Source organism: Chaetodon trifascialis, chromosome 21 (genome assembly GCF_039877785.1).
Source record: "Chaetodon trifascialis isolate fChaTrf1 chromosome 21, fChaTrf1.hap1, whole genome shotgun sequence".
NCBI classification, from domain to species: Eukaryota; Metazoa; Chordata; class Actinopteri; order Chaetodontiformes; family Chaetodontidae; genus Chaetodon; species Chaetodon trifascialis.
In genome coordinates this window covers 2,886,685-3,132,500 of record NC_092076.1, presented here as the reverse complement: position 1 = coordinate 3,132,500, position 245,816 = coordinate 2,886,685, and the positions used below count along the sequence as shown (strand labels likewise).

Sequence of the window (245,816 nt, the reverse complement as noted above, 5' to 3'; positions counted from 1 at the left end):
TTATTATCAAAGTAGTGGATTGATTTAAAAGTTGCTGCAGTTAAATTACAAAGAAACTTTATGCTGGTGTTTCCGTTAATTTGTCACCCATCTGTGCGTTCCTGGACAGCCAATCAGGACGCTCACCATGAATTTTGGCCACGCCTCAGCCTTCTCTAAGGATCGCCTCGCTGAATCCAGCTATCGAGTTTTAGCTTTTTAGGTTTAGTTTTAAGCATTTGTGCGTAACTGAAGACTAAAATAAAAAGTCAAAGAGTGAAAGACAGAAACACGACAGCTTTCAGCCTTAATGTTCCCAACCTGCGCTAATTAAATATATCTGACACGCTGGATTAACAGCTGCCGCCTGCCGTGCGTCACGAGCCGCTGAAGGCTGATGTGATCTGAAGTTTGAGACGGAGACGTGAGGTGACGAGCTCGTTTCTCTGGGGGACAGTCACCTCCCCGCCGCCGGTCCACAACAGACGCCGGCTGCAGAGAACAGGCAAACCTCTCGTTTCAGGAGTTACAGAGTTAACGTTAAGGTTAGGTTTGAGAATACGGAGGTGAATGTAATCAGAAAACCATGAGAGGTTTTTCCATATATATCTCTGAGTTCTGGTCTTTTATGATGAGGTTTCCATCATTGGTCCCTGAACTCGGCCTGAAAAACATCCACCCACGGGGACACGAGCCAGACCTCCCGATGAGGAGCGTCCAAACCTGTCCAGAACTCACAGTGGGTGCAGCGGGAGCTGGTCCAGGCAGCAGATGAGGACATGGATTTTGCATTTCAAGCCCAACGCGCTGACTGGCAGCTGTCAGGGTATTAAAACACGGAGTACACGGACGTGTCTATAAAAGCACACTCATGTAACACCCGTCAAACTGTGCTGAGATGCTGGATACTACGCCTGCTGGAGCGAGATGAGCATCACCAACACATGGCTCATGAGAGCTGTATACGTTAGCAAAGACGCTAATGTGCATTCATACATGTGGCAGCAGGCAGAGGACACGCACGCACGCACGCACGCACGCACGCACGCACACACACTTCACATCCTATTCGTAGGCTGCAGCTGTATATGCTGCGCGCTGAGACACCTGAGAAAAGTAAGTATGGAGGCAGGTGAGAAAGGTGACGAAGGAAGTGAAGACAACAGAGAGCTACTGACACTGTGAAAGAGAAAGAGCTGAAGAACGAGTGTGAAGAGGAAGAGGAAATGGAGCCGCTGCGAAGATCTGGGAAGAAGAGACAGAGCTTTGGGAAACATGCCGGTGCTTCATCTGAGCTTTAATTAAAGGATAAAGCTGCAGTTTGCTGTATGATAAATAAACCTCAGAAAAAGTCCAAAGCCAGCCATCGTTCTGTCTCTCAACACTTCCTTTTTGACTCCGACTGGAGACTCCACTGAAGTATTTAGACCTGGAATAACTGATTTTCTGACCACCTGACGGCAGCAGGAACAAGCTGCAGACACGAGGCCGACGCACTGCGTTATGTCACCTTATAAAGCGGAAATATTGAGCCTTCCTTAACGGCTGCCGTCTGCGGCTGAAATCAAGCCTGATAAGAGCAGCAAACCATAACAACAGGAGAAAAGATGCTATAAAGCTCTGCAGAGCCGAGTCCGGTAGAGATGTGGATTATAGCCAGTTTAAAGAAAAGAAAACACATGTTCACCAAGGCCAACGGTCGGATTCAGTTCTATTATTTCTATGTATCAGCAGCATTTACCAGCTTACTGCTAACCAAGCTAGCTCCTATACGAGCTGTCTGAGGCTAACGTGTTGCTAATGCAGCATTCTGAGCCACTGGTGTTTGTACTGTACTCTGTTTTGTGTAGTACTTCCTGTGGGGACTTGTGTAATGTCTGGAGATGCTTTGTGTCTCCCTGGCATGAGGGAGGATGTAACTCATCGTCTTCACTTACTTCACAGCTGTCTTCAACCTTTTGTACAGTATTTAGTTCCAGCTGTGCACCTGAGTGCAAAGCGGGGGCAGAATCATGTGTTTTTTAATAGTTTTGGGGCAACAATGGAGCTCTGTGGCACAGAGGAAACAGTGAGAAACTAAAGCACATCAGCAGCCTGTTTGGTTGTGGTGCAATGACCTAAAAATAACATGAAAAGATGTATGACTCAAGTAAACAAGTGCGCAGTTTGTCGGCAGTGGGTCAACAAGAGTAAAACATTTATGAAACTAGTTAAAGTTCAGCGTGATGAAAGTGAAGCGCCGAGCAAACACGACCTGATGAAAAACAACTGTTTGACAGTTTACTGCACAGAAACTGAAGCTCCATCAGCAGCGCATCAGACTTCCCTTTAGGTGAGACATCTCCGTAAACAAGTCTGTGGCTGCCATCAAAAGCGCCTGATTAATTCAGTCTGAGACGCCTGGAAGCCAATAAAAAGGAGATCTCATCACCAGACTGCAGAGCAACAGCACATATCGACATGTGAAAGCTCAGTTTAGACGCCACAGCAGAGCGCATCTGGACGCCATCTAATCGTCTTCCTCTGCTTCGGATCTGATGTCAGGTCCGTGTGCACGTAGGACTCCTTCATACGCAGCCGTGTGTCACTGAATGTGAGTGCGCCACGTTCATTTACACAACCCTGTGAATGAATGGACGCACAGCAGCAGCAGCAGCAGCAGCAGCAGCAGCAGCAGCAGCAGCAGCAGCAGCAGCAGCAGCAGCAGCAGCAGCAGCAGCAGCAGGGTGTGTTTACGGCTCCACTGATGACCAGCGCTGAATTTCTAAATGTTTGCATGGAAATATTACCTGATATCAGGCAAAAGTCTCAGCTTGTTGCACTTCTCTTTCCATCTCATCATCATCATTTCTTAAAAAAATATATAAAAAAGCCATAACATAAAAAAAACAAAACAGAAGAAGAAAGAGAAACTCGTCCACTGACAGAGGGAAATGACCCGTGTATAAAAAACCTGCATGTAAGCAGTAATTCTGCTGTAAAAGTGGTATGAATGGAGTTTTTTGGCCACTTGGGTGCAACAGAACAAGCTATAAATATAACACATAAGAAAGAATGCAGGCAATGTTTTAGCGAATGTACCTGATAAATAAGTCTAAGATTGACCCTCCTTTCAGTGGTTAATGTCTCCACCAACTCCTGAGAAAATATCTGTCCTCTCGGCTGCTAAATGCTTCGCTGCGTTCGCCAGCTAGCTGCCGTCTCTGGCAGGTTGTGTGCAGCGGCTTTAGCGCAGCTGCTGCCTCTGCTGGAGAATGAGCTACAAGAGCGTAAAATGAAGGAGGGAGCTGCAGATTTGGGTGATAATTCACTGTGGTTCTGTCCCTACGAACCAACTACACATACATACGTCACTTGACCCGTAATTAATAAAAAGAATACAGTAAAAATCTCATCGCTGGCTGTTTCTGTAGCTGCGGTTTTCATTCGCCTCAACCCTTTTCTCTCCCTTGATGCACATATCTCACTTCCTCTCACATCTGAGTCCCAGTCTCCCCCCTGTGCACCTCTCCTCCTCGCTCCCCTTCTCCTTCTCTCACGCCTCATCTTTTCTTTTTGCACCCTCACACTTTTATCCTGGCAGACCGACTCGAACAGATCTGAGCTCTGAGGCTGGAGAGCGGCGGCGGCGGCATCGGCGGGTGTTTAAAGTCTGCACAGCTCGTGTACACTTTGTACCCACACAGCCTCGAAATTTTCTGAAATTTCCAGAGCTAATTTGCATCATGAGCGTAGGTTAGGTGTCTATTTTGGGTCACGCTACCATACAGAGAGTATTTCTTTCCTTCTTGTCTTTGGCTGAAGGTAATTCAGCAAAGTCAAGGTTGTTCTCCACTCCTGAAATTAAACTCAGAGTCATAAAAATAAAGCAATATTTTCAGAAAAAGATCTGATATGGCAACACGAGCGATATTTATGATTAAAAGAGAAGTCATCGCCTGCTTTGCATGCTCGAAATTAAGATTCTTTCAGGTTCATATTGTGCAAACGCAGCGGAGCAAACACGTTTCTCCACAGGTCTGATTTACAATGATTTCTGCTCGTTTCAGTCAATAACAGCTGTGTTCAACCACTGAACTGCAAATATTACTCTGACCACTAGGAGGTGCTGTGGATGAAATGCTCAATAAGCCTTCAGGGGCAATTAATTACCCTCGAAATGAATCATCCTGATATCAATCAATGTACAAAAAGAGCTCAACGGGCAATAAGTAATCACCGTAAAGCACGAAACAGGAGCTCATTCTTGAGCTTCATTCAATGCTTGTGGCTCTATTGTGTTCATCGTATGAGTCCAACCCACCACCTCTGACGCTGGGGGCTTTTCTACTGCAAATAATTTAGGAAAAGGAACAGAACAAGGTGCATTCAGCTGTGAGATATGATGACGACAGAAAAACGTCTATTATTTCATATTATGCTTATACTCTTTATGCCAATACTTTCGGCATTCCCGCACAGCATGGACGCAGGCAGGAAATTTGCATGATGGCAACACAAACAAACATGGAGGACAGTGAACGTGACACAGAGCGCTGTAACTTCCAACAGGTCGAACCTACGAGAGAGGCTACCTTTGTCGCATGGACGCGGTTTGGGAGCAGAAAACTGTACTTTGCAAATGATGCTGCAGAACGATCCGCACAACGGGCTCAAACGCCAGTAACCTCTTTTACCACCTGCACAAAAATCATGTTAAACAGCGTGGAGAGAGTCTACAACGAGAGCAGCAAAAGCAATTAATACTTATTACATTATGTTAAGAGTTGTTAGAAGCTTAAAGGAAACTTTGCACGAAGGTAATAATCAAATACGATGAGTAACTTTTATTTGAGCATGCTTTAAAGTGTAAGGTGAATTAAGCCTTTCCATGTGGATCAGCTTCCATGACTGTTAATTTAAACACACAGTGTCAAAAATACCCTGGAGATCCACTAAAGCCCCCCTCAGTTCACACTACCTGACAAAAAGTCCATTATGTTAATGTTGCGTGGCAACAGGACTCCAGACAGTCCAGAAAAGAAGAGGACTTTCTGGCTAATATTGATTCGTAGCAGTATTGGCTCCAGGAAGTACCAGCTGGATCGCTGTGAGTTTCAAACCTTCATTTCATGTGTTTTCAAGTCTGCTGCCAGAGGAGGAGGTCAAAGAGCAGCAGCAGGGCGACAGCAGGGAGCGTATCGACTCCACGATGATGGGAGCAAAGGGAAGCTGCACGAATCAATACGGCCTGCAGCGCTCAGCAATCTTTAGCCCGTCTCGACTCAACCTCGGTTATTCACCGTTCCCCCGTCACAGCGGGCTTCGTTCACTGGAAGCGGCTCCAGCGTGAGTCGGCTCCGTATTGTTCCTCTGCAGCACATACAGCTTTTCACTTCGTAGCCTGTTGCTTTAAGTTTTGTGACCCACAGCAGGCTGGCCTGTACAGTATACAGATGTTTACTCCTCATCATTCATTTTCTCTGCATCACCCCCCAACACCCGCCCCCCCAGTACTTTCCTCATAAATTTCTAACTACATCCCCTCCACCCCCCCTCTGCCTCCAACACCCGTTCTAACACAGCACAGCTCCACGCGCTCCCATTGGCTGGCAGTGACATCACTGCCAGCAAAGTGTCGAGTCAGACTCCTGCTTGCTCTCTCTGACGGCTGATGCCCCCTTGTGTCCGCAGAGAAAACTGCAGCCATTTAAAAACACGGCTGTGGTTCGAAGCCTTTTTTCCCCAAACCATCTTTTTACATGTTGAACATGTGCAGAGAAACTGATAAACACTGACCCCAGACCAGCGATGATGAGCGACTTTCACCTTATCTAAGCAAACACTGAGGAGCAGGCAAAGTAAATTGGCTTATTGCATGTTTCGTCTGGGCGCACAGGCCATTAGAGTGAATTAGACTGGAAGCCTCCCTGATTATTAAAACTAAGAGGATCGTGTTCCATCTCTTCTCTCTGCTGCTAATGGTTACTCACTACATGGTGTAATCTGCCCTCTGGTGTTCTCACGTTACTACAGCATCATCCTGCATCAGCACAATCTGATGTGCTGCTTCACGTGTTTATTTAGGTTGATTTATTGCTTTGCTTGTTTACAACTTGTGATCATATCTACAAATCATACTAGAACTCAACTACTATTTGCATTATAGATAAATATGATGATTATTTTTCAATTAATTAGTAGTCTGGTCTATAAAATGTCAGAAAATAGTGGAAAATTGAGCCATAACTTCCCAAAACCCCAAAATATCCAGTTCACTATATTGTTAAGAGTAGAACAAGCAGCAAGTTTTCACATTTGAGAAGCTTGATAATTAACATAAAGGATGAACTGATTATCATAATATCGTAGTAAAAAATCGCCTAAAATCGTCCGTCTTTGGTAATATAAAAATACTGTATATTGTGTGTAATTAACATGGGAGTACACAATGTGTGATGTAGATCACAGACCAAGAAAGCTGAGCAGCATTTGGGTTTCTGACTTCAGATTTCTGACTATGAGTAAATGTCAAAATAACAGCAGCTCAGATGTGTGTTCAGAGTGTCCTACCTTGCGGCTGGTGTAGTGGGCGTGTTTGGCCAGCTTGCCATTGAGTCCTTGAAGGAAAACCTCATCCGTGACTTTGCCCACATTCATACAGGCTTCGTCCAGCACGGAGAAGATGCCCTTATGCTGCTGCTCCACCAGATCCACGATGATCTGGTTATTGAAGTAATCAATCTAACAGCAGAGGACACAGAGGACAAAAAGACACCCTTAAGACGCAGACCTGACATCACTTTGAATCTACAATCTATCCTCAAATATGGCATTAGATTCTGAACCACACAGCAGGACCAGAAATATCCTCCATACATGTTTCCAGGGGATGCCTTCTCGCTGATACTCTTCCTGTTCCTGCTTCAGCACCAGCTGGATGAACAGCTGCTGCAGCTTTTCATTGCAGTAGTTGATGCAGAACTGTTCAAAGCTACGGCACAAGAAAGAGAGGAGGATGAATGTTTAATAAATAATAAAATCACGTTGAAATGGTCAGTACGGACACAGTGTGAAACAGTCTATATACAGAAGATGGAACTCGTGCAGCGCTAAGTTCAAAGCTCATTTCATTAAGTCATTAAGTCTGCCATTTATTTTTAGTAAACATGTCAAGCATCATGTAACCTTAAGAACAACTGAAAGTTCATTGAGGGCATTTCTGGGAAATAGCCTGCAATGATAGTTGAACACTATTTTTGCTTGAAATGCTGTCAATGCTAACAGCTAGCTACATGGGACCAGGCTATTCCCATAGAGCTAGCTACAATGACATCAACCAGTTGATTACCCCACATTTGCTATTAAGTTAAATGTTATTTTGCTCAAAATGCTGTCATTGCTAACAGTTAGCTATTTGGGACCAGACTACTCTCATAAGCTAGCTGTAATGATAGCCGCCAGTTGATTAGCTCATGTTTACAACATGTTGAACACTGCTTTTGCTTCAAATGCTGTCATTGCTAACAGCTAACAGCTATTTGGGAACAGGCTACATTAGCTGTTTGGGGCCAAGCTGTTTAGCTATTTGGGGCCAGGCTATTTCCAGGAGCTAACATCTCTGGTTTCTGGTTGCTGTACCCATTTTAGATATTCGGCCTCGTTCACACCTGTTGTTCTGGAAGATCTCAAACCCGTAGATGTCCAGCACCCCGATGACCGTGTTCTTCCCGTGGACCCGGGCATCGTAGTTTCTCACTTCAATGATGTCATTGATCCGTCCCACGATCCAGCAGAACAGACGCTCGTACATGGCCTGAGGACGACAAAATATTCATCGCAGTGAGTGTGAAGTCGACTGACTGGCCGCTAGCTGGTGACAAGTGCCTTGCTCAGGGGCACGGCGTCGTCTAGCACACAGACAATCAACAGACGGGTCCGCTGAGAGTGAAATGTCACAATATCAGTGAGTCAGTTTTGTTCACAGCCCACAGTGCTGGTCCTGGATCTGCCTCCATCCACTGCTTCCTCCGCAGTCTCCAGCCTCTGTCTGGAGTCACAACATTGTGACTCACGCTGGTGTGAATCAGTGTGAATCGCAGTAAAAATATCACCAAGCATTTAGCGAAATGTCACTACCCTGCGGACACCAGCCGCCCAGCGGGTTTCTTTTTTCTCTTTTGTGCAGCCTGACCAGCAACATGTAATTTTCTATCTTCCCAACAATAACCTTGGCCAGAGCGTCCCGTCCGTAGCTCGCCTCTTGTGCCGTGTGCTGTTTTTCGATGACGTCTCGACCCGTGGCCACGGTGCGGTAGAGGAGCGCCTTCTCCACGTTTTCTTCTTTGGTGGACAGCAGCTCCCTGATCACAGACACCAGCTTCGTGTTCTCTATCAAGGTCACATCTCCGTCCACCCCGAAAGTCAGGTTGCCCTAGAAGAGAGGCCAGAGATGAAGGCTGACTGCTTAGCGCACAACACGCTGGTTAAAAGAAAATATCAACATGAGACAAAAAGATGACACCAATTCCATGTTCGTACAGTACATATGAAGCAAGAGCACGCAGATTAGCTTAGCATAGACTGGACGCAGGGGGAAACAGCTAGCTGACTGTCGCGATCTCCAGCACGCTACTTCCTGTTTATATTTCTCTTTGTGTACAGATCAATTAGAAGAATTGGACGTGTGCAGAAGCATTTTTAACTGTGGACTAGCTGTCTCGTCCTGTTTCCTGTCTTTATGCTAAGCTAGGCTAACCACCCGCTAGCTCCAGCTTCATATTTAGCGCACTAGCATAGGAGTGGTGTCGATCTTCTCATTTCACTCTTGGCAGGAAAGTGAACTAATGCATTTTTTTATGAATGTTTACTTGACTTTAAACGGCTGCATATGAACTCAATATTACCAAGTAAACAGATAAACTTTCTGTTTTCTCTATAATGAGCTCAGTTACGTAATTCCTCACAGGGAACATCCTAAGAAGTTATCAGGAAATTAGGCGGCAAACCCAAAACGAACTCTGACTGATAAAAATGTTTCAAGATTAATTGTGAAAACAAACATAAACATGCCTTTGCATTGAACGCATCATCGTACACAGTGTTAAAAAGAGAGAAACAAATAAAAACAGCTGCATGTTCACATCCTCGCGCTCTTGGCACGGACACTGGTCCACTTTGCCAATAAGACACTAAAATCTAAAATCTACACGCAGCACAACTGCTGTATCAGGACACAGCTGGCGGGGATTTGATATTATCAAGCATTACCAGATGCAGGATGGTGGCCAGGATCTTGTAAACAGTCTGAATCTCATCCCCTGTGAAACCGATGACTTTCATGGCGTCGGCTACAGCCTTGAACTCAGCCCCGTCGTTGATGCTGGACTGGAGAGACAAAGGAGGAATGTTGAGGAGGGTAACGCTGCAACGTTAGCATCTTTTCATTTTTGGTGTGTGTTTTCCCCGGAGCCACAGCCTTTCTCTTCTCATTAATCAAACCGGGGTATCTAATTCCCACGGTTAACTAAATTACTGACTGGTGCCGAACTGCGACGTCTCGTTACATAAAAATAGGAGCCGCTGAGGCGGACAGTGTGCAAACCGCCACCTCAGCTGTTTGGTCGTGTTGTGTTCCATGACATCAGGCCGCTTGTTGCTGTCAAGTGGTTTTGTTCCTGCTCATTAAGCTCGTGCAAAGACGGTGGCGCACAGCAGAGGTCTAAATAAAGACACCTCAGAAAAACACTCCTGTGTGCAGCAGCACGGCGATGACGATGATGATGATGACCGAAATACTTCTACTTTTGATACTTTACACTCCAAATCTGTGATTTGCGTGGTTTGTTTGAAAAACTCGTGGTGAGAAAACGCACATCTGTGGAGGTCGCCTGTTGTTGCACTGAGCGCTCTGCAAACAAACTTGCTCTGTCAGACGTTTGTTTTGGGGGTGTTCACACACTTCTGTTTGTTTGTACGTGAGTTGAACCGTATGTTAATGGTTCGGACTACCTTAATCTGGCCTCCGACTTTGATGTAGTTGTAGGCTGTCGGGTCCTTCTGGATGTGAAGGGAGCGTAACAGGGAGTCTGGAGCTCCTCTGAGCAGCTAGAGGAGGAGCAGAAACAGACATACTTCACTTACAACGCTTCATAAAGTACCTCTGTTGCATTTCCCTCCATCAAACAGGACGATTATACAGCTACAACTACTTCACATGGTGTAATTTTACTCATGCCTAATGTGCAGATTGCGTGTTTAATGCATCTATAGGGAAGATCTGTTCATTCTCCATAACAAATTAAAAACACACACACTCGTCACATGCAGGCACACAGGTGCGCGCGCACACACACATTTACCTGGTAGAATGAGTGAAAGCTCCTCTCTCCTGTCTGCTGGAAAATGACCCTGGACTGTTGGAGGGAAAAAGAGACAAAACAGGAATATGAAGGGGCTTTGCAAACACCAGGTGACAGGTGTGACTACCCGTCCTTTCACCTCTGAGGCTCGTCAACGCGGCTGTACCTTTTCCAGCAGGTAGTTGTTGATGTGGCCTCCGATGGGATCTCCCTTGAAGTCAAAATTGATGTCCATGTACTTGCCGAAGCGGCTGGAGTTGTCGTTGCGGTTGGTCTTGGCGTTCCCGAAGGCCTCCAAGACACAGTTGGATTTAAGCAGCATGTTTTTTACCCTGCGGGGGGGGGGGGGGGGGGGGGGGCAGGATGATATTGCAGGTGAAGAGGGTGATGAAAACCACACAAAAGTGATACAAAAGTGACACTAGTGGCTCATCAATCTAACCACTCCACCCTGAAGGCATTACAGTGAAGTCTGACTCTGTAAGAGCTGAATGGAAATCTTCATTATCATAATCATTATATCATATCTCATTCATTAAGTCCTCTGCAGCGTTTAACGTAATGTCTTTTCTTTGCACCCAAACGAATCACCAGCAGTCTGTTTTCACCATTTCACTGCTGACCTTAAACCTTTTCCTTGCATGAATCTTATCTCAATCTCCGACTTGCATTTTCTTTACTTGAAATTAAAGCTTATCTCCTGCTTTCTTCTTCATATCCATCTAGTTTCAACACCAATCTGAGCTATGGTGCAATTTCTCCTCTGGTGTGCTGGGTCCACACCCGCCCAGTTATCAGTGATGTGACCTTGTCGAGCTGAAACGGTATCTACAGCGACTTACTTCTGACTACAATAGCTGTGATAAAATAATAAATGTGAGCTGTAAACATGGGCGCTATCTGATGGAAACAAGAATGAGTCATGACGTTCTTGTAGCTGCGGCGCTAAAATGAACTAAAGACCTTTTTGGGAACAGCGGTGCAGTTAATGCGGTGCATTACGTTAATACACAAGTCCAGAGAAAAAGCCTCCCTTTGTGGTAACAGCAGAGCGTGCACACATTGTGCAGAGCATCCAGGCTGAACAGGGTCAGTGACAGCAGCTCACCTTTCAACTTCAGCCCTCTGGTTAGGATTGGTGATAGCAGCAATGTACTGCATTATATACTTGCTGGCTTCTGTCTTTCCTGCTCCACTTTCCCCTGCAATGAAAAATAATTGGCCAATTCAAGCAAATGAAACCACCAAACCTCCAGTGATCTAAATAAGCGAGCATTAAAATGTGGTCAGAACTGTAAACGCTGAGAAAAGGACATAAAGTCGATATTTTTTGCCACCAGACTGAGGCCTGATTCGCCGCTTTTCTGTTTCGTACTTAATTTTGAAGCTTTTACTGTGCAGCACCAACATATTTGAGTCCACCGCAGCGATCTTCATCTATTTGTGTCTTGGTCAGGATTCATGGCTTGCGTCAGGCTTCAGAGGGACTCAGTTCCCTCTCTGACCACAGAGTGGAGCTTCGTCCCCTGCATGAGCTCCCCACGCTGCCACACAGCTTGTGACCACATGAAATATTTGTTTTAGACGGGTAACAGAGGCTTCATTAATATTTTTCTGATGTCTCCCCTCCAGAACATCTCTCAGGAAAGAAAACATCTGAATATGAGAGGAATTCATTGATCATTGCATTATTATATTTCAATTATAAGGCAGATAAAACATTCATTTCTCAGAAAAAATCTGATACCAAACTTGGAGTTTTATGTGAATTAGTACAAAGTGGATGAGAGTAAAACATCCTGGTGCTTGTCGTCTCTGCTGGGGGGCGTCCCGTGTTACCTGAGATGACAATGCAAGTGTCTTTGTTCCTCCTCTTCATGGCTTTGTACGCCGCGTCGGCGATGGCAAAGAGGTGCGGCGGCCTCTCGTACAGCTCGCGGCCCTTGTACTGCTCGATGGTGTCGCGGCCGTAGATGTTCATGGCACGGTAAGGATTGACGGACACCACCACCTCGCCGATGTAGCTGTAGATCCTCCCCTTCTCAAACCTGAGGACGCACAAGAATTTAGGAATGTGATTAAATATCAGACGTGGAAGAAAAATGCTTCTGGTGGTAATTTAAGACTGTCAGCTTTAAGGCTGGGCAGTGTGACTTCTTTGCATTCAAGCAGGTAAAACAGGTGAAAAAGTTCTGGAAGAGGAAATTCACTTCCTGTATTTATTCACATGTGACATGAAAAGAAGAAGCATCCCGACAAAGTTTAATATTGAATGTTCTGCTTTATTTTGGATTAGAAATTGACAAAAGGCTCAACCTGAAACCTGGTGACAGGATCGGGCCGTTAATATATTGGTGATTGGATGCTTTCAGCAGTTTTTTGGAGGATTTTTGAAATTTTGTTGATTTAATAGTCTGCATCTGAAAAATGAGCTAACAACGTGCAGAGCCAGAATATTTTCACATTTAACTCTGTGAATTAATGGCTTATTTTGACCAAACCAGAACAGAGCAAACATGTCAGCCAACAGTAAAAGGTAACGTAACAAAGTCATTAAAGGGCTTCTGAGGGTGGAGTCGATCTAAAAACGTGCATTTCATTTCAAATCAGCCCAGAATAAATCACTATCACACTGTATTGAGAGGCCTCCGCTGATTAATCTACAAACTACGACAGCCGCTGAAGCGCGGCTGGATGCAGACCTGCTCTGTTAACTTCACTAACAGCATTAAATGTTTATTTGTAAAGAAGCAAAATCAAGATCAAATGAGTTTTACCTTTGCGGTCAGAACACTTGACCGTAAACTTGACCGTTTACGACGAGCTAAACATTAGCCGTCATCAATACGTTTATCACACTGCTGAGATGTAAAAAAGCCATAAATATTTTGACAGTGAGTTCAGCTTGAGAGTAAACTTTGCATGTCACAGAAGGCGATCGAGCTCTCAGCACGTCCTCGATCAGCGTCAATAAGGAAGTCGCTTCATTAGATAACAGATCCAGAGTCAGCTCCCTGCATGTGTTTCTGTGTTAATGCAGCAGCACAGTCACAGCTTAGAGAATCATCTTCTTCCAACAGTTTCATCCTTTTCCTGTTTCAGCATGACAAAGTCCCCGTGCACAAAGCCAGACCTTCAAACTGAGGAAGACTGTGAGGAGTCCTGACCTCAACCCTGTGAGATGGATCTGATCACAAGCGTCAGCAAATCCCTGCATTCATGCATTCTTTGTGCTCTTTCTTAAACTTTATTACTCTTATTCTTTTTCATGCATTTCTTATTTTTACTATTATAATCAAGTTAAGTCCATTAATTGTCGATCCCAGTTTTAAAGTTCATTCACGTCTTTTCTTCGTCGTGATTTCTTTGTCGTGAAGCAGCCTGAGCAGCAATTCTTGTCTGAAAGAAGCCGTACAAATAAACTTTATTCGTACCAGTATCAGCAGCAGATTGATGGCTTTGTTTTGGAATGACATGATCAATAATCACACCTGTTTGCATGCGTGTACTTTAGGGTTAAAGTGTTTTTTGATCTAGAAATAAACTCTAGAATTCTATAATGGTCATCATTATATGGCTGTACTGTTGTGGCGTCCTCATACTTTTGGAGATCTACTGAAGCTCCATCTCATTTCTGTGCCTCTCTCTCTCACAATCTGTTTATCTCTCTCTGCCTCAGGCCGCCTGCCTGACTTCCTTCCTCTCCACAGAGGACGAGGATCCCAGTTTCTCTGGGCAGAAGAATGGTCTCTTTCTTCACCGCTGCCAAACCTCTGCTGCTGCCGTGCAAAGACGGCCAAAAGCAGATTATTCCAAAACGGTGCTAACAGGCCTGCATAGACTATTTGTGATTGTGGGTTTGAAGTGGTCGCCAAACAAACTTAATCAATCGCACATATTTGTTTAAAGCGCTGCCAGATATGGTTTTTTAATCAAAATGCTGGAAGAAACACCAATGAAGCACTGACAAATGCTACGGTGCTCGAGGCTGTTGACAGACCTCCATGACACTCTTGGTGTTTGTCAGTGTTAAATAAACCTTGACTTCTCACAAAGACGCGAGCTTTGCTTTCTCTAAACAGTGTTATGACAGGAAAGCAGCTCGTGTGTTGACTCAGGGAAATAAAATTGAATACTGATGTTTGGTCATTTTTCCATACCCACACACAAAAACTCAGGGAACAACAGAGCAGGGTAATGCAGGAGTAACATACAGGAGCTGGAACACAACAACACATCCCAACACATGCTGGGATTAGCTCATCCTCCCGCGCTCAGGTCTGTCAGGCCACGCACACACTGGCACGGCTGGTCGACGGTGACATGGGACGCTCATGTGTCCCGGACAGGGTGGGACGACCACAGCGTGACCACATGGTCAGCGTGAACATGTGGAGCGATTACAACAAGAACAACCTGTTTCAGTGATCACACAGGCAAAGGATCATTGTTTTAAGACAGATTTGAGAGATTTATCCTTTAATCTGCACAAAGATTCAATGATGATGTGAATGTCTGCAGGGGCGTGTCCTCCACCACGCCTTCAGTGCCTGCTGCTCGAGGAAAGAAACAAAAAAACACTAAAAACATGCAAGAAGATCACCACCTGACCAATGGTGACGAAGGAAACTGGGTCCCCGGGCGGCGGTCGGATGGCAGCCCACCGCTCCTGGTCTGCCGTGGAGGAAGGACGACCAGGATGGGTTAAAAGCGGAGCACAAATTTCACCAATTTGCATGCCGTGTTCAGCGTGTCTGTAAAATGTGTAGAATGGGATTGTCCCCCTGATTCTTCTTCTTCTTAAACTAGAAGAGTGGACACCGCAAACAATCCGCGGATTGGGTGAGCCGAGTCATAAAAATTAGCATTATGACAACCAGAGGACAAACATTTGATAAGTCCTGACCTCCATCAAAGTGGTCTGGAAGAAGCTAAAGGTTTAATTCTCCTTCCTCAGTCTTGTCAAGTTTACAGCAGCAGTTCTTAGTTTTGCAGCCTTTGGACTGATTCATCATCAAAGAAAACACACATTCATCAACACGCACAAAGGAGACATCGTCTGGAAAGGTCGCGCTGCTCAACAGAATTAAAAGGGACGGGCAGAGGTGGACTGAAAGCTCTCTGCAGGTCTGTAAATCTGAGGAAATCATTTGTTCGGTGGATGATTCACGCGTACGGGCAGAGTCAGACGCATCAGGGCCGATCTGTCCGTCACTCGTCTGGCAGCGTGTGGGTGAAGCAGCTGTTGATCGCTTGCAGCACCTCCCAGCTGCAGCAATCAGTGGCGCTATAATAATTGTGAATGTGTCATCATCTGTCAGCGTCTAATGTGCAGACGAGCGCTAACGCGATACTCCTCTGAGCAGCTAAGCTAACATGCGGCCCCTTCCTGCCCTGGCTGACGCTGCAGAGAAAGACCCATTGTGGCCCCCCCTCCCCTCAGTCAGGAGGCTGCTGTGTGCCCGCTCCATTGTCCACACGTCAATCGGAGGTCTTTGTCTGAGACGGGCCCTCCGTCTCCCCCTACATGGGCCAGCACAGTGAGCTGCCCACTTCACGCACATGTACAATGGCTTCTGGAGGACTGTCAACAATGGTTTACACGATGGGAGGGGTGGAGGTGGAGTCCCAGCTGGAGGTGCACAGACTGAAGGTGACAGCGTCTCCTGACCATCGCGAGCGTGTACACAACAGCAATAAATACAGCTGTTCCACAAGTTGATCCCATTAGATCCACATTTGTCAAACAGTCTTCTGAGCATGTTTTCCAGCTGTTTCACAGATATCAGAGGAGATGAGCGGAGGAAGAAGAAGAAGAGGAGAGAAAAGAAGACGAGAGAGGGCAAGAGAAGACACAAGAAGAGAAGACACTGAGGAGGAGGAGAATGAGTCAGCTGGAGTGTGTCGCTGAGATAGCGGCCAGCTGATCCATCTGTTCCACTCTCATTTAGGAGGATTTAAATGGACACACAGGACAGAGATTAGAGAACCTCGCGGGTCATAACAGCGCCCTGCTGAGGCTATTTATAGGAGCATGGAGGCTGAATCACAATTATAATAGGTAACGCGGTCATCCTGTTTTTTAATGTTCACGCTGAAATGGCTGATGACCCGTCTGCAGTCACAGGTGAGGTAACAGCTGAGCTTAAAGGGAGTTAAAGTTTGAGGGTTGGAAGGAGGGTGGACAGTTCATAAATCCTAAAAGGACAGCTCCCTGTGCATCATCCTCTGTTCCCCCTGCATCCTCCTGTCCGTCCAGCTGTGAAGGGAAGTGAGCCCAAAGCCGTCCGACCTGCAGCCTGTGATCTCTTTCCAAAAAGGACGAGAGACAGAAAGAGGAGAGCCGCGATCACAACCTGTGAGACCTCTGACGATTGGTGGGCGACTCCCACTGAGGGACGTGCTGGTTGGCCACAGGTATCATGTGAACGGTGCTACCACGAGAGCCGAAGCTGAACCGTGAGGAGGAACTGCCTCTCCCTGAACGTCACGACTCATAAATGACCAGTGCTCCGGTCAGACAGCTCGCTGATGTTAGCGTAGCAAGCCATGGGTATCCAGTCAGACCAGAGCCTGGTCCTGAGGTCCCGCTGTGACTCTGCAGCTCACACAAAACCAGATTCAGCGACTGACAAAAATGTTAAAAAGTGACTTCAAAAGGTTTTTCTTTCTCAAAAACAAAGGCGGAAACGTGACCAATGTTTTTCACTCTACCCAAAAATACCAGAGGAGTCCTAATGCCACACACACACACACACACACACACACACACACACACACACACACACACACACACACACACACACACACTGATGCACAAACCTACAGCATGTACACACACACACACACTCCCCTCAGATGTGAATTACAGAGCAAAGCCGAGCACAACCACTGTCTCCAATCTTGTTTGGGTGGGTCTTTTTTATGGTTTTCTTAAGGAGGAGCACAAGCGATTTATGACATTTTCTCACCAACCGTCCCTCCCCCCCTCCATAAAAAAAAAAAGAATTAAGAGGTAAATGCCACTGAGACAATGCTGTGAGACTGCCACCCTCAACATCTCTACCCTGAGGCTGGACACGCTGCTGTAATTATGACATCAATCTTGACATCTTTCAACACGACAGCCAGATCCAACACGAGCCTCCGCGAGCGCCATGACGGCATGTAGAGTACAGTAAAAACTTTAAAGCTCAGCTGGAGGAGGCGCAGATCGGCCCTGCAGTGCAGAATATCACGGCTGCACGGCGCCATCTGTGGCCCACATTGGCGCGAGCTGAGCGGCACGTCGTCATCGTTGTGTGCTTCAACTTCAGGGTCATTCCAGGAATTATGAAGGCAGATAATCTGTGTCTGTTCTACTTTAATCTGAGTTCACGAGCATCACTGCTCTTGTTTGGACTAATAGCAGTATGCTTCAGGGCTTATCTCCATGGGTTTTCTTGTTGGTCTCATCTGCATGGCCGAGTCCATTCTGCTCTTTCTGAAATGCTGGGATGTGTCATCAGCTCTGCGACGATTAGCCCGCCGTTGATCGACATAAAATTGATCCTTTTTAGTAATTTTTCAAGAAAAAGCTCAAACATTTACTGGTTCCAACTCGTGAAATGTGAGGATTTGATGTTTTTCTTTGCCTTATATGACAGTAAACTGAATATCTTTGGGTTTTGGACCATTAGTCGGATAAAAAGTCATTACAAAGATGTTATTTTGGGCTGCAGGATCAGAGGTGGAGCACAAAATCCTGTGGGCCCCAAAATAATGAGCAGATTCACTGATAATATCAGTTAATAGCTTCAGTCCTTGTTCTTTTGGAGCAGTAGGTACGGTGCTGTTGTTCAACTCACCTGTTGCTGGAGTCCACTGTTGTATGTCTATACTGTAACAATGCAAAGCACATTCAGCTCATTCTGCATAGTTAGTTTAGAAGATGTGTTGAACCAGATGAAAACTCAATTCAAACCTTTATAATTAGTTTGTTTAACTCCTCGTTCATTATCCACCACCCTCTCCTGTTTAGAGGGGTCATATTCATTGACAGCAGATAAACTCGCTGTGAATGAGAAAGCTGGGTAAACAGTTTGGCAGATGGATGCAATGATAAGCACTGATGGCTGTGAAAGGACAAGAGGGAAACAGCAGCAGCAGTGAAGCGTCAGGTCTCAGCAGTCACGTCACTGATGAAGCCTGAAAGACAAAACTGATGAAAGCTCCACGAGGGCGTCATCAGACACTTCAGACCAGCCAGAAGACGGCGTAAACAACTCAAAAACAAACACAACAAAGCTGCAAACATCTGCCCACGAGCTAATTATGAGGAGATCAACAATTACTGCAACGTATATTGAATATTAATAATTAGTCACAGATGTAAAAAACAATGTGAAAAACTCTGTGCAGGACCCTCACAGGGACAATGTGTCGCACAAACAGGAAGAAGACAAACTGCTGTCACAAAGCTGGAAGAACATTATCGTCTGAGGCAGAGGATCCTCTAACTTTTCGCATTATGACCCCTAAAAATGAATCAAAGCGTGCTTGAGACTTCAGGAGTCAGAGGATTGCAAACTGGGACAGGTGCACTCACGTCAGCAGACGTTAGCTAACGCAGTCTGACCTGCTGATTTGGCTGACTGTGCATCATGTGGTCCATCGTGTCCATTCATCAGCTCTCTGACTGCTGTGGCTCATAAAGATCCACTCTGCTGCAGGACAAAGCTGAGCTTTAACATCACACTAAGCTTTTGTCTCAGACATATCACTGTGCTTTTCACTTTGGGGTCCCACCAGAAATGAGTCGAGTGCTGCTCCGCTCCACCTTTCTCTCCTCCGCTCACTCTTTTAAGTACAGTGCGACAGAGGCCTCCTTCACGCTCTGCAGCCATCAGACATCTGGGCTCTGCATTAGGGGATTTTCCGCTGCTTTGTAAAGCCTGCTTAGCGCTAAACAGCAGCTCCCAGACTGTCTGCAGGAGACGCAGCCCATCAACACATAACACATCCACCCTCCCCGCGGCCCTACATCAATCTTCTCCCTGAATCAGAGGACGTGGTTTCCCTGCTACTCACACAGCTGGCTGCACCGAGGCCGGAGCAGATTACGCAAGATGAGCTGCGAGCTGTGCATTTCAAGAGATGTTTCCCACACAAACACTTAAATATAACAGACAAAATACAACGTCTCATGACGATTAAATCATCTTTTCATGTCCCAATGACACAGGCTTCACTAAATCTTCTATTATCTGCATAAGACTGTCCCACTTTCCTGCCCTTTAATGATGCAGCGTCTGTCTGTCAGTAAGTGATATAATGTTGCTGAATTAGAAAAGAACGAAAAGCAGACATCCCATCTGTCGACATGACAAAAAGCCAAAAAGGATGTGCAGGATGTGATGCAAACAGACTCAGACGTGGACGACGCTGTTGTTGCCTCCATCAGCGCAACAAGCCGAACAAACAACGCCGTCTCAGGCTGCATTTACCTGGAAGCAGGCTGGACTAAGAGCTCGTAACAACAACAGATTACGTCATTATGTGACTTGTGTGCACAAATTGCATGTAATTTAAGGTTGCAGTGCTGAGTTATCATCGTCAGGAGTGTGTTTGTGTTATTAGGCTCATTCCTGTCAGGACATACTATTTTGTGAAATTACAAGTGTTTGTTCAACCCTTCTGTTTTCATTCCTTTCAGGATCATTGTAGCCTCTGTGTGCTTTGTGTCCCTAACCCTAACCCACCAGTGATGCAAAGCGTTGTTCAATGAGCGTAAACACATCGAGCAAACGGCCACAAATAACATCAAAAACTGGGTTTGACATATTGAAAATCTCAAGGATTACTATTTAATACAGCCATATTGAAATTCAGGTCAGATTCCTTCATAATGACTCTGTGATGACTGGAGATGTACTGCGGTGCGCTCAGCCTGCTTCAGCTCCAGTGGACTTTTAATTAAAGCTGCAGGAGGTAAGATGGAGAAGAAGAAGAGAGCAGACTGAGCCTGAAAATTTGAGCGTCACTCCCCCTCCCTCTCCCTGAACTCATGCCCCGCCTCCAAGCCCCTCCTCCCTGCTGCCGTGACAACCAGTAACGTTAGCCTTAGCATTGGAAATAAGCTAACTCAGCCCAGCCGCTGCATCACAGTCGCTAACATACTGTATGAGTGTTACTGTAACAATCACCATATTAGCTTCATGGTTATTTGTCGTCGTAGCCGTATGTTGCTGTTGGCAGCGGCCGTATGGGCAGTTTCTGCTTTGTGATTGGCTGTTGCTCCGCCATAGCTTTCACTCGCCTCCTGACGCCGCTCACAGAGCTGTTTGACTGAGCGGCAGCCGGCAGCGTGAGCGGAGGGAGGGGGCGGTTTGCAGCGTGTGTGAGTAGTGATTGACAGATGTCAGACACTCCCTCAGACGCTCCTCTGGCTCTGATTGGTTGTTTTGTGTCGGGCGCGGTGGATTCTTGCAAATGGCAGTAGGAGCAGTAGGTGGGACCAATGGAGGCGTTTTTTTCACAGATGACATGTTTCACCTACTGCTGTCTGGGCATAGAGACAGTTTTAGCAAATATAACAGAAAATTACTTTTATACAAGTTACCTACTGCAGCTTTAACGAGGACATGTCATTTCTGCCTTAAGGGGTCTCACTATGAAAACAATGAAAACAAAAGTCGTACTGTGATGATGTTGTGTAGTAGCGTGGGATCATGGCAGTTTTTGTCTTCATTGTTAAGTTTTATTTACTTTTCGTTTAGTCACATTCAGAGACTTCCTTCCTGCATCATCTGGCGTTCCCGTGTTTTTCTGGAAGCTCAATTTTAACCTGGAAATGTTGCACAACGCGTCTTTAAGTTACATCTATCCTGCATAAACTCTGCAGGACATTTTCAAGCTGCAGCACAACAAGCGCACTCAAAGCCAGAGCCGCAGGGCCGCGCTTGAACGCTACCTGGGAGCATGTGTCCTCCCATTCACACTGCAGGATGTTCCCATGAGGCGGGCAGCTCTGGATGCTTAGAGGAAATGGGAGCCATGTGTAAACAGCCCGGCAGCAGATCAGGTGGCTGACCCTCCTTTCTTTGCTGACTGGGATGGCAGCCATCCACCACACCCCCTTTACACACACACACACACACACACACACACACACACACACACACACATATAAGCCGTTACTATAACTGAAAATTTAATAAAAGGCTTTCTGGTGAAAGCAGGAGAAACGAAGGGCGGGGTCGCGGCGGGGTTTTTGGACCTTGGCTGCGAGCCTGAAGCAGAACCTGTTTATGCTGATCACAGCGGGCTCGGCTGCGAGAGGCGACGGCTGGATGGATTTGGGGAAAAAGAGAGCGAGTGAAGAAAAAAAAGAGAAATGAACGTATCCAAAAGAACCAGACATTACTCAGCGTGCTATTTCAGGAAGGCATTATGATTTCTATCAGGGCTAAAAGAAGGGCAGGGAAGAGCACAAAAACAGACAGATGGACGAAGAATACGAGCGTGAAGAGGCGGTGGGAGGGAAAAAGAGGCAAGGATGGAAACAATGGGATTATTAACTACACAGAGCAAGAGGGCAAGTACTCAAAGCCTTTACTGAGGTAAAAGTACCAGTATGAGTAGTAAAAGTCCTGCATTCAGTAAGTGTACTTTGCCCCTGTGACTGATAAATCATGTATGACAGTGTTGTGCATAACTGGGCTGCAACTAACGATCATTTTCACTGTCATTAATCTGTTGATTATTGTCTCTATCAATCGTGATTGATTGTACTTTATAAGCTTTTTTAAATGTGAGATCTTAATTTGAAAGGGAGCTAGAAACTGGAGCTGTCAGATAAACGCAGTGCAGTAAAAAGTACGACATTTCCAACTGAAATGTAGTGAAGCAGAAGTAAAATTGCATAAATGTACTTCAGTACCCTTCACCGCTGTCTAAAGAGTGCATTGAATAGACGCGGTAAATAATCCAGCCCTGTGTGTGTGTGTGTGTGTGTGTGTGTGTGTGTGTGTGTGTGTGTGTGTGTGAGGCTGGCTGTGAAAGTGAGTCAGCTGTTCCACCCCCCTCTGCGGCTCAGGGCTCAGCTCCAACAGGTGGACAAGAGAACAAAACAGCACTGAAGGAAGCGGAGGATGACATCACATCCAGCTCGGACACACAAAGAAAACACCCGTATGCTCACACACACACGAGCAAACACACACACGCAGCATCGGCCATCTGAGTCACATGCGTTGTTAGGGATTCCCCAACTCGACGCCATGCAAGATGACTCCTGAAAAACTTAACGCTCATTACTTCAGTGGATGAGGTTCAGATAGGAGATAAAAGCGGCGCATGAATGCATCATGTCTCATGTGTGTGAGTGTGTGTGTGCGTGTGTGTGTGTGTGGGCCGGAGAGTGAAGCTTCTGGGAAGTTGTGTCTGGGTTTAATGTTGCAGAGGATGCAGTTGGTTGTTAAATCATGAGCCAGACAGCGTTAATGTGACACCCAAGAACATTAAACCTTTTAGTCAGACAGCACCAACAGCAAGAGAGAAAACGACTCCTTCAGGCTGATCACTTTAAATTATAAGAAACTAACAGAGACTGAAAGCTCAGGGGTCCATTTCATCCGTGTCGTCTCAGGCTGGCACCAGCCAATTTCAACAGTAAAGTATGAGCGACGCAGCAGAGCAGGAGATACTGTAAAACTAGTGCCTACGTTACCCACAATGCAGCTCACCCACCAACTGTTCAGTTGGAGATTTGGGTACATTGTGCTGATAGCGGCTAACGCTGCCCGGAGCTGCTGGCCTGCAGCAGAGATGCACGTCTTTCCAAACCCCCCCGGAGCCGCAGATGACCCGATACAGCTTTTTTTAAACACGTGCATTAGCGCCCCCACCACCTATGAACAGACCTCTCACCTGAACAAAATACACAAAACTTACAACTATGCATAAAACGAATGTAGATCATTTGATCTGAACAGAACAGCCAATAAAAGCACCTTGTTCTGAGGCTGTTTCCTGCTCTTTCCAGGGTCAATGATGGACTTTGAACCTCAGCTAGCAGCGAAAATATCTCATCAAAGAATTAAGAATCTCTAACCCGACGAAGCTTTGGTGCCCGATACTTGATGCTGGGGACACATTTGGGTCAGTACTCATGAAATCCCATTCTTACTGCAACTTAAAACATCAGTGATGAAACATACCATCTATACACAAAACACCTATAATACAGAGCGTAAGAGAAACAAAGTCATGACAGAAAATGGTGCATGCAGCTGCCAAATGAAACTACAACACCACGGCGCTAAAAAAAGAGCAAAGCTTGTGCCGAACGGCCTGCTGCCGACCCCGCCTGCCAGCTCAGGCAGTCCACAAATGAGACGTCTCTGAGAGCGGGTGAACTTATTTTAGAGGGGAATAAAGCTACACAAGCACAGCCCCTGTTTATGTAAGGATGGTAATGTGTTTCAGATTACAGACGGTTGTATGGAAATTCTTGTGGCGAGACTGGACTTTTCACTGCTGGATTCAGGGGAGCAGGCCTGCGAGGCATTCCTCCAAAAGCCTTCTGCGAAGCCGTCAGTCAGAGTCAGGGGAGACTCTCTTCCTCCCTGATTAGCTGGAAATCTCCTGGGAATGTCAGTCTGGAGCGCTGGAGCAACACTTGCATGAAGGTTTGACTGCTAAAACATAAAAGAAGCGTATTTTTCGGAGCGCCGTCCGCGTCGGATCCTGCGCCTTTAAGCGTATGATTGTAATTGACATTTCTCTCCCTCGCTGCTGGACGAGGCGAGGCCAAGAGCTACCGTGCAAATGAGCAGGAAGTCAAAAGGAGAAGGCTATCTCAGCATTCATCTATAAATATTTCTCTTCCAGTCACTGACCACCACCAAGAGGAAAAAACTTTAATAAGCGGGTTGGGATTAAATATTCTTTGAGGCATTTGCTACGCAGCATCACCCATTTTCATCTCCGCCGCAGGGCACGAACGTGTCGGACAGAACTGTGTGTTCTGCACATGGACTTTGGTTTATTACTGAGGAATGAACAAAGGCACAGAAAAGCAAATATGAGAGCTCTAAGGAAAGAGCGGTGGGCTAAAAATGGTTCTGTACCAAATGTGCCAATACTTAAAAAAGGAGGCTGTGACATATAAACACATGCTGGGACACAGAAAGGCATGTTTTTACTCTAAAGAAGAAGAGGACAAAGCGTGACCCTTGACTTTGGGCTCCTCTTCCTGGCAGGCCTTCGTCCACCTGAGCCTGTGGGCACTTTGATCCCTCTGTTTGCTCTGCAGGAGAAAGTCAGAGCGCACCACGCCTCTTCTAGCCGTTACAGCAGTTAAAACAGGAGAACTATTGTTCCTTAAAGAGCAGATGAAAATAATTTGCTCAGTAATTTCACGCTCAAATGCAGGAAACACTCGAAACAGAACTTTAACTTCAAAGGTTTGCGCTGCGAGTTGTGTAACTCCTGAGAGGATGAGTGGAAGCGGCCTGAGAATAAAACCCTCACGGTTTTTAATGTGAACTACACGCGCCTGCCTGCTCGCGAGAGTCCACGGCTGAGCTAAGAAGAGGAGCTGCAGGAAACAATGAAATGTGAGGAGCGAAGGAAAGGGGAAATGCCAGCTTTCCTGCCTCGCTGGCCTGCTCCGTATTATTGGAGGCTTCCGGTTCAAAGTCCTCTTTAACTCCCCGCAGATGGGTTCAAAGGTGAAATCACTCGGAGCGGTTCGTACAGCCAAACGAGCACAATATTTTGACTTCTTCAGACGTGATATTCCAGAGATTAAATGGTGAAAATTATTAACTCAAGCCTGCTGGAAAAACACAGGGAGGAACACATTTGTGCAGGATAGCGGTGCGCACCACATCTGGGCGACGCAGACGTTACGTTCTAAACTCGCTGTCAAATACTGCACATATTTGGACTCTAATTGTGTTTTGCTACGGGATATAAGCCCCACCCGTCACGTACTCCAGCATGATTAAAACAAACATCCAGCCCCGTGAAGCTCAGACCGTCAACTTCTTCCTGAGCAGTTTTCACTCATCTGCACAGAAAATAAGGCTGACATGGCGCAGATCGTTTTATATCACACACAAGCAGAATTAAAAAAAGCCGTCCATAATTATTTGGAAAACACGAAGCAGCTTTGCAGGAATGTTTTTTTTCCTGGATTCCTCGGAGCAGACAAAACAACGCTGCCTTATAAAGACATTCAGCTGCAGTCAAACTGTGCCCGGCTGGCGGGACACACACACACACACACACACACACACACACACACACACACACACACACACACACACACACACACACACACACACACACACACACACACACACACAGGTTGCACAGGTCAGGCAGGACCAGGGGATCGACATCCAAGCCCTCGTGACATCCATCCTGCCGAGGAGCTCCTGAGCCAGACGCTCGGTCCCTATCATTTGCAGGGGAACTCCTCAGCCTGCCTGACATGTGGCCTCCCTGTGGGCGTCAATTAAATATCAATTTAGAGAAGCAGGGAGCAATCACAGTTTTAAAGAAATGTATTCTGATACTATAATTCCCCTCGGTCTGTAACCCGCCGTATTTTCCCATCATGACTCATTTTTAATCACACATCAGTTGATTCTCCCACATAAACACATGTTGGTCCAACGGGCTGTCGCACACTTTTAGTCCAGGAAGTCTTATCTGCTGACTGGTCGATTCGGGCAAAATTCCCAAGACCCTTCAGGAATTTGGCTTGAACTTTTATCCTAGCAGACATCTCCACAAAGAGACTGGGCATCTGCTGGGCTCTATTTAGAGACTGGGAGGAACAGGTCACACAGTTCAACCTCAAGTCAAACAAAAGTAAATGTCAGCTCGAGCGACCGTGCTCTGCCACACTGAGGAGGAATAAGCAATCTTTTCCAAATCGCGGCCCCCATGCAGCACCGGGGGACTCGATTACCTACTCGACATGGCGAGGATTTAACGACACAAGCAGAGCTGTGTGGTGTGGCTCAGCTGGCAATGGGAGAGTCACTAAATGAAGGATGGCTGCACACCAAAACTCAGCTTCTGACCCACTTTGAATAAAAATATTTGGGGATTTTCACAAGTTCTGTAAAAGCAAACAATGTGTGCGAGCCTAATGAAGCGCACGCAAAATGCCCTTCCAGTGCTTATAAAACTTTTCGAATAAATTAATTCTGTTAAGTGGGTCTGAGAGCCGAGCCTCCTTCATCACGCCAGGCTTTTCACTGTGAGCCTCAGCTCCCACACGCAGTGTAAAAAACACCCTGGAGAGGCGAGCAGACCTGCTCCAGACCTTGTTTTGGATAACTGCACCAGCACAAATGGAGACCATTAGATGCCTCCTGCCCTTTGGATCCCTCCTTCAGCTTGAGCCCACTCCCACTCAGCAAACGCACTCACACATGCATCAGACTACGGGAAAAGCAGCAAAAAGGAAGCACTCCTGGCCGGTCACACCCTCTACAAATAACAATCTGCACACGCCATCTCCGGACCGAGCTGTCTGGCTGGAGGGAAAACAAACAGGCAGAAAATGGGAGAGAGTCGGGAGAGCGAGGCCTGGTCTGTCTGGCTGCTCTCAGGTTGTCTTGCCTGGCTGCCAGAGCTACTGTACGCACCGCCGCAGCTTATCTAATTAAAGAGGTACGGCTACGAAAACACTGCTAACCAGAGCGGCCTCGTCCTCTATGAAACATGCACACTTGCACATCCTGCGCTGTGTCCTCTGAGACATCTCAGCTTCACATTCATACAGTTAGACAGACGTATACACTCAGGTTGAGGGCTGCGCCTCATGAATACTTTCTTTATTGATGAGTGAAAAATGGCCGCTGCAGTTTCCTAGAGCCCAAAGTGATATCATTGAACGTCTTGTTTTGTCCACTAAGCACATTTAAGAAGATGGAAACATCAGAAGTTTGGCATCTTTGCTTGAAAACTGCCAATCAATTATCAACGCTGTACTAATCTAATCAATGAATCGACTATCAAAGGCTGGCTATCAAACTTAAAGGACCACTGTGTACGATTTAGGGGGATCTATTGGCAGAAAAGTGATGTTTCATTAGTGAATAATCACCTGAAAATAACAATGCACCGCCATGTTTCTACAGCAGCCCAGAATGGACAAACCAAACACTGACGGTCACCGTAGGCTGCTTAGTTGGTTGCAATCTGCAACCTCACCACTAGATGCCACTAAATCCTACACATGGGTCCTTTAATCCTATGAGTATTGATCAAAACATCTCAACAGCAGTGACAAACAATACACATAAGATATTTCTTGATTGTCCTGTACTGCTGCTTGTTTCGACACTCGTGATGAAGAGGAACACCGTCTCACTGTAAACAGAAACCTGGAGGGAAACCTGTTAAAGGTGCAACAAACCTGATCCATCTTCCTGATTAATACATATTCACAGGGACAAAAATATCACAAATACAGAACCGATGTTACAATGACTTTGAATTCTGGCTAAATAGCTGATTTTACTGTAATATTGCTCATGCAGGCAGACTTTTCCTAAACGTCCTGCACCTCCACGCATGACTTAAACAAACAGATGACGACTTCTAGGTGTGGACAGCTACACAAGAGGCCAGTCTGCACACGCTTGCTTACACCGAGCGGATAAATATTACGACTGTCTTCATTTATCGCCCCGAAGGCAGAAAGGGAATCACAAACATTTTGATGTGGACGACATTCCTGCTGGTAAGTAGAAGTAAGTTGTCGCTCACTCCGCTGGCCTTAGAAGGGAAACCAGGCATCCAACGAGCCGACCAGGAAAAACCTGCATCATTACAATCCTCCAAATATTTACTCTACCAGTCATCACTGGCAGCAATGCTGTCAGTCTCAGTTAACCACCAGTGCAGGCAGCACTGAGGAATCACAACAAGTGAGATCAGGATGAGGAAGTTTCCCTCCGAGGATCATTAAAGCCTCTCATGGATTTCTGATACAGCCTGACCTCGAAGAATCAAGTAATGAGTCCTTTTCCAGGCTTTTCAGAGAGCTCAAACAGAGTATTTCGGAGTTTTGTTAAAGCATTTCATCATAAAATCACCAGAGAATACGACTTTCTACAAACCAAAGTGGCTCATCTACTTTCCTCCTCTATCGCTTTGAATCTGCCACTTCAGGAGCTTCACCAGCCTCTAAAACACCTTTGGCTTCTGGGTCACTTTGGTCTGGATGCGTCTGGGTTTGACAGGACCAGTTGTCCTCAGACTTGGACAGCAGCTTACTTTAATGGCACCACAACTTATTCTTGTGTTATAAGCTGCCGTCCTGTCACCAGCCGCTGTGCAGCCAAGACCGTGACAAACACAGTGCAGAGAGCTGGAGTGATGATGTCCTCCTGACATCTGCTGCTCCACGGTCCTCCTGAAAGCTGAGGTCTGGGATCAGTTTGCACTTTCATTACAGATGGCAGAGGTGAGGACAGGAGACGAGGAAACCGTAACGTTAACCCGCGCTGCTGTCTTCATTCACAAAGCATGCTCGACATCATGCTCGACACTGAGCCACCGACACACAGCTGACAGAGCGCGAGGACGGCCTGGGTGGTGTCTCGCACTGCGCCTCTCAAAGGGAATTACCGGTTTGATGGAGAGGAGGCATCAAATGAATGCGCACCAGCCAGTTTAATACAGATGACTTATTGTTGCTGCATCCAAGAGCTGCCCTGAAAACACAGCTTGAGCGCAGGTGCGGTGCCAAACTGACGTGAATGACACGTTGAGCTGTTTGGGAAGTTCATTCTTGGTGGGGAACAATGTGGAACAATTGCAGAGAAACTAGGCTGAATGAGCAACAGGTCGCACCTGTTGAGGGTGACAACCACACACATTTCCGGTTCATATGTCGTCAGAAAGATGCTAAAAGTGTCAACCTTTACTCTGCTGGACACGAGCGCTTATGCGTGGATTCACAAAGGTGAATGGCCGCTGCAGGGCTGCCTTACCTGAGCTTCAGGTTCGCCATGAACTCGTCCATAGACACGTTGTCCAAGAGCACAAAATCGGCTTTTCCAAACTCCAGGCTCTCGTGCTCGGCCATGATGCTACCTTTCTCTTCGTGAAGCGCGTGGAAAAATGAGTTTAGAGACTTGCTTTGAAGTGCCGACAGAAGGTGAACATTGGCGGGCTTCTCACGCACCTCCTCAGTGGACGGCTGTGGGCTCCACGCGCATTGCCGTTCGTGCGTAAAAGTCAGGCAGCAATTTCAGTCATGATGAAATAAGGTCGAAAAACTGCTTTTAAAAACACCCTGTAGCTTTAAATAAAGACAGCAAACGATGACAAACGCGCTTTTCCTCTTATAACTCCTGCTTTTCTGTTAGAAACAGCAAATTATCCCAAAATATCCTCATGTCCATCCAAAGTTTCCAGTTCACGCCGACATATATCCTGGTCCCGTTACACCGTGTGCCAGCTCCGTCCGTTTTCCTGGAGTTTCTCTCCTGCCGTCCAGACCGACCATCCACCAATCGCATTGAAGCCGCCTCTCCGGGCCCCGCCCCCCGCCCCGTGGAGAGGTGTGGGTCAGGCTGGCCCCGTGCGCGAGCCGGGGAGCGCATAGCTGAGGAGACCACAGCCCCGCCGGTCCTGATACATATTTCAGCGATGACGGGGCCACCTCTAAGTTGTAAAACACTCGGAGGAAAAACATCATGTCTTGGCCTGACTTTGATGATGCCCTCCGCTACCATAAAAGGACAAATGAGGGCTCATCAGTATTTTGTCAATGAATAAAAAGATCCAGCTCAAAGCGCTGCCTTTAAACTGAACCCTCAGCTCTGTCACCTCCTCTGATCTGCCCCTGAACCTGAGGGAGGCCTCCAGCTCCAGAGCTGCTGTGGAAGGAGCCGAACACCAAGAACACACTGTGACCACAGAGGCACCGGGCTGACGCTGGTGTTAGTGCGCCACCTTGTGTGAAACAGAGGCAAGTGCCTGTCAACGCTGAAACCCAAAGATATTCAGTTTTCATCATACAAAACCAGAGAAGAGAGTTTTTCCTTGATAAACGGCTCAATTGATTGTACCATTATTAGAACTGTTGACAATTAATTCATCTATTAGTTGTTTCAGGCCTCATATAGATTTATGGCAATAGTACATACGCTTATATATAATGTAGCTGATTTTTATTTTTATTGTCTTTTGATCTTGTCTCTCTTTTATTCTTTGCTGTCTGTATTAATTAACAGAGTTTAAAAGTTTTAAAATGTGGGCTTTCTAATGATTCCTGGGAATAGTTAAATATTAATATTTCATGTTTTGACAGTTCTGAGAAAAAGTATTTCGATAACTGACATCATTTTTCTAACACCTGGTCTGAAGCTCATTAAACATTTCACACTCATGGAGAATAATGTCCTAATATCACTGCTGTCATAAAGGCATTAGATTCACATTAGATCAATTCCCATTCCACACCTGTCTACCTGCCTTCCTCAGAGAAATGCAGCTCTTCCTCGTCATCATTTGAACCAATGACGTTTCCCACCAGTTTCCCCCTGAATGAGGTCTGCAGAGTGAAGCAAACTGCAGCGCATAAAGACCTGAGAGCGAATGCTGGAAATCATTCTGCTCCATGCAAACAATGCTGTCGTTTTACTGACTGACTGACTCCTCGGCTCCTCTCTGATGGTTCGTTTCATGCATTTATGAGTGCAGATGAAGAATGACACCTTCAGCAGCTGATGTACAGCATGGGCACAGATTGTAAGGACCTCATATAGAGGAGTCAGAGCTTCCTGCTGCTGCTCAGGTGTTGTTTGTTCACACCTTAAATTCTCCATCTCCTGCAATACAGCATAATAGTGCGTTTCTTTGCACTGTCTGAAATGATGGAACCTCGTTTAAAAGGCCAACAAACACTTGACGATTAACATAATAATGATCGATTCAGACGTTGCAGCGTACATGAAGCCCAGAACAGATAGAGGAAGAACTTTTTGTATTTCTGGGGCATAAAGAGGAAACTAAATATCTAAAAATCAGACTGTTTTTAGGATCAAATCTGATGATTTAATATTCTCTACCAGAAAAACAGTAAGGAAAGCTTTAACACCACGTTAACACCATGACGCAGAGAGATGAAACGTATATAAAATATGATTAAAAGGTCAAAGTTTTTTTGTTGCTTTGATGTCTAGTTAAACATTTCTTTGCTGAGTGGAGTTCTGCCGGAGGGACTTTGGACTCTTTTGGTCTCTTTGAACTCACTCTTTCTAAAACCTTGGCTGCAGCCCCTGACAGAGGTGCGAAGGCCTGACGTGCTGCATACAAACTGATAATATGCAAAGCATTAATTACTCAGTTTTGCTTTTAATATTACGGGCACAGCTGCAACTAAAAGTTATTTTTAATACTGATTCATCTGACTTTCATCTTCTCTATTAATCTAAAATTCACTTCCTAAAGTCAAAGGTGATGTCTTCAAATGTTTCTTTTATTCGACCAACATGACAAAACTCAAAGAAATTAAGTTTCCAGACAAATAAGACAAAGAAAAGCAGCAAATCTTCACATTTTAAAGGCTGGAACCAGAGAATATTTTGGCGTATTCCCTTCAAAATGACCTGAAATAGTTGTGTAATTGTCTGTCGAGTGACTAATCAATTATTCAGCTGATCAGGTAGCAGGTCCAGTATGTCATCACACCTTGAACGCAGCAGCTGGTTGCACTGCCATAGGTTGACTTCCCATTCTGTAAAGCGTCAGCTGAGTCTGGAAGATAAGAGAAAGGAGCAATGCATCAAACAAAACTTGAGTTTATCACACGACTTTGTGAGTAATTGGTTTTAATACAACGTAATGTTCTATTCTCTTTATGAGTTCAGTGTGACAGAAGAGCAGCACAGTTCTGTCTGTGCTCAACAACATCTGGGAAAAAGGAAAACTTTTGTTGCATAATGTATGAATTTTATGTTCCATCTGCCTTCTAGCCATGAACAAAGCTCATACTCACAGATTTTGTGCTCCCCGAGCCGCCAAAAGAACAAGATGACAGCGTTACAAACGCAGCCACAGCTAAGACAACCATCTGGGGACAATAACAGTTGCACAATAGTTATGTAAAAGATGACAGTTATATGATTTCTCACTTACTGGCTGTTTAATTATCACATGGAATTACTGAATTAATTTCTGTGTTTTGTCTGAGGAACATACAATTTATGGACAGATGCTTGGAGTTTTTTTTCTACTGAGCCTGAGATTTTAATTATTTCAGCAGAGAAGTTCATATTTTCACTGTAATGACACATAAAAACTGCAGTTTAGTGGTTTGGTTTGATTTATTAATTAGAAGGACATCATATGAGACAGTATTACTACAAAGAGCAAGAAATTATAAAGGGATGTGGTATAAATGCATTCAATGTATAATCAAATGTATATATACATATTTCTATATTTCTATAATGTGGGTTAATGAATTGCAATCCCAGTGCATTATAGAAAAACTGAAAAGCATGATCACACGTAAGTTTATTACTGTATGGACCATTTTTTGACAGTTGTGATGCATTTTCAAAGGTTTTATTCACTCTCAGGCTCAGTAGATGAGAATTACATGGAAAAAAAAGCTAAATTTAACATGCAAACTTCACTATAGGGAACAGACAATACAATAGTATTCATAATATTAAGACAGTATAATAAATGTACCTTGATCAGGGCATGTATGGAGGAGTTCACAGGAGTGAAGGCATGTTAGAGCTGTAAGAATAATAAATCATCAATATGACCAATCCAATTAAATATGTCTGTCAAGCCTCCAAAGATATACTGTATATATAATAACACAAGTGCATATTTCACTCATAACTAAAGTTACTCTTTTCTCTTCATATCAGCATGATGAGAAACTCAACAGCTGGCTGAAAATCATCATTTCCACTCATCAGTGAATCACAAATAAAGGGGAAATTACAGGCTTCAGACTCACAGCATCTTTCCCACTCAGCCTAGGTGTTACTTTTCACAGACTCTTGCAAATGCAGACATGAAATGAATCCGCCGTTGGCAGTTCTTCTGTCTGTATGGTCAGCAGCGAGTGGTGAGACTGTCGAAGTTGTTCTTTTGTCAGTACATTTACTCCACGGCGTCCACAGATGGACGGAAGTGTGAAAACGGTCAAAGCGGCATTCATGAGAGGGCTGCAGCTCAGGCTAAACAGAATTATACTGCAGTACTTCATGAACGAGTGCACTGTGTGTAGCCATGGCTTTAAAATGAAACTACTTCTGTGACACCTTGAGACAATCTTTAACTAAACTGATGAAGCTATCATTAAACAGAGTTGAAAATGATTTTGAGGAGCTTCTCTGTGACCTCTGAGATCAGATTTTATGAAAAGGACAGCAGCAAGGGGAGTTTTATTGAATCCAAGTGCTGTTCTTTCCCTCACGTGGGCCCAGACTTATCATATCAAGAGGATTCTGCTCATTTGAGACTTTAATTATAATTAATCCATTGGAAGGTAACAGCAGCAGCCCAACTTGAGCACCTTTACCCCATCATTATAGTGATCCAGTAGTTTCTTCCTCCAGTGCTTCAGCGTGGAGCTCATGACAGGGAGACTGACAGAAATTGGAGTAGAGGGAAACTGGGACAGTACAACACTCGCTTCAGTTCAGACACTTCAGCACATGAAGGCAAAGCACAAAGCAACCACAGCACTATACTTCTGTGGAGTCAAAAGCAGCTCTCCATGACAGTACTTGGCAGGATGGTGTGTTGGCAGCTCTTTCACACGCGTAGACGTGGATGTTGGGAGCTGTGACGCTGTGATGCCAGGTATCAGCGTGGTCACCAGGCCACAGGTCGCTGAGCTGAGCCGGGCTGTCTGTGTGGCCTCCATGTCGGCCCCGATGTTCCCCCACAGCCCCACATACATTTCAACGGTTTAGCCATTTAGCTAGCTATTTCTACTGCTTTTGTTCTGTGATTTATGACCTTTAGCTATCTGTTTTAACATGCACCTGTGTTATCCATTACTTTATCAGTGTGAACCAATATCCTTTACTTTTAGCTATATTTATTTAGCCATTGAGTTTTTCTAAGTATCCATTACTTAAGCTTTTCTTTCCTGTATATCAACTGTTTATCTGTTATATTTTAACCCTTTATCCATTACTTTCAGCTATTAGCTACTATCGTTTAGGCTATCCATTAGGCTAGTTTAAGCTAACTACTATTAATGCAGTTCTTTACCTTTAGCTATTTCAGCCACTTAGCTTTCCATTTCTTTGAACTAACTATTTAAACCATTTAGGCTTTCCATGAGGCTACTTTTAGCTAACTATTTAACTATTAATCATTTAACGCAAATCATTACCTTTAGCTATTTCAGCAATTTAGCTATTCGTTTCTTTGAGCTAATTATTTCAACCATGTATTCCTTTTCTTTAAGTTAACTATTTAAACCATTCAGGCTATCCATTAGGCTACTTTTAGCTAACCATTTAGCTAATTAACCACTTAATGCAAATCTTTACCTTTAGCTATTTCAGCCATTTAGCTATCTGTTTCTTTGAGCTAGCAATAATTTTTTCCTTTTCTTTAAGCTAACGATTTCATCCATTTATCCATAACTTTGAGCAAAATATTTTAACTGTTATCTATTGCTTTATCTGTGCCAACTAACATCCATGACTTTAGCTAACTAGTTCAACCATTTAATGCATCCCCTTTAGCTATTTCAGACATTTAGCTACCCATTTCTTTGGGCTAGCTATTTAAACCATTTATCCATTTCTTTGAGCTAACGGTGCCAACTTTTCTGCGTGCTTGCTAACAAAATACTTCAGCTCTCAACACCTGGCGTTTAGGCCGTCACAATATGTTGGTATCACTCTTTTATCATAATTTCTATTTTTTTTTTTTTTTTTTTTTTATTAGTTAAGCTGCTCTAAAGTCTTTCCACGTAGACCTGAACCCCCTGGCACCTGTAGAAGCACCCTTGAATAATCCCAGGAATAATAAGTCACTGTCTTACTATGATTTGACTCCTTTGACTTCCATTTTTATTGGTATGCACTTCACAGTTTTATAGACAAAAGAGATTACTCATGAGATGAACAGTACACACCAGCATGCAGAGTCTGAACATGATGTTCTGTAGCTGTTGCTGCTGTTGTTACGGAGAGCTTGCCAGCCTTTGTTTATACAGATAAGGAGAAGGGCACTGCTGGATTCTTTCCACTGATCCATGTAGCTGTGGTGGCCTGGGAGCGAACACACAGGTTCAATGGCCGTATTTGGATCGACTGCTGCTGGTCGACGTAAACATGAGGCTGACTGTAAAATGAGCCTCACTTGACATTTGCCACCCACATGATCCTTCATTCATCACCAAAAACAGGAGGGCATCTGCAGGAAAAATGTGCCAGCTTGAATATGGCACCCACACGCTGTGTCAACACTAAATGATTAACACATTTTACACCATTGTCAAGTTTAAATTTAAATTTGAGGTGATCCTGTTAATGTATTATTTCAGCATTCATTGATCAGTGTAGGAGGAAGATTTCTGAAACTGAAAGTTTTAAAAAAGCAAAACCACATTAGAAAAAAGGTCAGATTTTCATAGCAGAATTCTTCTTTTACTTTATATCTTATAATCATCTTGTGACACCTGAGATTTTTACACTGAAACTACCAACTACTTGATCAATAATTCAGGATTCAGGATTCCTTTATTATTGATCAAGTAGTTGGTAATAAGATCATCATATGTATGAAAAATACACTACAACTATATCTGACAGATTTATCGGAGAAAGACGTTTAAGTAGCTCAAAATCAGGGAGAGTATTACATTAGGTAAATACGTGGAGTTACTCTTCACCACTGCCTTTACTCTGTGCCGTCTCTCTTTTCATATAGTGCAAATACGACACAGAAGCCATCTATTATTAGAACTCCCTTCAGGCTCTCTCCCTTCAGCTGCATGAGTCTCAAATGCCCCTGATCTCATAAAACCACAAGACTGTGACTTGTCCATTTCCCCTGTGATGACCTCTGTCTTATTGGGCTCTGGGCCAGAGGCAGTTGGGTCATTTGCCGGCATAAGAGTGATGTAACTCTGTGCCCACAGGCAGAGGAACACCAGTGGAGTGGAAACCTCTGCTGGCATGCGGCCATGTACGCAGTATTATTTGGTACCTGAGGGTCTGGTACTGGAGGGGCTGCAGGGTGGAGCTGCTGAACTCGATCTGATGACCAGCTTCGGAATAGATCCAGGACGCAGGACGAAATAACACAAATTCTGTGCTGAAGTTGTTCTTATTTATTATTTGGTACAGTATTTACAGTATGTACAATCATTTCAGTCACAAAAAAGTGTAGCTATAAAAATAACCTTTCACATATTCTATGATTAAGATTAATTTAATACAAAAGAAATGCGTGCATGTCCCGCGGCATCTTTTCCTAATATGGCACAGTGTAATAAACTATCTGAGACTGGCCTTGCCTTATTGGATCACAGACTGGTAGAGAACTCAACCCTGACATGCCCTCAGGGGTTTAATAACACTAGCCTGCACTGAACTCAGCTAAAAGCATTAAACCTCCGTACAAACATGGCAAATTCTCTGGTGGCTAAAACATGGTACATCAGAAAGACCTTGGGCCCTATCGCGCTGTTAATTCCTATCATGTAGCACCCTTTGTTTCTGTAATTAATGCACAGAAAAGAGAGGAGTACATTCAGCCTGGTCCAGAAAACTGATGTTAAGATAATGCCGTATCTTATCAGTCAGTACAAATACTGCGATTAAAATTTCAAAGGCTGAAATGTCAACGGCTCGACCAAAATCCCATGCAGAAAGCACAAAAGCACTCAACTTAAATGTCAACACATTTGTTCAAATCAGCGTTTACAGTACTTACAATTCAACAAGGTGCAACAGGAGTTCAAGTATTTCGATGAAATGAGCCTTTGGGTGAAGTTGCTACGTTAAGGCTTGGTGACGTTTCCTACAGGAGACAGGATGTGATCCTCTTTCCACAACAGGTTCCCCCTGCGTGACTGAATACCTCCTGTCACTCCTCAAACATCTGCTGCCATCACCTTCCTGCATGTGTAGCATCTTAAACTGGGATGTTTAAACTCATATTCCTACTTTTCTATTCACAACACTCCACCAATAACAACATACTGGGTGCTGCCTCTGCCTCCACTTACACCAAGCACAGGAGACATCTCAGAGGTGACTGTAACAAGTTTTCTCTGTTAGTAGCTTTTTTTCTATTTTCTTATGAAGAACCCAAAAGGACGTCGGGGACTGAGGACGACATGAACATGCTACTGCTAAAACTAAGAAGCCGCCGTGTTTGCTTCAGTCTGGAGATGAGACTCTCAGTGGGAAAAGGTTTGGTGCCCACATCTGCCTGGACAGATGAGGACGTGGGAGTATGAAGACAGAAATTCTGAAGGCGTCATGGCATGTGGGGTCGAAGCACCGGGTGTCTTCACTTGGCCATCCTGTAGTTGCTCAGGTCTAGGGGCTCTTTGCTGGGTATGCACCAGTCGTCGGCCTCTTGGCTCACTTTGTAGTTCTTCAGAGCAGTTTTGTTGTACACCGGCAGCCTCTCGATGGAGTCTGTGGACAGCGCCTGAAGGGACAAGAGGACAAGATGTAATTACGAATACCAGCGTCATACCTGAACCGTCTCCACAGGTCTGCAGAGTTAGCTTCGTGTCAAACAGAGACGGGCCACGAGGCAGTTTCCTCTCTCCGTTTTGGGCCGCAGACTTTCAAACTCTTGGCGTCTTGTCACAGTTGCATGCATGATCACCATGTCTGGCTCACCTTCAAGTAGATGACAGCGTCTGTGCCGTGGCCCTCCATGGAGTAGAGCTGCAGGTCCCCCTGGAAGTACTTGGCGTAGAGACGAGAGATGGGCAGACCGTAGCCGAAGCCAGCCTGCACAGAGACGGAGGAGATGAAGGGTTTAAGGAGGCTTTGTTCTCTGTCACACTGCGAGCAGCAGCGCTCTTCCACGAAACAAACGGCTCTGTTGTCAAGTTTGCTTTGTGTATTGCAGGTCACTCATTTTTTGAGAAAAAACGACGCCAGGATTTCAAGCTTTAAATAGGAAAGACAGCCTGCGTAAAAGTCGAAATGAGCATTTGGAAACTCGTAGGCTGTACAGAAATGCAACCAAATGGCATATGGTGCAATTAACAGCATCTTTACGCCTGCAAAATAAAAACCTATATTTGTTTTTTACTGTATGTAGGAGTGAAAGCGAGTTAATAAACGCCGTCTGCCTCTCTGCTTACCAGTGGAGGCCGTGCGTGCTCTCCTATCTGTGGAGCCGGGGCGGTGGAGTACATGTAGCTGTAAAGGTTCTCGATCCTTCGAAAGGGGACGCCGCCACCCTTGTCACTCACCTGCAGAAAGGACACAGAAAGGAGAGAGAATGACGCGAGGTCCTCGAGCGCTGCTGAGCCGTAGAGCCGGGGGACAAGAGCCCGCCTGTCGTGAACACTTGGCCTCCGCGTTGCAGCAGAAGCTGAGTGGCCTCCATTTGTTTCCTCTACAGCTCGTCAAGGTAAACGTGCAGGAGGACGAGGACGGACACCTGTCAAAGCCTGGAGCTGTTATACAGTCGCACACTCGCAGGAGGAGTAAATTAATAAAAGTGAGGGATCTTTACTTTTATTATCTTTTCTTTAACATCAGACTCCAAATCATATCCACACTGTTACTCTCACGGAGCGCAGAGCAAAGTTTGGGTGAGCAGGCCCATGCAGAACAGAGACGCTGTGTGTACGTCTTCATAACGCGTCCTGCTAACACACAGGCATTAAGACGGGCTTTAAGACGGCACACAGCGGCTAATCTGATCAGTGAGCGCTGTGCTTAACTGAGGGTGAAGTCGTTACGTAACCAGTTTAGGGGAAGATTTGGGTGGCAATGACAAAAAAAGGTGGCGCTCAGCTCTAAAAGCGGAGGCGTGCTACATGATATGATTATTCCATCTAATGCTAAACTGCTCTGAACTTGTGCAACAACAGTCAAAGATTAACTTAGTGAAATAATTTTAGCTGCACAGGCTTCATGTCACTTATTAAACATGTGCTGGTTCACACGGAGCTTATAAACCCTGGTGTGTGTGTGTGTGTGTGTGTGTGTGTGAACGTCACGGCAGAAACCTGCAGTGCACACCGACGAGGCTGCTGCTTTGTGAAGCCTTACAAAGACATCACCTTTGCGGCTTCTGTTTCCACCAGAATAACCGTTTCCAGAAGCTGCAGCTCAGCTTGAAACGCACCTTGATTGACATGTCCTCGCCTCCAAGAGACACCATGACTTGAATGGGTGGAAGGTTGTTGCTGCTCTCATGGGTCTCGATGGTGGCCCTCATGGCATTCTGCAGAGAGGAAAACACAGTGAACTCACTTTAAAGCAGCCCGAGGTTCATTTTTCACTGTATTTAATCCATCAGTCTATAAATCAACATTACAAGATGCGTCATACCTTAAAGAGCTCAAACAGCATGTGATAGAGGTGAGAGGGCACGTACACGATGCTTATCGGGTGCTTCTTCTTGTCTGTGCAGGAGGGGAAAGCAAACAGTTAATTCCATCCGCTTCATTTAAAATTCATCATCCTCACCACTCGTGGATGTTTTCCATCAGCAGCAATTATTCTGCTGTGCTCTGGCTTTAAGGTCGGAGAGGATGGAGAGGAGAGGGTCTGTGTGTCAACACTGTCTGATGCGTTCAGCACGACCCACTTAGCCACACTTCAGCCTCGGCGCTATAATTAGAGGCCCTTCAGGTCCGTCTGGCTGCACGTTTCCAACACTCGTACTGTATGTACGCAGAGGACGCGCCTCTATTTGTTCTAAATCTCTTGCGCAGACTTCTGCCCTTCGGGATGTTGTTGAGGGTAAAACTGAGTTTGTTTTCAATCAGTGTCAAACCTACGGTTCATCTCCTGCAGCATCAGATCTGGGGAGCGGAGGTAGTACTGGTCGCAGAGCATCTTGGCACTGTGGAAGGCATCTGAGCACAAACAGCAAAGGAGATAAAAAGTCAAAAGTTTGATTACAGAGCAAAAGAGTTGAGAAAAGATTGACTTCAAAGCTCGTGTTTACCCTGGACGACGTCTCCGACCTGACAGTGAGGGTCAATGCAGCCGATGGTGTTTGGGTGGACGGGGTTGGTGGTGCCGTCGAAAATGAGAGCTGCAGGGAACAAAAACACGGCGAGTTAAGAAGAACAGAAAGCAGAGAGACGTCTGCAGTTATTCAAGTAAAAATTAAAGTCGGCCATCAGCTGAAGTGTTCAGTTTTGCTCTTGATGCCGAGATGATATTCAGTTTGATTCCTCACGTTTTCCAGCCAAAGACAAAACGAGTGAGACTCAGCTGAACACAGTTTAAACTGGCGTCTGATTCCTTGTATGTTCACACATATTCAGCAAATAAAGTCGACAAGGCTGAGAATCTGACGGAGCACTGGATGCCAACTTCTAGTCATTTTCGTTCTTTATTTCAGTACTTGGAGTATTCTGTATTCTGTGTTAGAGGCACATTCTGGCTGGTGCCCAGAAAGTATTGCAGTTTGATACCCGGGCCAAGCAATGACGCAGTAAATACTTCAGTAATAGAATGAGTCCAGAGAGAGAAGACAGAACACGCTGTAACACAAGTAAAGTAAAGCATGCCGCTCTTCCCATCATGCTCTGGGAGTCTGAACACATCAGTGACACACATCAGCGATCTGTGCTCCACATGACTGACGATACTTCCACCAGCTCTGAACGGCTTCATATCGTCGTAAATCTCCGGCGCTTGACTTAAGAAAGTGACTCATTGGCTTCTGTCTGCATCTGTTTACTCCTCACTTTCATGTTCTCTCACCCGCGGCACCATTAACTATCCATTTTATGACGTGAAGCCTAATTTGACTCTCACAGCTCCAAGAAAAAGACATCCCACGAGAACTTTGAAGCGGATGTGACAGTAAAGTCTGTGAGGCGACGTGTTTTGAGGGATTCTTTCTCTGCAGACGCTCGTTGTTCCCTCTGGGAGTCAAACAGGTGACAGAGAGCAGCCCGCTGTGACACCGTGCACGCGATGCAAGACGGGACAGCGGAAACAAAAGTTTGGCAAATCCAGATTTAGGCTTTATGAGTAATCGAGTTCAGAAACCTTCAAGGCTGCAGATGTTTGGTGGATCAGGTTGTATCGACATGCAAAAACACTGAACATGTCTGATTTTTAGAGGTTGAACTGCAGCCGTTCCTCTGCCGTCACGCCGGCCTGCCCGCTCCACCTCATCGACCAGGCTTATCGATACGGTTTCAGACTGAAAACCCGAAGCAGGCGACCATATTTCAATTCTTTGAAAGCAGAAAGACGCTGCCTGTGGACCACCTGGGACGAACAGGTGGACGGGTTTGACACACTTGGCCTTCAGTTAGTCAATCGGTGCGCTCTCTGCTCGCTCTCGGGGGGGGGGGGACGACTCCTCGCAGCCTCGGCTCAGGTTACGCACTCATTTGCTCACCAGCTCGTGTAGTTCGTAGTAAATGCTGATGACGCAGATGCAGCCAGGACACGTCTGATAATAGCATTGCACCAGCTGAACTGAACGAACTGTTAATCACTCACGGGGTGCAGGACAGACGGGGGGGGGGGGGGGGGGCTCTGGATTGTCTCCTCAGTGAATACAAACCTCAGACACGTGACGTTTGAGGACACTCACTGTGCTGGTTGATGAGCATGCGGATGGAGATGCGGCTCATGTAGAAGCGGTCCAGGAAGTACTGGATGTTCTGGTTGGTTACTGGGTCCTGGGGGAAGGCCTCCTTGTACTCGATGATGCCCTGGGCCATCGTCGGCACCACGTCGTTGTGCCTGTTCCTGATGGTAACCAGGGCGTCAACAAACCTGGAAAGAGAGGACGTGAAGACATCCAGCTGTCATTAATCCTGTTACATGTCTCCTGTTTCTTAAAGCCAAAAAAATAAGCAGCGACACCTTCTTTTTCCAAACATCTGACACAAACACGCAGCCTGAGACGCTTCAGGCGCCTTTCGAGCATGAGAGTGAGGAGTGTTATGCCAGAGTCTCTCCTCAAAACATGCCAGCAAGTTCAGAATAAAAAACAAACTCGCTCTGCCTGAAGCAGGACGGACGGCGAGGCTGAGGAGAACTTACTCTCCCAGGACTTTGTGGTCATCGGGGTTCTTGTCGAGGAATTCCAGGATCTCCATTAAACTCTGGATGTACCTGATAAAAGCAGAAAGAAAAGATGGAAACACACATGACGCTGCAGGAACGTCTCACAAAGGGAAGCAGGCCCTCTTGAAAACACAGTCACGTGACATGTGACCAGAAAGTAGGGTAAAGGAACTGGGGTAAAGTTCAGGGCTGAGAGTGCCCCTCCCCCAGGCGAGCGGGAGGGAGTCCAACTTTGCCAAAGGGTGCGTTTGTATGCATGACGTTATCACAGCGCCCAACTAAACCGGCCCGCTGGAAGTAAACAAGTGTCCAGCTGCTGATGTCTCAGCAGTCGTTAATCTGGCGTCAGGAGTTTTCCTCTGAATCGAGCGAACACCAGCGGGCTGACTTACCAGCTCTGCACCGTCTGCACGGACTGGGTGGTGAGCAGCTTGTCAGGCAGCAGGTTTATCTCCTTCATAATGTTTGAGAGTCTGACGGGGAGCTCCTGCCTCAGAAAGACGAAGGACGTCTTCTCGCAGGCGTTGTTGGACCCTGAATCAACACGGGCCAGAAGCAATGATTAGATTTAGTGATCCAAGCAAAAAATGTCACAAAAATCACTATTAGTTTTATTATATTTGGGTTTTTCAGCTGTTCTGGTGGACATTTCCTCTCATAATGCATTCACACATTCTGTAAGAAGAATCAGGTTATTAATCAATAATGAAAATGATCTTCAGCTGCAGTTTTTCCACATGAAAGGACAGAAATGGACCACTCTTTGTTTTGGACTGTCGCTTGGACCAAACATCAGCTGGGGCTCTGAAATGTGGCTATTTTTAACATTTTCTGAGTGAATAACTGAAAAGTGGACCATCAGATTAATAGATAATGATAATAAGCATTGGCTCTGAGCCTAAATCCAGCAGCAAAGTGAATATTTGAGGGTTTTTCTGAATTTTCCTCTGCAGGAACTCATCTGTCAAGCTCACTTTTGCACCAGCGGATGTTAAACATGCAGAATTCTGCAGGATTTGCACGGCGGTTCATTTGCAGGCTGCTGACACACATGTCCTGGCAGTCATCAGCAGGAGCAGGAGTCCTTCACGGGCCCACAGAGTGCAGCCTGAGCTGGACCCAGATCTGATGCAACACTGACCACGACACACACACAGCCTCTGCACAGCAGCTGCTGGCTAACCTCACAGCCCCGCACAGGAGGTGTGCTGCGGGTTATTCCTCCTCTTCAGCTCCCACGGCCTCCTCAGGTATACGCACATATAGCATTAACTACCTGTTTACAGCAAAAATCAGCCATCTGCACGGGGATCGATACTCACCGAAATCGAGAAACTGCTTCATGGAGAGCGGTGAGGGGGAGAATTTGGAGAAGTGTTCGATGTGTTTGGGCACACTGGCCAAAGCGGCATTTTTCATCATGAACCTGACGAACTTCATGGCTGCTGAGCGGACTCTGGCTCTGACCGCCGCCGCCGATGCTACGCTACCCTGCCGGAGCCGAACCTGCTTTCAGGCCGCCGAGTGACACCCGGGGACGCAACCGCGGAAAAGAAGGACGCTGCGGCCAATAGGACGACGGGGGTTTATGTTTACGTTGCAGACTGGCCAATAGGAGTCGCTGGGGGCGGGCGCTCCGTGCTCCGGAGTCTCTGCCTCTTTCGTTATGTAATCAGGTGATTAACTGATCAGTCATTAAACAAACAAGCAGCTGAACGAACAGTTAGAAGCCCGAAATGACCTCATGTGCACCTCTTACCGCCCTTCACCTGTAGTTTAGTACTTCTACTACATTTCAGAGGGAGATGCAGTACATTTCAGAGGGAGATGCAGTACTTTTTACTGCACTACATTTATCTGGCAGCTTTAGTTACAGTTACTCTTCAGCAGCAGTGGAAGAAATATTCAGAGGTTTCACTGAAGCAGCAGTACTACAGCATAAAAATACAGTATAAATACACAAGTATTAGCATAAGATATACTTCAAAGTACCAAAATGAAGTACTAATCCTGCAAATGGCCCATTTCAGAACATATGACAATACTGGAGTATTACTTAGAAAGGTATTCATGTGTTCATCACTTTAATGCTGCATAATCTACACTCCTGGCTTCCTCAACCTGTAATAATACATCAAAATGTAGTATCTGATTTTTACTTTGTAGTAATCTAAATCTGCAAAGTACTAGTTACTTTGCAGATAACTACAGCTGTAAAGTAGTAGTAGTGAAGTAGTACAGAATAGTATTTCCCTCTGAAATGTACTGAATTGTAAAGTAGCATAAGATAGAGCTACAGCAGTAATAGTAATGTTATTGTAATAATAATTAGACAATTATATATATTTAAGCATAACAAGGACTGCTTTTGATGAAGTACTTTTTGTTGCCAATACTTCCTTTCTTGTACTAAAAAAGGTGAATTTGGCCTGAACTCCATGCTTTCATCATCACACTTTATGACCTTTGTCTTCTTCTTTAAATTGTTATTCTCTTTTGCATTATTTCCCTCAGTGATTGATTTCCATCCTTCCTCCAACATGAAGCAGGGCGTCATCAATCATCCCTCACTGTTCTTTCACGTGTTGTTTGAGATAAAAAGAGCATTTTAACCCTTTCACCCGGAGGCATCAACCGAGGACGAGCCTGTGTTTGCCGTTCAGGATCAGCTTGGCCGGGAGTACTCCAGGCGTTAATCTGGTTCTACAACAGCCTCCATGCTTCTGGTTTTTCTGGTGATTTTGGAGCCTGGATGAAGGGTTTGCTGCACACGTTGGCACACATATTGCATGTTTTAACATTAATATTTCCTTTTATTGGAGCTAAGGGGCCTTGTCTAAACCGTGAAGAGTCACTGATGTCACTAATTGACACGTTAATGATCGCGTTTATGTGAATCAGATGATGCTTCAGAAAGGACTGAAGATCTATCGACCAAAAGAGCTGCTGCATCTCGGGGGTTTTCCATCCACTGTCAGATGCTCTGCTCCTTGTTTACTTCCTCCTCTCCTGATGGACAGAAGTTCATCCTCTGTGAATGATCCTCTGGAAGCTCGCCACCCGTGGTTTTGAATAGAAATGCCTTTGTCAGGGAACGCACTGTCCTGGTCAAATCTCCCATTACATAAGCGGCGTCTGTGTCAGTACAGTTGGGATTGTCCTTATGAAGCCGGCCCGCCCTGCCTCTCGATCAAAACATTACTTTACACCTTTTGTAGTCGCATGTGGGAAGCAATAAAATCCTGAAAGTGTGATCTGCAGCGCAAAATATCACAGCTGATTTCAGCCCTGCCAGCTCACAGCAGATAATACGCTGATCCCTGCTAGACAATATCCAAACAAGTATTAGTCACATTGTTTTCAAATGTCACTTGTTTGGCTTTTCAGTGATTGTTGTACTATATCAGCCGCATGTAACAGAACATCTGTGATAAGAGCTGCCCCCTCCACAAGCGTGAAATATCTTTGATATCCAAACCAGGCTCTTGTTTTCGCTTGCAGTGGAGTCTGGATTTAAATACCTCGTCACACAACACATTCAAAATCTGCCCATCATTGCAAAATATGTTGTCCTTCAGGCAAACGTGTCCTTTTAAAGAGAGCACAGAGTCGGCCGAAGGAGCTCCTGCTGGGAGAGAAAAGGCCCCGGTCAGCAGTAGATTTATCCCCCGTGGAGATTTATTTGTGCTCGGCTGCAGGGAAATGAGAGCAGTTAAGTAAGAAAACATGTTTTTCTGCATTTTTCAAAGTTATTTAAGCGAGTTCATTTCATATTTCTTCACCAGGAGGGAAACTCTGCCATCCAGGCGGTCTGTGCAAGCAGATCATGACGACCCTCGAACAAACACAGAGTGTTCACCCAGGAGGCCGCCGTTCAAGTCCAGCGTGAACCCGAGAGTCCACGGCCTCTTATTTCAACTGTTTAACTAAACCTACGCAAACTGTGCCTGTTTCCCAACGTGATGACGAAGGTCGTTATGATGACGGTCCAGCTGTTCGTCACTGCTACTATTCAAAGGTCGTAAATGTTGTTTTGGGAGTTGTTGACAATCGACCTGTTCAGTCACTTGGGCCTCGTAACACCAGAGGAGATTTTATTTACACATCGATCAGCTGATGTTCTGATTTATGGACATTTCTGAGCTTCGAGCAACAAGTATTGATTCATTATTGCTGACCTTATTAAACAGATCAGGGATCAGCCAGAGGTGACTGACACACATTAGATGCAGTTTCTTCATCAGCATCAATGTAAAAGTGAGAGTTTTTCCATTATCAGTTATATACAAACAGATTCATTCACTGATTTTTACACAGAAATCTCTGCCGTCATTTTACTGCACAGAAATGATCCCACTGAGTTTGATGTTTGCAGGTTTTAAATGTGGGAAAAACAAAGATTTTTCAGTCCTCAGGATCAGCAGATATCGGATTTAATGGATGTTTTTTAGTCTGCTGGCGACTCGAAGCGCTTTACGACACATGACACATTCACCCATTCACCCATTCACACATTCACACACACATTCATGCAGATGCTACCATGCAACGTGCCCCATGAAATTTCTACACACAACTTGGGCTTCAGTGTCTTCGACTGAAGGAGCTGGGGTTTGAACCAGCAACCTTCTGATCAGTGAACGGCCTGCTTTGTCTCCTATCTGAACAATTCTGAGTAGCACACCCTGAGTAACAGTCATAAAGGTCGTTTTTGTGCAAAATGAGCACATTTAACGAAACCCGCTGCACAGATTTTCCCTTTGCATTGTGGCTTTATTGCAGCACATGTGTCTTCTATCCTAATCATGAGTTTCAGCCTGGATTCCTTCTGTCGCGGCCTGAAACTGCAGGCTGCTCTTGTTGATAACTGACCCCAGAGACGCATCTAGCGGAGAGTGCTTAACAGGTCAGGGGTGGGGGTGCAGGGGGGCGGTCGCTGCCCACCCCTGGTACTTTTCCGCTCTCCATCCGCCTGCATTCCTGCCAGTGGTCAGCTCCTATTCCCCACTGTCAACAAATAGCCGGGCAGATCAGGCTGAAATGTTTGGGCATCCTGTCAGTGCTGTATTGGTTGAAGAGGGTGTAACTGGACAACAACAACGCTGGTGGAAATTTCCTCTCGCTGCGAGCCAGGGGGAGCCGCTGGAGGACCATTAGGCACAACTGGGGTCACTTCAGCCAGAAACTTCTTTTAAATACCAGTGATGCACGACTTGAACACAACAAAAGACTCTCCCTGATTAAAAAGTCTAACCGAGCTTCAGTTATTACACGTTCCTGCTGATCATTTGTTTTGAAAGGCCCCAAACGTTCAATAATTAATCAAGCTCACTGCAGTTTGTAATCATTACAGCATTCACAGTGTTTAGCTCCTATTCATGAAACGACTGATCACGGCCGTGACACGTAAACGCAGATTAGAGAAGACGTTCCACTAATCAAGCACATGAATTGAGTGATTATAATCACTTTAAATGAGGCGCTGATAGGGAACAATGAGACGAGAGCAGGCCTGGAGTGAACTTTCAAAGGTCGTGCAGCCACAAAACTGCGTTTCAGCAAATGTTTTAATGGAGATTTGTTGATGATTTAAGGAGGGCTTAAAGTCGCTTTCTTAAAGATGTCACCTCTCAAAAAAATGCTAAAAAAGGACAAGAAAACATCCAAATCTCTTCTTCTTCTTCATCCTCTGTCAGTCTGTGGTTGTGCATGCTTTCAGATTTATACACTGAGAAGCTCCTTTTAGAAAAACTCTGTTTCTGGGTGAGAAAGCACCTCCTCATTATGGACGCACTCTCCACCTCCTGCCCACCCACTCAATCGTGATGTCACATCAGACTCGTTGAGGTCGTCAAGGTGATGTCAAGGATTTGACATCAGGATGAATAATTAATCAAAGCTGAGAGAACATCTGAAAGGCGAGTCGGCTCATTTACGATTCAGAGGCACATTTGTACATGCAGATCCGGACGTCAGCTGCAGGTTGTCGCAGTCACCTCAGCACAATCCGTCTTCATCCGAGAGCGTTAACAAGTCTCCTCAGTGATGGTTTAACGGAGGTGTTAAAGTTGGCCTTTGTGCTCCAATTTGTCCACGATTAGACATTTAGGAAAGGTCATTGGTTCATGATGATTACAGCACAGTTTGTTATCAGCTGTGAATGAAATGAGTGTGCATGCTGCATTTTGCATTATGTTTCATTTACTTCACATTTTGCTGCTTTCACCTGTTGACTAATCATGAATCTTTTGCTCATCAGCTCTTTCTCTGTCCAGTGTCTTGCAGCACTCATCACTGTTGCCCACAGGCTAAAGGGCGATGTCTCAAACAACTCTTTTCCTTTTCTTCTGCCCACTGCTGGCTTCAGTCCCCTGAGACGAAGAGTGAAAAGGCAGCAGCGAAGAAAGTGAATGAATCAGTAAATTCATCACAGCATAGAAAGGGTTAGCCTTTTTATATGTAGGTTATGTTATATAAGAAACACCCACAGGCATGTTATTTCTTTGATGAAGCATGCACCCAGTGCGAGGGTGATGGCTGTGTGCTCACTGTAATATCCCTGTAATCAGTGGCATCGTCACAAGTCTATTAAAATCCATTAAAAGTCTATTAAATTAAAATCAGATTAATTTCTGGAGTTTGCACACTAGATCCTTTTAATGGAAAAAACCTAATAACTTTCTTTATGTGACCACCGAGATTAATCCAAGAGTTAACAGGACAAACTGCAGAGCCGAGTCTCCAGGAAAACTATTTTAATCAGAGGTAAGAAAGTCGAAAATTTAACATTCAGTGTTTGTCATTTCAATAAACACGAAAGCACAAACAGCTGAGCTCCATCAGTTCGACTGAGAGCACCACGGTTCAGTCTGCAGGTGACGCATGTGAGCGAACAATCACTGACTGACCAATAGGCCTGTTTGGACCTGGATTTAACATGTTCCACAGTAATCGTCTAACATATGCAGTAAAATAAAAACACACAGTGCTGGTGCATTTCTGTGTGTAAGCATAGGTCAGTATATTGTTAGAAGATATGCCTTCATTGAGGGGAAATTCACGCGACAGACTGAGAGGTAGAAAAGTGATTTTTAAAAAAAATTAAATAAACTATATACAATATATGCATCACAACAGACTATATGAGTGAATTGTGCCATAATACAATATTATGAAGTAATAGAAATGGAAGAGAATACTATGATATAGGGTATATGTTATAATATAAAGGTACAATAAGACCAATATACCAGTAATGTAGTATTGTTACATGTAAGATAATGTAATCTAGAATAAAACTATTGAAGATATTTTAGTATTTCTCATACTGTTACTCACATACATTTACTACTGAACTCTGTGCTTGTGTTTGTGAAAATCCACATTTCTGTTTCTCCTCTCTGATAAATCCACATCCTGCATGCGATCCAGAGCAGTCTGCTGTCAGTGTTTGCTCTCCAGCCCTGCTCGAGCTGCGTGCACAGCTGCAGAAGCATGAGTCCTGATAATTGTGTCATCAAATCCTCAGATGACGCAGCTATCTTGGGCTTAATGCACAAGAATAGCAGCCCATCAGTATAAGGGGAGAGTTGTGAAATGGCGTGATAAGAGCCATCTCACACTGAACGTAAGAAAGACGGAGGAGACGCTTTTTTTGATCCCAGAGGTAAAAGAGGTGGTTATCCATCATGAATCCATCACTCACATCAGATCCTGCAGGAAACCTGAAGTTAACGCTGACAGTACACCAACCCAGGACAGTCACACCGACAGAGCTTGTTCCTGGTTTCAGTGCAGACTGCATTTCTTACACAGGCAGGTTTAAAGAGCAGCTCAGTCCTGGAGAGCATCATAAGATCCAGTATTTCAGCCGCGGTCGGTGACTAATACGTGCAGCTAAAGGCCTTTATGCAGAGAGCCTGGAAGATTATAGAGCTCAGTAACACCTTCATGAGGTGATAAAAGTCCCTGACTGAGCTCATATACGTCCATCAGACTCTGCTGGAGGAATGAAAATCAGGCTTTCTAAGCTCGATTTCAACAGCAGTGGACTGAATGTCCAACAGTGTCCTTCATGGCAACAGTTTGTTGAAGCTGTTCAACACGAGTCCATAAAGAAGTCCATAAAGACGCGCTTTTCCCCTTTTGGTGATGATTTGGGGACGCCAACTTTTTGTCAGACATTATCACCCGACAACAATGCTGAGAATCCGTAATGCTTTTGTGGCTGAATGGGTGCAAATCCCAGCAGCCAGGTCCCAGAAGCTGGTGGAGAGCCTGAAACCAGAAGAGTGGACGCTGTCGCAGCAGCAGATTAATGCCCACAGGTTTGGAAGGAGAGCTTAAATACTGTAAGCAGTGCGTGTCCACAAACTTTTGGCCATGTGCTGACTGTGGTTAAGAAAGACTTTTTATAGGAGACACGTTCAAATTAGCAGTGAAATTATGTATTTAAATGGAGGAAGATGTCAAGCACAAAAAGTTTGATGAGTTGTTAAGAACCAAAAGTCAAAATTCAGCTTGAATGTATGGAGAAATACTTTGGGATTCAAATGATAGAAAATGAACCAGTTCAGCATGTGCAAATATAAAGGCTATATATGCATAGTGATGCAAAAAAAAACCACCGGTGAAGGTTAAGAACAAAACTAAATTAACTAGAGTTCATTAAATCTTACATTTTATAAACTCTTACATAGATATCAACCAAAACAACAATTTCTCGTCTTGGCACAGATCAAGAGCAGCGCAGAACTGGAGCACTGACCCAAATTATGGCCAAGGCCATAAATGACCGAGGAGTGGACTCCAGGCCATTTCAGACTGTGTTTCCGGTCCCTGTTTGCCACTTCCAGCCACATACAGACGCTTTTTCTTCACAGCCTGGAAAACAGAAGGTGTGAGTTCGCATGTATGGAGGACGCAGCATTGGTGGAGCCATGTGGCTTTAAATGTAAGCTGTTGGATTGTTTGCATTCAGCTTGTGCTATAAATACACTTCAGTCTGGTTATCCTCTGCTTTTATCTGATCCCCTCTCCCGTTGGGGACCCGCTGAGTGTTTGGCTGTAATCTGAATTCTTCGGTCTAAATCAGAGTATTCTTCGGCTCTTCTGTGCAGGTTGCTGACAGACGCGTTGCCTTGACTCCCCCTCTTCAGTGCAGGGTGACTCAAGCCGTACACATAGATGTTCTCGTTAAAAGCAGAGACTGACGCTCCTATTCCCGCGACATCATCATCCCACACTAGTGGAGCTCCACGGCGCGCGATGTGATGCTCAGTCCTGCACAGTAGCAGCTACAGGAGGCGTGCTCGTCCCTGCCACAGGAGCACAGGAAGAGGACTGGAGCAGAGGCCAGCAGGCTCTCACCGGGCGCCGACACACCGTGAAAGAGAGCGCGTTTTTCCGGGGGTGCTGCGCCCCCGCCTCCCACTCCCCCGAGCGATGGCATCCGCGGATCGATCACCGGGAGCGCGTGAGTTATCCTCTTTATACAATCCGTGCAATGTGTTTCATGTGACGGCTACGGCGTGTGCCGGAGACACGGAGCGAACTGGATGTCTGGCAGCGCAGCGCATCACAGCCATGTTTTAGTCACCGCCAGCATCAGCCTCGTTTTGAAATGGGCCAAACGCGGATGGGAGATCAGAGAAATCCTCATCCGCGGTGTTTATTTATCGTGCGCGCAGTTTATTTGCAGCGTCCACAGCTGATGCAAACAGCTGCTTAAAGGAGACGCGTGTGCGCGGCAGCGCTTTGGCAACATCAGCACCGCACCGCACCGCACCGCACCGCACCGCACCGCACCGCACCGGAGCGAAGCCGTGGCCGCAGGCAGTCTGCAACTTCAGCTGCGATGGAAGTGGTCAGCAGAAGTAGCCCTCATCTGTCGGGTCGGTGTTCTCTGGCCTGCTTTTACCACCGTCAAGGTCCGGCAGAGTTTCAAGAGAGACAAAACGGGCTTTTACAAACGCCAGCGCAGCCTCCGGTAACGCACCGCGGCTGAACCCGCGCGGTGTTCTACCAGCCTGGAGTATCATTTTCGTTTTAATGATGATCCTGATGCACTCACACTTTTCAGTCCAGAAAACAACACTCACTGAGAAAACTGAGGAATTTTTGGAGCTATTTTTTTGATATGAAATGTGTCAGTATTACTTACAAAATACGAGAAACTAAACTTACAGATTTTAGATGATGTCTGTGGTAAAAGGAAGAGAAAAACAGCCTTCAATAAGGTATCAGGGCTGAACTGTATCCCCTCTGAATAACACCTGCATGTCTGAGAAGTCCACCTTAAAGAGTATAAGTCTGAGTATAAGCTGAGCTGTCAGTACAATATATATATATATATATATATATATATATATATATATATATATATATATATATATATATATATATATATATATATATATATATATATGACTGCTCGTATCTGTTTTGTTGTAAGAAGACTTGAAGTCTGCAGCGATGCTAGCAGCTCTGTGAGGTTGCACTAAAGCTAAATGCTAACATCAGCATGCTAACATCCTCATGAGAGCAAAGCAAACAGGCTGATGTTAACAGTTTAATGTACCTTCATCGCCCTAGTTTAGTGTGGTAGCATGCTAATATTTGCTAAGTAGCACTAAATGCAGTATAGCTGAGGATGATGGGACTGACATTAGTTTGGCATTTAAGTGTTGGACACATTGAAATTTTGATGCTCCAGAAAACATCACAGGATCACCAAAGTGAGTGCGATCCATCCTGCCGGGACCATGAATGTCTGAACCTTTTCATTCAGCCCAACCTCCAGAATAAAATGTAAAATCAATATAAAATTGTCTGCCCCAGAGCTACGCCGCTAGCAAGGCTAATCACATGCTAATAGTGCTGAAGGAACTTCTGGAGGATTATTTCTGGCTGTGCATCAGACATGCAAAATGAGACCGTCTCCTTTTACTGCACGTGAGTGTAGCTGCGGTGAAGAGTGTGATGAAGATGTGTCAGATCATACTGAAGCAGCGAGTCGTGTCTTGAAAGCAAACAGGATTTCTGTCTGAAGTGAGGCTTGTTATTGTCCTCAGATGCCACGTTTCTGCTGTCTAGTCTCAGCTCGGCTTGATCGGAAACTCAGCTGAGGTGATACCAAAAAAAGGCACAAGCTATCAGGTGTCCACAGCTTTTTCCAACGGAAAACCAAATAAGAAAGATTCCAAGTAGCAGTACAATGGAAAAATGCAACCATGTCTGCAGGAAATCACAGCTACCTGCTAATCACCAATCCCTTCGCCACTGTACCACCATACAGCATCTCATGGGTCTGGCCTTGTTTTTCTGTGTTTCTGCCCTCGTTAATCATGCCCCCCCCCCCCCCCCCTTGTTACCTACTTTGTTATGTGCTGATGAGCGCTGTTGATGCTGTTTTTCTGAGACATGATGCGCTGTGAAGTGAGGTTAGAGGATGCCAGTGATTTCATCCTCGGGAGGAAATGGCCTCTCAGTCTGATTTGTTTGGAAGAATGATTAGATTTCTACCAAGGACACTGTCCCAGTCCAATACAGTACCACTTATATCAGGTGTTTTTAATGTTTAGTTTTGTCTGATGGCATCAAGCCGCTTTACAGGAGAGCGCTCCCAACAGGTTTGCTTCAGCTTCACCGTTGATCCAGAGACACACCCATCATGTTTTATTGCATGTGTGGAGTTCACCAGAGCGTCTTCATCGTGCCACTGACCTTGTGGAGGGTCGTTCTAGACTGACAGCTGCAATGTGTCTTAAGAGGGTGCGTTTGTGTGTGTGTGTGTGTGTGTTTGAGGTTTCTGACGCAATCAGCCTGAGAACATTGGCACTTGGACTGAGCAGAGGAAGTGTTTTTCTCTGTTGAATGAATTAACATGCAGACGCGAGAGGGAATTACAGCTGAGACAGTTCAGCGTTCTGGATCATGCCACTGAATCACATCCTGACATGAAGCCGCGTAAGATCGTTACTGAAAGCGCAAAATGACACCGTGGACTGTCAGGAAAGCTTCATTCAAATGGAAGTAATCTAACAGAAAACTTTCTATGATACGAGCAGGAAGCGTTTGTCAGGAAAAGTCAGCAGATTAGTAAATCTATTTCAGCTTTTACGGCGGTGCATTTTAAACTGAGCCTTTCTGCAAACTGAGTTCTGACAAGCATGTAATTATAAATCTGTTTTCCGGTTTTATAATTAGCAGTATTCTTCTCACAAACACCTTGATGATGACAATTATATTTTCCTTATCTCCATCTCATAAATAAAAAGATAAATAAATAAAATCAAACACAAGCGTCAGACTATAGTGAAGATTTATATGGAAATGTGATGTTGTATAACTGTACCTGTCGTGTTCAGGTGATGATGACCTGAAAGACAGACTCTGCCGCTGCGAGTTCAGTAAGTCTGAGCTAATCTAAACATCAGTCGTCAATCATTGCATGCAAAACCATTATAAACCAATCATATGGCGGTTTCTTATCTGTAAATGCTGTAGACAAGTTAAAATGACCAAAACCTTGTGTCTACATTACCCACAATGCAATTGCAGCAGTTCGCTCATTGATTCTGGGCTGTTATGCTACAGGTGGCTAATGTAGCCTGGAGCTGCAGAGACGAGCAGCAGCAAACTTGTCGCCTTCAGCCCTAAATCTGACTCAAGTGACATCACTTGAGGCGGTTTGCACAGCTACACCTGAAGCCACAAAAGGCTTTCTAAGATGCTTTTCACGGTTTACTTGAATGTGTAAAATAGGTGGAGTTAAGGTAGCAGAAAGATTGTAGAAATAGCTAAAACAAACCCATATTGCTCGTCAGTGGGAAACAAACAGCTCTCCAGCTTTGTTGACCCATCGCTCTACCAAATCCTCGTCCCTGTGATCTGTGGCGGTGCGGTAACGTCACACTACGTCAGCTTTAGCTCTGGACAGACGGGAGCTGTAATCCACATGAGAGGTCCTTGTCATTAAATGCAATCACATGGTGTTTCAGGCATTGTAACAAAGCACTAATGCAGTCATGTCTGTGGTGAGGACAGTCTATTTAGGTTTCCTTCCCTGAACCTGAGCGTCCTCTTTGACAGAGTGTGCGAGTCAGAGCTGTCAGCACGCTAAGAGCAGCACGATGTAACGGCGCTGAGTGGAACGCCGTGTTTTCAGGAAACAAAAAAACACGACTGTCTTCATCTGCTTTAGTTAACAAGGTCTTTTTAAAGGCAGTTCTGACACAATAATACACTGAAACATTTAAAAAACAAAGTCAGACAGCCAAACAAAGGACAGACCATAACCCATCTATCAGATGTGTCACTTTCTTTGAGAAAAGGTGAAAAGGATTTCACTAAAGCAGATGTTCTGGATCTTTTTTGTTCTGCTTTTCAGCTGCTTGTGTTTTCCACGCTGGCCTTCAGAGCAGGATTTGAAAATACCACAAATACAGCGCGCTTCATTTCCTGTCTCAGCTGACTGTTCGCCGCACATCAGCCCCATCAGGAAGGCACAAACAGCGAGCGCTGGAGGTCGTCTGCCTCCTTGATCACCATGCTTGTAGTCTGGATCAGATATTGTGACAGCTCCATCGATGGTGTTAATGATTGTCCTCTGCGGTGTCGGGGGGGGGGACAAGTTCAGCACAAATGAATGCACCTCTGATGAATCACTATTGAATTAAACGTTAAGTAAAATGGATCTGAACAGCGATTCGGCCTGTTGAGAACAGAAATAGTGGTTGTGATGCAAGCAAACACTTAAAAAGTGACTGTGGTTATTTTCAATGTGCCAGTCTTCATGTTCCCGCTCTTTTGTGGGGCTCTATGATGCTCGTGCTGTGTGAAATATTCAAACCCATGTTTTTGACGGCTGAAGCAACAATCAAATGGAAATATTTTCTTTGCATCATTTCAGTCGTGGCGTCGCTCTACAGATGGTTCAGAATGAAATCTCTCAGCAGCTGTGAGATGTGTTAAAACAGAATTTAGCTCACACATTAATAATCCTTCATGTAGCGCCACCATGAGGCTGGCATCTGCAGATTTGAGTGAAATATCTCAATGACCATTGAAAGTTTGTACACACATTCACGGCCCCTTCAGGGTTCTCTGGGGACTCGTCTAGCACCACCGCCAGGTCAAACATTTAATTCATCCAGTCCGAGCAAAATGAATGGCTTTCACATCAGCCGTGCTTCGTGTTTACAGCTCATTAGCGACATGCTAACATGACTATGGTAAACAGTACACCTGCTTATTAGCATGCTAGCACGCTGACAGCAGAACTTCCTGTTCACGTGTCGCTACAAAATAACATTTCGTGTCTGGTGTCCCAACTAGTTGAGAATAAAGTTCTGTGTGTTTGAACATCGTTTGGTTGCACAGCAGGTTATGACAAACCCACCGCTAACAGTTAAACTCGTTTCCTGGTGGATAGTTAATAAAATTTCTGGTAATATAAGATTACGCCCATGTTAAAAGTTTGATTGTAGCATCGCAGCAACAATTCAGAGCAGATTTTACAGTCTGAAGTTGCATTAATAACTTGCTACACCTTGATGATGCTGTAGTTTCCACTGAGCACCTGAGAGCCGGGCTTAGACATGAGAATATGAGGTCATTTATCTCACTCTGCAGTATCATCACCGGTGGGCAGCATATATTAGAGCAAGCACACGCACACACGTACACACACACACACACACACACACACACACACACACACACACACACACACACACACACACACACACACACACAATGAGGAAGTGTCCTGCCTGGAAACAGTGCTGACATAATTCACAGAGAGCTAATTTATGCAAAACCTATTCCATTTTCCTCCGATGTCATTTTCGTACTCATTTTCAATGTTTCCTGCCCCGGGGTCTGCTCTCGCTGTGGATCTACACACTCATGCTATGATTACGTTGATACATATAAATATGGAGGTTTATGTAAGCTACTTACAGACTGAATCACTAAATGAAGAGGGAGAGCAGAGGCCCTGCTGGCTGATGGAATATTCATAGACAGCTTTTAAGGGTCACAAGGGGTAACGGAAGGGGGGAGACAGAGAGAACTAAGAGGGAAGGGTGTGCTGCTGTGCTCCCGCCTTTATCAGACTTTTCCATTTAGGCCAGGCGTGTGAATAAGTCAAAAGATTGCAATGCAAGGCTGCGTCAGATGGTTTGTTTCATAAGTCAGTCTCTGCGCTTGACATCTGCGAAATTCAAATTTTGCAAACAATCATCATTTTGGGCCATGACAGGAGATAATGACCATTTCCAAAAGATGCTAACCAGTCACGACTGGTGACTAAGTGTTAATCGTTTTCAATACAGCAAGTCCCCAAATCCAATTAAGCAAAATATGTCCTCAGGCTGAGCAGCATGAAAACAGAGAGGGAGCGCTTTTTGAAGTGTGTTTGATAAAAGTGTTTGGTTCCAGAGCGCAGAGCGTCGATCTCTGTTCATTTTTAAGAATAATAAAAAAAACAGCTAATGTCGAGCCAGCGACAGACAGGAAGTGCATCCAGCACGAGACACGTGTCTCTGAGCAGGTTCATGGCAGTGATGATCGCCAAACGACCAGTTCCCCTTGGAGGACGTTTCTGTGCCAAATCAACGCTTTGATGATTTCAGGAAACAACACCTCGAAGGGATCCTCCTCCAGGAGACGCGGAGGCCAAAAACCCTCCTCTCCTGGGTTTTTGTCCCCATTTTCTGCAGTCACTATGTCCTCTACTGTGTCCCGTTCAGTGTGAACCCTGCAGCTCGAGTGAACGCGTGGAGCAGAAGGTCAAAGGTGTCTTATTTTTGTAGTTTTGGTCATTATTTCTTTGGGTGATCTCAAAGTACTTGCAGAGTTATAACTGAGCTGAGATCTGGAAACACTGCGACATTAATAAAAATGAAATCAGACGTCCCACTATGAGGGATTATTGATGACATTTCAGTGTGTCACACTTTCAGTTTTACCTCCAAACATAATGGCTTCGATCATTTCCTTCTCTGTGTGACAGCGATGATGGCTAAACGACAAAAATAAGACCCAAGTTGTAATATACCAGAATTTTCCTTTAATGTGGACCTTCAGGAGAGATTCGTGATCCTGGGAAACCTGATAAAAAATGAGTATCTGTGAACCGCTAACAGATGACGCTCTGGAAGCTACTGTAGCTAGCTAGCGGCGGACACACAGATAGTGTGTGCGGACGGCGTGTTTGAGTTCAGCTCAACGTCTGACTGAATTCACTCTAACCCCATTTGTGAGCTCGACGTGGAGCGAAACCAGAGCTTAAATCCAGTATCTCTGGCACGACAAACATGGCCGACTGTCTTCTTCACTGTACGAGTTGTAAGCTGCAGAAGGTAGAAGTAATAAAAAAGTTGGACATCCCTCTGAGGTTGTGGTTACATGTTGCGGAGAGAAGCACGAAGCTCTGAGGTCAATCAAAGAAATTCTGCATCGATTCAAGCTCCCTGAGCAAATTCACCTGCGTCGTGTGTTTGCAGTAACGCCGTCGACGCAGTTAAACAATGTGTGTTTGTTTGTTTTCTCCCTCTACTTTCTTTCCTCTCCATATTTTTGTTTCATTTCTTTTACGTAACCGTGGTGTAATATCTGTGGGCCAAGGCAGTGACCGCTGATTCTCTCTCTTCTCCTGCTTCTGAAAAAGCCATGGGCGGCCCACCTGCATCAAGGCTCTGCTTTGTGTCCGAGTCCTGGCTTTGGATGACTCACTTTGCCATATTCTGTCAGGGAAGAAAGCCTCACCTCTCTCCAAACTCTGCTTCGCCGCTCTCAGAAACAACGCGCTCACACCTCCCACTGCCCCGTCCCGGCTGTTCGAGAGCAACCCGCCGAGCGCCGCCGAGTCTTTTCGCCGCAGCGTCGTGGTGACGGGATGTGCGGTTTCTGCTTGAGAGGGAACCTTGAACATCGTGTGACAGCTGGCGGATGACATAACGGCGTTGTAGTTGTGCAGCTTTTGTTTTTGGAGGACACCTGGTTGCTTAGGAGACTGGAGGAATGTGATGTAACAGCAGTGTAATGTGACCACTCACTCGGTCTGCCCACTCAAGGCACCGTGCCGACCATGGAGGCATGATGTAGAGTAATATGCACAGTATGTCTGCGTGTGTGTGTGTGTGTGTGATGAGAGCAGCTAAAAGTAGGCCCATCTGTGTGACAGAGGGGCCCTGAAGTACCGACAGAGAGTTATAGTAAAAGCAGAGGAAAATAGACGAGAACAGACCTCGTGTGTGCGACAGAGGAGATATCCTGGTTTGAGAAAGAGGTAGAAAGTCCGTTTTGGGCCTGGAGTCTTCGTGCTCACGGGGGATTCACGCGGTTCTTTTTGTGTCTCAGAAAAACCAGGTTACCCACTTGCTTGTCACTCGTTAGTGGACTGCCTAAACTCCCTCCAGTGTCCCTAAAAATATCCGCTCACACTCCGAGAATGCCCCAGCAGCATTTCCTAAGAAAATGTCTTGTTGACATTTCAGAAAATGCCTGCTGCTTCAGCTCTGCCGCCGCCGTGACGTGACTCCTCTGCTTTCATCCAGTGAAACACGCCCGAAAAACGAGCCCAGTCGCCTCGCGAGTCGTCGCATCTCTCAGAACAAAGGAAGCCTGCTCCTGTCTGGAGTGAGGCCTAACAAACAAGCTGCCATCAAATTGACTCAAAGGATACAGAGAATAATTTCATCTGTGAGATAATCTTTGTGTTTGCAGCAGCGCCCGGGCACAGCGCATAGATTTCCAATAAGGACGGAGCTGAAATACAGCTAGCATCAGAGAGAGCGACAAGCAGACGAGAGAGGAAGACTTTGACGAAGCAGCGAGTATGTTTGTGTTCTGTGCTCTGCAGAGCGGAGGAGAGGCAGGCTTATGTAGGTCTGCACTTCAGTGACAATGTAAGAGAGGACCAGCTGCTTTGTGTTCACAACCTCGCACTCTTGACTTGCTTGTTGCCAGCAGACAAGCAGCTTTAGCGTCGTTTAACCGCTGCACCGCTTAAAGCCACCCTGTGGACTTTTTGACCACTAGAGGCGCTGTGGAGCGGTGTTTTGATGAGCAGGTCCCTGCCAAGTTTGTACCTTGCACTCTACAAGCTCACGTGGATACCTGACTTGATTTAGGAGAATCTATTTGCAGAAATGGAATATAATATTCATAATGTTGTAATTAGTCAGCTCTTCATAACTACAGAGGCACACCATGGCAGACTCCTCTTCCTTTAACTTAGCCAGCCGCAGGCCAGCTCCAGCAGTAACAGCTTGCCTGACTGGCAGCAAAGAAAGGATGTGAGGGGAATTGAAGGGCAGAGCAAAGACGCGAGTGGACGCAAATACAAGTGACTTTGCCGGAGACGGTGGAGCTGAAAACGTGCGTTAACTTGAGTGGAAATCTACCTGCAGCTTGATGAACCTGCTTCATAACGTGCAGACGAGAGGATAAAGCAGAGATACTGGAGGAAACTAACAATGGACCTGTAGAAGACAGCATGCTGACAATAGGATTTTCTGTTGTTTACCGACTATACCTGCACAATGCTGCGAGCATGTTCAGCCTGAACCTTGGAAATCACAGAAGCATGCAGCCATTGTGTGTTTGCAGTGTATTGAAGTAGTAAATACGGTATTTATCTTTCAAACCCTGACATGCTAACAGATTGTGGATAATGGATGTAGCCTTGTGTTGTTATGGCTCAGGGTTCAGGACGTAACATTACGAATAAGTAAAACATCCAGATATTAACACCCAAATGTTCATTTTAAATGAAATTTAAGACAGCGGTTGAAAATTAGCCACGTAGCTAACATTGACACATTTCTAATGGTGGTTTCAACCGTCATTGTTGCTGCGAAGAATCAATAAAACTCCACAGTTTTATTTGACAAACTGTTGCAGGTAAAAATACAGGTGTGCCAGAGCAAACAGCCACGATAATGTCTCCAAAATGCCCAATCATCCGAAAATTGAGGCACATTCGGTCCTGAAAACGAGACTTTTCTGTGTCATTGTCACAGTATCTCATTTAATCAGGGGCCAGGAACGTGTACGAGCACACTGTGTTTCCTGTAGGAAAGCCGTGGTCGTGCTGCTGCCTGCGTGGGCTGCTGTCCGTCGCGCTGAAAGCCAATAATCAGATGAACCGCACACAAAGGACGGAGACAATTAATTCGCAGTTCCTCGTGCAAATCGACTCGATGGTATCGATAATCCGGGAGGATCCGTCTCCACGCTGTCGCTTTCCCACACCGACCACAAGACGTCTTATGTAACACTCCTCAGAAACAATGTTTTCCAGATCTCACATCTCACTACCGGAGCTCCTACGAGATACTGCAGGTTAGAAACGAGCGAATATGAGCTGAAGACGAAGAATAGTGCACACACACACACACACGCACGCACACACACACACACACACACACACACACACACACACACACACACACACACACACACACACACACACACACACACACACACACACACACACTCTGTGCTCAAAGCTGTGCATAATATCGCCTTCTTTTCTTGTGCGGTTGATGTTACAGTCAAAGACCTTTTCTCAACACCTCTTTTATTTCACGCCAGACGATCGAGATAGAGAGGTGTTACATGTGTGCAGAAGCTTTTACTCCATGCGGACAAAGAACAAGCTTTGTGTGTGTGTGTGTGTGTGTGTGTGTGTGTGTGTGTGTGTGTGTGTGTGTGTGCGTGTGTGTGGATGAGAGGGGTTTCTTCAGTTAATGATGAGCGTGCTCTCCAGTGCAGGCCTGTGCTGAGTGAAGTCTGCTTCCAGGTCACAGTGAAAAACCTTTTTTCTTGTCTTCGTATGACTGAAGTGTGTGTCGACTGCTGCTGCACGCAGGCCTCCTTCATTACCTGCCGCGTGTGTTTAAGCGAGCGAGATCGGCCCCGTTTACGCCTTCAAACCGCCTCATTCATCGGGGTTGGACGTGCGCGGCGGTGGGACGGACACGTGCCTGAAACGTCTCCAACGATCACAAAGCTGAACGTCCGCTTCATTTCGCTTTGACTCTGGTGTGTTCTGGCAGCGTTGGTGCGTGCGGTGGGTTCACCTCTGAGCACAGTCCCTCGGCCTCTTTGGGTCGCTTCATGCTAAAAACAAACACACGGATGTAGTTGTTTCCTTAATGCAGCTCTTTGCTTGCACATTTCAAATAGTCTCACTCTGTGAACTTTTGCACGTTCCCAGGTGAATACATGTATTGTTTTTCTAACGGTTCATGTCTTCTTCCTTTGTGGACTTGCAGTCCTTTGCTTTTTATCTGTCTTTAGATTTTTCTTCTTGCTATTTTTGTTGTTACGCAGCAAAACACTGAGGCACATTCCTCATGCTTTTAAGTGAAAACCTACTTTGCAATGAACCGATTCTGATTCTAAATACAAGTGAAATGAAGGTTTTATGTGTCATATGTCAGAGGTGGGACAAACATCCTGTTCATGAAGTGAAGTTCCAAACTTTGGGTTTCGACAGTAACAGTAAACAGTAAAATATAAATGCAGAAAAATGATGAAAGGATTTTAAATTACTTTCAAATAAACTGATTGAATGGAAAAGTCTCATGAGCTCAGAAAAAACAGCTGTTTACAGAGTTTATTTAGCTGAAGATGGAGGACAAGCTTCTCTTCATCCTTCACTTTATTACAAATATTCAAGACCAAAATTGCCAAGTTTGGAGAAACGTGGTTTTCATTGAACAGAAAAGTGTGAAAGGTTGTGGAGCGACGTATGAAGCTGCATGAAGGAAAACACTCAAGTAAGTGCATTGAATTTCTACTTAAATACTTAAGCAAGTGTACTTAGTTTCTTTCCACCTCTGCAGTTACTGTCCTGTGTGTGTGCGTGTGTGTGTGTGTGTGTGTGTGTGCGTGCATGTTTGTGTGTGTGACATTCAGACTGACTCCACTCTCTTCACCATGATCTGACTTCAGTGGAGTACATTTCCAAAGCCCCTTACTCCTTCCTCCACCCCCTCACTGTCTTTTGATTGCCCCGACACACACACACACACACACACACACACACACACACACACACACACACACACACACACACACACACACACACACACACACACACACACACACACACACACACACACACACACACACACACACACACTGACATATGTACACATGCACACACATGCTCTGAACACTCCAGTCTTTGTGAGTAGATGAGCATCACAGGGCAATCAAAGGGGGGAGGGTTTAATGTGTGTGTGTGTGTGTGTGTGTGTGTGTGTGTGTGTGTGTGTGTGTGTGTGTGTACTGAGGAAAAGGAGAGTGGCCTTCAGTGGCAGCGTCCTTTACCAAGGACAGCGACTTTCATTAAAGTAATGTACTAACGCCTCGACAACGAGGCACACGTGCAGCTGCAGCGTGCACACACACACACACACGTGCACACACACACACACACACACACACATGTGCACACACACATGTGCACACGCACACGCACACTCCATTGTTTCTCTAATGACACCTTGATGAGCAGAGGTATACCCACGGTGTACAGAGGATGTCACTCACGTGCAAACATCATGAGCGCACATGCTCCGCTCCCACAATGCACTGCACATGTTTATCATATATTCTTTCTGATCCAAGCCAGCGCGCTCTCCTCCCTCACGCGTCAGCTTGTCTCTGGAATCATCCAACACGCAGCGGCGGCGGCAGCAGCAGCATGCACCATTAATTAATCAGCAGACACAGATTGTCATATCAGCGCCGGGAGCCAATTAAACACTCGGTTATATTTTCTCTCTTAAGCAGGTTTTTAATTCTTAAAATAACAGAGGTCGCCGTCGGAATTAACACGTTTTCTGCAGCTGCTTTGAGCCGTTTTCATTGGATATGATTGGATTTGAGGGTTATGTAATTTAGATGTGGAACAAAGATTTTTTTATATTATCCAGCTGTCTTTTCGTGAACCCTTGTTTGCATAAAACCACGTTGCGGTGAGCATTTTATGATGCATCTGTGTGGGCATGACTGTTACGCACGCTTTGTGCGTTTTCTGTGCATCTGGTGTCTCAAGAAATTTCCACTTGGGAGCAATTAGTTAGCTTGGACTGGGGATGAAATTGAAACCTGAAAATAAATAAACACATAAGGAATGTGTTTGCTAGTGTAACAGCTGTGTTTATAGATGCTCTGTATGTATTATTTTTCTTCTAATGCATCTTTGCTGTACCATCTTTAGCTATTTGTGTGTGAGAGTGCGTGTGTGACTATCAGTCTGTCTTTTAGTCAGTGCACGACAGCAGAACAGACACGTTGGAGGAGGATGTGATGTTCTGTGAAGCGCACGAGCTTTTAGATGCAGGGCGAACAAGACAAGAGCGAGAGCCAAGTACGAGTCAGGGCCACCGGCGCTGGAATGATTTGAGCTGCTCCTGCTGTCAGGGCCTCCGGCTGGCGTTAACGTATGAATTCACCGTGAGGCGGAAGCTCGCAGAGGTGTGTGTGTCCGTGTGATGGGATCTGACTGATGCTGCTTTCCACGTCAAGGCTGTGAAATCATAGCACGCCGTACTGCTTTGCATTACAGCGTCTTCCTCGCCACCTGATCCTCCCTCGCAGCAGGTCAGGAGAACTCAGTCGACAAATTCAGCATCACTAAACGCAACCATGAGCAGAACCACACTGCGCGTTTCACTGCTGAATAACTGCAAAGCGCTGATAAATAAACCATGAGGCTCATCACACCCCGCAGAGGGTTGGCCGTCTTTGTGCTCCTCGGTGAAGGCCGCTGCTCTGATGTCAGAAAGCTTCACTCTAAATCAGATCTGCAGTATTTTCATTATCCAAGTGTTGATCGTTTGTCACATTAATTAATTAAGAAGTGAAAAATTACCATCGTCGGTTTTATTGGACCAACAATCCTAATCCAGCGTTCCTCTTGAACCAGCGAGAGTTTGACATGTTAGCTGATAAATGTGTCACGTTTCAAAGAAGAACAAACACATTCATCCAAACAAAAATGTTGATTCATAAAGAATAATCCAGTCAATAAACTCGGTCTAATGGTGGCTAATGTTAGCAAACGTCCTGGCGTCATGACTGTACTCGCTTATGTTTTATCTTTTACACTTCATGTGTTCCCAGTAGAACAAGCTGATAAGACAACGTTCGCCATATAAAACTGTCATGGTGAATGTTTTAGCTAACAGCTGCTTATCTAGACACCCAGCAGTTATTTAGCAACATTAGCATCGATCTGGAGTCGTCTTTCTGGCCTCCTGAAGTTCACCGGGAACTGTGTGGTTTGCTGCTGAGCAGGTCGTGCACGGCGGGTTTATCTGAGCTTTTTGTCCTGAAAACAGCTGGAACTGCAGCTGGAAGGTGACGCGAGCAGCTCAGAAAACCAAAACGTTGAGCTGAAAGACGCTAAAGGTTCTGTAGAGCTCTGCCATCGTACGCTTGATCCCTGATCAGGAGGAGCTTCAGATATGTCCACCTGCCCTCCTGTGAGGCATCCACCGCTCTCACACTTCGTCTTGTTGTGCGTCTCGTGTCCGCGGCGGCCATCTTTTACTCCATCCTGCCGGTGTGGTAACTGTCACTCTCTCTTAATGTGCTTTGTGAAAGCAGAGATGAAATTACAGACTTTGTTTCAGTGCGAAAGGCGTTCGTGCTCGTGAGTCATCCGAGCGGCTCACCTCTGAGCGTCGTACGTGTTTGTGACTGCATGTGGTCGTGGCTGAGCAGCGAGGCTGAGCGAGGCTGGTGACACCAGGGTGGGCTTTAATTGCAGCCGGAGGAAGAAAAAAAGTCACTCTTATCTCGTCCTCTTCGTCTTTTTCTCTCCGGTCTTTGCTCCTGGGCTGCGGCTTAGCTCGACTTTGACTCACATTTCAGAGCGAGGCAATCCAAGTATCGGATTGGTCGTAGTATTAATGAGGAGATTAATGTCTTTTGTGGGGAAGGTTCTCATTCAAAGTCAAGATAGAGGGTTTTTCTCCCCTCTGCTCAGGGGGGCTGTGATGAACTTTGCTGCTGAATACCAAGATGGATGAACGACAGCGAGAGAGAGCAATAGAGGAAGAGGAGAGGGGGTGGTGGGAAAAATTGGAAGGAATCGGCGGTTCGCCACGGCTCCGGTGGAAGAAAGATGAGGGGAGGACGAGAGGAAAGAGCGACGGAGCAGACAGAAAACAGAGAGTGGAGGAAAAAATAAAAAATAAAGCAACACAGCTCATTGTCTCCATCCTGCCCCTGCCATCAATCTCCAGAATGGCAGCTGCCTTACTCACACTCACACACACACACACACACACACACGCACGCACGCACGCACGCACGCACGCACGCACGCACGCACGCGCACACACACTCTGCCCGCCTGCCTACGCGGCTGATTCCCCGAGTGATGAATCATGGCGCGGTATGGCACGGCACAGCGCGGCGTTTGTTAGAGCTGGTGTTTTTGTGCTGTGCTGACAGCCTGTAGAAGCGCCTCGTATTGCCTGTGTGTGTGTGTGTGTGTGTGTGTGTGTGTGTGTGGACAGTAGAGGCACGTGTGGTGAGGCCGGAGCTGAGCGCTGTGTGTGTGTGTGTGTGTGTGTGTGTGTGTGTGTGTGTGTGTGTGTGTGTGTGTGTGTGTGTGTGTACATGTGTTTTAAGAGAACACAGTGTCTTGTAGGTACTGTAACAGAGTCTGAACGCCTCGCAGCAACAACAGCTTTATTTAACAGAGCAGAACAGACACAGAGCTGCTCTTTAACTCATGAAACACTCCTCGTCATGGAGCATATTGGATTATTGTGCATTCATTAGCTGGCTTTTATTAGTTTCTGTAATTAAACATGAGCATTGAGGATACAAATCAGGGTTTGGTCGCCACTGAGGGTTCAGGATTGTCTTTTAAGGGAGAATTGAGGGGTTTAAAGTGCACTTGTTTAAATAGACTTATTCACGGGACAGAAGAGACAGAAGAAGACGGCCGTTAGCAAGCTTTAGAAATAATTTACGATGAAGGAAACGCATCAAACATGATCAGACCTGCTGGATGGTAAATTATTGGGAACGTATCGGTATTAGAGCTGATTTTAACACGTTTGAGCCTGTTCTACATTAAAAAAGACGCATCAAACTGTGCGATACAAATAAATCACAAAAGCATTGTGTATATTAATTATAGTTCAGTGCAAGTGTCTTTGGTTTGAATGAGGAAATATCTGCTCTCTGAATCTGATTCAGGACCAGCGTCTGACAGAACGAATCAATGATGGTTCAGAAACATCATGACAGACGCAGCGGCTCAGCTTTGCCTCCTCTTCAGAGTTAAAGTTATTAGACTGGTTACAAAGGAGGACTCGGCTCAATGGTTTGTTTCCTTTGAGGTTCACACCATCCAAAATCTGCTTTATGTAACAGTCTGATGCTGTAAAACTATCAGAAATACTCCGTTCCTGTCTGTTACTCTGAATACTGGCACTCAAACATCCACTGTATTTCCTGAAAGGCGCCTCCTCCCTGCTGGTACTCGCAGAGGGCTGAAACAAACACTGTTACGACCTGTCTGACAGCTATCAGAGGTGTTTACCCACAACGCCGTCTCCAGGAGACCCTGCTGTCCGTCATCACCTCTGATGACGGACAGCTGAGGAGGTGGGCGGAGCCAACCGGGTCTCACCTCCCACCCAACCTCCCGTCAATGCTGGAGGTGACGGCCTGAACTATGGCCGTGCTGCACGTGATGAATTCAGCATCCAGCGTCCCTAAAAGTTAATACTTCTACTTAAGTAAAGAATCTGAATCCTTCTTCCACCACTGCACTTTACTACACTGTGACTTTTACTTTAAGTACACCTTGATGATAATAAAGGATCTGAATACATTTTCCACCGTTGCTAAAGAGTTTTATCATGACGTGCATCAGTAAGTACTGCCTGTCTCTCTTTACACGCACGCACGCACGCACACAGAGCGTGTTTCCTGTTTGCACTGATGCCACTGTGTCCTTGTCCTGACACACACATAAAACACACTCTTTTTTCACTGACTTCCACACTGATGCACATGCGCTGGATCCACACACACAGACACACACACACACACACAGTGACACCCCACCTGCTGCCATGTTAATTGCCTCTCAGTGTGTGTCGGACCGTCCAGCTCCGGCCTTGTTCAATGCCAAAGGAGACCTCTGCAGAGGAAAACAGGTGCAGCGGTGCGACGCTCGGCATTATGGGAGCATTTGGCGGATGAGCGCGGGGCAGAGAGGGAGGCGCCACCTCCCCGCCCCGAGCGCTCCGTTCGCGGACACACCGTCTGAGTCAGAGGTGCCAAACGTCCGGCCAGTGGGGATCACAGGGCGGCGTCGAGAGGAGCTGGACTGTTTAGCGGCGGCAGACAGAGAGGAGGGAGAGAAAACAAAGAGCAAGAGGAGGCGATGTTCAGAGGAAGAGCAGCACTTTGAAATGCATTAACCGCTGAGGGAAGGTAGAGGGGCAGAGAGAGAGGAAAGTGGTTGCATCTCCCTCGAACAAGATCCAACATTAACATCAAACAGCGCGGGGACTCGCTCGCCGGCTTCCCTCTTTGATCCTGGTTCTGTTATCACCGCTAAACCCGGCCTTGACCCAGCCGCCGCCGCTCCTCTGTTCTCATGCATTCATGCTCCGGGATGCACACGAAAACATGCGTTAAGCACAAGAAAGACGCACACGGGCTTTTATTTCCTTTAGTGTCACCAAAGAAAGGATCGAGAGAGAATGAATGAACATCTGTAAGAAGAGATTTACACATTATAATCGACTGCGATCCACGATAATCTGACACAGACACAAACAGATCCCTGCTGGGAGAGCAATCATCTGCTGCTGCAGACCTCGAAGGATCCCCAAAATATGATTAGCGGCAGGTCTGGGATCTGATTGGGCTGCTCTTGCAGAGACTTTGGTGTATTGTACTCGAGCGTTTGCAGTATTGCAGCTTCTCTTTTGAGGTTAAATACACAGTTTCATGATATTTCACGAGCTCGCTCTGCTGTCATGAGGCTGAAGTTGGAGATAAGTGATTTTTTGTTGTAGCAGATCTTTTATCGTGGGCGTTGGAGCCATTCATGCAATAGAGACATTTTTCCAAGAAGCTGATATTTCGCTTGGTTTAATTAGCCGAGGACTCACAGATCTGTGGTTGTAGCTTCTCCATCTTTGACCCTGCTCGTGTTCTGCATGTGGACCGTGTTGTCGGCGTGTTTCGTTCTGTGTTTCTGAACAGTTGTAATCGTTGTAATGAAGAATGTGGAGTTTTATTGGAGCACGTGTGGATGATTTGTTTGGCTTCAGCGGCCACTCGAGGAGATTAAAGCCCTTTAAAGACATGGGATCTTTAACAGTCGAGCTCCATCCATCTGCAGAAGTAATGGCTCTCTGGTATTCAACCGTCTTCATTTAAATGTTTCATAATGGCTCCATTTAGGCCGGCATTACGGATGGAGATGCAGTGATATTCGGCAGAGAGAGAGTGTGATCTGTGGCGCCGTGCTGGAAAATGAAGAGTGATCTCAGTTCCCTCTCAGGCTGCAGCAGTGATGGATTTTAACACTTGTTTTGCAGTTGAGTGGTTATCTCCATGGCTTCATTTATGACTCACTGATTAATGATTCTTATGAATGTCATCAGTTACAAGACAAGATGTAGAATTCTGCTGCCTGTTTTATACAAGGCGACAGCGTCCAAGCTCGGTCTACAAGACGGAGCCTGCTGGATGTGGGCTGCATGCTAACGCCGGCATGCTAATGGGCTGATGCTAAGCAGGTATGATGCTAACCATGCTCTGCCTTCATTCAGCCTGTTAGCATGCTAACAGTTGCTAATTAGCACATGCTGTTTCACTTGGGATGTTTGGGATATTTCTTGACTTTCCATCCAGACAGTTTGGACCAAAGTATACATCACACATGCTGTTCTGTGAGCTGTTCATGAAAGCTGCAAATTAAGGAGGACTGATGTTTTTTTTCCTCATTTTTGCTGACAAAAAGTCACTGACGACAGACTTTTATAACTGAGGCGAGCCACTGTTTCCACACAGAAATACACTGAATGAGTAAAGTTACTGCGAGCGCCGTCTTTCACTGAGCTGGTCACCAGACGAGATGCGTCAGAGTCTGTTCAGCTTATCTTCTGTTGAGCATCTCCTGTAATTCATTAATTGAACTGAAGCTTTGACATTGACGTGACAGCATTCGGAAAGCGTCCTCAGGCTCGACCTCGTCACATTATTGTGACTCGGTCAGATATCAGACCTGCATGTGACTCTGCCACAACATGCAGGTAATGAACAGATAGCTTTGCCACTCAGGTCGTGGCTCAGCCCTGCATACGATGAGGGGAGTGATGCTGTAATCCCTGGAGGGAGGGGAAAAGGGGGCAGGGGAGTGGGAGAGGTGGCCTCAGCGGGACAGCGTACGCCATGTGGGCTGCAGGTAATGTACGACTTCCTGTGGTAATCGCCGTAATGAAGCAGGGAGCTGGTCGGGAGCGAAGCGTACGCGTTGGCTTCCACGGTGCGCTGCGGCCCCGAGAGCCTCAGCAAATGAGCTCAGAGATCCGGGAGATGGAGTGGATGGTGACTGGGAGGGGGGGGGGGGGCTGGATGGAGCCGGATGAGGGATATTTTGGGTGGAGGAGCAGAGAGCGAGAAAGGGATCGGAGAGGAGAAGCTTAGTGTGATAAATGCCTCATTTCTGTGCTGCCAATGAGAACAGCACAGACAAAATGGACATCCTCGTGTCCCCGTCCTTTATTTTATCCGGTCTGAGGCCACATTTGGACATCTGTCATTGGCCGCCGCAGCGTCTCTACTGAAGCATGGATGTTTCCTGTGGATGTAGCTTGCCGGTGTTATCTTGCAGGGGTATATCCTGTGAATATCCTCCAAACCGTTGAATCAAATATCCACCTGGCAGTCTTATCAGATTTCTGGTCCATTATGTCCTCCAGCCTGAATGTAGGCAGATGTTTGCTGCTTCCAGAGGATTTTTATGGAAATGTGGTCAGCAGATAGAACAAGGTGAAGGCTCAGCCCTTTAATATACATGAACCCACTGCGGCTCCTCCGGTGTGATGCCGAGCGGATTTCCAGTATTATTTGCAGGTAATTTCTAGACCAAATGTGAAAACAGAGCACAGTTAGCAGAGCTGTGCCGATGAAGCCTTTGGTAATCACAGCACTCCTGCAGGCTGAAACTGAATGAAGGCGGTTTGAGCCAACATCCCACCTGAGCGCCTTGGACCTCATCCAAGAAGTCCTCATGTCGAAATGAGGAAATAGGTTGTTTATTATTGCCTTCAACCCATTTCCAAACATGGGGAAAGTCATGGTCATGATGAGCTTAATGCAACTCAGGTTTTTTGTTTTGTTTTTGTGGAACAAAATCAACACGAGCTCCAGCATGACCACCTTCAGCTGTTATGGGGTCCAACAATTGCCGACCTAAATATTCAGATGATACTAACATTGCTCCTCATGTGTTGAAGTCGCATTTGTGTCCATTTAAAAATCTGGCTCCTTAGCAGATAAATGCACCTCCATGGTGAGGTTTTAGAGGGTTTTTTTGCCGCCTTCTTCTGCTGAAAACGAATCTGTGAGAGCAGCGAGAGTGAACCAACACAGTAAAGTTGTGGGCTGGAGCTCAGCTCGAGGCTCCGAGCAGAGGGGAGCTGCAGATTCAGGTGATAATCCGCTGTAGCTTCATCAGTAAGAATTATCTTCCTCTGTCTTTTGCTCCACTTGTACTAAAAAATATTGATTGATAGCTCTTTTTAGCAGCACCTGCTTTTCCAGCGTACACTCACTGAGCGCTGATATGATGTTAGAAGGACGGCGTGTTCGCCAGAGACACCTGCATCGGCTCATCACAGCACCTGAATGCCTTCCCAGTGTAACCAGCAGCCTTCGGGCAGCTGGCAGGTGACCGGCTCAGTCCGTCTGTGCATGTGTCGACTGTTTGATCGTTTTTGTCCACACGTGCATTTTCTCTCAGTGCGATTCTTCCTCTGTGTATTCTTTGGCAGCATGTGCACAGACGTGTGTGTGTGTGTGTGTGTGTGTGTGTGTGTGTGTGTGTGTGTGTGTGTGTGTGTGTGCTGGCCTGTGCATGTGGGAGTGCTTTTGGATCATCCTGTTAGAGCGGCTAGGAAAAGAGATTGGCTGAGGCTTTATCCCCCTCTCTCTTAAAACACAAGGAAAATAGCAGCGTGGAGGAAGGGAGCAGATGAAAATAGCTCAGTAGGCAATCGCTGACTCACAAGGCAATGCTGGGTGTCAGAAAGGCATCCATTCCAGTATGCATCAAATCAACTCGCTGTTGTGTAACTCCCTCAGCACCCGTAAATCAAACCGCTCTCAGAGTGCCGAGCTACCGTCTAGTATGACTTTTGTGCACATGTCCTCTCCGCGGCTGCACAGAAAAAGGGAGGTGACAGCACAGGTGCCATTTATCACTTCTGACAGCACTGCTGGGAGTCTTTGGGGCCGGGGGGGTGGACCGGGGCCGCTTGGCCGTGACGTAGCGTGGTCAGCTAACTACCCAGCTCATTCATCACGCCACTCACGGAGCGTGGGCTGTCAGAGCTCATGTTTTTTTAAGTACTGTGAAATGGAACAAGAGCGTGAAGCAGACACGTATGTAAATCAGCCTGATTAACACAGCCGCCAACACGCACCTGTAGGGCAGCGCTCAGCAGAAATGACGTGTAGTTACTGCAAAAGAGAGGCACAAAAGAACTGAACCTCTTCAGGCTAAGAGGTGGATCGGCTCGGGAAAATTAATGTTTACGTGCACACAAGTAGGTTGGTAATGATGAGGGGCAGACCCTGCAGCCTGGGTATGTGTGTGCACATGTAAACATGGTTGCAGAAACCTGGAAAAACCCAGCTTTGAGAGACCGGATCGCTGTCCGTGTTCAGGTGCATCCTCGACTCAAAAGATGTGCTTTACTTTCTGTCCTGAAAGTAAAGCTCTGCTAATGCAGAGGATGAGCTGCACTGTTGCTCTCGTCTTCTGTTACTGATAATTAGACGGAGACGCTAAAGCCAGAAAAGTGGCAACTTCAGCAGTTTGTGACAGCAGCCAAAAAACCAGCTGTTCAGGTGACTCTTGGTACAGAGATGAAACGATCAGAAAGCTGGTGAGTCTGAGGGTGCGTTCAGAGTCAGCGCAGACTTTCACTGTGCTGCCTGAAGGACGGGCCAAGGACGCTGAAGATGTCTTCATTGTCCATTGTGTCAGTTTTACGAACATTTCACAAAATACAAAAGAAACACAAGGAAGCCTTTGCTTTAACGGGGCTGTAATCAGTATTTTTTCTAAAGAAGTATGACACGACGATGTGAAAGGTCGCTCGTGATGAACTATCAAATGAATCTGCAGCTCCTCTTGGCTTTAACGCGACTTTCAGCTCATTGTTTAGCTGCCCGGCCACAACTTTGCTGTTGGTTCATTTTTGGCCACTTCCAGCTCCTCTCGGTGAAAAAGCTCTTAAAGCTCAGAGCACACTTTCTGCTCAGCACAATGAGTTTTGGCGACGGAAAAGGCTCAGAGGAACGCTGATACATCTCAGCCCCCCGGAGACACCGAATCTGAGTGTAGCACTGAAAGCTAAGTGCATGAAAAAACATGTGGCTGAGGGGCGCAGTGGTTTAAAAATATTTGGGAAGTGCAGCTCCAGACTGTTGTGCAGTCTGTGTTCATCAGCAGCAATGTGCAGACGTTAGCTATAGCAGCATACGCACGCAGTGTGTGTGCGCAGAGTGCAGCTGTGCAGCGCGTGTGTGACTCTTGACTGATCTTAAAACTTGCCAAGGTCTCCAGCTCTTTCTGTTGCTTCCCTCTGGAGCGCATTCATGAAGCGTACATTCACGACTCGCAGCCATGAAGCCTTGAGTTGAGGCGAAACATCGTCTCTTCACTTCGTGCCACGCAGGGCGAATTTGCATTTCTCCACAGCATCCAGCTTCACCTTCAGTCTGAACAAAAGTTCAGCATGAAAGAGGCAGATGAATAATCAGGTTCGGAGCAAGCGTGATTAAAAGCAGAGCGCCCACAAACACGCTCGGTGTGACAGCTGATAATTGTACCTGCGTGTGAAGCGATAAGGCGGCGAGTCGTCTCCAGATTTCCACAGCGTCCCTCCGTCTTCCTCCTGTCTCTGCACCCTCTTTGCTTTTGAATATTTTACATTGTGTGCACCAGCAGTCCAACCGCTCTCAGTCCAAGTCTGCTTTGTTCTTCTTTGTTTGCTGCGAGTCGCTGCCCGCGTGATGTTTTTAGCGCTGACAGCCGACCCCGCCAGAATCAGGAAATGTGGGGCTTTTTTGGAACATCTAATTGAATGGCCGTTTAATAATTAACAAGCAAACAACTGTCTGCGTCTGTCCTCAGGTTGAGGCTCTGAGTGATGCAGTCTCTGTTCGGCGGAGGGGAGCTGGGGCTTCTGGGAGGAGGCGGCGACACAGGGGGCCTGAAGGAGGATGGCTGCGGCAGCGTGGCGTGGCACTCCTCCACCCTGCCCCCCGACGACGTCTACTCAGCCTCCCACTTCGCCCTCATCACCGCCTATCAGGACATCAAGACGAGGCTGGCCTGCCTGGAGCGAGAGAACACCAGCATCAAGAGGAAGCTGAAGATCTATGAGATCAAGGTGAAGGGTTTTCACGTCAAAGCCAAATATTACTCCTGCAAACTAATTCTCAGTGTTTTTGTCCTTGTTGGCATCAGACAGAAGGTCTCCAGCACCGACAAGGACAAGGCTGGTTTGTTTGTTGATTTATGGAAGGGGAGTGAGCCATCCACCTTCAGCTTTTCCACGTCTGCTCAGGCAGTCAGATTGTACACAGAGACAAGAGGACAGAAAGCTTTGGCGGGCTTTGATCCTGAACATGAAACCATTCAGGCTGCTCAAGTTTGATTCATGTTTATGTAAAAATATATCGAGTCCCGTTTGTAACAGCAGGGAAACCTGGAGGTAAGGTGCTGAATTTAAATAGCTTGTTGTTATTTGAGCAGCAGCCCAAAGTCTGCAGATGCTCATGTTATCTGTGGAAGTTGCAGCCAGAACATTTGGTTTTATACACTTGATTAATTGGTTGGGAAAACAGTTGCAGACTAATCAATGAACTGAAAAGCCGCTGCAGCTCCGGTCAGTGTGCTTCAAATAAAGATGCTGCTGGGTTATAACGCTGGTAAGGCAGGTAAGCAGTGACTGGGCAGGTGTGAAGGTGAGAGAGGAAGCAGGGTTTAGTGCAGAGGAGCTGAGGCCGATATCCTGATTGGAGCAATCATCGCACCTCAACCGTTCAGAACACGTCACATGAGCTCATAGCTTGCTGGTGGAAGCATCCTGCGCGCATTCACACCTGCGCTGACAGGTGTGTTACATGTCACCTGCTAACACCAGGTTCAAATGTCGTCATGTTACTGTGTTATTCAAAGCCGAGCTGGGCCTCGATCGATAGCGAGGAGTCGCACAGCTGAACTGGGAGTGATCAATCTTCTTAAGGTAATTAGATAACATGAAGATGAGTCCCCATGTGTGACTGCACGTTTTATCACCACACAGCTTTAACTTCCCCTCACTGAGTTTATCTTAGCCTTAAACCCCCCGACACCGACAACGCTGGTCCGCTTAATTGTGTCAAAATACGTGAATCTATTGGCGAAATCGACCAGGAGTCAGCGGGGAAACAGCAGCTGCACATGAAAGATGGTGATGTCAAAGGGCTGCACAGAGCTCAGAGGGGCTCCTCCGGGGGGGTCATGAGGGTTCAGACAGAGGAAACAGTTTCACCATTAAGAAGTCAAAATGTTACTCTGGATCTAAAAGTATCAGCTCAAAGTTTGATGCATGAAGTCAGCGGCACGGTGAATATCTCTGCACAGCCAGGCCTGTTTGCTCGGCGCTGGAAATCAGACGACTTTTCGGTTGGATGAGGCAGCAGGTGAAGCAGAAATCCACCTCCGAGCAGAAGCCGGGCCAGCGGACAGATATGCAGGGGGAAGGTAGGGCGGAGGAGCGGAAAGGAATAGCGTGGGAGGACAGAAAGTGGAAAAATAAGCAGAAAGAGGGAGTTAAATAGGCGGAAGGAGAGCAAGACACAGAAAAAGGAAGAGAAATGAGGCAGTAAAAGGAGATAATGGTGCAAAAGCAACGGGGAGATGAATAGCTGAAATTAAGAACAAAGAAGGATGAAAGAGAAAAAATCCACTCCTGGAAATTCTTCTTATCATCATTAGTCTGTGCTGTTCCAGGAATTATACCGTGCATACCAAGCTGTACCCGCGTCCCCTCCGCCGGCGTCGCCTAGTTTCACTTCAGGTGCACGAGGACTTTCAGCTGCTGCTGGTGATGCTGCACAGAGACGTATCAATAGCCAGACGAGAGGAAGGAGAGCTTCAAATGACAAAAACTTCTGAAAGAGGCCGCTGTGTTTGAAATGCTGAGGAAGACGATTCCAGCACGAGGCGAGCTGCTGCAGCGTTACGGTCTGCGAGGGAGGGAAACTGAGGCGTCTGTGGTGTTCTGTGCAAACAGCGGCTGCAGAAAGCTTTGATTCAGGGTCAGAGGTCAGCGTCAAAGTGGGATGTTTTAATGCATTTTCATATATTTAATGGGTTTAATGCACAGAGTGTCATTTCTGATGAGAGGGGATGTGACAGGTGACCACGAAGTGCAGAAAATTAGAGATTTCTGTGGGTTAAAACTAAATATGTGACACAGTTCTTGTCGTTTTCAGACATTTGAATGCAGAAATGTCTTTAAAAAGGATTCTTCCAGCGAAGGGTGAGAACGTTTGACGGAGAGGCAGTTTGACTTTCCTCTCTTGATGCATGTGTCAGTGCAGAAATCCTGCATCTTTCAGCGAGCAGCTGTTCCTGGAGGCTGCAGGCTTCCTCGTTGGTTCTGGGCCCGTTCCCTGAGAGACAGGTGTTGGTTTTAGGAGAGCAGGTGCAGATGCTGGCTGTTCAGAGGGAGCTGTCACACCTGCGCCTCTGTAAATACAGCATGTGTCCTTTTTTTAAAAAACTTTGGATGATCAATCGAAACAATGCGGACGTCCCAGTATTGACTCCTGATAGGTCCAAATCTCCACGTGGACAGATCATTCACCCACTTGAAAAAATCTGGGTTTTCTATTATTTTAAGCTTTTTCTTGAGGAGAAAGTGCTGCTGACGCCTGAGTGCAGCTGCTGTAATGATGCAGATGGGAGCGCTCCCTCCCGCTTCGAACGCGAGGTTGTTCTCCAGAGTTCTCCGTTTTCGGCAGCGTGAGGATTCTCGGGGCCCCTCGGGGGGCTTTGCCCACGTTGTGAACATTTACTGTTAAACTGTGCAGAGAGGCGTTGTGCTAAATGGAAAAGGGTTGTTTGCTCCTCAAATAGACGGCGCATCGGCGGCGATGGCTTCACACAGAAAACGAAGGCACTCTAAATGTAAATGTGTTCATTTAGGTTAAAGCAGTTATATAACTCGTGTTTCAAAAACGGCAGTTTAGCACGAAAACCACATGAATAAAAAAAAACTATAGAACAAATCACTTTAAAAGTAAAACAGCAGTACAGCCCATAAACACGTAGAATTACACTTACATAATCATAGCTGCACATAATGTGATTATTCCTGCATGTTTTAGACGTTTTCATGTAGAGTCAGAGCTGCACTTCTGTTCCTCTGTATGAATACGATTTACCTTCTGACTGATGAGTCTTAACGAGGCCATACGATCAGTGTTTTTTCCTTAGAGGGTTTAAAACCTGCTTGCTTCAACCTAAACATGTGATTTTCTGGTGATTTTGAAAACATATAGATCATCTTCCAGAGATGGACAGAGGAGCTGACGGATGGCCGAACAGCAGCAGAGTGACAGACTCCCCCCCAGACTGAGGGGTGAAATTAGAAAATACAATTAAAGCAGCCGTCACATTTATTTTTTAGCAGAACTGAAAACTAAAATCTAGTTCACGAGCAGAAAAAAACATGACTTTAGTTAAAACAGCCTGATCCTCTGAGTGATATCTGGGCCAAACAGAATTTTCAGTTGATGCAAGATGAATCTTTAATGATCCCAGTGTGAAATCATCAAAAAATTGCAGAACGCAGCGGGAGAAAGAACACAAACAAACAAAAATTAGAAATAAGCAAAAGTGTTCAGTCGCTGTGTTATTTTACCGCCTCGCTCTCTCAAGCACATCCTGATTGTTGCGTGTCTAATTTTGTCTGCAGTTTCCAATGATCAGCGAGTTCGGGGAGAACACCAACTCGTACTGCTCCTTTGAGAGCAAGGAGACGGCGCTGCTGCACTCCGAAAACGGCAACCTGCAGCAGAGAGTCAACGTCCTGACCCACGAGGTAAGGAGGGACGAAGAGGGAGGACGAGCGGACTGAGAGGAAGATCCACTTCACTGTGTCCACTCAGACACGCTGGGTAGAATAAAAACCTTATCACACCGAAGGTTTTTCTTGAATTCTGCAGAAATCCCTCCCTGCATGCGAATTAATTGAATTAAAAGTGAATTGAGGCCAAGCCTGGTGGACGTACGCCGAAAGACGTCCAGAACTAATTAAGCACTAAAGCTGCTGTCCAAGCAAAATTACTGAGATGGGCTGTTTTTAAGGAACCATCCAAGCAGCGCTGTGACATGGGAGTTTCACTCTGAGATGCAGCATAATTGACTTTGCAGCATGCGTCCACCTCCAGAAGGAAAAACATACATAACACATGCAGAGTGATTTAGAATAAGGCAGCATCTCAAAAAACGCACGACTGGGGTTCAGTTTTACTACTTTTCTACTGCATCCTTGAATGCAGCATCACCCCCTCGCCTGTAACTCCAGCGTTTCTAAGGAGGGGAAGAAGAAATAGGAACGAGTGAACAGGAAGGCAGCAGCACGGCCGGCAGAGGCGGCGTTAGAAAGAGCCATGGAGCAAGAAGGAGGAAGGAAATGGTTTATGGGAGCAGCAGAGACGATTAGCGGCGGACGCACAAGGTCACACGGCGCTGACACCGGCCATTCAGAGTGATGAAATGTGCCACGGCTGGCTGAGCATGCTCTGTAGGGACACGCGCACACACACGCGCGCACACACACACCATCCTCCCTTTTGGTGGAGCGGTGACTTGCAGTTATCAAGGAGACAGAGGTGACATATTTCCTGTCTGAGGCGGCATTAAAGGAATTTAAAGGTCTCAAAGCCAAAAATGGCGTCAAAGGTTTTCTGTCAAAAGGCAGAGAAAAGTGAACCTGAAGCGCTTCTCCTCACAAACCGAGTCATGTGACACCAAGGCCACGAGCCGAGCGCGTCACCCGGGAACATGCAGAGCGCTGAAGCATCAGCTGACCTGAGGCCGTTAACGAGAGTCCTGCTTCAGGAGCTGGTCTGGACGCCATGTTTGTGTTCCTCAGAGCTTCATCAGCTCAGCTTTGTGTTTATATTCTGCTTATTCATATATTACACAATCAACGAGGGGTTAATAGAGGCCCGGCGTGCCTCTCAGGTTAATCATGACGACGCCTGAGGCCAAGACGACCAGAGGCATGAAAGAAGTTCTGGTTTCTCTAATTCTCCAATGAGCCAGTGTGCAAACAGAGAACAAAAATGATGTTTTCCATCATTTGAGGTTTGACTGGGGCTCTCTTGGGCAGCACGGTGGAGCAGCAGGTAGTGTGCGTGCCTTACAACAAGAAGGTCGCTGGTTCGATCCCCGGGTTGGGCCTTTCTGTGTGAAGTTTGCATTTTCTTCCCGTGCATGCGTGGGTTCTCTCCGGGCTCTCCGGCTTCCTCCGGCACCAGTTCAGGGTGTACCCCGCCTACCCCGCTGACCGCCGGGACAGGCTCCAGCTCCCCCGCAACCCCAGAAAGGGATAGTCAGGTATAGACAATGGATGGATGGATGGTGCTCTCTTCTTCTGCAGTGGTTTCATGGCAGCTCACTGGAGAAGTAGCGCCACCTACTGTTCAGCCTGATGCACCCAGCTCCTAACATTCATGTAGCAGTAGCGAATGGAAACAGGCGTTGATTTGCATGACAATTCAAGGATTTTTGGTTAAAATTTGCACGAGATTTGGATGCAACAGTAGAGATGGCAGCTAAAATAAGATCTTAATAGTAGGAATAGTCCCATTTTAGCTTGAACAGTCATATCAGGTGTTTTTTTAACCGCTGCTGGTAGAGGACAAATTCGGCTGAAAACACTCTCCAGCTTTGAACCGTATAAAACAAACCTTCACATCGTGATGATGAGGACAGCTTTAGAGTTTAGTTTTCTTTTTAATTGACAGAAATGGAGCTGTGGAGTAATCCTCCTCCCCTCAGTCACGATACCGCCGGCAGGCCGTCCTCACCTCGGTGCCAGCTCTCGACGAGCATATGTTACCATAGACACGCTGAATAGGCCTCGGCGCTCCGGCGCGCTGCAGCGATGCACCTCTTTGTCCTCGCCGGCTCTGCTTATCTCGCTCCCTTAATGCTGCTCCCACTCGCTTTCTCTGCGTTGTCTAAAGTGAACAAATTCTTCAGCAGCAGCAACAACAAAAAAAAAACTTCTGTGTCCTCGTCCCGCTTCAAACGTCTCCTCATTTCACTCAATCTGTGCGTCGCCGCCCTCAGATCTGTCAGAAAGCATGTGGTTACGGCATCCAGCGACATTCGACCCCCTCATTATGCCACAGCGTGAGGAGAACAGACCAGCGAGACGTCAAGAGATCCGCCTTTCTAAATACTGTAGTGTTGAAGATTGAAAACATGTTTTATCGCTGTGGAGGCTTTGCTTCGTGCGTGCTGAGGTGTCAGGATTTCGGTGTCCTAAATTTTGCTCGGTTACATAACAATTTCTTAAGAGACGCATTTGATGACTCTGGCAATGGAAGTTTTTGCTGTTTTATTCCCTCTCCTGCTTTGTGAGGAAGTTTGAAAACTGACAAAGAAGAGGAAAAAGTAAATGTATGTCAAGCTTTTTTTTTCTCAGCTTCTCTTTCTCTGTGTGTCGCTTCAGCTCCAGAAGAGGAAGGAGCGAGAGGAGCAGCTGGAGGACGTGATCCAGGCCTACGAGAAGATTCACATGGAGAAGAGCAACCTCCAGAGGGACCTCGACAAGATGGTCAGAGGCGTGACTCAGTTCGCCGCGCCGTGCTTCGGTTATGTGACAGCGGCTTCGGCCATATGGCTCGTTAATGAGAGCTCATAGTTCACGCTCTGCTGAGGGGGGCGAACGTGTCAAAGTTGGCATTGCTGACATCGCGAAGAGGCGATGAACATGAGATCACATCTAAGTCCACAAATACACTATATGGCCAAAAGTATGTGGACACCCATGTGCGTATGTGTTGGTGGACTTCTGGTCTGGAGCTGTTTTTGGGATTTGGTCAGCTCCATAAAGGACATTTCACAGTTTGGTGTTCTTGACTGGCCTGCACGCACCGCTTCCCAACACCTTTGGCTTGAACTGGATCACCGACTATAAGCCAGACCTGATCACCCAAAATCAGTGTTGGATATCTCCTGCAGCCAGCCTCCAAAAGCTGGTGGAAAGCCTGAAAGCAGGACACTTTTGTAGCAGCGCATTCATGAGCTTAGTTTGGAAATAATCATCTATGGGTGTCCACAGACTTTTGGCCACGTACTGTATCTGTTGTTCAGCATGTTTTTTACAGGTTACACTGAAACTAGCTGTGAAATGAGTCATTTAAATGTAATAAAGTGGTGGAAAATGAAGAAAATATAACACAATATTCAAACGATTCAGTGCGGCGCTTCTTTAAAGGACACGTTCGCGTTTTTCCACATCTTAAAACAACACATGCCCTCATGTACATGGAGAGTGCTTTAATTGATCCTCCTGACTCTACTCGCTGTTCAAACATCCTTTCATAAAGCAAACTGAACGGAGGCGATGGGGGACAAAGTCCTCTTTCCAAAGCTCAAAGCGAGACAAAGCGAGTGGACGTCTGACAAAGTGAAAGTGGTTTTAGTGTGAAGCCTCTTTCACTCAAACCGTGTTTGAAACTGAAGCAGCAGAGGCTGAAACATCCAGACTTTCAGGCCTTTCAGTGCGGCTCGCGCTGCAGACACGCTGCGTGTCCCAAAATGCAACAGAATCTTTAATTAGACATTAAGTCCAGTTTTCAGCAAAGCTCGCTGTTAAAAAGGATTATTTTCTCAGACTTTACAAAGTTCCCTTCAGAGCCACAAAGACTTTCTATAACTGAGAGCCTGAACGGAGACGCAGGACAAAAACAGGCTCAGTTTACTTGTCGTGAGCGCTCACATCGACGGATCAACCCCTGCTGATGTCATCAGGGTGATCTCGGATTGGCTGCGGCGACTAAATATCAGAAGCAAAAACCTGCACTTCAAGCTGGAGACGTGGCGTAAAATGCAGGTGTTTTCCAGGCCAGGGGGCGCCAGCGAAGTGTGGAATCAGGTTGCACTATGGGAAATGTAGTTTCACTCATACCTTCAGAGGATGGTCTGTCCACCTCGTTCCATGCAACCTGCATCTGAATATGTGACCAAAAACCACAGAAAACCATAGAAATCCTGTATATCCAGCAGCCATGTTTCTCTGGAACAGATTCCTCCCGATGACCTCAGAGGGGTCATATTTTACATTTTAAAGGATTCAGTCTGCAAACTGTAAATAATGGGTAATAACCGGTTTTCCTCTCCTCACGTTCCTTTAACGTTTGGCACTCTGAAAGTACGACGACGAAGAAGAAAGACACTTGAGGAAATGAATGGCTTTGACTGCACTTTAGGCGACGGCGCTCCTTTCAGAGTAATTCCCGTCTGCGTGAACGTTTCTCATCGCTTCTTATTCCGAGTCAACAGCCCTTCAGAGAGGAGAGTCCTTTCAGAGCCGCTCACTGAAGTTTCTCCCCTGACGCTGTGCACTTGATGCTTTTTGGCTGTCAGGGAACAGTTTGGATTCAGTAAATTATTCTAATTGTTTTTGCTGAAGTTGCTGAATTCCCATCATTTTAAACACACCAGAATCAGCTTCATGGATGTGTAACTGCGAGAGTCTCATTCTTTGAACACGTTTCTGTTGCTGGTTGCAAATCACAGTCGATCCAGACCAGGTAGACGCTTCCAACTGAACAGATTGGCTGGCTGCTCCTCCTCAGAGCCCCTCTGTGATAATAAACCGTCTCATATGAGAGCGAAGTCCGTTGAGCAGCTCTCGCCGAGCAGCATCAGCGGTTTTAACGCGGTCGGGGTGATTAAGGGATGAGGTGCGCCAAAGATGTCTGACAGTGTCAGTGTCACCTGAGGCTGCGGCTCCGACTGCCTGCAGTGACCTTTAACCTTCCAACATGCACCTGCTTGCAGATCTACAGCTGCAAGTCCCAGAAAAGCTTGTAGAAAATATAAATAAAACTGAATTCAGTCATTTACAAATGAGTTTCACGAATTGTCCCTGAGTCCATGTACTAATCTCATTCTCAGGTTTTACACGGCGTTCAAACTTTTCTGGAATAAAGGTTGTAAATGACGTTCACTCTTTCCTCTAATATTTTCAGGAGGGCTAACGAACACCCACACCGCCCTTGACTTCCATCTCCACCGCTCTGCCCTCCTCCCCCGTTTCTGCTCAATCTGTGGATGTGAACAGAAGCACACGAGCGCTGACATGCATGTAGATCTGCACACATGACGGCGTCAGCGCAGCAGATGACGAACCACAGTAAAAGGAGGAATCGCTCTCTGCTTGAACTGTTTTTACAAACGTTGCCGTGAGACGAGGGGATGGTTTGAAGTCCCTCATGATCTGTTCTGTAACACGTCGAACACTCGTGTCGATGAAGGCCAAACTGGCCCGTGTTCATGGCTGTTTTCCACCAGCACACGCGTCAAACTTTTTGATGGACGGATAGATGAAATGTCAGTGCCAGGATGCGAATGTTGATTAGTCACACTGACTCTTAGCAGGCTTGGACATGTTCACAAACTGGCTTTAGCAGGTTAAAGGAAGCACAGCCCGGCCGTGTGCTGTATTTAATATGTAACCCCTCTAAATGTTTCAGTCCAGCATGTGTTAAGGACTGAAATTAAGCTCTGGGTGTGTGTTTGCTTGCAGACCAGCCTGGTGGAGAAGCACGTGGAGCGAATCCTGGGCCTGGAGTCAGCGCTGAGGCAGAGGGACAGCTCCCTGCAGAAACTCAACATGCAGCTGCACAGCAAAGACATGCAGTACCTGCAGCTGCACGCCGGCCCGGACGCTCACAGTGAGTGAAACATATCCGTGGCTGTGATTACCCATGTTTTCAGAGGGCACCTTGAACGCAGCGCAGTGCTCCAGCCTTCATGGGTACTTTTATTCGGGTAAACCAGGAGGGAAACAGACAAAACATTTAAAGTTTATGGTTAGTTTAGTGTATCTGACTTCAGCTCGAGTCCCACAAAGCTTCAGTAAACATTCACTGATCAGTAATTTTACCATATTTTAGCACTAAAAGTCTGATGAATGTAGTGATAAAAACATTTACTGTGATGCTTTTGGTGCAAAATCATAGCATGAAAATTTGATACCTGCACATCCCTAATTTATGCACCTGTACATCTACTAATAATGTAAATGTGCAGATTTCAGGGGGTTTTTGGTCAGGTGGTTATCTCCGTTAATCACTGCTCATCAATCAAATCCAACAATCTGGTCGGAAAGCATTTGATATTTGAGGCTCCAGCTTACTGCTCGTCGTTCCAGCTCCTCGGTCACAGTTGCACCGAAAGAGCCCTCAAATCTCTGAAATTCAATCATTCTAGCTTCAAAATATTTGGAGTGAAGCGCCTGCTCCTGTAAATTTGAGGATTTCTCTGTATCATTCAGCCTGTTACTGCCATCTGCACCGCTGAGTGAGCTCTATTGTGATCAGTCTGCGTTACCAACTGCTAGAAAACCTGTGAGATAATTCCACTTATTGCCATGCAAATCAATTCCTGTATGAGAAAAGTACAAGAATTTCAAAGGTGCTTCAGACAAGGCAGGTCACTCCACGGCGTTCGCCAGAGAAAATCTCTTTTTGGATTATGAAGTCAGCAGATCGGCTCATTTCTAGATGGCAGATAACAGAGTTCAGAGTCAGATTCTCAACTCTGCCCTCTTCAGCGACGTGGGTGGCCGATGGAAACATGGAAGAAAAGTGTCACCGCCAACTCAACAGATGCCTCTGCTGAAGGTGTACCTCGATGAAGAGGAGGCAGAACACACACAGGCGTCAAACTCTCATATTTAATGAAAAAAAGCGGCGTTTAAGCTCTTTTTGACGTTAATTCGAGCGCGAGGAGTCCGTCTGCAGGCGGTATTGTTGATTAATAGCTTTGTGTGTGCGTGTGTGTGCATGAACGAGGCCGAGAAAACATCTTGTAGTGCAGACTGTGTACAGTATGTGTGCACCTGTGACTGCACACGCTGGAGAGGAGCTGGGATATGAAAGCCGATGCTGCTGCGCTGTTGGAGTGTCTTCTGGCTCAAGGACTGAGTCTGTGTGAGCGGAGCTGAGTCACTAACATGCCCACACAGATCACAGCACCCAGGTACAGACTGAAAGATGCTGCCCTTGGAAGAAGTCAGCTCTTATGCTCTTAAATACTCATCTACAACTCGTCTATTGTGCAGCAATCTGGACAGAACGTGCTGTTAGTCAGTGGAAACGAAATAAAAACGCAGCGTGTCGTCTCTCTACATTTCCTCTCTTTTCCCTCCCAGTGCTGGACTGTCCAACCCTGACCCTTCAGAGCTCCCGTAGCCTGGACGCCCTGTCCGACCTGAAGCTGCAGCGGCTGGAGGCGGAGCTGGAGGGGGCGCGGCACGAGGCCCAGGGGGCGTGTCAGCGCGAAGAGGAGCTGAAGGGGGAGTGTGAGAGGCTGAAGGAGGAGATGAGGATGCTGCAGAACAGCCAGAGGGACAGGGTGAGAGTTGGTTTGTTTGAGTCCCCTCGAGGGGCCGCATGGGTGGAGTTATGTGAAGAACGGTGTCAGAGAAGCAGCTGACCACGGTGCATTCCCTGACATCTCATTGATTTGCATTAAGTGTAAAGAGACATTTTAAAGCCCGGCTCTGTCCAAACACAACACACCCCACGTACAGTCACAGCGTGGCTTCAGCAGACAAACCACACGAGGTACAACGTGTTCATTATCGAGCTGGAGATATTTACAGGTGGATTTTGTCCAATCTTTGTGCTAAGCTAAGCCAACCGACTTCTGGCGGCGTGCAGACAGACAGCTTTTCATCTCACTCTTCCAGATGATTTGCTGCTCTTGAACGCCACATCACAGCATCTTATTAGTCACTAAAACAAGAACAAATTCTCAACCTTCCAAACACTTACTCCTCTCTCGGTTGGAGCAGCGTTGCTAAAAATCTGGGCTCCTTGGACGACTTCACCTGCACACATAGAGCCTTAAAGCTGTGCAGCTGCACGTAAACACACATACAGAACTTGAATATCAGTGATTTGAACCTGTTTTCACCCACAGCGTCTTTTTCCTGATGACGTTACCTTCAAACATGCCGTCTCGATTGGCTCCTGCTGTCAGATCTTGTCCAATATTCCAGCAGCACCTGCATGCTAATCTAATTTCACGCTCTACTTCGGCAGGAAATGACTTCTCCGTGCAAGCAGTGTGATGTGGAGTGGATAAAGAAGGTGGGAGACGAGCAGTAAGTGACCGCCGCCGATCTCTGGGTGGAGGGAGGGAGGGAAAGCGGGAGCAGAGGAAAGAGCGAGAGGAGGAATGTTTGACTAAAGGCCGCCGCTCATCTGGATCTTTGTCCTCCTGCCGTGATGAGCTTAGGACGACCTCCAGGGGCCTCATTAGAAGCTAGACGAGCTCTCCATCGCTGGCTAACTCGGCTCAAATGCAGCATTAATAAAGGAGTCTTATTGTTTGTGCACAAAAGCTCTATTTAATATCTCCTCTCTGTGCATTCAACTGCAACACCACTGTGTGTATTAACTCAAGGAGGGCTGGTAGGAGGTGGGTCTGAGCAGTAGGGGGCAGTGTAAGCACAGCGTAGGCCACCTTCCTGTCCATTTCCTCATGTCTGCGTGTTTGTCAGACAACATGAGGCATTGAATCCAGTCTCATCTATCCCTCTTATTCCTCCCAAACCTGCACAAAAAGAGCAATCTTGAGTATTCAAGCTGCTGTGTTTCCACTCATTTCTCTGCCAACCACAGAAATGTGTCAAAGCTGCTGCTGAGAGGAAAGAAAGCAGCTTATCTTTGTGCCAAACTGCCCCCAGGCTGTTTCTGAGGTGTTGCAGGTAAAAAGAAAAAAGAAAAAAAAAAACCACAGCAGGCCGGGCACCCGACTCCCACACAATGAAACCCCAGAGGTGTTTCGATGGGGAGCAAACTGAAAGTAAAGATGCGGCAGCGAAGAGGCGCTCAGTCTTTACTCAGTGTGGTGGAAGCCCACTGCTTTTTCCAGATCTTGGTCACCTTTTGGTTTTACTCAACAATATCACTTACTCACACTGAAAACACACTACAGTGCCTCTACTCTGTTTCCTGGTGCTTTTTCTTGTAATTGAGCTCATTTAGTGTAAACTGCACAGATTGATATGGAAGGTTCTGCATGTGCTGTGGAGCCTATGAACACACCACCTCTGGCACAACAATCATCAGTATTTTATGATGTTGAGCAGTCTTTCTGGGGAAATTGGTTTTATTTAAAGAGTCCCTCCACTCAAAGATGTGTTTTTCTAATGTTTACATCCCTGAAACCGTCTGATCTTGACTGTACCGACTTGCATCTGTGCAAAGTTTGTTTTAAGAGAGTCGCTTTCACATCCCCTAAAACCGTACGCCAGGAAAACTCGATTCGATACGTCACACATTCAGAAACCAGTCCTTGTCTACTATGCAAATAAATCGAAATATTCAGATGTTACACACAATATAAAAATGTTGCTGTGGCAGCCACTGCGAGCTACAAGCTAACATGAACAAATAAGAGATGCAAGAGACGACACTTAGCATTCTGATACGTCTGCAGGTCGCTGCAGGTCGCTGCAGGTCGCTGCAGGTCGCTGCAGGTCGCTGCAGGTCGCTGCAGGTCGCTGCAGGTCGCTGATCAGCCTCCTCACCTGAGTCTGAGTCTGACATGCCAGTACGGCTCAACCTCTCCATGTTTCTTAACGAGGGAACAGAGTAGATGTGTTTTTAAGTGTTAAACCAGGCTAAACAAAACATCAATCAGTGAGTGTTTCTACATTTCAAACGTGTTTACACTGTGATGCTTTTCAAAGCCTCCGCATGTGAACCGACTTAAACTGATTTTATCTTCCATTCGCCACAAAATATTCTTGTTTTTCTCGTGTTTCACATCTTCACCGCTCCTCTCCTGCCTCCTCCTCTCCATCTGTTTTGTAAGAGACAGCAGTTTTGGGCTAATTCTACAACCTTTTGTGACTACATTTGTGGAATTTCGTTTGCCTCACTCATAACTGACGATGCGTGAAAGAGCTTCCCTCACCAACCACAAGTCACCTGGTCGGACGCCCCCTCCCCGCCACACAGAGCGACTGACTAATCCCTCCTCAGCTTTCAGAAAGTGAGAGCTGTTTCCAATAAATCACAACATGATGATATGAATTGAAGTGGAATTCCCATTTCTTGTTGGAAATTCAGAGAAGTATTTAGTATTTAGAAAATTGGCTTAATAATGCAGCTCCTGGAAATCTCTTTTTTTACATTTTAATTGATGATTACCCCCCAAAAACACTTTTAGTTTGCCGGTAGCTGAATGTTTGGTGCTGGATGTGAGAACTGTTTAGCACCTCTCTGTGCTTCATGCACTCAGAGGGTGTCAGGGTGTGGTCTGCAGAGTGTGAAAAGCCCCCATCTGTTCCTCCATGAGGCTGCTGACATGCAGGTTGTGCATTTCTTTTAAGACCAGGAATATCTAAATCTGCCTCAACAGACACCTGCACATGACGAGCACAGTGGTTAACGCTTGTCCATTTGTAGTCTGAGTAATATGGACCAGTCGCGTTGGTTGAGCGGGCGTGGTTTGCATGCAGGTTGCAAGAGGCCAAAAGCGTCAGCTGAAATGCTTTGTGGTGCTATCGTCTGATGGTTTAGCTTTTTATTAGTGCTGTCAATCGATTAAAATATTTAATCGCGGTTAATCGCATGAATGTCATAGTTAACTCGCGATTAATCGCACATTTTTATCTATTCTTAATGTCCCATTAATTATCATTTTAATACTTATCAACAATGGAAAGTGGACAGACTTGCTTTGTGCAAATGTTTTTTATTGAAAACAACAACGTGTAGTGTTTTATTTCACACTAACATTCTCACTTTGAGCAGTCATTCACATTTGAATGAATCAAATCTCACACAATTTAACACTGTCAATAAACAGATGACAAAAAATAAATACTTGGTTACAAAAAAGCCCCTTCAACAGCCCTTTCTAAGGGATCAAAACAGGGTGATACAAGGTAAAGTTACAAAGTGCACATCATTGTAAACTAGGACTCAGGCTATAGTGCAGTTAAATCATGGCTGAAACTTTCCTTTCTGAAGTTTCCTCTGAACATACAAGCAGTCAGACTGTGATGCTCTTCTGTTTATTCACCAGAGGCTGATCAACGCAGCCTCTTATTTCTCTCCAGAAACAATGAACATAAGCTTGTTATTAGTTGTGGTATCCATACATCTCTGTCCAAACTCTGGTCTTGTCAGTCGACCCATCTGGCAACTTTTCGAAACTAAACTTTCTATTCAGAATCTTGTTCGCATCCATTTCGGCGTTTCACGCTTGACGTCTGCCTACACTTTCACAGCTAGCGAGCAGGCGAGACCAAAACATGCGTGGGGCGTGCCCATTGTTTTGTTTCCAGTTTACAATCGGATCCTGTAGTTTTTGTAACGTTACTAGCAGCGGCCACAGCTTCTAAAAAACTACAAGTTCACGAGGTCACAAAGAACGTTAATCGCGCGATAGAAAAAATGACGCCGTTAAAACTGATTTGCGTTAACGCCTTAATAACGTGATATTTTTGACAGCACTACTTTTTATTATTGTAATCTGTTCACAAAGATTAGCCAACATGTTGAGTTTGAAAGTCAAGCTGCTAACTGGACTGCAAAGAACAGTGCATGATGAGGAAGTCTTGGCCCTCGTCGAAGGCCCAAAACATCGGCCGTTGCCCCCAGAGGTCAAGCCCTCATCAGACAGTCACAGCCGGGTTACGTGTGAATCACTTCTTCCAGAAAACACAACCACGCGTTTGCAAGTTTCTAAGAGCATCCATCACTGCCACGTCACGCCATCCGTGTGCTCAGCGTCAGCGTTCCATCCCGAGGCCACGCTGTCGGCGTGAGCGACTGAGGAGGTTTAAACAGAACGTTTAAAAGCCAACAAAGAGGCGCTGCAGTCGCACGGGCCGCTGCAGTGACGGCTCTGATCAGATCAAAGGTCAGATTTCAGCCCACGCTGCGCCTCCCACGCACACGTATACAGTACATACGCTCGCAGATGATCGATTCAGTGGCACGAATCTTTCATCAATGCTGCATCGGCATTATCACACCCCTCCCACGCGCTACTGTACATTGTACAGTATGTGCATGCAGTTACACATGCGTAAGCAAAGAAAAGGAAACAAAATGAAGCAAATGTGCAGAGTATTTTTAGACGTACAGCGACAAAAACAAACAAAGGACCTGCTTTCACAGACACGCAGGCGGCGATTGAGAAGCCCCGTGAGGCTCGTGTGCAGGTGTTCACACATCTGCTTTCCTACATGGGACCATGAGAGAGAGGCGTTGCAGCCTGAACGCTGATTGTCAAAACACAAACATTGGGAAGTGAGGCAGCACATGTGTGAAAAAGAAGACGTGCAGGGTCTAAAGTGTCACGAAATTCAGCGTTTGGAGAGAAGTCAGTGCAGAGCTGCAGCTGAGAGTCGCCCGAGAGTCTGAGAGGAGGATTTGCTTTGAATGCGCAGCCAGTAAGTAACCTGATGATTGTCATTTCCACGCTGAGGCACTAAATGTTCTGTGTGTTTGCAGGCTTTCACTAAAAGCCACACATATGGAGCGCGTGCATTTTAATCACAGGTGACCCTGAACGGCTCCACCAACTCACACCACAGCGATGCTCGCTGAAAGGTGGGAGATGAAAGGGGGTTTGATCCCCGACTCTGAGTCACAGCAGATGGGTGGAAAACTAGGTGGGCCAGTTGCAACACCCAACCAACCAGTGGAAGCGATGACTTACTCAGTTTTTTTAAACCATGGACTTCCTTGAAATGGAAGTTTTCTTTGAAACAATTTGGAGGTTTTTACACAGCATGTTTTTGTGTCTTTGTGGATGTCTGTAAGGCGTAAAGAGGTGCAGTAATTAGCACAAAGAAATGTGCAGTGTTCCTCTAATGCATCGCAGGCGTACACACACCAGTGGGAAGGCTCAATCAAGTGAGTGCGCGGGTGTGCAGGGTCTCATATTTTTAATCAGACGGCGTGTTTTGTGTGCCGTGTAGGCAGGATATACGCCGTGTTTGTCTTTTTGGGTGCTGGCGTTGCAGTGGAAGTTCATATCTATTCCTGCCTGTGCAGAAGAAATCCCCAGGACATGCATATGTGTTGTTTGTCATTTTTTTATCTGCCACCATCTCTATGCAGGAATGAGCTGAGTCACATCGACAGGCAGGTTAAATTGGTAATCAGAGGTGCTTTATCAGATCTGAGTCAGGCATGAATCTGGTGCTCTTTTCATTGGTATGTTTCCGTTCATCACGAGCGGCAGACGCTCTGTTTGCCCATGTGAGGCGGTTTATTTTCCTTTTAACTTGTTATGGAGTCAGTTATAGTGATGATGGATTGAAAAAAACAGCATGAAAAGGTCAAAGTGCAATTTAAAAGATGAGAAGTGTATTTACAGGAAATGAAAATGCTCTGTACGGAGACATAAATATAGGACAGGAAGGCACGAGGGTTGGCGAAGGCATGAAAGTCTGCAGCTCGGATCCAAAGGTGGTCGGAGTCTGGTGCGATTTGTCGTTGCATCAGCAAACCTGGCCGGCCTTGACTCACGCTGGCAGGGTGAGGCGCTTATCGGAACAGATTTCCATCTTACAGTCAACAGGCTAATCTACCACTGACAGTGCTGGAATGAGTAGATTTCAGGTCAAGACTCAGCGAGTTTATGAAAAGTTGGTTAGGCATTGATAAGCAGAGATAAGCAGCCTGCCATCAGAGTCAAGTGACTAATCACTCGAGTCGACTCCTGTTTCTATCGTGATGATCTCTCTGTTAACCACTGACAGTGAAATTGGCCTTTATCGGGATCAGACTGATGCTCAGAGATGCACAGAGCTCCTTGCCTCGCAGTAATTCATGCTGTGGGATTCAGATCAGACTCAAGCTAACGAGCTGGGACCACGTCAGCTCGTTGCAGAAGCGTGCAAGCCAACCGTCCTCGCTCACGCTTCTTGAAATAGAGTTGCTCTGTCAGTACGGCCCCTGAGAGAGTCATGACACATCTTGCATGAAATGGTGTGATTTTATGCACTTCAATTATGCGCTGCGACTTGCACTCTAAAAATATAAGCCTGTAAGCCTCTCAATCAGCCAGCCTGATTTGTGAGGCGGTGCTGCGGAGCTCATTCACTTTAAAGAGGGAGATGAAGATCAGTGTGGGCTTGTGATGCACTTCAGCTGTAATTTCCTACATCTTACAATATTAAAGGAAGCCTTTGATTAACTCCCGTCAGTGCTGTACGTTGGGATGATTCGACAGAGATTACAGTGTTTGTGGTCGTAATACATTAACGTTGCACCGGCATTGCAATATTCTGTAATGACAATGATTCTGATAATTACATAATTGCTTCCCGTCCTCCAGGGTGAATCTGGCTCTGGCCTACACGGAGTTAACAGAGGAGCTGGGACGCCTCCAAGCACTGAGCTCCAAGCAGACGGAGATCCTGAGGAAAGCCTCGCAGGAGCAGGCCAGTCCAGGTTAGCGTCCACACCCACCCGCGTGCCCATGAGCCGAACCCACGGACAAAACTCTGTGTCAGAACTGTGGAAGTCCAGGGCCACAGTTCATGATTAGTGAGTAAAAGTAGCAATAAAACATGGTAAAAATACTACTTCAGTGAATGTACTAAAGATTATCAAACAGTTTAATTTAATACTGCAAACTATTTTACAAGCTCACCACATGTTTGTGTGTAAATTACCTTTTTTTAAAGTGACATGATAGCCGATTAAATGGAGTACAATTGACAATAAATTCTAATATTTTGCTAAATTTTCACTTCTAATATGTAGTGGAAGTATAAAGTAGCATGAGATTAAAGTACAAAAACTTTAAATCCTGTATTTGAGCAATTATCCTTATAGTCATCAGGCTCCACAAATAACAAACTTGCTAATAGAGGAAAACACCAGCTGACAAACACATTTACTCATTTTGTACGTTTAACATGCTGTTACATTGTAAAAGTTATATAAATAAAATAAATTAACTTAAAGTCACGCCCTGCGTCGCTCCGACGGCTTAGAAACAGAACGTCTGGTTGTGATTTGTTCCTTCAGTTTTCTCACTTAAACGTAAGATGGAAATGAAAGCAGAGACATTTTGGAGTAAAACTTACAAGTGCTAAACGGTAGCAACACCTTTCTCTTCCTGCACGAGTAGTCACACACACACACACACACACACGCACAAACACACACACATCATGTCTCACAACTGTGCATCTGCCCCCACCACAAACCAGAAGGCACCACATGCATCGCCTCTACTGAGCTGTAGGTAGAGCAAACTGGAAAACTATTGTGTAAATCTGTGAATAACGCGTTTTTACACAGCTAACAGTGGGACAAGCGCAGAAACCCCCCAAACTGCGTCTGACGTTTCCCTAAGGTCACGTCGTGTCACATTAATCTCGAAAATGTGACGTGAATGGCACCTCTGCTTAATCAGTCGGAGGATCGTTCAAGCGGCACGACGGCCCCTCGGCTGTCTTTAACAGCAAAACAAACGCTTTTCGTGAATGGCTGAAATAATCGACGAGCTGGGAATTTGTGTGGAGCCGTAAAAACTCTCCGGGGTGTTAATCTGTAAGAGTAAGCGTGAACTGAACAGTCCCATTTGAGTGTTTCCTCCTCATTCTGAGGCTCAAAGAGAGTTTTAGAGCACAAACACCCCCACCCTTTTAACACCGCAACCAACCGGCCATAAATGATATTTCCTCTTCGATATGGGAAGTGGAGCTGAAGTGGTGACTACAGGGCTGACTTTTTATGAATACACAGAGGACCATTTCCATTCAGTGAACACCCGGCTGCTTGCAGGAAATGCATGAAACGTCTTCTGGTGAAATGCATAGAAGCAAATGAAATGTCAAGCAATGAGTCTGACATGGAACGAAGACCTGGTGAACCATTTTCTTCTGCTTGTACTGGAAATGTCAAGAGCTGCCAAAAGTGTGTGGACACCAGAACATTATAGCAGCTCTTCTGTGAGGCCTTTCCACCAGATTTGGCTGCAGGGATCTGTTCCCATTTGGCCAGAGGTGCATTGGCATGACTTGCAGTTTGCATTCAAGTTCATCTCATAGGTGCTGGATGAGGTTGAGGAAAGGGCTCTGTGCAGCTGGACTGCATGGAAGCTCTTCTTCATGGACCTGGCTTTGTGCATGTGGTCACTGTCATGTTGAGACTACAAAGCTTCAGACAAGCTGCAGGAAACAGTGCTGTGTGGAATATCACTGTGTGCTGTAGCTGTAGACCAAAGCACGTGTCCACACACTAATGGCCACACAGTGCAGTAAGGTTTTCTTTCCAAATGTGTTCTGACGAGTTTGTTTTGTTCCCTCAGTCCAGCGTCACTCTCCCATCCACCACCAGCGCCACTCTCCAGTATCTCAGCGCCACTCGCCCATCTCTCAGCGCCATTCTCCGGTCCCGCCTCCGCCACACCACTCCCCAATCCAACAGAGACGTTCCCCGGTGCTGCAGCGCCTCTCCCCGGACATGCACCGCCGCTCGCCCCTGCTGGACGTCAACGACGGTCCGGCCTCTTACTCATGCCGGCCGCCCACCCAGCACCTGAGGGCCAGCTTCCAGGGCCGACGTAGTTACTCTGAGGTCGCCGACCCCTCGGCTTACCAGTGCCCGCCCCGCTTCTCCCTGGACCCTGTCTCCACCCTGCCTAAGCCCCGGCCCTACATCGAGGGCTACCCAAAACAGCAGCCCCAACATGTGGGCTCTCCTCACGGTGGACTGCAGCACAGAGGCTCCCCGTCTCCCCATCAAGGCGGCGCAGGAGGAGACGGGGGCCTCGGGGAGAGCTCCATGCGCCACTCAAGAGAGATGCCGTTCCCACTGTCTGAGGTGGCCCACCTGCATTTTGAGCCCCCTCCTCCTTCCACACCGGCCCCCCAGCCCCCACAGTCCTCTGAGGATGAGGAGGAGTGGACCTGCCCGCACCCCATCAGCCCACCGCGGACGCTGGGCGTGCTCTCTGCTCCGGTGCCCAGCGGCGTCATGCGAGGCCCAGCATCCTGCTCCGCCTTCCCCATCCCTCAGAGGTCAAACACCCTGAGCTGCCACCCGCAGCCGGCGTACATGTCCGCAGAGCATGCTCAGTCCTGGCCTTCAATCAACGTGAGTTCAAACGTCTCTTTTCAAGCATGAAGCATGAAGAGTTTGTGCCAGCTGCACGTCTGAGTGATTTTGAAACCATGAAAATGCAGCAGTGAAAGCTCAGCGTCCCGTGTCACGTTGTTGCAATTGAATTACGGAGCTGGTTCACAGAAAATACGCTGAATTTAACCCCATGACTCTTTCCACCGGGTGCAGCTTTTCACACTGAATGTTAAAACCGTCAGAAGGCTTCTGTTATGCCCCTTCGTAGTTCCTTTAAAGTAATTGTGCAACAGAAATGTACTTTCTTTGCAAGGGTGAGATGAGAACGTTGATATCAAACGGATGTGCAGAGGTGAGGTCAGGATGGCATGAAGGGGGAAAGAGCTGGCGCTGCCGGAGGGGAAACTCTCTAATGCCAACCAAATAACACACGATGTCTCTTTTTTTATTTAGGTTTCACACTACATGCACAGAATGGTTTTAGAGTGAGTTCATGAGTGTTGGAACTGCTTCTTTACTGCATGCAGAAGTATATCAAGTTCATCAAGAAATACTCCCGGTCTGACTTTAACTGAAACAAAGCAGAAATAAGCCGGCTTCAGAGGTGTTGCTGCAGGAGGTGTATTTTCAGACTTCTTTAATCTAAGCAAGACTATCCTCGTAAATGAAAGTGCAGCATGAGCTGTTTCAGAAAATGCTTAAAAACATCACGTGTTTACATTCAGGAGACAAAGCCTTCGAGCAGCTGTTCGAGTCCTCTGCTGTCCACTGTTAGCAAAGGAGGAAGCAGCGTGACGTCAAGACGCTGCTGAGTCCTGGTGATGGTTCCCTAACCTGAGTGAAGGATGTGCACTTCGTTCTAATGAAGCTGCGCCTAAGCTTTGACTTGTCAGGTTAGAAAATGATGTTTCCCTGCGAATACGCAGCGAGATCAGAAAAGGCTTCTGTGCGTCGCTCGAGGAGGCGGTTTCACAGGAACTCTTTTGTTGTTGTTGTTGTCGAGCAGGCTCGTGAAACTGACACCGAACTTCTCGTGTCTGAAAGCAAATAATTGCTCCGGTTGGTCTTCTCTCTAAGCTGAACTGGATCGCATGATGAATCAGGGCCTGGATGAGCGTTTGGATTTACTACAAATGGAGTACTTCATAGTAAAACCCTGTTGTCGTGATGTCATGCCTCCCACAGGATGACTAATACAATCCAGTGAAGGTGTTGGTGTCGAGGACCTCATGTGATTGAACCTGATGTGTGATTATGTGTGTGTGTTGCTCTGCAGCTCTGGATGGAGACCGAGGAGAGCGACATGCGAAGCTGCCCCCTCTGCCAGCTGATATTCCCCGTCGGTTACCCTGACGATGCCCTCATCAAGCACATCGACTCCCACCTGGAGAACAGCAAGATCTGATTGCCACGGCAACCAGCCCGCACACATCTTATAGGTTACGCAAGCGATCGGCCGACCGGGCCACGCGGGGAGTCAAAAGTAGAATCGCAGGCGAGCCGCCGTGAGGTAACCTGTAGGAAGGGATGCAAAATGGGCGCGGGGGGAAGTGCTTAAACGCGGGTCTGTTGGATTTGAGCGTCCACATGCAGAGTCCTTCGCTGGCCGCCCTTTAGGACAGCTCCGCCTGTATAATCACTGGCTCTGGTTGCTGCTGCTTTGTCGTGAGTCTCGTGTGGTTTTTCAGTCAGACAGTGTCAGACGTCGTCTTGTTCATCGCTTCACAGTGTAGTACACTTTGATTTAGTAAGTAAGCCAAAGACGAGGTGTGAGAGGCAGGCTGGAGGCTTCAGGGGCTCTGCATGTCAAAGCGGTTCATCAGTAAACGATCAGGGAGACCCGAGGCGTCTTTTTTAAGCAGACTATTCTCACCACTTAGCTTTACTGTACACCTGCTTGGACATTTTCTATCTCACACACACACTTCGGTATATTTTGGAGGATTCTGCGCAGTTAGTGCCAAGGACAGTGATCTGGTAGAAGCGGGTTTATTGAAACGATCTGACAGAAGTCGAGCGGGATGTCGATTAGTCATTTGAGCTTTAGAGTTTCTGAAGCTGAAGAAAGGGCGCGATGACGCCGTGAAGGGATTCTGTCGATCAGGGTTTGGTGCCAGTTCGCTTTCACTTCTCTAAAAGCAGGAAGTTTTCACAGCAGATAAGAAAGTTGAAACATTCCAGTCTCACTTTTCAGCTACTGACAAAGCTGGAGGATATGAATGTGAAAGTACGTTTGGATGAAGGCGGTTTTCCCCAGACAGAGTTGTGATGATGCCCTGCAGGGCGGGGCGCTGATTGAGGGAAGTTTTTTTTGTCAGAATATACCTTTATGCTTGCGGCCTGTTCAAAAAAAAATCTAAGTATTTTAGCACTTTACGTTAGCATAGCCTATACGATGTATCCGTTTTCAGTCCCCATATATATTTTCCATGTATGATTTACTATTTATATTGTCAATCTGTAAGGCAAAAAATATGAAGATATATTTTTGCAGATGTTAAGACACCACGTGTCTCATGCCGGTGTCTCTCCCACGTGCTTCTGTAAATAAGAGGAGTCGAAGATCAAAATCCCGCCGAATGGGATTCTTTTCTGTACAAAGACTTTAAATTACCAACTGGGATTCTCATCGGTCTTCCTAAAGATCTGACCTTCAAAACAGTTTGATGTCACGACTGCCCAGACCACCCAACAAAAAAAAAAAGACCACACACAGCTGGCTGCATGAGATCGAGACTTCTGACCTGCTTTGAGGAAGAAGCTTTTTAGTGCACTGTATTTCTACCTCGGAGATCTGATGCCACAAACATCATCTCCGATCAGCTACGTTATCTCTGCAGGGTTTCAGCAACGACGATAATCTTATTTTGATACGTGGGTTTAGTTTTTAATCACAGGTGGAATCTTAACCCGAGATCTGCTTGTGGGACTTCTTTTTGAAAAAAAGAAAACTGAAAAAACGAAGTTACACTGATGTCAGCTAATACGAGGCTTTCAGCTACATGTGCAGTGCAGTTTGTAATGTAATGCGGGGATGTCCCTACGCGCACCCAACCATGAATTTGATTTGAAGCTACAGAAGAGATGAAATGCAGTAGATTAGAGCACATACGACGAGTGATTGTGGCAGCAGGATGATGTAGGACAACGGTTTCACATCCTCGCGTTGGGTAAGTTCAACCCACATGAAGTACTCTTGAGCAACACACTGAATCTCTAAAGCTCTGGAGGCTTTGTTCCAGGCTATGATTTTCCAATGAAGGTTAAAAAAGAAAGAAGTACTTCCCAATGGCGGGGTCGAGAAATATCAGATTAAAGGATAACTCTGGTTTATTACCACCTGGACCTTACTTTAGTGGGTGTGGACACTGGTTATATTGGTTATGATAACACTGACACTGAGCTAATTGCTGAAATCAGCAGCGACACTGCTAAAAAAGAAGACAAGCTGCTGAACTAACTGCCGTTACCGGTGAGCTAACATGCTAGCCAGCCAGGCTAGCGCTAGTCACAGACCACAGCTTCTCCATGCTGTGACTTCTTCTTGCCGTTTTCTTCACCATTGTACACCATATTGTTCAGTTAATACTTCTTGCCGTTAGCGAGCTTGTTAGCTAATTAGCTTAGGTTATCTGTTAGGTTATCTGAAACACATTGTACCATTGACTTCCATCTCAGAATTACTTTCATGGAGTAGTTTTTACTCAAAAAGAGGAAGTTAAAAACTGGATGGTGCAACACAGCTAATAAGCCACAACAGTTTCTTCCTTTCAGGGAAGGTTAAAGGTTCCTCGTGTTTCCATCTCCCATTAAGCACTTTAACTCCTCACCTTGAGTCAGCCTGAAAAGATTTTGCAAAATAGAGGAAGTTCTTATTTAATTACATCAACCTTTTGCGGCGGGTCACTGTCATCGGCATGAATTGAATTTGCTGCAAAATTTTGCTGTTGCAACCACAAACATCAGATGAAATTAATGCATTTTTATAAAATATGAAACAAGCGGAGGCCACGTATTTAAGGAGCGAGCTGAGTAACAGAACAGATTTCAGCTGATCAGGTGATTGTTTGATTCAGCTCAGCGGGTGAGAGCGATCGTTTGAGCCCATCATTTGGTGTTGAGGTGATTAACTGGAAAAGCAAGCTGCAGTGTTGGAGAAGGGCTTAGTTTTATCCAGCAGAGCCCGCAGGCTGAAGTTAGTTTAAGGTTAGACGCTGAACAACTGCACCATTATCAGTAGCTCTGTGCTGTTTGCACGTCATGATTAAACAGTTTAATTAGAGAAGAACTCGACCTGCGGCTGAAATAGGAAAAAAGTACCTTCCACCTCCACAAACCAGTTCCTTTGGGGGAAACCCTGAAAACTGCTCAGAGTTTCACAAGAAAAAGGGCAAAGTTCAAACCAATCTGAAAAATAAACAATTCTATAAAGCAGAATTGAGACTTTCTAATTTCCTGCCCCGTTAATCATCTTCACCAGCCTTCGTGTCGGGATGGTTTGTGCTTCTCCTCCATCAGGCTTCTGTTCAGCAGCGTAGTGTTATCCTAACTGAACCGAGGTCAAATAAACTGGATTTATCCTTTAAGGAGCTCCATCCTGAAGTGTACAATAAGGCCGTACGGAGATACTTGACCGTTCAATGGAAGAGGGCTTTAATGACTCCCAATTACTCTATTCTGTATGTATGTTCCTATATCACTCTGTGTAAAAATATTTAAAGTTGTGTACAGACAGGTATTTTGCAAGTGTGTAAGGCTAATGCAACATGTACTCTATTATTCAACAACTTCAAATTGGAGTGTCTGTAAATCAGTATATATAATCCTAGCCACCACCACACTAAATATGAATTATATGCGAGTTATATACAAGTGCTACCCCCCACCTTTCCTCTCTTACTCACTCCGTAGTGGTACGTCCTCTAGTCAACTAATATCCAGCTACAAAGACAACTCACATGCGACATGGGATGATCTGGACTGCCTACAACCACAAGTACACTACAGAAAAAGTCAAAAATGAATGTTTGAAGGTTTCTGTCTCTCAGAAACACTAAGATGTATATTTTTCTTGTGTGATTTATCCTGCGGTGAAGAAGGAAACGATGCACCGTTTTCGCTGATGCTGGTGCAACGTTGCATCACCGCAAGAGCTCAAGCGGCAGTTATAGAAGTTTTACGTCTAATTTCTGACTGCAGCGGATGTTATGTCAATGTTTCAAGATTTCACAAACAATATGTTGTTTTTTCTCCCAGTCAGAGGACCTACTTTGGCTCCTAACCAGCGAATTATTTCCTGTATTTTGAACAGAGGACATGGTTAGCAGGTCTCTTGTTCGTGTCAGCGTGTAGGAAGATGCTGCGTTGTGGTTAATGGTGCTGGGATGTTGTTCGAAAACCACAACCTGTTGGCCAGCAGCAATGCGAGCGATCACCCCCCACCCCCCCCGCATGAGCTCACACATGTTTATTCTTCAACACATCCGCACACACAGACGCTGTGCTGAGGTCCACCATCGCGTTAACATCCTAATCGCTCGCTCTGGTTCTTGTCCTTTCTGTTAACCTCAAACTGATCTCATCTGTTTTTCTTCTTTTTTTTGTGTCCGAACAGCAAACCTTGGTTTCCTCAGGAGGTTAACGTAGAGATAAATCCAGCGTCAGATTAAATTCAGTGTTTCTTTATTATGAAATTTCACTCAAATTTCCTTCAGATTTACTCAGGACGCAAACGGCTAGGTCCAACAAAGACTGACACTTTTATTTTCACTCCTGCATCGCTCCACTCTCCTGCGAGTACCTGTGTGAGTCGGGTTGTTCTCCTGGGTGGCACATGGAGACCTCAGCACTAATGAACTCTCCACAACACTAATGAGAAGTAATGGCTACTCGACAGCGTTTGTGTGCCGGAACAACACTGCTGGCGTTCAAGGACTTTACGAGCACGCTGAGCAGAAAGAAAGCAGCAGCAGGTTTATAAAGAGTCACTTTTTAATTTCTCTCTCTGTCTGTAAATATTCCTATAAATAAACTGGAACTTGCACTGAAATAACGCGTGAACTGGCGTCTCTGTGCACACACCTGATGTCAGTCACTCTTGGCTGCACTTCACATCCTCTCTCTTCACTGATGTTAACTTTAGAGCTCGTGACGCACATGAAGCCTGAAATCATTGAAGTTGCACAGCTCACATCCAGAGAATTTAAAAAGAGCAGATGTGGGTGAAAATCTGGCTTTTTTTTCATGCTTTTAAAACCGTTTAGGAGCATAAATATAGCTAAGAACTACAAAAAATGACTGCTGAGAGTAAGACATTTCAAACTGTTTATTTCACAGCTTCACCTTGCGAGCGCCTTCATATTTTCATGTTAAAATGCTTGACTGTTTTTAAAAAAAAAATCACATTAGCAGGCCTCAAATTCTTTAATTTTTCTTTTTTTTTTTGCATGTAAAAATCCCCTGGAGTGAAACACAAGCCTGAAATGTATTCAAACATCTCAGTTTTAGAACGACATGTTGATATTATGTTATTAACGGACGTCATTCACGGGCTGACAGACGATATTTCTGCAAAACCGCTCAGCAGTGGAGAGGTGGGCTCTTTTAGGTCTGACAGCAGTATTCAGTGTGCACGCTGTGCTTTGCACAGACGCCCACTCGCACACAGGCTGTGATGGACACGTGTGTGTGTGTGTGTGGTGTGTGTGTTGTGGCTGCAGAGTCCTGAAGCAGTAATCATGTTGTTAGTTTCAGTCAGTGAGGCCTGACGCCGCCGCTGCCGCTGCTGCTGCTGTGCAAACATCCACATTACCCATCGACCCGCTCAGGTGTTGTAGGTACGGTTCGCTGCAGTTACCTTCTCCTCGGTCCACTTCAGCCAAGAAACAGGCTGGAAGGAACCTCAGCAGCTGTTTGTTAACAGCTAATATCAATGTTCAGATCAGGAAGAAGCTGCTGCATCAATGAAATGTTTCAGATTTGAGCTCACATTAAAGAAAAGTGAGGCGGGTTGATGTTTTGTCGCTACTTAGTTCATTAATGATATTAAACTCTGGACTGATGCAGATGATGAAAGCACAGAGAGGATGAGGAGGATGATGATGATGCTTTGTTTAGTTGTTTGATGTGCGTTTATCTTATAAGATTTTTAACCTGCTTCACTTTATCAGCTGATCTCATAAAAACAGACTTAACTGCTTCACTTCGTTCAGATGAAAAGGCAAACAGCTATTGATTGATATTGATGATTTACTGTCATTAATAACTGAAACTCGATGGCTTTGATAAATGGAAATGTGAAAAATCCCCCAAATGTTTCTTATTCTTATTGACCTGTAAGACATTATTGAGCCTTTATTAACCCTTAAAAGAACCACTTATCTTTTTTTTAACATCTTTTTAGAAAAATGTACAAACATTTTGTGTTTTAATCATCCAGCCAATCACATCTGGCGCTTTCACTGACTCTTCACTGTCTTTGTTTGATGTGCACAGCACAGCACAGCACAGGCAACATTATTTCAGAACAGATCAACCGATTGAAAGAGCTTCCGTCATAAATATGAAGAAAGCGTGTCGCATATAGAGAAAAATCAAAGAGCAGACCAGAAAAAAAAAGATCCCCTGACCCATTTTATGTGAAGTCAAGATCGTTTTGTTTACCTCAAATCATGGCCTCCCTCCTTCATCCGTCAGGCTTCTTACAAAGTTTATTTCCTACATCTTTAGCTCTGTGCCGCTAACCTCAATACATAGCCTACCTCAGGAAAAAGAAAAAGGCACCCACCCATCCGGGCCACAAAACCACAGACCCTGGTACACTTACACGAGAAGCTGCAGGAGAACTAACAGCAAAACCACACGGAGTCAGTCAATAAGTGGTGAAAAGCATCACTTTCTGCTCACCGATCAAAAACAACAACCCCTCCGTGCTCACAAACACACACTGCATAGAGACTGTAAATACACACCAGCACGCATGCATCACTCTACACACACACACACACACACACACACAGAAACATGCAGTTCTTAGAAGTCACAGTTTTTTTTGTCATTTGTGTGTTTCCAGAAATCCTCACATCACTTCTCGCCTGTTGCTTTTGGCATCAAGGTCACAGTTTAATAAGTTGTTCAGAAAATGTGCAGATTAAAGATTACAGATTAAAGATTCTGCCTGTTTTCATGTTATTTCATGTTTTCAGAGGGATGAACAAACATGCAGTAACTCATTACAATACAATCAACTAGAATCATGAAATAAATTCAATAATAAACTGCTCCTTCACTGGGCCTTTCTCATAAATACTCTTGTAGAATTTTGTCTTTTTGGGTTTGTGTGTGTGCATTTACTCATTTACCAGAATGACTCAGCTCTCGAGGCTCGTACTTCGAGATAACTGTCACGCCGTGTTCACCGTTTTGCGCATGTTGGGCACAAACGCGCGTGTGGTTGGTGAGTTCAGCCTATGTTGTGGTCCGTCGGTGTTTAAACGCCTGTCACCAACACTCAGTTTACAATCGGACCCTTGACACAGATCTGGATTTTGGATGTGCGATATTGACTTTCATCAGCTAATCCCGTTCTCAGAGCAGCGGTGATCTTGACTGAGCCTGGCAGAGGCATCACAACACAAACCGTGAGTCATGTAAGGGTTAAACATGCCCACAGATGTTGAGGAAGTTTCCCTCTGCTTCTTTTTTTTTTTTTTTTTTTGCATATTTGATCCAATTTAACCCAAAGCTGACTAGAAGCCTCCTTCATAACACTTACAGTAAATGCATGTACAGTAAGTTGAATTCTTCAAGTATTTTAGTGATATTTATGCAGTGAGTTACTTTATGTAGTTGTTAGGAAAAACTATATATTGATTTCCATTTTCAACTTCAGGACAGAACGATGAAATCATAAGAACTGAAGCTGTGCTAAAAAAAAACAAAACAAAACCTTCCATTTCCTCCATTTGCAGGTTAAGAAAACGTGTTTCACCCTGTGTGTAGTTTCCAGGTGGGAAGTGTTTAACCAGCCCACTAGATGGCCACATAAACCACATAAACCACAGAACTGGCTTCACATCACAGAGGACGCCCTGTGCTGGCATTTATTATAAAACTAAAGAAGGAACAAGCTCCACTCGATGTGTTTAGGGGCTCAAAGACAGAGACAGAAGGCGGAGGACGTGTGGAGGTGGCCTGTTGCTTTTGTGAATTTTGGCTCTCCGGACATCAAACAGCTGATATTTAATGGACGATTCCTGAATTTCAAGTTGAAACAAATCCTGGTAAAACTCTGACATGCATGTGTTTTGACAAAAGAAGTCCACATTTGACTTCCAAAAGATGTCCTCACTGTCCAAAAGTCACTTTACTATCAAAAATATGTCCTCCCTTTTGGAAATAAAGCCCAAAAATGTCGATTTGACCATCAACTACACAAACACTAAGCTGGCTGTAGTAAATCTGAAAACACTAATTTGGCATATTTGACACTTGAAATATTTGCTCTTTAAATAGTGAATATGAGGAAAACTGAGCTGTGTAGTTCAGAGGAAAATTTTCTGAGTGGAAGTTACTTTTTCAGGTCATGTCATGATCATTAGATGGAGATCTGGAAGCAGATCCTCGTGAATATGATGTGGAAAAGTCGAGTGGACGCAGGTCACCTTCAGGTTCAGCAGGTTAGCGTCTGTAATCTTAGGCCGGAGATATACTTGCTTTTTTAACGATGTGTTTGTATGATGGCCGCCTCGTGTATCCTGCATCCGTTTGGAGCGCCAGTTTTGCACGTTCTAAGAAATTATCACGAGATGCAATACACATATGAACAGCAGGGGGAGCATGGGGACAGTCGCAGCTCCATGGTGCTAGAAAACAAAGGGCAGTGCAGAAAGGTGTGCACTGTTGTACGGCTTTTAAAAATACTGGTGATGTTTCTCATCATGAACTCCTCGCATTGACAGAGAATCGTAATCATCATTGTCGCGGTGGCTTAATTTATTGGCCTCACGTCAACCATGATGACGCCGCTGACGTTTGTTCTGCCGTGATCTCAGAATAAACAGAACACTCCTCGAGCATCGCCATGTTTGTTGTTAACCTCATGCAAATCTGGAGCTTCTACACAGTCTGAGTTCTCTGGCGTGCCCTCTAGTGGAGGCCTCCAGTAACACATGTCGCACATACACGACAACATGTCGCATGCATGTCCAAAAAAGGTGCTCAGTGAAGCGAGCTGTTCGAGTGCTACCACAGTGTTTCCTGACACTTGTGACATTTTGGCATTTTCCTTTCAGTGGCTGAGCTCCATACAGTGATCCAGCTGATCAGGCACAGATTCACCACCTGCTGTTCGAGCAGGAATCAGTGCTGGTGTCCCACATGCCTCACTGACGACATGTTCATCATGTCGGCTGGCAGAAGGCCCAGGCCAGAGATCGAAAGCCTCAGTGGCTGAGTGAGTCAACACGCAAGCCAAAAAAATACATACAGCACCATGACACACAAACACACATTCATGCAGAGACAAAAAACACACCAACAGCCAGATACCCACACATGTGCACACACTTACCTATGCCATCACACACACTTACACGCTCTGACACTCCAGCACACGTAATCTGCACGGGTAGAGGCGCAGCGAGTGTCGGCGTGAAGCGGTGAACTGCGTTTGAACCGCTGACCTCTGTAACTCACCCATATTGATGGCAGGCTGAGCACTCGCTCACAACGCGGCGCTTCAGCAAGCATAGCATGGCCCCAGGGACTGTAGGCGTCAGCGGGGGGAGGGGAGGGAGGAGGCAGGGCGGACGGATGGATGGATGGATGGATGCATCAACGGAGCGGTTGACAGACAAGTGAAGAATATTGCCGGTCAAGTTTATTGTCAAGGTGTTGTGGCGGAATAACAAAGAGACAGTGAGTAGCATTAACTTGCAGCCCAGTCGGTGGGTTTGGTGACTGGTGCTGCAGAGATAACGCAGCGGTTTGTGCTCAACTGTTTAACTCTTCATCCTCAGGGAAGACGAGGAGTCGCACTCAGGTGAGGCTTCAACATGTGAGTCACAAGAAATCAACAAGCTAACAGTCAACGAATTAATTCAGCTTTGAGGATTAGCTGGTGGTTCCTTCTTTCCTACTGAACTATAGCAAACTGTCTATGGCCAAAAGTATGTGGACACCTGAATGTTACACCCAGATGTGACTGTGAGCATCTCAGTCCAAAACTTCTGGTCCTCTGGAAGACTGAATGGACAGGATTTCCCACAATTTATATCCAATGCCGAACACTAATCATACATTAGTCATATTTGCCATAACTGCCATGTTTCCCAAATCTTAAATCACACAGTAGTTGCCGCGCTCAAGTATTGAAGCACGACTTGTCACTATTCAGGGTGCCGGGACCCCACAAAGGGGACCAGTAATAGATCTGAAGGGTCAAAAGATGCCAAAAAAAACAATCTTTCTCCAAGACAAACTTGGATTATTACCAGATTCAAGGTGGTCCACATACTTTTGGCCACATGGAATATTATAATGAAGCACTGGCATTAAGAAAACACAATTTGTTTGTGTGTTTACAAGTGATTCATAAATACAGCCATTCTGTGGAGCATGTGTGTCTCCAGTTGTAGAAAGTGACTTTTTTCTATGTGACCTCTCCAGGACCGCACTGATTGGCTCTGCACTCACATCAGGGGTGATGCAGAGGTGAGCCGCCATCCCCATGAATCATTCATTTCATTTTCATGTATAATTGTCCAAATTTGCATTAGAATAGCACTGTGGAGGCTAGGCCCTCCTCTGCAATCCTATATGAAAAATTTAGCTTCGTGCAGCATCTCCACACAGTGCAAACATTCAAATTAAGACGTTCGATTCCGTAACACATTATCCATCATGATGCTGGAAGGTGGCTACGGTCAGTAGGAGGATGGAGCCTGTCTAAGAGGTGCTGGGTCTTACTGTCAGCACCACCTTTCACTTTAATATTTGATCAAGAACAGGCAGCCACTGATGTAGCACAGGGGTCTTCATCGGGGTATCCATGGGGATGAAATGGCTCTCAGATGCCTGACACACAGTAGCAGTGAGTTCATCTTTGTCCCACTGACACGGAAGAAGTGACCTTTCTGTAGGCCGGCAGGTTTAGCATCGCACCAGCTGAGATCGCTCTGCCCAAAAGAGGATTTTTTCAGAGCCTCCTGAAAAATTTCGCAGAGGTTAAAAAAAGAAAGAGGGATGATGACTTGTTTTTTATGAGTTTTGATACATATATGGCATTAGCTTGATGCTAACACATAATGGGAATTACCATTAATGCCCTGACACAAATTAGCATTGTGATCGCAGTAAGATTAACAAATGATCCATTTCACATGCTTAACATAAAACACGCGTGCTCATACTTAAAGGCACCGTCTGCGAGTCTGCAGCATCTTAAACCCGACACACCGAGCAGCTACAGCAACCTCACAGGGTCAAAACTCAAACTCCCAATGGGGAGGTGGAGCCGTTGTAAGCCAGTCGAGTGCAGCACATACAGTCTATATATCAATAATATATATTAATATTTTCTTATTTATTTATCATTTTTATAGTACTAGCTTGGTGAGCGCGATCAGCTAAATGTACCACTTCAAAAACTATGGATGTTTGTATTGATTTTACCACCTTTCTAATTCTTTGAAAACATGAAATAACAGTTTGACTTCAGTCTCATACATGAAGGAGTTTAATTTGAAGGCTGACATTTGTTCTGAGTGCAGTTATTTTATTTTTTACACCAGCTGGATGTGCAGGAACAGCTATGATGTCACAGGTCACCTTAAAAAAGGTATTTTATTTATTGATTTCTACCATTTTTAAGTACAGTACAGCAACGATGCACCTGAGACAAAACTGACTGACTGACATGATGTGCATTGTTTCTGGGATACATATCGACTCATCAGTGTCGTGATAGCATCAAACCATGAGATAAGCAGATCGTCCCAGTATTAATTAACACGCTGATCCAACAGCTTCCACTCTTCTGGTTTCAGGCAAGATTTCAGAGCCTGGCTGCGGGGATTTTCTCCCATTGAGCCACAAGAGCACTGAAGGCTAAATGGTTATAGAAGTTGAAGACATATGTGAGATCAGACACAACTTCATGGGAGTCATCGCACCAGGAGCGATGCAGGAATATCCACCCTGGAGTTCAGACAGTGTGGAGGACTTGGATAAAGACTTGCATCTGGCAAGCTCCATTGCTGAGGTCTAGCACTAATGTTGGGTTCCTTAAACTGGAGCCAAAGGGCCTTAATCCAAACAGTCCATGAAAAACAAGCCAGAACAAAAGGAAGCGAAACATGCAAAGCTTCCAAGACTTTAAGCACTGATCCAACATCACTTATGTTTTTTAACACCACCTCGTGATCGACGGTGCGACTTAAACGTGCTTCTTTCCAAGCAGTACCACAATTAATGATTATTAAATATAGAAACTCATTGTTCAATATAAAAATTTCTCTAGCGCGGTAAACTGGACATTTGTTCAAACACACTCCATGCAAGCAGTTCCAAATCATCTTTGAGGCAAACAAATGGAGGCAGGTGCTTGAGAATCTGCCAAATCAGCCATATGGCCCCGAAGGTGGAAATAACAAGACTGTGTGCACAAAAGCTCCCATTTCTTCTCCACAGTGAAACGCTCAGCTCAGCAGACTCCATCCAGGCTGCGGGTTCTGCGAACAGATGTGACAAAGGTGTTGCCGCCTGGAGCAGCCCACTTGACCTCGGCTGCTTTGGGTGAGAACGTGGACGTCTTCTTCGAAAAGTGTTGATCCTATTTCAACACTTTTCGCTTTATTGTCAGTTACAATATGGAGTTGAGCATCACTCCGGTGAAGAGCGAGGCCGCACTGGTCTCCACTCTGACAGGAATGGAGATGCGTCTGTCAGCGATTGGTGGGCATATTGCTCGACTCGGGGAGTTTTCATCATTAGCCCGCGCTGCATGGCAAACGGGTGGTGTGGCCCCTTTTTTTCCTTACAGGCGGCAGTATCACAGCTCTGATCTGTCACCCTTCGCTTGCCTTAATGTGTGAAAGCAAGACGTGTTGCGCCTATTAGCACTTCTTGGCAAGGCTGGCATGCTGATCTCTCATCCCCGGGGAGCCCGGCAATATGGTGCCGCATGGTGACCGCCCGCCAGCCCTGGCTCCCGCTGTCACAACACATCACGCATCCCCAACAACCACCGCCACCGCCTCCTCTTCCACCACACCTCCATCACTGTGGCTGGATGAGTGACAGGAACGCCAAAGAGCCAGAGCCAGGGGTCCTCTGGGTGGAATAAAAACAAAAACTTTTGCAGGGAGGGCGGGCGGCTCTCGGTTTTTTCAATTATGAGGAGCACAGCGTCCCTATTTGGTCCAATGGAGAGCGTGGCTCAAATTAACATGGATTAGGGACTGCAGCTGCGATCACACACAGGTGTTTTTTCTGTGTATGTATCTATCAACACCTAAAACTCACCCGTTAACCAGCTGGTGTGGAAATGTTAAGCTGACAAAGTCTTAGTCAAGAAAAGATGCCATGGAAGAATATGGAGGAAGCCCACCTACACGCTTTCTACAAAGCCCGGCCCGGTTTAACTGTCTTTATTTTGGGGCCATTTTGGACAGGAAGTGAGGGAAGTAGGAGATGGGGGCTCTGTCAGTCTTGATATGCAGATGTTGCACTTATATGGTCAGCGGGTTGAATACGTGGGCCACCAGGACGCCACACTTTTTAACAGCAGGTATATTTTTGTGTGTAGGCCAGAACCTGCTTTAGTTCAGGCTTGAGCTGAAGGTGTGTCTTCACTGAGGGTCTATCTGCCTTATTGTGACATGTCGGTCTTTTATGCAGCATTTCCTCTGATCTAAGAATATTTTCTCTCATGGGAGACAATAGGAGCCACCTTCAGTTTGACCTGTGTTTTCTAAGTTGGCAAGAAATGTAGAGTTTGACCTGAAACCAGCAAGAGCACAAATACAGTTCATTAGTCGAAAACATCCGATTTTCATCCCTGAATCTATGAAAATAGGAAGATTAGACTGTGTGCTACATTTTGAAAGACAAAAAATAATAATCATATATTGTACAACATGCAGATTCAAGGCTTGAGACACATTTCAGTCCGCTGTCGTTGGCATCGAATGTCTGCAAACCTGACAGCAAGTTTGACCAGATTTCAGATTCAACTCCAGAATTTAGCCAATTTAACTCTGAATGACAAAAACCAGCTGCTTCATTGAGAAAAATGTTTTAAAAGATGTATTGTACTAGTACTGGAACATTTCAGACACAGTCGAGCTGTGACAGGACAGGCTGAGTCAGCCGCTTGTCTGAGGATTACACCCACCCCGTAAATGGTCAGATAGCTGCATCAAGCGTGATGACTGGCACTGATGTGGCTAAAACACGACGCCCTCTGCACAACAGAATGACTCAGGCATTTGTCACCATGAGTTTACTGTTTATCAGAATTTGCATAAAAAAGAAAGTTTCACTGCAACCTCCAGAGCTGAAAATGGAGAGACATTGCCCATAGACCCCCATATTAAAACCACATTTTCAGCAGCTGTATGTAGGTGTAAATTCTTACATAAATCACCTGTTTAAGTCATATTGAGGCTTAAGGTTGCACATAATTATGGGCATGGCCGGTTTGAGTGACAGCTAGCCGCTAGGTTTCAGCAACCGGGCTTCATTCAGACCACCTCAGCTCCACCTGTTGCCCATTTTTGGATTAGCTGGGAGTTTGGTGGAGTCAGGCGCCGCCAAGATGGCGTCACTGAGCTTCACGATGACTCTTCAGAAACCACGTCTGTTCAGCGCTTCAGATAAATGCATGCAGAGAAGTAAACAGCACTTCTGTGTAATCGTCAGGCTAATCCACCACCAGAAAAAAGAACCTGACTTATTGCTTTATTAGTATCCGACCAAAGACGCCCCCTCACACGATAAACTGAAGACTCAACCATTCATGACTGACAGAGCAGAGGTGGACACCTCCAGTATCATGAACTGAGAGGCTGCTTTGTGGGATGATGGAAAACTATATATTTGGAGAACTATATAGAGACTGCAAGTAAACCAGAAAGTGGCCAAACTGGAAACCTTAGACAAGATATTAATGATGTGCACATGTAATAGTTTCCACTCTGAGCTGATGACTGCGCTGCCTGGATCTGGATGTGACAGCGAGTGGTCTCTGCCTCTCCTCAAGTGCACTGTGACTCATGAGGCTTCCACTGACTAAGTTTGAGTATCGCAGACCACGAACACAAACATGTCGACCATGCATGCGTGTGGGATGCACCCACAAAGTCTGCCTTTTTGTGGTGACGTTTACGGTAAAAGGAAATGAGCGTGTATTTCATTTTGAACACAGGTAGCTTAGGACAAACCCAACTTAATGTACTATTTTATTATTAAGTCTCAATTATTGCATGTCAGTGTGTGCAAATGCATCTACAGTAAACATGACACTGACATTATGAATGCAGATATCATATCACAAAGTCTTCCCAATGTGAGTTTTGCTTATTTCAACACTTGAAATCATTCAAAATCCTCTTTGAATATGAAAAGATTCAACATTAACCAACGAGGAAGTTTTGCAGATTTTACTTATCGGCAAGAACAAAACAATTTGTTCAGATTTCCATCACTGATCAAATCAAAATACAGCCTCAGATCTGGTTTTGTTCAGATTAAAGTCATGCAGGGTTAATATGTGGTGGCTCCGGCTGCTCTGAGGCCCAAGCAAGAAGTGGTAGTTTTGAACCCTTTACCGCCTACACGCTGCAGAAGTGCTGATGCTCATGGTGCCATATTAAGATCTGTACGAGCGCTATCTATAAAATCTGTTATCATGGCAACATCTGAGGTCTGCTGCTGCTTTGGTTTTCAAGCATTTTAACGTTTCTGCATCATGAGGAGCGCTACTCAATACAAGAAGCCACAATGTTGACTGTGTACGTGGTGCTTTGCACACAGCGGTGTAATGAAAAGGTCAGATTAATGGAGGGACTTGCTGCAGAGCGTGACGGCACCAGCACACCTTACCGGTTTGTCTCAGCCTAACCTACCCATGCTGCATCTATACCCGCCATGCATGTGCTGTTGCACGAGTTTATGCCACAGGTTAAAACTGCAGAGGACTGATGTGACAGCTATAGCTTTCAGCCATGAGTATGACGCCTGTGAGGTGGCTGCTGTACACAGCTATCACCGCTGATCCTCTCTGCCACCCTGCCCACTGGGCATCCTCTGGAGCTGTGATGCATCGTAGCCCGAGCACCAGTGACGGACGGACGGGTTCTGACCTGAAATTAAATAAAAATCCCATATGCCAGAGGTGATGCCTGGACAGGAAAGGATATTTAATCCCTGCGCTGAAGGCAGGGAGGCGAGCGGGGGAGGAAACAGGGTGAGAGGAGGTGGAAGTGGGTGGGGTAGCAGGGGTTCGTCTGCTGATCTGTCACAGCTCCACGCCTGGCTGGCCATGCTCACATTAACACTGACAAGACAAAGAGGTGACACATCCCGGCCTGCAGGGGTCCGGGCATGCGGACACGTTCGTGCACATGCAGACATTTACTCACATTCACGTGTGCACGGATGCATTTACAGTAACTCTACACTTAAAAACCTCATGAATATTGAACTGTGTGCCTCCGTCTTTGTCTCAGCTTCAGAACTGCTGCTGCCGCCACTGCTGCAATTTTTGAGCACATTTAGAGTATCATGCAAACATTAGCACAGAAGAAAACACCCATTTTAATGAGCACAAAAGACTTTAAGAAGGACGATGCACAAACACTCGCACGTGGACGTATGAAGCCCGCCTGAATACAGAGGCGCACATTATGGTTCACAAACGGTTTGGCTGACAGATGAGGGCTGGCAGAAAGCGATGCCAAAGCAGATTGAACTTTGGGACATCTCTGCTTCAGACAGCTTCAACAAGCAGAGGGCACGCGGCGGTCACCGGGGGCAAGGCTCCGGTCAATGGGGGCTGGCACAACATCCCGAGGAGGGTGCCGGGGAGGAGGGGAGGTGAGGACGGTGGGGTCTGGGGCGTTGGAGGCGTTGTGGTGTCACCGTAATGTCAGCCCGTGTCAAGTGCAATCATCGTTAGCTGTAATTTTCTGAGCAATTAGAGTGCTTATATTGAGAATGCTCGCCAGCTGACAAACACGGGGACTAGCTGAAGGAGTTCCTCACAGCTACACTGGACACACACACACACACGCTTCCTACGACACACACTCTCAGACGGCTACACACACACAATCACTGAACAACAGCCAGCAATCAACGCTTTCCTGCGCTCCTGTTTTTCCACAGTCTGCTTGACTGCGGTCTCCTTTTGTTAGCTTACATGAGTGTAAGGATGCAACGATAAATCTGACCAATGCAATGAAGCAATGAGCAGAAAGCAGACCACCTAAAAACTGGATGACGTCGTGCTCTTGAAGAATATTTGGGAAAATCACTGGAGGTGCATCCAGTGCAGAGCTGCTGGTCTGTGACAAGGACGTGATTTGAAGAGGCCACCTCGATCTGACACAGTTAAGAGGGGCATGTGGTCCCAGTCCTCTCACTCACAAACTGGGTGATGACTGGCTGACCCCCACCATCATCGCTTCAACCCCTCCCCACACACACACGCACACACACACACACACACACACACACACACACACACACACACACACACACACACACACACACACACACACACACACACACACACACACACACACACACACACACACACACAGATACATACAGAACTAATGAGCTGCACACACAGACACAAAGGCATGAGCAGGCATCACATTGAATTCATGGCAAAAAGCAGCTTTTTGAAAAATTTTCTTTGATTCTAATTGATGAACGAATGCATGAAATAAAAGAAAACATAAAAAAACAAAACACAGATGTGACAAATATGCAATATAATATGCAATTTTAAAAAATAAGGCGATTATTTTTGCTGTGATAATTAGCAAAAATCTGCATGAACTTCAGTAAAAGGTCCATGAAATGTTTGTCCAAAGTCTGTCGAGCTTTGGATTTCTACACCTGTCCAAGTTGTTTGCAGGTACATTAGTTTTGGGGTTTAAAAGTCCTGATCTGTGTAATATTTCCCCAGTGATTGGAAGACGGGTTTGGGCTAACGTTAGCTTCAGTCTGATCACATTTTCCCTCATCATACTTACAGTATTTGGGCTAACATAGTTTTAGCTTCAGTCTTTTAGCAGTACAGCACATATGTAGCTGTCAAGTGCATATTTAGGGTCCATATGACTGCATTTTCAGGCAGCTCATGGAGCGAATGGTAGCTCAGCAGGCTGATAAAATCTGGCAGTTAGATTTATCATTTCAGCTGAGAAATCTGCGGTCACCTGCTGAAGATAAGACGCCTGCTTTTGCCTCTTTCTGTTTGAATCCGAGGAGCCTTTGACTCAAAAAATACAAATACAGATTCATAGAGGAAAATCTGCCACCTTCATCGATGTCAGCTGCACATGACAACAACGCAGCAGAGCCTTTCTCAGCACGCTTTAACAACGCTTCATTCCCCAGTCTGGGGCCATCGTGTCTTATCATAGAATCTCACACCGCACATCTGCCTAAATGCAGCTTGGTGCCTGATCTATACACGTCTATAAATCACTCTGAACACTGCTAGTATTTATTGACAACCACCATTTGGCTGAGAACTGCTGCACAGAAGCCACAGGAGAGGAAAAGGAAGAACTACAAAGCGAGAGGAAATGCAAAGATGCACAGAGTCAGATAATCACTCAGGTGAACTGTGGGAACCTGAAGCAACACACAGGTATATTTATGTGTGTGTGGCTTACAAAGCCTTGCTGTGGATTAAGACAGATACGTTTCAGTCTGACTCTCTGTCTTGCTCTCTTCTTCCTCTGTCTCACACTCACTCTCCATCTCCTTCTAAGACCTTCAGAAAGCTTTAGCATCTCCCACCACATGGACGTCCTCCCATGTCACCCATTGTTTTACTGACACACGTCTATCTGGGACGAGCCGCTGCCCACATCCTGTCCGCTCACGTTGGCTGGTCCCTCGTCACCAGCAGCCACCCGAACACCAGCATCTGTCTCCACCGACCTCGGACGGCGAGGGGATCAGGATATGACACCAGGCTGGAAGCCGGGCTGAGCCGCCAGGCCTGACAAATGCCTCAGAGAGTGAAGAGCATCTGTGGTACAGTTGTGGTTTTACACAGCAGAGAGCAAGCAACAAGCAGCAGCTATAGAGGCAATGGGTCAAACATCTGTCAAAGAGTGCGTTTGAGTGTGTGTGTGTGAGAATATGTGGCAGTCAGCTTAAATTTAGCAGCACTATTTAGGTTTAGTGAGGGCTGAGTATCTCAGTACTTCGTTGGCACAGAGAAATGGTCTGTAGCAGAAAATGATCATACTGTTGACTTATTTTTATCAGATATTTAATGATTTAAAGTACAAATTCACCAATTTTACTGCTTGTGTTTAGACAACATTTAAAAAAAAAAAAAAATCTTTTATTAAAGTTTTTGTGTAAAAAAACACTCCAGACAGCAAATTTAGCATTTAGCACCTACCAATCTGAGCACTGCAGATGGTCGGCCACTAAACAGCGGTGGTGGAAAAAGTACTCAGATACTTAAAGCAAAAATACCATAGTCTAAAAATACTGCATTTCAAGTGAAAGTCCTGAATTCAAAATGTGACACGTGAAAAGTATTCATCATGCAAAATGAGTCAGTGTTTTATGATTCAGAAAATGATATTATTCTGCTTTTATAGCTAACAAATACATGTAGTTCGTCAATGTGGAGTCTATTTCAGACACTTTGTGTACTGCCAGGTACATTAGGAGTACAACACTGCATCATATCATATGATCATATCATGTTTTTTATGTAAGTGTATACAACTATATGTGTTGACAAGTATGTCAAAATTGCACTCAAGTACAATACTTGAGAAAATGTACTTAGTTACATTCCACCATTGCTGAACACTATTATTATTATTCCAAAGGTGAGATTTGCATTATATGCTCTATGATTCAAGTCACAACTTCAAAACAGTGTAAAACTGAACAGAAATCAAGATTAAAATGTGTGAAAACCAAAATCTTAAAGCTGATCTAACTTCAGCTGAACAGCGGCCACTGTGGCCATCGGTGGTAACTACAGGACAGCAGCACAATGAATTATGTCTCAAGAGAATTTGACTTCTTGTTTTACTTTTGTGCTAAAAGTGTTGACATTATATGAATAAAGATATTCAGAAATCTGAGGATCGAGAGGCAGAAAGAGAAACAGAGACACGCCAGACACAGATGGAGGGAGATGAACAGAGAGCTGCTCCTCTCCTCCGCCTCCCCTCTCCATCATGTTTAGGTGCTGGGTGTATAAATACCCCACCTCCCCTCAGGGCCAACTCAGCCCAGCAGGACCCTCTCTGCCCCCCTGCTCCGACCACCCCCCTCTCTCCTCTCCTCCTTGTCCAGCTCCCTCTTACCCCCCACACTCACCTCCCTCTTACATCGTCTAATTAGGATCTTGGGCCTCGTTAGGGCCGGCAGCCCCGGGGGCCCGCTGATACAAAAGCTGATTCTATCTGACGTAACAAGTCAATGCCAAGGGGACAGATGCTAATTTTAATTAATTAAATGGAAGGGTCAGCTCGTGACAAACGAGGGCCAGAGGGAGGGTCGGTCGCCGGTGTGCTTGGACCAGCCAGGCCCCTGATCCTCTGGAGGGGGAGATCAGCCCAGTCGTTGTCATTACTGCCGTTGTTCATCTCACAACGCTCGGCTCTGCGCTCCCCGATGAGAACTTTTAGGCAAGTCATGGCTGGTAGGCAGGAGGTGATTGGAGGGGCAAAGACAGAAGTTGGCATTCCACCTTGTTAGCACAAATTATAACATGCACAACCATTTGAGGGTGACATTTTTGGGGAAAACAATGTTTTACCTGGCTGCAATCTCCCCTGCTAATTTTCACTGTGGGCAATTATATTCAGCCTTTTTTGTGAGACTGTTAAGTAAACCAACACATGGAGAAAACTGCAGCTGCTACAGAAATATGAAAGAACCGCAGTGAGTTATTATTTTCCATCTGTTGTCAGCTGACGTGAAGCTAATTCCAGCTACATTATCGATGAATGGTTTTGATTAATCATTGAGGAAATCCAATTTATAACAAAGGCTCTTCAGTTTTTTTCGAGACACCATGTCACTGTCCTGGACACAGCTGGGTGACAACATGTTAAGTCTGATCCGTAGGTTTCGGTACTGAAATGATTCCTCGCTTTGAGAAAAACAAGCAAACAAGCTTCTAAACTTTCTAAAACATTGAATATTGAAGCAGCCAAACTAAATGAAGTCCCATCTCCTCTTTTCTGCTCATATGAAATGTCAAAGAGACATGAGCCTCTTCCAGATTCTGTTCTTATTAACAGAATGAGGAAATATTAATGAACATATCTGCAAAACATTTACTGTGAGCGTTTTCTGATGATTAGTTTTTCACATATTCTTCTCATTTGTTCTGGATAAAATCCTGCAAAACACATAAATTATTAAACTCTTACAAGGCCAAAGGTTGCCTTTGTCCAGTGGTCAGGTTCAGGGAAAGATCGTGATTGCTGTCAGTGGCTAAACATAACCATGAGAAACATAACGTAACCGTAATGCTGTAGTCACTGTGAGTGGGTGGTGCCTGTTTTTGGCAGAAAACAGCTGAAACAGACATTTTTCTGTCGTGCCAGGTACGTTAAAACACGCATCGGTCTGCATTACGCTTCCCTCTGAACATATTCTGTTGCTGATTAGCTGCGTATAAGCATCACCTCCAAGAGACGAGGCTGCTGGAGGAGGATCCGCTGCAACAATCACAGGTGTCTTCTCATTGGCACAGACTAAACCAGCACTGACAACCAAACCGCGAGTCTGTGGCTGTCTGCTGGCTACCGATGCCGTCTATCTGATGAAAGCCTTTGACTTTGGAAGAAACGTCTGAAAGTGGTAGATGAGTGAATGATAATGTTGTATTTGACTGAGTGAAGGTGTAGAGCGCTGAAATAAACCGCCACAGCTTTTCTTAATATTAAGACCCCCCCCCCCCCCTCCCCCCCCCCGCCCTCTCTCTCTCTTCCCACTGACCTACTTTTGGCATTTGATCCTGACTGGAAGATCAACCCCTAGAGGGTGCACAGTGTCAGCCCTGTACCATGTCAATTCCCACACAAAGGGCACCCTTTGTCACTTCATATTTTCAAGGCTCCACAACCCTGGCTTTTTCATTGTTGTTTCTGGCAGGGGTCACTTCCTGGTGCTGGCCCTGCCTCCCTGTTGTTCTTCCCTGTGGTGCACCTGCTGCCGCTGTTGACCGTCACACAACAGGGAGCCAAAAGTCTCCGTTCACAGATTACAGATCTGAACTTGATCTATCCCATCCACAGTGTTGCCTTGATTTTTTTTTTTTATTGATATAAACAAATATATATGTGCAGTATTAATATCTGACAATATCACCGCAAGAAACTTGAATAGTCTGACCTTTCAAAGCCTAAAAAAGAGCTTTGACCAAAGGGCTGCTCAACTTTCTGTAGCTTTGCCATCATTTCTGTCTGTTTTAACAACATTGTGCTCACCACTAATCGCTGACATATCATTCTGGGAACACGGCATCGTGTCCAAAAGAAGTCCGAAGGGTCGAGAAATGAGCAGGATGTAAACAAACCAGCAAGATTTTTAACCACTTTGAAGGTAAAACTGGAAATGAGCACACCTGCAATGTCAGGGACAGTCTGTCATTGCACAGGAAAACCTCTGTATGCACGACTATGGGAAGTAAAATAAGTCCTAGTCGAGCCCGGTGCTCAGTCTGTTTGTTTGCAACGAGGTGATAATTTTACTGTTCATCAAGTCAGCTTTATTTATATGTGCAAATATCACACCTCACAAATCTGCCTCAAGGGGCAGCAAGCGTACTACATAGGACACCTATCCTTAGACCCTCTGTTTGGATAAGGAAAAACTCCCAGTAGAAACCTCAGGAGGAGCAACAGAGGAGCGATGCCACTCCCAGAACGTCTACAGAATCAGTGAAGCTACAGCATGGACAACCTCACCTAACCAGTCATAATCAATGTCTAAATCTATGAAAATCAGATGCACGGTTACTCTTTCATTCTCTACACAAAGTGGAGAAAGTTTTGTTCAAACTACTTTCCCAACCCCCCACCCCCCATCCATCTCCTCCACGGCCGATGACTCAGAGACACGGGGCATTTTAACAGGGTGTCCTTGATGAGGCCCAGCACAAATTAGCCAAAGTGCCATCTTTGCCATCGCCACTTACTATCTGACAGCAGGAGAGTGAGGGCCGCTCCTGGCAGGAAGTGAGCCCTGAACCTGGTATTATCGGTGGCCGGCGCCGGCCACCGTCACGGCCAACGCTCCGCCGGCGGTCAGCAGCCATCACGCACGGCGGCCTAATGCTGCTGATGAGAGAGAGCCCGCCTCGCAGGCCTGCACACCCCGGAGGTGTGGCCACTCAGCGTCAGCCTAACCTGAGCTGACAGACCGTCCACCACTCGCACAGGCGTGCACGCACACACACATGCACTGATTCATAAAAATACACACATGACACACACACACACAAATTTTTAAAAATACCCAGAGTCACACAAAACCTCCTTTTCCACTCACACACGCACAAACCATTAAAAAAGATGAATGCTAAATGTTAATGATCCCACTTTTATAAGAGAAATGTATATATATGCACAGTGGTGCTCTGAGCTAAAGGCTAACAGTTAGCAATGATGATGTTAACATGCAGGTATGATGTTTACTATTTCCACCATCTTAGCTTAGCATGTTGCTAACAGTTATTAGCACAAAATATATAAAAAGTGAGGAGGACTGTCACTAGTTTTGCAGGTACTTTTTTACTTATTACAATTCATCCTCAGGGGAAAATGAAAGTCTGTACCAAATTTCACTGAATGCATCCAGTAACTGTCAAAATATTTCTCTCAAAACCACAAATGTCAACCTCATAGTGGTGCAAGACAAGAGAGGGAATCACCAAAGTCTGCAGGTTCCACCCTCATCCCTCCCGTTCACAGTAATCCATCCAATAGCTATCGAGATATTTCAGTCTGGATCAAGGTGGTGGACCGACTGACACGGTTATCCCTGCTGTTCACATCACCAGTGAAATGCACTTTGCATTCACACAGGTAGAAAGAAAGCCAAAGGTCGGAAGGGATGTGATGGTTTTCACACCCAGCATGTTTGTGTGACCATCATAGTGTGGTTAGATGCGAATTTAGAAACACAGAGTGGAAACTGTCTCAGGTCAAATGGACATGTTGTGTGAAAGCTCCAGTGGATGAATTAGCTTTGTTTTTTTCTTCTTATTCTAACGGAAGAAACCTTTTATATTTTACAAAGTCCTGCTGCAGGCGTGCAGATCATCTTCCCTTACGTTCCCCTCAGCAGGCTGGGATTCACTGCTTTGCTCAAGGGCACTCGCGGGCAGTGACGGTGGAGGGCCGAGATGTAACACCAGGCGCATAATGTTCCCTGAAGTTTAAAATGTCACTTCAAAATGTCACTTCAGATCTCGCCATCTGAGTCATTAGCGAGCGCCGATGTTCCACATGAAGAAATTCAAGTGAAACTGAAATTTTGACGGCGACATCAATGGTGGCATTTCCACCATGTTACGTACTCCTGCCTGAGCAGCAGGTCATTTCAGTCAGCCGATTCAAGTAGAGTCTGTTTGTTTGGGTGAATGCACTAAAGCACAGAAGGCTGCTTGGTTTCTAGGATCTAATGTTGTCACCCCTCACAAGAAAACACCAAGATCAGCAGATTAGGAAAAACCACATTAGATACAGAGCTGTGAAATGTGTGGGTATTTCCAGACAAGGTAGGTTGATAACAAGTATCTGGATAGAAGGTGATGTTGACACATCTAAACTAAGCAATCCTCCTGATAAGCATCAGCAAGCTCAACACATCAAAACCAGCAGCAGCAGCAGCAGCCAAACAGTTCCTCACACATCACAAGCATCTTGGCTGTAGTGTTGACAAGCAGCAGATGATTGTCAGTATATACAGTACAGCAGCCTAAGCGTAAATTTGGCATGAGGTGCATATTAGTGTTACTGAAGCATAACCCGTAGAGCAGATGCAGTCATAGTAATTAGATCAGCAAAGAAAGTTCACACATGAATCCACAGCTTTTGAGTTCAAATATGTCAGCAATGCTTACATGAATATAAAGTGTGAGAAGAAGAAGAAATGCAGCAGCTTCTGGTGTGACAAAAGCTATGAAACCAGTCATGTTTACAGCAACTCTGCAGGAGCGATTTGTGTGCAAGAAACAGCTTCATGGGAAAATATGTGCAAAACCAGTCCAAGCCACTCAAACAGTATTTCAACACCATAGTATTAAAGCATCGCAATGCACATGAAAACAAAGTCCAGCCACTGTGAGAAATTCATGTAACACATCGTAGCAGCAGCATGAGAGCCGAAACAGTCAACCAGCAGACGCCATGACACAGTTCATAGCCAAGCACATGAACATGGACCAAACAGAGCCAAGACATCAACTCAGGATCAGCAAAAAGAGCAAACACTTAGCTTGATGAAGTGAAGCAGTCTCAGGAAAACCTTTCTGGAGAGTCTCTGTGGTCCTAAACATCCAGCAGCAGGACAGGAAGTTCCAGCTTCAGGCTTGAAGTGCAGGTTTGAGGCCTGCAGCTAACACCACCAACAGCTAACCGGCAGTCCAGGTGGCACGCACCACAAACCCTATCATTTCCTCCACCAAGCCATCCTAAAGCTACAGTATCGGTCTGTTGTGTAGCTAAGTACCAGCAGCAGCACAGTTAGCTAGCTAGCATAAGAGCAGTGTATGGCTACAGCAGCGCTAAAGTGCAGGCAGGGAACTGAGTTTAAACAGGCCGCCTTGTTACAAAGGGTGTGTTTGATTTAAAGCCCAGGGCGTGCAGGATGTCATGTGTGAGTGTAGCACAACAATAAGAGTTCTGCCTGAACTAGTGTGGAGGTTTTACAACATTTATGTTTATCTTTGTTTGTAATCAGAGCTGTCTACACTCATATTAGAAAACTAAAGTTTAACTATTTAACTGAGTGTGATGAAAACACACTGCCAGCCATGCCAGACACATGACTTTGGTTCAGACAGACAAACACTTTCATCCACAGAACAAAGCCCGATGACTGTGATGATACCTTCACGTTCCCTATAGCGTCACCATGAGGTTTTGTGTGAAATATCTCAACAACTATTGGATGGATTGGCATGAAATCATGAAAACATCAGGATGTAATATTAACTTTCCATCGTGGGTGGATGGGCTTATTTTTCCAATACTACCAATGCTCCTGTAAAACTAATGACCTTTGGTGTACTTTGTGTTTTGTCCTAATTAGCAGAAGTTAACAGGCCAACAAGCTAAAGACAGAGCGCATGCTAAACATTACACTAAACAGAAGCATGTTAGCATTGTCACTCACAGAGCTGCGACATGGCTGTAGACTCGTGCTAATCTTTAAATATTTGGGGGCATTTTATACCTTTACTAGATGTAGAGTTGGTTGGGTCACACACAAAGATCCATGGTCAGACTTGAACTAGAGATATTTCAGCTACATCGACAGCATCCCAAACCATCAGGCCATCGGGACGTCCCACGCACAGGTCAGCAGAGGGACGCACAAGGAGCACCAGGCGAAAAAGCAGGAAAACACTGCACGTCTTGAAAGTCCTTCTGAAGTCCTTCTGAAACGAATGTCAGAGACACGAGTGTAATGATTAACATCTTTCCATGACTGGGGGGTTTGGATGAGTGACAATCATCTGTTGATGTATTGATATCAAACTATCATCCTCTGTCAAGGAACTTATCTCTCTCACTGCTCTACTGAAAGCCTGCACTGTCAGTCGGCCAACATTTCCAACGCTCATGGACCGAAAATCTGCTTGGTGATTTAAGAGGGTTCACAGAGAGGCAGCGTTCCTCCTCACTGAGCAATTACTACCCATATTTGTGTTGGACATCGATCGTCACGATCCTCTCGGATAAACTGAGCTGTGACAAAAGGCAGGCGTTCGACCGCTGTGGCTACAAGTAATAATTAGAAAATAAACATTGATAATTGTGTTAAAATATAGTGTAACAGCAGCCCAGGAGCAGACAGTCTCACTTTAGATCTCATGTTGTCCCTCTGTCTGAAGGACAGTGTTTTAATTTGATCAAGCCTGGATGAATTTTCTCTTGGACACTTGGGAACTCGACCACTTTAGCTAGCACGCTAACCCCGCAGCTTTAGACACATTTTAGATCTCTTAAACATATTGGCACTCTTCATTGTTGTGGTATGTGTTCGCTGGACAGATGATGATGCATTATTGGTTTGTTTCTCTTCTTCGATAAAGATTTATTGGAAAAAAAACGGGTGCTGGGGGTTTAAGGCGGGCTGCAGGGTGGTGGATGTGGGTTGGGGGTGAAAGGAAACACCGTGGTGTTGATCTCCTGGAATGTGGCATGCCAGAAAGCTGGCTCGACTGGCACCAACCCAAATGCCTTCAGCCCCCCCAGCCACCACCAGCACCGCTCTCACTCTCCCTCTTTTCTCTCCCTCTCATGAGTGTCACGTCCCCAGTCCGACTCCCCCTTCCTCTCCTCACTTCTCTCTCTCTCTCTTCAACAACCGTGAAACAGGAGAGCTGCCATCTCCGCTTCCTCCGACAGGATCAGCGATCACTCTGCCCAGGCCTCCGGACAGACGGCATTCCTTCCCCTGCTGCTGCTGCTGTTGCCGGCCGGCTGTTGCGCCGGGCATCCAGAATAGATCTCTGACGTCGGCCCGGTTACTAGAATACGCCAACGTCCTGAGAATCAAAGGAACAGAGAGGATAGACACATAGATACTCGCACGAGCAAGTTCATTAACCCACACTGAGACAAAGGTCCATTCGAGCCCAGAAATGCTGATACCTACGACATGTTGGTGTGAAGCCACAGCAGAGCTGACAAGGTTCGACCCATCACGGCGACATCCCATCCAGTGGAAGCCTTCAAATAGTCCTGTCAGGCGTAATCGAGTGCTGCGGAGGGGAGACTGTGGGCTGAATAGTAACCACAATTTGACCCTACATGTCAATTGCACATGTCAATGCAATCAATACATAAAACAGCAGCACAAGTTGAAGCTCTATAGCTGCGGCCCTCCACAGCTGATTCATGGATTTTTTTTAAACGTGTAAACCACGCTGTAGAAGAAAAGGATACCAAAATCTATCTTTCAGTTTCTGAATGACAATATTTTTAGGCACACTTGGCATGGCAGCGACGGTCAGGTGGTTGGCTGGTCAGCCCGCCGCTTTGCTTCAGACTGAAATATATCAGCAGCTATTGGATGGACTGACATGAAATTTGGTTCAGATGTCCGTTGTGCCGGAGGCATGAATCCTCAGGACTTTGGTGACCCCTTGGCTTTTCATCTGGCAACACTAGCAGGTCAAATGTTTCCCCATATCCAGTGAAACATCTCCACATCTACTTGATTAATGCCACAGATTTATGCTCGTTCAAGCTTCACGACTTTGGTGTTTGGCTGACTTTTCCTCTAGCGGCATTGTGAGGCTGACTTGTGGTTTTGAGATACCTTGACAAATGGATGGATTGACAGAAAGGCACTCATGGTCCCCTGACTTTGGCAATCCCTCAGCTCTTCATATCCTGCCATCATCAGGCCAAAATTTAAACTGTGACCAATATTTATAACCTGCAAAACCGATGGCATTCCCATCACTCTCTGCCGTGTTCCTCTGAGGACCATTTACATTTCACACTAAGGGTAACATTAGTGCACTAAATAATGCATCATATTTTGGACACACGGTCTTTGTAAAGACTACATCAAGCAGTAAAAATGCATCAAAACAAAAAAATCTGTTCTGGCTTTTATGAAGAAACTTTTGAAAGGCTGGGGAGGAAACGAGGGAGGGGTTTGGAGGCGGATGGCACGGTTGTCACTTTTGCTGCCGTCCGTTTGCATGATTCATGTTGACTGAAGCCCTGCGTTTGTCAGGGGAGGTGTCTGCAGTAAAAGTGCCACAGCCCTCCAGATTGACACTCATTAGTGAGGGGCTCCGAGGCAGAGGGGGGCCTGCAGGGGGCAAGAGGGCAGCGAGGAGGGCGAGAGGCCACATCCCACTAAAAATAAATGATTTCTAATGATTGATACAGATAGCAGTGGACTGATAGGGCCAGATGAATCACAGGACTTAGGTGGCGGTGGCAGGCAAGACCTCTGGTTGGCAAGCTGTTGTCAGCTGAAACGCCGCTTAAAGCCACCGTGTCCAGATAAACGTGTGTGATCTGAATCCCAACACACACACGTACATACATAGGCGACACCACCTCAGTACCAGTACACCTCCTCCCCCTCCTCCTCCTCCTCCTCCTCCTCCTCCTCCTCCTCCTCCTCCTCCTCCTCCTCCTCCTCCCTCTGCACTTGTTGTGTTTGACCACCCCTAGCAGTGCCCCTCTGCCTCCTGCCACTCAAGCCATATACACAAATACACACACGCACATTACACACATTGCACACAAATGCCAGCGCTCACCCAGGAGCAACTGAAACAGGGGCTAGCGGACTCCAGCGTCTGCACACACACACACACACGCACGCATGGACACACACACCTCGGTCTTAGCCTCTTGTGCTTTAACCCTGCTGCACTTTCCATGGCTTCACATCCCCCAGAACACTGTGTCCATCACCGTGTTTGTGCATTAAATCCGCGGCTCAGGTCATTCACCGCACATGTCTCAAGCTGCCAATCATTCAATCAATCCCGGCTTCATTACAGTGATTGTAATATCAAGGCCCCCAGCATCAAGCTTACAGGATGTTAAGAAGCAAGGGGGCAGGATTATTTTAATACAGCATTCAGATCAGATTTTCTTCAAAAGTAATTTCCTGCTGCACCTTCTCAGGCGGTGTTCTTCAAAGACTGAGTCCAAGGGGAGCAGAAAGTTTTCAGTGCACCTCGGACTGAGAGGTGATGAAGTTAATAAAGTCCCTGGAGACGCAACTGGAATCTGATTTTATCTGTGTTCCGATTAATTGATAGCGATGGCATCTGAGTATGTAATGCTTTTTTTCCCCCTAAAATTATAGAAATGACAATGGGATAAATGTTGGAGATGAAAAAGAGAGCACTGATTATTATTAACTATATCAAAAATTGTGAATATATGTGTAGATTACATAAGGAAAATTAAGAAATGTATTGGATAGTAGCAGCGTGGCTCCAGAGAGGGTCGGTTGATTTGTCTCTTTCAACATCTATTGGAGATCCACAGTTTTCTTTTCCGGGAGGAAAAAGCACAGAAATGAGTTAATGAAGCTCTCCCTGTGACACTCTAGTCAGTGAAAACTCAGCAGGGTCGGACCACAGAGACCTCGGCCACGTTCGTCTGAGCCGCTCTCAACTGTTCAGAGGACTGAAAATGCATCTTTAGATGATCTTTTCTCTGATTCTTCCTTCATGCGTTGCAGTGAAGCACCCTCTTCCAACAGTGTGTCAGGCTCAGGGTGAAGGAGATACGGCAAGAGGCTTTTGGATGTGCTTGAAATTCAGCAAAGTCAGCAGAAACCTCAATCAAGCACTTTTTTACTACAGGAAATGTGATGTGATCCATCAGATATTTCACTGACAGTTCAAGTCTCATATTTCTGCTGCTTCCTCGTGAACATCCTCTAGATTCCAGCAGTTAAGTTACGCTAACTTCAAGGATCATAAAGCCATTTCTCATGTGTCACTGTGGGATTAAGAGGGAAAGTAAACAGAGATACAACTCCATGCCCTGAACCTGCATGAGAGTCGATCAGGTACTAAATAAGCAGACGGCGCCTTTGACTGCGTAGGTGACATGAACCCATGGAAATCCTTGGCTGAATTGCCAGCACCTGACACCTTGTCCAGCAGGATTCATGGCCTGATAATTAGGTATTAGAGCAAGCGTCTATCAGAGAGGCAGCTGATGTACAGCTGCCTCTCTGATAGACAAAGACAACAGAGCTTGTTATTGCAGGAAAAACATACTGTATTTCTCCATGACCTAAATAACTTTATTAAGCTAAACAAGCATCACAAAATAAGCACTCAGTCATGAAAATAAAGAAAAGTGGACTGAACAGACTTATCAAGGAGTTTGGGGCTCGTGTTTACTGTAAACTTTACAAAACAAATCATGAAGACGCTGCAGAACTCTGAGAGAAACACAATAATATCTCACATTAATATAGAGAGAGTTAGATGAAAAGATATGAAGCTACACCCAGCCGATGGTTAGCTTAGCTTAGCATAAAGGCGGGAAACAGGGGGAAACAGCTAGCCTAGCTCTTTCCAACATTAACAAAAACTAATGAAAATTAGAAAATAATGTACCAGCACTTCCGAAAAAGCAAAAAAGCGTTCAAATGAATATACATGGTTTTATGGCGTTTTTTGGTTCAGACTATTTCTTGGCGAGCCAGGCTCTTCCTGCTGTTTGCAGGCTTTATGTTAAGTTTCAGGTCAAACAAATAAAGATATAACATCTTAATCAGTCAGCTTTAGAGGTGCTCACAGGCCATGTTAGCTGTTTCCCCATTTTCAGTCATTATGCTAAGCTAAGCTAACCATCTCCTTGTTGCGGCTTCATATTTAGCATACAGACATGCAGTGAAAGTGGCATCAATCCAACTCAGTCCCACGTTCTCTCTCTTACTCACATGAAAACATACTCAACATATATGAGAACCACATGCCGAGTACAAGCTCTCGACCAGCGGCCAGTGGAAACCTGTGGAAACTGTGCAACCACAAACACTCGTTCACAATTTCAGTCTTACACACTAAATGTTTTGGGAGGAGACTCAAGGGTTCAATGGTCAGTAACCCCGCGTGGGCTCACAGGCTCGCAGTTTTCTCATTTGGATGTAATTAAATCCCGGACAGAAGCTGCAGCGTGCGGCTCACCCTGCACCAGCTGACCCTGACAGTAGCACTTAGTATGGCAGGGTCAGCTTGAACCTGACAGGGGTGATGATTTCTTAATGTAGTCAGAGGGCAAGCAAGTGGACGGCGGCTGAGGTGGGGAGTCTGTCTGCATATGAGGTGGGTGTAGGGTTTGGGGTGTGTTCTGGGAGGTATGGTGCCCGTAAAGGAAGCCTTGGCAATGTTTTGGAGGGGGTGGGGGGTCGATGAGAGGGGATGATCTGCGTTCATGGAGCAGCCCAGAGGAATGTGTGGAAGTGCACAGCTGCCCTATTTTGTCATAGCTGTGCACTGTGCTGTCTGTCTGAATAACATAAAGCTGCCAGTGTTGTGTGTTCATGTGCAGGACCTCCCATGGATCAGCGGACCCCAGATGCACAACCCAGCATGAGTGTAGCTACACTGAATACCAGCTAATACAGCTAAGGCTGGACCTGAAAGCCACACCAGCCATCAGTCAGATCCTAGTTTATTCAAGTTTCTGTTGGTTTCTCTGTGAGAAACCAACAGAAACTGTGTGACACCTATTTTTTCTGTGTCTGCAAGTTAGGTTCAAATTATCGCAGTAATTAAAGCGTTAAAGCTTCCTTTTCTCATCACGGTGGGTGCTTCTCAGCTCATGAAAACAGCTGTACAACATCTGCTGTTGATGTCCTCACGGTTGTCTTTGGTTGGGCTTTCAGGCTACAAATTAATTTGAGGGTCTAATAAAAGAGATGCATTATGGGAAGTGTAGGATTGAATGTTTTGGGAGCGAGATCCAAATTAGGAACTCATAAATAGTGGAGAACCGCTGAATCTTTGTTGCACAGTACATTTGTGTGATGAGAGCACTGGTAGTTTTAAAATTAGCTGCCCTTGTTTTCAGGAAAACTTCGAGATTAATTTAAATGTCTGAAAATCACAGTGAAAGCCCTGACACATGCCCCAGTCGATGACGCCACATCGTGAGTCAGACCCATGAAAACTCAGCCAGAAAAGCAGCTGATGTAACTTTGGGATCACAGTGCATCAGTCACATATAAGGGCTTTAACACAAGCACAAGATATTCTAATGAGATAATGCTGATGTTGGTGTTCAAAGAGCTGAGCTTGAAACCAAACTAATGAAAAGATCATGAAGCTGAATCCGGTTTGAGGTGTGTCTCTCAATGCCTGAGAGCTGCTGCTGGTGGCCTGAAGCTTACATGAACCCTCTCTGTGTTTATGGGGGTTAGCGGGGGTTCAAAGGCCAACAAGAGAGTGCACGCTGCCCCATTACTCTCCACCACAACACTCGCCTCTCTTAAACAAGCTCTTGGAGAAAGTGGCAAATGTCTGGGGGTGTGGCACCATAGCATGTGCCAATGGAGACGTCTGTGGAGTCCACCGGCGATCGTGGAGGTTTTATGAGCGTTTTCTCGCATTTTTGCAGCACATCCTCCAAAGTTCGCTTCAGATTAAAGCTGTGTTGCCTGACTTGAACTTATGTATGTGCTTCCTGTTTTTTTCCAGGCAGCCGTGATAAGCAAGGAACGCTTTCTGAAAACACGGCTTAATGATCTTTATGTTGGATTGTCATCTGAGACCTGAGGGTGCAGCTGCAGGTCTAGTGTTGCCCCACGATGGCTGGGGATGTCTGACAGGACAGAAACCCACCCAGCATTGATTACCAGCTAATTATAGGCGAAGGAAGTGGCAGCTTGTTTGTTTCTGGGTTGCTGAGGAATACATTTGCACTTCACCAAGAGTTCGTGAGCTATCGAGTGTGAATTCCGCCGAGCAGTAAGTGCTATCTTTTCTACCTCGCTCACACGATCGCTTCATTCTCCCTTTCCTCACTTAATTCCGCCACCCTCTGTTTTCACAGCCCCTGTGGGTGGTGCCTCCTGAAGCCCTCTTTCACACCCCGTGCAGAGATTTGAATAAACATATGTTGTGTTAATTATGAACCGGTGCCATGGTGCGCCGCACACAGGAAGCCGCTCTTCAGAGGGTCTTGAGCTCCGGTTAAGTCAGTCTAATGAGAAACGTTTACATGGTGATTACGAGGGACGTCCTCGCTCCTGCTCCTCTCGCACACCTGCTCCCGGCACTGCCTCGCAAACACAGCAAACCAAGGCCAGCCTTCATCACGTTTTTACCATCGTCTTCAATAAACTTGTCAACACCTCAGCACCATGCAGAAAGAGAGCAACCTCTGGTAAAGCAGACTTTGTGATTGGTTTACGGAGTAATTTCAGAGCATCAATATGAACCAATAGAAGACCTACTGGTACTAAAATGTAAGAACAGTGGAGCTGAACAAGACTGAGAGGAAGAAGAGAGCAACAGCAGAGCATTTTAGACAGAAGAGAAAATGTAAATATTTTATATATTTTTTTTTATTCTGCAGCGTTGTGAACTTACATTATCCCAAAAGTTTCCAACAGTGTTCAAACTAATAGAAATCTGTAATTTCAGTCTGGATAACAATGCATTTAATTTCGGTCGCCTGTCAATGGCGTCACATCCCCTTTAAGCCCCTCTAATCAGGTCCCTACTAACAGTGTGGTTCGGTTTAGCCACCAAAACTACAAATTCTCAGATTTCTTTTGTTATTTTCTTATTCCGTGTGATGATAACGTCATGTTTTCTCATTCGTCCGCGTGCTACAAGTGCCAAACCGGTGTTCAAGTGAAATGAATGCCGCAGCTCAGTCTGTACGCTGGGTTTGATTTGTGAACTCTGCGTCAGGCATGCCATGCCCACCCACATCGGCGCGATGTCAAGGCACGGATATTTATGGCCGAGGGGTTACGCACCCAAAAGGCAGAGTTGACTTAAACCATGAGCAGGAAGGATAACAGAAAAAGTACAAAAATACAACAGCAATGATTATTTTGAAGCTGAAGGGTGGTTTGATTTCAGACGCTTGTGGCTGAACAGCACATACAGGAAGTGCATTTTAACAACAAGCATACATGAGTTTGACATAGCGAACATTGTGGTCGTCAGTCGACATGCAGCCTCCTCGGGTTTCAAATGGGGGTCGGTGGGCCTTTCAGTGCACATTCAGCGGGAACAAGCTGTAAATTATGTGGCGTCAACCTCAAAATTTTATACCTGCCTTAAAGCTGGAGTGTGGGACTTTTACGTAAAAATGAAAATCAGGTTCTTTCAAGTCGTCACCAAACGAGTTCACGCTGCCGAGTGAAGCTCTGTGTCTGTCTGCGGTGATGCTCCTTTGTTCCACATCGACTGGTGATGATTGGTTTGGACCGACGGATTAGGCCACGTCACGTCGACAGTGTAATTCTCTCACTGCCAGAAGGAGGAGGCAAGATCTCTGCTCTGCAGGTTTAAGGTGTCAGGATGCCTCAGATGTACGAATGTACGAAATCTCATCCAAAGACAACTAAAGGTTTTACAAGACTGTCCTCCTGTCATGCCCCAAAACCACATATGTTTACCATCAGGTGACAAAGGCCTCTAGCAGCTGTAGGGGCTACGCTAACGATGGCTAATGCTACAGATTAATGGCGACGTTACAGAGCCACAGAGTTCACTGAGGGAGGAGGTGGAGGTGGGTCAGGACATTATCCCTCCTTTCCTGCCTCCAAACAACACTCAATGTTGGTGTCTACCGTTCCTGAAGTCTTTTTTTTCTCTGATGCAATGAGGGCGACAAGAGTGAACGGACAGTTAAACAATTAGCTAAAACTCGCTATAGAGATCTGTAAAGCTGAGGGGAGCTGGGGATCGATTGTCAGTGAATATTACACTCATAATCAATATTTTGAGGCTGCCAGGTACAATAAACAACTTTTTTTAAGATAATAGACTCCGAGCTGTTTTATTATTTACTACAAAATGGATTTGCTGATGTAAATTTGTTGTATATACACATAATTTCTAGGAAACAGTTGTTGTACAGAAAAATCTTGCCAGAGGTCGAATAAAGTTCAACCTTTGTTCTCACCTGCACACACCTGGGCAACCACGGCCTGAGTCGTCACCACATCCAGCATCAGAAAGGTGTTGGAGGGAGTTTCAGATGCTGTTTGACCATCTGACAGGCGCTTCATCTGAGGCATGGTGAGGCCTTTAATGTCAGCCAGGAATCCACAGCGTCGATCATTACAGATAAAAAAAAACTTGTCTCATTTTCAGATTTCAGCTGGTTTTACACCAGTTAATGATTTTAAGATGTAATTTCCACATTCTGATTCTCACCACCGCCTCGTCTCCTCTGTTTTAATGGAGAAGTCGGGTGATGCCATTAATGAAGACACGCTAAGACTTCCGCTGGTGTGACCGTCTGTCACGTCTAAATCTGTCAGCCCACAGAAGCTGCGTTCAAGCCAGCCGCGCTTGCTTTTACTGCATCCCTCTTACAGCCATCGAGGTTTTACATCAGTGTCCAGTTGCAGTGCAGCTCTGCCTCTCACGTCTACGAGCAGAGGTCACTATTCATAACTCCTGCTCAGCCAGATTGACTCATGCACAGTGCAGGCAGCAGCAGAGAGCTTTGATTGAAAGGAAATCAGGAGATAATCATACATGTTTCAGGTGCTTCACTGAGGTGCATCTGCAGTAAGACTAAAAACGCTTCACCCTGCTCACAGTGCCTTCACTTCCTGCGTGTTTTGCCTTGTGTGCGCGAGAGCCAGCTGACCTGCTAATAACACTTCAGGAGAAAATGAAAGCTGATTGTGCTTCACAAGGTGATGGCCTGAGGCTCAGGCCGGAAGCAGGGAGAGCAGAGGAAGTGGTGACTCCCGCCAGAGGGGGTGGGGGTGGGGTGGACACGCCTGGCTGGCCGTGGCGTCCGTGGTGTCGCTCACATCGAGGCCCTCTCGCCCCCCGTGTCAACACTGATGACTTCAGCGCATGCCCTTATGAGCTCACCTTGCTAGGAGAGACACAGGAAGTGGGATTAGAGCAGTGACAGTGTCAGGGGGGATAACTGTGTCATACCTGCACTGGGGGGGCTTTCATCTATTAATGTGTGTGTGGTCACACACATGCAGCTGCTGATACCTCAGGGTTATCTCTTTCACCTGTGTTTATGGAGCAGATTCTCTGTCCAGGCTGGCCGACCTGTGACGGCCAAACAAGCCACTAAAAGGCCCTGAGGAGCAGAGGACGCCGCCGTGTGACCAACCTCTTTCTGTTTCGTCCACATTGAACTGAATGATGTGTGTGTGACGCTATGACAATCACGGGAAACGTCTGTGCGATTTCATTTTGCATATTTGACTTGAACTGAAACCTTACCTGAAGCTCTCAGAGGCGTTCTGATGCCACAAACGCCGACTTGTTGAATTCATAAATTCTGTCTCATTCTCACACGAAGGCCAATTTAACGCTGTGTTCATCACACACAGGCCTGCGTTTGGAGTGAGAGCTTTGAAGCCTTAAAGGGAAATTCTGCTGTTTTTTAGCCTGGAGCTTCATCTCATGTCTGCAGGACTCCAGCTTTGAGAAGCATTTGAGAGAAACAGATCCTGACCCCTTACAGAGACTCACTGAAATGAACACATGGTTTATTATGTTCATGGCTTAGATGCTTTATGCTGTCGTGATTATCTGCTCAACTTCCTGAAAGTCATCATTGTCAAATGAAAGAAAGCAGAAAAATATATTAACAGTTCATGAATTTCATCTTTTCATGGAGGGCCACCATCACCTGAACACTTTAAGTAAAAAACAATTAAAAACACATTTTTGAAAGTTTGATTTTTATTTAAAGAAATTCATTTATAAATCATATTTGTTCTATTTTGTATTAATTTCCATTTTATGACACTGAGTAACAGCAACTGTAACAGTCTAAAAAGGCAGTTAAAACCATTTAATATTGATGACTCCGCTGTGGATGTATTAAAAACTCAAAAACTAGTTTTTTAAGCGCATAACGATTCAGAATGAAAATAAAATCGGGCTTTGATGCAACAAACAACAGCGAAAGTGAAAACTGCTTGATTTCATAGAAAAAGCTCTGAAGATAACCTCCGACGCAAAGAAGTGACGTTGCTTGACTTCATTTTTGACTCATTATTATTTCATTATCGAATAAGTTTTAACCTGAGGAGAAAAGGAGTCAAACAATGTTTTTTGGCACGAGCTAAGAGGAACCATTTAGAGAAACTGAACAGTCGAAATTAATCAGTCTGAGGAGATAAAGAACAGCCTGATCGGAAGATGTTTTCACCCAAAGCGCGATAATATTCTAATTATTATTAGATTATAAAGTCTCTGCCTATAAAACACAGCAGTTCCTCGGCATTACAAGGCTGCAGTTAAATTATTGGCCTAATTAATCATGCTTTTAATGAACTGATTCACCGTGCAGCTCACTCCACTCACCATCAAAAACATCTGGTTATCGGCTATCGAGACATAATCATTATAACATTCATTATTCATGTGATGAACGAAAATGCGCAAACATATTCCAGAGTTTGCGGCATTCTGTTATAATTTCACAGCAGTTATTTATTTATTTGGTAAATGTAATTTCCTGTAGTGTCATCTTAAAACATTCCTCTAATGTAAATAGTCTCCCTGTGAAGCGTATCAAAGGAATTTCAGAGGTGTTGGTCAAAGGGCAGCGTGCGTAATTTGTGTGGCGCTGCTGCGGGGACGCCTCTCTGGTGTCCGCAGCCTATCGCGTCCTGCCTCTGCGGCAAACACGCCTCCAAAATATGAGCGCTTACTAAATGTATAGCCTATATCATAGGATGGAAAGCTGAGCGTGTGTTTGAGTCACTGGTGGCGACTCCACGCGTCAAAAAAAGACGAGACAATCACCTGCTCGGGTGATTAAAAAGTTTGTGTGTGGTGAGGCGGTGTGAGGGAGTTTGTGTTTAAATTCTAACCTCTGAGCGACCGAGACGCCGAATTTTAAAGTTTGCGGCGCGTCAGTGAGTGACAGGTGAGGTGAATCCAGACTGTGCCGTTTGGTGGTTCTTGTTCTTCATTTTTTTATTTTTATTCTACATGCTCTTATTCAACTGGACGCAAGAGCGGAGCCTTATGACATTGCGCACAGAGCAGGAGCGGGGCTGCAAATGGGCGGCATAGGTGGCAACCTCTACCTCAGCATGTTGAATGGGACTGAAACGCAAACTTTCGGAAAGAACGCCGACATCAGCAGTCAGCTCCACCGCGGCGGCAAGGATCTAGCCGAGTTCAAAATGGGGATTCAGGACGCGAGGTTTTACTACCCAGACTCTGTTCCGAGCGGGCAGGACGCTCTGACTCTGCCGTACCACTCGGAGCAGGCGGTGGGAGGGTACGCGGCGCAGCCCGGCAGGTTTTACGCACAGACCCTCAGCAGCTGTCCGTACGGCGGCGTGCGGTCGCCGCCGAGAAGCGGAGCCGCGCAGGGTTACATCCCGGCGGCAGGGGACGGCTTTCCTACAGGCGGAAAAGACTTGTACTCTCCTTCTCCAGAGAATTACCCGGCGAGCTTCCAGCACGGCTACCAGCGGCCGCCTCTCTACCCTTTACCTGGGCTACAGGTGTGCGGGAAGACTCAGGCTCTGCTCAATAACTACCCGCTATGGGCCAAGTTCCACAAGTTCCAAACCGAGATGATAATCACCAAACAGGGGAGGTAAGACTGACAGATCCCTGCAACAATTCCCACTTGTTTTCCCACACTGATACACTCCTGGTGGCTCACTTGTGGTCACATTTTGGTAAGAAAAGTGAAAGAAATTGCAAATTACGCAGCGCTGTCCTCTTGGTTTTACACACTTTCTAATTTCTCACTACCAGTGCTGAGCAGCAGGCCTGCATGACACCAACTTCCTATAATTTAACTGAAAAGCAGTTTTTCTGAGAACTAAATAACACTTTATAGCCTCGTCATGCTGTCTGGCGGTTATCACCGACTGGAGGTCATAGTTTACTCATACTGTAGCTCCTGTTTTACTGCAGGACAACACAGGCACGGTTAGCTTCTGCAGCTTTGAGTTTTTAGTTGTGAGAATGATAAGAATGACCTCTGAACTATTTTTTTTAAAGCACAAGTCGATTTTAAGCTGTGCTGCTTTTGCGTAAAAATCGTCAGAGCTGAGTCATAATTACATATTTGACATATTTGAAATAAATCTCAAGGATCGGGCTATAGAATTAAAAATACTTGATTTTAATTGGCCTGATAAACATTTTAACAAAGCATTTTCTCTCCGTGTTGCTCTCCCACTCTTTTTATTGTTGCTTGTAAAATAAAAAATTGACAAAGTCTAAATTTGCTTTGGGGAAAGTTGCTGAGGAGTCAGAGAAATGATGAAGTGAAGCTAAACATCAGCTGCATGCTGAAAACATTTGACACCTCTGCTTGACCTCTGAAGTCACAGGGCCCTTCACTTTAACACAGCAGGAATCTAACTCCAAAACGAGGCTAATCGGTTAAAATTGATCTCCTCCGCAGCGATACAAGGACAGGTTATTATTACTCAATGCTCCCTGGAGGCCACACCACCCGCAAAATATTTCTTCCTGAAGCCATTTAATTTTTTTTTTTCTCGTGAAAAATCTGGAAAACACACTCTCCCCTCCTGTGATTTTAATATAAAATCAAATCAGTAATCAGTTAAAGCTGTTATCTGTGTTCGGTGTGAAAGGACTTTAAGAGGACAGAGGTGATAAAGCGAGAAACAAACTTCTGATAATTAAACCTCAACGCGATATCTCGAGTAGGCGGTGGAGAAGATAATAGACAAAAAGTGAGATCAACACACACACACACACACACACACACACACACACACACACACACACACACACACACACACACAGGAGAGACGGCGCTGCCGGGCCCCTCTGATGGGTCAGCGAGCATTAAGACGCAGTCACGTCGATGAGGATTAATTCTCTAATGTGCGCCTCTCGTGTTTGACAGAAGGTTTCGGGCCGGGGCTTTCTCATGGCTCAGATCTGTGCACTCCAAACAAGTGCGCTGTCACATAACAGGACACTGATATTTCCAGTGACTCCACTCTGCAGCCAGCCGAAGCCACACGCTTTTATTTTTAATTAAACTCACCTGAATTTAGAATAATCTCAGATTTATTTTTCAAACCTCTCCTTCTGACTCTTTTTTTAAAAAATGTTTTTCTCGTTTTAAAACAAGAACAAGGATTTCAGGTTGCCAGCTGCAGGTTGCAGTCTTGTGAAATATTCCCCTCTGACCTGCATGGTTGCTTTCCTCTCTGGTGTAGGTAGGCCCACACCTGCTGCCACAGCTATTTTCAGTTAAATTGCATTTTTGGATTCAGAAAAACTTCTTTGTAGTAATTTCTTTACATTTTTATTCTTTTAAACTTTAAAAAATGTTTCTTCTTTTTGTCTCCGCAACATCAGTTTTCTGGTCTATTTAAGAAATGTTTAAGTTTGGTAGGAATTTTAGATTTTGTGCGTCACAGATGCAAGTGTGTGTGTGTGTGTGTGTGTGTGTGTGTGTGTGTGTGTGTGTGTGTGTGTGTGTGTGTGTGTGTGTGTGTGTGTGTGTCCTGGCAGGATGCTCTCTAGAAACACACACTAATAAATAGCTATGATCTATCAGGTCATGTAATTAATATACTTGATATAAATATAGAGAGAGATTTAAGTTAAACATGTTTTTACAATTGCTGCCACACACACACACACACACACACACACACTCTCACACACACACACACACACACACTCTCACACACACACACACTTGCAGAACTTTTCTGCACGGAAGTCTAAACACTACCCACAATAAGAAGAGCATTGGTGAAATGGCCGCGGAGGTGTTATCCTTGTACATGAGACAAAAAGCATATTTTCATGTTGTGCAAAAACCACAAACCTCACGTTACGCGAAATTCAAATCCTGACAATGGAAAAGCTCTCAGCCTCTTATCTTAACACCCTCCCTCACACGCAGAGCTGCAAGTATCCGGCAGAATAAGTGACGAAGAGGCCGAGAAAACAGACTTTTTTAACTCCTGCGAGACGAGCCGAGGAGCCGAGCAGAAGAAGTGCACGAAGAAAAAAAAAGAAAAAAGATTTGGTTTCAATATCAGAGGCGATATCTCTTAAATTTTCATCCTGGGTTCAGGCTCGCACAATAACTTTGCTGTGGTTTTAGAGAGAAGTCTGAGGGTCTGCAATGTTAATCAAAACCCCGGTATGTGTAGAAACTCTAGAGGAAAGTGTGGAGAAGGGTCAAACACCGCTGAGCCTTTAGATGGCCACGCTGAGGAGGTGAGGCACCTTTGAAGTTCAGGAAGTAAAAGACTAGATTCTCTTTTCCTCTGCTCTCCTCAGCCTGCGCTCGATGCTGGCTGTGCAGCCTGGCAGACCTCTCAGAAGTTTGCCTCGTGCACCACACCTGGGCTTTGAAATCTAGAGCCGTTTTCATGGCCTGCAGCAAAGGTGGGGGGAATTCATCTGCACTTCTTCTCCTTCTTCTTCTTCTTCTTCTTCTTCTTCTGCTGAGATGAATTCAGACCACGGCACAAGTTGAGAACATTTCAGGCCCCGCTCAGCCTGTCTGGCCGCGAGGAGGCAAAGTTCACGGAGGCCGGGGCGTCGAGGTCGACCCGAACGCAGCGCCTGAGAGGCCAAACAGACAAATAAAGACAAATAAAGATGCAAAATGTGGGATTTTCTGATATAGCCAAAAAAGAATGAAGTGACTAAAAGCGAAAAGAGAAAGTGAAGCTTTTTTTTCCTCATTTGTTTCTTTGACCAATGTGCTGATCCTACACCTGTGGCGGCTTCAGATCTGAGTCAAGAGGACAAACTTTTCCCTGCCTTGGTTTCCAAGAAGCACATTCATTCAAGGGGAATTTTTTTTTCTGGAAATAACAACTGAATGTGTTGATTTAGTGCAAAGAAATCTGAATTAACGGCATTCCTCAACCTGAAACGCTTGTCCTCGAACCATCAATTAAAACTTTTTGCTGGATTTATTCAATATTAATGAGTCACAAATCATGCTAATGAACTTCTGCTTGACCACACAGTCTAGTGTGTGTGTGAGTGTGTGTGTTCGAGGAAGGAGATAAGAATGACTAAGTTCTTTACATACAAACACCTTTCAGGGAAATAATGCCGAGCTAAAGTTCAGACTGAGAGGAATCATGCTCATGTGCTCTCTCTGCTCCACTGAGTCCAAACTGTAGCATGTATCAGTCTGATGTCTGGTAGTTTTCCAGAGAGGAAATAATCCTTTGTTTAACTCTAATATTACTGTAGGTACTTACTATAAAAGTACTGCTATGAGTAGATGAAGATTAAGTTCCCTTATTGCAGAAAAGCAGAATCATCATGAATATCACTATCACACATGGAGAGTTTTAAGTTCCTGCATTTGTAAGTAAAACATTTATTTATATTAGTGCTTTAATTCTTATAAAATGTTTGTTAAATATAATGAAAATGTAGTATTTTTAAATGGACTGTGTCTGCTGAGCCTACAAAGTGAAACATCATCTACATTTACACTTTCTGAATAATCGAGTTTCTTTCCAAAGTAGGTATCTTATTTTGGAAATCATCACTTCACATCATCAAGGAAATCAGAGTGGGCGCCTCCTCTGCCGAGCCCGCCCACGGACATTTCGGTGTAATACACTGATGTTGAACAGGTCCAAGAACAAATTTAAGAATGAAATTTGTTATCGCCAACAGTGCAAGGTGTTTGGGGAGCAATGTTTGGAGGTCTGGTGTCTTAATTCTCTCTCTCTTTCTCTCTGTCTGAAAGCAGAAGTGAGACTATTTCAAGGTTTTGACAGTATGACTTGTCACTTCCTGTTCAGCTGTTTATGGGTGCATATGCAGCTTTTCGCAGAAACATCTAGTGCCAATATTTTCAGATAGCTAAACGAGCGCTTCCTCTTGTCGTGTAAATATCCTCCTCTAATGGCTCCTCAGCTTTTTGAGCCACAGGTCAATCCCCGCCGGCCTCAATGTCGTTGTTTGTCGCCGCTACCTCTGTATTTGGTTTCCAAGAGGGTTAATAAAAGCTTTGAGGCTGACAGAGATGAAAAATATAACACATGTGAAACCTGTTTTCTTGCTTATGGCTTTCTATTTTGCTTTTGGCCAACAAGCCGGGCCTTAGGGCGCCATCTAGTGGGCCACGCAGGCAGTGCTGCAGTGCCAAATGGTTAGCTTAACATTGGTATTTTTTTAAAGCCAGTTCTTTCATATCTAAATGTGCTCAAGAATTAACATAGATGAAAAACATCAAATTAAAATGCTTAATTTCAGTTACGTTTGAATATCACTCGCCCAATCACGACGCATCATCAGGTCGAGGCTAACGGGTTTCGCTGCTGTTAGCTAGCTAACGTCCCCTCGGCTGCAGTGGCGGTGATTCGGTGTGGATCCACGTGGCAGTGATGCTGAGCACAGTGTGTTGAATATGTTTATATCCTGTCACAGCCAAGTTCGTTTTCCCTCCTTTCTCTGTGACGTTATGTTTTTTATTTCTCATTTATTAAGGAAGGGGGTCGTTGGTGTTTATTTAAATTACCAAAGGGTTAGAGCCCCTGCAGATGAGCTCCATTGTTGTCCAAAACCTATGAAAGCCATCAATGAGCCAGACTGCTGCACCACGTGACGTGTTGCTTTATTAGGATGAACACACTCTGTAGTTTATTTTGACTCAATCACACATACGCCCGCTGCTGGAAATACCCACTAGAGAAACAAATGTGTATTAATACGCCGCTGAAAATAGTCCCCAACGAATGCACCGTGGCCTCCTGTTTGAGTAACCTTTGATAAAAAACACAGAGCACGGCTGTTTGAGGAAATAACTGAGCCTTTTTTATAAAATAAAACTATATATTTGTGAACTATTTTGGCCTTGAGGTTTTATTCTAAATAATGAACATTTCGAAAAAACCAACCTCTTATGAAGCATGAAAGCAGCAGTATCAGGTTACATACTGAACCTGAAAATAATAGAAATTTCAACATGTCTTGTCGCTGAATTCCTCTGCAATAAGTCCATCCAGAAGCAGGAGTGTCTGAGTAAAGAGTGCTTGTGTCCGGCAGCAGCTGTAGACTGGCATGTTTTCGTCACAGATCATCAAGCGTACGCACGGTGACAAAAACTGGACCTGAACTCCTGTCCGGATGAATCAGCGGGTGCGTTCATGTAGAAAAGTCCTCTCCCCGGTGAATATCCACTTCCTCTTCTCCTCTCCAGCTTCTGCCTTGCATCCCCAGGACAAACCCTCCACCCCTCCCTCCCTCGCTTCACTCCACCCTCTGCTCTTTCCTTTTCCCTTTCTCTAACCTCCATTTCCCCCCGCGGTTTCCCCTCTGTCTACCAACCCCCCCCTTCCTCTCTCCCCGACATCCACACAGTTTATTTTGATTTTTTTAAATGTCACCACCAGCGGTACTGTCTCTGTATTACTGGCTGGTTCACCACACTCCACCAAACTACAGTTATGAGTATTCGTGTGCGTCTACACCTGAATCAGGCTGAGGGAGCGCCAGCCGTTTGTCATTACTGTCAAGTTTCCAGTGAATCAGACTGGCACACTGGCAGGTTGGTTAGAGAGTCTGTCTGGTGGCTGCAGAGCTGCAGGTTTGATTCCCACTTGCATTGAAGCAAGTGTGTGTATTTGTGTACCAATCTACTGCAAACACATCTTCTCTGTGGTCGTAGCAGCCATGCAAAGCCATAAAATCACGCATGTGTCAGGAGAAGGCAGCAGAGACGCTGCATGCTTCACCACCGCGCTGGCAATACCTGCACGCTATCATGTGTTTGGTGTTTTTCAGCCTCTCTCGCTGAACTCGGCATAAAGCTTGACTGCCGCCCCCACATGCAAATACCCCTCTGTGTTGTGTTTTCTATGGTTTCTCCCCTTGCCGAGTTCTGATTTCCTATAAAAGCCTGTAGTATGAGTGAATCGACAATATCAGTGGAGCAAAAACGATAACTACTCATCTACTTTCAAGATTACTCTCGCACAGTGTAGGTGGGTTGAGACACTCATATGCCGAGCAGCCGAGTTTCCGTTTTCACTTGTATTAAAGACGGCCCTGGAAGAAGAGCCCTTTCACCTGTTCTTTGCGAGCCACTAAAGAGCTGCTGCCACGATTTTGTTTCACCGAGGACCATGATTGATTGTTAAACTGGACTCGCCATGTAGCCAGAAAGACCCAACTGGGGCCGCTCAGGGCAGGGTTTTGTCTTACCTCTGGTGCATTAGAAATGTGTGTGTGTGTCATTTAAACACACAATCCCGAATGTTTTTGACCATGTGAATTTTTCTTCACATAAATTCATGAAAAGTTTGACTTGTGGAGGTTTTTCAGACAAAGAAACCTTTAAAAATGCACCCAAAGTTCAAGATTTGCAAGCATATGTTGACCAAAAATGTAATGTTTTTACAATGTTTTTAACAGCAGCAATAACATGTTAGCACATATATGAGTCAGGCTGGGTGTTATTTCAAGACTGTGCCAGTGCGATATCTGAGTGATATGATGCTGATAGACAGCTGAGTGATTATTTAAAAAAGGCTAAATAAACTCATGAAACAGCTGGACACTGTAGCTTTCAGCAAATGGTGCTCAAACAAGAGAAACCAGTACTGTTATTTGGGACTAATTTCAGCGGCGGATTAATACACATTTAATTCTCTAGCGAGTATTTGGGGCAGCAGGACGGTGTGTGTGTGTGTGTGTGTGTGTGTGTGTGTGTGTGTGTGTGTGTGTGTGTGTGTGTGACTGAGTCAAAATAAACTACAGTGTGTGTGTGTGTTCATAGTAATGAAGGATGTCAGCCAGTGCAACAGTGTGGCTCCTTCATGTGTTTTTAATAGTTTTTGGGCAGCGGTGAAGCTCTGTGGCACAGAGGAAGACGATAGATCAGGCTTTACTTGTTAGCTCGTGTTGACAATAAGAAAATAAGCAAAGAATTTAAGCATTATCCTTTAAATGGTGTCTGAAACATGAGGGGTAGTGGAAGAACATGCCTTAATAAATCATCAGTAAACAAGAATCTGATCATTCTGACGTTTAATGCCAACGTTGTACACTTGACAAATTCAGAATAAGTATAAAAACTGATTTGAGTCTAACGTTTTGAAGTCATTGTCTCTACACGTATACACTGACGGGCCCTCCAGGTGTCCTGCTAGCCCGCTAACATTAGCCGCTAACACGTCGTCTCTTTACACACCTCACTTGTTTTCATGAAGCTAAATGACCAAACTGCTTCGGGGGGACACACTGAATTTAAATGAGATAAATTTCCCTCCAGATGAGATTTTGACATCTAAACATGCAGGATTGTCTTTTCTGGACACGCTCTGCGTGTTTCAGACTGAATTATTACTAGTTTAAGTTTAGCTCTTGTTCTTGGGCAACAGCACTGTGTTTTAGTGTATTTATAGCTGTGATCAAATACTGTAGATCTTATCTGTCTGTTCCACTCACACCAAAATGTTTCAGAAAAGAAAGAAGAGGGCGTTTCTGAAAAGGAAGTTTGTTTTTCATCTTTGTGTACACTCTTTGCACTCTCGTAATGACTGGTTTAAACCATGCACTGTATAAAACACAGTAAGCACATGCCAACTCTTTCAGCTCATTTGAATTGAAGCGAAACACTTGCAGGCAAAGTAGTATCACAACTTGCATTTATTGGACTTGAGTTTACGAACGTTCTGCAGACGTCCTGCAGGCAGGACGCGCAGTTTAAGATAAAACTCGCTCGCTTTTCACATTGAGCAAACCAAAGGAATGGAGGGCATCGCTCATTACAAATGCTCCATAGCCTCAGGTGCTGTTAGCCGGTTTAAAACAGCTGGGCCAAATGTCAAACATGCTGCCCTGATTTGTTAACACCAGCTACACACTGGTGACCTCATATAGACCCAGACTGCAGAGCGGATTCGTATTCCTCATTCAGTGGTTCGTTTATTATATTAGACATTGAAAGAAATAGTTCTGAAAGCTGATTTAGAAGATCGAAACACTCTCACTTCTGTCTGTTAAGTATGAAGTTATAAACAGGAGACGGTTAGCTTAGCTTAGCATAAAGACTGGAAGCAGGGGGAAACAGTTAGCCCCGTAAAACCACCACGTTTTGTTTTTATACTTCAGTTTTTGTACAGTTTAAACCCTCAAGATGTACCATGTTTATTGGGGGGATTTGAGAGATCTACACATGGTAATGTCCAAACTGAAATATTCAATAACCAATAACTCAACACCCCCCCACCCCCCCATAGCAGAGAGAGTTCAGGGCAGAGGGCTTGTTTAGTTAAACATGTTATTCTAGTCGGCCTGATGCATTGATCCTTTATCTGATTGAGGTTTGTGTAATTTTGAACCCGACCACGGCTCTGATAGATCAGCAGTCTGCGCGGCGTATTGATCGATCCGTGGAGCTGTCCATGGTGCTGAAGGAGCAGACGGATTCGTAACTGCGCCTTTTTCTCTCCGTCCCTTCAGTCAGTTTCACCTTCGATCTGTATTATTCTCTAAACTCTGTTCTATAAATACTCAGCTGTGTAATCACTGTAGCCTATAGACTCCATAGTGGCGTCACCTTCGTTATCAAAGTGACACTGAAGAGCGAGAGGATCGTAGAGACACACTGCTGCCTGTAGTGTTCCCATAATGTTCCTGTGACCATTCAGTCGCATCTATGCTGCTGAAAACACAACCAAGTGTGGAGCTAAATATGTTAGAGGAGCTACAGGTAGAGTTTTTACTATAGGGTTAGGGTAAGCGATATGGCCCGCTCCCCTCTTAAAACTCAACAAATCAACGACTGTCAATAATTTTTTGATTTTACACAGACATTCATGGTCCCCAGAGGATAAATCCTACCGACTTTTGTGATTTCTCCTCCAGCATTTTAACATTTTTAGCGTTCAGTGAAACATTTCAACAAATATTTGATGGATTGTCATGAAATTTGGATGAATCCCAATGACTCTGGTCATCCTCATCCTCTGGCACCACCAGAGGTTCAGTTTGTCCAATACTCTGGTTTATGAACAAATACCTGCAAAGCCATTGCCACTGACCTCAGCTGCACTTGTATTTAGCGCTAATTGTTAGCATGCTAGCATGCTAAAAAAGGATGGTGAACATGATAACTATTGTATCTGCTAAACATCACCATATTAGCATTGTCGTTGTGAGCATGTTAGCATACTGGTGTTAGCATTTAGCTCAAAGCACCAGAGGACCTCAGTACAACCTCAGAGAGAGTTTGACTGTGGACTCCTGTTCACCTTTGAACAAAGCCAGGCTTCCTGCCTCCAGCCTTCATGCTAAGCTAAGCTAAGATAAGATAAGATAAGCTAAGCTAACAAACTGTTGCGAGAGGATGCAAGTCAGTGCTGCCTTACAGCTTTCGTTGGATGAAAACCTGTCAACTCAAAGTGGCAATTATGTGACTGACTGACCTAGAAAATGATAATATACATGTGGTGATGTGTTGCTTTGCCTTGTGTCCATGTCTTACAGTTGTGTGTCCTCTTGGTTTAACCGTCCCCGGGCCCTGGTGCCTGGGGACGCCCTGACCTCCCAGTTACCTCGTCTCACTGAAGCCCTCTGTGAGCAGAATAAGTTCAACATGTAAAGCTCCAGCAATCAGGGGCAGCTTCTGGGGCATCTTTTATTAACAGCAGCATTAAATATTCACCTACGCCCGTCCCCCCGTCAGCCTTCCCCTCCACCTCTCGTCCATTACTCTTGACTCTTCAGCTGGTGAAGCAGGAAGAGTGTTTAAGTCATGAGGTCCAAACAGGAATCCCCTCTTACGTCCATACGTTATTGTCCCCAACGAGCACTTGTAATACCTTTCTTCTTGTCAGTTGTGCATTTGATATTATGCATCATTTCTTTCTCACTATCCTGTTTGAAGCAGTGGGTCGGGGGCCGGGAGGTCTCCCCCTGCTGAGAAGAAATATTAGCTTTACAAATTAAAAAAAAATGAAGCTCACTGATTTAATAGCCATGCTTTAGCTTGCTGTTATCGGACGTTTTAGCACTGAGGATCACTTTGCTTTTGCATGATCACTGTGTGCTCCTGGATTTCTTTCATGCAGTTCATGTGTTCATAAAGGAAGACTTCATGCTCGTAAAAATGACTGCACAGTCCCAGTAGGTTAAATCCTCTTGGTAGCAGTCGTACATGCGTTTTGTGTCCCCAAGAATGCACAAAAAACTATGAGCATTTCTTGTTTTCCTGCTGCACATGTAAGAAGAATAATGATCTGTTCCTCGTCTACTCACATCTCACTCACAAGTCTTTCATTGAGAAGTTAATGATGTTTATTCTGTGTAATTCTGAAAAAAAAAAAAGGTACTATAAACAAAGACAAAAGGAGCAATGGTTCATCATGTTTTTCCCTGTGTGTTCGTCCAGGAGGATGTTCCCCTTCCTGAGCTTCAACATCAGCGTTCTGGATCCGTCCGTCCACTATAACGTCTACGTGGACGTGGTTCTGGCTGATCAGCACCACTGGAGGTACCAGGGCGGCAAGTGGGTCCAGTGTGGGAAGGCGGAGGGGAACATGCCGGGTACGTTTCCCATCAGAGCTCATAATAAAACCCAACGTAACGGATTCATATTTTCTTTTTCTAGCTCTTTATGACAGGAAACATATTTAAAATACTGATGTGAAATGTGCTCTTTTAATAACCAAAAGTGGTTTTAGTGGTAGATGGCAGATTTATTTGTAAAAATAAATGACTAAATCAACAAAATTAAATCATTTAAACGAAGATTAGAGAGCAGATAAGAAAGCAGTGATGGGAGTAACTAAGCACATTTACTCAAATACTGTAAGTTAGCTAGTTCTGAGGTACTTGTACTTCACAGCTGTACATGAGTAATTCCAGTTTATGCTTCTTTATACTTCTAAAATATTTGTACTCCACTACATTGAATAATTTTCTTAAATCAGACACCCCCAGTAAACATAAATCACGTTTCTTCTTGGGGCCTACGAAAGCAGATTCTGACACAAAGCAGATGATCAAACAGCGGCTGAAGAGCGTAAACGCTGGTCAGTCGGTGAGCCGGAGGCGAGCCTTCAGCTCGGCGCATGCAGCATGGAAGATGTTGAGGAAGTGGTTTATTTAGCAATATTGTAGCAAACCTACATGCATACAGTAGAGAAACCAAGATGTGCATCATGAGGCGCAAGTAGTCTGAGAGGTTTCTGTGGACATTTTGATGTTGCTTTTGCTTGACGTCAGGAGCTTAATCATCTATTCTGCAGGGAGCGAGTGAAGAACACAGACAGAGGATATTCAGCACTGTGCCCTCCAGCAGTTAGCTTCAGTGTTCAGAAAACCTTTCTACATTTTCACATGTTTGTTTTTCCTGGTTCATCTTCAAGCTGGAGAACCAGGACCAGCCTCTGCAGACAGAGGAAACACAGGAAACAAAGCCCCACACCCACTAGAGTTTTCCAAAGCCGCTGTCTAATGAAACCATGTATCTCCAGTGCATGTTTCAGATACACTGAAGGTTTAAAGTCTCCTCCCTGCTGAGCCATTCATAAAAAAACAGCTGATTTTTTTTTTAATTGAAGTTCACTCACACTCACATCACTCACATTTTCTGTAGAGCATGTCTGAACTGGTTTTGCTCCAGTTTGCCGTCATCTGTGGTGTCCAGAAGTATCTTGTTGTCACTCCCTCTGGTCACCAAATGCACTTCACGCCTCTCCCCAAATACACAGTTTTAATGTCAGCCCTTACTTGCAAACGGCTGTTTATTTACACTGGATTTGACTTTTCTCTCCTTATTTCCAGTTTGCAGCTCTGTAAAGAAGATGAGTTTGGGTTTTACTCGGCTTGGCTTTCCCATCCATGTGTCGCGCTCCCTGTGCTCTCTTCCTCTATCATCACATCTTCCTGTTCACACCTCAGAAAAAGCACAATAGCAAGTCAACCAGAGCGACATATAGCGAGTGATTGATGATAGACTAACCACAATTATATAAATGAGACAAACTGCAAGGTGTTGTCACACATGTGCCAGGTGTTATGGAAAGGTGACTGCTGATGTGCTATACTTGTGGAAATTGTGGTGAAACAACTTTGCTCAATTAGATTTAATACTGCGCTAATGTGGTGTGCTTGCACAAGGTTAGCGGGTCATTGTGGTAACACTGTGAAAAATCATGGCGCTGTGATTGCATCCTGCAATAAGAAGGCATCAAATGTAAAAGAGGTGAAAACAATGTCGCCCCTGTCAGCAGAGAACGGTTGCTCACTCCAAACAGACATATGTTTTCATATAGAATATGATGGATGTTGTTTTTTACTGTTGCTTCTCACCCTCCTACTTATTAAACCACATAAAAGTGATTTATTTTTTTCAAATACTGGCAGCCAGCAACATCAACAACATGCACAGCTATTGATAGTGCATGCTGGGTTTTCTGGGATATACTTATATATACATATTTTACAGTCTGTGCTCCTTGCATGATCGTTTATCACAACAAATCTAACAAGAGGAGCAGTTAAACACTAAATTTAGCTTTCTTTTCTCTCTTGATCTCTCGTTTTCATCGAGAAAATCACAAATGATTCATTTGATAAATGTGTGTTATCGGGTGGGATCCTTCATTCAGTCTCAAACTGCGCTGCATCCTATTGATCTGATCTGATAAACAAACAGGTGTGCAGATGTGGATGATGTTCGCAAGCCACAGAAAGTTTAAACAATCCCGGGAGTGACAGGGCGAGTTATAAATATCGCTTGTGGTGTGTTTTCCAGGGAACAGGATGTACATGCACCCCGACTCTCCCAACACGGGAGCTCACTGGATGAGACAAGAGGTGTCTTTCAGCAAACTCAAGCTCACCAACAACAAGGGCAGCACCAATAACGTGGCGCAGGTATGGCCCCTAAAACCTCCACCTGTGCACCTGTGCATGTCTGGATGTCATGCACAAAGCTTTGTATTGATCTTTAAACAATTTTCATGTCAATCATTCATGTTTCTGATGCATGCGAGTTAACGTGTAAAAGGTGGAAAGTGGCATCTGCAAGGCATCTGCAGCATCTGCAGCATCCCTGAACCTGAATCCAGCCAAGGCCCGCTCTGCTCTCACATTTCCTGTCTGATTCTGTGCAGTTTTCGACCAAATCAAGGCAAAAAGTGATCTTAAACCACATAATTGTACCAGATATCAGCCTCTCACGGCCCCCGCCCTGGTCTGAATCTCCTCTCCAGATGATCGTGCTGCAGTCGCTCCATAAGTACCAGCCTCGTCTTCACATCGTGGAGGTGAAGGAGGACGGCACTGAGGATCCCTTCCTCTCATCCAAAGCTCAGACCTTCATCTTCCCGGAGACGCAGTTCATCGCTGTCACGGCTTATCAGAACGCCGATGTAAGTCACAGCAGTCACAGGAAGGAAGATTTGTGGGTAAAAAAAATAGATATTAAAGAGATAAAAGTGTAAAAACTGGCTTTTTCCTGCAGATTCTTGTAAGGCCGCACAATGATTTCACCATAACGACACCTCCTGTGACGAGGTCGAGAGTTCAATGATTCATGTCAGAGCCGTGTTTGAGATGGAAGCTTTGATTAATGCATGCACGCATCAAAAATTCACACACACTCATTCGCATTCCTGCAGTCCACTGTGAGCGTTAGCATAGCATAGCTGTACAGTAGCTAAGTTCAGCCGGGAGTCAGCTCACCTCAGCTGACCTGAGCGCTGTGGCTGATATAGAATATCATTAACAGCTGTTCAAACACAGTGTGTAAGAGCTGCTGTATCCAAAGCAGGATGCAGTCGGCCTGTTTGGGTGTTTATTCCATCACTGTGTGTGTACGGTGTGTGTGTGTGTGTGTGTGTGTGTGTGTGTGTGTGTGTGTGTGCCCACTCTCTGGGTCAAAACGCCTTCCTAAGTCAGGAGAGGAACTTCATATTATCCTCATTAATTATTAGTCGGAGGCCTCCTCTCTTTCTGCTCTCTTGTTTTTCTTACATGGTTGCTCACTCCTTCTCTTTTTCCTATGTCTGCATTCTCTCATTGCCCTCCTCCTGTTCCTCACACAGATCACTCAGCTGAAAATAGACCATAACCCCTTCGCTAAAGGTTTCCGCGACAATTACGACACGTAAGTCATCTGTTTAAAAAAAGCTGTGTTTGTGAAGAGAAAACAACAGGAAATCTGCTCGTTTCTCACAGAGAACACGTCTTTATCTGAGCCTTGCATTTGTTCGCACTGAGTAGTCAGACTGGATCACTGCTGGGGCTTAAATGTGCTCATGTCTTCCTTTAAATATTGGAATAGATGCCATTAGTGCGCTGCTCGAGCGTGCTGCAGTGAAAGGGTGTGAGGGGCTGTGAGATGTTTGATAGATAGTTTGAGGTTTGAGCAGGAAATAACACCTTCTTTTTTTTCTCTCTTCTCACACTCTCTTCTCTTCCCCTCCTCCTCCCTCCTGCTCAGGCTGTACGCTCCTCCTGACTCTGATCGCCTCACCCCCTCCCCCACAGAGAGCCAGCAGCTGCTGCCAGGGAGCTGCTACCCCCAGGGCTACCTCTCAGAGCAGTACATGAGCCCCCTGCCCCAGAGCCGCTTCTACGGCCGCGAGCCCATCGGCATGGGCCAGCAGCACAAAGACCCGTCCTCCAGCCCGGGCCCTCACAGCCGCTGGTACCTGCCGCCCCAGCAGGGTGTGACCCCCAACCGGCTTGACTTCACTTCCTCCTATGAGGGTGACTTCTCCGGAAATGGGTTCTACAAACCCTTCCCCTTGCAGACGTCCGCTCATCACGCCCTCAGCTACTACTCAGACCATCCCTTTGCATCAACCAGCGTGTCTGTATCAGGAGCCACCTCGGCGGGCTGGACCACCAGCCGGCCCACCCCCCAGTACTTCAGCCACACCAGTAAGCCCGGCCCCAGCCTGAGCTGGTTCAGGCCCATATCGTCCTCCTCGTCCCCCTCGTCTTCTTCTACATCGCCAGGCAACCCCAGGCTGCACCCTCCCTCGCTCCTGGAGCCTCTGCAGCCGCCGCCGCTGCAGGACAAGCCCAAAGACACTGCGGAGGCGGTGGGAGAGGACAACTGGCTCGAACCCCCCTCCGTGAAATCAGCGGCCTCGGCTGACTCAGGTCTGTTCGAGGGCGGCGTGGGGGACAACAAGAAGAGGAGGGTGTCGCCCTACACGTCCAGCACTGAAAACTCTCCGCCTCCTCGCAGTGGAGAGGTCTGCGAGAAGGACAGCAACAGTGATGCAGATTACTATGGCTATTACACCCACTGAAGGCCTCGCGCACCACCACAGTCACCGCAGCGTCTCCCAGCGTCTTCCCACACCGCCCTCATGGACACGCAGTGGTCTGTCCAGTCAGGTCACGATAAAGGGCTGCAGACAAATACCAGACCCGCACAAGAGCCTCATCCACCGTCACATCAGTCCATAAAGTCTCCTCCCAGATGATCACAGGAGGAACTTCCAAGGTTACTGTCAAAGTTAGTGTTGAACAGAAGCGGACGTGACCGAGACGCTGCCCTCCAGTCACATAAACACCACACAGACAAACAGACCTGTGACTTAAGCCTTTGAAACATGTGGAGATTTGAGGGGGAAAAAATGATCTGCATATCTGCTGGCTGACAGACGCCTGCAGGGATTGTCTCTTCTCACTGCGTCAAACACTCCCTCTGTCTCTTTTGCTCTGTCTTGTCTGTCTCTTCCTTCTCACCTTCAGCCGTTCACACATCCTCTCACAATATGCTCACATTCACCTCCCCTGATGTTTCTGAGCTGAAATTATGTTTCACAGACAGTTTTCTCCCCAATGCGTTTAGTGCAGCGCCCACCGGTGGCGGCAGAGGGGCGCTGCAGACTGAGGGTGCAGAGGCCAGAGTGAGCTGAAGTCAGGAGGTTAAGAGAGCTTAGCGAGCACATGTTCTGAAGCGCGGCCGCTAATCTAACTAAACCCGGCGAGGACAACCTTTCAGTGTGTGTGTCTGTTAAGTAAATCAGCGCCCGGAGCAGAAATAGCATGTCCTCACAACTCGGAGACAATCCAGCGAACGTCACAGGTGTGAAAAGAAATTCAGCAGCAAAAACACACAAAAGCTCCTTTGAATTTCAGTTTGGGAAGAATTAACATTTCATAGCAACATGCTGCCCGTGTGAGTATTAGTAAAGCAGTCATCAGCTGTTTGCACTGTGGTGTCATTAGACCTTTAAATGTCCAAAACACAGAGAGTTAACACCGAAATGAAGCTTAATGTGATGACATTGAAATGTTTCGACTGGTTAGAGCTGCAATTAGTCAATTAATCATCTGTGATGCGATGGTGGTGTTCAAAGATGGTTTCGGGCCTTAGGTGTGAATGTCCTCCTGGCGCCTGGATGACGACCTTTGACCTCTCCACAGCAGAATTAGGGTTAAGCATGAAAAGAACTAGTTCATCAGATCTGAACGGCCACTCTGAAAGCCATGAAGAGGGAAGAGAGATATGAGACATTCACAGTGGGTACAGATCGTCCGACATCTTCTCAGCGCTGTGCTGAACTGTTCCTCACTGAGAGGCCACAAGATGAAAAACTAGTGATATTCAGCTTCTCGCGTTCCAGATTCTGGGTCTGGATCAGGTCTGAAAACAGCTAGATGTGGCTCTAAAATCTGATATTTCGAGGGAGGGGGCCAGAATTACCACTCAGTTAGCGAGTGACGGACATTCAATAGTCACAAAGATCAGAAAATGCTCCTCAGCCTCAAGGTCGTCTAAAGACGTGCATGAGTGATATAAGACAGCGTGGACAAGGCTGGCCGGACACTGTCTGCTTTCATAGAGTGAAAAAGGCCTCATTATAACGAAGGCTCGGCCCCCTGCTATCAGTCGATGTGAAAACGCTCCTGTCACCACACACAGATAAAGCCTGAGATCAATAGCGGCATCGATGAGGACGTAACTGGAAAACAGTATTGGCAGAGGCAAGTGTGACAGCTTAAAACACACCAACACAAGCTGCGGCCACTGTGCATGAGCGTGTGCGTGGATCTCAGGCTTTCGCTCTGCAGCTATGATCTTGTTGGAGTTAAAGAAAACATGTTGGACTCCTTCTTTGCTGTGCCGCCTGCAGGTTCTCGTACAGTAGCAGCAGAGCAAAGTGGGTCACTCACAGTGGCTCCACGCACCTGTAGGGAGACGGACGAGGCGCTGTCACGGTAAACAGGAAGCACAAAGTGACCAGACAGACGCACAGTTTCCCCCCCAGTGTTGGGGCCTATCATGTTGTGACAGCGGCTGACAGAGGCCCGGCTCCCGGCCCGGTGACAGAGATGAAGAGTGAGGCCGCAGTCGGCGCTGATCAGAGATCTGCCCCTCATTCCTCGGCAGGTGCGCTAACGGCCTCAGACAACACTGGAGGCGACAGACAGGCTCGCTCGCTGCAGAGCAGGCTCACTTCTCTGTTTGAGAGATCAGTTACTTCATTTTCTGAAATAAATGTGCTCTCTTGAAATGCCCAAAATGAGCCGATGAAAACAGAACCTGCTTGCAGAACTTCTGGTCTGATATTCAAACTATTATCAAACTATTATCTACTAAAAATGGAGCTAGAGCCAGAAGGCGCTTAGCTTAGCTTAGCATAATGACTTAAAGCAGAGGGAAAGTGCTAGCCTGTGAATTACTCAAGCACATCACCTCTAATAAAAGCACAAATTGTGGTTTTTACACTTCAGTTTTTGTACAGATTTAACAAAGAGGATGTAAAGTGTTAAATTTTGAGCTTTCAAGGTGCTGGTAGGCAGGTTTTGTGACCTTCGGACCCTGTTTGCCTTATCAAAAAGTCTAAACTCTTTTCTGAGCTAAGCCGATTTTATATATGAAGACGGGGACTTAAAGTGGGGTCACTGCAATTTAAAGACAATCAAAATGCATGTAGATGTAACACCACCTTTTGAAGCACTTGACGAAACGGTCGTAATGATGTTGATGCAAAAAGGACAAACTGTCTGACAGCTCAGTCCTTTACCTGAACATTTAAATAACAGGTGCAGATGAAGTGTTAGTTTTATGGTGAATACAGAATGGATATATCGTATGATTAATGAAAAAATATGTATGTTGCTGGTGTAACATTTCCAAAAGATGTACTATTTAATGTTTAAAGGTGACAATTCTTGTTTCAAGTGCAATTAACAGAGTTAACAAAGGCATCCTAGAAACAATGAGAGCAAAGGTTACGTGACCGCTGGCCTGTGGACGATGCCAGTTATTTATTTCATGTGCTGTGGTTTGTTTCGTGGCTCACTCGGTGACCCTGCACCTGTGTGAGGGCAGAGGCTTCACGGCACACAGCAGCAGAAAAATGCTTTCAGACGCCTCAGGAACGACCCCTGCTGGACAATCTCAGCTATTACTTCAGCCCATCCCTGATGCTAAACCTCCAATACCTCCATTTCCCATGAGTCTGTTTTTCCCGTGCACACACATTTCCCTCAGCAAGAGAAGACTGTGCAGAATCCAGAGATTATCCTGTACCATACAGACAAGTGACGAAGGGAGCCCGGACGGGGTGAAGCGACGAGCATGTTCTTTTTTGTGTGTGATCATGTGCACTGTCGACGTCGGCGGAGCGACAAGAGCTCCTTTGACTCTTTCATGAAGAGCTTATAAACTGCAAGATGAAGGGGAAAACTGTTATTTATTAAAGGTGGCATATTTGTGTATTGTACTGTTGTTTTTTTATTCATGAAATTAAAGCTTGCACATGACAAATCTCGGCTGGGTTGACGTTCATTTCGTCTAAGTGTTGGTCTGAACACACCTTCTCGAAATGCTGCACATCCAGTTTCATGAAAGATTAGGTGAACGTTAATTTGTGCCAGAACTCTTACTTACGCGAATACGAGACACATTTATCTGCAGTCAAGTGCAGTTTTAATAAATTAAGAGAAATGAAAACACAAGCGTGACGTCGACTGTTTAATGTATTGTATAAATACAGGATGTATATGATTCCAGCTGGATATTCTTTTCTATTAAAGACATGAAAAACACAGTAGAATATCTTTTCTCCTCTTTTAAATAAGTGTATATACTGAATATTGGTGATTATCTTTAAGGTAATAAAAAACATTCAAATGCTTTCGCAGGTGTTGCACCATCACATGGTCTGTTAACAATGACCGAAGCATCCAGACAGATACTGTCTTAAACTTCATATGCATTATGAATTACATGCACACTTTTTAAATTTTTCATAGTGACAGCAGAGAGAGACATGCAGCAAAGGGCCTGAGCCAGGCTGCTGCACAGGGACTCAGCCTTGAGTCGAACCAGCTGCCCCCCCCCCCCCGTGTGCTGGCTGCCGTTCACTAAGCCTGACCGCAGTGCTGACGTCAGCACATAAAACACATACATAAAACGTAGTAAACTGGTTGAGAGGAGAGCATGATTGGACTGAATGCTCACATTAAATATGCTAACAGGCCTCTCTTACTACTGCAGTGTTGACTTTACGGCAGAGGACGGTGAAACCCTCAGAAAAATAAACATACACAGTAATCTAAAAAAAATGTTAAAAAACTGGTCCTGATGAGACCTGTCCTGGGTGCTGGGGAGCCGGACTGGTGGCCGCCTGGTTCCCATGAGCCAGTCATGGGCGTGCAGAGGAGATCGGCAGCACTCTCTCCGCTCCGCACGCGTCTCAGAGCGGTTCATACATGCTGTCCAAACGTCCGCCGCCGTATTCGTCTGGCGTCGCTCGTCGCTGTCGGCTCATCACCACAGAATCGTGTTTTCAATGTTGGCGAAACCTGGATTCTCTCTGAGCTTCCAGTAAGTCTCGTTTGTCAGCCACACGTCCCGTCCGCAGGAATCTTTGGCTTTCCTGAGGATAAAGATGAAATATGATCATTTACACACTCTACAAACCTGACAATGGAGCATTTTGAACATATATCTGCAGGAACATAAGTGTACTGAGAAATACAAATATCAATATATCAGAGTAATGTCCTGATCGTGCACTAAATATATGGATTTATGTATTCATGCAACCAAACACTAAGGTTAAACATTTAATATTAGTAATACAGACAATAAAGCCTCTTTATTTTATGGTCTTTATCATTCATGATTAGAGGAAGGGAGCTTATACGTTTGTTATAACGACATGCATTAACAAGAGGACTTAATAGTTTGTTATTAGTCTTCTATAATCAGGACTAAAAGAATATCGGACTCACTTGAAGAAACGTGGAACGTGCTCTTCTCCCCTTTTGCTCAGCTCTTTTCTCCGCTCCCTCTGAAACTCCTCTATGTCGTCTTTCTTCCTGTCTGATTCGTCCACCTTTCCCTCCTCCAGCATCCTAAGAAAAGAGGAAGTTAGTCAATTACACTCATTTAATACAACATGTATTGATCCTGGTCCCATTTAAGTACACTTTGTGTTTAAGCTTGAAAAGTGCCACAAAAATACAACTATTCTTATTCTCGTCGAGTGCCTGTTAGAACGTCAGAAAACAGCTGAAGCACATTTAAATCTTCCAAACTCTGAGGATCTCTCACCTTTGGTCCGGACGCAGGCGGCTGTCGGTCGGAGGCAGGAGAGGCTTCAGGTCTGGGCTGAGTTCATTCAGCTCCATGGCGAAGGTGGAGAAGCCATAGTACAGCAGCTGATCCTTTGGCTGGGGATCTGCAGGGCGACATGAGCCTCTCAGGTGAGCCGCTGCTCAAACGTGACACTTGGATTTATGCTGATTAGTTGTTTTGGCAACAGGGAGCGCTTCATTCCCCTTCACTTCTATTTAAACCTCTGAGGCAGAATCTCATCAATGGGGCTAATTATATGGACAGACAGGACACCTGAAGGACAAACGCAAGAGTAAAAAGGTTCGTGAATAAGTCCTACGTCTTGTTTGCTGTGATCATGGACTCACTTGGCTTCCAGACACATTTGGGAGTCGGCAGGGTGTCACAGAAGATGCCTTCATGCCACAGACCTCCGAACCGGTGAATGACACTCCCAGTTTGGTCCAGCACCGTGCCTTGAACCTCATTCTTGTTCGTGTCCGAACCCCAATAACGAGACTAACAAGGAAAACACAAACTCGCCAGTCAAAAGGCTTCCTGTGGAACCAAACGCAGTCAGATCACCTGCGACAAACAGTGCAGAGACGAGCAGGAAGTGGCTTGCTCACTTTGACAAAGGTAATCTTGCAGGTGCAGACATTGCTCTTGAGGTTGTGGATGGTGACCTCGCCGTAATGCTCCAGGTAGCGCTGCTGACTGAGGACGTTATGGATGCAGGTCACCACTTTGTTCCACTCGTAGTGGTCTCCATACCTGGACAAAACGCCAAAATTCAGCCACTTTTAAAGCCAAGATGCCGTTTTCTGATTTGGTTGGACAAAAAAAAGCAATCTGAAGATGTCACCTTGGGTTTTGGGAAATTATAACTAGTACCCCCAAAAACTCAAAAATAGAAAACTACAATTACTAGAAAATAATTCAAGTTGCAGTTTTTTTTTTTTCATCTCATGGTGCAACAACCACCACCTGCAGCACATTTGCTAATACAGACATTCAGGTGTCGACTGCTCACCTTGGAAGAGTGACGTTCACCATTCCTGTTGGCAGAATCTCCAGTGACTTCCCCCAGAACTTATTTTTCCATCGCTGGTCTGTTAGAGGTAAAGTTAGAGGATGAATGTGATCAGCACCGCTAACTGGAACAAAGAACACTGGTTTGATGAAAGGAGAGCGTCACCTTGCCAGAAGGAGAAGTTCTCTGATTGGCCGTGGCATGCAGAGATGGGAGGATGATGGCAGACCTGACGGAGTCCAGAGAGAAGATTAAAAATCTGACCACATAGGACCTACGATATACAGTCGTTTTTCCCAACAAGCTTTGGTGTATAAAATCAGTGCACTTCTTGTTTAAGCATAGCAACATGATGAATCCATTCGGTTGTGCCAGTGAGCTAGCATTCACAACAGCACTGACAATGGAGTCCCTGAATGCAACACAGCCATCATTGATCGTTTAGACCGTTAGACTGACAATATTTCGGATTACAATCTGCAGAAATCAGATGTCCTGTTGAGGACTGACATTTAAGTACTTTTCACTAAATAGCCATCACTTCAAAATAAATGCTTTTGAAATAAAAATGACATCAGGATTAGTGTGAAAGTAATAAATCACTGAGTGTGGACTCCTTCAGTGGATCGCCTTAATTTACAGGAGGGGATTAAGGGGGCTAAATGGTAATTCCCCATAATCTTTTCCTAATTTTAAAAGGTCAGTTTAATCATTTCTGTAGCAGCCTCTCAGAGTGTTTAAAGGCTTTCATGGACATGAGACAAATACGATACTGCTGAGTAAGATGTGTAATGAATATTGTGTTTGTGAAGCTCTTCCTGGGATACCTGCTCGCTGATGAGGCGGAAGCCCCGGTCCTCTCTGATACACTCGTAGGTCTCCCCCAGCACCGGGTTAAAGGGCTTGTAGCGGTTTCTGAACGTCGCGGTGGAGTAACCGGAGATAGCAAAGGCAGCGATGTAAATCTGTAAGAGGCAAAATGCGAAATCTCAGTTTGTTTGTCTGCAAATGGTACATCTCATTCTTATTAATGGATCGGTGCACATGTGTGGAAAACACTTTTTTTATCACTTTAGGGAACATTATCAGCATCTAAGACGTCAGATCAGGGTTGCCACAAAAATAAAATGCCTGTTTTGACACAGTCTCCTGTCTGTCTTGCACAGACATGTCTCACCATCCTCTCGTAGGGGTCCGGTGTATTGTTGGCAGTATCCAGCAGCTCACTGTACTCCAGCTCCTCACACAGCCTCTGCAGCAGGTTAACGGGCTCATTGAGAGCAGCAGGCATGGACACTCGAGCCAAGTCTTTACCTGAGGACAGACAGCACGTACGCCTCAGAAAACTGCTGTGTCAGATCATTTGTATGTACCTGCAGAGCAGTGTGACTTATCAGAATCCCTGCCTATGTTATTGTAGAGGATAGCCATGAGGCCCACATGGCTGTTGTCAGGACAGGGAGCAGGAAGTGCAGTTCGCCGGCCGGTGCTCTTGGGAACAACGCTGTTAGGAGTCTTGGAAATGCTAGCACGATACTTCCGGGTGGCTGAGACTGTAATGTGGTTGAAAAGGAAATAATGATGTTATCAAGACAAAAGTGTAATCTATTCAGGCAAGAAGAAGAAGAATAGTGTCAGAGCCAATGCTGGCAGATGTACTCCATGTCTGTACAGCATCCCTTTAAGCTAAATGCTAACATTATCAGGCAAATGTGCACAATGACAATGCTAACATAACAATGACTAGTGGGTTTAATGTTGACTACGTTCACCATCTTGGTTTGTGGTGTTAGCATGCTAACATTTGCTAATCAGCACTAAAGAAAGTACAGCGGATCACCAAACTTATTACAATTAATCCTGTGAGGAACGTGAATGTCTAAACCAAATCTCATCACAATATATCCAAAGGCTGTTGAGACATTTCACTTAAATACATGTCAACCAAATGTTGGCGCTACAGGAAAAATCAGGGGATCATTTAATTATTAGGATTCATCCTCTGGCACCATGAACGCCTGTGCAATGACGTGCCAAACCTGTAGACAGACGTTTCTTCAAAGGTCCTTCGTGAAGTTCAAAGTTTCCAAGAAAAAAGCTAATTTAAATAACATATTTCACGTGCATGCACCCACCGTGTCCTTCCTCTGGCTCAGAGTTGGTGGTGCTTCCATCACTAAGTCCTGATTCGTCAGACACCTCAGAGGAACTACCGCAAAGGACGTCGTCACTCGCGTCAAAATACTCCGCAGCCGAATCGGCCACTGACGGAGGCCCGTGGGCTGACTGCCTTTCTGCTGCAGGCTAACGACACCCGAAGACAAAGAGGGAGGAAGACAGAAGTTCAGCCTTGAAAAGCACAAGGAAATATGCACCAGAGAATCCACGACACTGAGAGTCTTACCACAGCTAATGTGTTGGACGGGTGGATGTTGTTGGTTTCCCAGACTTCCTGCAGCTTCTGCCTCTCCTGGGACAAAGTTTCATGCACTGACTTCAGGGAAGCGAGCACTGAAGAGGAAGAAGATGATGTTCTGGTGGAAATTTGGATTCACGCTCATTCTGATTTTTAATTCTGTAATCCCAGTCTCGGATTTTGCCAACATCTATGAACCCATTTATGAATCTGCTTTTCTGACCTCGTAGCGACATGGTGCAGATGTCCTGCTGGATCTTCTTGCCCTCGGGCGGCAGTGTGACAGTAGGAGGGGACAGCTGGGAGTAGACGTAGTCGGGGATAGAGGGGACGGACGCACCGAGGTGAGACGAGCTGCTCAGGTGACTGGAGGAGAGCTACGAGGTGGACAGAAGAGGACGGAGGTGGATGAATCATCGGTTAATTTCACAATGCCTTTGTTATCTGTCAGTTTGGGTGTAAAGGCGTAAAAGTCCTTGTCTGTTATCAGCACAGGAGGTTTCAGTCGTGGGCAGTCTCTCCGATATGAAGACCAAGAGGAACATACATGACAATGCTGCAGGAATAGTTTGATATTTGGCAAAATACAGTTCTCCACTTTCTTGCAGAGAGTTAGATGAGAAGATTGATACCGCTCTCAAGCTACATCTAGCAAGCAGTTAGTTTAGCTTAGCATTAGCACTTGTCATGTCAGCTAAGAAATGCTCCTCACAAACCTTGTAAAACCACAAATCTTCATTTCTTTACACTTTTGTGTGAGCTTTGGAGGTGCTCTGTGCGCTGAGCCAGGCTAGCTGTTTCCCTCTGTTTCCAGTCTTTATGCTAAGCTAAGCTAACCAGCTGCCGGTTGTAGCTTCACATTCACTGTACAGACCTGAGAGTGGTATCAAGAAAATCATATATATTTTCCAAAATGTCGAACTATTCCTTTAATACAAGTTGTAGGATTGACAGGAAACGATGCAAGACGAGCACTGATGGATGTCTCTCTTCAACTTCACATTAAAAACAAGATTTGTCAAACGCAGGTGTAACTAAAATAACTGTACCATTAAACTGCCTGTTGGATCGCTGGTACAGTTTCAGCTGTTTTATTGCTGTCTAAGCCGAATTGACAGCAGAGTCATTTTCAGTGTTATCAGTTACACCTGTGTTCTTCCTGCTGCTACAGGTCACTCTGTACCTGTACTGTAAAGACACAGCTGGAGGTAGACTAGCTTTTCATGGGTCCAACGTGGACCTCTAGTAACCCAGGCCTGCAGGTTTTCTGTCCTACCACCTACTTCACTGTGTTCACGTTAAAATCAGGTCTCAGTAAGAAAGAAAACCTTCAGAGCCGTAGTACTCTGGCTTCTAAAGACCAGGACTGAAAACTACGATCATCGAAACAAAACGTGGGTTCACTTGATTAATCTATTAATTTATTCACTACAATTCCAATGATCCTATAGATCAATATCATGTTATTGCTGTAGACTATGTTCTGGTATACAAATGTGTCTTAGACGTTGAATAAGAGGTGGGACATCTACTACAAATACACCACGCTGGAACACACAGAAAGTGCCATTAAAACACAACACGGTTACCATTTTAACCTGAAAACAACATTTTCCTTTACGTCATCATTCATGTAATCACAGTTCATTTTCAGGGTAGAAGTCTGCTTCAGTGTGTAAACACAGAATGAGTTTTATGAATAAAGTTGTCTCATGTTCTGCCCGTTGCCAACTCACCGATTTAGTAATCCCACGAAGAGGCTTTGGATTAGAGAAAAGCCCCAAAATGTTACAGGAGGGTTGGGATGTGAAATACTTAAACCCAATATGCTCTCAAAAATTACCAGGAATAATGATGTCAATCAAAAACCAATGACTTCAAATCAACTTTAAACGATCAGTGTGGTCAATGTCTGAACATCTTCTCGTCTAAACACTGATGAAGGAGTAAGTTACGGACCATTCTTACCATTCCCAGGGCCTCCACTCTGGACAGAGTGCGAGAGTGTCCCCACATCTTCCCTGACCTCGACTTCTTCGGCTTCTCCAGCGACAGATTCTGTGACAAAACACGTGAATAATTTCACTTTCATGCAATGCTGCCCGGAGCGGAGGAGAGATTTGGTCCGGAACAGGAAGTCAACCTGTATGCTGATGATGCGCTTTAGGTCTCCGTTGGTGAAAGCCTGGCCCGCCTCCAGCGTCTGCAGGCTCTGGATTAAGCGGTTTAGCTCACAAAGGTCCAAATGGCAACGGTTCAGCTCTGGAAGAAGACATGACAGGTAGAGTCTTCACTGAGTAATCAATCAGAGAAGACTCCTGTGGTCATGATCGCATTTTACAGTGGGAAAAGGAAGGTCTCCACACAGACAGCTGTATTACTGTGGGTGCAGCTTGTGGATACTTTCAAACATTCAGATTAATGATAGACCAATTAATCAGTCAGCCAATTAATCGTGTCAATATCTGGCATTTTGGGATAATTGATTATTATAAGTGCACTGCAGACAGAGTGCAGATCCACTTAAGCAAACAGAGACAATGCAGACATTAGTGCTCAATAAATGACATTTGAGTTCTGAAGACGAGCTTCCTTCACGGGACAAACACCTTGAACGCAGGTGTCCTGGTTGTGACTTTGCTGCAGCCACGCCGACACTTTGCTGTTCACGGCGGTGTTGGCTGAGGGCAGCACTCCCGACGCTCCGGCCGAGTCCGCCCTGCCTGCAGAGCTCTGCGGCGTGAAGACAGAGGGAAGAGGACACAGCAGTTAATCACTCTGAGTGTCTTGTGAAGGTGGTTAGCTTTGCTTTGTTGTTGTTGTTTATTTGACAGTCACCAGATCTCCATTTCTCTGAGCCTGTCCAGCTGCAGCGCCATGGGACAACGTCTGGAGGAAGCCGCCGTGAGCGTGAGCTGCCTCGCTCTTCTTGTACAGGCGGTGGGCTTGTAGCTTGGTCACCCAAATGTAGAAGAGGTCATGGCTCTTCGCCTTGGGGAGACAGGGAGAGTCTTTTTAACCTGAAAACACACAACTTTCCTTGAGCAGCAGCATTTGATAACTACGTTTACCTTCATGTGATAGAGAATGTCCCCTGCATCCAAGTCAATCCGATTGGATTTCTTGTTGATGGACATCACTGCCAGGCTCACATCCAGGGAGCCCTGGACTCGTCCTCTGGAGACCTGGATTGGACAAAGGTACGTTTCAGTGTTTCCAAATCTAAGACAAAAACTCCTCAGAAAACATAATGTCCACTTACATCTTGTTGATTTTTGGAGTAGCGCAAGATCCCTGCTTCCAGGACAAAGTATCTCTGGAAAAGAGATCAAAATCATCCTTTAAAAACTGACTTCTTTCATTAAGCCAACACGTCGTCCTGCAGGACAGTTGAGTGGACCATTTCTCACCTTGTGCCAGCCTTTCAGAGGCCACTTCCTCCTCTTCAGAAGATATCCTTCGCAGATACCCGGCGTGGTCATATCATGAGGACTGTCGCCTCCCGGCTGCATTTCCGTCTGGAAGTCGTCAATCACCTCCCAGTCTTTGATAATCTAGGGGCAGCGTGAACGGGAAAACACTCGCTTTAAGGGAAGTTCTGACTTTTGTTCTACTATTTCTGGAATTGTACTGACCTCTTACAATTAACTGAGCGTGTGAAGCGTGTGTTTGGGGGGGAATAAAAAGGGCAATGATGACTTGACCGTCAGTTTTTCATGAAATGTCTCGACAAAACCTTCAAATATTCTGTCGACTGCTGGTTGCAATAACAGCCAATTATGCACGTCTTAAAATCTGATGATGTGAGATATGTTTACGGTTATTCTTTATCTTTGGACCCTATACTCTGTATTTCAGGATGAAAACACCTGAAACTACAGGCCGGGTGTCATTCTGGGCCACACCTGTCTGGAGTGGCGAGACGACAGAGTGCTGCTGCTCCGAGAGTGCGACGGCTTCCACGTCGGTGAGTTCTTCTCCAGGCCGCTGGCCAGCGATTGGCTGCGGTTGAGGGGGGACCCGTGTGAATCCATGTCAGACTCTCCTCCCTGTTGTGATCGGCTGGTCGTTGAAAATGTTCAATCTGCCGAAAGCTGCCTGCAAGGTGAGGAGGAGTCAGATGCAGGACTTTTACTTGGAATAGAGTATTTTGATGCAGTATTGCTGCTTTTACTTGCTTGCCAAAATCTGCATGTACCATCTACTGAAGAAGAGCATGTGACGTGATCAAAAGCTCCAGAATAAATGTACTTTATGGTGAGATTGTTCATTCAGAAACAGAGAAAGGCAGAAAATCATCACATCAGAATCAGAGTCAATTTCTGGCTTTCCAACAAATCAATGGATGATGATGTGTTCAATGTCACGGCCTAAGCGGAATAAACAATCAAAGTTTGAGACAGCTTGAACTTCAGTGTCTTACTCTTATCAAACGCTGCACATGTGAATACTTTATGAAGACTTCAGATTGAGCCATGACGGCAAGACAGCAAAGAGAAAGTGTTAAACAGGCTCAGCGGAGCCGCCGATGAGAGGACTGTAATCCAGTTACCTAACAGAGGTGACGTCGTAAGAGCCGCCTGGATCCACTTCATGTATCCTCATCTAGATCACTCTGGATCTGAAAGTCACCCACACTGAGCAACAAAACTAAATATTCACCCCAAAATCAACAAATGTGAGAATATTTGTAATTTTAAGCCGATTATTTCTAAATGAATGCGGCTGAATTGTAGTTTTTTCATTCAGAAGAGCGAAGTACAAACGACGAATCTGAGCACAGCTGCCAAACTTCTCTTCACAAGATGCTCGAGGCAAAAACAGGAACAGCCTGCGAAGGTGTGGAGTCATTCTCCAGGTTGCTTTGTCACTGAGTAATCTGTTAATCTTACAGCTTTTGCACATGGGTGGGTGGCGGTGCTTAAAAAAGACAGAAACGCACGTTCAGAGCGAGTGGATGCAGGAACAGTTACAGGATGTAACATTTCAGACTAAGAATTAAATATCTTTCTTCTTCATCGCTTGATTACTTCACTACTTCAGGCTTCTGCTCAACCAGTTATAGAACATAAGTCAGAAGAGCTTCATCACACCGGTGTAAGAGCGACCGCCTGCAGGGAGAGGATTACCAACCTCTGCTTAATTGGTTTTTCAGGGGACGTTTTTAGCCACATGTCACTCGGATGTGGAGAAACACAATCCTGAGGCAGAGAGCTCTGACGCCACACAAACCACGCCGAGCACGACCACAGCAGGACAACTGTTAGAAAGATGTCTGTCTCAAAGAGTGACAAGGATATCAAGTGTTCCTCAGCTCATGTGGTAACGTCCTTCATCCAGTCATGTGTTCACAAAGTGGTGAATTCGCTCCATCCTCGATGAACGGCTGAGCCTTTCCAGGATGCCCCTTTCATACCCAGTCATGATCCGCTCACCTGCTACCAATCAACCTGTTTACCTGTGATCCAAACGGGTGTTTTTGGAGCGTTCCACATCTTTCCCAGTCCTTTTTTATATACCGTCCTGTTCTTTATTAATTATATGTCAAGAAGTATTAGCAAAGGCTCGCATGTTTAATTTGTGCTTTACACAACTTTTTGGAATCTGAGTGAATGTTTGAAATATCGATGAATTTGAAATAAGAAGAAGACAAATGTCTACTATGGAGAAAAACATTGCACTTGTGCATTTGCAACAGTTCCAGAGTGCAAACCTAACATTATTCACTCAAGAGGGGAAGCTAATATTTACCTCTGTATTTGTAACATCACCAGTGTCTGAAGGATTCGTCACATCCAAACTGATATCCTCTCATTCTGGGCAGAACCCTCCTGGCTCGCTGTTACGTAAAGGCAGGAGAGGAGGAGAGTAACTGACCTCAGGGATGGAGGCATGTGGCGGAAACAGGATGAAAGGATTTGCTGGTTTCTGAGCTCGCTTACTCGAGGAGGGAAATTAAGAATATTCTGCGAGTAAAACTCTATTGAGATCTTAAAGTCATGTCACGTTTTCTACAAAGCTTTAACTAAAAGTACAAGAGGCAGTTTCAGATTTGAAGCTTTTGCTTCTGCGGAACTCAGTGAAAATCTATTATTTACTGTGGGTGCACTTTCAATCACAGATGCAATAAATCATTCAATCAGAACAAATGATTCTCGGTCAGCCTCCTCTTCTCCTCCTGTCTGACCCAAAAGAGACGAGATATGATCTGAATACTGACATCATGAGCTCATTATATGGAAATGGAAGCCAACAAAGCGAGTCAGCCGAGGTGAAAGCTGCATTTTGGGCAAAGCCACCAAACTGCATCACGCCAGAGGACGGGGTGAAGAGATTATGGCAGCTATAAACTCATTTTCACAATTACAACTGCAGCCAATAAAGCGCGGGTGACATCAGAGAGGGACGAAATGTTTATGAATGAGCGTGAAATTCACACAATTTACTCTATTTCCTGTCCAGTTTAACAGACTTCTCCAAACAAATGCTTTGACTCACAGTAGACCAAGAAAAGAGGAGCTGCTGCCTGTCACAAACACACTCTGAAGCACAGACAGGAGGCAGCTACACTGACGCACAGTGCACGAGCCGCGGGTCTGAGTCCACATCCTCCAGGGTCCATGTGGACTCATCCGGCCTGAGCAAGCCCCGCACACAGAGGAGGGGAACTTATTCCCATTTCAGCCAAAGTTTTTATAGTATTTTAACCACATGAACACGGAGCCATGATGCATCCACGACAGATGTCTGTAGGTTACATTTAAAGTCCAAATTACACTAAATATTCGAGTGATTCGGTCATTTGCATCAGAACTGAAGCCAAACTTTGAAATCTCAGTTTAGTGTTTTCTGAGCAGACCAATATTCAAAGTCAGAGAGAGGAGTCTTACCTGAAATCCACGTCCGACTCTCATCATCTGTTGCAGTCCTCTGCGCCTGAAAAGCCCAACAAATGTCTCATCTGGCGTTTGAGAAACTGCGCAAAATCACCATTTCCACGAAGAAACCGTTTTTCCATCGAAGCCCGGTCAAAAAAACAAAACAAACAAGAGCAAGGAAAAGGGAGTCAAACTACATGGTATCTCCTCAGATAATCACTGACTGATCACATAATCTCAGTGGCGGTGAGTGACACGCGCTGCCTCCAGTCCAGATCCGACGCGAGCCGTGCGTCGCAGGCGGCGCGCGACGTGCGCAAAGTGTCCTGCGCTTTATCCGCATTAGCTGGAATTACACCGAGTGTCTAGAGGGGATGTGGTGGAGGGTAAATCCAGCCAGCCTCCACTCAGTCTACACCCCGAGTTTATTCATGTTGAAACAGAGCCGCGTCACGCCGGGAAGTCATGGATTTATATATTTATTATATTATATTAGAATATTGTATTTCAGGCGTGAAGTGTGGTTTTATATGTGCTGATTATTTTATACAAAACATCAATATTTGTTGCTATGGGCAGTTTGTGCACATTTACTTCGGTTTGTGAATCAGCTGAAGACATTTGGACATTCTGTCCTTTGCAGAGGAGTGTGAGCGTCTGTCTCCCTCACAAAGGCAGGCCGTTATAGACTAACTGACCCAGATTAACATGCTGTAATCTGCAGATTAACGCATCGGGATCTGTGACCACTTGTGTTTATTTTGGCTGGAGTGGTTTTCATGATGCCACTTATGCTTTACAACAACGCTGCCACTCCAGCTGGCATCACACTGTGTCAAGAGGGCAAATCAAACGTGAAGATTTTACATTTAACACGCTAAAAAAAGTCACTTTTAAATGCACGTCTGACAAATCCTGCAAGTCTTAACTCCAACAAATGAGACTGAGCAACAGACTGTGTCCACATAGTTTATTTATACGTGACTTTCTCCTTAAATAAGGGCTTTGTTTGGGCAGCACTGTCGTATTTGCTGCACTGTCCATCCAAGACTTCCATCGACAGAGCGAGGTGCACTGAAAACAGGCAGCTCTGCAGACCCCTTCAGCCGCAGTAGCCACAGTGCTTCTACGGGTGGATGCACGTTGTGTAATTTAGTTGAATTTAGCACCACTTGAACTGCTCCACTCAAACTTTGGTGCTAAATTATAATAAATTCTAACGTTTGCATCCATCATCAGTCCATCTGGAAACCTGCAAGGCAACAGTCTCAGTCATTTCCTCTGCAGCTCTACGTGGCTTCCTCCGCTTTAGGAGCTCCCTCAGCGCCGTCGTCCGAGCTCTGCTGTTTGACGTATTGCTGGAGCAGAGCGGACAGGTGGGCCGGGTGGTGCTGCAGCATGGAGGCCGTGCGGGAGGTCAGCATCGTCAGCCCGCCGACCAGCTCGCCGTGAACGACGGCGGCTGACGGCAGCTTGGAGTAGCCGAGCACGCCCTGAGCGCTAAGCAAGGTGTTCTCGATACAGGCTCCTGTGGAGGTGATCAGAGCAGAGGTGGATGAGCTGCAGCTAAAAGCCTCGATCACAATCTGTCCAGCACGTTTTTCAATGACTGACTGAAAAATTATGGAAATACTTTATTGCTGGCTGGCTGACTTTCTCAAAAGTAAGAATTCGCTCCTCTCTGTCAATCTAAATTCAGCATCTTTGGGATGTTTGATGACATTAGTTTGGTCTCTTGTGATTCAAGATATCTCTTTATAGATATGAGTCATTATTTTTGACATTTTAGACATTTCTGGGCAAACAAGGCACATTTTTTCTATAGCAAGGGAAGCTCAGGTGTAGAATGAATTTTATATTTTTCGTAATTTGTGTACGTGGGTCATTATTTAATTACAGTATAAAGCAAGTTTCCACAATAAGATAATACATTATTAAAGCTGTGATTGTTCTCAAAAATGTATCACTTAAATATCTTTCTTCACTATCCAAACACACCTTTAGGATCTGAAGTAAGGTTCCCCTTTTTTATCACTAATGCAGCGTTAATATAGTTGTCTTGGTCTGAAAATGCCAAATCAGGATCACCAAAGGTGTTTCCACAGATATGAACTTTCATATCGTGCACGTGCGATCTTTGTCTGCTGCAGACATTATTAAACGATCAGGCTGCATTACAGAGTTCCTCTTTGCGTGCAGACAGAAGATGAACGTACCCAGGAGCGTCATCTGCGGGCTGCCCCTCAGAGTCCTCAGCATCTCCTTCACCGCCGGCTCTTTGCTGACAATCAGAACTGTGGGACCGATGAACAGAGGAGCCATGTTGGAGTAAATGCTGTCTTTCAGGAACGACCGCACCACCTGAAAGAGAGCATGATTACAGATGAGTTCAACCTGCAGTGATGCTACAAGCGAAATTAGGTTTAAGAAAATGTAGACTAAGGCAGGGGTTTGGGATTTTAACCATTTAAAATACATTGCATGTAATATCCTAAAATAAAAACAATGACTAGTAACCACCTACAGGTTAAATCTTACGGTCCAGCAGAGATTTAAAATTTAAATGGCAAGCCACACCGGAGGAAGGTGGAGAGGCTGCTTGCACGGTGAACTCGAGCCACAGAAACATAAATAAAAGTTTAGCATTACCTGGTTTGAGAAGAACTTGATGGTGATGCCATGTTTATAAAGTCGGTGCTTGAGAAGCAGCATGTCTTCAGCGCTGCTGGCGTTGTTCTGGACCACAGCGATCATCTTAAAGTCCTGGAACACCTTCTTCAAATCCCTCTTCATGATTACCATCAGAGGATTATCCTGGTTGAATAGACAAGAGGAGAGCATCTCACTGAGAAGCAGAACACAAGTGGGTTCAGCTGAGGGCTGTTTTTAAAGGTTTACGAGACTCAGGGCCGATGAAAGGAGTCTACACTGATGTTTTAGACAATGGTGTGCTTCCAACTTTGCAGCAACACTTTGAGGAAGCTCCTTCCCCGTTTCAACCGGACAATATCTCTGTGCACAAACACCTTTGGGATGAACTGGAAGCCAGAGCTTATCGCCCAGCATCGCTGCTGGACCTCACCGGTGCTCCTGTGGCTGATAGGGAGCAAACGAAATCATGAAATCAGTGTTACCTCCTGTGTTTGTCTGTTCTGGGATGGATAGGCGCCTGGAGGAACAGTCCGCGCTGGAGGGATGTACTGTGTGACAGCCACGAGCTTCTGTTTGAGGAAGTGCATTGGTCTCCTGTGCCGAGTCACAGCCTTGGAGCCGTGCCGAACACTCTGTGTCAGGGGAAGCCATCCTGAAAAGCGCAAAGTTTGTTAAAGACCCGCTAACGTTCGACCTGCTACGTCTGAGGCTGCTATGCTAGCTGGCTAGCTAAACTCTTGTACACTGTCTGGTAAGCTCTTTAAACCAAACACAATTATTAATTGTAGCTTTAGATGGTTCTAGAATAACAGACAATAAAATGCTAACTCACTACAGACAGATAACTACAAACAGAAACGCAGTATTGACTCAAAATTACCTTGTTTCGGTAACAATTTTACACACAAGGTCGCAGCCATGTTTAACAGGAAAACGTAATCCAGGAAATGACGTTGCCGCAAATGCCGCATTCAGGGAATATCGGCAGAAAGGAAATCACACCAGAAAATTGTAACTCAGGCTTTTGTTATTTTATCGCGTTACATATTTGTATATTCAAATTCAGTTATATATACCATGTATATAAGTGAATTCGGTGACAAAAAGTGATATATTGGTTGTATCAATATTAATGTCGGATTTTATTTAAATGAAATTAACTGGTAGCAGTGGCGGCTTTGCGGACATTTTACCACCCATTTGTAAACGTAACATTAGCTTCTTTAGCCAAATGAGATTATGCATAAATGCCAGTTATAAAAAGTGAATTAATTATATTTTAATTGAGAGATTAGACATTCAAGGGTACATCTGGGTGGTAATAACAGATATGACCTGAATGCAGCATCATGCAACGATGTGGGGCGTTTTAATCATCGATGTCATCGCTTTTCAGCTTTTGTGTTTAACTCAAACCTATTTTACACACAGCTCCGTGTTTTCTCTTGATCAAACTCCGAGCTTGAAAATATCATTTCATTTCCGTCCAAACGGTTGTTATACTTCAACATTTGGTCCGGTTACAAAACGCTTGACATGTTTGCGTAATATTTTACGTAAGGGGGGCCGAGCGTGCTGACGCCGCGTCACTTTGACAAGCATGAGGCGCATTCTCAGTACGAATTTATTGAGGCATATCGGTGTATTTGCTGGAAATCCTCCGTCTCACGTCTCTTTGACCGTGGGTCAGCACAGCGTCTCTGCACTGAGTTTCTACCGGAAGTCAACGAGTGACCGCACAAACATGGACCTGAGTGACATGAGGAAGAAATACAAAGGAGATGAGGAGGTGAGAGGCGTTTAAATGACTTGACTTACCAGTGTCACGCTGAAATACACTCAGTGATATAACTTAATCCACTGTCCGCTCTGTGCAACTGCAAAGTTATGATGGTGTAAGTCCAGCGTTTGATGCACAAATACTGCAAAATGTACTTTGATTTCTCTCACCTGGCTGTCTTCAATACTGTATGCGGTACAGGTGCAGAAGCGGATGTGCTCCCAGCTGTTTCAGGCCTTTTAAAAAAAAGATGTTGGGTGTTTTCTTCACAGTGCTTTGAGGAAAGCCAGCTTGTATCTCTGGACCCAATCAAACAGTTTGGAAGCTGGTTCGATCAAGCCACGAAGTGCCCTGAAATTGGGGAGGCGAACGCCATGTGCATCGCCACCGCCACCCAGTAGGTGACTCTTGAAATGAAGAGCTGATCTGTTGTCAGTTGCTCACAGTCTGATGTCAGCCTCGTGTCTTCCCGTGCAGAGACGGACGTCCCTCTGCTCGTATGGTCCTCCTGAAGGGTTACAGCAGCGAAGGCTTTCGATTCTTCACCAACTACGAGAGCAGAAAGGGCTCTGAGCTGGTGAGCGACCGAGACGTCTGACAGCAACACAAAGGCCCTCTGTGACCTTGTGTGACCTCAAAGCCTCCTTAAAACTGTCAGGCCATTGTTTAAAGCCGACACTGTTCATTCATATTCGCTTCACAATGACTGACAGGCGGCTTCCATCAGATACGTATGTTGTAAAATGATGTAATGTCAAAAGGAGCAAAGTCTGAGCAGTCATGACGAACACAGAGGAGCTGAAAGCAGTGGTCAAATAATCAATTAAAGGCATTTTATCTGGGATTTAATTATTGATTATCTTTGCCCACAGGAGAGGAATCCATACGCGTGTCTGGTCTTCTACTGGGAACCTCTTAACAGACAGGTCAGCATCTCGTCAAATTCTGTCTCATTGATAATATTTCACAGATTTTCCCACAATAAATGTTCATTTATCTTTATGTGAACATGCAGATTCGCATCGAGGGCAGCGTGGAGCGAATCCCCCTGCAGAGCTCCACCGACTACTTCCACTCCCGTCCAAAGAGCAGCCAGATCGGGGCCGTCGTGAGCCGGCAGAGCACCCCGGTCCCAAACAGAGACGTAAGAACCAGAGCCGTCCGTCTCATGGAGGTAAACCTTAATCCAAAAGGCTCAGTTTTCACTTTTTCTTTCAGTATCTGAGGCAGAAGAATGCAGAGCTGGAGGAGAAGTACAAGGACGCAGACGTGCCCATGCCTGACTACTGGTGAGCGTTACGTTCTTCACCTTAAATCAAATGAAACACCTGAAAATGATTGGACAGGGGGAGAAATGCTGGCACCAGTTTCCCCATGAGATTCCATCAGTCTGTTAGCTTAGCTTAGCATAAAGACTGGAAACAGGTGGAAACAGCTAGCCTGGCTGAAGCTCAGTAAATGTAACAGGTTACAACTCGTTCGTTAAATCCATTCAAAACCAAAAGAGCCAAAACAAACTTTTTACAGGTGTTGAACTGTTTCAGTTGAAACCAGTGGATACTTCAGGAAGTTGCTGCTCCTGGACAATAAAATACATCCTGTCTGACATATAAGGAGTGAAATTGATTGATTGAGGCTATTGACAGATGGTCCTTCTTAATATTCCATCTGTCCTTCGCTAACAGGGGCGGCTACATCGTCAAGCCTCACCTGATCGAGTTCTGGCAGGGTCAGACCAACAGGCTTCACGACCGCATCGTCTTCACGAAGCCGAAGGACGGAGAATCTGAGCTGGGCGACTTCCAGCACGCCGCGGAGGCAGGCTGGGTGTACAAGCGGCTGTCGCCATGAGAGGCGCCTCAGCAGGCCGCGGGGAAGCGACGTCTTCGATAAAACGGTTACCTCACGTGAAGCTCGTCTGTAGAAGCCATTTGATGTTGATTAACGAGGTGCCGCTGTGTTTAGGATTTATCAACAAGCCAAATGTCACTGTGTCGTCTGTGAACCTGACTGGACTGTACAGCTGATTCTGTTAACCTCCAGGACGTAGAAGCTGAGTCTTATTTCTCCAGAAGCACAATCTGCACCGCTGACCGTCCTCTGCTTTGATGCAACACTCACCTGGTCCGTTTTCTCTGCTGAATAATCGGAAACACGTCATTTTTCTGGTCTGTAATCGTCATTTTCTGCCATCTGGTTTTGAGCTTCTCGCAGGGAAAATGGAGACAAAGCTCGGAGAGAGTCGTTTGAGTCGATTGTGTTGAGTTTATAATCAGTCACTGGGAGAAATGATCAATTTAAACCCAAATGCGTACAGTCAGTGGCCACTTTATTAGGTACACCTGTGCATTCAGACCCAATCCTGCGCAGCTGCAGTGAAGTCTGTTGGTACAGTGCCTGTAATGCTCAGGTGTTGGTCAGGCGTCAGTTCATGGTGGCGTTGTGCTGGAGTGTGTGCAAAGATCTGCCTGTGACTCAGTAATAAACAGAATTCACTAAAGTCCTTAAAAGTGAACGTTAAGACCTCAGTAAAAGTCGAGTTTATGGCAGAGCTGATTAATTGAATTGGTTAGATTGAGCAGGTGTGCCTAATAAAGTGGCCACTGAGCGTGTTCCTTCTTTATTGTTTGTTTTTAGAGACTCTACTCTCAGTTTTTGTTAAACTGCAAGTTTGACTGTAGACAAAATGCACATTCAGCATCATCATTCATCATCATCAGCATTCATCGATTCATCTGCTCACTGATCAGCTGAACACGATCTCCATTTTCCCTCTGATTAGCACAGACCTTTCCAGGTTCCTTCCTCTTAATTTACGCTTACAGACCAGCGTCTTTCTCACATCCACAGTAAACTGTAGCACCCAGAATAACTGTTCTTATCTGTCCGTGTGACTCTGACTGACTTTGATTCCTCGTGTTCGTCTGACGTTGACTCAGAGGGTCGAGCCGCCTTTTAAAACCACGTTTAAAAGAGCTGATGGCTTGAGTTGTGCCGTCCGTCGTGCGTTCTGTCTGCTGTTTGTTGTTCCCTGAATGTTACTTTGACTTAACTGTGGAATGGAGCTGCCAATAAAGTTGAGTTTGTATTTGTGTTTGTCCAGCAGGTGTCAGCAGCACCACACATGCACACATCAGAGGTCAATAAACACACCCAGAGACTGAAAAGACACTTTGGACAGAGCTGGAGTGAAACGGAGTACGTTTAGTCCTGTGTTAAAGTACACATTTGACGTACTTTCTACTCCATGTTGGAGAGAAAAACTGTATTTTCAGACCGCTTTAGTCACTTTACAAACTGAGCTTCTAAAATATTTAGTTCCAGCTTCACAAACAGACTTTTCCTGCTTTTCCTTTGAGTTATTGTTAATAATTTGAGTTTCAGAACGTTTCCAAACGATCAATCGATTAATCGGCAGGTTGATCCAGAAGGAACAGAATCATTAGTTTCAGTCTTTTGCACCTCAGCCAACAGGTAAATCCTGCTTTGACACCAATGATGAGTCACAATCATCTAATGAGATATAAAAGAAAAGTCACAGTTTAATTGTACTCCCACACTTTTACTGAAGAGACGCAGGACTTTTACTTGTAGCAGAGTGTTTGTACAGTGTGGTATTAGTACTTGTACTTCAGTGAAGTCACATCCTGCTCAGCGGCTGATTGGTGGATGAAGGTTTAGACCACATCTGAAGTCAGTCTGTGAAATGATGAAGCATCGTATCAGGTGTCAGCGTCTGCTTTCCGTCGCCATGTCGACCAAACCGGCGCGCGCAGGTTCAGGTCCAGGTAACCTGAAGCGAGGTCAGCGCGAGGCTCTGCTTGAGGCTCTGAGCTGCACGTGCACATGATCCAACACAGCGCCGTCATATCAACTCATCCTGACACATTTATTAAAAACAAAATACTTTTTTTCTTTAGGATCCCAGAAAAGATTAAATAAACAGCTTTTATTAATTTCAGACACAGTCAAAAAAAAAAAACACGCCTCTCTTTGCTTTGGTCATAAAAACGTAAGAAAATGGTGTTTTACAGGTGTTTCTCCGCTCGTGGGTTGATTCTGTGAGACGTTTAAAAAAAGGTTTAATTCCAAAACTTCATAACATCCGTCATAATAAAAATAAAAACGCACTTTACAATAATGCCAATGCTTCGTGAGGGTGAGCAGAAAGTTGAAATGAGACGGAGGGAAAGTGTTTGGTTCGCTGCTGATACCAGGTGTTTGGACAGGTGTGGGTCCGCTGGGTGTGGCGCCTGGTGGGAGTGTTTGTCCACCTCGCTCGGTTGTGCTTGGAGATATTTTAGCCTTTTGTGAGGGTGACGCTGATATATGACACATTTGTGGTCAAGTGCGTGCGTTTTCGGTGCTGCCCGTCAGTCTTTGGCTTTGTGGTTCTCGTTGCTCAGGTTGTGCTCGGGGTACAGGTTCGGGTTCTCGGTCAGCGTGGCGCGGACCCTCTTCTTCTCCTTGAAGCGTCCGGAGTGGGAGACCTTGACGTGGCGGCCCTTGGTGGCGGATTTATCTACAATCTTCTCCAGCCTGGCGTTGAACTGGCTGTCCACGTGGTCCGCAGGGGGGGCGTTGTTTCCGGTGTTGCTGCCGTGCTCGGCCGGGATCTCGTACAGAACCTTAGATTCAGACTTCTTCTTGCGGGAGAAGGTCAGCTTCCACCAGCTTGGATCAGCCATGGCACCCACAGAGGCTGGAGGCCGCACCTGGAGGGCACAGAGGACACACTTTGGGACCTGAACTCTGCTGACAACAGCAAAGTTTCTCCTCCAACTTTATGGCTCCACAATTCAAATAATCGTCTCCTAAAAACATATCAGGACAATAAAGTTTATTGAAGGGATCAGGCTGCGTCCCTGAACACACCTGCGGCACCAATGACTCATGGTGTCTTCTGAAGGCTGACTCTCATATTTGTTAGACCACGTCTCTTCAAACATGATTTCTTTGTGTGTGTTTTAACATATAAGAAAGAGATTCGGTATTTCTCTGCAGAATCTTCCTCTCTGTGCATCCTGTCAGATCAGCATGGAGGGAGATAAAATGTACTGAAACTATCATTAGAATAGCCAAAGAAATGGCCATCTGACACCTTTTGAAACTTTATTAGACATTGTCCCCTCACAAAAACTTCACGTTGGTCAGTGAAGCTGGCTGAACGGACGCTGATCGAAGCAGAATTCGGCCTTCCTCCCACCTTTTCTCACACTTGACGTCTTTCTCAAAGAAGGTAAGGGTCACCAGGTCAGCCATCACCATGGCAACTGAGCAAACTCACGAAGGCCATGAGATGCAAGAGCTGGGCGACATTTCCAGGTAGAAGAGTCACTTCATCAAACGGATATTTCCATCGTTAAAAACCTTCAACCTGGAGCAGCTTTAACAGCCTGAACGATGATGAAACGCTCAGAAAGTCTCAGACTCCTCCAGCCGGTTAGTCAAACATTTCTCAGGCTCTGGGGGAGTTTGGACTTTTGACCTCGAGCTTCTGAAATCTCGAGTTTCGCCCGATTCCTGACCTGCTGTTTAAACAATCATAAACAGTTTATTTCCAAACGCTCGTCAGCTGACCGATGAGGCGGCAGCGTCCCTGGTTATGTGTCTGAAGTTTAAGCCCCGCAGTGTGTCGGTCAGTGTCTGAGACTTGTGTTAAAGGAGCACAGCGTGGAAAAAGTACTGCATTCAAAGTGTTACAGTAAAAATACAGCATTACTATCAGCAACATGTAGTATTTAGTGTAAAGCAATGCACCATATTTATGGATTTTCTGTTGTTTGTATATTTTATATGTAAAATCTTCATCTGTGAAGTGACTGCAGGTGTCAAATAAACATGGAAAAACTGAAATAAAGCTGTAATTTTGGCTTTATTACACTCATGGTAAGTGCTGTGGATTTTATTGATCATACATGAGCTGAAGATGCTTTTAAGTGACGTCAGTCTTATTGATCAGCGGGTGGGACCATCAGGTCCGTCCTCAGACGGCTGGACGGCTTCTTTCCTTCGAGGTGTAAACTGACAGAGGAGGACACCTGACCCTCAGCTGATGAATTAATGAGCATGTGAAGAGTGTCCTCTGTCCCTGCTATGTGATCTGATATGAAGTCAGGAAGAAAAAAAAGACTCGTGCTGATGAAGACGCAAGCTGTCGCCTGAATGCTGAAGCAGGAGCTCAGTTATGTAAGAGCGGAGTGAAGGAGGCCGCGGACGCCTGGATGATCTGTTTTATGATCGTTCATTCAGATTTATGGCCACGTGTGGGCACACAGCTCTTACCCTCAGCTGTCACAAGTTAAGATCATTTATTTAACTCTTTTTTCGTCGAGCTGCTGTTTCCAAAGTCAGGAAGGACCTTTCTGGGTCCATCTTTTCAAGCAAAAATGCCAAAAATGTGAGAAGTTGCTGCTTTTCCTGCCGTTACTTTATAGCAAATTGAATATTATTGGTTTTCAGACTGTTGTTCTGACAAAATAAGAAAATAACTGTGATATCAACAAATAATAGAAAAAGCTAACAAAGCAAAAGCAATGTTTGATCATGGCTGCAGAATCCATGTTTCCTGTCTTGATTTCCACAGTCAAATGTCTAACAAAGGTTGATTTAAACACAAACACAAAGATCTCCTCAAATCTTGTTTCTGCACTGCACAATCGTCTTTAGATGTATTTCAAACTGGGATAAACTTAAAGCTCCAAACCGCAAACGACACGTAAACAGTGTCTAAACAAACCAAAGTCTGACTTTCACAGACGTGACAGTAACGTCTGCTTTACGAGGGCCGACCGGAGCAAATAACCATATAAATCCTCATTTGGTGTGGTCATTGCATCCTGCAGCACCTATGCAAACAGCCTGTGCCCTTCGCTGAAACACTCCTCTTCCTCTTATCTGAAGCAGGTGACTTCAGACGCCTGGAACGCACAACTGCTGCCAACATCAGACAGAAACAGCGAAGGAAACACTTCAGATTTATGATTTTATGTTGCTGCAGGACTTTAATTGTGACTTTAAAAGCGTAACCTAAGGACACTCAGAGGAACATTTACATAAGAGCCTTTGTGCTTTATTAGTCTGGACCTAAAGTTACGTCTTGGCCCGCTGCTGCTTAATTACACTTATTCCTGACCTGCTTGTTTACACGCTCAGGTAACAGGTAGTGTTTCTGACCAGGATGAGCTTTTATGAGTCTGCGTCTCAGCTTCTTTTAGGCTACTTCTCCAACAACAACTAAATCTAAAGATAATTCAGGAACATTTAGTAATACAAGTACTCGCTTTTTCTTCAGCTACAAGGACAAAAACAAGAGATTTCCTTCAATAACTTTCTATTGAGAGTAAATTAGGAAGTTGTTGTGCCTGAATTATGATCTTAATAATTTCACCCTGACCTTTAATAACCCCAACGCCCAGAATACGGCATTAATAAGTGCTTTCTAATGACTAATAAAGACCAATATGCGACTAATATGCGTGCAGTTAAGCAGCCTGGTTAATGATGAATACGTGCAGCTTCATATAAAGTGTTATCATGAATTCCTCTTCTGCTCCTGCGCCTGCTCCTTCTCTCACAGAGGAGAGTTCGTCCACACAAGTGTTTGCAGAGCATTCAATGGCGCTGTTTGCAGTTTCTGCAGAACAAAGTAAGTCGGGGGGGCTTGAGCAGCACTTTCACACCGCGTTAAGTAAGCGAACATAGCGGTACAGTATGCACACATATTTCTTCTGGTCCTCCGTGTTTGACTTAGATGTGACCTTTGAGACAAAAAGCCCTGTTGACACAAAGGAGGCGCTCCATAGTCCTCTTTAATAAGTCACCGTGTATTCGTTGTGTGTGGGTGAGCTGCTCATAAGCCTCAGGGATCACACCGGGAAGGGAACACCGTGGCCACATTCGGAAATCACTAACCAGCTGCAGGGGCTTTCAAAAGCACAATGTTTGAGCTGGGGAGGGCGAGGAGCCTCCGGGGGCACCAGGGCCCGCTCTGCCCTCAAAACCAGCTGAAGGTTCATCGGATTCTCAGGTTTCGGCCCTCGTGCCAGATTCACTGTTGACCCCGAGTGCAAAGCTGAACGAGTCGATGAAGAGCCTTCTTTGTTTGATGTTTATGATGATGTTCATTTGCATCCATTAAAGAGCCTTTCGTTTGTTTTATTGTTTGCTTGGTGGACAAAGACATCACAGAAAACTGACTTTTCTTTCAAACTTCATGTGTGCTCAACAGCTTTGATTCTGAGATTCCTAAATAAATTATCTTTCATCTGCTGTGACGACCTCGAATTAAAGACGGTTTATTATTCTCAGTCAGGCAGCGTCACCTGCTCCGGCATCGAACAGCCGAGCACTGACCTCACCTGAAATAACCTGAGGTAAACAGCGTTATAACATGTCAACATACAGCGTATTCTTTCCTCATATGATCACAGTTTCTACGTTTTTAGGTCCTATTTTCTCTTCATATGGGACACTGACAGCCTGCCTCCAGTTACAGATTATTTCTTTGATTCATCAGTTAATCATTTGTGCTGTTAAACATCAGTAAACAGTATAAAAAATACCAATCACAATCTCACATGGACCAAGATGACATCTTAAAATGTCTTTTTGTCAAAAATAATCAATTCAGTGTAAAGTACGAAGAGGAAAAGCAGCAACTTCTCATATTTGAGAACCAGAAACCATGAAATGTTTTGGCATTCATGCACAAAAAATGTCCCTAAATGGTTAAAATAGCAGCAGATTAACTGACTAATTGTTACAGCTGATTGTTGGAACAATGGACACATGTTGCAGTTTGTAAATAAAGTGATTATTGTAGAAACTGTTCAATAAATCAAACAGTACATTCAACCAAATGAGCTGCTCTTACTGGATCTACTCTGACGCAAACGTGTGTTCTGAAGTCAAGCATTTAAAAGCATCAAGAACAGTTTCTGCTTCAGTATTCAGAGACGTGAAACAGCTTCAAGGTGCACAAACGTTTTCTTACCTGGTTGACGAGCTGCTCGGAGGAGATTCAGATGTGAAACTGTCCCGCCATGCTTACAAACTCTTCACCTCCTCTCTGTTTCCTCTTGACTTCTTCTTCTCAGGTGATCATGTGCAGGTGCAGCATCTCTCTCTCTCACCTCGCCCCTCTGCACCCCCCACTCTGCAGCGCACACCCTCCTCAAACACACACGCACACACACGCACACACCTCAAACCTGCCCAGCTAAGTGCAGGAGTGAGCAAATGTGGCAACCATGTGATTTAGTGAGACCTTCCTTCAGTCCAGCCCAGTCCACGCCGAGATTACTGACATCAGAGTTAATGTGAACCTGAGAGGTGAGCAGCTTTCCAAACAGCAAATAAATTCCCTTTTATCGGTCTCACTTTAGAAGTCAGTCCTGTTTTAATGTGGAATTTGGACGCAGAATAAAGTCATCTTTGTGTTTGAGTTGTCTCATTCCTGTTACACAACACTGAGTGATTACTTTAAGGTGGAGACAGAGACAGACAGACGGACAGACAGATACACAGATAAACAGGCAGACAGAGATCATCTGAATGAGGTGAGCGCCCCTGATGTTTTGCATGGCTTACGTAAAATCACAGACAGTGAATGGATGCTTACTTTGCAAGTTTGGTTACTATTCAAATGACCTGATATTAGGTCACATGACAGGCGCTGCTGCGGCTCTGCATGCAGGGATGTGATGGCGCTCAGTGTCTGAGCCACTGTGTTATTTAAGTTATGTTATTCGTTTGGTTTTAAGGACACCGTATGAGACATTTGTGATGAATGAACAGGAAATAACAGAAAGGTCCCTTTAACCTCTTCATCAGGAGGAGGAGGCCGACTCCAAGGCTGGAAACTGCATTTAAAGCATATAAAGTAGTTTAAATGAGCTCCTCCTTGATTGGTTACCACAGTAAAATACTACCTGCACATAAACACGTCAGTATTAATGATCTAATTCTGTTTTTGTTTTTTTTTCAACTGGCTGAAAAAACACATGCATATGGCCGTTTATCAGCAGAAAAAGCACCTTTGATACCCTAAATACACGTTGCCAGTAATACTCATATACTTTTACTGTTTGCTTTTACAGAACATTTTAGATTGTTGTACTTTTACTTGAGTGAAGTATCTGAGTACTTCTTCAGTCGCTGGGTACATGAATCCAATCACCTTACATGACAAACAGTTAGAGGACACACCGCCCTCTACCGGCGGACTTTAACTCTGCAACAAATCAGGAACAAAACCACCGACCAATCAGCTGCCTCTGTCAGCATGGTGGTCTATTATTGGTCGCTTCTTCCGGCTAATGAAATATCACCTCCTTCTATTGGCTCTCCTTCTCGTAACGTGTCATAAACAGTGAAATACGGATGGTGACAACAATCTTGGACATAAACATTTTAAATAAACTTATGATGAAGCCATAAACTCTTTTCGGTGCTTTCGTTTTGAAAAGGTGAAGAGAAAATGGAGGTAAGACGAAATAAAGTCCCTCTGGCGCGGTTTTAATGAGCCTGCTAGCTAACGTTAGCTAGCTGCCACACAGCCAAAGTCCAGTTGGTTGAGACTTCTCTCTGTTTCCTCTCTGTGAAAGATGCTGCTGGATAAATGGAGGAAGAAAAGTATAAGTTGCTAATGTCTCGACCGTTTTCTCCCTTCAGCAGAATATCCAAAACCTCCCAATCGACATACAGACCAGCAAGCTTTTGGGTGAGTCAGACTGAAATATGAAATGTCTGTCTGTGAGCTAAGAGCTAAAACCAACTGTCTGCCTGCAGCACATGACTCAAATGATGCCAAACCACAGATATAATGTTGTTGAGTCTTTCTGTTTTTATGAATTAAAGACAATAGTGTGTCCAAGTCGTGCAGGACACTGAAAACCTGCCGTGAAGTTTGTCTGGATGAAGCGTGAAATGTGAGGCTTTGCTGTGTCTGCAGACTGGCTGCTGGATCGGCGTCACTGCAACCTGAAATGGCAGAGCGTGGTCAAAGGGATCAGAGAGAAGATCAATGCTGCCATCCAGGACATGCCCGAGAACGAGGAGATCAAGCAGCTCCTCTCCGGCTCCTGTAGGTCCCTCACTCATATTCAAAGGTCATCATAACTCATGTTTTTCTCTGTGACTCAGATGTAATGATAACACATGAGAGGTCTGTCTCTGTTGTCTGTCTCTGCTGGTTAATTGTCCTTAGATGAAAGCATCTGTCCTCCTAGTCCTCTGATGAATTGCCATACTTTGTTTGTATTGACAGACATTCACTACTTTCACTGCTTGAGGATAGTGGAGATACTGAAGGGAACAGAAGCTTCCTCTAAGAACATCTTCGGCAGATATTCGTCTCAGAGGATGAAGGTGAGAGGATTCAGTCAAACTGCTGTTCTGTGTCTCACAGTTTAGATCTAATGTCACAACAAAGAGGTCTGAGGGGTTTCTGTGCCCTGCTCCTCTGCTCTAAAACTATCCTTAAATTAAGCTTTGAATTGCGTTTTCTGTTTTTTTTGTCTCAGGATTGGCAAGAGATTGTGTCCCTGTATGAGGCAGATAATGTCTATTTGGGTAAGTGTAATATAAAATGTTTTTACATACTGTTAGACTTTTCATTCCTCTGCATTTTATCAGAAAGACGGCTGTTTAATGAAACTGATTTTGCTTCCAGTATCTGTTTTCATTGTCTTGAAACCAGAAAGTCTGAAGCGATCTTTTTCTAAACGGTGAAAAGTAGATTTTGTGCTTCTGTTCACATTATTACGGAGAGATTATTATAGGATATGGGGACGTAGCATCCCACTATAAACCAAATAATTGCATGTATAGAGGTATTGAATTAAAATAAATCTGTGTGTGTCCCAGCGGAGTTGGCCAGCTTGTTGAGCCGCAACGTGAGCTATGAAGGTCCGGCTCTGAGGAAGCAGCTGGCCAAAGCCCAGCAGCTGCAGCAGGAGCTGAGCAGGCGGGAAGTGGAGTGCCAGAGCTCGGCCGCAGACCTGCGGGAACGCTACTATTCCGCCTGCAGACAGTACGGCATCAAGGTGAGAACAGGAACATGCACGCCTGCAGGAGAACTCCTTTTTTTGGATGTCTTTGTTGGACGTGTTCTTCACCCTCTCCTTCATGTTTTCCTCTCTGACAGGGAGAAAATGTCCCTCGTGAGCTTCAGGCTCTGGTCAAAGAGTTACCAGCTGTTCTCGAGGAAGTCGGGAAGGACGCAGCGAAGTTAGAGGAGCACATCCAACTTTATGCTGCATTCACAAACTTTGTGTGCGAGTGGTGAGTACATCATCAAAGTGTGTAACAGACAGTAAAAAAAAAGGGAGATTTTACGCTTTTTGTCACGAGCTCACATGTTGTTCTTTGCAGGTCTGAACCCGTCCTGCCTATGCTGACGTTTGCCCAGAAGAGAGGAAACACGACGTTTTACGAGTGGAGGACGGGGACAGTCCCCACAGTCGTTGACAGGCCCGTGGTGGAGGACGCTCCTCCTGAAGCCGTCACAGAGGACATGGTTGGTTTGACTGTCTCTGCAGGACGGATTAATCAGGGTCATATAATGGAAACCTCCGAACTGTAGAGTGGAGGAAGATCACTGAAGTCGCCTTTTTTAAATAAATTCTTCCTAAATCCATCTTGTTTTTGTTGTACAGGTCAAATTTTTAGTTGAGATGATCATGGTTATGATGTAATGCAGCCACAGGACTCATGGGGCAGCTCTTCAACAAATCAGATTGATATATTAATGTGTCCGGTCGTAAGTGATGCTCCTCACCACTGACTCTGCGTCTGTGCTGTCTGTAGATTGACTGGGGTGACTTTGGCAAAAGTGCAGATGCTCAGGGTGTTAACTCTGGCGTCATCACGGTCGAGGATGGAATAGACTGGGGCATCAGTCTGGAGCCGAGCTCTGAGGTGAGACACTGACGACTCAACGACAATACACACTGTTAAGGAAGCGTTAAGCAGCATCCAGGCTGACGTCAGTGGACAGGCTTGGAACATGACAGGTTATCATTATCTTCATTTGTGCATCACAGAAACAAGTTTGGGGCCTTCTGCTCTGACACGCCAGCTTCTGTTTGTCTCCCTCGACAGGACGCTGCTGCTGCCAGTATCGACTGGGGTGACAGTGAAGCAGCTCCCATTGAAATTGAAATCGTAGACGTGGGCACAGACTGTAACTACTTTTCTGTTTATAAGTCGCCATCATGGCCCCACAGCTCACCACGCGCTCCACTCTCGATGTCTGTTTGCTGAAGATGTGCCTGTCCTCGTAGGTCCTGACGGTGTGGCCAGAGGCGAGGATGCTTTCAGCGTACTGGAGAACTCTCAGTCACGCAACCAGTTCATCGATGAGCTAATGGAGGTAAAGACGAGTCACCTAGCATCAAAGCTCGCTTGTAAGACCGAGCATCCACTTGATTTTTGTGTATAAGCTAATGTCTTTGCTTTTACAGCCTGAAGCTTTATTGTTCTGGTTCGCTCTCACTGCTCTTGCTGTGTCGTCTTCAGCTGCAGCAAAGCTTTAAAAAGCATCTGTACTCCACATGTGAGCAAATACAAGACTTACATTTGTTAGGTGGCCACAAACTCGACTCTAAACGAGTAAATATGTTGGTCTGTATCTGCTGGATGCTTAAATAAGCAACTGTTCATTATGTCAACTTTACTGAGTTTCAGCTCAGTGTTGTTTATCAGCTTGTTTCTGCTGCCCCCAAGTGGCGTAAAGCAGTTAATGCAGGCCTCAGGACGCTTTGTGGTTGTAAACGTGATTTTTACATGCGCAAATTCAAACGCAGGTATTGCAAACAGTAAGGACTGTGAGACTGTATGACAACTATTAGTAAAACAAATTCGCAGTGTTTGTTTTAACTTGCAGGGAGTAGCAGGTAAGGTGACAGTTGAAGAAAAGTTGACTAACTGGAATAATTGTGGTGCACATGGTTGGTTGAAGGAGGGCCGCCACGTTTCCTGTGTTATTTCATTTCTTGGATAGTATTGGGATTATGGATTAGATCATCTGTCAGATTTATCCCACACAAGTGGCACTGGTTTCATGTGTTTGTACAGCTGGAAGTGTTCCTGACCCAGCGCGTGAGTGAGATGGGAGAGGAGGGCGATGTGGTCGCTATGAGCCAGTTCCAGCTGGCCCCCTCTGTCATCCAAGGCCAATCCCGTCAACATATTCGGGAGATGCTGTCAGAGGTGCAGGACCTTCTGGGCCGGCTCACCTCTCTTCGGATGCAGCACCTGTTTATGATTCAGGCCTCACCACGGTATGCTGCCACAACTCACAGGATCCACTTCCGTCTGCATAAATCATGTGATTATTTCATACGTGTTTGTCATGTAACAAACTGTTAAGCAACAATCCAGAAATCTGGCATGGACGTCAGGGAAAAGGGAGGAGAGTTCACATTTAAACCCTGTTGTTTCCTTCTGAAATCATTATTTTTGTGTGTAAAACATGTTGTTTAGGTATGTGGAGCGTGTGTCGGAGGTGCTGAGACAGAAGATGAAGCAGGCCGACATTCTGGTCCTGAAAGGTGCCACAATGGCTGAGAGAAGGCAGGAAGCCCTGGAGGAGCAGTCTAGGCTGGAGCCTCGTGTTGACCTGCTGGCAGGATGCACCCGGGAACTCCAGAAACTGGTATTGGATTACCACCTCAATTTATTTATGCTCACAGCGTTGGCGGTTTGCCAGCTCTCTGGAAAGAGAAGGTTGTGAAGCATTTTTCTTCCCTCGCAGAATGCAGTAAACATAGAAAGCACATACGCTTCACGTTTTTAAAATCTAAATATTTCTCATAAGATTATCATATTCATGTAAATATAAACTAAGAGTTGCACGTTAATTGAAAGGAATATATCCTGCACAGAGGGCTCATAATTAATATATTGCAACACTTTGGGGGATCTTAGTAATAATGAGTATTATTGGCAGTAATTCTGATTGTTACTTGTTATTTGTTTTGCAGATTGAAGATGACATTTCAAAGAAATACCACAAAAGGCCCGTCAACCTAATGGGGGTTAATATATAGAGAACTTCACTGAAAGTGTTTTGTCCTGATCTACTTGGAGAAATAAAAGTAGCATTTAATTTTAAATCTCATGTGTTCTTTATGTTTTCTGGATTAGCACTGGGTGAGAAGCATTTGGTGCTTTGATAGAAATGTGTGTGAAAGGTGTACATGTGTGCGTTCTGTTGAAACTGGTCCATCCATTTATGACACTTTATGCTCAGCTTTATTTGTTTCTGTCACGTAGATCATTTTGTTTTATTTGTCCTAATCTTTATTCTAATCTTTATTGTTATATATTAAACAAATGAAGTACTTCCGATTGCATATTAAATAAAGTAAGACATGAAAAATACATTTTGAGGGTGATTAAAAATAAAGATAATAATAAAGGTGTACTTATTCTACCTAAATTCTTTCAATAATTGCAGAACTAGATTAATTATATGCACACATTTCTTATTGCTGATAAAGTTAAGAGACTATTTTCTAAATTCAGTCATAAATAAATATGGGAAAGATTTGTAAGACTTGCACTAATAGATAAATCTACAAAATCAAAATCATAAATTGACAACGTCTCAGAAAACTATAAATAAGCACAATTTATAAAACAAATTTTAACATTTTATGACATTGAAGAGTTGTTGAACACACTGTAAAATTGTGTAGTTGTCTTAATTTGAAATTAAAACGTGTATAAGAGGCTTTTTCCTCATTGAATATCATAAAAATGTGAATTCAGTGGAACAAAGTGTACTACATGGACAGCGGGGGGATTTTTAGTCGGCTGATGAAAGCGTTCCACTAGAATGTTCTACGCATGCGCTGTGTGAAAGCGTGTTTTGGTGTCAAGCGGCGCTGCTAGGCTAGCCGGGCCAGCTAGCAATTTTGCAAGTCATGGTGGGCCATCCAATGAGGAAAGGCTGGAGAATGCATTGTCGGGCAACACCGTGGAACTTTTAATGAAATAGGGCTTGATCACTTTTCCTAAGTGGCAGTGGACTTTTGGGCATGAAGACACAATTGCAAAATCTTCATGCGTAAGTATGAAAGCAAGATGTTATCAATTAACTAATGCGTAAGCCGATACATGGATTGCAGTGATTCATAGCATCAGCTACCGTTAGCAGACACATGGATGAATAAATACGTGTATTAATGAGTGAAATACTGGATACAGTAGTGTGCTTTGCGTATGACATAAGTTACTTTTCAAAGTAGTTGGATGGTTACGATAGTTAGCGGCAAACTAGCTTCCAAGGCTAGCATAGAGTATGCTTTGAGTTCCAATAGTTGTTAAGCATTTTCTTTAAACCCCACCCACTCCGTATTTCTATTGGACGACGGTTGCTGGAGTCATGTGTCGTCATCGCGCTTGAGCTCTGTGAATGGCTGTACCATCTGTCAATCGTCTTTTCACCACTTGTTGCTAGGGAGATTGTTTGATGCTAGCCACAGCGGAAGTAAGTAGACCTAAAATACAAGTAGAGGTACCTGTCACTTTTTAGGGTGATCAGAAATGCAGGCTAACTAGCTAATGTGCCGACACGTCGTATCATTAGTACTTTGTGTTATTTAACAAGGAGATTATACATGTATAATAGCAGCAGCCGCGTCTCAAAACACAAGGTAGCTAACAGCTAACGTCATTAGGACGAAGATAGGCGCAGCTGTGCGAGAGGAGGGAGGGACCCTGCCTGCCACCCAACGCTGTCGTTGGTGCGTGTGCTAGCCAGCCCAGCGAGCCTTCTCGACTCTCGCTTTCACCTTCAGCAGCACCCACAAGAAGTAGTTGTCCTGTCAAGGGTGGGGTGATGCCTATAGCTCTGTGCTCATCATCTCTGGTCTGCTGAATTTCCAAGAACGAAAAGGCATTGCGCGGTGCGAGCCGACATCACTTCTCTAGTCTTGGGAGGATGGAGTGGTTGCAGTGGGCTAGCAAGTCCTGTTTTTTTTTTTGTTTTTTTTTTTCATTAACATGTGCTTAATGCAAATGTAGGTAGGTAAGACTCGCGTGTCTCAGGGCTGAAAGCAGTGTTTTTATAATGTTGAACTAATGTCGTTTGCAGAAGAGCAATAAAATGTCATGTCTTACTTTGTCAGGAATGGGAAGATGAGAACCTTATGAAGAACAAAGCTTTGAGCACAAACTGGACTCTCTCAGAGTGGAAACCCCATCTTGGATCTTAAATGCCTTTTAAACATACAGAATCCTGTTGAAGACCCTTTCCCCTCACTGTCTGTAACCACTTTTTATGTTCATGTATACAAGTACAGAAGTATTGATCCAAGGTAGCTGGCCCTGTTTTTGTTTTTGTTTTTTACTTTCACCTTTTGTTCCTTTGTAAAGAAATGCTTTACCTGAAAAAGTACTTCACAGAGGGCCTGATTCAGTTCACCATCCTTCTGAGTCTCATTGGGGTGCGGGTGGACGTTGACACCTATCTAAGCAATCAGCTGCCCCCACTGAGAGAGATCATCCTGGGCCCTAGCTCAGCCTACACCCAGACACAGTTTCACAACCTGCGCAACACGCTGGACGGCTATGGCATCCATCCAAAGAGTGTGGACCTCGACCATTTCTTCACTACTCGACGGCTGCTGAACCAGGTGCGCCAGCTGGATCGCCTCTCCGTGCCCAGTACCGAGCTCAACACCTGGCTAGTGCATCGTGACTCCGAGACTGTGGTGTCCACCAGCAGCCAGTCCAGCCCCAGCATCACCCTGGACAATGGGGCCGGCCTAGAGGACGTTAACAACCCTGACGCTACCCCGGCCATGAGGGGAGGAAGTGGAGCGCCTGAATCCACGTACAGCCTGAACACAGCAGACAGCAGCCTGGGAGCCGTGGCCCCAGAGGGCAACCAGGAGCAGGGCAGCAGGGATGGCAATGACGACCTCACCAAAGAGGTACTGCAGCTTATTTCTGCCTTCACCTGGACAGCATCTGTCAACAGGAGGGGGCACACACCTCCTGTTGACAGATGCTTGTTGTCACTACAGTCACTATGGGACGAGCAGGATTTAATCAGGCATTTATGTTCAAATAAGCAGCATTTGAGAATAAAATGTTAGATTAGATGTTTGTTTTCCAAGTGGCTGAAAAAAAAAAAAAAAAAATCTTGGTAGACTATTCTTCCAAGTAAGAGTGATCGTAAGCCACAGATGTTGAAAGATATTCTGTATTCAGAAAAGCATTTGTTATCATCAGTTTTGTGTTATGGCAGCATAAAACATGAGTTATCTGTGTTAAAACACATACACTGAGATTAGGCGAGTTTACCTATATCACTGATCATCTGCAGCTCTGGTCTTTTATCACTGTCAGATATTTTTAGTCAAACCAGTTGAGTCACATTCATCTGGTCACATTTAATGTTGTGCGCTACCTTGAAATCAACAGCAAACAGCCTCCTTCTTTAATTTACTCACTTGGTATTTTTTACTTTTCTCTGTTTCTAGTTGTTTAATTCCTCATTTTAGTTCTTTGAGAAAGTGGGAAGATAATGGCCATATTGATGGAGGTAGCTGTGACACAAAGTCCTTGTTGGACTGTGATGAACCAAGACTTCTTTCTGATCACAAGGTGACCACTGTGTCAAAGTGTTCATGTCATGGTTGCATCATCTGACTTCATTGCTGTTACATGATCTCCTGCCAGAATTACCCTTGCATAAGTGATGAACAGCATAATTGCTAGTTTATCACAAATCAGTGAATCATTTCAGTCATAAGTGGCCCAGATATGTTGGCTTTCATTTGTGCTGCGCTACAGTATGAGTTATTTCAATACATGGAATACCTGCACAACAAATGGTCACAAAAGTAACCTTTTCTCAATGGTCGCTATGTGTTTCTCCAGGACATCGACTTGATTGACATCCTATGGCGACAGGACATCGACCTTGGTGCAGGAAGAGAAGTGTTCAACTACAGCAACCGACAGAAGGAGAGCGAGGAGGAGAAGCCCAGCCCACATGAAAACAAAGACGGGAATGAGGAACAAGAGAGCTGGAGAAATGGAGTAAACTTACAAGGAGCTCAGCCAGTGGACGGGGAGACAGGAGAGAGTATCCCAGAGCAGGTTTGTAGATTAAATGGATCCTTATATCCAAGTGTTTGATCCAGTGGGAGGCACGCCTGTCATGATCATTACATAATCGCCTGAGTGCGATTTGGTGAGCTGAAAGAGATGATTCTTCATCATCATTAGAATCGTTTCCACACATCTGTTTGAAAACAGCTGTATGAAACTCACAGAAACGTCAGATTTCCTCTCCTCTGTTATGGTGTTATGGCACCTGAGTGGAGAATGAATTCAGCAGCTGGCAGAATGAGAAACGTGGTTTCAGAACGTGCGGCCGTCTGACGCCTGACGGCATCTGTTGACCTTAACATCATGCATTAACTGCATATTTTCCAATGTTCACTGCCAATAAATGCCTCTTCAAATTGCAGTTATTTGTAAGGCAGTTAATCGTCAACTAAAGTGTTCACCATCATGATTGCTGTAGTGGGAGGTGGTACATTTAACTGTCATACAGCTCATAAAACGGAATTAGAAACCTGAGTGCTGCACGCTGGTGATAAAAGATATGAGCTTTTCTTCATGTGAGGGCATTTCTAGTCAGTCTCTCTTCATTTGCCTAAAACACTGTGAGCTGAAAAACTGGTCCGGCCCAAGGAGCTGTGAAACGACCCTAAAAGAATCAGTGTTTTAACTGCATTGGTGTCTCTCTGTGGTTGTAGCTCCCAGGTATCGGCTCACAGACTTCACTGTCTCTACAAGAATGCTTGAGGTTGTTGGAGGCCACTTTTCCTTTTGGAGAAGAATCTGAGGTAATGCACATTTTGCTTGTATTGCAGGTTTCGCAAAGCAAGATATTAATATATTGCTACGATGGTTTTGCTTAACGTATTTGATTTTTTTGATTAGTTTCCAGCCCCGGTCGTCACCCCAGAAATTGTTTCCAATGAAGAAGCTCCTTCTACGTCTCAGGGCCTTCCTCTGGCACCACAGCTTCCCTCAGCAGAGCCACAGTTAGACCTGGAGCAGCAGTGGCAAGATATTATGGCCATCATGGAGCTACAGGTACGTTCCCTTGTGTGATGTGTTTGTTTGTCCAGAGACAGTCAGTTTATTTGTTGTCTGGGTCTAAAACGGAACATGTATTTTCCCCTGATGAAACGTTTCTGTCCAAAGGCAATGGAAGTGAACAACACTGCGCTCCACTCCAACTCCAGCAGCGTCGATGGCACCAGCGGGACGACGGAGTCGAGCACCGTGGCAAACTTTGAGCTTTCTACCGGCTCAACGCCGGTCAACCAGGACGTTAGCCTTCACCAGGCCTCCCTCCCCAGCTGCAGCCAAGACTTCCCCCCGATGTTCAATCCCCAGTTGGACTCTGTTAGCATCACCCCGAGAACCACCATGCCCAGACTTTCCTCCAGCAACTCCAGCAACATCAACTCCACGTTTGGAGCCACTAACCTGACTGGGATATTCCTCCCACCACACATCAATAGTTCCAGTAACAACGTGACATCCACGCCGATCCTGCCCGATCCGTTCAGCACCCTGCTGGAAGAGTCCATGCTCGATGAGATCAGCTTGCTGGACCTTGCCATGGAGGAGGGCTTCAGCCAGGCCCAAGCTTCCCAGCTTGAGAATGAGCTCGACTCAGATTCCGGTCTTTCCTTGGACTCCAGCCACAGCCCGGCCTCCCCTAGCAGCTCTGAGACCTCCTGCTCTTCGGCGGCGTCTTCCTCCTCGACGTCCGCCACCTTCTCAGAGGAGGGAGCTGTGGGGTATAGCACTGACTCTGAGGTTGCCACTGCAGAGACAGAGGAGGGTGCCGTCGGGGGTTATCAGCCCGGGTACAGTAAGCTCTGCCGTATGAGCTATCAGGACCCCTCCCAGTTCCACGGCCTCCCTCAGCTCGATGGCATCAGCCACAATCATACTTACAACCTGCCGCTTTCCGCCGCGTTCTCTGAGCACCCGGAGCTGCCCATTTCCACCGGGAAGAAGACCGTCCGTGACAAGCAGCACTCAAAGCTTCAGCCTCACCAGGACCTGCTCGACAAGCACGCGAGTCGTGACGAACGCCGAGCCCGGGCCATGAAGATCCCCTTCTCCAACGAAAAGATCATCAACCTGCCCGTGGAAGAGTTCAACGAGCTTCTAGCCAAGCACCACCTGAGCGAAGCCCAGCTCGCCCTCATCCGCGACATCCGCAGGCGCGGCAAGAACAAGATGGCGGCCCAGAACTGCCGCAAACGCAAGCTGGACACCATCATCAACCTGGAGCAGGGCGTGCAAGACCTGAGGCGCGACAAGGCCCGCCTGCTGAAGGAGAAGATGGAGTTCATTCGCTCCATCCGGCAGATGAAGCAGAAGATGCAGAGTCTGTATCAAGAGGTGTTCACTCAGCTGCGGGACGAGGAGGGCCGGCCCTATCCTCCCAGCGAGTACTCGCTCCAGTACAGCGCCGATGGCAGCGTGCTGATCATGCCCCGCGGCGTGACCACTGCCGAGCAGAACCGTAAGCCCGAGAAAAAACAAAAAGACAAAAAGAAGTGAGGGTGCAGACTGCTGTTTAATCTATAACTTTGCTAAATCAGTAAGAAAGATTTCTGCAGATGCAAGAGAGATGTCCTTTTTTCCTTTAAGAAGATTCTGGTGAGTAGAAAAATGGCATTGTTGACTACTCTTCCTGCATTAGTTTCTCCCTTTTCATTCTGTTCCCACATTATTTTCCTGGAAACAACTTTTGAAGCAGAAGTAGCTCTTCGTTTGAGTACTGATATCTCATTATTTAAACGGGGGGAAACAATCAGCAAGGAGAGGAGGAGGAGGGATATAAAAGGACATAAAATGAGCTATTAGAAAAATGTTAGCTGCTCTTGATCCTTTTGCACCAAACCTCGGAGGACGGAGAAGATTTGTAGGGTGAAACAAGGGACTGGTGTCGAGGAAAGTGGGAGTAAAAGAACACTGTCGACAGGAATGGTTGGAATACCTATGCACGGAAGGTTTTAAGGACTGTCCGATCACATCCCACCCTGGAGACTTCTGGTGATTTTCATGGTCACTGAGGCTTTTAAGTTGAAAATCTTCAGGCAAAGAAGAGCATCTACGGTTGTGGAAGTTTAGATACCAAAGGTTAAAGGAAGTCCATCGTTTTAGGATGCCATTAACACCTGTACTAACCAAAGGTGGTATGGTGCACATCACTTGATCTGATTACATCTTGAATGCTCAAACACTGCACTCTAATTCTGTAGGTTTGTATGGCGGATCCCAGTTTTCGAGTCAGTTTGTCGGTCGCATCTAAGTTGAGAAAGCCCTAAAGGGATTGGCTGCGATGTGCGGGAGGGGGATGTTGAGACGAGGAGGAGTCTGAGGCTGAGTGTTCCCGGGCTGGCCAGCGTTAAAGGAGGCCTGACGGTGAAGCCCTGCAAGAGGAGCAGATGGATGTTTTAGGGAGGAGGCGCACTGCATTGCTAAATGTATCAACTTCCTTATAAATTATACATAGCACTGTAATTTGTCTTTAAAAGGCTTGGCTATATGCATTTTGCCGTGTCTGTCGCTATTCCTTCGCTGCAGGTTTAAATGCGGGAGCTGCGTTTAGGAAGGCTCTTATTAACTGTTCATAATCTGTAGTATAAGCAAGGTTATAGGTCTAGCCACATCAGCTTCATGTAAAAGTCTACACCCGTGTTTCTTTGAGACCTTTGCACAGAGCCTGGAATCATAGGAGGAATTAAAGATGTGGCGATGGGCGAGGAGCTCCGGAGCCTCCGGGCCGTCACAGATCGACGTCACGATCAGCGGGTTCTTTCTTTCCTCTGCGATGCCTCGTTTTGACGTAAACCGGCTCGGTTGTCCCCGAGGTGTAGCGACGTCCCTTTTCAGAAACTCACTTGCCAACGTCGCCCAACTGAAAGCCACTGGAGACAATTTTTGAACTGCTGTAAAGCTGAGCTGTTGGCTTGAACACGGCGAGCCCTTCGTTCTGAAGTTCTTGTGTTGTTAACGGAGTGAGCCGCGTCGTTTCACGAGATAAATTCATTGAATGTGCGACCTGACGGTGTGCGTCGCGGCCACTTTGCTTTGAATGCCTTTATTTCATGATCCCATTACCTTCACTCAATGTTTTGAGAACTGGGGAAGAACGTTCTCAAAGTAGAAGTGCTATTACTCGTCTGTTTGAATGAGGTCTGTCGGTACGTGTCTCGTCACCCTCTTTTAAAAATGAAAAAATAGGTGATTAAGTGTTGCAGCTGAGTTAGCAGTTAGGCTAGAATATTTACAAGAGGCTGAACAGAACTCGCAACGTTAAGATGATGTCCAAAAAATCGTTCTGAAAGGAGAAACGTCCTCATTAAATGTGATATTCAGGCATGAAACTCCGGTTCACATCCACTTCAGTGTAACCCAGTGCAACACCGACTATTTAGTACTGCTACTACTTAGTGCACTTTTTTTTGTCTGTCTTGTTCTGTAAATATTTCCATGTTTGTGTTTGTCATGATTTCTGTAGTTTGTCTCCATAACCGTCTCACCCTCTGCTTTGAGTTTGGATGTAGTTCCCTCTGTTTTGAGATATTTGCTGGCAATCAAGAATTGTTTTTATTGATTAATAAAGTGTTTTTATTTTCACCTGTGACTCTTGTGTTCTAGTTGTCATGAATGGTTAACTTAGATGCGATTTTGGGAGGAGGCTTAAGGTCTTTATATCCCGATAACGGCAGAAATCTTTCCTGGAAAGAGCGCAGATTACGCGATAGAGCTTCAAGGATCAGTCGAGCGTCAGAAAATGGATCGCCGGATTTGAGAACATTTGATGTTTTGTGGGTTCAGATGTGAGAGTTTGCTGCTTATCCTACTTTTGCATTATTTTCGATTTTGACTGTTAGATGAAAATAAGACATCTGACGGCATCACTTTAGGCTCGACGTCATGGATCCTCAGTTGCAGCCCTACTTGTGAATAACTGTTGTGTTACACACCAGCATGAAACAGCGCGGTAACAAAAAGTGGTTTATTCTCCAAAACCGACAAGCAAGACATGTTAATGAAAAACACTACAAAGATTACCAATGATCAAATGAATCACTGAAAGGGTTCATTACCACACCAAACAAGTCCTACGGAAACAGCTAAGATGAGCACGGGTCTGCCGTCAAAAGCACTGACAAATCAAGTAAAAAAATGGCACGCTAATGAAATAAAACATCACCTCACTGATACGATTTCACAGCAAGATGAGCGACCACTGGACCAAATGTGGGAGGATGATACTGAAGCAGCCAAGCAGCTTTCTTTAAAACTGGAGTGGACACTGAAAGTAACACTGCGCTGTACAGTTCAGCTGGTTCTGTCGAGCAAACCTGAAGCATTTACAGTTACATTATATCCAGATCAAAGCAGGATTAAATGAGTGATACTACACCGAAAGACCAATGAGCTCAATGGTGTCTTGCTTGTCTCTGTCCCCCTCCCGACCCCCCCCACAATCCCCTGTCGAAAGTACAATGAAGTTCAAAACTACAGTTTTTTCTTTCCCCCGGCCCCGTCGCCCTGTGTTAGTTTTTGTCATCTTTTTTCTCGTCTTCGGTCGGGTACGAGTGCCAAGTAAGTCTCTCCTCGTAGAAAGAGATGACCACCTGCGGACACTTGACGTTGGCCTCCTTCGCCGGCACCAGGTCAGCTTCATCAGAGTTTTTCCTGCACAGAAAAACACAAAAATTAATTCAGCTGACTTGCATCTGGCATGAGGAGACATTTTAACTCCCCGACAAACGAGCCGGTTGCTCAGCCGCTGATGCTCCGGCAGCATACAAACCATTTCATGAGGAACATGAGTTCTCCTGTGGAATCTGTGGCACCAATAATCCTCTCTGGATCCAGCCCTCGAGCAAAGCCCCTTAGCTTCTCTGTCTGAGGATCGAACAGGAAAACACTTCAGTCACGCACATCAACCTGCCCACACCGCGCTGTGGTTCCTATGTGACTTTAAAACAAACACTGAGCTCTGGGGAAAGTGCTGCAAATGTAAAAGAAATGTTTGTGTGTAGCTGCAGAAATCTGAGACCCAGCAATAAAAAAAAAAGACTGCGGGTAAAACAAACGTCCACCCTCCAAACTTCAACATTATAATGTCCCTCAGCCCCACGTGACGTCTTCAGATGTCTCGCGTTGTCCGACAAACAGTCCAAAACCCAAAAATATTCAGTCTGCAGTCGTGAAAAGCATCGAATCCTCACGTTTGACGAGCTGATACCAGCAAATGTATTTTGAGGTTCTAAGTTGTCTTGTGTCTGCTATTTAAAACGTCTGTATTGCAATGAATTGTGGGTAATTCAGTCAGCTACAGCGCCTTGCAGAAGTGTTCACCCTCGGACTTTTATTGGCCTCTTTACCGTGTGATTAACACAACATGCAAAGTGCTCTGAAGGCGCAAAATACATTCTGCTGCAACACAAATATTAAGACGAAAAGCAGACACCTGTTGGACGCACCTGAGCTGATGCGTGGTAGAACCAGACAGCAGCAGGTCTTCTGGGTGTGTCTCTACCAGCTTTGCTCATCGACAGACTGAAATGGAGAGGAGGAGACCCTGTGCAGTTTTGAGTCTCACACAGATTCTCAGTCCAGCTCCGGCTTCACGCTTCAGGTCACTGTCCTGCAGGACACTGAGCCTCTGTCCCCGTCTCAAGTGTCTCTCAGACTGAAACAGATTTTCTTTGTTCTGTATTTGGCTCCTTCCATCTGACCCTCGATCCTGATGACGGTGTGCTCATGGTGTGTAGCACCTTCGTCCACACGTTTGCTGTCTCCACATGACGTGTGGCAGTGCACCGATCCACCTCAGCTGTGGGTCTATCCGGCTCGTCCACAGTCACCATCGGCCTCTTGGTTGACTCTGTTCTCCGTCAGTGCGCCCTTCTCGTAGTAGATCTGCTGCGGTGAAACATGCCTTCCATTGTCTGCCGACAGATTTCCAGGTGCTCCTTGACGAATCTGATTATCACCTGACTGTGCTTTGTACCTCAGCAGAACTTCATCCCTGACCTGTTCGGTGAGATCCTCTGTCTCCACGATGCTGTTCGTTTGGTCATATTCATGGAACAGGTGTATTTAATGAATTATGCATACCAGAAAATCCATCTCAACTGAAATTGTAACGTGACAAAATGTGGAAAAGCCCAAAAAGGAGGTGAATACTTATACAAGGCACTGTAAGCGAGGTGAAGTCTGCAGGAGTCACAAGCAGACTCTGAACAGAGGATGTGACGTGAAGAATAAGTCTGTCTGTCTGTCTGTTCTGGTTCTTTGAACTAACATTAACATTAACATTGTCAAATATTTCTCACAAAAAAATCAAAACAAAGATAAATCTTTTAACATGTTTCTGTGCGTGAAATGTTTGACACCCGATGCGACAGAAATCATACAACTCGTCCCTGACTGTGACGCTATTGTTGCTGTCTGGATGCTGGAGGCTGACACCGCGTGTTTTCATCCAGTGGATTTTTATTCCTGATGTTAGTGTATTTCACGTGAGGGCAGCACAGAACACTGATGCTGCTCTCTGCACAGGAGAACCACTTCGGCCCTTAACGGACTCGACCAAAGACGAAGACAGTGGGACTTACGTCGTCTTTTTTCTTCTTCGTTTTGCTTTCATCTCCTTCTGCCTCACCGCCGGCCGCCTTCCTCTTTCCGTCGTGCGCCGATTTCTGGGACTGCAGAAACTCTGCGATCAGATCTGGACAGTCCAGGTTGTCCTCTGGCTCCCACGTGTTATCCTCCCTGCAACACAAGTACATAAAAACACAACATTTATGTGTTTCACTAAGAGTTTAGCCACCTGTTAAAAGTGCTGGTGCTGGAGTCATGATAAGACCCCCAAACACTCACTCAGAGAAGCCTTTCCACTTGAGAAGATACTCTACTCTCCCCTTCACCACCCGCCGATTCAGGACCTTTTCCACCACATACTCTTCCTCCTCCTCCTCCTCCTCCGCCGGCACATCATCTGGCTTCTTGTCCTTCTTCTCAGACGAAGTCATCTTGCTCTCTGATGGGTTAGAGACGGGACGAGTGAGCAGACACCGACTGATCCTGGAGACACCCACCCTTGAAAGGCTGCTGAGACTTGAACTGAAAACTCGTCACTGCCTGCAGAGTTTAAGACGCTCACATTCGTCTGGGACACGTGTTACTTTGCCTTTTCTCACAAATGCATTTTAAATCATTCCTCTGGGTGCAGCTTCAAGCGGGTTGCAAACATTCACAGTGCCACTTTGTTCACATACAGAATTCATTCCTCTTTGACACACACCTTTCCATACAGAGAAATTTATGTTAGGAAATAAGGATATATTAAACCTTCTGTAACAGTGGGACCATCGTTAGGGGGCTCTGTAGTCAGGCTCATACTCATCAGGTAGACCTGGGGACCAGCAGGTTCCTGGTCAACGTCAAGATTGTAGCATGATGGAAGCAAGCCGGAATCAATGCGGTAGAGAGGAGAGAACAGCATTGGAGAATGGGGTTTAATGATGGGATACATGGGTAACAGTGTGATACGTCTGAGTGAGTGTGTTGATTTTTGTCCTCTTCGTGGATTTCGATTTCAATAAGACTGCCTAATCGGTGCTGTGTAAAGTTACCCATGTATCATTGCTTGAAGACATGTGTAAACTCACTGGATGTGTCCGGGAGGTGGGGGTCAGTGCCAGAAGTGTGTTTTAGTTGGACAAATACGGCCCCGATCAAAGGCATTACTGATCGCCTTCATTAAGATCACTGCGGGGCTGCCTCCACATTTATCACCTCCCTGATGAATAATAGAGCGGTGGCAGACCGGGACGTCTCTGCAGGTTACCTTCCAGCATCAACAGTGCACGCGAGCTGTGCAACACCTGGCGGCGCTTAGCAGAACGCAACGTTACCGTGCAAAAGCAGAGCTGCCGATAAAATAAGACAGACCGCTTTTAGTCAGCATCGCCATGTGTGAAATGCAGCACGCGCGCTCTACTTTAAGGGGATTTCTGTTGCTAGCGTTAGCACGCGAAAAGAAGAAAATCACCGCACGACAAAGCCCCGAAGGGACCCTCAGTTTGCAGTTAGCTGGCGTCTCCTCCATATTGCTTTCGCGCTGGCAACTAATGGAGCATATTCTGGGATGTCTGTCGATTACAATGATTGTTCGCGGTCACACATGATGTGAAACGCGTCTCCCGACCGGACACGAGCGTCAGACGCAGCGCTAGTCTTCATCCCCATTGAAAATATGCACATTAACGGCTAGCTAACGCTGGACTCGTGCACAATCAAACGTTACCGAAACAACACGTTAGGAGGGAGGAGAGAGGACAAAAATCAAACTTACCGATGACTTACAATGTATTTTTTTTAAGAGTTCCACCCGAACCAATATAAAACAACACGACAGCCTTTGCCTGACAATTATACGGTAATAACGCCGCTGTTTGTCTTGATTTGTTGTCAAAATATAGCGCCGCTAGCTTGAATACTGTGAAATGTACCGTTTCCGCCCCTTCGTCTGGTATGAGAGAAGAAAAAAAAGTCCACTGGTCCGTTGGAGCGCGAAGACCGTGCAGCTTCATAGATCTATAAAATATGTGGATTTCCTCATCAGCAGGGAAGCAGGCCGCGCGCTGCGTGCTGTCATCTATAGATCTGTGACTTCAGAGTTTGAGCAAACGGCGGAGTGGATCGACGGAACGGCCCTCAGTTCACGATCCACACGGCAGATAGAGCGGGCCTAGTGTTAACGCCACTGGGAAATTAAGTTGTCACACACAATAACTCAATAATTCCTCAAAACTCCTTTAATTAATCCATGAAAAGACACGAAATACGTTAAAGGTGTTAGAGCCGAAGACCCTTTAATTTGATCCATTCATTTGAATACAGGGGAAAGCCTTAAAACTAACAAAACACCTTGTTTTGAAAGGTGTATGATGTCTCCTCTAGATTTCACAGCATCTGAAATATTTGACTAATCAATTTATTAGCAATTTTAGATGTTGTCAAGGTTTGGATTTTAGTATGTCAGGTGTTTTCTGGTTCAAATAAATATTATTTTATTATCCTTATTTATATTATATATATTCAGGATTTGGACTAAATAAATGGATAGTAATATATTATGGGGTATTCTGGATGGCTAAAGGAGTTTTTAATTAAGGAGAATTTACAAAATAGTATCACACTGATATTTGAACTTTAAACAATCCTTAATTTTTCGGTTAAGGTGTAATTCAGGGACTCAACCCTTTGTTGATTTGGGGTTCATTAATGGATGAATAAATTGATTATAATGCACAAAGGGTTCTCTAATGAACTATATTTTTTGTTTCAGGGTTTTTTTTTTCTCCATCTCCTTAGCCTTTTTAAAATTACACTTACTGTAAATATCCAGAAGGATTCAGCCATATTTCAGCCTTCATCACCTGAGCAAACACCTTCCACTGACTCACAGTTGGACTAATATTTATCCTTTTTTTAAACTCTGTTTTAGTTTTTATTCATTTGAATGTATATGAACTGCTATAGGGAATAATACTTGTTACGCGAATTAAAAAAAGTAAATAAATCAAACCCTTTTTCCATTGTGATTTGAACAAAGTGCCACGCCCCCTCACTTCCGCCTGCGCACGCAATCCCGGAAGCACGTTCGTCCGGGCGTGACGTAGAGACGATGCTTGTGACTTGCGAAATGGAGATAGGAGGTGTTCGGATAAACAAGCCTCTGTCTTCCAGGATTTTATGCTCAATTACAACAGAAACGTCGACAAACAGACGAACATCGGCAGCAGCCGGCTGGAAACAACCACAGTCACCGACATTTACCTCATGAAAGTAAGTGCGTTAGCTGCCGGCCGGGATTAGCCTTTAGCTTATGTTCCCTGGACTAGGTTGTTTAAGTGTGATCATTCAGGGAAGATAACTAATTGCCTGTTAGAAAGTCTTTAGTATTTACACGACCTGAAGATACGTTGGAGGTCTTGATGTCGCTCAGTTTGCTCTGTCTCGTCACTTTATGTAGTTAAACTTTGAGTTTCTGCACGCAGTATCAGGAGACTTACATCGTCCACAAATCGCCGCTAACTGAGTGACGTTTCTGACGGTTAACGTTAGTTCAGGACTTCAGAAAGATTCAGGATTCAACCACTAAATCAGAAAACACCCACCAAGGTGAGAATACGTTGTTTTAAGGAGAAATAACTGGTACAAGTTACTAAAAACCGTGGCTAGTAGTGGAAGGAAGCGATGGAAGTTAGTGTGTCTGCAGTTTCAATGGCATCACTGCTGAGACGATTCCTCTATTAACCGTAAATTAGGGACTAGACATTTCTGAAGGTTAAATACCAAATATCTTCTTCATCTAGGCTCTGTAATGTGAGGATTTGCTGCTTTTGTCTTTTTATATCAATGAAAGTACATTTTTAGGGCTGAAGTCATGCAAAAAAGCAATTTGTGGACATCATCTTAGACGAAAACCGCCAATAACTGAAATACTTGGTAGTTGCAGCCCTTACTGGCATGTGTGAATCCTAACTGGTAGGTGTCATGCCACTCCTGATTACTGGTCTGTTTCATCAGGCGTGTGATGGGTGAGGGACGTCGGCTCGGTCTAACTGCTGGATTACTGGCTGCTAATGCAGGATTTTACCAATCAGTAAAAATCCTCAACAAGCTGCCGTGAGTCCAGCAGAGGTGACTGCTGGTTAAAGCGCTGAAGAGTCTTTTCCAGCTGAGCGGTGAAGAGAAAAGCCTGCGAGAGTGACTCAGATGATTTTTGCTGACTGGGTTTCTCCTGTGGACGATGAGTCATCGGCTCATGACGACACTCCAGAAGGAAACAGTTTGAGCTTTTGATCCCGCTCACTGAACCGTCTCCTCATTGATTTCTCCCGTCTTTGCAGTGCAGCACTCGGCAGGATGATCAGCAATCAAGAGGATGTAAGTAACCTCCTGCTGTCTTTGTCCACATTAAATGGCTCTGTCCGTGTCTAGCGTGAGCTCTCTTGATGGCGAAAGCTAAAAATAATCCTCGTTTTAAACTTCCTCGTAAAAAAAGTCAAAGAACAGAACCTCACTGATGGTTCAGAAGCATTAGAGGAACTTCTCTCTCAGAGATGGCGTGTCTGCGCCATAATCTGTCCAGATCTCAGTCTGTTGCTTAACAGGGGACACAGAAAAACACACAAACACCACATTTTTACTTTCTGCGTTGAAGCTTATGAAACTGTGCGTCTCTTTCTGTCTCTCAGGAGTTTGTCGCAGTGCGAGTCCAAGATCCCCGCATTCAGAACGAAGGCTCGTGGAATTCATACGTGGATTACAAAATATTCCTCCACGTGAGTATTCATGCTTACATCACAACACATCTGCTCACTCGACATCAGTGCAATGGGTGACCTCTGGTGTGAAACGTGGACTGTGTTGAACAGATGAAAGATGCTGTGATGAGTGAAATCCTTTAGCGGCCTCTGTGGTTGAAGTGCCACACAAATAAAGATGCTTCACCTGGATGATGAGTTGAGATGATAAGAGTTTCTCACCAGATAAGAATGACCAGTGTCCAGGTTTTGGTCACTGATCTACAGACTTCCAGTTTTCTGTCTCGTGCAACCAAAACTCTTTGAAGTGGATATGATTAACAGCCTGGAGCTTCTGATATCACACCCAGACCCTCAGACAGCCTTTTTCAGGTTGAGCTCCACCTAATCGGACTCTTTGGACAGCGGACGGATGACGCTGTTGTCTGGGCAGCGTCCCGTGTCGAGGAATGCTGAGTCAGCAGCCTGGACGGCTGCGCTGTGTGGGCGTCGACTCATGACACTGACTGACTGACATGTGACCTCACATGATCTGACGTCATTTTGTTTGCCGTCGATGCGCCGTTGTTTCTCATTGGTAGATGTGAGCCGGCGAATGTAAACACTGTTAGAATCAGGACAAGTTTCAGACTCCTCGGCTCCACAAACACCTTCGACAGAAAGACGTCTCACTGCTCAGAAACCGCAAACCTTCCCGTCAATAGCCCTTAGAGCAGCTTTATATCACTACAGTGTGAGCAGTAAACGCAGATGGCCGTTGTTTAACTCCCCTCTTTGTTTCTGCACCCGGAGCTTCCTCCTCTGCCGCCTTCATGGACCTTCACGCTAAGAGAGGAGCAGCTCATGACACCCAACTCCGATCAGATAGTTAAACCAGGCAGCGCTGAGCAGATATGAATCATTATTAACCCCATACTGGTTTCAGAAACACACTTTAGTTCACTATTAAGCTGTAATACAACGCCGTCTGTGCTCAGGCTGCCATTGGCTGAAACAGGAAGAGCCACAAGTATTCAAAATATTTGCGTCTTTACTTCCTGCTGAATAATCGACTGATCGTCTGAACGGTGTCCAGTGAGCTGAAAGTGTTTTTCTATGGTGGAGAAACGCTGCCTCTGAGGACTTTCATCCTCTAATGACATGAACTCAGCCAGCAGTGCTTGTAATTGATTACGGTCTGTCAGAAGGCAGCTTACAGTGCAAACACCAGTGGACTGCGTCTGCCATGTGACAGTGCATCAGTTCTGCCATGAGCTCAGCAGCAGAGCGAGTCGCTCCAGCTCAGAGCTCAGTCCCACACATGCACAGGTTAGCTATGAGGAAATGAAGCGTTCCGACTTTACTCAAACAGGAGGAAACGGTGCGTTTGTTGGCGACTATTTTCATACACGTTTACGCTTTGGATACACAGACGATTCTTGTTAGCGGGATCATTATTACTGTTGACAATAAGAAGGATAGAAAATGTTCTACATTTCCTCATACTTTCTGTATAATCTGCCGTTATTGACCGTAACACGTACATTTCTTTTCATTCCCAGACAAACAGCAAAGCCTTCACAGCCAAGACGTCCTGCGTGCGGCGGCGCTACAGCGAGTTTGCGTGGCTCAAGAAGAAGCTTCAGAAGAACGCTGGCTTGGTGTAAGTGAAGGGTGGAGCAGACAGACGCCGTTAGCAGCTAGCTGGCGAACGTGGTAGAGCATTTAGCAGCTGAAGAGCCACACATCTCCGTCAGGGGCTGGTGGAGCTAAAATTCATCAGGTGGCTCAAACACGACCTCAGATGAGGGACGGTGTTGCGCTGTCGGCTGGTGACAGTGTGTCCGTGTTGTGTTCAGTGCTATCAGAACATATCTATTGATAATGCCTGCTGCTTGTTGTTCATCCTTCCAGGCCCGTTCCAGACCTTCCTGGAAAGTCCTTCTTCTCCTTCAGCAATGAGGACTTCCTGGAGGGGAGAAGGAGAGGCCTGCAGGCCTTCTTGGACAAGTCAGCTCTGATTCTTCTTTTAATCTGCAGCAAAAATAGAATTTTCTCTGCAAACTACTTCGATAACAGATACTGTGTGTACCTCCGTCCTGGCAGGGTGGTGCACATGACCGTGTGCCTGTCCGACAGCCAGCTCCACCTCTTCCTGCAGACCCAGCTGCCGGTCGGCCACATCCAGGACTGCGTGCAGGGCCACACCCCCTACTCCGTGACAGACGCCATCCTCACCTACGCCTCGTCCAACTGGGGCTTCGCTCAGGCTCAGGAGGACGACTCCATCAAGGAGCCGAGCTTGACCGTTTCATATGAGTCCATGGAGAGGTACGAACTATTGATTAAGACCCAGTGATGTGGAAATAAGCATCTAAGGTTACTCCTGCAGTCTCTGCCACACGGCCATCACAGTGACACTAAAGGGTTCAGCACAACGACCAGTTAGACACACTGTTAATGTATAAAATAGTGTTAAATGCTGGTCTGAATGATATATTCAGGACCACCTGCCCGACCAAAACAACTTCCTGTTTGTAGAGATTAAACAAACTAGACATGACATGTTAATTATTAGGATGTAGAGGTGCTGGTACAGTGGCTTTTGTCGATTTGTTACCGTTTGAGTTCCTGTTCTGACAAACCTGTAATTATTTTCTCTTTCCGCTCTGCAGCCCAGCTCCTCATCAACCTTCCATCCAGACCAAGGAGACCTTCAGCCCGGAGCTTGTGTCCTGTCCGGACTCTGACCCTCTAGAAGGTGTTCTGCAGCTCTGCGATGAGGTCACGGCTGAGTCACAGCACAAGGAGACATCCTCAGTAAGAGTCCTCCAGAGGAACAACCACCTGGAGGCCGTCGTTGAAGACCGCGGCCCGGCGGAGGCGAGCTTTTTTCTGGGCGACGGCCAGGACGACCCTGAGAGTCCCGGGCTGGCAGCGCAGACGCAGCAGAGGAGCTGTCAGATACAGACGCCGGTGGAGGTGCACTCGCCCATGGGGGCCGGCTGTGAGGTGAACTGTGGGGTGGAGGAGGTGACGCTCGATGCAGAAAAGGCTGTTCCTCATCCAGACACAGAGGAGGACGATCGACAGGAAAGTTCTGAGGAGGCGGAAACAGAAGACAGCTGTGAGACAGAAAAATGTGATTTTAAGGACAGCGACGGCGGACCTCAGGAGGACGCTCTGGGAGACGTCTGCTCTGAGAAGCAGGTGTCAGAAAATCAGGTCATCTCTGAGGTTAATGGTCTCGAGCACGTTGGTGGTGCTGAGGGTCACATTTCAGACGTCAGCTGCCCGGAGGAGGCGAAGAACTCAGACGGGCAAAAAGAGCCAGACGGCGAAGCATCGAGCCAAGAGGAGACGCACCTTGAAATCCAGGGAGAGACTCACAACGTGCACAGCGTCTCACCGGTGGAGAGCGGCGGCGGTGAGCGAGCGGAACAGGAAGTGGCCTTGTTTGGGACCAGGGACGAGAGCGACGAGGACAGCCACTCGCTGCCTTCGTCCAACGGGAGCATCGTCAAGGTCAGCGACGAAGACGAGAACGAGGACTCGATCCATGCCAACAACGGCTACATGAAGACGTCTCCTGAGGACGTCACTCTGTGGACGGACGTAGAGGCCTCCAGTAGAAACATTCTGGACCTGCACACGAACGGATGCTCCGTGGAGGACGAGGACGTCTCCACCCAGGAGGACGAGAAGTTGAGTAAATCTCTGGACCTCATCTCTTCTGTAACTGCAGATTTGACTGAAAACAGCGACTTCAGCGTCTTAGAGACCAGCTGCTCGCCCGGGTTAGCTGACAGGAAATGCACAGAGCAGGACACCCTGTCCTCGCTGTCTGTGGACGCCTCAGAGGACACTCACGAGGTGGAGGCGCATTAGTCAACCACGTGAGGTTGCTGTGCCAGAACAATGGATCATGGGAGCTGCAGTCAAACATGCGTGGAGAAGGAACAATGTCTGCTCATTACGTCTCAATGGATCATCTGGTCTGTCCCAGGACAGAGACATAGGAGTCCCACAGGACACAGGACACACGCAGCAGTTTAAACCTCGTGCACATTCATTTACACTCAGGTACATGAAACACCGGCGCTGTTTCTCACCTCTAGCCGGCTCCTCTGCTGTGGACAGTGATTGGCTGTCAGGGGACAGCAGGGGGCGCTGAAGCTCACTAAAGCCAGCCTGCGTCTGAGGGCTGAGTTTTCAGTCTGTAGAGAGCTGTAGGTTTGATGGTTGTGTGGACGGATAAAATGAAGATTTTGTGATTGCTCTGAAATTTCGGCAGGAGATTTCAGCGATGAAACATTTTAGACACAAATTATGACAGAAATATATGTTTGAATTGAAGTATAAAATCACATTTTTAAAATCTCTGTTTACTCATATGTTTGTGTGTGCTGCTGCGATTGTCCACACCGACTGAAGAGTTTCCCTCCTGGTGTCAAAAAGACTCATTTTGGTAGATTTCCACTTGTCCCACTCTCAGACTACTGACTCGTCACATTACCTCTAGTTAAACTTTCACGACGGTGGGTTTTATCCTCCACCACGTACACTGAAATCACTCCAGGAAAGGGTCTCTGCAGGACCGGTGTGGACAGGAGGGACCATCACAGGGACCAGTGCACATGCAGGCATGTGAGTATCGTTTTAAGACAGATTTGGAAAAGAAAAGACCCTTAAAGTCACTGGACAGTGTGAAACTCATAAAAGTCACCGAGTGTCCCACTGAATCCTGATCAGTTAAACGCTGATCAGAGTCGCTGACTCAGGACGTCCTGCTGTGTCCACAGATCGAACAGTGCACCAGAGATCAGCTTTAACACTTCAGTAATGTTTGGATTGAGGCTAAGCTAACATGCTAACATGCGCAGGGCTCTGAGCGGTGTGAGGGGACAGAACCGACAACACGAATAACCTGATGCCATTTAACGAATGTTAGAAGAATGTGAAGCGTGGCCACCGCAGAAGCAGTGACTCGTTCACATCGGAGCAGCAGACGCCTGTTCAGGCTCGTGATCTCGATCATTTTGTGCAATTATTCCTGTACTTTTTGTTTGTTAGTGATTAAAACTCCCTGCAGAGGAAACCGACGGCGACGCCATGTTTTCTAAACACTAAGCTTCACCGTCGTCAGTCTGGGTGTCGCATCTGCTTTTCTTCTCCAGGTTATTTATTTCGTGGTTCAGGTGAGCGCGGGCCTTAACTCCGTCTAGTCTGAAACTTGTGTGAGCGGCTGCAGTTTGAGCGTGACGTTGTTTTCAGCTGCTTGTGTTTTATAAAAGGGACCCAGAGTTTCTGGTCCCTCAGACCTGGATCAGGCAGGTGGATTTTAGAGCGCCGGGTTTTGCTTTCTTCCTACACTGTAAATGATTTTTTTTTTTGCTTTTAAAAAGTTTGTTTATTCTTATTTTTTTAAATAATGTTCACAGGCAGAGGCCTCTACTTGATAACATGGGTCCACAAGGCGATGATAACGACCTGAGTGTCCATGTGAACACAAATAAATCTAATTTTATTTCAAATAAATAGTTTTTCTTCTTCACTGCGTTGACTGTTTATTTCTGTGCTGCCACACTGATGCCGCACACTCGTCTTTAGCATGGTTTTACACATTGGAGCAATCCCGCCGCCTAGTGGCTGAAAACGAAACTACTGAATTAGAACATGCAGTACAGGCTGGTACTAATGTAGGATTTCTCTGCTGTACTCTGAAGTATAAAATATTTGACATACTGTTCATATTATGTGTTTTTTTTTAATGAAAATCAGGCATGAAAAGAGAAAATAAATCTGCACATTTCTCATTTGAACCAGTGACCTGATAAATGTTTGGACAATAATGAATTCATTTGCACCAGTGCTACAACCAACAGTTCACATTATTGATCACTTATTCTTGAGATTCATCAATTGTTTAGTCTATGAAAAATTTAAAAAAGTGAGAAATGCCGATCAGAATTCAGTGAAGGCTGCTGATTACTTTTTTATATGAGGAAAAAAACATTAAATTCATAAAGATATAAAACAAAAGCAGCAAATCCTCAGATTTTAGAAGCTTCTCTTCAATTATTATTTAATGGAAATTTTCTTCCAATTAACTGATGAATCGGCTAATTGATTCAGCTCTGGTGTACATATCAATATTGTTGGGAGGGCCTCGGCGTAGTTTATGGTGTACAGGGGAAGTACTGCTGCGGCAGATTTACATGATATAATTTACAGAATAATCAGCAGAGGGTTATCTGACAGGCCGTCTGTGGAATTCATGGCTGGACGTGTCGGCGGCGGCGGCGCTGTGGAAGAAAAAGAACACGCTATCAGAGAAACACGCATTAATAATTCAGCGTTCATTTTAAGCTGGGCCTATCTAACAGTATTAGGGAATCATTTTCTTAAATAGGACAACCGACGCTGTAATCATGCTTTTGTTGCACATATTTATTGTCACCCGTTGCCCGCTGAGCTGTTCAGACTGCTTTATGCAGTACTTCTTCCAACCAGCAGATGCCATAAACGGCAGGTCAACGACTGAAAATACCTCAATGGCAATCTGGATGAGTACCAGGGGGACCGTTTCTGTGTATTAGGCCACTGTAATGGTCCATAATGCTGATGATAAGAGAGTGCCTCGGTACCTGTTGGAGCTCAGAGGATGTAGGCAGGGTGCAGGAAGTCCTTGGGGACGATGCCCACGGCGCCGTTCAGCTCGCCGACCCACCAGCCGTGAATGTTGTACTCCTGGCCCCAAAATGAACAAATAAACAAGCGTGAGTCTCCGAGAGGTCCGAGGACGAGTACAGGGAGCAGGATGAAGCACCAGTTTACATTTTAATTCGATCTGAGCGTCCCGTTTGTCTCCTGTTATTAACATTTGGACATGATTTGAAGAGCAGTTAACACGAGGCCCTGATGCCTCACGGCGGCGGCTGAAGTGAGGAGGTTAAAAAGGTTGGACTGTATGAACTCTGCCTAAGCAAAGGAAATCCAGGAGAGACTGCACCCGCCTGCCAAACAGTACAGCGCGATACTGTAATGGACGCGGGGCTGCAGGAGCCTCCAGGGTTTTCACTCAGAAATGAGAGAAAACGGTAAACAAGACGATCGAGACGGCGAGCGTCTGAAAGGAAACAGCTTTGTTAACAGCAGCCTGCTGCTGTCCAGCCTTCACGTCTGCTCTGTGAGCACGGAAACACGAGCACACACAGGAAGCGTGATGTTAAACGTGGGTCACTGATGAAACTCAGAAATCAGACCTCAGTGAAGTTCATAAAACCTTCACGCGACAGCGGGGAGGCCTTCAGGGGCTTCCTGACAGCTGGAAGAGAGAACATCAGCAGCTTCCTTTTGGATCTTCTGGTGAGCATTTTCAACAATATTCAGCATTTTATAGACGAAATAATAGGAGCATAAAAACCATCAAGTATTACGCTTCATTATGAAAAGTTTTCACTGATTAAATTCATAAATAAAAATTAAATTAAGGCATTTCTCATAAAAAAAACATTTCCTCCTGCCTTCTGTTTACGTAGCTCACAAACACAATAAAAGCTGTTTTTCGACTGAATTAAAAAAAATAACGGGAGCTCAACAGGAGGAAAATGTGCATCCTGCAAGAAGCCGTTGAAAATCTCATTTAGACGCACTGAGCTGCAGTCGCTTCAGCCTGAAAAAGAAACGTTCAAACAGAGGCTTCAAGGTGGGCCCAATCAGCTGCATTTAATCATCACAGTCAAATCCACGACAGATAAAATGTTTACACTCCAATAACGCCAATTCATCGGTTAGATAATCAATAAATTCACTGGAAATGATAATATTCTACCAACAGGGCCCAAAAACAAGTTTTTCTGGATCTAAAGACTCAAATCAGACCAGACTGATTCTTATATTTGCTGGAGGGCTTTAAGCGCCTCAGGAGCTGGAGTCACATTAACAACCATGTGATCACCTGATCGCAGCAGCTGGCGTCTAACTCGATCTGCAGCGGATCAAAAACAGGCCAGAGAGCAGAGGGGCGTTAAAGGCCGGCGGAGGCGTCACCGGCCGGAGCTCGTGTCTCCTCTGTTGTGCAGCAGGTTAAAGATGGCCGCTCTGAGGAGACGCTCGGCTACACGCTGAGACGCAGATTCATTTAAGCCCAGTGTGTGTTCCCCTGACGACTCGCCTCTCAGCTCAGAATCAGACGTCTTGCTCTTACAGGCTCTCAGTGCAAAAATACACACACTCTCTGATGCGATGGACGCGTTTGTCAAAGGTTGGGGCCGTCAGCCGGGCCTGACACCTCTGAGGAGCCAGAGGAATGAGGCCTGCAGCTGATGAGCGCCGTTTGGACAGCGGGGACGAACGTGATCAAACACCAGACTCGAGCGTCCTCGCTGCACAGACAGGTACGCAGGCTGTCCACCCGGGCCTGACGCGTCCCCTGAACCCACTCAGACTGGGATGTTCCAGCATGTTTGGCTCAGGCTGACAATTCAGCGAGCGTCCGGGCTCATAACATTGGGGGGGGGGTTGAAAAAGCCCGGTTGCGGAAAGCTGGCTCTGGTTCCTGTTTGTGATAACGTGAACCAAGGAGGAAGAGAGGGGAGACAGACGGACGGGGGGGGGGAGGCATCGCGGAGAGGGAGAGAAACAGTTTTTCTCTCCCTTGGGGGCGTCGCAGCACTATTCCACCAACCGTAGTGACAGAGAGTTTTATTTATCTCCGCGGCCCATCTGTGCAGTCGGTCTCAAATTCTCCCTGAGAAAGGTCTTTTGGATTATCAGCGCCGCCATTTTAATACAACTGCTACATCACAGAGTGGGCGCCAATGGCGGTGGGAGTCTGTCAGGCGTGCAGAGTCCATCTTCCTCATACTTGAAACGGGTTCATCCAGAGTACACCTGCTGTAATAGGGACATTCCAAGAGCGTGGAGAGTAAATTATCCAAATGACAAAAACTAAGCTAACTCCTCAATGTCCTCCTCCGTCTGTTTGTTTCCTCTCTTTTGTCTTTGTGCTTGATTTGTTTTCCTGTGACTGCGTCTTAAACGCCGCGTCTGGGGCGACGCGTGGGCTCATTTGGGCTTGTTGTGGCACCGGGAACGGCCGGACAAGTTGTTTGGTATTCACCTGAAATGGAAGATGCTCTGGGGAGGGAAAAATCAGGGGAAATGTCTGTTTTTTACCTCGTTAACACGATGAATCGGATTGGCTGCGTCGTGCGAGAGGCTGCGTTAGCTGCAACCTGGATGCAGATCAGGTCGGCTGTGCGAGGGAGGAAGGGGGGGCCGAACAGCGCCGTGTCGTGGCGGCCGCGGTGCGTTGACTCGCTGACCTCCCGGTGACTCCTCCGCCGACGGGGAGCGGGGAACGGGCGTGGGAGGGGCTGGTACTGGGAGTGGGTTGCCATGACAACACCTGCAGTGTACCGGCGCGATCGTTTATTTACCACTCAGGGGGCTGGCTAATGGTGGCATTCTGATAGGCCCATCGCTCACGCTCCCGACCGCAGGACGGATTGACAGCTACCCGAGCCTGAAGTGGGGAGAAGGTGAGTCGGGGGTGGCTGGATGCGGTGAAAGACAACGGGTGAGGCAAGTGTCGCGCCACCATCGCGCACCCAAACAAAACGCAGCGTTAATGTCCCTGTTTGAGAAAAAGAGGGTTTTTTCTGGGGGGGAAATGTGAAATTCTGTGGAGATCCTGACTGCAGGTCCTCTTTCCTTTCTCATCTTGTTCTCACACACGTGCACACACACACACACACTCCCAGATGAAACACACACACTCGCACACAATCCCAAATGCATACAAACTAGGGGGAGTGCTAATAAGCCTGACACATGAGGCATCTTTCCTCGGCCACCAGCTGACTGAGGCAGGCCTTGGGCGTGATGGAGCGCAGGAAGTCTCTCATTGCCCTGCCGCTGAACCCACCGCCTGGGTGTTACAATCACCCTCCCTCCCTCCTTCCTCATCTCCGACCCCCTCCCTCCTATTCCTCTCTTTCCATCTCTCCTGAAGCAGCCTCTCTGCTTGCATCCTCTCGGTTTTTTTTCCTGCATTTCTTCGCCTTTCCTCCTACATAGACTCCTCAGATTCGCTGCGGCTCTCTGCAGTTCCTCCATCACCGGTCACTCTAACAAAGAAACATGGACACCTCCGCCAGACACATCTGTAACCCGTTATCAGGTTAGCGAGCTCTCCTCGCTGCTCACAAACAACCTAATAACGGCTCGAACTGAGGGGAAAAGTGCGCATTTTGGGGAGGAAATCTTGCCGAAATCTGTGCAGAAATATGGATGATAATTTCGCACAACCAGAGATCGAAATGGCTACTTAGTGTCCATTTTTTCCAAGTGGGCTTTTAATTAAATCAGTGAATTGGCTTCAAATTGGAAACATGACAGAGCATGAGAACGTTTGAAAATATCTCAGGGACGATAAGATTTAATAAAAAGAAAACCTACTCGCTCCTTTCTAATACACGCCTGGGATTACAGATAGCTCCTTAACTTAATAGCAATTTAAAGCGGATTTGTGTATGCCACTGAGTGTCTGTAATGATGGCTGTTTACGCCGCCCCTCATTTATAATAATTAAGCAGAATGGATTGGGGGTGGGCTGCTCGGACGCGGTTCTGGGCTATTGGCTTGGGCTGAATAATGACCTACTGTAGTTGACCGGGGGATGACCGCTGCCTCCTGCATGACCCCAAACCCCAGACTCACCCCCTGCTGCTTTGGGTGGTAAATAGGATGTCTTGCCTGTCTATAGCGTCTTGGTGTCTATGGCCACAATAGCAGCTAGGGGTCTTTAAATGGGTGTGTGACAGAGAAAAGGAGAAAGGAGAGGGGGGACAGGGTTCACACAAAAGAATAAAGGGATCCACTCTCTTTGTCTCTCTAGCTTGACTTTTCCCATCTGATTGTTTGCCCACTTTCGCTTTTCTTGGGCTGCATTCAGTCGGTGTGACCTGTGGGCAGCGGGCCAAACCGGCTTGTCAAACAGAGGAGACGCCTGTTATGACCCTAAAGAAAGACGCAGGTAGCCTGGCGAGAACGCGAGCGGCCGTTTTAACACAAAACCAGTTTTAGAATTTCTCGTTGCGATTTCTAATTTCACAACTCGTGTTTGTACTGCAGACTGTAAAGGACAGCGTGGAAATCTATAAGGCTGTAAAGCTTCTGGTGTTTGTGTAAGTTGTCATTTAACAACCCGACCTGTCGAGGCCGAGCCTGAATCCGCCACAAGGTGTCAGTGGTGTCCATGTTCTCATTGTCTCTGACGGCAGCTGCTGCTGAACGCTCAGGCCCAGCGATGTGACGCTCTGCTTTGGGAGACGCGCCGGATTGGCTGGAACGTCTCCCTCTATCTGGGTTTTGGTTGGACGGCGGGTAGAGGAGGAGAGGTGAGCGGGCAATGGAGAGAAAGAGGAAGAGGTGGCAGCGGCGCCTGCCAGAGTTTTAAGGACCCTGGATGGGTTTGTGCCATAAATCTCTTCCCACTCCATCCCGCCGTTCTCCATGAGTGCCCGTGGGAATACAGGAATGTGACAGCTGACCTGTAGAGCCCATGTCTTTTGATTCTGGATACATAAGATGCATTAGAGGGCAAGAATGCAGGACAGCCTTATGGCTCAGAGCGGGACATACACAGGCGTTACACCCATCAGAGAGCAGTGAAACTATAGCTTCAGCCACTGCGGTAAACTAATCTGATGCCCTATGAACACACTGTAAATCCTTAGACAAACACCTCCTCGCATGCAGCGGAAATGTGCATGAAACATCTCAACAATTTAACACGGTTAAAAAAATCTGCGGGTGTGATGCTGCAAAGAACGGAGCTCGCCGGTATTTGTCATCACACACTAAAATGTCAGAGCAAAGCCATAATGTGCATTAGAAAAATGCAAGCTCTCAGAAATGAAATGCCAGAGCAAAGCTCACAAGACAGATTTCACGGTGTGTTTCTACCTCATGTATCAGCGCGCTGAGCATCGCCATCGAGCTCAGCGGAAAGCAAGTTAGGCATCGCTGAGACCGGCGGCGGAGCCCCGCTGCAGGATTAATCCTCTTGAACTAATGGGATTCATATGAGTTGTGAGGTTCCTAATTTATTTACTTTGTCAGTGATGCACGGATACGCGCGCACGCACACGCATGCACAGCGACACTAGGGAAAAAAAACCACACAAATACAGTAAAAATGCCCCCACTTTACAGTAAGTGAGAGATCAATAATGATGGATGAGGGCCTTTTATACAATCGGCATGTTCTCCTCAGTTCACAGCCATATGACACCACGCCTGTGGCTATCCCATTCTGCACTTCAGCAGTCAATCACATCCCAGCTTTAAAAATAACAGTTTGTTAGCACCATTGATTTAGCACTTAGAGCGTGTCCTTATTACCTTGTAATTATGGTCAGTGTTGACATAACAGCACAGACAACCAGGCCTCCCACCCTCTGAGAGAATTTATGGGCCCTGGTTTTATTACGGCCATTTCATGTGTCTGGGTCCCCAGTTAAGCGACAGACTTGAGTTCTAGCCAAGGGCCCGTATTTCACTCATCGAGGTCAGGGTTCTCAGGAATCCCCCCGTAAAGCTGAATGCCGACGGGGACCGGCGTGTACACACGGGAGACGCGGGGAAGCCCTCCCCAAGGGCTCATTAAAATAAATAGCCGATTACAAGCTATAATCCAAATAATGCTATTCATGAGGGAAATGTGATGCTTTCAGGACGCAAAATGGGACACGGGTGGAGTCGTGCCGGCGTCCGGAGATCACGCTAAATAATTTACGAGCAGACCCCCGCTTTAAATCCATTAGAGGATAGTTAGAATACTGTCTCGTAGTCTGTCACCATGTTATGACTTTAGCGTACAGCCTGACAAAACAAGAGTAATCTGTGTCATTAAGATTGGGAGATACTACAGCCAAGTCTTGCTTCCAACCTGGACTTAGTTTGCTTTTAAGTTCTCCAGTGAAGCAGAAACCCGATCCGTACAGTGAAAAGCAATCCGGCGGGCAGGGCCGAGGCCGTTTGAGGCGGATCCGTAGCACCGAGCCGCGTCCCCTTTGTTTCCCCGAGTGCGCTGCTTTTGTCATCCTTCCATGAAAAATGCACACGGCTGTTTTGACATTTTCCCCTATCAACCAGCACACACAGACAGAAGAGGCTGGCATCTCATTAATCTGACCGTGCCAAGAGAGCCTCAATTAAAAGTCCATCTTGTGCGAAGGGCATATTTCACCTGTGCCATATCTGCTCTTAGAAACAAAAGGCTCGGTTTTGTTTGGTTAACTATCTGAACCTTGGCTTCTAAACGTGAGAAAATGACTGTTTCCGCACTAAAACAACCCGAAATATCACAGATAATTAAAATTCAATGGCTCCGACTGCTGATTAAAGATGCAAGAAATAATTCCTCAATCTCTGCCACATAATTACCAACAAAAAAGCTGAATATACTGCAATTTCTTCCTCCCTCTCTGCTTCAGATAATTTAGCCTAAACACAGACCATGATGATTCAATTTCAGGCCAACCAATAGCAACAGCCTGGGAACAAGTCCCCGTACGCAGCAGAGTAAAAGTGCCCAAATTACAAGCCATTGATTTCCAGTAGGGTGGCTTTTCACTGGTAGATACTCTGCATGTAACTACAAGATGGCCATAAAACACGAGGAAATAGATTGAGGGAAAAGAGCTGAGATGCAGGATGGCTTCACCTGCAGTTTGTGTCAAACAGAAAGGAAGAGCTTCGCATGGCTGCCTACTCAATTAACCCCTGTGATAGAGGCTCCATAATGAACAACAGCACCATTACGCAGCGCCCTGAATGGCACTTCACCCTAGTGGCCTGGGAAAAAAAGACAATGCCACTGTTGGTGCTTCGCTGCTGCACCGACACTCGAGCGCTCGCTAACGGAGGAATTTAGATGTTGGGGATATCAGCGTGTTCAGAAAGTAAATGAGGACAAAGTGATTACTGGAGCTGATGTTGTTTAACCCTTAAATAATTACACATTTTGCTCGTCTGCATCACATTTTACTCATTTTAAACTACTGTAATTGCTCCTGTAATTGTGTCAACGAGTCACGGGTGCAATCAGGGATGGTTCCCATTAGAGATGAATGGCGGAGCGGTAATCTCCTGTTTCCACCGAGCGGGAGTGTCCAGGCAGCGCAGAACTCACAGAGAAGTTTAAATAACCTTCTCGGATTATTCCTGATGACGATGATGATGATGATGATGGTGCTGACCTTGCTGATGATGTAGATGAGGTCTCCTCGGTGGAAGGCCAGCTCGTCGGGCTCGTCGGCCTGGCAGTCCCATAACCCCTGGTAGTAGTTAGCGTAGTCTGACGAGCTCGCTGAGAGGAAACGCAGAGAGCACACGTTTGAGTAAAAGAACGGGACAATGTTCTTTTCCCACTGTGAATATTAAGATGGAAATCTGCTCTGTAATGAGGTCCCGACCTGGTTTGTCGTTCCTATCGCCCCTTTCCTCCGCGGCCTCTGGAAAATCCTCTTCTAAACAAAGCAAACACAGCAAAATGATGTTTGTGGCAGAGCGTTTATCCCTGTTTGACTTGTTCTTACTAGATATCAGGACACAAACATCTTCATTTCATGATTTAACAAGAAACTACAGCAAAACAGTGATAAGAAATAACCTGAGTCAAGAAAGAACTATTTATCAGAAGGTTTCTGTCTGTCTCACATGTTCAGGATGAATGTGCAAGAATAAATAAACAAAATGCATCATCAGCCAATCCCTGATGTGGACGGAGGAGACACAGGGCGTCTATTTCTCTTTAACCACACTCCTCCTCGATGAGGATCAATCTGTTCACATGTGACATGCAGGCAGGAAAGTTCAGGAAAAAGAGGCTGTGTTGAAGTCACGCGGAGGCGGACGTGTCATCGAGCGTGGGGCGTGGCACCCGGTGGTCTGAGAGGTGACACGGTGATACGCCTGCCCTCTGTCTCCCACATCCATCGCCGACGGCAGCAGGCTGACAGCAACGCCACAACCCGGCAACACTATCCACCTCCCAGCACAACCTGCGCCTGTGCTTCCAGGAAGACCGGGAGGGACGACGCACACACAGGCACACACGCACGCACGCACGCACACACGCACGCACACACGCACGCACACACACACACACACTGTACACCCCCACACATAATTGTGTTTGGATGAGCAAAGTTTCTTATGTGTGTCTTTTTCTTTCTCAAATGTGCACACACACACACACACACACACACACACACACACACACACACACACACACACACACACACACACACACACACACACACACACGCGCTGCATACATGTTAGATGTGAAAAGTATCTTTTTCACGTTCTTTTTCTTTCTCCAATACACACACACACACACACACACACACACACACACACACACACACTGTTGCACATTTCAACAAAATTAAATTTCCAATAAAAAAAACACAGAGATCATTATAATCCAGGGATTGTGGCCAATCATTCCACTGTTCCCCAAACCAAAAGAGAAAATAAAGAGGGATTTTAATTTTGTTTGCAAAGGTTTGTTCAGCACTCCGCCTGCTGTGCAGAGGAGCATCCTTCAGCCGAGAGGCCACCGCTACGGGCCAACGCTTTCTATATCAAAGTGATTTAATTTTCCACTCAATAAAATCAGTCATCAGCAGCAGAGCCGATACCGCCGTCGCTCTGCAATCTGCCCGCATCCGAGCCACGTTCGGGTTTTTGCTCCGACGAAAGTGAGGCGGCGTCATCTTGGAGAAAATGACGCTCGACATTTCTCCGCTGGTTTGGATGTATCTGACGAGTTTTCAAGTTCCTAACACATTCAAGACGTTTAATCATAGCAACTTCAGGAAAATAATCTAAAACTTGAGCGACAGCTGTTGCAAAGTCATCTGAAACGTTCCTGTGAGAAATGAAGTAGAGCCAGTCACTGCACAGACTGTCCAAGATATTTCTATTTGTTAAGAAAGGAAGATTCTTTCCTCGTCTTTTGCGATCCTGATCGATGAAGCTAACCACAAAAATCTAATAATTTAACAGCATCTAATCGCTGTGCAGAAGATGTAAGCGAGCGAAGCGAGGTGCAGAGTGATTGATAAGCGAAGGGGTGAGAAAGTGAACGAAAGAGGCCGTCATTCGATATGCCATCTGTGGTCAGGGTCTGTACCTCTTCCCAGATGGCTTTGAACGCCGGCGTGACAGTCTGAAGAGTGATTTCCCTCTCACCAGTGATTTTGGCAAAGGTAATGTACTCAGTGAGTGAAACAGAATCTTGATGTATCTTATTTAATAGAAAGAGTGATGGACGACGGCCCTGAGAAGATCAGATCACCCCTTTTGTCCTTCTCGGGATCCTGTAGCCACCCTGACACATGGGACTGTCTCCCCCTCAGCGGGGACTGTTCTGGGGTCTCGTAACGTTCTCAATCAAACTCTAATTTCTATTAAAGATGTGACATTAAGAGCTCCAGAACTATTTTAAGCCCTGAGAGATGCGGTTTTTACTTCCTTTCAACTAAATTGCTGTTGCTAGGCAATTTTAGCCAAAACTCTGCTTAGTGGATTGAATTGTGGGCTATTTGTTGCCTGGCAACATTAGCTAATTGGACGTTCTATGACAGAGCATTCGGAGCTACACGGCTCTCGCTGATTTCAACAACACGAGTGTTTCTCGACAGAGGAGGCCAGAGGAAGGCGACGGGTGGCCGGCGTGAGGAGTCTTCCCCTCCTGCCCTGCTCCAGCTCGGCTCAGCTCAGCTCAGCTCAGCTCAGCTCAGCTCTGCTCTGCTCAGACAGGCTCATTAGTGTTGTTTGATTTAACGTGAGGGATCAGTCTGGTGTTGTGGCGATGGGGAGGCACCTGGCAGAGCAGACTTCACAGCCACGAGAGATCATTGCAAATATTTCTTGTTGCAAAAACCGCCTCGGGCTGCAGTGTGTGTGAGGCAGAGCGGCTCTGTCTATTTGTCTGACTGAGTATCATGAGGGTTTGTGTGTGCAGCCTGCTGTCTTTTCATCTGTGTGTGTGCGTCTCTGCATGCGAGGTAACCACATCCTCATACCTGGCAGCACCTCATAGATATCCTCTTCCTCCTCGTCGACCTCCCCCGTCTCCTGCACTCCTCCCCATTCGCTGCTCGGAGGGGCATGGGCAGCGCCGGGCCGAGGGCCGGTCACCCCCTCAATGTCATCATAGGTCTCCTCTTCCTCCTCCTCTTCGTCGTCGACAGGGATGACGGTGGAGCTGAGATCTATGAGGGACGGGGAGACAGCGTGACGGGCGGCGTTAGCGTCAAGATGGAGCACAGCGTGGCACAAAAGACACATACATGCATTAAAGGGTAAAGTAAGAGAAATGTCAGCGGGCTGCACAACAGGCTGGGACACGTGCCGCACAGCACAGTGACGGCAGAGGAGGCGCCAAGTCCGCCTGCAAGGAACAAACCTTTCATGATCCATTAATGCCTTTAGGATTTCTTTAATCAAGCAACTAATCACCGAGTCTGAGACAGTAAAAACTGTCCCAGAGTCCAAGCTGACGTCTTGATAAGAGTTCAAACCTAAAATTTAGTTCATATACATTTATGTAAAAAAGCAGCAAATTCTCACATCTGAGAAGTCAGAACCAGCAAATGAACTAATCATCTCTCAATCATGGATTAACTGATTGCTCTTCTCAGCAGTATTTTTGAATCCAGCCTCTCTCTCACACCTTCTGTCCTCTGTTCATCGTTAACATCTGACTGTTGGGTTGTCTGTTGGTCCCGGTGCTTTAAAATACTGCTGCTTCCTGGAGAACATGAACTCAGCCTGGCCCAGAGATCTTCAGGAAGCAGCCAGCTGGTACAACCTCGAGTCACGCCGACGATCTCGAACGCACCCCAACCCTGCAGCCAAATCTAAATGAGAAACTCTGGTCCTCCTCGTCATTGATTGGTCTGCTGCACTTCCATTTCCTTTGTTGCATTTTCGGCATCTTACAACTTATCACTGCACTGTAACTGTATTTCTGGTCTATTGTATTTCTATTTTACTTAATCTTATGTACTTTATTTCACTTAAGTTTGAAAATATAAATTAACTCCATCTTAATTCACTCTGGCTTCTGTTGCTTTTGAATGTTATTCTAACACTTTTCTTGGCCTCCATAAAGCACTCTGAATTGCATCTGTGCTTGAAATGTGCTACAGAAACAAAGCTTCCTTCCCTTGCCAAGTGATTAAGACACAGTCCATGTAATTGCATCTTCCACCTCTTCCTATCTGTATCTCTACCATCACATCAAATAAAGGCAAAATGACAAAAATGATCAGACGCCGGCCGTGTTCTTAGCTAAATTCTGGAGGCATAAATAATCATCTATATGTTCTGGATCAGGCTGCATTTTGTAGTAAAACTGGGCTGGAAGGAAGTAAGACAAACTGCAGAGTGTCTGTTACTTCCCGCAAATCAGTGGGCCGGCCCGAGCCCATTTTAGAGTAGACCAGGCACGACTCTGTTCGCTCAGATGGAGGAGTCATCTCATTGCAGGCGACTGGCTGCTGAAACACAGGGTATCAGGTCCTCGGCCGTCCACCAGCGGCCAGGCAGAGATCAATGTCACTGGAGGATAACCAGAACATCTACCAATCAATTTCCTGTAAGTTGGAATTCGGTAGGAGGGTTAGAGGAGAGGTGGGGGTGGGGGTGGAGGAGAACTAGAGCTACATGACATGGCGGGTGACATGTCGAATGAGGAGGCTCGGGCGTGTTCGTCTCTGTGATGGATGGCGTGGTTTTCCTCTGAGTCAGAGATGATAAAGGGCTCCCTTTCACTTCTGACCTTTCTGCCCCTCGGAAGCACGAGCAAACTTTGGTTGAACATTCGGAAGGTTTATACTGCTTTAACTGTATTTTCCAATTGACCTATGCGGCTTTTAAAAAGTCACTTTTAAGTCAATTGTATTTATACAGCCGGACATCAGTTTGTCTGACGCCCTCCATCCTGAAACCTTTGATCCACAGAAGAAAAGACGCCCCGCAGTGCACACAGAAACGCTCACTTACCTCGAAGCACGATCTTGATCTGGTCCACCCACTCTGCGGCCTCCTGAGGACTGCTGGCAGCGAACTGGTGGGAAAGAGCCGCAATAACGCTGCAGTTATCATCACACCTAAAGGTGCTTTTAGACGGGAAATAAAGGTCCTGACTTTTAATCTTTGTGGCGCACACCAACTCTCAGCTTTCTAATTTGAGAGAAAAAGAGCGAATAGGAATTTTCCCTCTTCTAAAGGTGACGAAATGCTCATATCTCAAACAATCTGCCTCTAAAATATTTAATGAAGACATAAATTCTTCTGCATTTAATGTTTCATTCAAAGTGTTTTACATCAAACTCTGACTGATGCTGGATTTTTGAAGCCAATACAAAGATCTGAGCGTTACATAATGATATTTGGCCAATATTTATTTTTTTAAACATGATCACAAATAAACCGGAATTAACAAAATTTCAATCATCTGATGATTTATTTCTCAGTTGATCAATTAATTATTTGGTCTATAAAGTGTCAGAAAAAGCCCAAGCTTTTTAAATATCTTTGTTTATCCTACCAAAAAATGACAGAGCACTTCAAAAACCAGCAAACAATGGCAATTTAATATTTAATCGACCGTCAAAACAGCTGCTGATTTATCTGTGTGTTGATCGACTAATCTGCTCTTTGACTAATTACTTCACATCTGTGATAGAGAGCCATTAAATTCTTTCTTCAAAGATCTGTGATGAACATCCATCAAGGTGGACAAATAAACCTGTAAGTGAGCACAAATCAGCTGACGTTTTGTTGGGCTGTAATTTAGATTTTAGATATTTCTGCTGGCAAAAAAAGGCTGTTTTTACAAGATACTCCACAGCTTACAAAATAATATCTATCAAACTGTATTCCTTTGTTTGAATTCCCTGATGTTTACTTTTCGTTAGCACAGGCTCGCTGTGGTAAAACCAACCTGGAAGGAGCGCCGTCCAGGAGCAAAGAGCTCAAAACAGGCATTTTTTCTGGAGTCTTTTCTCAGGTTGGTCACCAGCTGCACGCTGTAGTCACTGATGTAAACGGAGCCCTTCTGCTGCTTATCTGTGGAGAGGAGCACACGTTGCAGGATGATCTGATTCATGAGGCCGTGACGTTTCTGTTCGCCGGCATCTCAGACGAACCTCTGTCACTCCCGAAGTAGTAGAAGATCAGATTGTTGAGGACGCACCATCTCTTCTGCCACTCTGAGCCGAAGAAGCTGTGATCTGGACAGAGAAGAGCGCCATCATCAGCGGAGGGGACTCTACATGACCCAGGGTTGGTGTTTAGATGCTACTGTACCTTTTCGTTTCTTCTCCAGGTAGCCTTGCTTTAAGGTGTTGATGACGTCCTGGGCTGCCACTGGGGGGATGTCACCAAAGTCTGCCCACAAAAGCAGACAATTTGTAAACTGTGATAACTTCCCAGAGCCAACGGTGGCTTCTTTTTGTTCTGTCAGGCCAACAGTCCAAAAGTCAAACATATTCAACTCATGACACAAGAGAGACAAGCAGCAAATCCTGACATCTGAGAAGCTGGAATCAGAGAACATTTGGTATTTTTCTTGATAAATGAGTCAAAAAGCTTCATTTGTTATTGAAACAGTTTATGTAAATCAACTAATCAATTCACTGACTGATTGTTTCAGGACTAACTCCTAATAAGCTGCACTTAAAATGGTCTTCATCCCCGAGGCAACACACGCGCACACACACACACACACACACCATGAATATAAAGTCTCCAGCCCTGTGGATCAAATACATCCCTGCTCGGCTTTAGGAAACTGGGATCAATACATTTCCAGTGCTGCTGAGCACTGCAGTCCATTCATCTGCTCACGCTGCACTTTTAATGGCACTAACCTTCCTGTGGAAACTCAAACAACTCTCTTCAATTTGCAAAGTCAAATTCTTAAACATGAGGGGACAATGGCACAACCAGAGGCTTGAGGTAATTAGTGCAGCTGCAAGGCAGAGATTTCACTGCAGTTCACACAGTATTGAGACGACTGTGCCGTTTGTTTTTCTACACACAGAGACAAATTCTTTCAATATAACGTTAATAGAAGTGATTTTTCCAGTGTGGAAAAACTGATTTTTTCTGCTCAAAATGAGCATTTGTCTGCCTGGATTTGAAAATTCAGTTCAGCCGAATTGTCTTGCCCCTCCCTAATCCTGACAGAACGGGCGAGGTCTATTTCCTTTGTAAGCTGCTGCACAGCGTGTAGAAAGCAGAACGCCGGCTGACCGCGGCCTCGCAGCAGCTGCTGGCTGCAAGGCTGAAAACTGCCAGTGGAAACACATCGAACATGAAGGAGATTTACTCCTCTTCAGTGGCAGTAAACATGACACACGAGCCCGCTGATACCTGCACTAAATTCAGCGCTTAACAAGATATTTAGGGTCAGCAGTGAAGTTAAAGGCAACAAACAATGCGACGATGGATATGTACCAAGACCCGCAGACACACCAGGAGAGCCTGTCGTAGTGAAGCAGCTAACTATTCCACAACACAAGCACCCACACAGGAACGCTCTCAAATGGACATTAATGTCCCACCCTCCTCTGCTGCATTTTTAACATATGCTGGGAGGAGGGTGGCAGCACTAGTTACCGTTTAAGATGACTTCTTTGGTATTTTCATCTTTACAGAACAGCTGAAATCCAACTAAAAACACTGAAAAGTAGTTTTGTGGTATTCGACTCGACCACCAGGACCCCTGAGAGAACCAGCTGCTCCGTGTTTAACTTAGTTTTGAACTTCTACAAAGACCTGTTTTCTAGCCTTTAGCCATTAGCAGGGAACTTGTAAAGCTGACCCCGGGTCGTCCTCAAGGGTCGTCTTCCGCCCTGTGCCTCGACAGGAGTACCTGCTTTTCCATGTGTCAAAAACAAAGCTAAGCTTCCTCTGAATTCATTAGTCACCTGGCATTAGGCTTGAAGGCAAGAAAGCAAAGGGAGAGCAGGAACCGCCTTTAGAGTCTGAGACACAGGAACAATTTAAAGACCATTTACACTAGTCAGTGTGACACCCCATTCAGACCACTGATGACAAGGGGAATGCCTGGAGTCCATCCCTCTCAGAGACGACCTGTTTAACTGCTGGGAAAAACCAAACATGTCATCCCACAACTGGATCCTCTGGTTAAACAAAGAGCCCCCCGACATTAGACAAACTCTGTCTCATTCATAAAAATCAGCAACATGAAAAGCTTCTCTGTTGTTTCCACTGACCGCGGCCTGAATAACTTTGATCTAGAGAGCAAAATAAAGGTGATGCAGGCTTTTTGCTCGCCAAACATTCCAGAGATTTAAGTTCACAAGCGTCCAGCCTGTGATCCGATAACCCGGCACCGCTTCAGCTCGTGGGCCTGACGGATGAGCGGGTCATTCCAGAGCAGAGCCCCAGACACCTCGCTGCACTAACACGCTCACATATCATCAGCCTGCCTTTGTGGATGGACTGACCGGTGACACTATAAATACAGAGGTGCTAAGGACTGTTTTGTCAAAGAGAACCTGATTCAGTACACCATAACAAACAGCGGTCATTATGCTCCCCCACCTCATCTATCCGCCGGCAGTCCCTCCATTTTTTTCCTGGGCCTGCTTCCCTGTTGCGGCCCACTTCTAATCCCCTCATCCGTCTGCTTCCCTCGCTCTTCATTTATCTCAAAGGTCGAGCCCGGCTAATAGATGAGGAGGTACAAAATCAACACGGGATCGCTCTGATCTGCTTGAGTCAATAAACAGGACACATTCATGCATGTTTAACACTTGAGCGCCGGCTGACCTGACCTCACGTCGCTGTCCTCCTCTGGACACGAGCACAACACAAACACACACTTCAGTGAAACCGCCATCACGTACACAATAGTTCTAGATTCTTCCACAGGGTAGCAGCACAACCTAAACGCATCGCGCTGCGAGACGCTGCCTGATTCCACCCTAAACAAAAGCAGCATCTGATTGGTCCTGAGCTAACAAAGCCGCCTTTAATGAAAATTACACGTTAACACCTCTTTGGGACCCATGCAATTTTAAGTGGATGTTCAGAGGTAATGTTATTTGAAAATGTGTAATTTAGGGCGTTAAAAAACCCCAACAATCATCATGGTGTTTGAGTTTTGAGCATGACTACAGGCACGGAGAGACGCATTAATGCATCTAATTAAGGCCTCATCAAAATCGCAGACAGACGGCACTCTTTCATAAAAATCATAAATTGCGTTATCAATTATTCAAGGCAATGCCATGACTTCATTTTCATCCCTTTTGCGTTTTAATTAGCACCATCCACAGCTTTGGTATTGACATTAATTTGATGGCAATTTATTGATATTTCAGCATAACCTATTTAGCTGAGTGCAATTACCAACAAAGAGAAGCAGATAGATGTGATGTTAGAGGAGCATCACGTGTTTTGTAAATCAAGGTGAGGAGTTGCTACATGCCACGCTAACTGAATCTAACTGCTCTCAGCGGTCATCAGCAAGAAAAGATACGAGTCACCCCATTTCCAAATGGAAGGAAATAATCAATAGAAATTGACCAGAGATATGCGTTTAATTGATCCTGATGACAAAGGACCATTACTGCGAGCAAGCTGACCTGAGCGCTGATAAGTGCTCCCTTCTGTTGCCTTCCTGAACTTGTTTTAAACTCGGGGACACACACACAACAATGCATCTGAGCTGCCAGCGGTTTGCCACAGCCGCCATCTCTCATTTGGTTATTCACACTCTCTCAGCATGGTGTTATGAGCTCAGCAGTTGATCCCGCAAGAAAAGGCTGATTTATGCTAGCATGACCAGAGGGAGTTAATGTATTCTCTCATTAAAATCCACTTTACTTAGGCTGAAAGTCAATCAAAGGCTGGATAGAAAGTGAATCAAAATGAAGGGAAATGGTTGGGTGGGAGGACTAATACGTTACATTAGATCTAACGGTGGTCATAATGCAGCAAAGATGTTATGAAAACACAAAAACGCTCTGAAGATGTTGACGGTGCCGCAGAAGATGGAAAGCGAGCGGTCGCTTTAGCGTCATCTCTCTGAGATGGCAGGAAGAAGGAGGAGAGGAGCGACAGCACGGGCAGGCTTCAGCCTCAGCAGGGGAACATGTGCTTCCAGAGGCTGGAGCCACGGCTGCACCCCCAGTGAAAGACACAACCAAGTGAGCCAGTGACATGGAGAGAGACGGAGGAAAAAAAGCCCGTTATCAGAATAAAATATTGATTCGTGGCATCTTTTTCTTTCTTCTTCTTCTGTTATGCTTCGATATTTTCAAAATAAACATGCAACCTAAACTCATGCAGATGTCTGCTGTAATATAACGATACATAGTTAAATCCAGCTGCAATTTATAAGGTTTAACATGAGCTCTGTGTGTGTGTGTGTGTGTGTGTGTGTGTGTGTGTGTGCGTGTGCGTGCGTGTGTGTGTGCATCCTGAGTATTTGCTTAAAAGTCCTTTCTTCTGCAGTCCTTTGTGCTTGCAGGGTTACACAGCACATCTGTGGTCATTTGTAACGTCGGTCTCTTCTGTAGTTGTGAAGTTATGATTGTCATGAGCGCTGCATCTCGTCTGGCTTTTATTGGGTTTCTTTTTGTCGATGTCGTATTCTGCTCTACGATGTTTATTGTCTGCACCTAACAGTTTTTTTCACCATCAATTGTTCTATAAAATGTCAGAAAACAGTGAAAAGAGGACATCACTCGTTTGCTTTGTCCGACCAACAGTCCAAACTCCAGAGATATTAAACTGTACTACGATGGGGCGCCCGGCGGCTGACCTGGGGGGGGGCACGTACCATGCAGTGAGTCCTTATCACAAATCCAGCCAGGCCCTTTGCTGCATGCCGTCCCCTCTCTCTCCTGACTTTCTTGTCTCTCTCTGCTGTCACCACCAATGAAGTAGAAATGCAAAAAAAATATATATAAACAGTAAACTTTACTATTATAATTAACTAAGAAAATATGGATATTCTTAAATTGAGAAGCTGTAAGAAGTGTATTTTTGGTATATTTGCATTACAAAATGGCCTTAAAGTAATCATCCAAACAGTTGCTTATTACTATTCTCTATCAGTGAACCAATTCACACACAATTTCAGCTTCTTTTCACTCTTAACATCAACCTGGCCAAAGACTGACAATGAAGATGATCCTCTCGCCTAAATCTGACAGATTTCTAATGTTATTTAATGAGTGCAGCCCCTCATAGGTAAATGAATAAGTAACTAAAGAAAGAAAGAATCTTCTATTTTAATCCAGAGATGCAGAGAAATCCTCCCCTGCCAGCAAAGCCTACAGAGAAATGTTAACAGTGGTAACTTCACGGGAAAGGTAGTAGTAATTCATGGGATGATAATACTAATAAAAATAAATCTAAAGCATTTAGGAGCAGGAGGAAGAGGTGACCCCCCTCACAGCACAGGTAGGAATCAAAGTCAGCGAGTTATCATATGTTTTCTTTCTCCTGCGCTGAGTCCCTGAGCGCGGGGGCTTTCACAGTGTCTTTCGATGCAAGAGGTATTGCATTGAATGCACCATCAGGGGGCAGGACCTGACCCCCGCGTGAACCCTGCTGATGAGGTGAAACAGAAGGCAGAGAGAGGCTCCTCGGCCCTGAGGGGGCTGCAGGGAGGAATGCTGCTGACTCTACAGACGAAGCGAGCGAGACCGCAATCCTCTTCGATACCGTCCTTGATTAGGAAAAAGGATTCAGTCGGTGCACCTTCACCCACCCGGCGCTCCATCTGCGCGCAGGCCCGGCTAAATTGATGCATTTTTCCTCATTACAGTAGAAGGCCTCTGCTGCGCCTCCCTCCAGCGAGGCGGCCGTCAAAAGGGAGGAGAGAGACTGAGAGGCACTGAGGTTAAGGGCAGAATGTCTTCCCTGCCCTCCTCTCCTCCCCCTGATTTGATTAGGACTTCAGTCATCGATACATAAACTGTGTTTAGAAGCTCCTAATGCATGTGTTTGAACCAAAGAAAACATGCAGTGCATTATATCAGGCTGCACGGTGCCTCTATCGTTGTCTAATAATGCTTAATGGGACCAGGAAGGTATGCTGGAGTGATTAAGGATTTTTTTTTTTGGGAGGGATCAAGGATGTCAATTAGGTTAAACAACAAATCTTGTGATAAAAGCTTTACGACTGAGCAAAGCACAGCGGAATAAAAACTTTAATCTACATGCGAATGATCAGGTAAATATTTCATATCACAGTTTGGGGGTTTCTGGAAGTTCAGTTATGTTGCAGCTTTAATGCAACGCCCACATTTCTGGTGTTTCTCTCTTTCACTGTCCGACTTGGTTTCTTACACTTGATGCAACTCCAGATAAAAAATCCGGTATGCCCCCACACGGGGATGGATGTCAAGTCATTGTAGGCTCCATTTTGCTCTATTCCTACGTTGGAACGTCTCAGGCCGGCCACTGTAAAGACACTAAGGGGCTAAATTTACTATGTGACACCGGCTTCCCCCTGGGCAGCCATAAGCAGCGTATACAGCGACCCTGAATTTCCCTTTTCTAGATTTACTACCACTATTCAAATGTTTAACTGCAGATACAATGATCCTCTAATCGCTGGGGATGGTTTTCAGCTGCTTCACTGACACAGAGAGAGAGAGAGGAAAAAAAAAAACAGTAGTAAGAATATAAATACCAACAATGGAGGAGTTCGGGCCCACAGGAGAGCCTGCATATCTGTGATAAAAACAGGATATAACACAGTCAACGACAGAGCCTGGAGGGAAAAACACTCAGAGAAAATCAACACGCTCGCCCTCTGAATGTACAGTTATTGCAACTTTAAAAGGCTTCTGTTATTTCCACTAAAACGCCTTAAATATAATTTTAGCAGTAATGGAAAGTAAGTATGTCGGTGAGAACGTGTTATTGCACCGTGCTTTCTGCGCGATATCTCACATCTATTACCTTTTTATATAATTGCTCTTATTTTATCGTCACTGCTGTTACATATTGTGCCAATAAACAATTATATGATGGCATCCTTCTTTGACTCCGTTCATAAATCAGCAGCCACAGTCCATGGGCAACAGGTGCTACAGGAAATGTATTCTGTAGAGGAAAATAAGGCCAAACGCTCCTCAAAATCAGAGTCTTATTAAATGTGATGCAGGCGGCTTCACTGACAATAAGCACATCTATTTAAAGTATTTTACAGTGTGCAAAACAATGGATCCTTTAACGTAAATGGATTCATACAAATCAAAACAACAGATCAGATTAGCAAATCAGAAAAAGATGATTATTGACTCGGGCAAATTATTCCCATTAAGTTTTACTGTTTTAGATTTAATTCTTAATATCAGCAGATGAACACTTTGATATGCTGATGACATTTTCAGCACATTTCCATTCAGCCTTTCATAAACCAGTATGAGTAATGGATGAATAATACTAAATATAATAATGAATTTGGCCTTTTTGGAACTATTCAGAAAAGGGTTTTTTTTTGTTTTCCTTCTTTTCTACAGGAAATACAGATGATTTTGCTTCAACTAAAAAAAAAAGTAAAAGAAAAAAGCTTCAATTAAATGAATAATGTTAATATTGTGCCAGTGTATAACTTACATTTACATTTTACTGTCAAGTAAAAAAAAATAAATAAAATAACAATTTGAAACAAAGGTTTTTTCCAATATTCAACTTTTTTATAATAATTTTACCAAACTTTTTTTTAATGTCATCTTTTTTATTTGTAAAAAATAAATACGTAAATAAAGCAGAAAAAGGAAAAACGGATGGGCTCTGCAGCGCTTCGTTCAGAGGGAAACCGTAAATCCACCTCTATGACAGTAACTGCTGCAGAAGCCATTTCAAACCGAGTTTGTGACAATGCACAAATGAAGCCAAAGAGGAAAATAATGCAGCATAAAACAGCACAGATGATGATTATTTAATGAAGTTTCTTTTATGTTTACACGCTTTTTTTACCGCATGGCATCAAAATTTAGTAAAATAGCCAGACCTCCTATATTTACAAATCAGTCATTTTATTTGAGTCTGCCATTTAAGGAAATGTTGTCACTTTAATTTTGATCAGCACTGTTCAGAATTTAGATTTTTAAGTTAATATCCAAACGCATAATTGCTTTGTTTGAACACAACTACAGTTTTCCTATTGGACAAAGTTCCTATCAAATGTTTTCTCCATCGACGGCTTCTGATCCCATTTTATTATTATTATTATTTTTTTTTAGATAAGCTGACTTACAGCATGGGCCACTTTGAATCAATGGTGAAAATTTCCATTGCAGATAAGCCATCTTCCAACAGCACACAAGCCCACGGCAGCCTTGTCCCACTTGGCACACGCGCACACGAACACACACACACACACAGTGCTGACTTCTTCCAGCCGAGCGGAGATCCCGGCGTAAAGAGGAATGCATCCTCAACATCCTCGAATAACTCCACAAGGGCATGTTAATGACCTTAAAGTGCTACATTACAGCAACAATTAAACAGAGGGATCCCAGAGGCATTGGGAGCCGTCGTGTCACTGTCTGTGTACAGGCCAACACATCTCTCCCATCTCCATTTATTTCCCTAAGAAATCAGCGGGGCCACCTGGGCTTGGCATTGAAACTTCATTCATCTCCAGAAATGGATTCCAGTGGAGGGCAAAATCAAATTCTCATTTGCAAGGCAGGGGGAGAAAGAGAGGGAGTGAATGCAGGAGGTACCTGGGAACGCTAACCTCTGGGTGAACCCGCCGCATCTGATAGTTTTGCTATTTGTCTGTGACATTGACAGCTCTGGGGGAGATTAGGAGCCACCCTGCCCCAGCTTCCCACTTTGCATTCTGCCTATGTGCCTCTTTACAGATGGACTGCTGCACATTTACCTTCGCCTGTTTTCCCTGGGTTTCAACACGGCGCTACACCAGAGGCAGCGGAGGGATGTGATTATATGCAATGCAACAATAAAACAAAGCAAATGAGGGGAGAGCTGCATCACAGGGCTTACAAACCAGGAGGATGCAGAAACGACACGGTGTGGCTTTTGGTGGGGGTGAAGCCGGAGATGAGAGTGATGGATGCCCTTCGGTTAAATACGTCCAAATCCCCCCTTCAAGCCGCTCTCTTCTTGCCAGGCAGCGTGAGTGAGTGTGTGAGAGAGAGTGTACAAGATTAATAGTGTAAACAGCGAGGCAGAGAGGGAGAGGAAGGCGGGGGGGGGGGGGAGAGGGAGGGAGAGAGAGAGAGAGAGAGAGAGAGAGAGGAAAGAAAAGACTATCAGCATCTGCAGCAGCACAGTAGCCCGAGGGGAATAGTGTGAACTTTTGAACCCTGGTGGCAAGCAGTCGCAGCGATGCACAGAGCCTGCTCCTGCCTCGTAATGTGAGTGTGTGTGTGTGTGTGTGTGTGTGTGTGTGTGTGTGCGTGTGTGTGTGTGTGTGTGTGTGTGTGTGTGTGTGTGTGTGTGTTTCCAGAAAGGCACACAGGCAGCAACTGAGAGACGAAAGGAGAGTGAAGGAGAATGAGGAAGAGTGGAGGTCATTAACATATTCCTCGCTTCCTTGCAAACCAGCCGCCGCTATCTAAATGTCACAAAATCCATACACCGATGAATGCCGTGAAAAATTAATCTCCAGGCAGATATTCTGACGGAGAGATACAGTGGATGGCTAACGCAGAGTCCAAAGAAACTTTGTGACGGATGGGCGCTCTGTGACGGGAAGGCCGATCTTTCACACTGCTCTAACTGAGCGCAGACAGGTCACAGGTTGGCCAAGCGAGAGGCCAAAGGTCAAAAGTTCAGTATGTGGGCAGACAGCATGACCACAGGCCAACAAACCTGTGAGGAGGTCATCTATGCACACCCGAGATACTGCTCAGGTGCTGCATACGCAAGAGGCAACCTGAGGCGACCTGGGATAAACGCTGTTTCAACATTTCGGTTGCGTTTCTCCAAGACTTTCCGTGACTTCACTTGACTTCAAACGCAGACAAGAGCCAGTTGGCGCCATAAACGTCGCTGATTAACGCCCCGAACGGACCATCAATCCATCAGCTGGCATCATTTTCCTTTTTCACCCGCCAAGCGACCCGGGCACGCACCTTCAAAAGCACTTCACGTTACACAGCTTTTTCAAGCTTCAGCCAAAATGACAAAATTTAGATTTAATATTCTATTTACCGGCAGCGTGTAATAACGTTGTTACTGTGCATCGCCTGCTCGTATTCAAATGAGAAACAGGCCACAGCGAGACATAACTTCAAATTGGTTATCCTACTGCATTCTACTGCGAGTAATTGGTTGAGGAAATTGGGCCAGCACAGTAATCACTGACGGGAGTCACATTTCTGCGTTCTTTAGGTCTCCACAACAGAACACATCTGCCTTTAGAGCTAAAACTAAAAACCGATTCATCGTTCAAGTCAATTTTCAGGCTAAAATGTGAAAACGTTCCCGAGTTCCAGCTTCTCACGGTCACGAAAGCTTTTCTTTGTCTGGTGTGACAGTAAAGAAAATCTTCCGACGCACAACAAGAAATTAAAAAAAAATCACCTTAGGATTTAAAAACTGATATTTTTTGGACATTTTATAGACCAAATGGAATATTGGAAATATTGAAATTGTTAGTTGCAGCCCTACCTGACAACACACAGACATTTCATATAAATTAAAAGATTAGATATGGCAGAAAATAATGTACACATGGACTCTGAGCTTGGTGAATAAATTATTTAGGGCTCACATCCACACCTGAGCAAAGACAGGCTGCGCGGCACATCTTAGTGGATTCATTACGATCACAAAGAAGACGGGGGAGACGTTTCAAAGGCGTCATCTTTTCTGCACGCCTCTGGAAACAAAGCTCCTTCTGCAGTGCTCTGTCATCGCTGCAGCTTCCCAGCAAACATCCCCGAGCGCCCAGCGGTGCTCCCCCAATCACAGAAAAACAAACAGGCCATTTAAACTCCGTAAACTTGACCTGCAAACAGCATGACAGGGCTAAAAGCCCCGCATCTCCGCCGTCTCATGGGCTCCATCTGTGTGTGTGAAGGAGATTCCACATGCCAGAGGGAGAAATTCAGTGCATGTATTTATTTATATTGCAAAATGTAGTGGAATGGCAGAGTGTGAGGTGGAGAATGTGTGTGAGCCCCAAATAGCACAGAGAGAGGGGTTGATGGTGCTAAAGGGGGCAGACTGGGCTGGGGTGAGGATGAAGGCGCGGTCAGGTCACCGGTGCGGTCGGCGGGTGAAACTCAGTTCACATTACCATGCAGACACCCAGGCTAACAATGGAGGCTCCATCTGTTCCTGTCAGCCATTACAAATCTGGTGTCACCCAGTCCGCTGAAGACAACAGGCCACCGCATCTAATCAAACGGCACAGGCTCCTCCTGCGTGTAAAAGCAGCCATCGACTTCACACTCACTCACTCTCTGGTTAGGGAACAGAGAGCAGTGGAGGCAGGCAGTCGATTACCACGGATAATACATCCTCCAAGTCACAAAGTCTCTATTGTGTACAGTAGGCTCAAATAAAATGATACCATTAAACTCAAGAGGAAAAAAAAACTCAATCTTCTACCTTCTCCTCGTAGCTATTCACCAAATCACAAAATTATCCTTCATTTTTGCAACAAAGGTGAGGAAAAAGAAAATTAAAAAAAAAACCCGAATCGTCACCACGGAGGATTGTTCCTCCAAAAAATAAAAATAAAAAAGTCCCTGATTTCATTAGGTGGTCATGCCATTATTGTCCACAAACACTCCCTCTTCCATTGAAACCGGGCGGTCGGCAGAAACATGTGAGCCGTTTCTTTCAACTGGCAGTGAACAGCGAATGAACTATGAACTCCACATGCCCTTTCACTGAGGACACAGGCCATTCACTATGTTAGCATGGTCACCGTGTCCCAGCAACAAAAAGACACACACTTTTCCTACAGAACCAAATGTTATGATTATTGATCCGACAATAAAATGTGCTTTTGCGTGTGTGGCGGTTTAGTGTCGAGCTGTCGATATTCAAAGCTAAAATGCAAATGAAAGGGGAAAAAAAAGGATTCGGGTAGTGCTGCATAATTGGCTATTTCTCACGTTTAACACCAACAATGGTGTGACACAATGTTCGAGCTCTAACAACTATCACATCCACAGGAACAGACGGCGTAGTTGTTGGGCGTGTTACCATTATAGCCGTAAGGGAAATTTTTTAAGCATTTTATAGTTTGATTTTGTTTGTTTCCCCGAGGAAATCTCGCCTTGTTTAATCTGAAATGAACAATTCCAAAAAATGAATTATCATTGTCTTGTGGTCTATCTTCCCACCATCTGCCGTGATTTGTTTACTCTATTTTTCCAAAGTTGCAGAGAAAGACGGCAGTAACTCTTCTGTGGGCAGAGGACGGAAGAGTTCATTAAGCCATTTCCAAATAAGATCGCTCTTGACTGCATCCAGCTGGCATTAAAACGGTGACAGCGTATCCTTTCTTTTTCGCTGGGAAATTCCAGACGATTCCAGCTTCACCAGGCGCTGGGTGGAGACGGGCACACGAGGCAGCCGAGTCAATAATGCCCACCTGAGGCATGTCACGTCAAGGGCTATTAGCTGGCGCATGGAGTCAGAAATACAAAAAGTCTGAAGGGGAGGGAGGGCAAGTCGGAGAAAGGAAGATAGAGAATAAGATTGATAAAGGGAGAGAGGGATGGAACACACATGGCCCCTCAGGTACAGTGTTGTATTTCAAACCCGGTTGTGAAAGAATAGAGGGACTCGGGGTCAATCAATCACTGCGTTAGCCTGCAGCTGCAAAGCCTCCTCTCTGTGTGGGCCGCCTCCACACTTCCTACAGTCCACACATGCAGCTCAGGGGGACAGAGCGGGAGAGGACGATCCGCCACTGGAGGGAGCTCTAGGTCACCTATCGGGCCTTTGTGAACCACCAGCCCCCTTTTCTCCAGCTCAGGAGAGTGTACCTGCACAGCGGCCAGAGGGAAAGGAGAGGGAGGAGTCACTGATGTCACCGGAGCTAGGCGGCGAGGTAGGAGGCCAGCGAAGGGGAGGGGGGGTTTCACAGATGTGCTCTGCTTATTTTCTTCAAATTAACAGGGAGAGCAACAATATGCAGCAAAGGGGTCCGACTGCACTTCCTGTGGTGAGGTGTAGGTGTGCCAGTGAGGCTGATGGGGGTAGTGTGTCAAAAGTGCATTTGTTTAGTTTTCTCAGAGGAGTACCGCATTGTCTCCTGTGACACTGACTCCTCCTTTTTACCTTTTCCTTTGTTGGTGCAGAATTCCACACACACTGCAGCCTTTCAGCGGAAACACATGTTCGCACAGATAATACAGACGTGTACGTTTCATGGCGAGGGTAAGATTTCACTCCATTGTCCTCGGTTAAACTAGATGGCGTGAGCTTAAAGCTACATGTAAGATGGACCAGCGTCTGCGGCTCAAACTCAAGACTCCTTCCTTTGTTTTTCACCTGATCTCGTGAAGGCCTTTTCTGAGCTCAGATCTCTGCACTGCGCAAACAGCACCCCCCCACACACAGTCAGGATTATTGTTAACTTACACTCGGGGACTCCATCATCCTGGTTGTCAGAGGCTAATGAGGCGTCGTCTGATTGGGCAGAGCGACCCAGACTGGAACTGCGGTTGTCATCAGAACCGTCTTCGTCTCTGTAGTCCGCTGAGCGTGTTCATGAAAATGTGTCCGTGTGCGATATGGAGAGAGATAAAGCAAATGTGATAAACCTGTCACTAACAGACACACCACACACAGCTGAAACAGTACACAGTACACAGTAGCGTGTGATACTTTGATGATAGAGACAGTTTACGGTAATTTTACTTACATGGAAAGGGGAATTCTTCAGGGTTTCTGTAAAATCAAAATAAGCACACATCAAAAAATCTTCTGCACTGAACTGCAACGCTTTTGTGCACTTTCATTTTAAGACAGCCCTGCTCCAGTATTACCTCTAAAATGTAGTAATTGTTTCCTGCACAGAAAACCACAAACCCAGAAGTTCTCTGTATCGGTGCATGCGTCTTATCATGCACTGCAGGCAACACCGGTGGAGCTGTTTCCGGACTAAACTATCACACATCACATGAGACTTTCTGTTATTTGGGGGTTCAAGGACTCTTCATCACGCTTGGAAATATATCACAATGAATTATCCTGATCAAAACAGATTATTCTATGAGATCTTCAAAAACTTTTAATACCAATAAAAAAGAGCAAGAATGAAGTCCTGAAGGTGACACCATTAGACTGAATGAGCTCCTTCAAATGTAATTTGCAAACTGTGTTTAATGCAATTACAGCAACAATTAAGGTTCTTCTGTGGTATTAACAGCAAAACTCAGATAATGGTGCCATGAAATTACATTGTGACATTTGCTACACACTGATTTAATGCTGTTTGCTGGGTAAAATCCTACCTTATGTGGACGACCCTGAAGTTATTCAGTAAGACTTTTCGTGTCTCTTGAGCGTTTTCACTGAGGTCTTCATCTTGGAGGATCTCCGATACAAACAGCTCACAGTCTAAAGAGAACAGAAAACACTGTAAGCTTGACGTTCATGGACACAAATTTTGAAGAATTCAAGCACCGTCAATAATACAGTTCCTGACACACAAATACGCTCAGATGTGTAATGTTTGTGAGAGATACAACTGTCATCATTTGCTCAAATTACTGTATGTACTAAGATGAAACCCCATAATCAGGCATTGCACTTTAATCTGTGCCCCTAAAGTCTGATGGTCACTAAATATGATGACTTATTACTTCATGCTGCTGTGTGCTGTTTCATCTCTGAAAGCTGTGTGTCATTCATACACACACAGCAGATGGACACAGCAACATGAACACATGTTAATACATCCAACATAACAACCTTGCAGGTTTCATCACAGCTTGTTTCCATGTACACATATTTGATCATTTAATCTGCGTCTTTGGATTAAACATTCACAGGTCTCAAGTCAGTGATTTGTGTTGCTTTATGAGCACAGCTTTATGTTTTGGTGTCCCCTGATTGTAACATACATATCATTCAAATGAAAGCCCATAAAATACACTAATAAACTCTCACTGATGCTGATTAATGGAAATAAAGTTTTTAAAGTAGTCCAGCTTTGTTTCTATAATGATGACTGAAGTATTTAAACTGCTTAGTTTCACTCCTATGTTGCTTCTTCAGGGCCTAAGAACATAAAACTACTCTGTGTGGTACAAAGACTTAGAGGTGAGGCATTATATTTACAAATGTCTGTAGAAAGGAATTCATTCACCGTGTTATTGAACTGAACAGTAAACTTAACTTTAAGTGATAGAAATATCACCCAGTAAAGTCAGACCAATGTTGGTGGAACAGGTTGGCCCACATCGCTTATCTGATTCAATTCCTTTATGTCCTCACTCCCATATCACACAAAATGATGGACATATGCAAATGTTCCACTGTTTAACGGCCTGGCAGAACATGCAAATGTTGTAAACGCCATAGTGCCACCGTGTCTGGAACAGTTTGTCTCACAAGTCGAGAAATATGATGTTTTTATGCTCTTGTTTAAACTAGAAGTCACAGCAGGTGTGAGAGTAAAAAGAAGGATGCGGCATAAAGTATTGTTTTAGGTTGTAGAATCACTTGTACATTTGTTTGTGATAAACACGCCTGTTGAAGCCTGAAGAGTTAGACTGTTCTTCAATAACGGGATGTAAAGGTAAAACTGTACTGTTTAAAAGGAGCATTACTAACGGTAAAAAAATGAAGACATTACCATCCAAAAGCCTCCTAATGTCGATCGGGATTGTCCCCATCCCTGGCTTTCACTGTCCAACTCGAGACACTTTGCTTCGCTGACTTTTCAGACTTTTTCTGACCCCTTCACACTTTGGTTTGTACTCCAAAAGGCAGCCTATGTACGGCCAGTCTCTGTCATACTGTCACAGCTCCATGACAGGAACAAGAAGGAGACACACACATACAAACACACACACACTCACAGACCAACTGGCAGAGCATCTAACCACCTGTGTCCTCCTGCTCTGAAACCTAACTTCCGTGCGTGCATCTAGATTTGCACAAAATGGGGTGGAGCAGGTGCACAGACGACTTCCTCTGCCCTCCGGTTTCTCACTTGAAGCTGATGACAAAAATTGACTGACGCAGAAATCCCCTCTGCCTGACCTACAATGACATTACACAAAGCACGCCTAAGTAGGAGCCACGATTCTGTACACTGGCCACCTTAAATAGCATCTGAGCCTTGCAAAAATAGCTGTTATATAGATGTAAATGAACGTAGGAAAAACACAAATCTTGTGGTGTGTGTGGGCAACTTGACATGCTTGAAAAACATGCGAATGGAAACTTTCATCCTCTCTCTGCTGCTGAAATATGTAATGCCTCTTTTTTATGCTCTCCCTTGTGTATATGCAGATGTTCATTTGTCCCACAATCAAACAGAAATAAATGAAAGAGATCAAAATATTTTTGTAAAACTTGCAAATCTTTTCCATGTCCAGTTACATTTACATGTGCTTTAAATAATGCTAAAATCCCCTTACCTTCAACCAAATGACCTGGGCTCACATGTCCTGGCTGGCGAGCATCTGGACTGCTGATGTGCCATTGAGCAAGACAGTGAATGCCTGCCAGCTCCACATAATGCTGCTCTGTTGCTGATCTTTTGCAGCTTGACCTCCCTGCAAAGTAGGAAGAGCAAACACACAATTTCCCCACAGGGATCAATAAAGTACCACTTTAGAAAAAATATATACTTGTCAGCAAAACAGGATTCCCCTTCAATTGAAAAAAAGCTATTCAGACCACACGGCTGGGGGCTGCTGTGGGAGCGCCTGCCGTGCTAATGGGGTCCCATGAAAACATTTGGCCAAACTAAAACAGTAGAAATAATATTTAAGTATCACTCTGAAATCAAACACTGCTTCCAGCAACACAGGAAGTGTGAGGCAGGCAGAAGCCCTGAAAATCAGATAATGGTGTATTGGGGAAATTATTCAGCATTACTTTTGAATTACATTACATGAAGCACAGGAGTCAGCTGGTCTTTCTGCCTCCAGTAGAGACATTTTCAAGGCCCCTAAATCTTAAATCCTGTGGCCAGTATTGTGGTCTGTGGCAGTTCAGACCCAAACACTAGCTAGTGACTGGTTTTCAGTGTGTCCTAGTTTTGTGGTGAAACAAATAACAGCACTTTGCTGTTTGGGATAAATTATTCCAAGTGTTTCATAACTGTTCATACAACCACAAATATGGCCTGTTTATTCTACTAAAAGTCATCTAGTAATATTTTACAGAGCCCTATTTCACTCACTTTGCTTAGCTATTACAAGCAACAGCTGAGGAGGCATTGCTTTAGCTAACAGTTAATTCAAGTCATTAGAAAATGCCTAAATGTAGTTAATCATTAATGAAAAGTACAGGTGCTTTTTGTTTGATCACTGGCATATTTTACCCACCTTTTTGTTTGTCATCTCTGCATCACTGATCATGAAAACCTCCATGAAAACCTCCAGTCACAGAGCCAGCTTTGGTGAGAGTGGATGTTAGCAACACTGCTGCTAACCTGCTAATTGACCGTTAACCCGGAAATGGTAATTTAGCGCCATTTTTCTTATTTTAGCTCACTGTGCAGATGCTCATGAAACTCATATGAAGGTACTCATGAAAGCAGCTACTGTGCTTACCTGAACATGTATGTTTGTCTCTCAAAGTTTAACGGTTTTACGTCGACGTAAGGCTAACTTGTGGCTAATGTGCTGTTAGCTAACTTAGCCTAATCGGACACGGTTGGAGGCCGCTAATTAGCTCACGTTACCTGGCCTTCGCAATGAGCCGACGTTCCTCCTCTACCAACATTATATCTGAGTAAGTTCAAATATTTACCATCTAACGTTACCAAAAAAGGTGGAAATACGTTTTAAAAAGTGGCTTTATGGGAATGCACACGCGCTACGTTTCCCACAAGTTATGTCGGTTTTCCTTTTTTTTTTTTTTTTTTTTTTTTGTAGTGCTGCATTGAAGTACACATCCCACCAGTGTGTTAATGAAGTTGTAAAATCGGACAGGTAGCGTGTACGGACGATGTTTTTACTACAGCGGTAGAAGTTATTTTAGGTTATTGTACACCAATTACATTTTTCACTGATGCGGACAATGCAAGCAGGAATTAGTTTTTAAACAAGTTTTATTTATTTTATTGTACACTGGGTTAACGATACAATTTGTGCAGATGCTGCCTTCATGTGTCATCAGTTGCGGTGTGTTAACATTCAAGTGTAGAAAATGGCAAAATAGCATAAGATGAACCTGCTATGTTTTAATAGTAATCCAATGGCATGCAGATGTCTTATACTTAAAAATAAGAAAATACATATCCACCGGGAAGATACTGATGTTTTAGCAAGACCATACAACAGTAAAAGATATAACACTGAAGGTTCAATTACTTTGTGCTCAGATTTTTAAATGGTTAATTAACATTATCTTCACCCTAAATAGCACATTGTGTCAAATTGATTATCAGAAATTCTCGCTTTCAGTATTTAAATTATAATATTCACCGCTTTGATGGGCCTTTCAAGCTTAAAAACTAATTATGATATTTCTGACAACATGTGAATGAAGCATCGCTAAATTAGTCCCTCACTATATCTGACAGGGCATGGATGAATGGTTTATATCACCAGCAGAGGGTGAACAGGGTGGACCGGTCTTTTATATACACAGCTGACATTAGTGTAGAGGAGGTATTGGTGGTAGTATAATAGAAATAGTGGTGGGCCCGACTATCGCCTTATTGATCCTGTATTACTGAAACACTACAAGGAAAGCCATCAAGCTCGATCAGACACTGCTCACATTGACAGAACGCACCGGATATCAATCAATGCGAGGCTGGGCTAATGTTATATTTGTTTCACTTTTTAAAATATGGAATGTGTATTCAAGCTCATAATATGATTATTTTATATCTGAGGCGTCCCACAGACACATACGTGACATTAACTGCTGCTTCACAGACTCACAGGCCTGAGTATTTTCTTACTCCAACATTTTTAAATCACATCTAATAAATTAAAAGGCAGTGCCGATGGATAATTTGCAGATTAGGTTCAATTTATTTTGTTGAAACACAGAAAATGAGAAACTTAAAATATCTTCTAGGTGTCTCTTGAATTAAAATAAAAAATGACTCCACTTTTGCATTTTTTCTATTAAGTCCAGCTACATTAAATATGGTATTTTAATAATTTTCAGTATTTCACGTTGACTGCCTTGTCATAATGGTCTCCTTCCCTGTCAGCTCTCTACAGGACACCGCGGGGTCAGGGCGAGTTGAATCCCATGTCAGGATTGTCCCCATGTTGACCTGCGCCTGACTGGCCTCCCAGCAAAAAGCCCCTGTGAAGGTAAGAGGAACTGGGGTCCCCTCCCCTGGAAAAGAGGTTCCCTCCCCTTGACAGCTCCACAGAGCCCCAGCCACCTGCCTGCTGGGTCAGCCCCATATGAAAAGGGAAGCCCTTTGTAATCCGACGGGGATTACACCACCCAACAATGCACCGCTGAAAGAGCGACAAAAGCCCTGTATCAAACGCTGCTGAGGGGGAGCAAGGCTATGATCTCCCGCTACTACCAACACTGACTCCTCGGCCACCTCTCATCTCCCCAAGAGGCTCTCCCCCTTTAGCATTCGCTGCCTCTGTCCTCCTTCTGCCCTCTCATCTTTAGGATCTGGCCTTTTATCAGCACATTCCTTTTCATTTGCATTGCGGTGTGGGGAGGGACAGCGGGTCTCTCTGATCTGATAGAGCCAGGAGAGAGAGTCAGGAGGATCCTCGGGGCATGAGGGGTGTGTGTTTTGTGTATCCTGTCCTGAAAACACACACACACACACACACACACCACACGGCATTCTCAAGATAGGCAGAAACTCTCTGTCCAGAGGGACAAACAGTGAAGCACCCGTGCCTGTCTTTCAGGCTCTGTTCGTCTTTGTCTCAGTTTCAGGAGGAAGTGTTGTGGTTGAGGTGCACGTTCACGCTCAGAATGAGGGAATCGTGTCCAAAAATCTGTAAAAAGATTAGAAATAGGACAACAAAACAGGCTCGAGTTATAGATCATAGGCTTTGTGTTAAAGTCTTGACATAAATCACTCTGCGGGACCACGTGTCACCTTATCCGACAGCAAATATCTCAAGTTGGTGCTCAGATGTCGCTTTTATTTAAACACGTCAAAGCAAATTCAGAGCTTAGTAAAAAAAACAAAAAAAAAGGTGTTTGGCCTGATTCTTGAGGGTCTGTTGTAAATGTTTGTGTTGCTCGAGGAGATAAAAAGAGGTAGTTTACTTTTCGGATTTCCTCAGAATCATTGTATTCCCAACCCACCCATTGCTCACACACACACGTCGGCGTAGGGGGGCTTTGGTGGCGGTGAGGTAAAAAGTGATGATAGATCGAGGACACGAATGACAGAAGAGCAAATGCGTCGCGCTAAATCTAAATCTACAACCTTCAGTCAGCCGCATATTGACTCACTCAGGGGGTTACCTCAGCTTGTACTCAAATCAATGTTAGCCCTGTGAGCATTGAATATAAAATCATTCAAATTGTATTATGTTAGGATATATGAGCCATTTCAAAATATTAATTCAGCATTATTTGAGGTGTCGGTTAAGGATAGCAGTTACAGCTGGCTGTGCGTTGACGCCGCTGACTGATTGCATACCTCTATTACATGTGATATATGAATGTATGAGAGGGACCTATTTTTCATTACCAAGACATTGTCCCTAGAGGCAGTTGTTAAAGAAGAATCTATGAATTATCCCCTTGGAACAACTGGCCCTTGTCACAAGGCGAGGACAGAGGGAAAGGAAGGGAAAAGGGAAGCACAGCACTATTGATAGTGGTGGGATTGAGAGGAAGGCTGGAAGGACGCCAGAAGAATGTGTCTGCCCATGCTTGTGATCCTGCGCACTGCCGCCTCTCCCTCTGTCCAGTTAATTGGAATACAAAGCAGAGTGGGGTCGATGAGAGAGTGGTGGCGGTGGTGGTGGTGGGGGGGGGCTGCTGTCTGTCTCCAGCAACGCTCAACCTTCACTGCTCGCTGGGAATTGACTGGGGAAGCAGCGAGCGAGACCGACACACTGTCACTGGTAAAATGAACTGTCACCTTGCATTTCTCAACCTCCTGGCAGCATCGAATTGGCCGCTTTGAACCATGTGACGTGACACTGATTGAGTTCTGGTTTTCCCCTGCTGGGCTCTAAGAGGAAGACGCCGGTTTAATTTCATGTGTACAGGCGCTCCATGCAAAGTATCCATGCAGGGGGCACAGCGGTGGGCGGGCGGGCGGCGAGCATCGATTCCGACCTGTATCTTCACACCAAAGCTTTCATGTGCGCTCTTCTTCCTCACCACCCCTCATTATTTCATTGTGCTGCTTCGTTACTCTGCCTCTCAGCTAGTCTTGTTTTTCTTACGCCATATAGTCATGGCGGTCTGACAGGCACACGGAGGAGGAAAACTATTAGGGGTAGCCATTTGGATCCTGGAGGCA

The 245,816-nt window shown here is 45.5% G+C and overlaps 13 protein-coding genes across 21 annotated transcripts in view; 6 read left to right on the top strand and 7 right to left on the bottom strand.

Moving 5' to 3' along the window:
* myo1d (myosin 1D) overlaps nucleotides 1–29,785 on the bottom strand; it is an 83,067-nt gene extending 53,282 nt beyond the window's left edge. Inside the window, exons 1-11 of the mRNA XM_070990503.1 lie at nucleotides 29,324–29,785; nucleotides 12,159–12,367; nucleotides 11,428–11,521; nucleotides 10,486–10,651; nucleotides 10,320–10,373; nucleotides 9,970–10,065; nucleotides 9,229–9,345; nucleotides 8,189–8,392; nucleotides 7,629–7,774; nucleotides 6,838–6,952; nucleotides 6,532–6,702 (exon numbers count right to left, since the gene is read on the bottom strand). Of these exons, the coding sequence (XP_070846604.1) occupies nucleotides 6,532–6,702; nucleotides 6,838–6,952; nucleotides 7,629–7,774; nucleotides 8,189–8,392; nucleotides 9,229–9,345; nucleotides 9,970–10,065; nucleotides 10,320–10,373; nucleotides 10,486–10,651; nucleotides 11,428–11,521; nucleotides 12,159–12,367; nucleotides 29,324–29,418 (1,467 nt within the window). The 5' untranslated portion in view covers nucleotides 29,419–29,785. The remainder of the gene's footprint in view (nucleotides 1–6,531; nucleotides 6,703–6,837; nucleotides 6,953–7,628; nucleotides 7,775–8,188; nucleotides 8,393–9,228; nucleotides 9,346–9,969; nucleotides 10,066–10,319; nucleotides 10,374–10,485; nucleotides 10,652–11,427; nucleotides 11,522–12,158; nucleotides 12,368–29,323) is intronic.
* Nucleotides 29,786–36,642: 6,857 nt separating this feature from the next.
* pdk2a (pyruvate dehydrogenase kinase 2a) lies at nucleotides 36,643–44,127 on the bottom strand. The gene is made up of 11 exons (XM_070990697.1): nucleotides 43,903–44,127; nucleotides 42,973–43,114; nucleotides 42,557–42,628; nucleotides 42,102–42,286; nucleotides 40,488–40,577; nucleotides 40,318–40,395; nucleotides 39,866–39,939; nucleotides 39,660–39,758; nucleotides 38,665–38,775; nucleotides 38,192–38,305; nucleotides 36,643–37,994 (listed from the first exon to the last, which is right to left on the bottom strand). The coding sequence occupies exons 1-11, from the start codon at nucleotides 44,018–44,020 to the stop codon at nucleotides 37,851–37,853; spliced, it is 1,227 nt and encodes a 408-aa protein (XP_070846798.1). The 5' UTR covers nucleotides 44,021–44,127; the 3' UTR covers nucleotides 36,643–37,850.
* Nucleotides 44,128–51,719: 7,592 nt separating this feature from the next.
* LOC139349583 (TANK-binding kinase 1-binding protein 1-like) lies at nucleotides 51,720–101,570 on the top strand. The gene is made up of 10 exons (XM_070990506.1): nucleotides 51,720–52,055; nucleotides 75,021–75,279; nucleotides 78,859–78,984; nucleotides 81,631–81,735; nucleotides 84,715–84,862; nucleotides 86,344–86,546; nucleotides 87,239–87,300; nucleotides 93,507–93,622; nucleotides 95,493–96,280; nucleotides 97,539–101,570. The coding sequence occupies exons 2-10, from the start codon at nucleotides 75,037–75,039 to the stop codon at nucleotides 97,665–97,667; spliced, it is 1,920 nt and encodes a 639-aa protein (XP_070846607.1). The 5' UTR covers nucleotides 51,720–52,055; nucleotides 75,021–75,036; the 3' UTR covers nucleotides 97,668–101,570.
* A 34,624-nt stretch (nucleotides 101,571–136,194) lies between these two features.
* Nucleotides 136,195–153,497, top strand: tbx21 (T-box transcription factor 21). Its single transcript, XM_070990554.1, has 6 exons — nucleotides 136,195–137,016; nucleotides 147,802–147,956; nucleotides 150,172–150,293; nucleotides 150,632–150,790; nucleotides 151,466–151,527; nucleotides 151,864–153,497. Exons 1-6 carry the CDS (start codon nucleotides 136,469–136,471, stop codon nucleotides 152,681–152,683), a joined length of 1,866 nt encoding a protein of 621 aa, XP_070846655.1. The 5' UTR covers nucleotides 136,195–136,468; the 3' UTR covers nucleotides 152,684–153,497.
* Nucleotides 153,498–156,908: 3,411 nt separating this feature from the next.
* Nucleotides 156,909–168,528, bottom strand: osbpl7 (oxysterol binding protein-like 7). The gene is made up of 22 exons (XM_070991252.1): nucleotides 168,296–168,528; nucleotides 165,311–165,503; nucleotides 164,816–164,959; nucleotides 164,668–164,721; nucleotides 164,477–164,590; nucleotides 164,244–164,396; nucleotides 164,015–164,138; nucleotides 163,549–163,667; nucleotides 163,374–163,463; nucleotides 161,629–161,782; nucleotides 161,394–161,500; nucleotides 161,125–161,293; nucleotides 160,396–160,542; nucleotides 160,167–160,303; nucleotides 159,817–159,954; nucleotides 159,155–159,218; nucleotides 158,990–159,068; nucleotides 158,586–158,730; nucleotides 158,325–158,475; nucleotides 157,954–158,080; nucleotides 157,632–157,754; nucleotides 156,909–157,273 (listed from the first exon to the last, which is right to left on the bottom strand). Exons 2-22 carry the CDS (start codon nucleotides 165,437–165,439, stop codon nucleotides 157,165–157,167), a joined length of 2,577 nt encoding a protein of 858 aa, XP_070847353.1. The 5' UTR covers nucleotides 165,440–165,503; nucleotides 168,296–168,528; the 3' UTR covers nucleotides 156,909–157,164.
* Nucleotides 168,529–168,750: 222 nt separating this feature from the next.
* On the bottom strand, nucleotides 168,751–171,906 carry mrpl10 (mitochondrial ribosomal protein L10). Its single transcript, XM_070990744.1, has 5 exons — nucleotides 171,816–171,906; nucleotides 171,418–171,587; nucleotides 170,933–171,097; nucleotides 170,500–170,644; nucleotides 168,751–169,811 (listed from the first exon to the last, which is right to left on the bottom strand). Exons 1-5 carry the CDS (start codon nucleotides 171,904–171,906, stop codon nucleotides 169,573–169,575), a joined length of 810 nt encoding a protein of 269 aa, XP_070846845.1. The 3' UTR covers nucleotides 168,751–169,572.
* A 349-nt stretch (nucleotides 171,907–172,255) lies between these two features.
* pnpo (pyridoxamine 5'-phosphate oxidase) lies at nucleotides 172,256–175,818 on the top strand. The gene is made up of 7 exons (XM_070990509.1): nucleotides 172,256–172,724; nucleotides 172,988–173,112; nucleotides 173,193–173,292; nucleotides 173,588–173,641; nucleotides 173,731–173,859; nucleotides 173,934–174,004; nucleotides 174,401–175,818. The coding sequence occupies exons 1-7, from the start codon at nucleotides 172,536–172,538 to the stop codon at nucleotides 174,564–174,566; spliced, it is 834 nt and encodes a 277-aa protein (XP_070846610.1). The 5' UTR covers nucleotides 172,256–172,535; the 3' UTR covers nucleotides 174,567–175,818.
* Nucleotides 175,819–177,088: 1,270 nt separating this feature from the next.
* Nucleotides 177,089–177,403, bottom strand: prr15lb (proline rich 15 like b). The gene has a single exon (XM_070991211.1). The coding sequence runs from the start codon at nucleotides 177,401–177,403 to the stop codon at nucleotides 177,089–177,091; it is 315 nt and encodes a 104-aa protein (XP_070847312.1).
* Nucleotides 177,404–183,054: 5,651 nt separating this feature from the next.
* cdk5rap3 (CDK5 regulatory subunit associated protein 3) lies at nucleotides 183,055–187,834 on the top strand. 2 transcript variants are annotated; one of them, XM_070991118.1, is made up of 14 exons: nucleotides 183,055–183,201; nucleotides 183,390–183,438; nucleotides 183,670–183,801; nucleotides 183,985–184,085; nucleotides 184,241–184,289; nucleotides 184,584–184,762; nucleotides 184,864–185,000; nucleotides 185,091–185,235; nucleotides 185,526–185,636; nucleotides 185,820–185,901; nucleotides 186,002–186,090; nucleotides 186,795–187,000; nucleotides 187,203–187,374; nucleotides 187,703–187,834. In XM_070991118.1, the coding sequence occupies exons 1-14, from the start codon at nucleotides 183,196–183,198 to the stop codon at nucleotides 187,766–187,768; spliced, it is 1,524 nt and encodes a 507-aa protein (XP_070847219.1). In that variant the 5' UTR covers nucleotides 183,055–183,195; the 3' UTR covers nucleotides 187,769–187,834. The 2 variants fall into 2 exon arrangements, with proteins under 2 accessions (XP_070847219.1, XP_070847220.1); XM_070991119.1 differs by having other exon boundaries at nucleotides 183,066–183,201; nucleotides 183,393–183,438.
* Nucleotides 187,835–188,572: 738 nt separating this feature from the next.
* nfe2l1b (nfe2 like bZIP transcription factor 1b) lies at nucleotides 188,573–196,418 on the top strand. Of its 2 annotated transcripts, none has more exons than XM_070989892.1 (6): nucleotides 188,573–188,790; nucleotides 189,854–190,660; nucleotides 191,613–191,834; nucleotides 192,500–192,589; nucleotides 192,687–192,842; nucleotides 192,954–196,418. In XM_070989892.1, the coding sequence occupies exons 2-6, from the start codon at nucleotides 190,103–190,105 to the stop codon at nucleotides 194,331–194,333; spliced, it is 2,406 nt and encodes an 801-aa protein (XP_070845993.1). In that variant the 5' UTR covers nucleotides 188,573–188,790; nucleotides 189,854–190,102; the 3' UTR covers nucleotides 194,334–196,418. The 2 variants fall into 2 exon arrangements, with proteins under 2 accessions (XP_070845993.1, XP_070845994.1); XM_070989893.1 differs by having other exon boundaries at nucleotides 188,623–189,749.
* A 367-nt stretch (nucleotides 196,419–196,785) lies between these two features.
* cbx1b (chromobox homolog 1b (HP1 beta homolog Drosophila)) lies at nucleotides 196,786–201,340 on the bottom strand. 4 transcript variants are annotated; one of them, XM_070989888.1, is made up of 6 exons: nucleotides 201,160–201,335; nucleotides 200,154–200,235; nucleotides 199,683–199,842; nucleotides 199,418–199,574; nucleotides 197,605–197,699; nucleotides 196,786–197,486 (listed from the first exon to the last, which is right to left on the bottom strand). In XM_070989888.1, exons 2-6 carry the CDS (start codon nucleotides 200,206–200,208, stop codon nucleotides 197,345–197,347), a joined length of 609 nt encoding a protein of 202 aa, XP_070845989.1. In that variant the 5' UTR covers nucleotides 200,209–200,235; nucleotides 201,160–201,335; the 3' UTR covers nucleotides 196,786–197,344. The 4 variants fall into 4 exon arrangements, with proteins under 4 accessions (XP_070845989.1, XP_070845988.1, XP_070845991.1 ...); XM_070989887.1 differs by having other exon boundaries at nucleotides 201,171–201,335; XM_070989890.1 differs by lacking the exon at nucleotides 200,154–200,235 and having other exon boundaries at nucleotides 201,171–201,340.
* A 1,132-nt stretch (nucleotides 201,341–202,472) lies between these two features.
* snx11 (sorting nexin 11) lies at nucleotides 202,473–209,679 on the top strand. Of its 4 annotated transcripts, none has more exons than XM_070989883.1 (7): nucleotides 202,473–202,655; nucleotides 203,723–203,759; nucleotides 204,071–204,157; nucleotides 205,681–205,781; nucleotides 206,033–206,128; nucleotides 206,225–206,449; nucleotides 206,794–209,679. In XM_070989883.1, exons 2-7 carry the CDS (start codon nucleotides 203,739–203,741, stop codon nucleotides 208,004–208,006), a joined length of 1,743 nt encoding a protein of 580 aa, XP_070845984.1. In that variant the 5' UTR covers nucleotides 202,473–202,655; nucleotides 203,723–203,738; the 3' UTR covers nucleotides 208,007–209,679. The 4 variants fall into 4 exon arrangements, with proteins under 4 accessions (XP_070845984.1, XP_070845985.1, XP_070845987.1 ...); XM_070989884.1 differs by having other exon boundaries at nucleotides 203,400–203,759; XM_070989886.1 differs by having other exon boundaries at nucleotides 202,514–202,655; nucleotides 203,728–203,759.
* Nucleotides 209,680–209,887: 208 nt separating this feature from the next.
* Nucleotides 209,888–240,243, bottom strand: skap1 (src kinase associated phosphoprotein 1). Its single transcript, XM_070990767.1, has 13 exons — nucleotides 240,009–240,243; nucleotides 238,663–238,768; nucleotides 238,071–238,096; nucleotides 237,788–237,904; nucleotides 224,519–224,599; nucleotides 224,359–224,442; nucleotides 224,154–224,278; nucleotides 223,211–223,274; nucleotides 221,227–221,415; nucleotides 218,605–218,658; nucleotides 218,389–218,498; nucleotides 210,766–210,868; nucleotides 209,888–210,423 (listed from the first exon to the last, which is right to left on the bottom strand). Exons 1-12 carry the CDS (start codon nucleotides 240,046–240,048, stop codon nucleotides 210,776–210,778), a joined length of 1,089 nt encoding a protein of 362 aa, XP_070846868.1. The 5' UTR covers nucleotides 240,049–240,243; the 3' UTR covers nucleotides 209,888–210,423; nucleotides 210,766–210,775.
* Nucleotides 240,244–245,816: the final 5,573 nt, after the last annotated feature.

Excerpts from the sequence above, each read along its gene's own strand:
- pdk2a (XM_070990697.1), bottom strand. The coding sequence starts at position 44,020 with ATGAAGTTCGTCAGGTTCATGATGAAAAATGCCGCTTTGGCCAGTGTG. Across the intron at positions 40,578-42,101 it reads CATGCTCATCAACCAGCACA|CTCTCATTTTCGACGGCACC; the intron begins GTGAGTGTCCTC and ends TGTTCCCTGCAG. Across the intron at positions 39,759-39,865 it reads TGCTGTTTGAGCTCTTTAAG|AATGCCATGAGGGCCACCAT; the intron begins GTATGACGCATC and ends TCCTCTCTGCAG.
- LOC139349583 (XM_070990506.1), top strand. The coding sequence starts at position 75,037 with ATGCAGTCTCTGTTCGGCGGAGGGGAGCTGGGGCTTCTGGGAGGAGGC. Across the intron at positions 81,736-84,714 it reads AGAGGGACCTCGACAAGATG|ACCAGCCTGGTGGAGAAGCA; the intron begins GTCAGAGGCGTG and ends GTTTGCTTGCAG. Across the intron at positions 96,281-97,538 it reads AGTCCTGGCCTTCAATCAAC|CTCTGGATGGAGACCGAGGA; the intron begins GTGAGTTCAAAC and ends GTTGCTCTGCAG.
- tbx21 (XM_070990554.1), top strand. The coding sequence starts at position 136,469 with ATGGGCGGCATAGGTGGCAACCTCTACCTCAGCATGTTGAATGGGACT. Across the intron at positions 150,791-151,465 it reads CGGCTTATCAGAACGCCGAT|ATCACTCAGCTGAAAATAGA; the intron begins GTAAGTCACAGC and ends TTCCTCACACAG. Across the intron at positions 151,528-151,863 it reads TTCCGCGACAATTACGACAC|GCTGTACGCTCCTCCTGACT; the intron begins GTAAGTCATCTG and ends CCTCCTGCTCAG.
- osbpl7 (XM_070991252.1), bottom strand. The coding sequence starts at position 165,439 with ATGGATTCACACGGGTCCCCCCTCAACCGCAGCCAATCGCTGGCCAGC. Across the intron at positions 161,501-161,628 it reads CTGCACCATGTCGCTACGAG|TGCTCGCTTCCCTGAAGTCA; the intron begins GTCAGAAAAGCA and ends CTTCCTCTTCAG. Across the intron at positions 157,755-157,953 it reads CGCCTGCGTCCGGACCAAAG|GATGCTGGAGGAGGGAAAGG; the intron begins GTGAGAGATCCT and ends CTCTTTTCTTAG.
- mrpl10 (XM_070990744.1), bottom strand. The coding sequence starts at position 171,906 with ATGCGGCATTTGCGGCAACGTCATTTCCTGGATTACGTTTTCCTGTTA. Across the intron at positions 171,588-171,815 it reads AAAATTGTTACCGAAACAAG|GATGGCTTCCCCTGACACAG; the intron begins GTAATTTTGAGT and ends TGCGCTTTTCAG. Across the intron at positions 171,098-171,417 it reads AGAACAGACAAACACAGGAG|GATAATCCTCTGATGGTAAT; the intron begins GTAACACTGATT and ends CTATTCAACCAG.
- pnpo (XM_070990509.1), top strand. The coding sequence starts at position 172,536 with ATGAGGCGCATTCTCAGTACGAATTTATTGAGGCATATCGGTGTATTT. Across the intron at positions 173,293-173,587 it reads GCAGAAAGGGCTCTGAGCTG|GAGAGGAATCCATACGCGTG; the intron begins GTGAGCGACCGA and ends CTTTGCCCACAG. Across the intron at positions 173,642-173,730 it reads GGGAACCTCTTAACAGACAG|ATTCGCATCGAGGGCAGCGT; the intron begins GTCAGCATCTCG and ends GTGAACATGCAG.
- prr15lb (XM_070991211.1), bottom strand. The coding sequence starts at position 177,403 with ATGGCTGATCCAAGCTGGTGGAAGCTGACCTTCTCCCGCAAGAAGAAG.
- cdk5rap3 (XM_070991118.1), top strand. Across the intron at positions 183,439-183,669 it reads ACAGACCAGCAAGCTTTTGG|ACTGGCTGCTGGATCGGCGT; the intron begins GTGAGTCAGACT and ends CTGTGTCTGCAG. Across the intron at positions 185,236-185,525 it reads AAGCCGTCACAGAGGACATG|ATTGACTGGGGTGACTTTGG; the intron begins GTTGGTTTGACT and ends TGCTGTCTGTAG.
- nfe2l1b (XM_070989892.1), top strand. The coding sequence starts at position 190,103 with ATGCTTTACCTGAAAAAGTACTTCACAGAGGGCCTGATTCAGTTCACC. Across the intron at positions 190,661-191,612 it reads ATGACGACCTCACCAAAGAG|GACATCGACTTGATTGACAT; the intron begins GTACTGCAGCTT and ends GTGTTTCTCCAG. Across the intron at positions 191,835-192,499 it reads GAGAGAGTATCCCAGAGCAG|CTCCCAGGTATCGGCTCACA; the intron begins GTTTGTAGATTA and ends CTGTGGTTGTAG.
- cbx1b (XM_070989888.1), bottom strand. The coding sequence starts at position 200,208 with ATGAGTATGAGCCTGACTACAGAGCCCCCTAACGATGGTCCCACTGTT. Across the intron at positions 199,843-200,153 it reads TGGTCCCACTGTTACAGAAG|AGAGCAAGATGACTTCGTCT; the intron begins GTTTAATATATC and ends CTAACCCATCAG. Across the intron at positions 197,487-197,604 it reads CTCATGTTCCTCATGAAATG|GAAAAACTCTGATGAAGCTG; the intron begins GTTTGTATGCTG and ends TTTTCTGTGCAG.
- snx11 (XM_070989883.1), top strand. The coding sequence starts at position 203,739 with ATGATCAGCAATCAAGAGGAT. Across the intron at positions 205,782-206,032 it reads CAGAAGAACGCTGGCTTGGT|GCCCGTTCCAGACCTTCCTG; the intron begins GTAAGTGAAGGG and ends TCATCCTTCCAG. Across the intron at positions 206,129-206,224 it reads CTGCAGGCCTTCTTGGACAA|GGTGGTGCACATGACCGTGT; the intron begins GTCAGCTCTGAT and ends CCGTCCTGGCAG.
- skap1 (XM_070990767.1), bottom strand. The coding sequence starts at position 240,048 with ATGGGGACAATCCCGATCGACATTAGGAGGCTTTTGGATG. Across the intron at positions 224,600-237,787 it reads GGATGATGGAGTCCCCGAGT|ACTTTGGTGACATCCCCCCA; the intron begins GTAAGTTAACAA and ends TTTTGTGGGCAG. Across the intron at positions 218,659-221,226 it reads TATCTATGAGGTGCTGCCAG|AAGAGGATTTTCCAGAGGCC; the intron begins GTATGAGGATGT and ends TGCTTTGTTTAG.